General features: G+C 35.5%; 10 protein-coding genes and 1 pseudogene across 17 annotated transcripts; 5 read left to right on the forward strand and 6 right to left on the reverse strand.

The window, feature by feature from the left end:
* Positions 1 to 959: 959 nt before the first annotated feature.
* LOC113495662 lies at positions 960 to 21,752 on the reverse strand. 3 transcript variants are annotated; one of them, XM_026874512.1, is made up of 13 exons: positions 21,465 to 21,752; positions 18,242 to 18,291; positions 16,438 to 16,596; positions 15,866 to 15,985; positions 11,075 to 11,212; positions 10,025 to 10,087; positions 8,907 to 9,103; positions 8,269 to 8,471; positions 7,419 to 7,647; positions 2,898 to 3,047; positions 2,506 to 2,583; positions 1,638 to 1,761; positions 960 to 1,269 (listed from the first exon to the last, which is right to left on the reverse strand). In XM_026874512.1, exons 1-13 carry the CDS (start codon positions 21,465 to 21,467, stop codon positions 1,101 to 1,103), a joined length of 1,683 nt encoding a protein of 560 aa, XP_026730313.1. In that variant the 5' UTR covers positions 21,468 to 21,752; the 3' UTR covers positions 960 to 1,100. The 3 variants fall into 3 exon arrangements, with proteins under 3 accessions (XP_026730313.1, XP_026730312.1, XP_026730314.1); XM_026874511.1 differs by lacking the exon at positions 21,465 to 21,752 and adding an exon at positions 18,665 to 18,833; XM_026874513.1 differs by lacking the exons at positions 10,025 to 10,087; positions 21,465 to 21,752 and adding an exon at positions 18,665 to 18,833.
* On the forward strand, positions 19,297 to 21,263 carry LOC113495663 (DNA polymerase epsilon subunit 2). The gene has a single exon (XM_026874514.1). It carries the CDS (start codon positions 19,453 to 19,455, stop codon positions 21,034 to 21,036), a length of 1,584 nt encoding a protein of 527 aa, XP_026730315.1. The 5' UTR covers positions 19,297 to 19,452; the 3' UTR covers positions 21,037 to 21,263.
* Positions 21,753 to 22,225: 473 nt separating the features above from the next.
* LOC113495714 (putative ferric-chelate reductase 1 homolog) lies at positions 22,226 to 64,680 on the reverse strand. Of its 2 annotated transcripts, none has more exons than XM_026874612.1 (13): positions 64,279 to 64,680; positions 34,641 to 34,740; positions 34,026 to 34,208; positions 32,155 to 32,327; positions 29,856 to 30,012; positions 27,797 to 28,271; positions 27,138 to 27,309; positions 26,491 to 26,548; positions 26,015 to 26,168; positions 25,363 to 25,455; positions 24,793 to 24,905; positions 24,241 to 24,360; positions 22,226 to 23,703 (listed from the first exon to the last, which is right to left on the reverse strand). In XM_026874612.1, exons 2-13 carry the CDS (start codon positions 34,734 to 34,736, stop codon positions 23,575 to 23,577), a joined length of 1,923 nt encoding a protein of 640 aa, XP_026730413.1. In that variant the 5' UTR covers positions 34,737 to 34,740; positions 64,279 to 64,680; the 3' UTR covers positions 22,226 to 23,574. The 2 variants fall into 2 exon arrangements, with proteins under 2 accessions (XP_026730413.1, XP_026730412.1); XM_026874611.1 differs by having other exon boundaries at positions 34,641 to 34,743.
* Positions 64,681 to 67,293: 2,613 nt separating this feature from the next.
* Positions 67,294 to 227,308, reverse strand: LOC113495528 (pikachurin-like). The gene is made up of 18 exons (XM_026874285.1): positions 227,091 to 227,308; positions 132,691 to 132,857; positions 115,812 to 115,928; positions 114,150 to 114,526; positions 113,617 to 113,731; positions 104,063 to 104,261; positions 98,718 to 98,862; positions 87,724 to 87,901; positions 79,108 to 79,520; positions 77,032 to 77,109; positions 73,340 to 73,485; positions 72,568 to 72,808; positions 72,234 to 72,325; positions 71,738 to 72,115; positions 71,022 to 71,159; positions 70,493 to 70,579; positions 69,976 to 70,079; positions 67,294 to 69,063 (listed from the first exon to the last, which is right to left on the reverse strand). The coding sequence occupies exons 2-18, from the start codon at positions 132,821 to 132,823 to the stop codon at positions 68,903 to 68,905; spliced, it is 3,102 nt and encodes a 1,033-aa protein (XP_026730086.1). The 5' UTR covers positions 132,824 to 132,857; positions 227,091 to 227,308; the 3' UTR covers positions 67,294 to 68,902.
* Positions 134,654 to 148,031, forward strand: LOC113495530 (alpha-N-acetylgalactosaminidase-like). Its single transcript, XM_026874286.1, has 9 exons — positions 134,654 to 135,647; positions 135,977 to 136,151; positions 137,414 to 137,588; positions 139,564 to 139,661; positions 140,834 to 140,995; positions 141,567 to 141,761; positions 144,027 to 144,188; positions 147,202 to 147,274; positions 147,599 to 148,031. Exons 1-9 carry the CDS (start codon positions 135,436 to 135,438, stop codon positions 147,628 to 147,630), a joined length of 1,284 nt encoding a protein of 427 aa, XP_026730087.1. The 5' UTR covers positions 134,654 to 135,435; the 3' UTR covers positions 147,631 to 148,031.
* LOC113495881 (serine protease inhibitor 77Ba-like) lies at positions 150,590 to 153,839 on the forward strand. The gene is made up of 2 exons (XM_026874878.1): positions 150,590 to 153,080; positions 153,495 to 153,839. Exons 1-2 carry the CDS (start codon positions 152,032 to 152,034, stop codon positions 153,787 to 153,789), a joined length of 1,344 nt encoding a protein of 447 aa, XP_026730679.1. The 5' UTR covers positions 150,590 to 152,031; the 3' UTR covers positions 153,790 to 153,839.
* On the reverse strand, positions 156,501 to 157,647 carry LOC113495882 (annotated as a pseudogene).
* On the reverse strand, positions 158,074 to 159,679 carry LOC113495883 (plasminogen activator inhibitor 2 type A-like). Its single transcript, XM_026874879.1, has 2 exons — positions 158,622 to 159,679; positions 158,074 to 158,311 (listed from the first exon to the last, which is right to left on the reverse strand). The coding sequence occupies exons 1-2, from the start codon at positions 159,632 to 159,634 to the stop codon at positions 158,074 to 158,076; spliced, it is 1,251 nt and encodes a 416-aa protein (XP_026730680.1). The 5' UTR covers positions 159,635 to 159,679.
* LOC113495884 (serine protease inhibitor 3/4-like) lies at positions 161,072 to 164,094 on the reverse strand. The gene is made up of 2 exons (XM_026874880.1): positions 161,781 to 164,094; positions 161,072 to 161,339 (listed from the first exon to the last, which is right to left on the reverse strand). Exons 1-2 carry the CDS (start codon positions 162,791 to 162,793, stop codon positions 161,099 to 161,101), a joined length of 1,254 nt encoding a protein of 417 aa, XP_026730681.1. The 5' UTR covers positions 162,794 to 164,094; the 3' UTR covers positions 161,072 to 161,098.
* A 24,283-nt stretch (positions 227,309 to 251,591) lies between the features above and the next one.
* On the forward strand, positions 251,592 to 258,742 carry LOC113496179 (vicilin-like seed storage protein At2g18540). Its single transcript, XM_026875325.1, has 8 exons — positions 251,592 to 251,970; positions 253,035 to 253,292; positions 255,325 to 255,475; positions 255,674 to 255,857; positions 256,230 to 256,408; positions 256,828 to 257,004; positions 257,465 to 257,677; positions 258,369 to 258,742. The coding sequence occupies exons 2-8, from the start codon at positions 253,180 to 253,182 to the stop codon at positions 258,480 to 258,482; spliced, it is 1,131 nt and encodes a 376-aa protein (XP_026731126.1). The 5' UTR covers positions 251,592 to 251,970; positions 253,035 to 253,179; the 3' UTR covers positions 258,483 to 258,742.
* Positions 258,743 to 259,319: 577 nt separating this feature from the next.
* On the forward strand, positions 259,320 to 267,789 carry LOC113496148. Of its 5 annotated transcripts, none has more exons than XM_026875276.1 (11): positions 259,320 to 259,659; positions 260,807 to 260,911; positions 261,311 to 261,676; positions 262,022 to 262,508; positions 263,037 to 263,202; positions 263,687 to 263,751; positions 264,506 to 264,604; positions 265,382 to 265,506; positions 265,885 to 265,980; positions 266,326 to 266,499; positions 267,272 to 267,789. In XM_026875276.1, exons 1-11 carry the CDS (start codon positions 259,525 to 259,527, stop codon positions 267,560 to 267,562), a joined length of 2,109 nt encoding a protein of 702 aa, XP_026731077.1. In that variant the 5' UTR covers positions 259,320 to 259,524; the 3' UTR covers positions 267,563 to 267,789. The 5 variants fall into 5 exon arrangements, with proteins under 5 accessions (XP_026731077.1, XP_026731074.1, XP_026731075.1 ...); XM_026875273.1 differs by having other exon boundaries at positions 259,321 to 259,659; positions 260,807 to 260,950; positions 265,394 to 265,506; XM_026875274.1 differs by having other exon boundaries at positions 259,321 to 259,659; positions 260,807 to 260,950; positions 265,397 to 265,506.
* The last annotated feature ends 1,475 nt before the right edge of the window (positions 267,790 to 269,264 follow it).

Genomic DNA, 269,264 nt, shown 5'->3' on the forward strand with positions numbered 1-269,264 from the left:
AATTTTGATAAGTGTCGATAGAAATTAGATTGTTATAGTGATACACTTGTGTCGAAATGAAAGTACGCATGAACTAAAGAGCCAATAGTAGACTAAATTTAGACAAGAACCTCTTAAAGGGCCTAAAGGGTGTTTAAGTATTATTATTGTGGGTGTTGAAGAGAGATGCCGCTATATACCGTGTATTGCGCTGTCACGCTTCCACAACCATATTAATATTACTTCAAGACGTGGTAGTAGACCCCTTTCCAGACATTGGAAACTCCAAAAATTTGTACGTCAAGGTTATGGGTAGCTAAAAATGGCGTCACTAACTAATAAAAGGGAAAATATCTCAATAGTTACACCATATTTTATAGTTCTGTATACGGCTATGGTTTGCATGTCACGCAAGGAAAACATTCGCTGTTAGAGTCCAAATAATATAGACTAATTTTAATACAATGTAGTAATAAATTAAACTTAGAAATTTAAATAGTTTTTGGAAGTAAACGTGTTAGCTTGTGTGCATTCATAAACTTAATATAGGCGAAATAAATTGAGTATTTAAGAAAATTTTAGGTATTAAGAAAAGGTGTAGGGCTTTGGCACGAGTAACTAATTTACTGCTCACACAATATGCTCTCTTTCTTTCTCATCATGACAATAATAAGAAGAAAAGAGATAAACATATTGTATTACCTAAAACAATGCACTAAAGTAGTGGCACATAAGCTGCTTTGTTCAATTGGCAAGAAATTTGCAAATAAATCTGCAATAAATAAAATTTGATTTTTAACGAGTCCATGAATCTTTGTTCTCAATAATAAAATTAAAATTCTAACGATACATTAATGATTTTTATTATGTTATAGCAACACTAAGGCCCGATTTTTCAATAGTCAGATAACTTTTATCTGAGGAATAAATACGGCCGTTTGACATATTTTCTATCCAAAAGCTGTCAAATCGTCAAACATATTCGTCGAATAAAAGTTATCTGGCGATCGAGAAATCGGCCCTAACTATAAAAAAACAGTTTTTTTTACAAATCTCACAATTATGTACTCGAATATGTTTTAACGATGAATGTACTTAAGTACCTGTGTACTAATAACGGTCTATACACTCCTCTCTCCGCAGTGTTGGTCTAGAGTGTGTAGCCCCGTAGCGCCCGCTACGCGCGTAGCATGCGCTCGTAGGTAGGTGTTGATGTGGGCGTTGTGTAGCTCTGACACTTGCGTGGAACACGCCGCCGCGGGGTCGCCCGAACCGCTTAAGCTGCCGAGCCTGGGGAAAACATCGATGATTTATATAAAATTTGCTATATTAACTGCGATTTAATCGTCATTGGTCATTTAGCTGATATTTATTTATTAATTTTACGTATATAAGTTTCTTCTTATCTCAATAATTCTTATCACAATGTAAACGACCTAAATATCTTTTTTTTACCACTATCATTCAAAAATCTTCAAATAAAAACTAGTGAGACAATCTCGATGAACATCAAAGGGATCAAATTAAACCTATAATAAAAAGGCTAAACAAAATAGGTTCATAAAATAAAAACAAAATACAGACAAATTGACAACCTCCGTTTTGAAATCATTTGAAAAGTATAACACGAGCTTTAAGGGTTATTTTTGTCCACTAACCAGAATTCATTCCCGGGATGAGCATTACCGTCCCAGGGGTATGTCATGACGAGCAGTTTGCCGGCATCATCACCCTCTAGCTTGGCTGAAGGCTCGCGTTTCTTCAGCTGGACTGTTATACCACCTGCAATTTACGACAGTATACTCAATACTTCTATTGCATTCCATATTTATTCTTAGGTGGTAAAACTTATAAACAGATAGTAGTTATAGATAGAAGTAGTCTTTCAAATTTGTATTTACAATAGAACACTTATGATCAGATATTTATTGAGCAGTGGTAATAATATTGGCTTTGACAGGCTTAATAATAGAAAATCATTAATCGAATTATCTTCGGTTTTGTAAAACATTAAGCAAATAATCTCTTTTGGAAGTCGGTTTAAAAGATGCCCGAGAGGAATGCCGCCAAGTCAACATCATCATCCTAGCCTAGGCTCCTAGGTAGGCTTCCAGTCTAACCGGATTCAGCTAAGTACCAGTGTTTAACAAGAAGCGACTGCCTATCTGACCTCCTCAACCCAGTTACCTGAGCAACACGGTACCCCTTAGACTGGTTGTTAAATTTCCTGTTGAAATGTGGTGGTAGACTCTCTTGATCTCAGCAGTGATAACAGATAAGAATTATTTTAATGAATAAATGACATGTACATACATATATATATATACAAATAAACCCTAAACTCACTATAAGTACTTCGTTTTTGGAAAAAAATACACATATTAAAAATAAACTGGCTCAAGACACACCCTCTTAAAAAATACCTAATACAAACTACATAATGTTTATACAGCTATAACTGATATCTAGACGGGCAAAGCCGCGAGCAACAGCTAGTTAGGCCACAGTTCGTTTACAAGTACTAACCCCTCGGATGTCGTTTGCTCTCGAAGAATACTTTGTGCTCGGTGTCCTCGTCTGAGCATGTTGTGTTCTTGAATAATGCTGCAACGATATAACAATAATGTAAAATTTAACAACTCGCTACGAAAAGATTGGAAGGAGGCTTTCTCTGAAGTGGACAGTACGGGCTGGATATATTGATTAACAAATAATTACTTTTTGGGCAATTAGTCTTATTTCTAATACTTAGATAGTTAATAAATAATTTCATGAAAAAATGTCTGTTACCCTTCCACACCTTAATAACTTGACTAAGAGCCATCAAATTTGCTATTTAGTAAGCATCAAAAAGACTTTAATGTTTGTTTTGTTTGTAAATTCCTCTGTATATGTGTATATTTGACTCTTAAACTCACCCAATATGGTCTGGCTGGGCGTGATATACGCGAAGTTGACATCGGTCACGTGATGCAGCATGTCTCTCCGCAGTAAGTAGCGCACACGTTCCACGAACGTGAGCACGTACACGTCTGCTTGGTGGGGCGATACCTTCCAAACTCCGAGACCTGGGAGGGTTATATAATGTTGATTTTTCAGACAGAGACTTGGCAACTAGGAGGCCTGAATCAGTTGTCAATCTCTTTTCCTTGCTACAACCAAGTGTTTATTTTTTATCTCCCTCTTGCAATGGAGTGGAGTGGATTTTTTTTCTCGTTTTTACTATTTATGTTTAATTTCACGGATTAACTGTATAATCCTCGTAGTTTATTTAAAAGTTTTTAACTTTTAATTATGTAACGTCAATCAGATTTAAAACAGCGATTTAAAAATATGACGACAACTTTTTAAGATTATCATATCATAAAACGAGAGTTAATTTACTTCACTCAATTTTAACAACGTTTAATTACAGACGGCTCAAATACACACAATAACGAACAATTTTATACAAAACACAAATCACAATAAGGACTAATTTCCTCACAAGCAAAATCGCAACACCTAAATTAATTTTCTATCAAAAAACCTAAAAGAAAGAAACGAAAGAGATTATTCAAAAGAGGAAACTAGTACTGTTGACCCATTGATCGCCGACAACCCAATGACATCTCCGCGTGGTGATGTGCTTGACGACGTGATAGAAGTTCCAACCGCTAAGAATTTTCCTTTAAAACTCAACAAACAACCGAAAATCTGCATTATAAGCAGCAATAAAACCAATAGGATATTATCATTAGCTGAAGAAAAATTTCCAAATTTTCAACTATGTCATTTTATATACCCTAACGGCGGAATACAACAACTGACTAATAACCTGCATACTAAACTAGTAGATTACTCGTTGGAAGATTTTTGCATCATCATGATTGGCCCAGAGGACTTCCGTAAAACTAATAATTATGTTGAAGCGATTATCAATCTACGTGAAAAGTTACTGCCGATACAACATACGAACATTATTGTCTGTGCTCCTACGTACAAAATAGCCGATAATAACCTAATGTTTAACTGGCGAATAGAAAGTTTCTGTAATCTTTTGTGTTTAGATGTTTATACACACAATTATGCTTATTTATTTGACTCAAATTTAAACTTGAAATACGATTACTCTATGTTTACGAAGTCTAAAGGAATACTTAATAACTATGGCATGCATAACATATTTGAAAATTTAAAGTTATATATTGATGATTTCTTTTACACAAATGTTGCAACTGATGATACCTGTATTAATCCTAAAAACATAGAAAATAGTGATCGTTCTCCAATTGATAAGAATGACAACTTTTTTCGTGTATAAACATTTATATGTACTACATCAGAACATTGCGGGCCTCCTCTCCAAATCTGACGCACTCACTGTCTCTCTTAATGAACTTGCAGAAAAAGGGAAATGCGTAGATATTATATGCATTACTGAGCATTTCATGATGTCGGGTTACGAATCTCAACTTAATCTCTATAACTATCAATTAGCTGCCTGTTACAGTAGAGCAAATATTAAGAGAGGCGGAGCGTGTATACTGGTGAGGATAGGTCTTTCGTTTAAGGAACTACCAGAGATTGCCCAACTTTCTCAAACGGGTATCTTCGAGTGCTGTGGAATTGAGCTCGTTGATTATAAGATAGCTGTCATATGTGTATACCGAACGCCAAAAACTGTCAATCTAAACTATTTCTTTCTTAAGATGGAACAATTATTGTTAAAAATGAACAATCGCAAAAAATATAAACACGTAATATTGGCCGGTGACTTCAACATTAATATATTGCAGCCTAGTCATGTAACTTTAGATTTTAAATGTCTCCTATTACGATTTAATTTAAAATTAGCTTTCGAACAGCCCACTCGAATTAGAAGTCAAACCTGTATCGATAATATAGCGCATAACTTCTCTAAAAAATGTAATATTAATGTTATAGAATTTGCCTTGTCGGATCATACTGCGCAATTAATAGAATGCCCAATTAACCTAAAGGGTATTATACCACATTGGTTCAAAAGAAAGCGCGACTATTCCTATGAAAACATTATAAAATTCAGAGATTGTATAAAAAGCCTTACTTTTGCTGAGATATACGAGACAACAGATGCTAACGTAGCTTATAACTTATTTATAGAGCAATTTAAATTATTCTATAACCTCTGTTTTCCTTTTCGAGTGCTTACGATCAAAGTTGATAAAAAGCCTACCTGGATATCAAACGGTATAAAAATGTGCAGCAATAAAAAAAGACAACTTCTATGGACATATCGCCTCAATCGATCCACAGTTAACTATTTCAAATATAAAAACTACAGCAAATTATTGAAAAAAATAACCAATCTAACTAAACGGGCTCAAAGCTGCTACAAAATTAATATGTCAACAAATAAAAGTAAAACTACGTGGCAAATTATAAATAACAAGAAGTTAAATATTCCGCAAGACAGTGTTGAAAGAATTACAATTAACGATGTAGCAGTCACAGACCCCGTAACTATAGCAAATCAATTTAATAATTATTTTATAAATAAAGTTACCCCAATTAAAAACACCGAAAGAAATACAAATACTGTCCATATACAGCGCAGATTGGACTCTATGTTTTTAATGCCTAGTTTACCTATTGACATCTTTAACATAATAAAAGGGCTCAAATCTACTAACAGTGAAGGATCAGATGAGATAGCCACAAAAGTTATAAAATCTGTTAATAATGTAATTTGTCAGCACCTTAGCCATATCCTAAACTTGTGTATAAGTAATGGTGTTTTCCCAGATAGCTTAAAATCCTCAATAATAAAACCAATACATAAAAAAGACTGCAAGGAATCAATAAATAATTACAGGCCTATTGCATTAATATCAGTCATTTCCAAAATATTTGAAAAGTACTTATATAATGAAATAAATCAATATCTAGAAAAAAACAAATTGCTATGTCGCGAACAAAAAGGTTTCAGAAGAAATATGACAGTGAATAGGGCCATTTATGACTTTCTCGAGAATATTATGTTGAATGTTGATAACACTATACCTGTATGTTCCATATTCTGTGATATGACCCAAGCTTTCGACCACGTACACTTTAAAACTCTATTAGATAAATTAGACTGCTATGGCATAAGAGGTAACATTTTAAAACTGATCGAATCATTCCTGACTAATAGAATACAAAGAACGGCCATTACAAAATTAAATATTAAAACAAAAAAGGAAAAAATATATCTTTCTAATGCACGTGATGTTTTGTTTGGAGTGCCACAGGGCAGTGTCTTGGGACCCCTATTGTTTATTTTGTATATCAATGACCTACCAATGTCAGTTTCACACCCAATGACGCTATTTGCGGATGACAGCACAATTGTAATACCTTGTAAGGATCCCAGTGCGTATGAAAATGATATTAATACATCAATTTCTTCCATTATTTCATGGCTCTTAAATAATAACCTGAAAATAAATCTATCAAAAACAAACATCATACATTTCAGTCAACGTAAAGAAACACCATCAATGATGAATATAAATTATAAAAACACCACTTTACAAGAAGTAGACAGTACAAAGTTCCTTGGACTCCACATTGACAAAAAACTCAACTGGAAAGGTCATATCGAATTTATTTGTAAAAAAGTCAGCAAATCATCTTATGCTCTGTATAAACTTGCAGCAATAGTAAATGTTGATTCTCTTCTTACGGCTTATCATGGTATTGTTGATTCAATCTTAAGATATGGGATCATATTTTGGGGCAATTCAGTCGATAAAGAGATAGCGTTTAAAAACCAAAAACGTTGTATTCGAGCCATGTTTGGACTACAAACCTCAGACAGCTGCAAGCCACTATTCATAAAACATAAAATTTTGACTCTTGCGTGTTTATATATATTAGAAGTAGCTATGTTCGTAAGATCAAACCTTCAGTTGTTTCCTCACAAATCACATATTATTAAACGTAATAGACGTGATAATAATAATGGATTGTGCTTACATAACTCCCGAACTACTCTGATGTGGAGAAGTATATTTTGTATGGCACCTAAAATATATAATAAAGTCCCTAGAGAATACAAAACCTTTCCTGATATTTTATTTAAAAAGAAACTGAAAGAACTGCTATGTAAAAAAGGGTTTTATAATATTAATGAGTTCTTACTGGACAAAAGTATTTAAAAATAATTGTTAAATATAAAAATAAAAATAAATATAAGGTAATATATAAATAAAAAAAATATATTTTTAGTAAGTAGAATAAGTATTTCATATTATATAAAATTAGTCTGTAGTAATTAAGTAATGTTACTAAATACCAAATTTGTACGCCAACGGGGCAGAACATGTTGATGCTTATGTTATTTTTATATTGTCACCACATTAAAAATGTTTAACACATGTTTCATGCAAATAAACACATCTTTATCTTTATCTTTATCTTTATCTAAAACTTACCACATCCAATAACATTGAGATAGGCATCCCTCCCCGCGACCCTGGCCCTGGCCTCGGCCTCCAACAACACGGTCTCAGCGATAATACTGATGCGTTTGTAGTACACTTCGTTATCGAATATGTAGTCGTTCTTGGCTAGCTTCACGTAACGATCAATGTGCTTCAAATCGTCCTCTTTGTTTTGCACGTTGACGTATGATGTTAGTTCCTCGTATGTGTAGCTGTGTACCTGTGGGTTTAAATGAATTTTAGGATAGTTTTTAATGCATTTTAAATTAAAACAAATTTGACTCGGAGGGGTTAATGTTAGGATTTCAATTTTACTACTTACAAACATACGATATGAGTGTGATGATATTTTTAATGGTTTATGAATATTTCGATTATATCTTTATCTGATATCCATAAAAAACACTATCCTACCCATATGTTCGTTTTCAGACACCACTTTTAAATGTATATAATGCCTACGTGACTATTACACTTCTCACAAAGTAAGAGACACCTCATCCCCCCTCATGTCAAAAGCCAGCTATTTAGGGATGTAATGAACCATACACATACGAAAACTCGAAAACGTTAACCTTTTTTGATACAATCGTGCAAAAATGTATACTAATATTGTAAAGGCGAAGGTTGTATGGATGGATGAGTGTTTGTTACCCTTTCACACAAAAACCGCTGAACTGATTTGGTACAATAAGAGATAGTTTTTAACCCTATTTTATTTTCCAGTGGGATCACATTCGAGCAGCTCGCAACAGCTAGTATTAAAATAAACAAGACTAAGGATATAAGACAACGCCAAATCTTTTCGCATTCCTCAAAAACTACAATTAATATAACAAACCTGATAGAACTCCGACCACATCTGCCTCCACATGTGTTTCGCTGACTGGTTGTTCCTGACGTAGGTCGTCTTCAACACGTTGAGACATGTTGTAGGCGTCACCTCCTCCCCGTAACCGTTCTGTGGCACGTTCTGCTCCTCAGTTATTAAAATATCTTCGAAGTCCATTCGGAATAGGCGCTCGAAACGAGGGCCTATTGCTCCTGTTAAATTAAAAAACAAAAATTTGCAATTAAATTAAAATAATAAATTGAGAAAAATTCAAATCTCAGAGAGGACTCGAACTTGCGACTTCTGGCTATTAGCAATGATCGCTTTATCAAGTAAGCTACTGGGGTCACTGCGTCCGTTCAAGTGCGAGTTTCTCTGTTTCTATATAAAGAGGCTGCAAAAAATCCAAACAGTGGGGTTACAAGTAAATTCAATCCATCCAACCAATTTATGACCGTAAAAACCTTGCTTTTTTATTTCTTGTTATAACGGTAACAGAAATACATCATATTTTCATTTCAATTGAGTAGCTATCACGGTTCATGAGTAACAACTAGTGATCAGACGAACAGACAACGAAGCCTCAGTAATAAGTTTAAATTTTAAAACAACCAAATAAAAAGGTACCCTAATATCAAAAAACTTACCAATAATAACGGCATCCTTTTCCGCCTCCTCCTCACTGACCACGCCCTTGTTATTCCTATGCCCATTGTTGATGCACTCCGTATGGCCACTCACGAAGACCATGGCTGATATCTTCATCTCATCGTAGCTGAGGCAGTTCTCCAGCAAGAGTGGAGCTCGCTGGTTCATAGTGCCAACACTCTGCCATCCTTCTACACTGCAATATTATAACTATAGTTAAAACTAAAATATTGTAATGTCTGCTACGGTGATAGATGTAAGGTGGTGAAAATTATATAATATTTATTCTAGGTGTTGCATCTGACTTCATCCGTGTAATAATAAGTAGGTGGGTAGGAGAATAATATTGGCACTATAAATTGTGATGTATGCAATCTTTCTAATCAATTCAATCATTTACGAAATTGAATCCGTCCGAAACGGCTCGACCGATTTTCATGAAATTTTGTGTGCATATTGGGAAGATTCGAGTATCGGACAATATCAGTTTTTTTATAATCTTGCAACCTGCTAGGGAATGAAAAAAAAAATAGTATGGCACTTGTATGGCAAAGCATCGTTTGCTGGGGCAGCTAGTATAATAGAAGATACATACATATAAACAGGTAATGTTTGTAATTAAGTTTGTGGCCTTATAGAGCGTAATCTCATGAGATTCCAGGATCTATGGATTTTGGTCATTTTTTACACACAACAAATCATCAATCATCAAAACACACCGATCGACGAAGTTGACAAGGGTCAGCTATAAATAGTAAAATATATTTTATCAGTTTATATAGCCTTTTCTCCAGTTATGATATTCATCTAAATCTGTTGAATCCGGTCAGACTGAAAGCCAAAACTACATCCAAGATTCAACTTAGTATCGAATGCTAACGGGGCGAATAATTATTAAGAGGTTTCGTCTTAGAAACGTCCTCTACCTAGCAGCATTTTATCACAAATATAAAAATCAAGCGAATAACATTTTAGACAACAACTTACACAAAGTGGCTATTAATGGGATAAATAACATGCAAGGGTGCAAACATATCCTTAATCACCATACACAATTTTCAAAGGCAAGCTTTCATAAAATTCTGTTAGCACGAAACCTCCACCCAATATGATTTACCTCCTAAAATGCTGAGCCCGCATCACCTTGCGCTCCTGAGGCGATAGTCCATCTAACATAGATCTGTACAAATAACACAACATGCAAATATGCACACACAAAGCATTCAAAACACGTATAAATATTATTCATCCGAAGTTACATAAGTTATTTATAAGTAACTACATAATAATAAGTTAAGTAGTAAGAATATGTTTCTTTTTTAAGATTAGGAAATATTCAAAACAATCTCAATCTTTTAAATCGCATGCTTAATATAAAAAAAAAGTTTATAATAAACATTTGTCAAAGACGGAAGAAATTGAATATGGTATCATGTATAAATGATTAGGTTATGAACAATACACAAACTAACAATAATATCTGACAACTTTCACACAACGCCATCTAGAAATATTATCTAAAATGTAAGCAAAGCTTATGTTATAAGAACGAGACAACCAATAAACATACTTATATATTTCTAAATACATACATATTTTACATATATAAATTACACCCAGAGAAAATGATCGCGCTTATCAAAAATATTTGTCCTCGGTGGGAATCGAACCCACGATGTCCAGTGTAGTGACCACAAATGAAAGCTGTATTAGTACATAATGTCACAACATATTCACATGACGTGTTACCCAAATATGGCGCCGAGCTCAAAGATCAGTTTATTTGATTATAACCCAATAGACTATTTGACTAAGGGTCGATTTTTTAATAATCAGATAACTTCTATCTGAGGACTAAAAATGGCCTTTTGACGTATTTTCAAGAAGTTAACTGACGATTGAAAAATCGGCTCTAAATCTTATAATATTTAATCACTTTTTGTTTGACGGACTAAATCCGTTTAGTTCGTGCAAAAGAAATATTTTAATATTTAATAATAATTTAATATTTTACATTCTATCACATAATTAAAAATAGGGCAGATGAAAAGCACTTAAGATTATGAAATGTATGGGCGTACTGGTAAGTGAAGTCATACGATATTCTACATAAGTAACTGCATCCCCTTATTTTTTGCTTGATAAGGCTATATCTTTCGATCCTTACCCTTCTTCGCCAGATATCAGCATGTATGTGTCAGCTGGGCCCATGAATGTGATAGCTCGCTTCTTCAGGATACGGTCGATCAGATCGGGCACACTCATGTCTTTGTAGAACTCTTTCTCTATAGCGCTGCCGAATTCTCTGGAAGTATATATTTTTTTTTACATTACAAATGAATTTATTATACGCTAGAATACCTAGTCTTGAAGTATAGACAGATTGTAAGTATATTGATATAGTTGTGGAAGTGAGATGATACTCTGCCGTGTAATGCGATGTCTCACTTTCTCGACTGCAATAGTCTTGGAAATGATATTGCTTGTAGTCTTGTAAAACTTAGAGGAACATCCAAATTGCTTTGTCTGAGTTTAATGCAGGTTCCACAGGTATTTTATTATTTGGGGATGGTCTGGCTGTCAGTAGAGCAGATATTATTGATTGTATTGATCTAATGTTACAACTTTGTGAAAAAAAGAAATGTAAATTCATTTTCTGTGCTCTGCCCTACTCTAATTCATTAACTTATGAGCAGAATATGCATATATACAATTTAAACTTATTAATCTATAATATTACTTGTTATAACAAAAATTCAATTATGTACTTTGATATAAATAAATTTTCTAGGTCATTTAAACTGACACAATACAGTATGTATTTGTCAAGTGCATGTAAGCGACGAATTGCTAAATTATTAGCATATAATATACCAGATTCAGGTACTAATGTACCCAAGGGTTTTGATAATGTTAGTAATTGTACTAACAATTTATATACATCTAGCTGTTTAAACAGCAAGGCGGGACAACGGGGAGGCTGCATGGATTGAATGTTGTTCATCAAAATATGCAAGGCCTCTCCGGCAAAGAATTAGAATTAAGTTTATTTATTGAAAATCACGATGTTCAGGTGTTATGTTTAACTGAACACTGGTTAAGAGACTTTGAGGTGGCGGTATTTAATAGCGTCCATTATTCCATACAGAGTGCGTTTGTAAGAAAGAGTGCTATTCGCGGAGGGTCACTTATTATTGTTTCAAACGAAATTAAATGTAAAGAACGTCCTGATATTGCTAACCTTTCTATCGAGCGCACTATTGAACTGTCCTGTGTGGAACTAGAGCAATACATTATAATTTGTGTGTACAGACCCCCTTCAAGCGATTTTAATTTATTTGAATCTGTTATGGAAGATTCATTAGCGAAAGTTAAATGTAATAATAAGCAAGTTATAGTTTGTGGGGATTTCAATGTAAATATTTTAGAATTAGCTCCAATTTCTATCCGACTGCTGAATTTGTTCAAGTCGTTTAATTTAAATAACCTTTTTTGCGAACCAACTAGGTTTACGGCCTCTTCTGCAACTTGCATAGATAATATATTTAGTAGTTGTGAAGCAAATAAAACATTACTTTTAACTAATATTACTTCTGACCATTGTGGCCAACTTGCTAGTTTTTCTCAATTACTATCTAATAAAACCATTAAGGTAGTCAGTAGGCCTTACACAGCGCATCGTTGCTCTCGTTTTAAAATCAACATCAAGTCAAAATTACGGCCATCGCTTTTGGACTCGACTAACCCTAATGAGGCTTATGAATCGGTTTTTAATGTAGTTAAAAGCGAGTTCGAAACAACTTTTAAGTGTAAAACTAGACAAGTCAAGAGCAGTTCTGCTGCCTCGTTTAACCAATGGGCCACTACTGGCATATACAAAAGTCGAAGCAGGTTATATGAGTTATATGGCATGAAAAAATATAAATTTGACACAGATTTCATACATTATGTTAGAAATTATTCAAAAATTTTTAAGAAGGTTTGTAACTCGGCCAAGTCTAAGTATATCAGCGAAAAAATAAAAAACTCTTTAAATAAAGTAAAAGCCACGTGGAATATTATTAATCAAGAAACTGGTAAGGCTACGAAACGCGACAACAACTTCGATATTTTATACAACAATGAATTAGTCACTGAAGCTAATAAAATTGCCTCTATTTTTAATAACTTTTTCGCAGATATACCATTAACTACAACGAGTTCCTTAAAATCATCATCACTTGATGCAGAAAACTTATTACGTAATTGCGTGCCCAGTTGTGATTCTACTTTCAGTTTCGAATATGTGACTCCATTAGATATAAACAATGCTTTCAAATCACTCAGTCAAAAAAAAACAGAAGATCTTTGGGGCTTTTCTGTAAAACTCCTAAGTAATATAATAAACATTGTAGCACCCTCTTTAGCTGTCATCTTTAATAAATGCGTAGACGTAGGTGTCTTTCCGGACTTGATGAAGCACAGTAAAGTCATACCGTTATTTAAGGCAGGTAGTAGAAGTGACGTTGGTAATTTTAGACCGATATCAATTTTACCTGCGTTTAGCAAGATTTTTGAAAAATTGATTTTAAAACAACTTCTGCATTATTTCAATCACAAGACCCTCTTACATAGCGAGCAATACGGTTTTACAAAGGGACGTTCAACTACCGACGCGGGTGTAGCTTTACTGAAACACATCTACGACGCTTGGGAAAGCTCTCAGAATGCTATTGGCGTTTTCTGTGACCTCTCAAAGGCGTTCGATTGCGTCCGGCATGACACACTGTTATGCAAACTCAAACATTACGGTGTCAAAAATAAATCACTGGATTTAATTAATTCCTATTTGAGTGATAGGGTCCAATGTGTAGATGTCAATGGTAGCAAGTCCACCGGACTACCTGTGAAACTAGGGGTACCCCAGGGTTCAATACTCGGCCCATTTTTGTTTCTAGTTTATATTAATGACTTACCATTCTTTTTAAAAGGCATGTGTGACGTTGTGCTGTTTGCAGACGACACTTCTTTAATATTTAAAGTTAACAGAAATAGAAATGATTTTAATGAAATAAATAATACACTCACTCGCGTCACACATTGGTTTTCAATTAACAATTTAGTATTAAATGCCAAGAAAACCAAATGTATTAAATTCGCGACGCCTAATGTTAAGAATCTTGGGCCGAATATTGTTATAAATAATGAAGTGCTAGAGACTGTAGAATCAACGGTTTTTCTCGGTGTTACGGTTGATGCAAAACTAAAGTGGTCGGCGCATATTGCATACCTAGCGAATAAACTCAGCTCTGCCGCTTACGCAGTTAGAAAAGTTAGGCAGATTACTGACGTGGTCACAGCTCGTCTTGTTTATTTCAGCTACTTCCACAGCGTTATGTCCTATAGCATACTTCTGTGGGGTAAGGCGGCTGATATCGAAGCGATATTCGTCTTACAAAAGCGAGCTGTCAGATCCATTTATCAGCTAGGCTCTAGAGTTTCTCTTAGGGAGCGGTTTAAAGAGATAGGCATTTTAACTGTAGCATCCCAATTTATTTTAGATAATATACTATGGATACGACAAAATCTTCACTTATACCATAAAAAGAGTGATATACATAGTATAAATACACGGAACAAACATAAGCTAATTGGTACATCGCACCGTTTACATAGGGTACACAACTCATTTGTAGGGCTTAGTGTTCGCCTCTACAATAAACTACCTCCTAGTTTATTGGAATTGCCATTCAACTCGTTTAAATCAACGGTTAAAGATAAACTATGCAAGAAGGCTTACTATACAATAAATGATTACTTGAATGATAAAAATAGTTGGTCGCCGTGATTAACACAGGACGGTTTTAGTGTGGATTAATGTATGACGTGTTATTACGATTATTATGTTATTTGATAGGCATACTTTATGTATGTAACATTGTGTTACCTATTTTGTTTTATTTTTAGTATGATTATACGCATAAACGTATATGTTCTTTATTAGAAATTTTGACATGTATAATTTTATTAATTATAAGATTGAATGACGTAGCAATTTATGCCGCCTCCGTGTTCGGGGCTGTGCCAGGTAAATCAACGTTTGGGGTATTTCTTTCTTTGAGTTTTATTTTATTAGCCGGCAGCAGATACGTCATGCTCCCTTAGTCGTCACTGCCTGCGGTGGCGTCTTGGGTCGGGTCACCTCCTTCCCTCAAATATGGCGAGGGAGGTGATGGCTGACCCTTGCGTCATACTCGTGAACGGGTGCTGCTTGCGGTGGCTGGTCGGTCTGCTGACCTTGGCCGAGTAGTTGACAGTTTAAGTTCATAGTGGCTTAGGTACCATGACCTCAAATTTTTGTTTATTTGGCACGGCACCTACACACTTATTTTGATATATTTTTTAATAATTATATTGTAAATGGAAAGACAGCGTGCTGCTGGGGAGTTTGTTGCGCCGTTTCTTCTCTCACAGCAAAAGCACTTAGGAAGCGGTGACGGGTGGGCAAAACTGGGTGCTGTCAATGTAATTTGACCTTCAAAAAGTGCTACTTAGTAGCCTAATTTGAATAAATGACTTTTGATTTTGATTTTGATTTTGAAATAATATAATTTCGCAAAACGCCATCGAGTCTCAAACTAACGAAAGATTGTATTATGAGAACTAGACAACTGATAAAAAATCATATATTTCTTAATAAATACTGTAGATAAATTACACTCAGACCTAGAACAAATGATCATGCTCATTACCCAAATTTGACCTGAGTCCTTCTGACTAACCGTGAAGACTTTCAAAGATGTGTAAATAACAGCCAGGACCCACAATTTAACGTGCCTTCCGAAACACGGATGATCCCGTTACGCCATATTATTATTATAGTATTTTTTTCTTGTTTGTGATAACGATTATTGAGCTAAAGTTAAAGAAAAAAAACAAAATCGTTTATACATGATACATAATTGTTCAATTAACTCACCTTTTGTAAATAAGGAAGTGAGTCATTAGCAGTAATACTCGCTCATGTATTAAAGGGTATGTTGATACTATATTTTTCTTTAGCTTTTCTATGGGGCGACGCACTTTTAATTTTTCTAACCTGCAACAAAGTATTATCATCATATTAAATTAGAGCGGTATTGGACTTACATTTTAAATAACGCGTCAACTGTTATTATTATATTGATGGTTACACGCGCGCTTCGTAATGCACTTTATAAAAAATTATTATCTCTAGTGTGAAGCTTCTTAAATATAAGAAGCACAATTTTAATGAAAACTTTAACCCGGTTTTTAAGTACCAATTGTTTTCAAGTTTTCTTTAAGAGTTTGTGGGAAAAACATTTTAATTCTACTTAGAACATAGTTAATTCAATTCATCTTTGCATAGAGCACCATGTGTGGGTAACCCTTATCAATTTGTTCCAATGTTTTCATTTGTGTCAATATTACACCGAATAAAGCATCAACAATAGACAATCGCACGCACACATAGCGCCGCGCGCACAGATAAGTTGAACAACCTGTAATTTTGATAAAAATAATAATAACCGGACAGTTTCAATAGGGAACGGTATAGGGAATGCTTTGCTCCTCGCAATAAGCTCGTCAACATTATCGGAGAGTTCCACTTTAGGCAGGTTTCCACACTGGCGCAGCAGCTCATTGGTCTCTTTACTCATGCTGGGGAAACACCAGTCTGGTTTGCACCTGGAGAAATGAAAATAAGTTTGGTTAGACTTTTTATTCTTTAAAAAAAACGTGTCCCGCATTAGGGAAATAAAATCGTGTATCGCGAGGGGTTTCACAAACATTCAATGTACATGAAGAGAGACACCCAGGCTAAGAACACGCGTTCGCGGATCACACAAGTGTTTGTCCTAGTGTCCTACGCAGGATCGAACCCGCGTCACGTCACATTCAGTGCATTTTTGACGTGGTCACCTAAACCACTCGACTATCCGAGCAGTTGAACGTTCTGCATATATTTATTTTGTTTTTCATGGACTTTCGTCTGTCATTAGATGATTCAATCAGGCGCGAAAGTAGCCGGTAAAGGTTGTCGGCAAAACCACCCGAAATTGGTCGATTGCTGAATTTGGGCCAATACAGGTTGGATTTCAAAGTAATTATAATATAATAATATAATATTGGACAACATTCACACAACGCCATCTAGTCTCAAATTAAGCAGAGCTTGTGTTATGAGTACTAGACAACTGATAAATATACTTATATAGTTCTAAATACATACATAATATAGATAAATTACGCCCAGACACAGAACAAATGATCGTGCTCATCACACAAACATTTGTCCTGGGTGGGAATCGAACCCACGACCTCCGGTATAGCAGTCAGGGTCACTAACCACTAAACCAACAGGCCCGTCAAATACAAGAATTCATGAATACAAGAATTTGATTACTCTTATTCCCTTTTTTGTGAGCAACAGAACTTTGGTATTTAGCCTTTTATCTGATCTTCTCAATACAACAGCAGACCCTCACAAATATAATCTGAGTATACACACACATACACAAAACACAAAATGCTTGAAGTTATAAGTTCACAAAGGCATAAGGCTTTTTCATAATTGTGTATATCTAGAGTCTGCCCGTGACCATGATACCTGCAAAGGTTTCGAAACGTCGGGAACTAAAATCTAAAATTAAACCGCGATAAAATCCGTAAAAGTAGTTTCATTTCAATTGTGTATATCTAAGCAATATTGATGTTGGCTTCTTGTCTTGCCAGATTATCCTTGGCGAGTGTGTGAATACTTCTTTTGTCAGCCAAATCATAAATGAAATCCGATTTATTTATTTACTTTAAAAAAAAAACAGATATTAATAATACAAAATAAACTTATTTTGATAATCTTACATACCACAGTGAAAAAAGAGTAAAAAGAAACACAAGTTAATTAATAAAAAAGATAATTAACTCATATAAACTTTAGCAAGTCACAGTACTTATCAAAACAATAAAATAAACTTTGTTTATAAACAAATAATATCCAACGAGGTTATCTTAACTAATTATAATGAGTGGGAAAAAAGGTATTTTACAATTAATTATAAACAATGTTATGATTCTATTGTTTTTATTACAGTTATGTGAAAAAACTTAATATGTGTGAAATGTACTCGGATTTAAACTACTCATAGAAAGTTTATACACTCAATTAGTTATTTAAATAACAGGAAATATATTATTTAATCAGAGTCTATTCTTGGTCTGTCAAACATATAAAAACAAAAAAGCTTTGTAACTTTTTTTTTAACAAATAGGCACACACATTGTTTACCTTTTTTATATTACGTTTTTATAATTAGAAAAGTGCAACACTTACCAGGCCAAACTTTGAAATTGTTTTACTAAATCCATTTTGAATGTATTCACCTGAAACGACATTTCATTTTATTTAAAAATCTGGTAAAACATATGTAATACCTCAAACAATTATATTTTTTTGCATTTCACGAATTTTTAAATACGTGTCTGGCGGGAAAGTTGCGTCGCAGTTGCAACTTCAATTAATCAGACATTAGCACCACTTAACAATTTTTAACATACCGATAAATATTTAAATAAAATTTTCAGTAAATTAATTAACTTTCTGGTCTCCACTACTAAACCTGCGAGAGATTATCATGAAGTTACGAAATAAAATTGTTAACGGTACTTTATATAAGATACAGTGCGTAATTTTAACGATTTCTAAAAACCGAATAGCTTACACAACTGTTGCAAGATTAGCGAAAATATTACTCACGGAAGACTGACGCAGTAGTGTCACAGTTACAGTTTGAAACAGGTTTCTATACAGCATATAAACACTTGAGGAAAATATTGCAGGTGTCTGGATTTTACAAAATTACGGTGAATCATTGGAATACCGATACCGACACAGACATTCCACGACCATTTGTTTTGACACATTAAGAACACGTTTAGTTATTGGAGAAAACTTTTACTGGTTAGATATTTTTTTCTCGAGTATAAGGCCAAACCGAGCAACGACAGGATTTTTTTACTTGTTTCTATTAAAAACCTTAAGTACATAAAAAGATACACTTACCTTAATGATAACAATCAGATTTAACTCTGACATTGTATTCGTTTTAAAAACCTTTACTGTTAATAAAAGTGAACTAAACGCATGTTGTTTTTGAGTGTTTACGAAGTGAGATTCTAAAGAGTATGATATCGATTTAACATTTAGCTTAACGAGTTTCAAATTTTACCACAAAACGCTACAGACAAGTTGTTAGTAAATTTTATGCAATAATATTAGGTAACAATGCCATTAACAGCATTAATTCAATAATTTTACATTGTTCACAATGTTAGTTAGCAATAATTAAAACATTCTTTTAAATAGTCCAGATACACCAGATGACATCTGTTTTTGTTTTGGCATTTTATTTGGCGCGAATAGCGGTGTGATCGTAGACTGTGTCTTATTATGAAACATTATAATAATTAAAGCAACAAAACCGTTTATTATGAGTCAATAATCAATTCTGCTTTAAACTAAATAATAAGGGTAAATTTGGAACTATGGGCGACCTCCAAAAAATGCGTAGTGAAGTGACTTCAGCCTTTAAAATTAGTGGATTCATACTACGTAAAGATGCTGGCACATTTCTTGCTGAACAGTTATTATTATTGCCACGAGAGGAACGAACGAAAGTGATGGAAAAGCTGACATTACATCTTCTACACCAGTGTATATCGCAACCTATTTTAGAGAAAGAACATTTAGAAGTTGCTTACAAGGAATGTTCGACGTCCGGTTTGGAAGAAAATGAGACCGTTCTAAACGTGATCGATGCTTACAGCGTACCAAGACTCTGTTATGACCACGAACTGAAGAAATTTATCAAAGAAACGAGCAACGAAAAATGTCTATTCCCGGACCCGAAATGGAAATCACGTTTCATCATAGAAAGGTACACAATTATATGGCAAAGAACACTTCGGAACAAACTCTTCACTACAGACATCATACAAAGTGCAGACACAGAGAAATGTTTTCAATTACGTAAAATAGAATTTTTATTGAGTTCATCAAGTAGAATTGATGATGTTGTAGTTTTAGGGTTGTTAATGCAAGTTGTTGAACGAAAATATCATTTAGAAGACCCTACTGGTACCGTAGCACTGGATATGACAAATGTGCGGTATCATTCTGGTCTGTTTACAGAGGGCAGTTACGTATTAGCTGAAGGATATTATGATGATAAGACATTATATGTCACTGGTTTAGTCCAACCTCCAGTAGAGACCCGAGAAACATCTTCACCATACTTCGGTAATATAAATACATTTGGAGGCAAATCAAGAACATCGCTAAAGAATTCTAAAGGTCTTTTAAAGATAGAAAATGAGAACAGAGATGGAGTATTTGTTTTTTTGTCTGATGTTTGGTTAGACAGTCCAAAAGTGATGGATAATTTAAAGAAACTATTTGCAGGATTTGATGACTACCCACCAATAGCAATAGTATTTATTGGTGAATTTCTATCATGTCCATATTCTTTCAAATTCCATATGCATCTAAAAAATGGCTTGAACAGCTTAGCGGATATGATTTGCCAGTTCAAAAAATTACGTGAAAAATGCAAGTTTATATTTGTGCCTGGCAAGACAGATCCAGCCGCTGCGAATGTGCTCCCAAGACCATCTTTACCAAATTATCTGACAGACACAATACAGAATAAGTTGGGTGAAAATGCAATATTCACAACAAATCCTTGCCGAGTACAGTATTGTACACAAGAAATAGTTGTGTTAAGACAAGACTTAGTTATGAAACTTTGTAGAAATACCCTACATTTTCCTGACAGTGGGGATATACCAGATCACTTAGCAAAGACACTCTTAAGCCAGTGTACCTTGACACCTCTCTCAATTGGAGTCCAACCAGTGTACTGGAGACACGCAAGTTCCTTAAACTTGTATCCATTGCCAGATCTAGTTGTAATAGCTGATCATTTCCAACCATTTACAAGAAGTCATAAAGACTGTCAAGTTATCAACCCTGGATCTTTCCCTCGGACCGAGTTCACATTTAAAGTGTATGTTCCTGCTACAAGGACTGTTGAAGAATCCCAGATACCAAATGATGATGATGATGCATAAGGTCATGAAAATATATCATTTCATTTTTTTATGAGACTGTTTATGTCTACATTGTGCCAAATGCAATACTTAAAGTGAATTAAGGCCATCCACTTGCAACTTGTTCAAAAATTAAATTGCTTTGAAAAATGTGTATGTCTAATTTTGAGTTCAAAATTCTTGTCAAATATTTTTATAAATGGTTTACAAACTGAAATGCTTATTTAATAAAATTATAAATAATTATATTGCAATTGCATTTAACTCTATTTTTTATTACCTTAAACGGTTTGTCGATATTGTGCTCGTTATTATTTTGGAATCGACTCTTAGAACTAACACACCCAATAAATCCTAAAAATGTGTAGTCAACATATCAAATAACCTACCCTGGATAAAGCATGAACTCTTTTTAAAGTCAAACTACATAAAACTTTAAATAATCATACCATGCTGACGCCAAAATGTTGAGCAATTTTTTTGATCTTAAATTCATTTCATCTTTATTGCACATACACACATCAAAATGATTCATGAATGTTACTGCCAAATTGACAATACGAATTGATTAGGCATTGTCCACACTCAGCTAGCTCAGTTGCTTGTAGACTGCCATCTGGACAAGACTGAAGGTTTTTAAATATTTGGAAGTTTAGACTAAAGAGTACATACTATCTATAAGTGATGATCATAGACGCTCGAATTTGTGTCACGCCGACACCAATATATTATACTTGTTGATTATTAGTCTGCACTGAGCGGTTAGTTTCTACGTCAAATCAGCCATAAGGTTTTATTTAATTATATTCTCTTCATAGCGGTCCATATTACCTACATCAACACAATGGAACGAAGCCGCTGCAGTCGATAGCGGTCTTCTGTGCGTGGAATACTTAGAAACTATTTAGGTATCATTGCTATATCTACAGGTAGTAAATGAGATATAACATATAAATATGACGACCTCCGTGGTCGAGTGGCGTACGCACCGGTTTCAAGGTGTCGCTAGCTCTGAGGTCCCGGGTTCGATCCCCGGTCGGGTCAATGTAAAAATTACCATTTCTACATTGTCTCGGGTCTGGGTGTTTGTGGTACCTTCGTTGTATCTGAATTCCATAACACAAGTGCTTCAGCAACTTACTTTGGGTTCAGAACAATGTATGTGATGTTGTCCGCATTTATTTATTTATTTTATAAATAAAACACGAAATTTTCTTAAATTACTTTTAATTCCTTGAAACTATATTTACATTATTATCTTACATTACTGATTAAATTATTTAAGACTAACATCCAATGTAACATTGATTAAAGTATTTAAACTTATTAATACGGACGGATTGCACCATGTTAGTACCAAAAAGTTCTTGTAATATTGAAATGTCTCATGTTTAATGTCAAGTTATATTAATATCTTGTAATTAATGTAAAATTGCATTTGTTAAACAATAAGTTATGCAGACATAACTGATTATCGTATTCATAATATTTATCTTCAATTTTTTTTGTTCTGATTTTGTTCACAACAAGCTTATTTACTTACCCTGATTATTTTTAATTAAGCATATCTTTACAACTTGAACGTTTAAAATAAGACCTCAAACTTTTATATATGATTTGCGTATAGTTATGCGTTACAATGAAGGACTTGCTATTGTGAAAGCTAGATGGCGCAACACACTGCGCTTAGCTCTCACCAGCAGGGTTACTCTTGAACCTAGTAGGTATGGTCCTGTTTTTGATTTTGATTCGGCCCTGAAATGCTACTATCGAACCACAAGAAGGTTAAGAAGTCTTAGTACTATTAGTATTCTTGATGTATGTTTTATAAGACACTGGTACCAATTCAATCTCAATTTAATTGAAAGACTGATTTTGTTAGGAGTAGACCCACAGTTCTTCAAAAGCTCTTTGTAGCGCTGATCCGGTCAGATTTAACTCTTCAAAATTGCAACTTAATACATACAGCATTCATAAATAAATTCAACAAGTGTCGATCATCACAAACTTTACATACTAATTGACAATATTCGTGCAACACTTAAAGCTAGCCCCTTTTTATAAAGATATTCAAACACTATTTTGATTAACACTGTCTTGTTATACAAAACATTTTTTAGGTACTTATTTATAAGATTTCTCTTAGTTTCACTAGTTTTGTCCACCTCTTAGGGCCCATGCGAGGATGCAATACATTGTACAGCGAAGCAGCTCGGCGATCTAAGGTTACGTGTGATTGCCAGCAATGTATTACAACTTACACTTACGGTATGGTACGAGTAGCGAGAAGTATGGTACTTACAATGTACCATACTTCTCGCAACGTCTAAATAGGCTTTTAGTCGCAACTCGCTTGTATGAAAGACAGATATCCGTCATGATTTTGTCATTTCCCAGCTGCAAAAACTAACTTTGAAGAGAATTTGTAGCTGGGTTTTTGACACACAGCTAATATTGATTATGTATTATCAATGAATTTTCAAATATCATCATCGCAATCAATAGTTGATTAAATATTTTTATAACGGGGTTTTACAACTACAACCATTTATACAACGTTTAGGAGCCCATGATAGTGTTATACGCTTCTGTGATGGGCGCTAGTGCTACGAGACAGATCATGGCGATTGCGAATAGCAGGATGATAGGCGTGTAGATACCCAGCAGTAGTCGTCTGAAGCTTGAGAACTGGAAATTAAAAGAACGTGTTATTAAGTTTTAAAGGAATAAGGGATTTATCTGTTATTAAGTAGGGTGGATTTTGCTTTGCAGTGGGACTAGATAACAGCAAGTTTTAAGTCATAGAATTTTTATACGTTATCAGATTTACAATAAGGCTTAGTATCGCTTGACTTCTTTTGCAGCGTAGGATTCGTCTACCCTTTCAAGGAATAGGATTAGCACTGTGCCTATCAGTGTAGGGACAAACGTTGAAGACATTTTGTGATCCATTTGAGGACTTCTGTCTTTACTTAATAAATTTGAATAAAGACAGCGATGCGATCGCAAGTCAATGATTGATGATTTGCCGTTATCTCATGGTTCATCTATGATCTCATTAGCTGGTATTATATCATGCAAGGGCAAAAAAAAGATTGCTTCTTTCTTGCAGAAGCTGAAGATTTTTATGCATATAAATAAGGCGCATATGTTACGTATATAAATTTGGCATATTTCTTAACAAATACTAAGTCGGTATAAAGTAAGTAGTGTGCATGTTCTCACCGGCGCGTCAGTACTGCGGTCGAGCGCGGTGGGTTGTCGCGGATGTCCCAACATGTCCTTCATGGGGAACGATGTGATACGACCGTTGGAAATGCGGCCGTCGGACACGCATACTGTTAGCTGACGGACAGAAATATGTTTATTAGTATAGAGGACTTGTATGGAGAAAGTAAATACGGGCTGGTGCAAGTAACAAGACAAAATTAAAAAGTATCGACGGTAAAAAAAATTATCCCTCTCCCCCTACGACTTTTCAAAATGAAAAAAAAATCTCAAAATCGAAATCAAATTGAAATCGATTAATCCATTCGGAATCTATGGTGCCACAGACAAATAGAGAGACACATTTCAAACACCCCTCTTTTTGCATGAGGTTCTAAAACAACTCCAAAGTTCTGGTGGAGGTAAATAGATGTAGCCCTTATTTCATACATAATTCACTGAACAATAATTCATTACTTGTCTTAGATACCAAAAAAAAGCAAAAACAATCAACAGTTTTACAATACTTTTATAACTCACTTTATTATTATCAGTCAAGTAATAACTTACAGAAAGCACGAAGTGCATGACGACGTGGAAGGCCACGAAGGCGGCCAGGATGTACACAGTCCATGATGGCAGCTCAGCCTTCTGCAGGTATACCGCTAGGAAGATGGTCACAACTGGAAATAATAAACAACCGTTATACCAAACTTGACGGAAAGTTTCTAAGGAAGAAAGAGACGGCTATGTTAAAGGATGACTACCCGGACAGTTTGTAACTGGGTATGCATCTGGTGTTATTTTGTTTAACGAAAAATACCTTAAACACATTTTTTTTAAAACGATTGAATACTGACAGTTATTCTAAAGAAAGTTAAAAAAATGCTCAGTAATTTAATTTTTGTGTAGCGGGGTTTTCACATACCATCACATGTAGGTTATAAAAACACCCAGACCCACAACATGCTTTCGTGAGTCACAAAACTTCTTGGAATACGCAGGGATCGAACCCGTAACATGCCACGAACAGCAGTTCTGCGTGGTGACCGTTACCAATCGGCTATTTAAGTAAGTCCTTATAGTAGTAAAATATTTTCATTTTGCACTACAAATGCTTATTTAATTAAGTACACTTACTTCCGAGTATGTGAGCAGCGTTACCGCCGAGCCAGTGCATCCAGTTGAAGATCGGGCGCTTGCTGGTGCCCGGGTGTGGTCTGAAGAATGCTCCTGTAGAACAACAAGTAAGGATAATTCAATCTGTACCTAGTACCTGCATGCAGTAATAAATTATTAATGAATCAATCATTTCACATTTGGTGCTATTAAGCTTTATTCAATACTAGCTGTTGCCCGCGACTTCGTCCGCGTGGTTAGAAGATATGTTATAATTTATACCTGCCTTCTATCTATCTATCTGCCTTCTATCTTGTAGGATTCAGTCAGCGTTTGCAATGTAAGCGCAAAAAATGTGTTTTTTACGACCTTACATTAGAAACCTCAAAAATTGTAGCCTATGTGTTAAGATTTAACTTGTATTCCACGTAGAATACAATTTTTATCTTAGCTCTGATGTTTAGGAATTGGGATTCTCTAAGTTGACTAGTATTAATACAAGAGATAATATCCAAGTTATTGTTGTCGTAGTTTTTGGAGACCTGAGTTATCATGTATTGCATGGCTAATAATTACATTTATGGCCTGGATCTCAATGTCTAAACATATTTAAAATTCATTACATCTTTTAAAACTTCGCAATGCCGGTTAACAGTACTTTCGCAAGACTCACCAATAGGTTGTATGAAGCACAGTATGACGGTAACGATGCCTGTGATGGCGTGAGGGTTGTCGCCGGTAGTGGACCAGCCGCCAACCTCGATGAGGATCAGGATGAAGCCAGCCATCGTCAGCACCCACGTGAGGACCATGAAGATGCGGTGGTACTGGAAGGTGGGGGTGGAAGTTGATGAATATATGGAGAAATAATTATAAGGGATGTTAAAGTGAGATCAATGGTAGAGGTTTTTAACTGATTTCAAAAAGGGGAAGGTTCTCAATTCAATCTTCGGATTTTGGTGGTTCTTTTTTCATTAAACGTGGAATATTTAAAATAATTAACTTCATCAAATTTCGATCAGTAGCTTTTATTCGAAATTGGGTCTGTTTTCGTTCTTAAAAAATATTGGATAAAACACGTTATGGTTAGGAATTAATGGAAAACCGCAGGACTAAGTTGGTTCTTTCAAGTTAAGTAAAAATACTTACCGCGAACCAAATATCCTTGCCTCCTAAAGTTTTACCGACCCACGTCTGTCTGAAGTATCTGAAAATTTAAAAAAATCCATGTTAATAATTATTGCTTGTATAAGTGTCGATAACCGGGATTATCTACCGTTTGTCAGCAGCGTTACCAAAGTGGTGTTCAAAACACTGTGAACTTCACTGTGCTAGAGGGTAAAGATGGACACTTATTAAATGCTTGCGAATTATATACCTTAGTCCCAGCCTACTTAATATTGCAAAATTAGCGGCATTTGTGCCTACAATCGTTCACAGCAGCTTATAGACCGCCCGGTTTGAACAAGGTCCTTCACAAAGAATCCTTCCAATTGTTGCAGTATTTTTCGGAAGGCACGTTAAATTGTGGGTCCCGGCTATTATTCCTACATCTTTGACAGTCTTTACAGGTAGTCAGAAGCTTGAAAAGTCTGACAACCAGTCTAACCAAGGGGTATCGTGTTGCCCAGGTAACTGGGTTGAGAGGGTCAGATAGGCAGTCACTCCTTGTAAAACACTGGTACTTAGCTGAAACCGGTTGGACTGGTAGCCGACTCCAACATAATTGGGAAAAAGGCTAGGCCGATGATTTGGCAGTATTTATAGCCGTAGACGGTAGGATGGTGTGTACATACCTAGCCAGCAGTATCCCTAGCGAGGCGGTCCCGAGCCAGGCGAGCAGCATGCAGCAGCCGTGCAGCTTCAGCAGCAGCTTGGAGCTGGCGGCCGCCGCGCCCACGCTGGCCAGCGCCTGGGGGGCGCCCGTCGCCTCGTATGCTGCGTCGTGGAAGCCCACGCGGTCTGCGTCTGGAGGGGGGGGAGGTTTGTGATTAATGGTGAAGTAATTTGGGGGATTTATATGATTTGATGGCATTCTGCACCTTCGTCAAGTATTACAATGCATGGATGGATGTTTTTTACTCTCTCATGCAAAAAAAACCCTTCATGAAGTTGGACGAAATTTGGTTCGCAGATAGATTATAACGTGAATTAACAATTATCGAGAGTTCATTTTTTTATTTTGCCGCTGGCAACAGGTAGCATTTCAATACTTTAATCCTGTTCTCAAGTACTTTTTATTATTTAGTATGGAAAACCTTGTGTATGTAGTTCAGGTTTTGTGTAAGTAAAATTTAACGGTATTCAAAATGACCAAATTTTTCCGTTCTTTTAAATCGAATACTAGTTAATTGAAATTGAAAGAAAACAATTCAAAGATTGCATCACAAGATTCCGCCCGATAACATTCTAAAGGAACATAATTATAACAACAAAAAAACATGACAATACATACCTTTCATCGAATTCCCAGCGACAATCATCAAATTATACATATTATTCGCTAAATCGAAGGTCTGTCCCTGAACGACGGACACCACATCCCTTCTAAACTTGCAATACAGTTTCCCATCTATATTTGAGGACTCCAGCAACTGGACGATGTCTTGAGGGGAGTCAGACCGACTGACATAAGGTTCTGACTTCGGGTAAGTCCAGGATGTGAACAGGTTAATTCTCCCATTGTCGTTTCTTACACATTCCATTGCACTATCATCTCCCATCTTGTTGTCTAAGCTCAGGCCGGCGGCAACATATTTAGGGTTGTCACTCGCTTGCAGTTCGAAAGTGTATACGTCTCCAGCGACGAATACTGCTACGATGGCCTTGCAGTCCCCCTTTGCGATACAGTTTTGGGGGACACCGAAACAGAGTTTAGTGTCAGCACAGCCCTGGTAGATAATGTCGAGGGGACGAGCTTCTTGGCGTGGCTGGAAATTAATTTATTTATTTATTTATTTATTTATAGTTAATTAAAACGGTGCAACACCAATTACAATAATTAACATGGAAACATTAAATCAAAACAAAACAAAAGTAAAAACATATAGTCGACAGCATTTTAATGATTATCTAACTAACAAGGAACAGTGGACGCTCTTGCATACTTTCTCTCACAGAACCCCAAACACACACGCATTACTTTACTCCACTCATCCACAAACACATCAAATTCAGGGTTGGCATTCAGAAGGGCGTTGAGCGTCTTAAGAGTACGACATATAGGAGATTCAGCTCTGGCGACTGTTTTGCATGTCGGTGGGGCGAAGAGATTGTGCCTGCAGCTCTGACGGCGACCGATGTATTTGTCAGGGGTGAATAGGCGGCAGAAAAGGCTGTGGAGCTCTGGGCAGTCGATTTGGCCCCGTAAGGTTTTACAAGCTACCATTAGCTGATCAAAGCCTCGTCTTACCTCCAAGGAGTTAAAGCCTAACATCCCTAGCAGATAGTTAGTTGGGTACATGAAGGGAAAAAAGTTGTATAACCTTTTGAAAAAGTACCTCAGAAAGGTTTTTTGCACCTTTTCGATCATGAATGTTTGAGTAGCGGTGTAGGGGTGCCAGACACAGGCACTTGACTCAAGCTTGCTTCGAACCAGAGTGGTATAGAGTAATCGGATGACATTGGGACTGCAAAAGTCGCGAGCATTGCGCAAAACAAAGCCCAGGCGCCTGAAGGATTCCTTCGCGAGGGAAGAAATGTGGTCTTTAAATGTCAAACATCGATCGAAAGTCACGCCCAGATCCTTTACGTTGGGGACTCGAGATAATACTTCACCACCCAATCTGTAATTGTAATGGATCGGTCGCAACCCCCTGCCGTATGTCATGACGTGGCACTTGCCTATATTAAAAGGTAGGTTGTTTACCATGCTCCACACATAAACAGCGTCAATATCCCTCTGTAGAAGTTTGCAATCCTCGTCCGTTCTGATTTGAGCAACCAATTTTAGGTCATCGGCGTATAACAGGCATTTGGCAAACTTAACTCTTGTGGTCAAGTCATTAATCATGATTAAGAAAAGAAGCGGCCCCAGTATGGATCCTTGACTCACGCCCGAGCGGGTGGTGTAAGGCTTAGACTCAAAGCAACCGTGTCTGACAAACTGCTTGCGATCGCGCAAGTAGCCGGAGAAGAACTCGACCGAGAAACCTATGGCTTCCAGCTTTGTCAAAAGCACATCGTTGTCAACTCTGTCGAAAGCTTTTCGGAAATCAAAGTATAGAACATCGACTTGCCTCCTTTTGTCCAGGCTACTCGATATGTAGTCTACATGAACCAGTAAATTTGAATTGACGGAGCGACCCTCATTAATGTATGTTTATTTAGTGTTTTATTGTTTTGTTTAAGATTTCGTTCTGCGTCAGTCCCTAAATGCGTTGATAGTCTAAAATCTTACAAGTGTCAGCGCTAACTTTGTCATTGACAATACATTCGAGGTTTCTTTCAGCATTCGCGTCATATCATTTGTCAAGGGTTGGTGACTAACAGAGTGGTCTTTAGCTCATTCCTACCTTGGTCTCCATGATAACAGGTGGCGGTGGAGGGGCTCGGGTAGAGGCGGGCGCGGCGGCGGCTGGCGCGTTCACAGGCGTATCAGGTGTTACCACTTCCACGAGAGGGGACTCCACATTCTTCCAGAAAGTCGCATAGCTTTGAGCTACTGTCGCCCTGTAATGAATATTTAAATTATTAGTTGTTTCTGATCAGTGGCGTGCAGTCCATAAAGACAAAAAGACACTGCCTACCCTGAGAATCTAAGACAGACATTCACAATAATATTTTATTTAAAATATTAATAATTATTTTTACATAACATATATTAATCTAATTATAGAACAATTAAATAAGTGAAGTGTTTAAAACTTAAAACAACGCCATCTGTCATTTATACTAGTACACTACTACGAACATTTTTGCATTCTTAACAACGCTGCGCTAGCGCCACCAAGCGTATAGACACTTAAACTAAATGTCTAACTGATTCAGTGGAGTGTTTATGTGTGCGTGTGAAAGTCTCGTAGTCATACAAAAACACTGTTGTGTGTGTTGATGTAATCATTTGTACACACTACGTCAACACTACGCACACTAACACAACTGTAGGCAGTGACTTTTTATTACAACCGCGAAATTTTGTCGTAAATCAGTGTTACCACCCAACTGAAAAGATTTACCCTCTAAGGTGGGTAATTAAGAAGGAGTATGGAATTTTTACATTATATTTTTAGCATTTAAAAATTACGACTATAGTTTTTCTCCAATGTGTTTCATTGTTATTCATTTAAAAAATATTCTTTGTCATTTTTCAACGACGTCAGATTTTTTATTCATTGATTTTAACCAAAATAATAAAGTTTCTTTGTTTTATTCTAAATACTTTACTTTTATCAAATGAACAAGTAAACCTTGCGATTATTCGGGTTTTTCTTTTTCAACTTTTTTGGGGTAAATGGGTAATATTAAGTAAAATATATGGGTATTTTTTCAAATTGGGTAACCCTGGACGCCATTATTATTGTTTGTTTGATTCGTTTCGTAAACGCATCTCTTTGAGATTTTATCGTTGATAATTGTATAATTATTATAAATAATGGAAGTTTTTAACTGTGAAAGTTGTTCTAGTGGTGTGTGTGTACAGAAAATAAAAACTGGTGCGTTTTTAAAACTATCTTTCGGTGACAAAAAACAAGTGATCGCGAAAGGCCGCAGTACGCCTTTTTTGAATTTGATACAAACGAAAGGTACAGTTAATCGTAAATTTAATATAAAACAATATAATTCTACGCAAGACATCTCATAAATTAAGAAAGGTGAGTCAATCGTTCAAAACAATACGTAGAAAACATAATGATTTAAATCTAACGAGTTGCTCGTAGATACAGAGAAATCGCTTGTTCTGTTTCCCTATCCATTTATTTTAAACTATACTTAGATTATTTCACTTATCTAAACTTATTTACAAAAAAATACAGAAATATATCTATTTAGTACCTTTTAACACGATTTATTGGTTTCCCGCTTGGTACCTACTTTGTTCAACGGAAAGGTTATTTTCGTGTTTACGTACGTGGTTACAATATTACGATAGGTATGTTGTCAATAGAAAAAAGTTTAAAGAAATGTGAACGTTATTGACTACCTGCGATTCAATGATAAATGATGTGACGAAAAGATAGCTGTAAAAGTTTAATATTCAAATACATTGGCTAGGTACACTAGGTATGTAACTACAAAGTTTACCGCACAACATTTTAAATCCGGCTGGCCTTCTGTCCGTCTGTCTTTCGGCTGTAGGCATGAACGTTGATAGTTATTTAGAGAGTAAACAGTTTCATAGATCACCGAGAAATCGAGGTTAAGCATCATTTGTTACGGTCGTGAATTTGATGGGTAACCTTTTATTACATTTTGTACCAACTGTGAGAGTCGTGAATCAGAATCGCACTTGGCCGTTTCTTTTTGCCTACCCTGACTAAAATCTCTGTGCACGCCACTGTTTCTGATGTTATAACTTGTCCGCATTTCTGATGTTATAAGGAAGGAAGTTAAGGAATTTGATCCTTGTGTCGCGGGGGATTCAAAAATTCACATGCACAAAGACATCCAGACTCAGGACAAGCATTCGTGGATCACAAAAATATTTGTCCTAAGCGGGGATCGAGCCCGTGACACGTCGCGTAGTAGTAGGTTTGGCGTGGTGACCTAAACCACTAGGCCACCAGTGCAAACGCGAGGTGTTTGCATTTCGCATCATTTGCGTTTGCTACATCGTAATATTAATACTTATGGACAATAGACTGAAAGATTTACCTAAACTCGACTCCCCCAAGGAAGTCAGTTGGGGCCTGCCACTGGAAGGTCATGGCCGGCTTGTCTGCTGGTGACGAGTGGGTGACGGTGTCGTTCTCGTTGGTGCACGTCGTCATGTGCGTGGTGGCCGGGTCCGGCACGCTCACGAACTTACCTACTATTATGTCTGGGTTCTAGAAAGAAAAAAAAATAAATAATTATTTGAGTACATTGTTATTGTTGGGATTATGTTGCTTAGATGTTATAAGATATTGCTGTTTGTTTAGTTAGATGGTAGTAGTCCTACACAAAGAATTGATGGATTGACTTGGATGTTTGGAATTGTTTGACTCGGAAATTGGCACGCATGTAGTTCATGATAAAGATTAATGGATTCCCGTGGGTTCATTTTCGAATTGTAGCGTGTGCAATTAAAATCAGCTGCATTTTAAAATTACTAAAAGGAATTAAAAATATATTCATAATCTAAGTTACTTTAATGTTAGAATATGTTCTTAAACATGCAAACGTCTGTGTATCATGTTACTAAATAGTAAAAATGAAAGCGTTGCCGCGTTGTAATTGCAGAGTGAAACACGCCAACACTTGTTACTGTAATAATACAATGTGGGTGGTCTCATACACGAGATTAAGCATTTTATTATAGTTAAATTATATTTATTACGGTGAAAGAAACCATTTTCCACTGAATCTAGAATCGGACTTAAACAATAGTTAATAGAAGATGAAAACCGGGTCAAGTGCTAGTCGGACTCTAGCCATGGTTTGGAAAAAATGGGCAAAAAAGCTGGTCACCCATCCAATTTATGACCGTACCAATAACCGACCGCACCGTACCGTTGCGTAACCTCGTTTTTTTTAGTTCAACTGTCTAGCTCTCCCCTTACCGAGCCTTAGTAATAAAATTCCGGATCATAAGAAAAGGAGATCTTTAGTTTTTTCGTTTAAGCACAAAAGCGATATTAGCTTAAACAAGTTGTATAGTATATGCGAGATAATAAACACTAAAACAACTTAACTACTAAGGCATTTCGCTACATATTATGAACCCATATTAAGTAACACTCTCGACACAATGGTCAAGACAAGTCACTTAACATTCAGAACACCTAAACCTTGCCTCCTACATTTGTGAAAGCGAGATGCCGATATATGCCGTGTGTAGCGTTGTCTTGCTCTATTGTAACTCCATCTTACTTTAAGATGCAGTGGTAGACGGTTTTGACAATCTAGATCATCAGATGCGGGTCAAGTAAGACCACATGTCTGTCAAACCTGTTTTGCTAGTCCATTGAATATGGTAACTAGATTTTTTGGTATAGTACTACGGTGTAGTAGGTTTTTACATTAAAGTTTTTTTAATGACAGATTGATATATTTTTTTATGAATGGAAGGCTCTAGCCTTCTTTGTCTTTGATAATTTAGACTTTTTATCTGTTGGTTGTTTAGTTATTTTGTTTTTGATCATGGAAAATGGATTTCAAAGCCTTTGGCGACGAGACTTTTTATAATCATAGATAGGATTTAAGCATTAGGCATTTATAAAATTGTTTGTCAAAAGTCGGCCGTGTCTTTATCTACTAAATCTGTAATCATGAATCACACAACAGCAATAAAAAAACATCCAAGCATCCCAAAATCAACATGGGCAAGGACAAGGTTGTGGCAAAAAAACACAAAAAAAACTCTTTTTATAAATATTATAACAACTGATAAATATACTTATACATTTCTAAATACATACCAATTATGTATGTGTATGGGTGGGAATCGCACCCATAATCTCCGGTATTGCAGTCTAGGGGACTAACCACAAGTTACACACCAAAAATTACATAATTACTGCTAATTAAAACAGTCTAGAGCTAACCTGTATTTGTCTCGCCTGCATGATAAACCCGCCGATCGGCAGGGGAGCGCCGGCCGGGCTCCCGACAGTCACCTGGATCGTGTCACCCTGCCTCACTTGAGCTGATGATGTGAGGATCAGATACGGAGGAGTGGAGGATTGGGGGGCAATCGACTCGTGTCGCGGTAGCTGGTCGGTGCAGGCCTGTGGAGAAAAAGGTTTTAGTTAACGGTGGATCAAAGTGGAGTGGATGTTCGAGTACACGGATAGCTGAGTGGTCATCATGCCAGACCGTCACCATCCGTGCATTCCCGTACAGTACAAGCATTTGTGTAACCCACAAGTGCTTGCTCTTATTCTGAGTCTGTCTTTGTGCACGTGACTTGAATGTTTGTGACACCAAGAGACGTACAGATTAAAAAAATAGCGCGGGAGTCGTTTAAAGAAAATGTCTAATTTTCATTACGAGTTTTGCGTCTTTTTTGTCCGACTAATAAATAAATTTTGTAAGGAATATTAAATCTCTTAAAAAAACATCACTAGGTTTACCACACAAGAAGATTTTTTCGTGTGCCTGTGAAATTATCGCAAGGTTTTCAAGTAGCATGCCAATTTTCAAAATAAACTTTTTCTCACCGTTGAAGGGGCCCCGGACCCATATTGTTCAGTTCTCTGCGCCAACAACACCAATAGCACGCTGAATATCACCGCATTTCTTTTCCTCGGCAACATTGTGCTTCTGAAACAAATAGTGTTAAAATATAATATCATTTTAAAACAACAGAAAGGTACAACCGACTACGAATAAAAAACTATTGAACTACACTTGATGAATTCATGGGACAAAATGAATATGGATAAACAAAATCGGTGCATCCAGTCCGAAATTCTGAGATAACAAACATGAAACAAACATCCTTTAGGCAGTCGAAGTGCAAAAAAAATGAAATGAATTTAATTCAGTTTCCCATGTATTCAAAGAACGACGAGAAACCTAGCCTTGTTCATAAGTGATATTTGTAACATCATACTTGATGAACACAACAGGGCAACAATTTAATATTCGTCGTTTTTGAGACCGTTGTTGGATCCAAGTTTACAAGCCAACCAATTTTCTGACACTGGAATTCAGTTTTCAAAGACTCCTGTGGATACACTTATCTGGGTTTGTACAATGGTGGCTTTAAGTAGATTGTCTACAAGTTGTACAAGAATTGTCATGCCTACATATTTCAACATATCCATGTCAACCTTAAATGTAATCTTGGTGGTCATAATTCACATCCTTTCAATTACTAACTGCTAAGTTATTCTACATTAAAACGAGGTCTATCACCACGTCCATCTTAGGAAGAGATGGAAATATATAAATGGAGCGTGTTAGAAAGGGACAGAGGACAACATTCTGTCATACGTGAGGAGGTAAGGTCAGTGAGCGGTGAAGGGAATTCTGTATCGCGGTGACGTCATCAGGTTATGGTGACTTAGATGTAATTGCGAATCCTTTATGTTAAAGAAACAATACTATGAATGTAGATTAAAATGCGAGCAGTAAGGTACCTGGAGAATATCCTGGTTTAAAAGGGGGTTAAAAGGAGGTCAGATAGGCAGTCGCTCCCTGTAGAATATTGATAATTAGCTGCATACGGTGAGACTGGAAGACGAAAAGGCTAGGATGATGATGTTGCGTCTTATTGCCAAAGCTGATAGAAACTAAGTGAAAAGACATGTTGCTTTTCGAAGAATAATTTCATTCCCAAACATTGAAAGTCCGCATGATTTCAATAAGGACTATACTACTTCAAAGATACTTATAGTTCATAATTGCCCAACAGCCTACAAATATTCGGTTAGCCGCAATCTCTAGGCGCAGACCAGTTGACCTCAAATGTTTTACATTCCGTCTCGGATCGGAACTTCGTAATCGACGACAATGTCACTTCCTGCATAAGAAATAATTACGTAGTTTGACAGTTTCCGATTGCGGATTTCAAGGTTCTTTGTTTCCAGGGATTGATTACTAACTATTAAAAGGCGTGATTGAAGTAACTGCTTACAATTGAGGGTTAGGAGGATACCGCCACATTTTAAAGTGATATTATTGTGGTTGGGGTAGCGTGACAGCGCATAATAAGGCGTAGAGCGGTGGTTAACTTCTAACTTCTACAACTCCGTACTGGTTGAATCAATTTTGTTGATTCTATTTCATTTAAGTGATCATGAGGTCATTTGGTCCCATTAAACATGAAAAAACTTCCTTAAAGTTTTGCTCAGTAGTACTATACAATCCTTCTTTTTTCACCTCTCACTGACTTTGGTGTCCTTAACGTTATTGTATGTAGGTACAAATTTTAGCCTATTTATTATACCTAGACTGCCTTCTGACCAAAAAATAACGAAAGAACAAATGACATCGCTTTTTGTTTGAATTTGTTCAGGTTTTTGCAAGTAATTGATTACTTTGAAGGTGTCACTTCAATCTGATCTATTATGAGACTCATTTACCCACCAGAGTCGTGATGCCCAGAATGATGACGATGCCTAAAAAAAACTGGGATGGATTTGGTGAATTAGTTCCAAATTTTCCTTTATAAAGGTCGCGTTCTTGTTCACCCTCTATAGATACACCTAATCGAATTTTCAAATTAGGCAGTTGTTTTCATTTACATTTGCTCATAAATTCACTCAATCTTAACCTGTATATCAATAAAAACTGCCTTTCGAACGGGCAAAAATCCTTCTGCATTGAAAATGATTATTCCAACGTTATTTCTTAAAGGGTGTTATTTCTCAACATCAAGCCACGCTAATGTGTTTTATATACAAATATTTTATGTAAACTCGGAAGCAATAAACAACATAAGTATACAACTGAACATTGTTTCACACGCATTCGTTCAACGTCATATCTGACATTGCTTGTGGCAAGGTTATTGTGGGTAAACTAAGTTTTAATTAACGTTGCTCTGATATAGACTAGTCTTGTTTGGAGTTTGTTTAGATGAAGTAGATATTGATCTTGGTTTACCGGACATCGATTTCGAGACTTAATTATTAATGACTGAAATATCGAATGTGTTATGTGATTGATGACCCTAATTGGTGATTTAATAAATGTTTTCTTAAATAGACGGATCGTCAAAACTGGTTTGTCTCGTCGCTTAGATTGCTCAGGTCCTTAAAGCTCTTTAGTGGACTACAGTGGATGTGATTGGATTAATCAAGCTTATTCTTATTTACTAGCCTGGATATTACACTGCTTGCCATATGCCTCCAAACTCTTCTTCATTCAGGTGACCATTTCGGTAAGAATGAATCCACTTCATTCCGCCATCTCCGTCTGGGTCTGCCTTGCTGACATTGGTTTTGTGTCAGGGATTATTCGGAGATATTCGATAATGAATTCTAATAGTAATTAGACATAATAACTCCATAACCTTTATAGGCCTTTGCGCTTATGTTAATTCTTTTAGTCCAATTGACTGCTTTTGTTAGCGACGTAATTTGTGAGTCATTAATTATAAGCCCTTATCAATCGCGTGACCTGTAAGGGCTTTTACCTATGTAGGCCAAGAAACCTATTCTAAAGGGCCGATAATACTCGTTACTTACGAATAATTAACACACGAATTCGGGTCGCCCTGATTCTTAAGGTCCTATAACACCTTTAATGTATGTATTGGGGTTATTTTCTTCGAAGAATTTTAACAGAATTGTGGATATATTTCTTTGTAGGCCGTTTTTTGTTTGACTTTTTTAAATATCGCGATTTAGGCTTATTGCGTAATTTATTCATTGATTAGCTCATGTTTATTTAATAGTTATTAAAAAGATAATAATTATAGTGTTAATGGCAGTTAATTCAGTACTCAATTAAAAGATTATTATAACTATAAAGAGTTTTTATCTTTTTATACAAACTGCTTAATCTCCACGTTTATTATTTGTTATTATGGCGCAGAGAACATCTGATGAAATTTTAACTGTCTAGCTATCACGGTTCATGTCATGACAAACGAATTGACGGACAGCCGCCCAGATAGACAGACAGTAGAGCATTATTAATAAGGCTAAATTTAAGTCCTTTGGATAAAATACCCTAAAACAGAACTGGTCATCACTACTTGGTGAAACAAACAATATCATGTAACTAACATAACGACTTAGAACACAGAACTTCCAACGGTCCTATACTTTAAACAGACGTAATAAAATACTTTGACTAAATGATTAGCACGTATGTCAGCCTATTTGGGCAATATTTACGCACAGTCACAGTTACATGCAATCGAAAAATTATGACATAGTCCCGACGTGTCAAAGAAGATATCACGTTACCTGACGCAATGACGCGTTTATGGTCTCGCTAAAAAGAGTAACGTGTGAAGCTATTTGTAGTTTGTTTAACGGTATAAATAAGACTGAGTTGTTTATTAAATAAGTGTCTAATCATTGTGGGTATGTGGTTTTTTGAATAAGGTTTATTATAGTCTCTCCTCTCAAAGGGCCAATGCAAAGATATACCCTGCATGAGTTTATACACTTTAAAGTTTAAACTTTAAAAGAAACTGCGACCCCTTTTTTTGGTAAGGCGGGGTTATCCTGACGACAGATCCCTGACTTTGTTTAGACAATTTCTCCTCAGGGTAGTCAGATAGGTAATGTCGACTCCAGCGTTCTAAAAAAAGACATGTAAAAGTAATGATATATATCCTACTTACAGAATTAAAGATTTCACTCCGTATAGGAAAGGTTTTGAGCATTCATCACCAAGCTAGCTCTCTACGGGTTGGTTATTTCAGATTCTAATATTTGGAATCCAGGTTTCCTCACGATGTTTTCCATCACCGTTTGCCAGTGGAAATGCAATAATATTACTTAAGAGAACGGCGGTGTTAAACCCGATGTTGTTAGCTAATAAAATCGATGGCAGGTCATCGTACACTCAATAACACCTTGACACCATGCTTCAACGTGCATGTTATTATAATTGATTGCGACAGAACCAGTTTTATGGATCAACACATACTTAATATTATGTTTCCTGAGAGGCATTCACGAGTGTTTTGGAAGATATTATTGTACATTTATACCTTTCTTGACCGTCGAAAGATTGTCTTGAAGAAATCGTTATTTGAGATATCAATTGTACTCTTTGACTTAAGTTGGCGTACCGTAAAAATAAGGGTGGCTCTCTGGTCCTATGTATGGACTTGTTAGCAAGAGGTGCAGTGTCGATGCAGGCAAAGCACATTTTTATTTTTCAAGTTATTTGTGCTTTCTTTGTAATAATTCTAAAACGTCACTCACAAAGAGTGAAGGTAAACACAGGAAATCTGGATGACAAATACTGGAATCGGCAACCGCAGTGAACTACCGTAGTGATCAATGCTCAAAATCTTTCCTTTACATGGCCCCATACAAAATAACAAACTGCAACTTAACAACTGCACAAAGCAGAAAGATATTTGGAGGCTAGTGTTATTCATCTATCAACTAAGTTTTGCACACAGTTTCACCAGCTTAAATGTATGTAGCTGAAAAACATATTAAAGAGTGCAGTAAACAGTTAGAAAGTAGTTTTATTCGATTTTACGATTGAAAGTAAAAGAGTTGCGTAAAAATTTGGGTAATGGATGTCTTGATACGTGTTTCGCGCTAAAACGAGACGTTACGTAAAGTTATTGCTGGTTAAAACAAAAGTTGAACGTAAATAATTGTGATGTGTTATTGACACGTTAAATTAATGGCTGTTTTTTTTTCACTTTTGTATTAATTATATGAGACCTAACGCGGAGTCTGGCGGGACGAGCTCGTTTTTTTCTCTCTAAACTATATCTTGTTAGCTCTAGATCGGAATAAATGGAAGCAGAGAAGAGAGACCTTTCCCCCGCAGCGGTAGCTTGCATTCTTCACACAATTTTATACGAATATAACATAAGGTAATGGAAAAGTTAACACACTTTAACACGTAAAAATGCAAATCACACCCGGTTTATCTCTTTTATCTGCATATTTATGTCAGGATGCGATTTTAACCAACAATGGCAAAAAGAGGGGGTTTATAAGATGCCGTGTCATGTCTGTAGCATCACAGCTTCCGAAATAATAAGGCGATTTTAATTTCGATGCCTGTTTCATTCAGAAGCACAGATTTTTTGCCGTATTCTCGTCTTACGTCTTTTTGGTAGTATCACTAGGTAGTTTGTCTCTTGAATGATTAAATAAAGATCATGGTCTACTGTAAACTTAGATTCATTTCATAAATAAATACTCTTCACACTCACACACCGACAAGTGCCTATGTCAGGCAGTTAACACAATTAAGATACTTATCAATGTAATATATCCTTGTCACATTACTGTAAGGTTAAAGTGTTTTAGGGATTTATCACGCATATTAAATAAGTTAAAATAAATATTTACTATGTTTTTTTAGTATTTAATGCCTTTCGGCCTCTAATAAACTACTTACAGTACCTACATAACAAGCACATGGGCAGTACTATCTAAAATAGGTTTTTTTTTATAAAATATTCTGTTTTTCGGTTTTAAAACGGTGCAATAATTACACTAGGCGGGGAACACCTTTTTACATATAAAATACTTAACGCACACCTATTTTGGAATTATATATCTACCTATGGCCTAGAAACACACAAGAACAGATGCGTTTTTTTAAGCGAAAAATCGCACAATCTCACAAACTTAATCTCTTTATAATATTTGTACAGATAATCGGGCTCATTGAATACATCATACTTCACGTAATCATGTTATGTCGGCTTTAATTAGAGTATGATTAATATTATGCACATAGTAATTGATACCAATTATATTAAACGGATCTCTTAATGTTCGCGTGTTGCCAATCATTTAGATAACCTTGATTTTTTCTGTCTCGTTTTACTAATAAATTGCCTAAGTATGTATGTAGAATTCTGTAGGTAATGATTCTGTTTTGATGGACGTCTGCTTGTCTGTTGTAAAATTAGTCGTTTGAAATGTATTCTCTTAAAATTGACAGATGAAACCGCCATACTTGTAGCTTGGGAATAGGTACTTGAGATAACGGCGGGATGGTGATTTATTGATTTATTCACTCATGTTTGAACGCCCATGAAATGCTGTTGCAAAATAAAGAAATTATGATAAATAAGTAAGCATAAAGTTTTGAAAACTTCAATGAACTTTAGTAAGGTCTTTCAACAGTAAAACCGTCACAACCGTCATCATCCTCAACATTTAAAGGGCACGACTTATTTTTATCAAAGACGCCTAAGAACAGTCGCACATAATCCACCTTTATTACAAAACAAACTTAATTGAAATCGCTCAATCCGTCCGCGAGCTATAATGCAACTGTCAAAAATACACGGTGATTTTTTAGTCGTTTTACAAAAGGAGCCCAGTTCATGTATCCGACGTAAAATACCCCTAGGCGCGATTATTATTTTTTTATCATCAAATAAGATAATAAGTACGAAGAAAAATTAAACAAGATAAATCTGAAATATACTCTTAAAAATGATAAAAACGCCGCCGCGCTCGCAACAGAGCTGTGTTTCTAAAAAACTACGAGTTGCATCATAATATTGAATAAAAATTGCATTTTAAATTTATTCAAATCTCATAAATACCTATTTTTTATTATGAACGTGTTGTAGTCATTAGATACATGTCTGGGCCGCTTTTGTAAGACGACTAAAAAATCACGGTGTATAGACAGACACGCCAAACTTATAGGACCCCTCTTTTTAAAATACATTAAATACTGGAGGCACATTTTAATTAACAGCGAAAAGACCGGTCAAATCAATCTCAATTGATCACGGTTCGTGTTACCTTGATCTAACATTTACGAAAATTAATTCAAATATCAAACAGTTTTATAGTGAGTCATGCACTATTAACTCATTAGCACCTTCGAGGAATTTTATTGATCTAATTTGTAACAATTTATGTATGGTAAATGATTTGAGACATGCCATTAAAGAGTATTAAATAAATATTCTATGTCAAATATTTACACTTTTTTAAAGCAATCGTTATGAATTCGTCGTTTAATCTTCTGAATTATGCAACTCAGCGTATTTTCTATTAATTAAGTCATTGACCTTCAAAAAATTGTTCTCGTCAGCCTCCTTTAAATAAATAACTTTCAATATAACACCTTTTTAAAGTTGTGAAATTATTACGAGACCACGCTGAACAAGTTTTACATAATTATTGAGTTTATCACATAAATTAATCATATTATCATCAAACCGTTTTTCCTAACATGTTTTTTACGATTACGTAGGGTATCCACTTAAAAACAACACATATATACATAGTAATAATTCTATGATGTTCCGCAAGCTACAAGTAGGTACCTTTTTAAATTTAAAAATTAATAATTATTAAAATCCTTGAGGGATTTCCCGTTCACGCTACCCAAAGACATAAAAACCGCCATATTTATCATTGAGGTGCTATAAATCAAAATAGCTACATTCATTATTAGTTCCGAGTTGATAGAAGTAGAGTTAACCAGAACAGATAGGGATTGCGCGAGGACAGGTTTAACTAAAAACGGCTAAACCCATTGAAATACCAGAACCAGAAAAAAGCAATCGATTTGGCTATGCTTTGGGCATTGATATCGACGACATTGGTCGATGTTGACGCAGCAATCTCTAATCAAATTTTATTACCATCTTGTCTGACCCTGCGGTATCGCCAACGGTATCTTAATAAGTCAAATAAAAACCAGAAAAACCAGCTTACGGTAAAATTATAATAATATTAGCTGTTGCCCGCGACTTCGTCCCCGTGGTTAGAATTGTATCTTCGCTCCTATTAGCCACAGCGTGATGGTTTATAGCCTAAAACCTTCCTCGATAAATAGTCTATTAAACACAAAAATAATTTTTCAATTTGAACGAGCAGTTCCTGAGATTAGCGCGTTCAAACAAACAAACTCTTCGGCTTTATATATTAGTATAGAAGTATAGATTTCGTCTATTCCGAAGCCGGTTTGAAGTTGAAGTCATATATGTGTGTGCATAAGCCGCTATATGTATATGCATGGCGACAATACTCTTGCTATAATAGTTCATAACTACAGGCAAGGTCCTAACAGTTTGCCTGTAACTCAAAGTACTAACAGAAAATATCAAGTTCGATAAACTTTACAACACGAGTATATCATAGTAAAAACGGAACTGGTTCTATAATTTAGAAAAACATTAACATGCCGGTGGATCATTACGCATCGATCTCACTCAAGCGCAAAATATTATATCTAACATTAAAAAGATCAGAAGTTCCAATATGAAAAGCATTGAGAAATTACATTGACGTTGGGTTAAAAAATATAAAAGACCTAACAGGAATTCCAATGCTTTATAAGCTTGCCGACAACTTATAAATATGAAAAGAATTATTATTTATCGAAATAAAAAACATAAAAACATCAATACAAATTAATACTGAACCGTCAAACACAAGCCGTCTCTATCATTTTCAATAGAAAAGTAGATATAACGAAATAAGCATTTAAAATTTAAAATTTTCTCATTACTGTCAACGAGAATCCATTTGAGCCTTCTTCATCTTTGTTTTGTGAACCAACCGGTCTTTCTCATCGGGAGTGGGAATTCCCCACGATTCGTTATGCTACAAGCTGCATGCCTTACTAGTAGCGAATCGGTTTTCCTTGTTTTTATAGAAGGAGAAAACTATCTTGTCAAGTTTCTTTGTGAATTAGGGCGTCTTATTTATAATTAACCTACATCCCAGAACAGAAAACGATGATAAAGGGAAACAAATGATAAACAAAACAGAGATAAAGGGCACATAAAATTGGGCAAAACAAGTGTCTGGTGGTCAGTGTCCCTGACTGCTATACCGAAGGTCGCTTGTTCAATTCCCACCCAGGACAATCCTCTACAAGATGAGCACTATCGTATGTTCTGTCTTGTTGTACTCTTACTAAATATTTACTTATTTAAAAACGTAATTATGTAAGTATGTTTATAAATTATCTAGTACCAACACTACAAGCTTTGTATCCTTTGTCGCTATATTGTGTGAATATTATATTCTCAGTATCTCCCACATCTTCTCAGGTTGATACTAAATCCTTAGATTTTACACATTTGTCTATATAAAATAAGTAATTAAAAGATGAGACATCAAACTTCTAAACGTTACAATCACCAGTCAATAGGTAATACTCGTAACTTTATCAGAACTTCATAATTATAGAGACCAGGAAATTCCACGAGTCACAGCAACCTCCACAAAAAAATGAGCGATTATCCAAATATGTAGGCAGTTATAAAAACAAAGACAATAACGTACAATCAACCACACAGCCCCCGCAACCTAGTTCTTAACTAAACTTTAACAACCAAGCAATAAGATCGAGATTCGTCTACCGCTGTGTCTGCTATTTGGTGGTCTGTACTGGTACGTTCATCGTGAGAATCCCACGGTATTTATTACGCACCGTGAAGGCGAGGTCCCACGACTTACACTTCTTGATAAGCCTCTACCTGCATATTATGTAGTTGTATCAAAATACTCCGTTTAGGTAATCACAGTGATTCCTCATCATCAAGATAACGTAAGAAATTTAGTTCTTAAAATATTACATTTACTGTGTTCTTGAAGAAAGACTCATCATCCAGCCAATGAGTTGCTTCTTCGACAAATTTCTGAGCTTCTTCTACTCATATTATTGGTGTAGTACCTGGTGTCACAGTTTGAGCTGAACGTTGGCTTCTGATGTGGCTCAAAACTTCCAAGACAAATCCTCAGGTGTGTTGGTTTCCTCACGAAGTTTTCTCGAGGTTTTTAATAGTGGATGTCACTGTGTGCGCAGATAGTTCTGAAAGTCTTAGGTTCTTGCTGGGATTCTAACTTATAACCTTTAACTTGATAGTCTAAAATGTCTAAAATTCATACTATAAGGCTATCAAATCAAATCAGTCTGGTATTTAATATGTTACTACACGGCAAGATCGAAAACGTCGTACAACGTTATCGTAACGTAACGAAATACGATACCCTTATACGGTCAGTTTATATTTCGGTAGACGTTGAATTGCTTCACTGTATTCCAAACATTTATGTTTTAATCTATATTACATATAATAAAATTGTAGAAAAGTGAAAACTGTACATTGAATATTTTAAAAAAAGAATAATTGGAGGGTGGTCTATGAACGATTCCAATGCCGAAAATATGATTTTTAGAATTTTTGTCTGTTTGTCTGTTTGTCTGTTTGTCTGTTTGTCTGTATGTATGTCCGGAAAGATCTCGGAAAGTACTGGATAGATTTGATTCATATTTTCAGAGAATATCAAGAAAAGGTCCGGTCAACATACTTTTTACTTATTATCTCGCTTTTCGTTACAGGGGGTGAGCAGGAGCCTTTTATATCTATACACAAATATCAAATTATCTCATAAACTACTGAATATATTTCGTTCAAATTTTGCATGAGCCTTATCGTACACATGATACAACAAATATACAAAAACCATAACGCTACTATGCAGGGGGCATGAGCAGTAAAGTTTTAAATTTTTGGACTCACCCGTAACATCGTGTAATACAATTATGAAGTGTATTTTCACCCCATTGAGTAGTTGGCAGCACGGTCATAAATTTACTCAAAAATCATCACGCTATTTATCTTAAGGTTTTTGGCAGAGCAATAATATATTTTTTCCAAAGTAAATCATTTTCACAAAATCAGTCATTTTATTCTCTTTCAAGTCTAATGTAGACCTAGCGCGACAATAATTAAAATAAAAGAAACATAAACTATTAATACTTTTATTATTATTATTTTGATGCAAATGTTACTTCGTAATCGGTACATTCTTGAAACAAAGGAACTTAAATTATTTTTATTTTTATTGGTGTACTAAAATTACTCAAGTTCAAATGTGGAATGCCGTAATATGATTTTGTGTTTATTTACGATAGGTGTATATACCTATGTTTTTAGCTCGGTAATGTTGGCGATGCTACTTCAAGATAAAAGAATTCGTAGTGACACTCAACCCAAAGTTGCATGTAGTTCACATTGATCTCATCTATAATTATGCATAACAATTACTGAACGACACAGTTAATTATATTACCTTGGTTCATCTGTAACAACTAGCAACAAAAATATAAACTTTCAAACAAAAAAAAGCCTTTCAAACAATGAAATCATGTTTTCTTAAATTTGCAACATTACATAGGCCAAAAGTATTTCGGATAGAAAAGCCTAGAAAACTTGCATAAAAACTTCATAATAGGTATGCAATGTGAAAGATCTATAAGACCAAAGCTATCAATTAATAAGAGCGTACGCTAGACGGTTTTTGACATTACGTATCTATTGATAGAACAATGTCTACTGATACCTCGGATATTTCAATATTTTAACGATTTGATTGGCCTACATCCGCCATTACAGAGACCGTACACGTGGCCCTGCTAAAAATTCCTGTAACAATTTATTGTAATCTCTACTTATTTAAAATTTTCTTCTTTCGTACCCTTTTAAAAACAGGGGAAGGAACAAGACTGAATTAATTTCTGAGATCCCAAAGCTAAGCCGACGAGGATAGGGAACATATTTTTGGAAATTTCCCCAATAAGGCTGATAATATAGCGTGTAGCTATCAGCACTTACATCCGTCATACAATGTTTGGAAAATTCATTTTGGCTGACAAATTAGATGATATATCTAATTTGTGATTACTATATTTTGGATTTGTGCCATAGTCAATTAAAAAAAAAGGGGTGTCTGATAGTTTTTTTTTATTATCACGCTATTTATTTATCAGCAATTTAAAGGCAAATCATGATCAATACACCAGGGGGCCAAGATAACACGTTTACCAACTTTTTGATTTTGGAATTATTCCAAATGTTTGTGAGGAAGATCAGTTTTAATAGTAAGAGGACAATCAAACATAACGTGTTTCTGGAAACCGTTTATTTGGGCGCAATTTTGAAAAATCTTATATCTTATGACACTATGTAACATCCACAGTTACCGAGCCCGACTCTCACTTCACCAGCTCCGTCCACAAAAATAATTTGACATCTTATTTATATCGTCAGAAAACATCGTGTGTGAAAATAACAACTGTCTGGCTATCACTGTTCCTGAGAAACAGCCAGGTGACAGACAGACGAACGGACACCGGGGCCTCAGTAATATGGTTCTGGTTTACCTCTTTGGTTACAGTACAATAATCATTTTATGATACCTCATAATCACTGTCATAATCCGTCTAACAATTTCAGGCGTAGGCCGACCAAAAAACAGTGCTCGAAAATCATAACCCACCCAATTAGAAAATGGAAACCCTCGAAAGTAAAACATTTTTAGCAGAAGTGCTAAGACTGAGTTATACCTTCTGTTATTTTTTTATACTTGCACCCCCCCCCCCATTTTTAAACCACTCGATTTGTCAAACATGTCTTAACAAACACTCGCACATAATTCACGTTTAAATTAAAATTGTACAATTCGTTCGGAAGCTATGATGTCACAGACAGACAGGCAGGTAGGCAGATATGTCAAAGTTATAAGCCCCTCTTTTTGAGATTCTCAAGAGAGAGAAAACTCATTAAAACAACTGTGAAATATTTGACACCAGGATAGTATCGTAAACGATGAAATGTGTTTGATTCAAACATTGGATAGTCTTTGGGCCGCTCAAGATTCATTATAATTTAGAAAAAAAAAGCAAGCTTAAAATGAAAAAAAAGTGTTTCATTTTCAATATTGCATTACATTTTTGCGATGATCGTTATTATTAAACTTCATAGTTTTTCACATCTTGAAAATCACGTAGACGAAGTCGCGGGCAACAGCTAGTTATGAAATAATACTTCGAAACGATGTCACGTTGCTGAACTAACATAATTCTTAGTTTAATTTCTAAAGCTTTATTTGACGATATTTTGAATACTTTTTACTTTCCTGTTGTAAAAATTGTTAATGTAACTTTAGCGTAAATGTACTTACATACCTAGCCTAAAAATTTAATGACTTTTTAGGGATGCTAAACCCTGTGGCTAGACCAAACGAAAAAGAAAGGAACCGTATTACTGTTTGTAAGTCTTATAGTTTTAATACTACAATAAATAATAAAAACAAGCATCGAGGTTAAGCAACGTACCTACGGCCCTAAGTTTGATCGTTAGTCAAATTCATTCAATAATACATTTTAATTTAGCGGGCCCCACTCGATACAGTTTCACTGATTTTTTTAATATTTCAGTTTATTAAGTCATCATATTCTTTTAATTTCAATGTCAACAAAAATTGAGATCTACCTCAGTTGTAAATCACGATAATGACCTCTGTGCTGTAAGTTTATACCGTTTACAACCTACGCGGTGTTCAAGGCAAGCAAGCTATGAACACTAAAACAACTTTGTGATGTGATTGTGGTTATTACTAATAGCAAGTGCATGTTTTCATTCATAGTAATTAAAAGTAGTTATTTTTTTACTGAAATTTTATTACTGTTAGTTTTGAGAGCGACTTTCTTAGACATCATAGATAAGGTTTTCTTTTTTCTTATTAGTGTTTTGATCTCGGCGCAAAATCGCATTGACACATTATAGTAATAAATGTCCTCCTGATAAATTTTATTGTCTGATGTAAATCAAACGTGCGGTTTTTTTTGTGCAAAAGAGGATTTCAACACAGAGAGTGGATAGTGGATCTTTTACAATTCACTTTAATTTATCTATTTATATTTATATATTTTATTTATTTCATCACGGTTTATCAACAAAAAAATAATCTGACGTAAGTTAAAATCTCTAGGTTGACGTCACTTATCACTTAACACGTTTTTTATATTTGTGACGTTTTTAACCTCCACTTTCGTAAGTTTCAGCGACTTTGATGCGTATTATTTTCGTATTTTTCATTTATTTATAAAGTAGAAATACTTATCCGTTTATTTTAATCTACCTGATTTTATTTATTTTAATTTTTTGTGCAAACATAGTTATGCAACATCATTTAAAAATGTACTAATAAAATACGCACTTGCGTATCCATTTAACACACTGCTCGGTAATTTATAGCTTAGAAAGGTGAGCCTAACATTCACTGTCCAAGGTCTGACCTATTCTGAGTAATCCTTGTGGTCAACCAGGAAGTCTGTGGAGTTCCGCATTTTATTACAAAGCGGATTTTAAATAGGAATTTTGATTTTGTAAAATGCATTTTCATGCGGCTCAGAATAGAGAGTCGTGGAAGGATTTGGGGGAGGCCTTTGCCCAGCAGTGGGACACAGTGGGCTAGAGAAAAAAAAAATGCATTTCGCACTGAACAAAATGCTCAATATCAGCATTTCAAACAGACAAACACAATACTATAAAAAATCAAAGACATTGAATATTCGTGATATTGTTACACGAATTTTCGTACCACGTTTTTGTTTCCAACGAAACCATTTTTCTGAGGTACTTTCGTCTGTCACCAGGCTATGTCACGAATCGTGATAGCTACCAAGTTGAATTTTTCACAGAAAATGTGTTTCTGTTGCCGCTATAAGAGGTTAACTGATGACTATTTCGTTGGGTGACAGAAAAATTGTGGGTACCTCTCCTTTTTCTTTATCCTATTAGTATGAAACCCTCACTGACACAAGTCCGAATCACACTTTTTTAAACTAAATTTAAACCTGTCTGCGTCAAAAGCGGCCTACCGTTGTTTCCGCTGCTTGTGCAGTCAATCGTGACGCGATGCTACAAGTATTGAGACAAGTACAGAGGGTACTAAATACCTGTGGGTTTACCTTGCTTAAAGTAAGACTGTAGCAGCTGTGGGAGAGAGATGCTTTTCTTTCGTGAATTGCGCCGTTTCTTTCATACTTTAAAATATGGTAGGCCCCAGACTGACAGATTTGTGAATTCAGGAAGTTAGCAAAATTAAAAAGTTGATTCTGATGCGCATTGCTAATAGTTACAAGTCCTGTGTGAGGTTTTAATTTTTGCACTATATGATTTTTATTGAACTGCAAATATTAGCCAAATATTTTTTTAAGATTTCCTAATTCGCTACCTTGCGGCCTTGAGAAGAATTGTCGAAACAAACTCAGAGGGCATCGAAACTTTTTAATGTAAAAGTAAAAGTGTTACTTTTAGTTTACTATTTATTAAGTGCAACTGCCAGGAACTAGACCATCGCTATCCAAACCCCACGTAATGTCACATAACCATCATCTCATCATCTAACCCAAAATTAACATGCAACACACATATCATACTCACTTTCCTAAATCCTTCCAAGCTAAGTACTTTCATCAAATATTTACACACTACTAACGCAAGAACAACAAATTTCTCCACAAGTCCGCACGTTTGACAGACAAACATACAAACATACGTAGATATAAAGAATGTTCGTTTGCGGCGAAAGTGGCGTGCAGTTAGCATTAATACCCACCACCCGTGAACGGGTTAATGTGTCGATATTCAAGCAATGCACATCTCTACGTGATAGTGATGTAACTATAGACGGCAGTTGCGAAAATAGTTGCGGAGTGGATCCTTATAAGTCTTTGGTTGGCAGGTTGTATTTTTTTGCCGTTTTTAAGTAAGGACTTATCGTGACGAAGAGGTTTGCAGGTTTCTGGTTAATAATTTAGGTTTAATATGTATGTAGGTATCTGTGAATAAGTAAAAGTTTTTATTCTGAAAATATTATACATTTGAACCGCTATTTAGAGTACATTAAATTTTTATTGCATTGCAATCTACTAATCTACATCTACGTTTCCTCGAAATAAAGGGTCTTGAAAGACCGCTGGAGAAAAAGTGAACGCAGAGTTTCATTCTCTATATTGAGGTACGGAACTTCGATAAGTCTTAAATTGTTACGAAGACAGAAAACACAGTAAGTCCATTACATTACAGCAATGACGAAACATCTTACAAAAGAAAAGAAAAATTGAAACCCGAAAAGCTACTTTAGTTTCATGTAGTATTATGTATTTTGTAGAATTAAAGGTAAACCCGAACAACGTAGACAAAGTTGAAATCCTTGAGTGGACTTGTGCCTGCGTCACGTGATTCACGTCCATTCGGTTTTTGCCGACAACAGCCGAGGTCAGCCGAAGTCTCAGAAAAACTTAATAGATCCTATTGTTATGGTAAATTGGACCAATTTTATTGTGGAGCTGCAGATACGATGTTAAAGGCAGATAGGGAATCTTTTATTGGTTGTAGGTTAGATTTGATTGATATTGTATAGGGCTTTTTACAGGGATGCCCAAGTATTGAGTGAGATTTCTTAACGGTTCAGGTTATTTCGTTTATTTCTTCCTTTATGGGACACCTTAAAACGATTCCTTTATGAGGTATCGTCAGAATCTTTATAATTATGTGTATGTCATTCATCGTGACGCTAGCAGTATAGATAAGTACAAGTTCGAATATAGTCTTGACTTTTTATGCAATCTCTTCTTTACATAATGTTTGACCCTACATAAAATGGGCTACTAATATCAGTTAGTAGGATCGAATTAGTTCTGTGACCAAACTAATTAATCATAACATGTTATGGTGTAGTGTCGCAACAAGTCCGATATTAGCACTTTTAACTGTTATCATGTTTTAGGAATTATGTTGCAATCAGCTATCACTGATGGTTTCATTGGTATCGTACTATGCAACAAGTCGGTTTTACTACCATTAATATTGTTCACGCGTTAATACTACGGGATCACTGAACTAGTTTTGGACACAGACAAAAAAAGTGGTATCCTTCATTTAAGTTTAATATCAAATATGTTATGAGTAATAAACAAAAAAACTATTATTGTTTCCAATGATAGTTAATTTAGACAGACCATCCTGATTTGATATCACAGACAATTCTTAACACGGCCTTGTCCTATCAATAGTAGCAATGACGACTAGACAATTAATTACACTATTGTCATAAGAAAGAAAATAAAACATTAACTCAAGAACCCCCCACGACACGACGATTAAATTACTGAACAATTTAACTCTCATATCGCAGGGAGTTTCGAAAACATGCAAGTCACAAGCAGGATTTATTTTTATATACTTTTCATTGTTATCACACGGTATGAAATAAATCGATTTTAATTTTGTATTATTATTTCTTCCGTTTTAATTTCCGATGTTATGAGAACAGTTATACAGGGTGTAAGGAACACCGTGACTTTTCCGTGGGACCTGAGTTCTAGACATGATTCCAGACCCCACTGCGTTGGAATTTTTCATCGGTCTTTTCATGAAAATTGCAGTTTTTTTTCGCGTTTTTTTAATTTTATGTGTCATAAAATCATTTTTCCTACGTATTTCAATAATATTTTCATAAACAAAATCATTATTAAGCCGATTTCACAAAAAAAGGCAATGTAAATGAAACACTAAAAACTGCTCCCGATCAGCTGATTCGTAAAGGTACTCGTCGGTCATCGCTCTCTTGCAAATCTAACCGAAAGTGACGTCAAAACCGAACCAATACTCATGAGCGACAAGCGTAAGAGATAGCGCAACTATTGCGCGCGCACTCGCACGCATTATTCGTAATCCTGCCTACTATTCCTTTAAAAAAAGCCGCGCGCTTTGTAGGCACCGCTAGCCGCCTTTGTCGACACCGCCAGCGCGTCGCCGACACCTACAGCGGTATCGGCGAGTGACGTACCTGTGGCACTGGATAAAATAGTACATCGATTTTTGTTACACGGGTTCCATGTTATAAAATAGAAAATCACCTTCTCAGCGTTTATCAACTTATCACGAAATTTATTAAAACCTTTTATTATAAACAGTTTGTTTTTGTTTAGAATTCTGTAGTTCTAAAACATGTTGTTATAAACAATAATTTATTTTTTCTAAAATTAAAGTCTGTTTTGTTACTAATATCCATCATCTACTAATGAAATTCCTGCCTAAAAATTTTTATCATTTTTTTTCCTACGAACTGCTGAATAATTATTCCAGTCACATAAAACAATTATGTTCTTACACAAAAGTACATTTTGTGATTAATCAATTTTAAAGGTTTAAGTTAAGTACTTTATTGTCAAGAATAATTTTACGATATTCACTTCGACCTCATGTAATTTATCGATAAAGAATCATAGGTACCTAGGTCCAACACTACTCAAAGGTAAAACCGAAAGTTCGGCTTTTTTCAAAATAGTACCTATTTTTACTCAGTTTGTTCCTTACGCTAATCGAATGTGCATGTGCAATCGGGTAATTCGCGGACTAATTATCGTGTAGGCAGACAATTTTATTGTGTTAAGTGATATAAGTGCGTGTGTTGTGTGTGTATTATTTAAATTACGATCCTAGTAGCTCGATAGGTTATTTTACCGCCCGGGAGAATGGCAACATGCTAATGTGTTATGGCGAAGCACGTGGCAATGCAAGTCTCGCGATGAACATTTACTGGACGCGGTACTTTTTGCCCCGGGTTCAGCAGCAGATTTTTCGCCGCGCCAAAATTTGTGTGCACGTAGATGGCGGACATTTCGAAATTTTCGAACCTTATCTGATTAGAAATGAGCGAGATTAAGGTAAGAGTAGGTTTGATTTAATAATACACAAGACACAGATTGAAGTCAGAATAGTGTAAATTGATTGGTATTTTTTTGTGATTGTTTTTCGTTACATCACAACATTTTTATAAAATGCGCGCGCGTTTCGAATGTTTCGATCGTGTCGCCGAGTGTCGCCCTCCTACCACATTACAGTTCGTGTAAGTACGTACGCTGAGCGTAAGGATCGCGCGGTAACCAATTCATTGCGTGCTCAAAAATGACTAAATCTATAAATATTAATCTCCGACGGTAGCGACTTCTTTAATATTAATTAACACGTTATTTTAAAGTCATTATGTGACTTTGGTGGTACGGTGTTCCTTACACCCTGTATAATAGCAGGATAGGCGAATGGGGCTACCTCAACATGGTGTGGGAATCAACTGAGATCTTATTCTTTGAAAGAATTAAAAGTATTTTTTTCAAAGTTGAATGGAATCCATCATGTTGATGTGATGCTTCAGTTGTTACCACAGCTGTCATGCTAGGCAGCATGATTTAAAAAATACAATACTTGCATTTGATCAGCTTTAGTAACGTTTAAAAACATAAATAATCAGATACAATACTTACAGTTCTTGACATAGATTTACAAAGCCATGCTGTATTTCTATATCGGGAAGAGATGCCTGTGGATGCGAGTTTGGTATTAAACCCTGTATACACAAGTCGTCGACTAACAAAGACTGATAGTCGACGACTAGAGTTTTCTTGTTTACGCTTATTTCTAGTAAAGTAGTTGATTTTCCACAAAAAGGCATTGAGAAGTAATACTAAGAAAGCATAACATCGAAGGTGCACCACAACCCAGATTCAACACAGACAACATGAATTGTTTTGTCAAAGGGCCAGTGCTGGTACTTAAGGATTTAAATGAGCGAATCATACGTGAATAGCTATTTACTAAGTACAAATCATAGAAAACTCGTAACAAATTTAAAAAAGTAACTCAAGGAAAATATTGCGAGCAAACCTGCATTGCAAATAATATGATTGCCAAAGAAGCGAGTGAGGTGATCAAAGCTCAAATCTTTGACGTGAGGAACGTCTGTGGCGGGACATTTGTTGTTTGCAGTGTTTCGTGGTGAATTCTGGATTTTTCAAACACAACATTCTCACACCAAGAATCCTATCTAAACACTAGATCGTCACTTCTTGTTTCTATTGGCAATATTTGTTTAATAACATACAAAAATCATGACGTGTTAACGCTATTCACAATATGGTAAATTACCAGTAGCTCCTCGATAACATGTGGAAGAGAGATGGTGCTCTTCACGGCGTATAGCACCCTCTCCCTTCCACAAAGTGGTGGTGAAGGTCTTCACTTTAGCACAGACGGCAAATGTAATCCAAGTTACACTTCCGTGTGTAGGATTCCCATACAAGATAATGTGGAGACATGTTATTGAGAACACATAAATGAGGTCTTCTAGGAATTGACATAACGTAGTGTAGTGATATAATAGATTATTTATCCGGTTGCGGCAAATGGTTTTTAAAACCATGCACGAATAATTCAAAACAATTATCTGTTAAAATATGTTATACAAATTTGATTCAGCTCTTAAAGCTTTTTGGACACCAAGAAGGCACTGAACAGCACCCCCTGGTTTGCTCTACCCTTTACCACTTCGTAAGCGTTCTGGCTGTGGAGAAAACTGCGTTACAAACTTCGCAGATTGTTTGCGTATTTCTTCAGCATAATCTATATCGTTAATTTCCTCTAATTAGTGGGTTATATCGTCAAGCTAAGAGCATTATTTCCTTTAGGTAATTTTGTAGCTATATTATTGACCGTCTATTTGTCTAACTAATAATGTCCGTTCTTCAACTTGAGAACTAAATAAAGTCGGTATCATAGATAGTTTATTTGTAACGGAGGAAAGTTGCAAGTCACAATTGTCGAGAATACTATGATTGGACACTTGAATTATTAACAGTAGATAAATGCTCAATAAATTGCCACTTACGAAAATAAGTATAAAATGTAGTAGTTTACAAGCACCTAGTAGTATACTGATATTCAATCGATACTTTTAGTAAATATTGTCACAAATGTTTGGAGTATGTATTTGAATGGAAATAATATGGCAATATGCTAATAGTAATATTGTATGGTGAACAAATTCATATGATTTCATTTCAATCACTGTAAATGACACTGGTTACAACACTATTTTTACCGGTTTGGTGGTCTAGTTGCTATGACTGCTACACTGGAGGTCGCGAGATTGATTCCCATCCAGGACATTTTTTTCAGTTACCTTGTCTAATTTATACACTATAACAGTTGACTAGACTAGATAGCGTTAGGCGAAACTGGGCGGAAATTTTAATAAAAATAGTAACCTTATTTTAATTAATTTAATAATGTAATGTAGATTAGTGTAATAATTAAATAAAGTAAATTTGGCTAATCTTTAGAATACCTAATTTAGATTTAGCTACATTGAGCCTCTATTTTCATCACCAGTTAATATTTTCAAGGCTTAACAAATAAATAATTTATTTATATTTGAAATGAAACGACTTTTACGGATTTTATCGCGGTTTAATTTTTGGTTTTAGTTCCCGACGTTTCGACACCTTTGCAGGTATCATGGTCACGGGCAGACTGAGATGGTGTTCGTCTTGACAGAAGATGTTGCTCGTTCTACCTTCATATTTTTAATTAATTATTTATGGTCCGACCTACGCAGTATGAGCTCACTGTGTCGTGGTGTCTTGCAGCGCTGCTCTTGGGTTTAGCCTTGAGTTTTTGTATTATTGGGTCCCAAGTAGGTTATATCTTCCTTCGTTTCATTTCAATGTCTAACATTCGCGTAAACCTAAGAAACCACTTATTTATATTTGGTTAAAATAAAAAGTGAATGTGAAGTCAACCTTCGGGTGTTGTGTGTTTGTTTAACTCATTTTTTATTTCTCGGTTAACGAAGCGTAAAAATGTTTTAAATGGTTTGTCGAATACTATATTTTTTTAAACCTTTTTTGTGTGAAAATGTAGAGCAGTTTGATTAGCTAAAGATATATTTAATTTAGTACTAAGTAAATAGGCTATTGCTTAAAAAGTTGTTGATTAGGCACATATCGGTTTTCAAATAGTTTTTTCTTATGTTGTAAAAAAGCATGTGACATATTTCTTAAATGTAACATTCTCGTGTCGAATGTTAGTTACCAAAATACTTCAGAAACGGCTAGACTGATTTTTATGGACTTTCTGTAGGTCTAAGGATCGGCTACGATCTATTTTTCATACTCCGAAGTATCTAAAGGTTATGCTGACAATTTTATTTCTACAATAAAATTGTCAGCAAAAATCCCTTAAAGAAAATTATTAGACATAATATTGTTTTGTTTTTTTTTGAACGTACATTTAAACCACAATTTACCTAACCTCGATGTTTAGATTTATTTATTTGGCCGCCACAAGTCCGAGATACCTGCTGAAATATGCGGGCAAATTAATATTCAACGTATTACTGGAAAAATAATTGGGAGTATGGGCCTATTAATTGCTTTTGTAAGTACCGACTTGCTTTGGTCGATTTATTATTGGTGCGTAGGTACCTAAGACTATCCAGACTTTTCCCAATCATATTTTGGTCGGCTTCCAGTCCAACATCCGGTAGCAAAGTACCAAGTGTTTTACAAGAATCGACTACCTATCTGACCTCCTCAACTCAGTTACTTGGGCAATACACTCTAGTCAGACTAATTGTCAGACTTTCTAGCTTCTGACTACCCTTCCAAAACACGAAGAAAGTTGTTCTGACATAGATGGTTACACATCGCTATGACTAGATCAAGAGTAGCAAAAGGTTTGTCCCACGTTGCAAAAAAATGTCGTATATTATGCAAGCATGAAAAGGTACCCATAGTTCGATGAAAGGTTAGATAACCAGATTAGACAACTATTTAAACCTAAGGAACTCCTTGCTACTTATCCTCAATTAGTCATTATCTTTGTACTTATCTATACTAATATATAAAGCTGAAGAGTTTGTTTGTTTGTTTGAACGCGCTAATCTCAGGAACTACTGGTTCAAATTGAAAAATTCTTTTTGTATTGAAGAGACCATTCATCGAGGAAGGTTTTAGGCTATAAACCATCACGCTGCGACTAATAGGAGCGAAGATACAATGGAAAATGTGGACAAGTATAAATCATGTGGGTAGGTGTAAATCATAACTTATATCTTCTAACCACGCGGACGAAGTTGCGGGCAACAGCTAGTTTATACTAAAGAGGTTTATAGTCAATTACTTAAAAACTTTGCGTTATCAGTGTTGAAGTATTTACGACGTTGATGTGTTGCTAATTGTGTAATACGACTAATTAGCGGTAACGATGGCGACATAAGGTATGTGTTGTTTTTTAACAATCTTTGCAGAAAAATAAGGTTTTATTTGAAAGTGAAGTTGATCAATATGGCTATATTATTATATTGTGGTACGACTGTCGTATTGGTAATTCAAAAGTCGTAGGTTCAAGTTCCAGGGGAACTGTGTTATTAAATTCATGTGCGTATTATACAATGTACTTTTTCTCTACGTTTTTTAGTCGCCTCTTTATTTTATATGCTATCAAAATCATTTTTATTATCTCAAATAGGTATACAAATTTTCACCCGGACAATTTCTCTTAATCTCTCTTCTCTCACTCTTTAGCCCATTTATGCGGAAGCCTCGGTGTTGCTAGTCCGATTCGCACTTGACCGGTCATATTAAGTAACTTTCTGAATAGGTAAAATAGGCATACAAAAATAAATAGTTTAACTATTTTCCGCCTACGACTGTCAAAACTGAATCATAACAAAACTATTTGCATTATCAATGAATTCCGTCATAGATCTTGAAAGTGTCAGATTAGTCAATATCCTTATCCATTGGAGTGCTTATTACTCAGCGGTTTTACTATAGAAAGTTATGGAAGAAATCAGATGTGGATCATACGCATGAACATACAAGATCGGTTTTCCCGATGATGATAACATTGATCTGACTGATAACGAGTGATGTGGTTGTGACCTTGTGGTTCTGTACTTCTGTAGTATGGAATTGTAGGCACTAGGTGTAGGTTCGATCCCATAACGAGGCATAATCGTCCGTGTTTCGGAATGCAAGTTAAATTGTTCGTCTCGACTGGTATTCATCTTTGACAGTCCTTACAGTAAGTCAGAAGCTTGAATGTCTGACAATCAATCTAACTAAGGTGTATCGTGTGTGCCCAGACAAGTGTGTTGAGGAGGTCAGATAGGCAGTCGCTCCTTTTAAAACACTGGTAAATAGCTGAATCCAGTTAGATTGGAAGCCGACCTCAACATTGTTGGGAAAAAGCTAGGCCGATGATGAGGTGTAGGTTCGATCACAATGCAGTCAATAAGGTGTGGTCGGCCGATCCCGATAAACGCGTGACTAAACCGCTATGTCAAATAAATAATTATTGTAAACTCAATGAATGAATAATGTACTAAGAAGTCTACACCGCAAGAGATAAGAAGTTATGTGTATTACTTTCCGGATTTGTTTCGCAAGGACTAATTTGTAAACAATGAGACTAAAAACAATGAGTATGTGTTTATTTTTAAAACATACTATGATTCAAAACTAGGAACCGTTTAGTGGCAATTATGGTTCTTTTTTACTTGAGATGATATTTGATATGTTATGTGTGTGGTGAGTATTACATGCGATATTTGCTATATAATAGGTATGGTTAAGGATTACTTAATTTGAAAAAGTGGTCTTGGTTTAGAAAATCAGTACAACCTCTTTCGTTTCATCTGATAAAAAAAAAAAAGAAATTCTCAATTCGGCCTGTATTTTATGTATTTAGGTACACTGGTTACTCCGTTATATTCGAAGAACGAAGTTGGGTCCAAAGTTTGTTATGTACAAGATTTTCTATTTTTTTTTTAATTTTGAATAATGACAGATTATATTTACAAAAAAAAATTGTTTTATTGTCAGAAAGACGCTGAAGATTGATAAATCGGCCCCAAGTTATACGCTATTTATCTTTCCTCATAAAAAATAACAATAATTGATATAATAGCATACCCTATTGTAGTAAGATGTGTGTCATTGACACTCGTTTTAGCCTCAACCGGCGTGACAAAGCTGGCCTTCACGCGGCGCGACTCCGACTTAACAAAATAATGCATTTTTTCGTACAATTTACAGTTTAGATCTGTTTCGATGGTATTATCGAATATAATTGTGATCTTGTCAAAGATAAAGACATTCTAATGCATGCATCTTTATTAAATGATGCAACGGTTTATTAACAAGTATTTATCGGGATTGACCGACTAGTTTCGTATCAGAGAATCTGTCACCCGGACTGAATCATGAGTGACTCCGGTTAGGTCCGAAATTAGAATTAATGCTTGCCACAGCAGTTCCCTACTATAAAAATAATTTGGGGCAGTATCTTTGACTGGAATATTTTGTCAAAGTGTTGTATAGTTTGAATTGTTCTTAGCGTTAAAAAATTTCAGGGGACTTATTCATTGCACGCTTTAAGTAAGACTAGTCGTAGTGAAACTAAGACGGCTCCTAACATGTCTTATTATTATAGACATTAGAAAAGCAACACGATCGTGTGCAATGTGCTAATGTGCATTTTGATAGCATGATATAATGAACATGAAAAAATGTTCTGAATCGATAAAAACTGGGTAAGAATTGGCTCCTTTTTAATATAAAACCTAAGGTTATGTTTAGCGGTGGACCCCGAGAGGCGATCTGCTGCAAACGACACCATTGATACCAGTAATTCTAAAAGCCCTCACACAGACCTTGTGTTATTAAGTTGCTGCTAAATAAAGTCAAACAGGAAATACATAACACTTCAATTATAATCGTATGGCCACAGGCCACTGCCATATCTACCGTGAGATTATTTAAACTACTTATAAAGGACTAAGGTTATTCGTAGACTGATCATAATCAGAATAGAGGTCAGTGTAAAGCATGTGTACAAAACATTACAGATACTCAATACATGCTCTGATATTATAATTTTCATATAAAAACAGTGTAATTTATATGGCGGGAATGTTGTTTAATAAGATAACCTATATTGACACTAGAAGTGTAAAGTAAGTGTATTTAAAAACGGCTATAGCTTTGATAGATCGAAACTATGGCCGTTTTTAAATAAAGAATATTTTGTTGTTGGCTTAAGCCCAGGTTTTCACCATTTCGGGTAAAGATTATTAAGGAGAAAAAATGGGTTCACTTAGACACAGAAGAAAAAAGCAACCAAAACAATTGCCAAAAAGTTAAAATTCCATATGCAAATCAAGCTTATTTTCGAGAAGAATAAAGAAAAACTGCACTCAATCTACGTCACGTCTTAAATGCGTCACAAAATTGACAAAGCAAAGGAAATGACAAACAGCCAAGCACGGCTGTGTCACGGCCAGCCGATAATGTGTGAATCAACCTTTAAGGCCTGCAATAACCAAGCCCATTATATTTTTAAGTCTTACAACACAGCCTCTATGATTAACTGCCCACTGGCAGTGCCTACGTAGGTACTACGTGATGAAATATCAAAGCGAGAATATGATTTACAATTAATCGAAATAATCTTGTCATTAATTATTTATGACGAGTTAAAATATTTCTTGTGAAATATTGTCGTGTGACATGTATTATTAGGTTTAAACACTTTTTTTATTTGGTCTACTGCGGCAGCAGAGGACCTGCTGCCGCGGTCTAAGTAAGCAACACTTAAACCGTGTCCAGCCAAAGCAAATGTAAAGAAGAGTCAGCAACGAAAGCTATAGCACGGAATACCGTGGCTAAGGGCTCCCCTGTGGAGTTTGGAGGTCGAGTTAGTCTTTGCTGAATATCGAATTAAAGCAAGTCGAAAAGAGATTTGTGTAGTGATCAATGTATGATTATTAAGAAATAAAACAGATACAAGTTTGGAACGCGTTATAAAGTGAAGATGATCTGTAGTCAGTTTCTGATTGTATTGCAAATATTTTACATCCACGAAGTTGAAAAGAAGTAGGTATAGCACGTAGTGTAATTAATGTTTTTAAATCATCACTTTAGTTTAGAAAAGGTTTCCTGTACCTATTCTTCAGGGCTCTCGGGAGCGCTCGCGATTTTGAGTCTTGCACAGATTACACAAAATCATTAATGTGGGTACACAAAGTTATGTAGCACAATTTTTTTTTGTAATTTACCTAGATCTTTATGTAATACAGTCAACCTTATTACTTAGGAACTAAGTCAAAGTCAAAGTATCTGTATTGTGTTGATTGAGTAGGTTACAGGTGTTAAATAATAATAATCCAGTACTACAATCAGCCTATTTAGGCATACAATAATTAAATCATAGTCGGGCAGGAATATAATTACAAACTATGCTACATATATTAAAAGGTGTACATGTTTACATTTACATAAATATATTTGTTTTATTATCTACTTTATTTTCTAAAAAATCCGTAATCGTGTAAAAACATTTTTGTGATAACCATTGTTTTAATTTAAATTTAAACAGTCTAAATGGAAGTTCTCTTATAGTTTGGGGTATTTTATTATAAATTTTAATACACATAAACATGCAGTTTTTATGATATAGGGTGGTTCTACAACCTGGAACAAAAATCTTGGTGGGATCTCTTTTGCTGAACACATTTTTTTCAGAGGCTTTTACAAATAGCTTGTGGGTGCTCGTGGTGCGTGTGCACGCGTGGGTGTTTTCTTACAAATATTCCAATTTCCAGTATATAAAGTGAGAAAATTGTCAGTATTTTAGTTTTTTTAAATAGTGGTTTGCAGGAATCTAAGGGATTGGTATTACATATTGCTCTTAAACAACGTTTTTGTGCCAGAAATACATCTTTGATTAAGGTTGAGTTGCCCCATAATAACAAACCATATCTTAAAACTGATCCTATATGTATAACCGTGGTAGGCTGTAATAGCTGTAGGTAATAGCTGTAGGCTGTAGCTTCTGAAGCGGTTTTATTGAGTTGTCTTAAAGCGTAAACGAATTTATTTAGTTTGGTGCATACATAGTTAATATGTGCTTTCCAATTACAATAATTGTCTACAGTTATACCTAGATATTCAAGATTCAAGTAGATTCAACTAGATATTCAAGTTGTAAGAAATGTTCAAAGGAACAATAAACTGCTATGTTTATTATCTTAACAAATACGTATATGTAATTTATAATAATAATTAATACACAACCGGAGCTTAATAGTCATACAACGCAAGGTCACAACTGGTTTGTTGTGTTTTCGATTACATTATACCTATCCGCAGGTAAAGAAAAACGTCTTATAAGTATTATATTTCTGCCCAAATTCTGTGCAATCGGCTTAAAAAATATTAATCATCTGTCAATACTCTTAAATTGCGGCACGCTGTAATTGCATGGGAACTTTTAGGTCTTGGACTTTTTGGTAGTTATGTCTATGCGCTGGCCTCGTTATTTTTTTTTAGGATGTATGAAACTGCCTTTAAGAATACGAGGTATTATAATTATAATCTATTTGACTTATGGCCTAGGTGTAGGTATGACATCAAAGAGTGTTCTATACTGTACACGTCGCGTTCAATAAGGTCCGGTGTAGATAATGTTGGTAGTAAATCGTAAAAAAAGTAGGAAAATTATTGCGTTATTTCAATCTTAAGAACTATATATGTATCTTACCAGATCAATACTGATAAGATGCAATATTATTCGCCACCAAAACAACCCAGAGTCTTAACGTAAAAAAAATAATTAAATATTTTATTCAATATGATTGACAAAGCCAACATTTGGAGCATTGCTTTAATAATATGTTGATCAAGAGTCGTTTTTACAATTATGCAAGATATAGGTATTTCGGTCACGGTCTCTTGCACTAATTAATTATCTGTTCAAATAACTGACCAATGACCACTGAGTGGCCATGTTGTTTGCAAATGGTATTTAGTAATTAAACAGGTGTTTATGCCTTTTGCCTAAGTACACCAATTAGGTAATTGGCATGTGAAAAAAAAACGCAATAGCTTGAAGTATAGCTTGTGCATAGAAAATAATATACCTACTTATTTAGTCCGTAAAAGCGTTTCCAAATTGTCGAATGGTTTCTACCAGTATTTAGACTCCGTCAAAAAAATGTGTCTTGAGGGAACTAATGACGAATGTTTCTTTGAAAGCTCTGTCTGATATGATTCTCTGATAGAAGTTTGCTTTCTTCGAGGACAAGACTATGATGAAGCAAGGATGAAGCAAATTCCTTAGGATGAGAAATGGTGCAAAGCGGAAGTTAAACCACTTGAGAAAAGTATTTACCTAGAGTGGGACTCCATCAGCTGCAAAATACTGGAATACCTACTAAAGCCGTTTTTTTTTCAAACTTCCTTCAAAAATAAGACCTAATATCGCGTGAAATGCAACGCTTGTAAACATAATTACGAGAAATCACGTAACAGGTATCAGTATTAAGAAAACTACTTTATATCAAGTTATTCAACTTTAGTATTGTTCAGTGTACCAGACATTTGCACTTTTCTACACCAACACGAGTCGGTAACAGTTTTTAGTTACAAAAGCATGTTCACAACTTCTGACTTCACATTCTTAGTGCGTCGTGCGTGCGTACACAAAATCGTACTTTTACTTTCAATACTCACATAGAACCGGTCAAGCAAGCCACGAAGTAAACTCCAAACAATATGAATAAAGTTTCTAAACACTGAACGTGAACGAAATAATTAATTTTCTCACTGAACCCACAAATGATTTCACACAGCACTTCGACGATTTGTTTTTGTTGAGCTAACTGTTAAAACTTTATGTAATTTGTCAGTTTGGAGTCAATAAACTCTTTAAAATTTAACACAGAGTTGTTTTATTTACTTAAGAATCACTTTGATAGTTCGTTTCGAATTTAAGCACTTTTTTTTTGATAATTAGACGCGAGAGAAGCGTGCACCCACTCCGGCTAAGTTTTCGCAACTGTTTGAATGAATGAATCGTATTTAAATTTTGAACCAGTGAGCGACGCGCGACGCGGTCTGTGGCGCGCACCTGTGTGCGAGTCAAGTCAAAGCGTGCGTGAATGAATGAAAGAGACAGAATGATCAAATTTAATTCGAATTATTTCGTTATTCCTTTTGTTGTAATGTTGTTATTTCGTTAACTCATTCTTTACCACTGGTAGTAGCAGTTTATCAGTGGGTTTTTACAGCTGGGATCAGTTTGTAAATGACTCATACGAGAATGATAGTTATGTTTTCCAAATTATAAAAGTCATTATGGAAATAAAAACTACCTGCATTATGTGGGTTCTGGGAGTAAACACTCAAATCTATTTTAATATTTCTATTAATTATTTTTTTTTTTTTTCTCTAGCCCACTGTGTCCCACTGCTGGGCAAAGGCCTCCCCCAAATCCTTCCACGACTCTCTATTCTGAGCCGCATGGAACCAGCCTGCGCGGTAAGCGTTAAGGTCGTCTCGCCACCGCTTCCTAGGTCGCCCACGACGACGCCGTATTATGCCGTTTAATAATTAATTATTAAATTATTTAAATTTTGGTGCATTCTTTTTTTATCCATGCACTTATAGTTTTACGCTGTAATGACTACTGCGGCACTGCGAGTCGTATCACACTTAGTACGGGTTCGATTCCCCAGTTAATTGCTTGCCTAACCTGATTGGCCTTCAAAAAGGCGGTAACATTTGGTTGTTAGTCGAATACCTACGGGGCATTGTCATTACATACACATTGTCAGGGTTGCAAACAAAAACTCACATTTATTTATATTTTTATTGATATAATTTTGTACAAATAACGGCGTATAATACATCGGACAGGTCTCACATACAAAACTAATGCTAGTCAAGCTATGTCACAAGTAGTAACTACATAATAATATGTATCGATAACTTTTTATTCGATTGAACTCACTCGGCTTAATAAAAAAATCGAATGTCGTCATAACTTGAGTAAAACAATTGTCACACGATACAATGATGAAAATAACATGATTAACGATGTATGAAAACATCAAAAAACCTCAAAAATGTTGGTTCTCTTTTTGAAATAAAATTGACGAAAGAGGTTTAATCGCTCTCATTGTCATATATAGCAAAGAGGTTGAATGCTTGGATCAATAAAATTGTCTGTTCAGGTCAATAATATAGTGCTCATTTTAATTTAATTTAACTTTTTAATTGATTTAAAATGATTCTTTATGTAAAAGAACATGTTTTTCATTACAATAGAATTTTTAAATTAAGACGAGTGTAGTTAATCAGAATTAGGTTCATTTACAAAATGTTTTATCAAAAGCCAGTGGTTAGCTAATTTAGACAAGATGGCGACAAGCGCGGGAAATTCGATAAACAAACGTCATATATTTATTATTGCATACATCCTTATATTGTTTCGTTATAAAATTTATTTTTATTAAGATTTTGTATTAAATTATTAACAATTTGTTGGTTCTGATACGAGTACATGATTCCAAAATTTTATTTAAAATGATTTACATTTAATCTGGATAACGATTTTAAATGAAATTGATAACGCGTGTAAATGAAACGGAACAGCGATATTTCGGCAAATGAGAATGTTGTTGAAATAAACGGGAGACCACAATAAAGATATGTATTCATGTAAATAATTTCCACACCCTGTGAAATATTATAATTGACGAAAATTATTGGTGTAAATGAAATCCCAGTTTTGGGCATTTAGGATTTGTGTCGAATCATTTGCTTGTCAATTGTTTAATAGCGATACTTAGTGCACGCTTAGAGTTAGAACCATTGACTTCGATGGCTCAAAAATTCTTCGTTTAATAGGGATGATGTCAATTATTTCTTACAGTGTCCGTCTTGTAGTTTTTTGTATAATAATGAATACGTATTTTTAATTTGACCCGCAAACATAAATTGATTACAGTGAATGAATCTTACGCGTGACGACACGATTGAGTATAAATTTTTAGCATATCATTACAAGCCCCCTCTCCTAAACTTTAACGCAGTTAATCTTTGTCAATTCTAGTTTTTCTGAAAAAGGAAAAAATACGTGTCTCATACTTTTCAATTATCTAACTGAGGGACTAATGAGATTTTTTCTTTTTATACCCAGTCATCATCCCTATTATCATGCAAATAAAGTTGGTCATAATTGGAGGCATTTTCAATTTAGAATCCACGTACATACATTATTTTGACCTAAATTCGTTCAAGATGTTTACAGAATGCTTAAAAAACAATTGACAATTAAACCAACACCTATAGTTTATACATACAAAGCGCGTAACACTACGATAAATATAAATATGTATCGACTATATTATAACTAACGATGCTAGGTATAAGCAAATCAATTCGCAAAACAAAGCTAGACCAACCTAAGGCCCGGGAACTTATAAAGATTCAGTAATGTGAGTTAACTTTGTATGTCGTATGGCCGTATAGTAAATTCAACGTACCTTTTTTGGAAGGATCATTGCGGTTGTGTAAGAGAGACGAAGCATATAGCCGTCCCGCTTAGACAGTTGTAATAGTTTTATTTTTAGCTGAAGGGTTTGGTTGACAGGCATCATGTGAAAAGGAATTCTTAATCTTTTGCTCTCTGCTTTCGAAGGTAAATCTTGAGGACTTAAAGAACTAAATGAAAGTGTTGATATATGTACTTTATAACTGTTTTGTTTAATAAAAAGTGTTTCAAAAAAGGAAGCTTAAATATCTTATATTAGTGTACAATCATTTACTATTGAAAATGTGATGAATGGAATCGTTTGAATCATTGAATTAATAATAAATAAGTGCATGGATCTCAAAAACTGGATATAACCATAAGTTATTAAAAAATTACAGCCTTTAATCCCATATACATACTGCATACATGAGCAACAAAACCAGTTCCCGGGTTCCAATATAAAAAGCTCAATAAACATGATATCATCAAACTCTATTGTACTACTTACAAATGTTCTAAAACGACGTTCATATGAAAATGTTTTCAATATACAAACGCTATGTATGTATACTTATTGATCTAAACAAAGACACAGCCAGAAGGTTTCAAAGTCAATTTCTACCGCAAAGAAACTAGGCAGTTAAACCAATGCAAATATACCTATCATTACTTTCGTTATACATTCTTAAGCCTTTTGGCGTTAAGCAAATATAAACACTTATTTTAGGTGATATTTTAAGCTTTTAAATACACCCTTCAAAACTATTCTGGCCACGTCCCTATGTTAATGTAAATTACACTCACATGGTAACAAATTGTGATTAGCTACGAAACGAAAAAGTTTCTTACAAAATGATACTGCGTGCAAACCACTCGTACGACTAGAATTTTATTTATTTTAACATTACAAATAGTTTTTTTTATATATCTACTAGATAGTAAAGCACTTTGAAAAGTTATTCCATCGTACATGGAAACTGAATTGAAAGAAAGATCGATACTAAAAAAATAACATAGTCCATTTTTTTTATTCGAGTCAGTGATTTAGAATTATTTCAAGTATTTTTTTTACATTTTGCGATATACAAAAGTTGCATAATAAATACTACTATTGCTTCAAGGTAAAACTATAAAAGGTTGTGGTTATATCAGAGTAACTGGTCAAAAATAACTATTTTGGAGTTTGACATTCACAATTGTCAAATTTCCGACTCGAATTCAAAAATAGAGTACACAAGATGACAGATTAAGAAACCCGCAGATCACTTACACTAAATTGACTAGAGTATTCATTTAAAAATTAAAATCAAACCATAAATTGTTCTTACAAGATATCTGTATTGTTTCATATAAAATGTTGAAAAGTTAATTTAATTTCGTATTATCAGTTTATTGCCTCCGACATTTAGGTTACATTGATATGTAGATACGGAGTTATTGGTCGTAATTCCAACGTTATCGAAAGCAACTCCTGAGAAATGAAGAGAAATCTATGAGACACACCTAACACTAACTTAAACCGAATTCGAACACATAACCGTTTTAAATGAACTCAGTACATTCATTTAAATTCATTATGAATTAATGTATTAAATGATTTTTGTACATTCATTTGAATCCGTACTTAATCATTCAATTAAATTCGTTTTATACATCCAGTTTAAATGAATTCATTACATTCATTTAAATCCGTTATAAACGAACACATTATCAACATTAATTCATTCATTTAAAACCGTTATATGTTGGTGTTGAATGTAACAAATTTTTAATTCATTTAAATGGACTTTTTGTTCATTTAAATGAATGGTACATGTTTTATGGTGCGCATCGGCCTACGTTGTTGGTTATGGTGTGGGGGAGCTTGGAGAGGGAGAGGGGGATGTCGAAGTCCCCGCTGAGGGAGATCTGTGACACGCAGCCGACCAGGCCGCTCTTGTACCTGCCTTGAGTGTTCAACTCTATTGAGGGTAGACCACCTGTGGAAGGAAAAGACCAGAGCTATTACGTAAAATAGGTAAATTCAACTTGATAATGATATGACAAATTGTGCAATGGGTTTTAAACTTCTGACTATGTTTACTACAGAGTAAGACATAGATAGAATAAGACGTAGAAACCCTGTATATTTTAAAGGAACGCTTGCTGCGTGCTAACAAACCTCGCTATCGAAGCCATTTTTCTGGACCTCCCTCTTATTTTTTTCGCGAAGAACTCAGTAACGGTTTATCTTCTTCAATTTCAGTTTGACTTTGATGCTAGTGGTAAGTTTTGCTTAGCAGTAAATTAGTCATTTGGTTCACACACAAGACAATCACGTAGGATATTTGTTAAAAGTTGTCCCTAAAAATTTGCGCCTAAGGTCACGTTTCTACTGATGAAGTCACTGGCATAGCTTGTTAATAATATTACCATAGCAATGTGTTGTGTTTTTGTGGATTTTGTTTATTGTAAGGCGTTGCACTCAAAGAATAATCTACTTCAATCTTTGTCGTCGTGTTTGAGGTTCCCAAAACGTTACTGGTTGAAACATTTTTAATTTTTTTATAATAACTATCGTGAGACTGATTCATTATTAAATGATGTAACGGTTTACTCACGCGTATTTATCGGGGTAGCCCGACTAGTTTCGGACCCAACCGGAGTCCTTAATCATGAGCAGACGCGGCGGGCGAGCGAGTCGAACTGTTCGACTCGCGATCCCGCCGCGTCTCCGGTTGGGTCCGAAACTAGTCGGGCTACCCCGATAAATACGCGTGAGTAAACCGTTACATCATTTAATAACATTTTTAATGATTACTTAAAGTTTTCTTCTCATAATGCAGCACCTAAATTTTGTTCCATATCACAAACACCTTACATTTATTAGTGGATTATATAAAGTACCTTACCTATATACAGGCCGTTTTCAGTATTCAGCTGTTTGAGCTTCCCGGGCGACACCTTGCCGACCGAGCCCAAACCATCCACCTCCAACACACCGGCTTGTCTATTCCTGATAACATGGAAAGTTTTTATTTATTTATTTAATTCCAACTTAAAACTATCTTTACAGGTTAGTATCACCTAAGTTGCAATTTAAACGACGGTGCAGTTTTTTAAGGTGGATGCGTTGATACTCTGAAGGGCCATGCCTCCTGCACAGGTAATAATTTACCTAGCTACATACAGACCTTCTTGTCTTTATGTATTTTTTTTTGCATTTGTGCCAAAAATTCACTTCTTACTTTTACATTACTGTCAATAAATTTGGATTTTGTTTGGACTGTTACCTTATCAATTTTGTCTATTCTCGTACCAATTTCATTGACTTTGTGCAATATTTTAGAACAATTGTAGGTGTCTCCAGTCTATAGATTATTCGTTTTTTTCTTATTAAGTACTTTATTTTAGTTCAGTTTGACTCACCTCGTCGCCCGCGCCCTGTGCCACAGCCCATCATCGACTTTCGTGTGGTTTGCGATGATCACTACCTCACCGCTTCCTAAGTCGTATCTGTAATACAATACTCATTATTTTTATCTAGTTTTCAAATATCGTAAACTGATTAGAATTTTGGTCACAATGAAACTTTAAGGTATTCTTTTAGAATAATCGACATACGAATAAGAAATTCACTTTCATTTAATAATCGTCAGTCTCTCTTATGCATAAAAGTAATATTGATAAATAAGCACAGTTCATGTCTCAATGTCAGTTGTGCTAATTGATGCCGATATTTCAATCGCCAGATAACTTTTATCTGACAAATATGTTTGACGTTTTGACTGCTTTTGTATTTAAAATATGACAAACGGCCATATTTTCTCCTCAGGTAGAATTTTACTGATGATTGAAAAATCGGCTCTTAATTATGTAGTACGTAAAAGAGTACAAGAGTTATGTCAAGAGAAAATAGGACCAAAATATCTAAATAAGCCATGTAATGCAATCATACCGGAACACGAGCACGCCGGCCTCGACGGCGAGCGCGAGGTAGTCGGGCGGGGAGCGCGCGCCGCCAGACCACAGCAGCAGCCCGCCGCCTGCGCTCGCGCGGAAACGGACGTTGATGTCCAGGGACTCGCTCACCAGCCTGGCGGGGGGAGGGAGCATGGCGTCAGATAAGTAGGGGTTTGTGTCATGAGATGCAGGTTCAATAATAACACAATTAGTTATATCACTTTTTCCAAGTCCCTTTAACCAAAATTCCACTGGTAAATGGTGTAGGAAAACGTCATGAGGAAACTAGATTTAAGCGATCTTTTCTTTATATAATATTATACTTTAGCTCGAATGAAAATAGTCTCTAATACTTTATTTCGTACATAAATACCGTCAAAAGAAAACTTGTCATTGATATGTAGAAGAGATATTATCACAGGGGGCAGTAAAGAGCCTTGTAGAACGCCAGCATTAAATACCAAGAAAACGATTAAGCTTAAATACATCGGATACAGCATTTAATAATGGACAAAAAGATAGCTATCCATAGGCTAAATGTTCTAGGTAATCCATATATCCATAAGGAAATTAGTAGACTGCGGTGTCGAACTCGATCAAATGCCTTATCAAAGTCAAAACCTTCAATCCTTCAAATTTGTGAGACTATCCCGAGCAATCCCGGCAAAGAATAGTTAAGAAACAACACAAAAGCTAAAATAAATAACTCACCTTTTCATAGTATCTTCATCGTCAATATGTATGAAGCTATCCTTGCCTGAGAAGCTGGGGTACGTGTTCATATCTCCCCAATTCACTTCATTCTCACTTAGATACTTCACTTGCATATACGTCTGACCATCATAAGGCGGGTCTGTCGCCACCTCGTTGTTCCTTTCCAAGTCTTCCAGCATGTATTGATGCTTTTTACTTATGAAGTACTTCTTCTTCTTGTACTTGTCTATGTGTGTGTGCTTCTTGTATTTACTTTTGTGGTATTTCTGTTTGAATCCCTTTTTCGCTACTATTGAGTGGTGTGCGTCGTTCTCTGATATGTTCTGTGGGTATTCGGGGATGGGCTCGAGGATTTCTTTGCATTGATTCTTGTCACTGAAAATAGAAGCAGAATTTAATGAGATTTTATTCTTGAGCACTATACAGCATAGTTTGCGTAGCCATTTGTTAAAACTATGTAGAATTTCATTGGTCATAGTAATATGGTACTTACGTGCAATTATTTCCAGGATTGTCACAGTTGTCGACATTAAGACCTCCTAGTGCCGCCGCTACTACGGACAGTTCTTCGTCGTTTATGATTAACTGAAAAAATAGAAATAAAAATGATTATTACAATGCGGTATGACACCTAATAGTGCATCTTTTGATGGCTCAGATAGCACCATCAAAATTTCTAGAATTTTCCAAATAATGGGCATCTAGACCTAAGCTGTTACACACATATATTAAAATATGTTATCTCGTTGGCAAATATATGAAACTTTGCTTAAAAATAATATTAATAATACTAATATATATATGTTAAAAAAATCAAATGAAGTTACCTGTGAAACACATCCATTAAAAGACGTAGCCAACGCTAATCTAGCTGGTAATGGATGTGGGGCTCCGCCTAGCAACAGCGGGGACCGAAGCGACAGTCGCCTCCGCGGCCCCCGGGAGGACACCACGCGGGCCGCGCCGCTGCCGCCGGAGCCCGCGCCGCGGACGCGGAGCGTGGCGCGGCGTCCGGCGCGGGACACCGACACCCACTGCCATTTGTTGGGCTCGATGCGGTGGGCTGATCTGCAGGTGCAGATGGGTATTTAGATGAGATAAGTGATGAAGAAGATCATTTTGAAAAGCTGTTTGTTGAATCTAGATCAAGAGGATATTGAATAGCAGTTTATAATGGCAAATGTTTAGTTAAGGTTGTTAAAATTGAAGTGATTACGAATGTTATTGATTTATCAAGTGATAATACTTTGGGATAATGGATATTTACATAAATCTCGATCAAGAGGAATTACATTGAATAGCAGTTTATAATGGCGAATAAATGTTTAGCTAAAGTTGTTAAAATTGAAGTGACTAAAACAAAGATATCTATCTAGATATATATATATATCTCCCTCTATCTAGATCATTTAAAAAAAGGAAGGTAATAAAACACAAAATATAAATAGGGATTTTAGTGGAAAAGCTAGACCACCAACCAAATAACTAACATCAATGAGTACTTTCGAATTATGGATAAATCAACAAACCATCGCGTTTTGATAAAACCTTAAGAAAGACACAGAGACAAAGACACAAGAAACAAACATGATGCAGTACCTGACAAGAGCGATCCCAGCTCCAAGATCGAAGGCGAACTCGACGTAATAATCCCGAAGATGTAAGGAGAAAAAATCTCCATCGCCGTCTGGTCGCTCAGAGCTGTAGAGAACTAGGCCATCACCACTACTCGGCTTTAATTTTATCTGGAATAGAACAATAGAATAGAAGATTAAAGGGTCCTAAGTCTTGGTAGGAACGTTTTCTTAATAATTGAAGTGATCGAGATATAGGAATTGTCAGAATTTAGTTTCTAAAAACAAGCACGTAAATTAGAAACGACCCAAACTGGTCATGCAATCCCGATAAACACGCGTGAGTAATCTGTTGCATCATTAAATAACGATTTATTCTCACGATATAAGTATCAAAATAATTGATAGATAATATTAAGAAATTAAACTCCGACAAAAATTAAAGCATCAGAATCGATGCCCATCTACACGAACACACCTAGCGGTCAAATTGATAACATACGTATAGAGCTCATGATCTTGATTTTATGAAAAATACAAACTCTGTTTCTAATAAATAATAACCGCATGTCAAAAACAAAAGCGGTCAATCTTTCAACACTATCCTCTTTTTCCGTCGAGGTTTAATAATATCAGTATAAATTACAAGTTTTACAAAGCACAAATACTAGGGACGCAATCGATACATGAAAGTCTTGAAACCAATGCAAAGGTTTAAGTTTCAAACTCAATTGCTCATTGCTAAATAATTAATGAACAAATAAATTTGAGCTCGCTGCATAGTATCAAATATTCTCTCAAAGTTTCTTGAAAACTTCTGCGAAATTCAAAAGGTTTAAAACTAAATGGAAATAGTTTTATTTGTCAATATTCAGTTTAAATTTTAATTGAGAAAGTTCTATTGAGTTTCGTTTCTGTTAATTAGTAACGTTCGAAATGTACGCTTTTGAAAATTGAATGCAATTTTGTTATTTAGCTATATCTTTAAGTAGTACTATAGAAGAATCGAATATATTTCTGAATAAAACTGGAAATTCAATTCGGACTGAGGCTTCTGTACAAAAAATAAAAGCAGAAAAATAAAAGCATTGGTCACCTTGGTAACATTGGTAGTTTATGATTAAAGACTCCGGTTGGGTCCGAAACAAGTCAGGCAAACCCGATAAATAAGCATGATTTAACAATTATACAATAAGTACTTCCTAAACATCCCCCACCTTTTAATTCGAAATACGAATGTGTAACCGTTAAAATTAAAACGTTGCTAGTTCTAAAATTGTTATGAAATGTTGCCAGTGCAAGGAGCAGTTCGCGATTAATTCCCGTCACCATTAAGAAAGATGTCGTTAATTATCATTAGATGCTTCGCTTGAACTCTTCAAATTAGGAGTTATGTGCGAGAAGCTGTGTAATTACTTGTAATAATTGTATTTTTGAGGAAGAGTTTTTGAGATGAAAGTTATTTTTTTACGGCAAGGAGAATGGAACTGGAATACAGCGTAACTGTAAAATACACGGTGTTATTGTTTAAAATAATTGCTGACTGAACTGAAGTGGTTTTTATTAATAATGTACTAACACTTACGTAAGCAATATGTTCTTGCCCGGTTGCGTAATATCTTTGCCGATAATGCCTGTCAAGTTTAACACTCGTCCTCATACATATCACCGACTTTTTGTATACAGATTTTTTGTATACTTTCTTGCCTACAAAATAACATTATACAAAACCATACTCATACCCGTTCATCACCAGTTTCAAAGGCGATCAATGAACTATAGAACGCTTAAATCACTACCAACATATATCTTCAAAGTTTGAATGGGGTTCATTCCAATAGCTCACTCCTTCCGTCGGAACCTATTTGTCTGTCTCCTGCCGTTATATAATTTATCTAAGATGGTTCGAGGCAAAGCCGTACGTGCCAACTGTGAGATCGAAGCTAAAATACTGCTCTGCTTTGATGATGTTCAGATTCGATGTAGGTATGTAGTCGTGTTTTGATTTTGAATTATGGAATATTCTGAGGAACATATCTGCTGAGAAATTTTGGACAATCTAAACAGTTTTTGTTTGTATAAATTGAGAAATAAGTCAAAGACTGTTAGAAAGTAAAACGCTAATGCTAGACGACGATTTAAAACATCCTGGCAAGACAGTAGAAGAAAAAATATAAGCATTGATCAATATGTTGTAACGAGATTCAATAATATAATAGGTAAGTATGTTGTAGATTTCTTTCACTTCATCACGTTGGGTTTTGCTTCCAGTCTCAGTGAATACGTAAATATAGAATCGATCCTTAAATACTTGTCCTGAGTCTGGGTGTCTTTGTGCATGTGACTTGAATGTTTGTGAAACCCCCGGGAAACAAGGATTAAATCAATTGAAGTGAGAGTCGTGTTTAAATAAAAATCATACACAGAAGTGTAAAGCCACCACAATTGTGGAATGCAATAAAACTATCAAGCACCCATATTGACTTTAAAACTGGAGCACTAGCAAAACATAGCAAACGATTGGTCGTCAAACTGTCTCCTATTGATTGAAGATAACCCGGTTTGCTATTCCAAGAATTGTGTACCCATTCGAGCGGGCATTAGAATTGCTCGGAATTTGTTCCAATGTTTCGATAAAATGAGAATGTTTGGGAAATGTTATTTGTTATTTAATTGGATTTTTCCTTTCTTAAGTACGTATAATAGAATCTTATAAATGTTTTTGTGCTTCTGGACAGGGAAATTGGTTTGTAAATACTTATTTTCTTATATTGTGTTTGAAGGAAAATTTATGTCAAACTTAATATCTTTAAGGAAAATCTTTGCTCAAAATCATAATACGTCCACAATATATGGTGAAATCGGAAATCAGCAACAAATAAATCTTGGCGCAATTTATAAATGACATGGTATTCAAGAATAAAAAAGTCCGTTTATCAGATGTCTAGTCTGGTACTCATTATACAAGCTTAGCTTAGTTTGACACTAGATGGCGTTGTACAAAGGTAGTGGAATAAAAATAATACCCAATAAATCAAACCAGAAAGTTCATAAACTCCCCAAAACTGACGACGACGGGTACACTGGGTCCTAAACAAGCCATACATACAAAATGCCTCTCAAATACCTCATTCTACCTCTAAAAACCCATTAAAACACAACATAAACAGGTCGTACAGGCAATTCGCGGCACCTGAGCCAATTAATTTATGGCGCAACTTTCTAAGTGTCTGTAAGCGTTAGTCTAAATTATATTTGCCTCGGAGTTGCCTGAAAGCTTTTAAAAAATGCGTGAAGTTTGTTTAGAAATTCGTGGTACGTTTTGATTTTCTGATGATGCTGTTTATAGGTAAATGGACTTTATTTTTGTTGTTTACTGTCCATTTTAGTTTGAAACGATAGGAGGTTAAATATGAATTGGTGATTTCGTACTAATATGATGAATTATTTGTTTCTCGGTCAAATAACTGTTCTCTCCGAGCGCGATTGATTCTTCTTTTAAGGCAACAAAATATAATTCTGTAAAAACAGCGTGCAGCTAGAGGATTTCTTTTAAGAAAACAAATCAAGAAGACAGACTAAAAAGCTGTGAAAAATAGACGAATCTGGACAATTCAATGCACTATATATTGATTGATTAACAGCTAACATTTGAATGATCTTTTCGTCAATTATTTTCTAAAGTAACAACTCACTTAACTTATTTCAAGAACCTACCTGTATATCAAGCCAGGATTCCGCGGCGCTCCCAAGCCCCGGCAGACGTAGATAGGACGAGCCATTGAAGCGAGGCACCTGAAAAATTACAAGTTCCTATAAATATGGATGTCTGTAGAGTGTAAGTGATGGATGGGATATTGTTTTGTGGTTTAGATGTGCTTGAGAAAGAGCTGAAGGTCTGTTTAGACTTAGTTGAATGTTCGAGTTAAAACGCAGTATGATTTGTGCTGTATTTAATTATTAATGCTGTTTTGTGGTAACAATAGTCGATGTGCTTTTTTCATTTTTGAATCAGCTGTCAATTTGTCCCAAAAAAATGTCATAAAGGTTGGCTCAGTATTTTTTATTTGTTGTGGGTTGTATGTTTTTATTGTTTAAACCATAGTATGTATCTGCATCTCTTTCTCGTTTTTTACCTTCAATTACCGCTAGAAAGGTACACGAAACTTACTTATTTTTTAAATAGTATGAAAAACCCGGCGTTCAAGAACAAACAAAAACTTTCAGAAAAATAAAGAGCAGCTGAAATTATTCAAAACGATGACTCATTAAAAACCCAAGCCTCCTTAAGTACAGTAAAACTATCACTTTTCAACAAGTATTCAAACACTAACAAACTACAACTAACTGTAAGAAACATTTTTCAAAGAAAGTTCTAGAAAAAAATACTAAAGACTTGCTCCCGGCTCATTTGATTTATGAAAGAAGTAAAATAAACGGAAAGGAACTCGTTGTTCTGAGCACGTTTCTAAAGTGGAAAAATAATGGTACTGTTTCAAACTGTTGGCAATGAAAAGTAAATAAGGGTTATCACCGGGCAACCATCACGTCTTTAAGTAATATTATTAAGGTTGTCAAATGGTGAAATAGAAATACATGGCGGAAGACCCCATGGTCATTAAATTTTCCAAGAAATCTATGATTGATGGGTTTGTCATCCATTTGGCATAACTCAGTAGTTTTTTACTAATTTAATAATGCTACTATCCTATTAATATTGTAAGTGCTATTTTTGAGAATATATGAGCGTTTGTTAATCTTTCATGTGAAAACTACTAAACAGATTTTGATGAAATTTGGAACAGTGGTAGATCAAAGCCTCGAATAAGACTTTAATTCGACGTGAACACAGGATTTTCCTTTAATGTGACATGTGGGCGAAAAAGAAAAAAAATCAGATCTTTTTATTCTTCATTTGGACTCTCTCTCTCGAACGAGGCGATACTGAGGTTCAACTAGAACGCTTTTCTAATGCCTATTTATCAAAAAAGGCGAGCGGTGGGTGCGATTGGTAATAATGCTGATAAAACTACGAGACTAGTGTTGGGAAAAATACTTAAATTAGATGTTTTTTTTTCCTACATGGAATAACTAAATATCTGTACCTATCAATCATCGGGGTGACTTCATCTACTCAGAAAAAAACCCGTAAATAAAAAGATAAAAAAAACTTCTCAACACATCTTCTAGTTACTACTATCACAGTATTTTCTGATATGGCATTCAGTAGGTATTAAACGTGTGTGTGTGTTACATCGGCGTTTGACAACCCTAATCCCCTAAACGTAATCGATATTTATCTACTATCGATGTCAAAACGTTTGTTGTTTGTTCATTTGTTTTTAAAATACTTTAAATGTAGACGTTCTCATGTTTATTTTTCTTCGTAAGACTTTACTTGAAACATTGTGACTGAAATTGAATTTGTATTGGAACCAGCGTGCAATTTCTATGATATTGAAACTTAAACGAATTTTGAATTGAAAAAAGTATAAAGAGTACATTCAATTCATAGTGTTGTATTACTAGAAAAATTGTTTTGAGTTTTTTTTTAAAGGAAAGTTTTATTGTAATGGGTCTTGATATAGTTATTTGGCTTCAATGAGGTGATTCGAAATGAACTGATAATGTTACGTTTACTTTTAATTTGCGATAACATAAGTATGTGTTTCTGGAATGTGTTTTTTTCCTAAGATAAAATTACTATTTGATACACCTCAAAACAATGCATATTTTTTATAATTACTTCAAACTCCAATCAGATGCAAAGCAATTCATCAACATCGTTCTTACCTTTAAATCCAGGGTGATCTCACACTTCACGCCAGCGTATCCCAAGGGACAGAGGCACACATTAGCTACACATCCTCCTCCATGCTGACACTCACAAGACTCCTCCTTACTACCATCATCCTTCAAATCATTCCCAACATCAATCAAATCGCGACTCTTATCAATGAGCAAACGTTTCTTAACATCGTTGTAAGTGAAACTTTTGTACGGATCGACGGAATTATCCATTTTGTTATTGTCATGTGTTTTGACTCTCTTTGCGTCTCTCATTACTAGGTCGTTGTCTTCGAAGTGTACTATGTCGTTTATGTCATATACTGCGTGTGTTTCTACGTCGTTTGAGTGTTGGGTTGCTTCGCTGGTTGTCGCGTCGATTTGAGGTCTCCACGGAGCGAGGGTTGGCGCGCATTCGGCTGTCGACAAAATTAGAGGTTCAGTTTTTAGAACACATTTTTCGATAGAAAGCAATGGATTTGATGGGGTTCTTTTTTTTCTGCCTAGCTTTTTATTATGTTCGGTTAGCATCGAATCTCAATTGAAGCAGCTAAGTTCTAGGGTTTTACAGGAAGTGACTGCCTGTGTGATAGATATGGAAAAAAAAATTCAGTAGTAGAAAACCATCTTGCATTAATGAGACAGTTAATACCTACTGTAACATACTCCTAATTATACAACACTTCTTTAAATTAATAATTATGAGTAACTGAACAAATTTCGAGAAAACGTTAATGATATAAAGGTAATCATTACTCTTAAAACAAGATTTCAAGATTTGCATATAAATAAAGGTAAATACGATCAAAGAGCATAAATTCAGTATACGGAACTAAAACGAAGGGACTGATACATAATACAAGAATCGAAACAGACGAAATGCCATTATAGGAGGGAACGTGACTAATCATTACGTATTCAATACGCGACGAAATGGAATTTCATTACTCCAATGTGCCTCGTATTAGTGATAGTAATAAAATACTGACGGATTGTATTTGTATGTATGCAAATTAGTAATTAGAAAATACTTCCTATGGTGGATATACATTAGAGCATTTTCTAGAACTTTTCTTTGTTCATGCTTTTGATGAGCGCTCAGTTCTGAAAAATCCACACAATGAGTGCGCATATCGCCAGACAGACTGTCAATGAACAGTGCCGTATTATCCATAAGGCACTTTAGGCCAGTGCCTAGGAGCCCACTATGACCGCACTCCCGAATGAAAATAATTTGGAGCAAGGAATAATTTCACGCAACCACTCCTTTGTTGCCCCGAGGCCTCTGGGCCCCTAGTGCCGGATGGCACTGAAACTTTAATGCTTTTCTAGTCTAAGGACGAGTATTAACTATGGAGTTTTAAATGAACATGAGGGACCTAAGACAAGAAAACCTTGAAGTTGCATTAACACTACAGACTAGACTAACTAACAGAAGTAGTCATTCACTGTAAGTAAGACTGTCCTCTTTGAAATAATGTAGCAGTTATATGAAAAGTTACTCTTACCTGTAGCAGTGGCTCTTGCCAAAAGGAGGTTAAGTATAAGTCTATAAAATGAATGATAAATACTGAAAACTGTATCAAGTATAACCATTATTTTCTCCACAGCTGGAGCACTTAGGAAACCGAGCCAATTGTAACTAATCTTCAAAAAATACTAGTTATTAGCATAGTTAAATATTAAAATGCTTGTTTAATGATCTTTTAATTTCGGATGTCAATCCCATAATAACTGTTTAAGATATGTCAGTATTTTCTTGATACCTAAACCAGAACACTTAAATAGCCTGATTCCTTTATGTATAAAACTTTAAAAGTTTCCCCTCAACAGTATGTACGGCATGGCGTGTCCCGTAACTCGAAAGAAATCTCATTTATCACTTCTGCACTTAATCTTGTGGGATCGTGTCTGCTGTCGATCGGTGAGAAACAAATGTTGCTTGCCTGATGCGTTTTTTTAGAGATTCGGTTTAACCAAGAAGTTTTACTACATTGGAGTCTTGCAAGGTTGAGATCTTCTAGTTTTGGATTTGGTCTGTTTTGTGTTAGACAGTTGTTATAAGTTCCAAATTAATCTTATTTTTTACGAGACTATCTGTCAGATGTTAGGACAATGTGAGAAGTTACACGATTCCATTATAACCAATTTCCATTTTACATATTCCTTGTTTTGCTAGAATACTATAAAATCATATAGGTATAGAAATAGGTATATATAACAAATACAATTAGGCATACCAAGATAGTGAATAAGGTTATGGAAAGCTATTGAATAATATCCACCAGTTGATTATTATTTTTAAACCTTACTTGAAAACTTTAATAAATATGTAATATATACTTAACTTATGTGGAAAAAATGATGAATATTTCAACATCATCATGGTGAAAATAAAAACTATCACAAACTACTTAGTGATCCTCAAGCCATAATGCTGTAAAGTTCAAAAATCGCCCGCATGTGAGGTTACCCGATCTTTTGAACTAAGTTTTAACTACTTAACGAAGGCGAAGTTGCGAACAAGTTACTTCAACATAATTTCCTGAGAATTAATCTCCAGACTTCATTATAGCGAGGAACTGACACTTGGTACTCCAAAAAGATTTTTAAGAATAAACTTTTTCTTCGAACTTTCTCCACAGTTTATTGAAAGCGTAATTCATTAATGTGAGGAAAATACTTTCAGAAGTGAGACCCAATCCTTAAAAGAAACACTTACATATAGATAATTAAGGAAAAATAGGTATTGTAAAAATGTTGAATATAGAAATGGAAAGTTTATTACAACGCACACGCGATAATACAAAGCCAATACAGATGTGAATGGAGGCAATCTGTCGGCAAATTACAAATAAAGTGAGTTTTTACCCTTTGTCCAACGTAAGGTAAGCCTTTTCCCTATTGTACCTTTCGTATACGCCAATCTACCCCAAATCTTTCCGGTAATCTTCACTACATCAATGACCCTGCGGTATATTCTACCTTTTTCAATGCACACCATATTATACATGCCTTGACCTATTTCTGACAGAGGGTCTCGTAAATAAGAAATTGTTTGAGACAACTTTGAAGCGAGGGAAAAGAATGTCTTTATGGATAGATTGGGGTGAAAAATGTGCCTCATTTTTTTGTTACTTGAATGTTTTTTGGTATTGATCTTTTGGTTCAGTTACTAACGGTACTCTTTGGGATAAGGAAGAGCTTAAGATAATGACGATAATCTGTTTGACTCAATGATATAAGTGGGAACTTTTCAACATAGACTGCAGAAATTGCCGAGTGCTGTGAAGGTCACAATGCCTTGATACAGTTCGCGACGAGTTCGATATTCGCGTAGAACAAGATTTTGTTTCATTTGCTATTGTTTGTTCTAAGCCATGTAACTCGTGTTGATTAATTGCAGGTCTTAGCGCTTGTAAATGGAATGATGAGAATTGAAATGCTTAGCGAGTGAAACTTCTTTTAAGTTGATTTTGCTGTCAAATAATTATGAACTGGAATCCGTAAGTCGCACTGGAACTGGAGTTAGGTGGATTTTAGTTCAAGATTAAATACTACGGCGAACCGCAGACAGCAACCTTTTTTTTGTGATTGTGAGTGTCAGTGTTTTTTTAAGAAGAACCACAGGAACGAGTCTTTCATATTTTGCAAGTACTTGTACATAAGATTACACCTATAAAACCTAGCATATTTTTTCATAATAATCATCGGAGTCTTATACTCTATTTTCACTTAAACAATAAGCGAATATCTTAATAGTAGTCCTCCAGCGAATTTTGATCTTGAGCCCTGAGCTTAACATATCAGTCACAGAAGACAGATGTACGTGGGCTTTGCCACTATGATGAAGTGGGCGTATTTAGAACTACCCACGCCGCCCACAAAGAGGTTCTCTTAAAATGGTTATTTTCATAAGCCCTTCATGAATATGACTCGAAGTATACACATTCACCTATTTAAATTGCTGCGAAGTTTACATTATCTTGTGCTAAATTTAAATTCAGGTTCAGATTTTGGATATATTGAAGGCAAAGTTAGTTACTAAAAGATAAAATTAGCTACATCAGAAGGATAGCTCGTAACATAAAAATAAATATAACGATTGGTATAAGTAACAAGCCCAAACGATCCAAAGTAAAAGAAGATATAAATAAAGTACTAAATCACTCAATTTATTTAGATAAGTATCAATATATAAATTATTTTGTATCAGAAACGCTTCGATACGAAGCCATCAAATATTTCAGTAGGCTCGTTGACTGAGAAAAATCAAGTGCCTTATTGCGAGTAAAATGAAAGGGAAAATTTGATGCTCCATCGAAAGTTGGATCAAGAACCTTACCTTAATACGAAAATTATAACCGGATCGGTTTATGCCTATTTTTATGCCTCGATATACGATTTCTTTGGACGGTTGAGTGCACACGATTTGTTCGATACTGACTCAAAACTGTACGGAAATAAATAAAGCGCATGGGATTTTCATTCATGTGTTATATGATGATAACGTTATATCCTTCTTGATGGTGGTACTTGTTAAGAGATTGAAGGAGTATGGAAATATTTATAAGCAGCAATGGGATATTGTGATCTCTAGCGGAACTGGAAATATAAATGCACATAACTTCTACATTAAACATTGGAGAAAAAGTAGCAAAGAAAAATAGCTGTCAAAATCATAAAATACTTAACAAGACGAATTTATGTACTCGGATAGTGAAGGCTAACTTTTATGAATTTCATAAAGCCAATACTAAACGTATCTGTAACACGTGCATGAAAATAGAAAACTATTCGATCACAGTTAAAAATATCGAAATGTAAACCGATATCAGGAGTGCGAAGCAATCGCCCTACGACTCAGTCTCCACAACAAATCCTCGCAATTCGCCAAATTCTATCTTCAAATCGTTGGCTCACATCACAATACATTTCGTTCACGAACATGGCTGCCAGCATTCTGTTTGTCGTGTCAAATGGAACGTTTTAAATCCAAACGGCGGCCCAAACGCTCCCAGATTTACTCGAAAATTGTTTAAACGGGCCAATACGCTTAAATGGAGGAAACAAGATGCATTGAAATAGGGACACGGTGTTATGTTTATTCATTGCTGTTTCGAATTCAATATCGGAGTGATTTGAATTTGTTGACGAAATATTGTTTGACAGTTCTAGTGGAACTATTCATGGTCTTGGAGATTACATGCCTATGTTAATTTGGGCTTGTGATTGTTATTGAAAACATCTCATTATACTACCTTCGCTACCTGGAACTGCTTTAGTTATTGTAGCTTCAAAAATTAAATAAGAGGAGAACTTAATTTATTGATTAAAAACTTCTGCAAATCGCAATTATCCTCGTAATATTCATTTTCCACATCGTAATTTATTTTTCGTTTTGAATAACAGTTGTTAATTTACACCAAACTGAGTGACTAGGAAGATAAACTAGCCGAGAAAATTACGGGCCAGCGTAGCTATTCCATATTTCAAAATTCTCTTATCAAATAATCCCAGCGTTTCGTCCGCCGAACGGAATGTTATCTTTCCATTCATAACATAAACACCCTTTAAAGAACATTCCCGAAAATATGGGGTCAGGAAGCGTCGACGCCATAGAAATCTAAATAACAAGGTAATAGAAGTGCCAACGCCGCGTGACCTTGTCGCCACACTGGTGTCCTGGACGACACCAGCGCGCGAACTTACGCTCAGTCGCTCGCGGAACGTCGTCACAGCAAGAACCACTAAAAATGGTGTTTTGCGGGGTTTCTCAGGCTGGAAATTCATCTGCATCGTGTAATAACATAAATAAATAGATAACATTTTATCGGTAAGTGAATTATTGCAGTAATATTGATGTTATTGCAAAATTAAATTTCAAAACATAACCTTCATTTTAAACCATATTTATATCGCACCATCCTGCAACAATTGCATTCTTTACTAATCATTGCCTCTGCAGTAAGAAACTTACAGAAATGCACCGTTGTAAAAAGAGAAATGTATAACGAAAAATAATATTTATCAATGCGATCGTATTTGTAGTGGTACGGCCGCACAAAACTGTCGGAAATAGTGATGTGGTTAAGTGCGGACAAATTATCCAAAATGAACATTGTATACGAAAAGTAACAATTTTAATAGTCGTTTGTTTTTGTGAACATATTATTGAATATATTTTTATTTCAGATTCCCACAGGATTGAAATAAATACAAAAGACAAGTGGATGTCTACCACGGGTAAACGAAATTGGTACCCTACAACTTAGGCCGAATATACACTATGAAATTAGTTGCATGCTTGATAACTTGCCGCCCGCCGCCGCCCGCGCCCCTCTCCATTTTTACGGCTCGGACCGCGCTCGCAACTGAATGTTTCAAAAAGTACGCCTTGCGTTATAGCATAGCATTGAATAAAAATTGCAATTTAAATTTATCCAAATCTCATAAATACCTATTTTTCTATTATGAACGTTTACTAGTCATTGGATACATGAACTGGGCTGCTTTTGTAAGACGACTAAAAAACCACCGTAGGTATATACCAAACCTACCTACCAAGTATTTCCTAATATTTTTTTTTGTCAACCGACAATAAGCGAGTTTTTTTTTTTTGTAAGTGCATAATATAGAAGAATACAACAAAAAACATTGTCACTCATAATTTCGTCTTTCATTATATCCGTAGTCAATCCCTAGTGTAGTTTACGTAATCACTACGACTAACGCAAAAAAATGCAATGACTGTGTGAGTTAGTGAATCCATACAACGACAAAGTCAACCTTATTACAATAGATGTACAGCCTAGTGTTGTTTGCTTGGTCTTCTCGATGTTAATGTTTGCGTGATTGCGTAGTTATTTGCTGTGAATGTGTTGAAGCCCCGCCCACCGGCGACATGCGTTTCGATAGATCGCCGCGGTGTATGCCATTTCTATTACCTTGTTATTTAGATTTCTATGGTCGACGCCAACGCGACGGGACGCTAAACCATCGTCCATTATTTCACGCGCCTCGAAAGACATTTAATCGCATTATTATTCCACTGACATACGTTCCCGAGATTCGGTCTCACCTCACTTAAATATGTACGGAATTTTCGCAAGTTCACAAAAGGACCAACTTCGGCTCATTAGACTGTATATTGTATAGGATGCATAGACCTGGTGTAAAAATAGATATGGCCAAGGATGGGACAGAAAGTAAGGTAGATAGAACAGAAGTAGAGAATTATACCTATAGAGGTCAGGTCGATTACGGGCAATTTCGTTCATTAGTTCTGGGGAAAATACCCCTAAGCCGATCAAATTTCCTGGTAACGGTGCTACCCAGTAAAATGGATTGTGGAGGTCTGAAAGTCAGACGTTTGGAAAAAAATAGTCTACCGCTTAATCTGGTGAGACTGGAAGTCGAGCCTTATACAGCTTAGGAATAAGCGACAAGAGACAAAGACCGGTTACCACAAAAAAAGAGAGTGATCCTTTTATGAATGAATGAACCATACGTATATGACCTCTTTTATGTCACTGAATGTTTTCCCATCCGTTGCTCTGTGTAATTCTTTGTCAAGTCTGTGGCTTAAAAGTATTTCACCTTCACTCAATTCTAAAAGCCGGACAAAGTAACAGTAATTTTCAAGGGATGTGTCCCGAAAAAGGGGTTTTTTTTCACCTGATCATTCGTGTAGCGCAATGCGTATTTTTATCCTTCAAATTCTATTGTTCATTTTTATTTCTTTTAAAGGCGACATTATCAAAATTCCCGTTGCTTTTTATTTAGCCTGAAGACATTTATAATTTTGTTTATTAGGTCATCGACTTTCAAAGGTCAGACTGACCTTTACGGGAACGTCTAAAGTACCAAGAAAAGGACGTTAGCTAAATATAAATATACGTAACTGTTAGGGCTTAGATAATATTGGTTTTGTGTTAACATACTTTGTTGTTGTTTTGGCTTTCCTTATGTCATGTTTACAGCTTCCAAATTTGTCACCCTTCAAGGGACTTCAGTCGATACGAAGTGAGATATAGACATGAATTTTCGTACTTTAAAAACCTATATTATTTCTTTGAAATAAGACAATTTTCTTTTGAATCAAAAACTCTAGTACTTAAAAGAAATTGAAAATTAAAGGGGTTTCAAAATTTTAGTTGCATATTTGAACTGTAACACATACATTTTAGTCCATGTGCTCATAAATCGTTGTGACTATTTTGAAGCGGGTCGGGGCCACTAAGGTTATTTTCAGCTATAACTCAATATTGGAGAAACCGTAATTCAATCTATTCTTAAATTATTTAACAATCAAAGTTACTGGGTTAAGCTCGCTTTTTTGTACGTACTTTTTATGTCATTTTATTATTAAAAGTATCTTTGTTAAATAAAATAAAGAAATAAGTACAAGTCAAGTTTATGAGATTACTCGGTGTAAGTATTATGGTGAGAGACGCGCTGGATCAAAACCAATGGAGGCAGAATATCCGCGCCAAATGTCGTCCTGAAGCTGACCAACATCCTACATATAAGGGACCGATATGAAAAGAGAGGGATTGGTCTAGAATTTTTTGTAATTCAAATGTGATGAGTATTTTTTCATTAAAGTCATACAATACTCACAAATATCCAATGTTGCGACGGCATCCTTCATAAGCTGGTAGGTGTCACCGTTGATCCTCAAGAAGTCGACACAGCCGAGCAGACCATCGGAGAGACCCAGCTTGCTCTGGAGACCAGTGGTGTTGCCGGCACCACCCACCCAGACTGGCTCTCTGAAGGTCATACGAGAGAACAGGCCCTGGGAACAAGAGAAAAGATCAATTAAGATTTGTCTAAAAATTGGTTTTGGATTGGATTGATGTATGAATTTAATGTATTTTTATATTTGCTAAAGATAAAGATACATTTATTTGTAAGAATATTTTAATGAGGCGCTCCATAGTGTGCTCGTATTTTGAAAATCTTTTCCTTTTTTAACACTTTTATTAAATTGTTTGATTTTCGAGACTTTGTTTTAATATTTTAAACTCCAAACCGAAACAGACGGGTGTTATTAGTTTGACGTGTCTGTCTGTCTGTCCGCCTCTATGTGTTGCAATTTAGTTTACTTTGTATTAAAGGTGAATTATGTGCGAGTGTTCTTAGACATGTTTCGTAAAAATCTGTCTAGCCATTAAAAGTTGTGGGATTTGAAAGATATTACTGAGTTTTATCTTCAGATTTAATGTAGTAAGTTTCATTAGCGCCCGTGTTTTCACAAAATAAATTATCTTTTATCTTTATCATACTTTGATTAGCAGCATAAGAAGTAAAAAATCACAAAACAAATGCTTTGTCCAAAAGTTACAAACAGCACTCCATAAGCCATCATAACTGGCCAATTTTACAATTCCTACAGTCTTCGATGACATCTCCAAGTCCATCATAAGTTACGCAATTTAATTCCAGTCTTCCTAAGACCTAAAGTCGTTTGGGCGTTAATTGGCGTCATTAGAGAGGCGTGACCGTGGCGTGGCGCAAAAGGGTTACTATTATCGTCATAACTTACTCCAGTGTATGGCGAAGACGGGGAAATTATATTCTGCGGAAAGTAAGAGGGTCGGTTACCTTGCTTTTTGTTTTGGAAATGTTTTTACCGTGCTTGAAGGGTTAAAAGGGAACCTTATTAGTAAGGCTTCGCAGGCTGTTGGAATATCACCAGGCTGTATGTTATAAACCGTGATAGATAGATGGTTGATATTTTTGCAGAGGCCGTATTTTTTATGCCGTTATAACAACAAATCGATTTTAAGCAGAACATTTTTACCGATAAGTGGCTTTGAAATGAAACTGCTTTTACGGATTTTATCGCGGTTTAATTTTTGATTTTAGTTCCCGACGTTTCGACACCTTTGCAGGTATCATGGTCACGGGCAGTCTGCCCGTAAAAGTAGTTTCATTTCAATGTCTAACATTCGCGTAAACCTAAGAAACCACTATGATAAGTGACTTTTTTAGCCCCACTTACAAACGATTAAACAACGAAACAATTTCGAACAATAACATACGGTCACTGTTAAAGAGAGAGAGAGAGTGTAAAAAGTGATCGGTTCACTTGCATATGGGGTACGGTATCACATAAAGACATCCACATTGCGGCCAAACTTATAACAAACGGCTTTTTGAGTGGGTTATAAACACGGATAAATTTTGGAAAAAGAAAAAGTAGTTTTGTTGCAGTCTCCACCGTTAGCATAAAACGACAACATATATTACAGGGCACTTCAAGTCCTGAAACTGTTGCCTACATATGAAAGTTTCAGTATAATAAAAGCGCTTTAACTTGCTTAAACTGTATCATTTTGGTGACTGTGTCAAGTACGAGTGCTCAAAACACATATTTGCAAAAAATGGTTTATCTATAAAATTTTTGACTGGACCATCCATTACTAAACCTCAATTTTCATTTCATGCGTTGTTTTTATAGCAGTAACACAAGTCTATCAACTGTGGAAATTATCTAGCTATTAGCTTTCAGATCATGAGATACAGGCTGGTAAAAGACGGACGGACCCCTAGACGGCCTCACAGCGGAGCCTTAACTAATTTTAATTGCTTAGTTGGTTTTCTTTAACCTATTTGTAAGGAATCCTCAATGCCAACTCGCACTTTACCAGCTTTCATAAAACTGGTTCGCGTTCCAGTACCTATACATCATTTGTCATGCCGTAATAAATTCATATCATCTATTTTGGTCTTTCATAAAATATTTTCACAAAATCTGAGAATTTCACGAACCCTTTAAAATTCATTGGCGGACATTTTTAAGAGCGGAGATCTCGGTCCCAATACCACGTTCTAAAGTAAAAGAACGGTCATTGTGGAACGGTCATTGTAGAGATGGCGCCCTACGTAGCGTAGAGTGCCGTCCCTCTTCCACAACAGAGGTGACTCTAAGAGATGGTGGTAGGTTTTTTAACCCTACCGGTGTAAATGTCGGCTCGTTTGTTCAACTCTTTAGACCCGAATGCTCATAATGAGCCAGATTCGCTTTAGCAGACCGATTTAAAGGGCTGTACAGTCTACAGATACATTTGACGACAAATTGAAATGTTTTTGTGAGTTTTTTTTATTTGTGACTGAAAGAAATTTAATCCTTGTATCACAGGAGGCTTCACAAACATTCAACTCACATGCAAAAATAATTATTTTCGGGGATCATAGAAATACTTGTCCTACGAGAGGATCGAATCCACAACCCTTCAAGCACGTTGGGTTGGTTTTGCGTGGTGATCTCAACCACTCAGCTTTCAAAGCGTTTAATAGAAAATCCCAATAAAAATGCTGCCTATCTGGCGTAGTCGGTTAAAATGAACCCGATCGATGCTACCTCCAGCACTTAGATGTTTTACACGTTATTTTACACCTGCCAGCGCAATTTCAACGACATTAATGTTACAGAGAGATGGTCTCATTACAAGACAGGAAACCTACACAGATAAACATATGTGATATATACGAGGTCGATGTCGTTACCGTAACACGGGAATGTCAATCTTAATGGTCAGGAATAAGAGTCATGTAAATATTTAGTTAAACATGTTTAGGTCGTGACTGCGATGAGGAATATCAACCTTAATGGCTTGTAATAAGGAATACTGTTAAAGTCATCGTAGATATGACGTTGCGCGTTGGTACTTAGGTATTTATTTTCAGTTTCAAAATGTGTCTTCGATATTTTTGTTTGAAGATCAGAAACTGAGAATTCAGAAAACTCAAAGGTATAATAGACGAAACTAATTTAAAACAAAACAATTGAATCTGTTTTTGTAACCTTACCTAAACTACCTATCTATTGCTTATGTTTTAAGTAACCGCTTTGATGGAAGTATTCAAACCATAAGCAAAATTTCAAAACATGATTTCATATTGCCTTTTCCTTATCCTTCACCATGTATACAGAAAAAATGTCTAGGGGAAAACTACTTAACGAGATAAAAGATACATTATGGACAACACACGCTAGCCGTAATAAGTTACAAGATGAAAATAATAAGAGACAAAATGACAGGGAACTCGGGAGAATACTTTTGGTACACTAAGGCTGGTTTCACAGCTGTTACCAAAGCGTTCAGATAGCAGTGCTCCGAAACCGAACGAAAACGCGGATGACGTAGCACGGCGGTTCAGGTTTAGTCAGTAAGAGACACTACACATTTCCTCCTCCAAGGGAGTGGGTGCCCATGAAGCTTCTCCCGTTTTGAACAAAAAAGGGGTAGTTCTGTTAATTTTGTACCCAAAGAGTAAAACGGTACGCTATTACTAAGGCTCTTGGTATCTATCTGTCTTTCACCTGTATAACAAAAACTGTATGATGTATTTCTTTGTGAAAATAGACATCAAGGGAGAATTTCAAGAGAACTTAGTTGAGCCTATAGATCTCCAGGACAACTGTGAAACTAGCCTTATACAAAATTAAGAAAGGAATAAGGAACAGCTGTATATGAGTCGTCTTTTGTTTCACCGGTCACTTATACAGGGTGTAAGGAACATCGTGTCGGTTATGGGGACCTGGAGTTCTAGACATGATTCCAGACCCCCCTGCGTTGGAATTTTTCATCGGTCTTTTCATGAAAATTGCATTTTTTTTTCGCGTTTTTTTAATTTTATGTGTCATAAAATCATTTTTCCTACGTATTTCAATAATATTTTCATAACGAAAGTAATTATTAAGCCGTTTTCACGAAAAAAGGCAATGTAAATGAAACACTAAAAACTGCTCCCGATCAGCTGATTCGTAAAGGTACTCGTCGGTCATCGCTCTCTCGCAAATCTAACCGAAAGTGACGTCAAAACCGAACCAATACATGAGCGTCAACCATAAGAGATAGCGCAACTATTGCGCGCGCACTCGCACTCATTATTCGTAATCCTGCCTACTATTCCTTTAAAAAAAGCCGCGCGCTTTGTAGGCACCGCTAGCCGCCTTTGTCGACACCGCCAGCGCGCCGACAAACACCTACAGCGGTCCCGGCGAGTGACGTACCTGTGACACTGGATAAAATAGTACATCGATTTTTGCTACACGGGTTCCATGTTATAAAATAAAAAATCACTTTCTCAGCGTTTATCAACTTATCGTACTACGAAATTTATTAAAACCTTTTATTATTAACAGTTTGTTATTGTTTAGAATTCTGTAGTTCTAAAACATGTTGTAATAAACAATAATTTATTTTTTCTAAAATTAAACTCTGTTTTGTTACTAATATCCATCATCTACTAATGAAATTCCTACCTAAAAATTTTTATCATTTTTTTTCCTACGAACTGCTGAATAATTATTCCAGTCACATAAAACAATTATGTTCTTACACAAAAGTACATTTTGTGATTAATCAATTTTAAAGGTTTAAGTTAAGTACTTTATTGTCAAGAATAATTTTACGATATTCACTTCGACCTCATGTAATTTATCGATAAAGAATCATAGGTACCTAGGTCCAACACTACTCAAAGGTAAAACCGAAAGTTCGGCTTTTTTCAAAATAGTACCTATTTTTACTCAGTTTGTTCCTTACGCTAATCGAATGTGCATGTGCAATCGGGTAATTCGCGGACTAATTATCGTGTAGGCAGACAATTTTATTGTGTTAAGTGATATAAGTGCGTGTGTTGTGTGTGTATTATTTAAATTACGATCCTAGTAGCTCGATAGGTTATTTTACCGCCCGGGAGAATGGCAACATGCTAATGTGTTATGGCGAAGCACGTGGCAATGCAAGTCTCGCGATGAACATTTACTGGACGCGGTACTTTTTGCCCCGGGTTCAGCAGCAGATTTTTCGCCGCGCCAAAATTTGTGTGCACGTAGATGGCGGACATTTCGAACCTTATCTGGTTAGAAGTGAGCGAGATTAAGGTAAGAGTAGGTTTGATTTAATAATACACAAGACACAGATTGAAGTCAGAATAGTGTAAATTGATTGGTATTTTTTTTGTGATTGTTTTTCGTTACATCACAACATTTTTATAAAATGCGCGCGCGTTTCGAATGTTTCGATCGTGTCGCCGAGTGTCGCCCTCCTACCACATTACAGTTCGTGTAAGTACGTACGCTGAGCGTAAGGATCGCGCGGTAACCAATTCATTGCGTGCTCAAAAATGACTAAATCTATAAATATTAATCTCCGACGGTAGCGACTTCTTTAATATTAATTAACACGTTATTTTAAAGTCATTATGCGACTTTGGTGGTACGGTGTTCCTTACACCCTGTATACGCGAAAACTTTTCGGATACGAGTGCGACGGTTATTTTGTTGGGTGACTAGTACATTTTCAGATACTTTATAATGCTTAATTTTCATCCCTTTCTTTAGACTATTCGTACAAAATCGTCGGTGTCGCGAGTTCGACTCGGGCTTGACCAGTTATTTTCCGGTCAGATATAAGTTCAGATTTAACCACCCTGAATCTATTATTGAAATTAGGGGCAATTTCAAACATTATAGAAATATATTGAACAGGAACTGGGGGCTGTCCCCAATTTAATTAGACACATAAGCCGTAATAAACAAAAGCAACAATCTTAAACAATAATTTTCAAAACGCCCTACCATCCTGGATGGTATATACGAGAGAGTGAGTGACCCACATTAGGAGCACCCTTGAAAGACGTGCACGATATTGATCGAATAACACGTGCGTGTGATAGCTAGGCTTCCAATTAAGCTGGCTGATCGAATGCTGTAATTATTTAATCTTGTTTGATGAAACGAGAAATTGTGCATACGTATAGTATTTCTTCTAGAAAGGCGACAGTGGGAATATTAACAAAAAAAAAATGGTAATTTGTTTTAAAACTACATGTAGGTTTGAGACTTCAGCACAAAAGTTTATCAGTTGTCAAAAATCACGCTGTGATTGATTGATTTTCAAAATCAAAAATCAAATTCTGCAATGTCACGTTACTATAAACAGCATCCAGATTCGTCCAACCTTCAATCTTGGTATTTTGGTTAATAAATTATAGGAACTATTTGAAAGCAGATAAATTGAAAGCCTTTCAGTAACCAGGAGTTCTAAACATTAAACATTGTGTAACCATAATTTTGTCCCAGTAACGCGAACACTCATAAACTCTTACTGTGCAAGCGAGACGTCTCTCGCGAGACGATCGACGATCTCGCTTCAAAACAAAAACAGTCCTGAAACTGAAACAGTCCTTACAATGGCCGATGAATGAATGGAAATTGGATTAAAAGAACACTATTCATATACACCTTAGAATGATAGGAAATTCATTGTATTGAACGTGACTGTTCCGCATCGTACTGAATATATATTCCAATTATTGTTTTAGAAAAATGTAAAGAATAATATCTGATGTCATTTTAATGAAATTTTCATTAATTCATCGGCTATTATATAAATAGCAGAATTGGGGCTCTGCTGTAAGAGCCTGCAGTAACTATACGGTAACGCCGTGCACTCTCAACTAATAGTTTGGGATTGCAGTTGTGTCCGGTAATAGGCAATAGGTCCGTAGTGGCACTGTGACCCAGTATCGAGCTGTCGCTAACTCGATTAACGATAACATCGTTGCTGTGCTGGATGGAGTTTTTGTTGCTATATGAGCTAGCTACGACGTTAATTTTTTTTTAATTAAAATTATGGATATTGATTATCACATGTGTTGCTATGCGGCACTGGGTGGGTAATAGCGGTAAATTTTATAAGGAAGATGAATTTAGGTATATTCTTAATCAAACTATCTTCAAGTAATGATTGCTGCTTGACTTCTTAATTATTTTTTATTGAATAGTATACGAAACATGCTCATGTACTTGATTTTGTTATCATCAAGAATTTTTTTATGTGGGCATTTAATAGAAAAACTCTTATTACGAAACAGTATATATTATCAAAGCTCTCTAAATTTAAAATGCTTCATCTGTCTATTCTATCTAACTTCAAGACGATACAAAAAACGGGAAAACACAAAGGCTAAAACAATTGTAAAGAAAACATTAAAGGATATTTACGAGATAAATCTGATAAAACAGCCGTAGTCGATCTAAATGCTCCTAATGTATGGTGAACCACAGATACACATGCAGTGCTATCCTCAAACGCAACATCAGAGGTGGTTTGTATTGACAAGTCAAGCGTTAGTACTTGTTGTGGGGCACTGGAGATCTGGGAATCTGGGGAATGCTTTCACTTAACGTGTTTGCTTTCCAGGCTGAATTATTTGACGAGCTATTCGAAGTTTGTTGGGCAGATGGACGGTTGATTAAATGGGAGCATGTTTCTGAGTTACTAGAAATTGAGATCTTTTGTCTTTTTAGATAGAGTTGTTGTTATTATTCTCTTTGGTTGGGTATTTGGTATGTAATTGCTCTAATAACTTAATTCGTGTGAATCCGCTTCGTAGTACGATTGTTGCACGTATTCTAGCTCCGCTTTAAACGTCGTGGGCATATTGATATCATCATGTAATAAACTTAATGAGCTTACAAACTTGATCTAACTTAGATACCAATTACAGTATTAAATATATTTTGAAGAATATAACATTAACTTAGTGACAGCCGATCTGATCGCTAAATCAAATCAATACTCAATTTTCAGTTTCAATAAAGTATCAAAACTCTTCTTATTTCTAACGTTATTCGCCGTTCCTAACAATATCCTCTCAAACGAGAGATTGTATTAAAAACTGAACGATTACGAAGTTGATAGCCCGACGCTATTAACTCTATCTCCACTAGTTTCAAGATCCGCTTCAAACTCTCGATTCGAGCAATTGTATTAAACAGTTCCGAACTTAGAACCACTGACCGAGGGAAACTTCCCACTTTTTGCAACTTAATCTTCCCAGATAATACCGTTATTAAAATTTTATTCTCGCTTAGTGATAGAAATTTATAATTTTCCAAGATCTGTGTAATCTTTAAGACAGATGTTAGAAAAGTTTCCTGAAATTTATTCAGGCTTGTAAAGTGAGATCGCTGCTTCAGATTAATTAAAAGTGTCTGAGTTGATTTTACCTGGTTTTTAGGCGCAATTTGTTTTTCAGCGTTGATTGAAGACTTTGGAACTAATGAAAGTATACATTTAAGTTTCGTGAGTAAAAACATTTATTGCGGAGGTGGCACGAGTTTCCTTAGAGGTATTATTTTGAAATGGTTTGAACTAAGGATACTTGTGGCAATCTAGTCTGGCCGAGATTTATATGCATATCGTTCAAGCAAGTTAAAACCCACATCAGTAGTAAGACATCGTTTCATGTGTGAAGTTACTTAATTATTCTTAGACAATAGTGACACTTGGAATCGAAAGAGAACTTCCTAAAAATCTGAATCTCAAATCTACAATCGTCAACGTGTAAGTAATTTGGTGTAATAATAATGTTGTTACTCCTCTATTAATCCAACGGTAAGACATCCTACATGTAGTTAGTTACTTTACATTATACTGTAATTAACATCGTCAATAGACAGCTTAATTATAACAGAATTTATTACAGCAACGATTAACAAAAACACTATAATTTTCCACCCACATATTGTGGGTACACAATGAAAAATTCTCGTTCTACTAAATTATTTAGGTGAGAGGGACTGCCTCTTCCGGGCGTTAGTAGCAAGCTACCGGCAAATTGTTTTGTGTTATCCCTGAATAAACTAGACGATGTTATAGGCCGGCTGGCTATTATGATTTTGGGTTATAAATGATAGATCGTTAGTCCCGAGAGGAATGGCTAAACAGGCTTCAATATAACCTCTGTTTTTGACTGTCTTGATAGAAGTTTGATATACCTATATAGGTGTATGGGTAAAGTTACAGTACAGATTACTAAATATATTACTTCGTAAGTTCAAAGTTTAAGATTTTCACATATATTTAGTGTCGAAAATAATTAGACGAAAGGATATTATTTCGGTCATGGAACAATGTTTCCGTACATGAGCGTAATGCAAGAACAGCACGAAGTAAAATGTAAGTTTGAAATATATTTGTTACAGTCCAGGCAGAGAATAAAATATTTGTATTGAACCTGGCCAATTATAAATGGTAGTGGCTGGCAAAATATAGGACAATACTCAAAATATACGCACTAATTGCTTCAATCACGTTTCAAAAATTTGGTCCATCGCATTCATGCTGTGAACTCGATACCGACTGTCGGCTGTATGCAATTCCGCGTGTTCTCAGGAAACAATGTCGACTGGCCTGTTGGTCTAGTGGTTAGTGACCCTGACTGCTATACCGGAGGTCGTGGGTTCGATTCCCATCCAGGACAAATTATGTTTGTGTGATGAACACGATAATTTGTTTTGTGTCTGTGTGTAGGTAATATCTGTATGTATTTAGAAATATATAAGTATGTTTATCAGTTGTTTAGTATTCGAAATTAAAAGCTTTGCTTTTTTGAGACTAGATGGCGTTGTGTGGAAGATGTGGAACATTATAGTATTGTATTATTAAATGTGAATGTGACGCAATAATCTATATGACGTAATAATCATCGTACATAATCTATGTGACGGCATTTAGATCATTGATGATTGATGGAGAAACAGGAGTAAACATGAAGTACGAATGGATAAATAATACACCATGTGCATCAACAAAAATATTTGCATGAAATATTTTAAAACAGTTCACTTTAAACGCTCTTGCGCTAGCGTAGTTTATAAATCTGTTGATGAATTTTGGAGGAGTTGAGTACTTAAACATTGACATACGATTTGATAGTTCTATTTTAATAAAAATATACTAAGTTGTTAGTTTTAGATCTGCTTTTCCAGCGTAGATCTTCTTAAACAACATACCAAGTATTTCAAGGTTCAACTTATTTGAAACACGTCAACAACTAACAAAGAAACTTGGTGGACTCAGCAAAAGTCTGAAATAAATGTACCATTTCTTTTGAATTCTAAAGGTGTGCTACGACGCTTAGATTGTGAACCCCTGACTTAAACCCAACACGGTCAATTGCTTCGAGATCTTGGTACTCGGACAAAGGAAGCAGAAAAGGCAATTTGACTTTTCGTTCTCATTGGAGCTGTAAAACGTAGTTTTGTCACATTTTTCAATCACGATAAATTGGATACGCACCAATGAGCAGTGTTAGGAATACATTTTGGAGTTCCAGAGTTTGTAGGTCTACGTCCTTACCCATTTGTTAGCCTGGACTGTTCATTAGGTATGCAATAAGCAACCTGTCGTAATAAGTACTTTTAAAAGAACGATTAGGAAGTAAATGTATGTTATCCGCACCTCTTTAGAAGAAGTAATCTTTTTAGCTTGACTAGGGATAGGAGGAGATTGAAAAAGCGGCAGAGCACGGATGGCCACTAGGTGACCTAATATTCTCACTTGCTCGACCCCTTTTCTTCAGTGAGGACAACGTTAAGAATAAGGAGGGAGTAGTATTCTTCTATTATCACGTCAAACTAAATCTTGTCGGCCCAGATAATTGCCATGACTTTTGATTTGTTTAAAGCGATCAATGAATACGTTGATCTATCATACAACTAGTGTATTTGCAATCTTCTTTTAGTTTAACTTCGATCTTCCACAGGCTTCGTGTCTAAGGAGTTTAGTTTTTATTATATTCCTTACCTTCGACCTCCCTCGGACCCGCTTCCCATTGTTCAGCCTGAGCCACGCGTCCCACCGGTGTCTGTACACGGAGATGGTGTTCCAGTGCCCAAGTCTGACTGGTTCTGGAGACCTCAGAATACCAGCGCCACTGCCGCAATCGAATCTGAGGAAAATACGGTGATATAGTAGGTGGTACTGATAGAATTAGTGTCAAAAATTGCAAAAAAGAAATCTACTTCCAACTAAGCAGTTTAATCCTTGTATCACAGCTTATTTCACAAACATTCAAGAAGATAATCAGACTTGGACGAAGCATTCATTGGATCACACAAAAGTTTGTCTTATGCAGGGATCAAACCGGTGACATGAAATGCACAGTGAGTTGGGCATGGCGTCTTACTAACAAAGGCGACACAGAAAAAGAGTATCAATAGCATATTCTTAATACCTCCTCTTGTCAAGTTACATTGACACTAGATAATTATAGCAAAACGCTCAAATATATGAAAATGAAATTTTCGTTTCGTATAGTCACGTGACCTAGATTTGTCAATTCATCGCTTTCTACCAAACGCGAATAATTGTCTAAGTGTCATTTCATAAAATGAACTTTGCAAGCGTCAGAACTCCAGTCCGACTAGGTAGCGCTCTGGCACGAAATTGGACACTTTAAGGATATGCAATGTCTTACTGCATTGCCTTATTTAGGAATAAAGTGTGACGTCAGGTTAGTACACTTGGAACTATGCCGCGATTTGTTTTGATACGGATTATGTTCTGTACGGAACCCTATTAATGATCCATCGCTGTTTGTAAGTCATGCCGTCTGTTTTTAAGGCACTGCGGAAGCCAGGCAGTTGAAGTTTTCACAGATGATATATACTTCTGCTGTCTCTGTCACTAACAATTATGATGGAGGTAAAATCAGCATCGCGATCGAGATTTACTCGCAATTGTCCGGATTTTTGTGTTTCTATTAAATCTTACTTATTTAATCTTTCATAGATATTCTGTATTTAATAAAATGGAGAAACAATACTCGATGAACGCTAAAAATATATAAAGATACTCAAAGTTAATTAAAAACCTGCTCAGTAGAATAAGAACAAGTTTCTAATAAATACATCCGACTCTTTCAAATGAACTTGGACAAAGGATATAATAGTAGATTCCAATGGGGAAATTAATCTCAGCTCCATTGTGGGATTAAGCACAATACTAACTAATTATGAACGGATGGAATGTAAGCTGGATTCGATATTAATATTGGACTGCACTGACTGTTGCTAATTAGTGCTCAGAGTGTGAATATTCAGGGTATGTGTAGGTTTAGGCTAAAATTGATAATCCATCTATGTTGGGATCTATGATGGTTTTATTTAATTTGTTTTGGGAGATGCAGATTTGTATTGGTATTGCGTATTTGTAAAAGAATCAATGCAAGTTTTCGATAGCTAATGTATTCAAAAAATGTATTGCAACGATCCACGAATGGCGAGTAAGTATAAACTTATTATAACTAGATCGATATGTTTAAGCCGAAGATAGATCTCGATGGCGTGCAATTGGGGAAGCGTATGTCCAGCAGTGGACGAATATGGGCTGATCATGATGATGGTGAAGCTGATTGCAGGCTTTGACTGGTTAATCTCACCATTTTGTCAGGGGAAATAATGATGGATTTTTATGGCCCTGAAAAAGAAGGCACTAACCAGCTAAAACCACTGCGTAATTCTACGGCTGCAGAGTCAAAGAGTATGAGTTCAACATTATTTCGAATCCGAAAAAAAGACTTCCGCGAAGTTGCTTTAACCGAGCATTAACGATTCGTTTTGTGACATACAATAACTATCAATCATAGGGATGAGAAAAAAAATATCGAAAACACTAAATTAGAATATTGCATCTTAATTGCTGATGCTTCTACCCTATAACTGTTTAACACATCAATATTGAACAGTGATTAATCCGTGTTATACAGCTTTAATAATTAGGAATTAGATTTAATTTTAGATATTCATAATAATGATATAGAGAGTGAATTCGGTGAGAATATTTTAGCAGTATAATGAGAAATTGTGTTGTAATTATGCAGTTTCCAGCGCGTTGCTTCAATTATTTGAAAACTGTATTTTCGGTACTCATTACGTTAATACTGGGAGGTGATTTATACACGTAATGAACATATAACTATATTATTATCTTGAATATATTGGGAAGTTTATTGTGAGATTGGAATCGAAATTCGGGATATTAATGGCTGGTTTTATTGAGCATACCTGACATGTAAATACTTTTCTGCTTGTGTATGGTGACACGTATTGCCCGAATCTTATTGATCGTGTCTTAAGTCGGTAAGTAATATATATTTTTTGCATCTACTGTTTTAAATAATGGTGCAACAGTAGTGGTAAAAGATTATTTTAAATCGTGATAAACTTTGAAGCAACAGGTTTTAAGATACTTTTTAATACTCGGTAACCGTAGGTAATTTCGTTGCGGGTTTGAAGTCTGTCAATAGTTCCTAGATTTTGCTTACTTTTTATTGGATACCTACTATATGTGATGTCTATTGATCCTGGCTGACAAGAATTGGAATGATCGGCTTGTGTGGTGACGCTGTCTCAGATTTAGACTGTTAAAAGCTTGCTCATTTGAAACCAGTTAATCTCTACCTCTAGCCTCCCTTATTTCAAACCAGTTTTTTTTAAGACTTAGTGCTTTTTCCACAAATCATTTATTATATCATCCTCTACGGTCAATTTCATGTCATAATATGCTTCTATCGTAATGCCTGTCACCCCAACCCTCATGGGTTGGCCACTTTACTAAAACAAACATGAACCACTTACGGTAACGATAAACCGATACCATCTCCCATGCGTTATGGGGACGGTTTATGGTGAGGTTAGCGAAGGTAAATATTTAGGGACTATTGCTGTATTTCAACACATATTTTTGTGTAGGATGAGGGTCTGTCAGGAGTCGGGACCCTATCACTATATTCTAGGTACTTTTACTGTAACAGATTTTTTGTTATACGATTGTTGTATCGGCCTTACGCTTAATCGAGCGATGCAGCGATGCGATTAAAAACTATCAACTGCGAACATCGCAGACTTCTGTCCTTCTGGAGTGCATTGGGATGGCTGGATTGACCGCCTCCGTAAGCCACTTACGAGCTATGGGCCGATTTAAAGCTTACATTTTTAAAAGAGAACGGATACCCAATAACCAAGTAGAGCATTTGAATGTCGGTATTGCTCTGGTGTGCTCACTCACAACCAACTCGTCTATTTATTTGCTATAGCTAGCAAATCCATTGTCGGCTAATAAAATATCCGTCTTATATGGGGATCCTTAAAAAAAGAGAGTTGCCGGTGTGGAAGCGAGTTAGCACATGAGCCGTTGTAGAGTGGCATCTCCTTCTACAATCAACACTATTAGTTTGGGAGCTTCTCTGATAGAATTATTGAATAAAATTTGCAATATGTTTGTAGCTGCATTACTGTAAATTAGACTGATAAATCTGTACGTCATAAAACATGAAGTATTCAATAACGTAATAATTAGATTCCCTGTAATATGAAATTCTGTCAGTGAGGATTTGTAATTTTCATAATTATGTACTTAATTATGTATACTCGTACGTTGATAATTATAACATATTAAACATTACATTCATGTTTGAATTTAATTAACGTTTACTGTTTACATTAAATACCACTGATGGATAGGAAAATAAAACACCATTTGAGTACACTATTGAATTAATTAAGAGTAAATAGTAATAAACACCTGGATATAAAAATATACTACTACCATAGCAAGGGTAAGTAAAATGTATTTTATTCATAGCAAGGGTAAGTAAAATGTAACAATTTTTTTGCTTTCATCTGGATAGTAAAAGATGTCTCATAAACTGCTTCAAAGATGTAGAGAGAGGGCTCGTAATTTTTAAACTACAACAATAGATAGAAGTGACGTTATGCATACATTCCTTTTACTGTATTTTGTAACTTACTAGCAAAAAGCAAAATAAGTAATCTATATTAATATATAAAGCTGAAGAGTTTGTTTGTTTGTTTGTTTGAACGCGCTAATCTCAGGAACTACTGGTCCAAATTGAAAAATAATTTTTGTGTTGAATAGACCATTCATCGAGGAAGGCTTTAGGCTATGAACCATCACGCTGCGACTAAAAGGAGCTAAGATATAATGGAAAACGTGAAAAAAAAGCGGGCAGGTATACCTTAATCATAACTTATATCTTCTTCCCACGGGGACGAAGTCGCGGGCAACAGCTAGTCAATGATATGCATTAAACTACGTTGAGGACGAAAAACATTATTTATTTCTTTATTCTCGAAGTTCACTTTCCTCTTTACACCAGAATTTATTTCTCTAAAAATCTTGAACATTCATCTATCTTGTCTTGTATCCGATCCCGAGTGCATCTGAATTGTTCCATTGCACAATGGATAAAGAAACAATTGGTAACCGACTTTCATTAATTGTAGTGGCAATTATAGATGAAGAAAAGTTCTGGTTCATTCAGCTACAGAATGAAAAGTATCACTATACTACACCATAATACTCTAATTATGTTCACATAATTATACTAGAGTTCCACTAACGTTATCTTTTCTATGAGATTTAAATATTTTATCATAATTTTCTTATTTTTTGACTTATTGTATGGAACTCTGAGTGCCACGATTTCTACCCACATAAGATCGTTTTTAAGTTTTTTTTATTTTAATTTCGTTTATATGGTATTACTAGCTGTTGCCCGCGACTTCGTCCTCGTGGGTAGAAGATAATGAGTTTTGATTTATACCTGCCCTGTTTTTTCCACATTTTCCATTGTATCTTCGCTTCTATTAGTCGTAGCGTAATAGTTTATAGCCTAAAGCCTTCCTCGATTAATGGTCTATTTAACACAAAAAGAATTTTTCAATTTGGACCAGTAGTTCCTGAGATTAGCGCGTTCAAACAAACAAACTCTTCAGCTTTATATATTAGTATAGATATAGATTTGAATAAATCTCCTTTTGTTGCCCAATTAAAAAAAAGGAGGAGAGATACTCAATGTTTCATCGTCATTAATTACTGACTGCGATTGAATTTCCGCGTGTAAAAACGATTCCCACAGTAAAGAATTTAATCCTTGTGTCGGTTTCAAGAACATACAAATCACATGCACAAAGACATTCAGACTCAGCACAAGCATTCGTGGATCACACAAATGCTTGTCCATCGCGCGACCAGACGAACAGTGGGTCTGGCTTGGTGACCTCAACGACTCTGGTATTTAATGTCTCATTATATCTAAGGTAGCTCAAAAGCAATCTTTCCCATACCTGAGCTCAACATGCCCATTCCTCAGCATCAGCGCTAGGTAATCCCCGGACAGGTCATCATGTTCCCCCGTCAGAAGTAGCACGCCGCGAGTTCTCTCGGGTCGGACTCGTATACGGACTCGCACGCGCTTGTACGCGCCGCGGAGAGCCCGCAACGCGAGCCAGGAGGATCCCGAGAAACGGGGGGTGGATACTTGATCTGTGGACAAAAGAAATACATTGAACAAACAGCGGTATTTATTTATCCGCCGGTTTCAAAAAGGAGGTTCTCATATCGTCGGTATTTTTTTTATATTTGTCGCCTCAGAATTTGCTGAATAAACCGATTTTGTTAATTCTTTATTAATATAACGAAAAATAATATGTTTGCCTCACGTTTTAGTTGAAGACCATTGTTTTGGGTTTTCAAAATAAAAATAAATATTATTTATTTATACTATAAGTGATAAAGCGGATTTAATACCCGAGTCAGTCAGTCTACGCTAGTAGAGTATATAATGTCTTTGGTCTCTACAGGACAACCATAGAGCAAGGATACTTGTTAAGTATATCGTAACTGTCAACCTGTATCTGTCACCGTCAAGTGACAAATAGTCAAATTGACATTTCTAGGACTTCCAGCAGCAACTCATTAGCTGATCTATCTACTCTTCCTCAAATTTAATTTTACCTAACCAATTTGATTTTCCTTACCTTACTTGTACGGATCCCTAATGTCGCCAAGTTGGGTTCGCACTAGACCGCACTACTGTTAAATGTCTTACCACTTGCGTTACTGCCAAAATAGCGTAAAAAGAAAATCGCACTGACTAAAGAACCCACCCGGCCAAAATATTTCTAGCTTTTCTTTTCCTGAACAAACTCAAAAAGTACATTAAATAAACCAAATAAAGCTTAAAGTTAACGCAAAAAGCCAGCCTTAGGTGATACGTGTAGCCTAAAACAACAAAGAGAAAATATTAACACATTTTTCAGCACTTTCAGTACCTTAGCTGTAAGTATCCTCAAAAAGGCAGACTCAGAATATTTCCACTTTTCTAACTGGTGTTAAAACAACAAGAGTACTTAGAAAAGTTTCATCGTTTCACTTCTGCTGTCTTTAAGTTTGTTTTCTTGGAATTTTAGATCTGATTTCCCGGTACCTGTAGCTTGAGGTTTAATATCAGGATAGCGACGTTTTGCTGGTGAGGAAGCGAGATGCCACGCTACATTATACTTGGTTACCTCTCGCTTCCACAATTGAATAAGTGATTTAATAACTCATTGTAACGGAACAGGTTTTAAAGTACTGAAAGCATTGCGCCTACTTCCTTAATATTGTTTGGGCTGTTTTGTAGGTAGTTAGCATGAAAATGTATAATTGATTGTCTGGAATTTTACTTTTAGTGTTCCGCACCCAAAAGGTTAAACCCTGGAACCCTTTTTTTTTTTGTTTAGGCGGGGGAATCCTCATGGACACCCACTCCCACGGGGGAGGAAATGGGTAGTGTCAGACTTTTACTGACGAAACCTGAACCGCCGTGCTACGTCATCCGCGTTTTTGTGTCGGTGTATGGCAATGCGTTGCAATCCTTCATACACAAACCCTGGAACCCTGTTACTAAGGCAATGTTGTCTGTTCGTCTGTCCATGCAAGCAGTATTTCAGGTTACCCGTGTTAGCTAGACATTGAGTTATCATAGATGATAAATATCTTTTGACACTATAACAATAAATACTCAAAATAAAGATTGAATAAAATTTAATGGTTACCGTACCGATTTACTTTAATTTTGATACAACACCCTCACTGGCGCGAGTATAACTCTCACTTGACAGGTTTCTAATTTTCAATGACTCTAAGTAGCCTGGAAAGGGCGAATACACTTTTAATCTTCCCTACAAATGTCCATAGCATTTTCACAATCAGAACATTGTCAAAAGCAGTACTTGGACATTTAGCTCCTTCTATTACGTTCAACGCTCTCATAACGCAATAGTTTATAGTCCATCCTACTTATTAAAACCTTCATCCGTCTTTAGATAACCGGGGCCAGTTATAACATACTCGAAGCACACATAAATTAAGTCGCCATCTTCGCCTTTTCCTATCATCTTCCGGACCATTGCCGGTTCAATTTCCGACAGAGTCCCTTCCAGTATTACCATACAATCCGGGACTGTTTGTCATTATTATGAGGGAACTATTTGCTTTGATATTCTTATATCTGTGTTAATGGTTGTTTTTATTGCTTTTATATAGATTGTATTTCAAGTGATCGGGTGGATGGGATGGTCTTGTTATTTGAGTTGTGGCTGTAATTCTCATCTAGTCCATTTATCAGACCATGTAGAATTGCTAAGGCTTCGCTGTCTGTCCGTTCGTTCGTTTGCCACAGCTGTTTTTTTGTTTTGACATTTCATTCTTCGTCCTTTTTATACGGACTTTTTTCAGTACAAAAAGACGAACCCGCGATTTCAATTAGGCCTTAATATGAGCCTAATTGAAATCGCGGGTTCGTCTTTTTGTACGCTGCTTAAGAGCTGCTTAAAATTGCTCAAGGGAATAAACTTGGGATTTTTTTTTTATAATATATGTTACTCGACCATACATTCTAACTAGACAATATACCACAGCAAATGCACACCTAAACACATAGGATCCTCCCTAACACATGATGACGTCACGAGACCAGATTTGTCATAGAAACAGACGGTTAGAAACGAGATTAAGTGTCGTTCTGAAACTGTCATACTTGACGACAAACACGTCTTTGTATACACAATAACGTGGATTAACTCGATCTACGTACATTATACCGTGAAGTTTGAAAGTTTGGTTTGCAAAAATCAACCTTAAATCCTTAAGAATAGAGGTGTTTTCTTTGACAAGGCAGGAGTATGATATGCGAACGTTTGTGCATTTATAATGTCTGGATTACCTCTGAATATATTAATATCGTTAACGTTTATTTATATTCAAACAAAAGACTGCTCACTTATTTTTGTGCATATTACAGAATGTGAATTCTATTTTTCAAAAAATTTAAGAGGAGTAAATTGGTAATTTGAGAAGCCATATGATTTTTAAAAGAGTAACTTATGGAGTTTTACAGGTTTTTTTTCCATAAGAATGACACTTTGGAACCGTGCAACTAGAGTCACCACTGAAACTTTTTAAAAGTGTCTGGAAATCGGCCTATTTGAACTTCCGATTTTGATTTTTATTTTGAAAACACCGTCTCACGCACAAAAAAATATGTGGAAAATCTCATAAGGAAATATGATTATAATACCACCAAATCCTACTACTATTATAAAGGCGAAAGTTTGTAAGTATGGATGTATGGATGTTTGTTACTCTTTCACGTAAAAACTACTGAATGGATTTGAATGAAACTTTACCACAATATAGCTTATACATCAGAATAACACATAGGCTACAATTTTGAGGTTTCTAATGCGAGGTCGTAAAAAAACACATTTTTTGCGCTTACATTGCAAACGCTGACTGAATCCTACAAGATCGATAGAAGGCAGATAGATAGATAGAAGGCAGGTATAAATGAGACAAATTAAAAAGAGACATCATCCTTCAAAATGTTCAATGAAAAGAAAACCCACAATTCACAACAAAAATGAGAAACTTTAACAAAGCAATAATACCAAAATGGTTTCCAAGAACAAATGTGTTCACATTTGTAACACCGGGTAAAATTGAGTAATTTTGTCGTAAAACAGGCATCCTTGGGGCGAGATGAGACCTCTTAATTATGAAAGACACGGCACGCTGACAATAAACGCAGACTGCTACCGTTTGTCATGGCTTGCCTGCTATTGTACACCGAATAAGGCTGATCTTGGAAATTATAGGTCGCAATTTAAGAAGCTTGGCTTCTTTTTGTTTTAGTTATTTGTAAGACATAATTGAATCTATGTGGCAATCTTGGAGGAATGAGGAAAAATAATTTAGACAGAATTTGACTATATGAAAAGAGTTAACCTATTAATAAGTGATTTTCTATCATTTGTATTTATTTGTGTAGTTATTTCATGAATTGTAATGCGTTACTTTAATTATGGAGGTATCTCAGAAAACCCCGAAGATTTTAATACATCGTACACGTAATTGACTTGCAAATAAGGTTTATATTACTTCACCTATAACCACTCTATTTTAATTTGCCCTCAACCTGTAACAATATAAACAATTTCAAAACTTTTAGAAACTAAGCGCTATTTTCATCTAAACCGTTCGAACTCCAAAAAAACATGAACGAAAAAAAATTGTTCGTGTATTTTGTTCCACAAAATTAACCCGTCAACGCTGACGTCCAATGAAACTAGAATTGAGGTGGATGGAAATTCCAATAGTTTGCAAAATCGTGTGATGGAGACGGTGAGGTAGATAATTCAGCTATTTTCGTCACCTAGGGTACGAGAGCCGAACCCGTAGATCAAGGACCCTTGGTATTACTTAATATAATTCAAGCCTGCATTCTTCGAGGGTCGATTAAGGGAGTAGGGGATCAGTGGGGGTCGAAGGGGGTCGCTAATCGAAAAATCGGGCCCCTCACTTCACGCTCCGTAGTTTCGCGTCAAAAGTTGTGATTTCAGTAAAGTTTTGGTGGTGCTTGATTTTGTCGAAGTTCTAGGGAAGAATTCGAGGGTTTTAAACCGTTGTATTATTTGTTTCTTGGATTGGTTTAGTTTTCGTCAATTAATCGATTCAGTGACTTTGATTAAGTATTAGAATAATTTAAAAACGTGGGTATTTAGATATTTGAATCTATTAATTTTTGTTTAGCAAGTTTCGCACACAAGTATTTTATTATTCCAACCAACTACATCGATCCCAAATTGTATTAACCCGATCATCCAAAATCAATAATCTCGAAGATAACCGTAAACTTATATTGAAATGCAACTAACAACGTTTAAATTAAAATAAGTTCGGTATAATCGCATCAGTTCGTACGAGGAACTCAATAACAACTGTCAAGGATAAGTTAGGGGAAGTTGGGGTGTGTTCCGGAAGCGGTCCGTTGGTAATGGCGGCCGTGTGCCTTCCGGTTCCAGTTATATAACCGGCTGAAGACGTATTGCAGGTGAAGGTAGAAATACTATTCTGGAGAAATGAAAAGAAGTGAAAATGAAAGGAAGTGAAAATGTAGAATACGGAAATAAATGGACATCGGGATTAGATTCGTTTTGGAAATAAATTTTGTGTTTTTCGAAGATTTGAAAATGGTAGCCAGATTGGGTTGAATGCGCAGTGCTGAGGGTGGTGAGTGTGGTGTGATGGAGATGGTATATCAGAATATTCAGGCTTCCTTATCCAAAGGGTTAAAATGGAAGCCTATTACTAATAATACAGCTCTACTGTATGCCCGTCCGGCTGTACCTCATGAATCGTGATAAGCCAAAGGTTGGTTACATCATGAATTTCATAGGCGACATATATTTTTAGATACAAGAACATACATTTGTATGGAACCCTTAGTGTCACTAGTCCGATTTGTTTCGCCGTTTTTTTTATTGATATCCCTATGCTTAGCAGTGCATCTATATAACTAATATGGGTTGATATGTAATCGTGTCAAAGAGTTCTAATTTTTTACTTTAAATACATTGGGAATATTTAAACCTCAGTCAGGACTCCTAGGCTAAACGCAACAGTCGCTTATCAAACAAGTTTAACTTTCTCCATTATGCGCTTCGCAGCAATCGCAGCGTTTTTTGCTTATTAAATAACACACAGTTTATCTTCTTGAATTGTTCAAGTTTTGTAAAGATTTCATTTCAAATGAATATCATCATCATCCTAGCCTTGTTCCCAACTATGTAGGGGTCGGCTTCCAGTCTAACCAGCTGACCAGTTTTTTACAAGGAGCGACTGCCTATCTGACCCCCTCTACACAGTTACCTGGCCAACAAGATACCCTTTATTTAGACCGGTTGTTAGACTTCTGCGTAAGTAACCTTGGCAACACGATACTCATTAGTCCTACTTAAAGCGCTTCACAACCCGTAACGACTGTCAAAGATGTGTAAATTCGAATGTATAGTATAAAAAGAAAATGTAATAACCCAGTTAGATCATTGAAAATCCATCTCCTAGGTGGGGATACGGTACGATATTGTAAAATTCATTCTCAATCGTTCACAACGCGTAGGTCACGCGTAGGTTTCATTCACTGTAATTTGATCAATTTATGTTTGCGGGACAAATTAAAAAATACATATTCATTATTATACAATAAACTACAAGGCGGACACTGGAAAAGAAAATTGTCGTCATCCCTATTCGAATCACATCACTCAATATCTGAATCTTATGTATTTCACCTTCTGCACTAGTTCCACAGTAGCACCTTTAACTGGTAAATCAATTTCTCTTTCCCTTGTAATTGACAGTAACCAGGCGACCTCGGTTCTTATTGCGCAAGTATTTTGACGGCTCAACCGAAAATATTTTCTGCCGTCAATATTTTCGAGAATATTTCTCGTACATTTGTTACGTAATGGTTGACTGTAGTAATATTTTTATAGTTTTGCCGTGCTGCTGGTACAGTATGCTTAAAACTATCTCGAGTATGGGGTAGTTTTTATGTAAGATTGCATTGGGAATGGGTACCTATTAAAGCATTAGAAGAATTAAGCTCTTTAGAAGGTACGAAAATATACTTATTTTAATAATTTTTAACTTTTCATGATATGCAATTGTGAAGTTCAAAATCCGACTATTGTATTTTATTTTATCGGAAGAGGTTGTTATATAAAACAAGGATGGTAAACCTTACCAACAAATCGTCGTGTCCTTGCCAGTATCATAAAGGTTACGTTATTATGTTTTTAATATATCCCATACCCTTTAATATTACATACAGTTATTACATAATAAATCTTGAGGTCCGAAATTTCTTGTTTTCTTTTAGGAGGATAAGTATTAGTCGCTGCCCGCAGCCCATGCAAAGTCCGTTCGTTTATGGGTTAAATAAACCTCCATAAATTTACTAGTTGAATAATGTTAAACTGCTCTTCTTTTTAGTATCTTTGAGATATTTTTATATTTAAAAAAAAATGAGATCATACCTATTTGCAATTTGCATTTTTGCGGTGAAGAGCGGGTCCAACTTGCGACACTAAGGGTTCCATACAAATACACTAAATCAAATTTATGACCGTAACAGCTTAGCTTTAGCTCAATCTTTATTCCTTGCATTTGTGAAAATGTCTACTGTCTAATATATCACGGTTGGACAGAAAGACAGCGGTCTCTTAGTTATAGAGTTTAGTTTTACGCATTGGGTATAGAACTCTTAAATAAAATCTCATTTTTTCCTAGGTTCCAACCTCGTATTAACCACAAATTTTATTTGTTCATGTTCCCTTCCATCCATGGTTCCTTGGTCACTTTCTGCATCTTCTATAATTAACTCAAAGTCAGAAGCAGCAGATTACATAAATCCTCGTTAAATATCGAATTACAAATCTGCTGCTATATCACTAATTCCATGAAAGTCACTTTTCTGAATTTTGTATTAAATTTTCTGACGTTAAATTGGCATTTAACAAGTCTTAGACGAAAATGAACGCAAAATTCTGAGTAACTCGATTTTTTTATGTCGAATCGGCTTTTTTTATTTATCTTAAGCGAGCTTAACTTAATCCATAAAATTAAGTACAAAAAATCTAGCATGTTTAGAAATAAAATAAAATTACCCAGAAAATTTGGTTGACTGTATGACCGGGTAGAGAGATTTTAGAAGTTAGGTAGTTGTCCTAGGCGGCAATCAGTTGAAACCAGTTAGATTTGTGGGTTCCTGTCATCAATATATTTTCTTCACCACTAGTTGTCAAATGGAATATCTTTATGACTGTGCTCAACTCAGTAGACGGCGATAGACTGTGATGCATGTTGGATTAACATCTTTAGAAGTAGAAACTTGGTTATGGCAATGAGTGAGTTTCCTTGCCCATTATTTCATTATCATATTCACCGTCATCAATTTCATCATCCATTTTATCTGCATCTAGACCCCATTCTCAATTGCAACCAGCTTAGTTTTCCCCTAAAACCTCTATAATTAGCTGTGTCTGTATGTCACTAGTAAAACACGATACGAACTTCAACTAGTTTCTCCTAGACTTCGAAAAACCGATTGTGAGGTGCTTAGGTAAGTTGGGTTTAGTTAGTTAAACTTGAAAGCAATGTCTAAGGCGTGCGGTGGCAATCTTGAAAGCGGGCTGGAGTAGGGCCTTACCAAGACCTCTTAATGTTAGGTTCTTGCAGTTGTGGAAGAGAGATACCACTATATACCGTGCTTCGTTTTACTTTCAAAGTTACAATCGTCTCACCTTAGGAGGTGTTTGTACCCTGCTATATTCCTCCTCCTCGAAAAAGGGATTTGCAAGTGCTCTAATTGTTCTGAAGTATCGCAGTGCACGCATAAAATGAAATTCGAAATTCCAGTTACAAATTTTTGGCCATTAATTTGTCCAAGTCCATAATTCATTTAAGTTGTTCTACCAAATGCCTAACCACCGTTTTAATACCGAAACAAGACCGTTAAACGCGGCATGCCCGCCATCTTAAGTTTGTAAACAATTCGAACGGCAATAATTCAAAATGGAGAGCCCCTATTGGTCGGCTCCAACTCTTTGCCCATTATCTTTTGTAGGTCTACTTTAATTGCTTTCATTGGGTTTACTTTGAAATGAAAGATGTTAGAGAGATTTTCTGTTCTACCGACTTTTAAACTCGATTGTGTTTTGTTATTTAAAGATGAAGTTGTTGATATTTAAAGACTTGAGGGTTCAAGCATTTTTAAATTTATTATTGAACATATACTATTTTCAATAATGAATTTTAAAATATCGATATCTGCCTATAATATATATTGATATCCTTAAAACATTCATTTCAAAATGTGACCCTACAAAAACGTGTTATTAAATTGCAATTTCATATGCCATATTCTGTTATACATTGTTTTAATCAAATAAAAGGAGCATAAAAGCGCAAAAAGACACAGCATTCCCTAAATTAAATTAAACCTTCGCACTTTCCCTCGTAAAATTCCGAGCACAGGGGTTCACATTTCGTCCCAATTAATATGGAAAAATTCAAACTCTGAATACCATAAAAATATTTGTCCTGATCAGGAATTTGCGATGGCGAACTTTTGCAATCATGTGGATCTTTTATCATTGCACTATTCCGAGAATTTTACTGTGAATGTGCTTTTGAAACACGATTTTTATCCTTCATTCCAAGAAATGAATTGTGAAATTCTAATACGTAATTGCTGCTATTGAAAAATGTGATTTTTATTTATTGTTGTTTGAAACATTATAGCGTGAAACTAAAAACTTTTGATAAACTATAAATCATTTTGTCGACTACACAGGCACTTTAATCGTTTAATTTAATAGCTACTAACCTCAATGTCTTCTGTCGAAGTGTAAATTCTGTTCAAATTTCTAATGCGATACACAGACACAGAGCAAAAAGTACATAAGTATCATATTACAGTCTTTGTCAAGCAGAATGTATGGTATTGCAATCTTACCTGGTTTACAAGTATTAGGATTGCCGGCGCACGGACACCGCTCGTTGCTACAACTCTCACAGTCGCAGGCTTCCACTGCTGCCGTCCATGGAGGTGATGCTGTGGCTCCTGGTACCTGGTGATCAAGAATAGAGGCATCATCAGGTAAAGAAGGAGTAGAAAATAGTAGGCGTTTAAAATGACACTCGGCATTGTTCAGTTTTATGAGCTTTTAGCAAAACAGCAAAGGTGAATTTGTTAAATTAAGCTTAACCTTGCTGTGGCACAAATCATTTTTTTCTACTTTTAACTTGAATAAAAGTATTTTTTATAAATCTTATCATATTATGAAGATTCCATGCTAACAATCTTTCCAATCGAAAAGTTACTAAATACGTAACTACTAAGCAATTTTCTGTACATAATTAATTTTGCCACGAAGTAAGCACAAAGAAAGGTTACTTCGCTAATTCAATATTCTACTAAACTAATGTCAGCCTATCTAGACCAGACCCTACTCAACCGAAATACATATTCAATGAACGTGAACTTACTTTTTGTTCCAGACTTGGCCCAAGCGTCGTCACCTTAGAATCACTCGTTTCAAACAAATTGTCCCGTTCTTCATCAGCTATGATATTCAGATCAGTTTTACTAACTCCATCTTCCATTAAACTCTTCAAACCGTCCACTTGCTTAGATTTCTCACCAGTATACGTATAATTAAGTGTGCTCCTAGTGTTATAAACTATTGGCAGTGTGGTTGTAAGTCTTTGCGTTCTGTTTTCGTCGATATGTTTTAAGCTTACAGTAGGTTTACTAAGTCTATTGGACGGCGCTATTTCTAGTTCTGCTGAGAAGGATACGTCTTTTTGGTAGAGTACGTCTTCAGCTGCGTCGGCGGTGTCTGTTGATCGCGTTGCGTTTAACTCTGTGGGAGAAAGAAAAATTGTAGATACCACATACCTACTTAAAAATAGGAAAAAGAAACTCGGAAATATTTGGACATTTAGTCCGAAAGCGACGACCAAATTGCTAATTAAAAAATTTCGATTTTCTGTTCCATAGTATTTTTAAACAGATTTATAATAAGGAGTGACAAGTTACTAACTGAAAGATGTTCGAGGCAAACAAAGGGTAAATTCAGAAAGTTGAAGCAAAAATGCTATGCTATATTTCATCCATAAAATTTCTAGAAATTGTTTGTATGAACATATAAATCAGCTAGCTTTCTCAAAACATTACTCATTTTCAAATCTATCAAAATAAGCCTAGAACAACGTTCTGCTCAAAGTAATAAACACAGCGCTCGAACTCTTTATACACTCCATAGTTCCAATGGATGCAATAAACGTAGCGATTCCATCAATCCTATACACAGACAATCGAGAAATCGGGCACGATTCAAATCGATTCATATCACAAATGTAGTTGTACGCCTTTATGATATTCTCAGCTACATTTTGTGTCTCCTGAATCGAATTTATTGTGGTTACGTAAACATAGATACCTAAGATTACTGGAATGAAATTGGAGGCGTTTGATATCACACGAAGATTTTCTTGTTTGAAATAGTTGGGTGTAGGTTAAATAAAATACAGTTAGGGCTGTATCTAAAACTAAGCCTTTAATCACAATAAAGTCTTTTATTATTTCGGAGCATCCAGAAAATGTAATTGTAACTTATATTTCCAGTTGTTTTATCTCTTTTTGTATGTACACAACAAATCCTTGGGAACCGGTTTCTTAAATCCAAAAATCATTACAAGAACAAGCATTTGTAAATCACACAAATATTTCAGTACGGGCGTACTGTCAATACAGTGAATTTCCAATTATTGTGTTGGCAAAATACGTACAAACATAAATTATAGTGTCAAATTTAATCTGAACATGCATTCATTAATCGGCAAAGTAAATGGCTGAATTAGGGCCCAGTAAGACTGGCATGGTGACCTTTACCATTCGGCCATCAGTGAACAATACTACGTGGCTTATCTGTAAATATTTCTCTTCCCTTTCTCGAAGCTTTATCTTAACCTTCCCATATGTTTTAAAAATTCTTGTTTATTTTTTTTAACCATTTTTGTACACACACAAATAAAAGTAGGACATATAATGAAAAAGGTAGACAAAAGTACTGCTTGTTTCTTAAAGAAACCTCTTCCAGTAGACCCGCGAAAGGATATATGAATTTTACGAAGTTTTCTTCTTACCTAAGCAGCCATAGCCGTCCACATGCAGCACGTAGCCCGGCCCGCAGCCGCACTCATACGTCCCGTCGTGCAACTCCCGGCACAGCTGTTCGCACGGGCTGCCTTCGCCGCACCGCCCTGCAATTATAACTGCGATTGTATCTTCCATAACTAACTTATGTTTAAAAGTATAAAGGTAGCCTAGAATGCATTACAATTTCCTACTTATAATATTAACGTAAAAGTTTGTAAGTATAGATGATTGTTACTCTGTCACGCAAAAAACACTGCACGGATTTGGATATTTTTTTTTTTACATAAATGGTTTATAACCTAAATTAACACATATGTAGGTTACTTTTAATTCAGATTTGACGTTTATGTGAGATCTTTTTCGATTCCTAGCTGGCGGAGACACTGGCAAAAACTAGTTTCTCATTTTTGTTTTAGACCCTAACACAAAGAGAGAAAACTTCTCATCATGAGGATATATAATAAGAAATATGAACGGGATAAAGGAATGTTATAGTTCTATATGCTTTAGTTACTAAAAAGCTTGGCAAAAGTTTTGCATGTTATTGTATTTTTGTTATTTTTGTTGTCACTCCGGATTAACAGAACTCCGGATTCAAAAATCTGAACTAAAATTTACCATCTTTTAGCAGTAGAGGAACAAAAATCTTCCATTCATTATACAATTATTTATTCCATTAGCTTATTATTATAAAGTTAATTAGAAATCTTGTCACGTTCCCTCAAATTTTGGATTAAACGAAGATTAGATAAAACGCGATCGTTACAAGCAGGAAATACTTTCAAGTTTAATATTATCTTTCCATGAAGTCTTTCTTCGAAGGATGAAGCAATCACGAAAACGTAATTACCGTTTCACCGTAATTTGATAATGAACGCTAATTATAACGTAAACATAACCTTAACCTCGAAAAAAGGATTTTAGATCCTTCAATTGTTGGTAAAATATATGTGAAAAGTAGAGACAAAGTGCAAACGGTTATTGGTCGTTATGATAAGAGCAATAGCTGTTCCTTTTCCACGCAACCACTGAACGGATTAAGACAAAACTTACACAGTACACAAATGTTTAGTAGGACAAGCTTTTGTGTGATCCAGGATTGTTTGTTCTGAGTCTGGGTGTGTTTGTTCCTTACTGCAGTCGTTTTTTTTTTTAAATGGGAAACTGTTTATAACCAGGCTTAACTTTTTATTTTATATTCCCGTGGGATTATTTTTGATTTATAGCGGGCGGGCTCGCGGGCAACAGCTAGTATCTCACAAAACTATTTCCCTACCATTTGGGTAAACAAAGGATGATCCAGGGGTTGTCATATAAAAAGCTGAGGAGACCCTAAAAATGGGCCGAACTCGACCCAAATCGCTATTATAAATGATCTAGTGCCAGTTGGGAAAAATGAGACGCCCATTACGAAATAAATGTCAAATGAGTGGGATTATTTTTTGGGATCGCACCTTCTTCGCGCAAGAAAAAGAGCTTTTGATTAGTAATTTGACGTGGGTTTTTTGTTTGAAGTAATTTTCTGGAGAAATTAGAAAGAGCTTGGTTGAGAAATCTATTTTTCGTAACGAGATTGTATATTTATTGCTAAAATAGTTTACTTTTTTATTATATTAAAACACAACTTAAACAAAAACATGTACAGCAGCAGACCGCTGATTATTTCATAAGAAATCTCTGTGTAGGTATACCAGCACACGCTCGTTATGCGATAAAGATAAGATTGTTAATACGTAGATTAGGTACGGTTAATACATATCGAAAATATAGGGATATAATAAAAAAATTGGTTGTAAGAAAAGTAAACTCTTTCTCATTTAAAAACTTAAAAATAAAAAAAATATAATAAATCAATAGCTTTTGGACAAAGTTAGCACGATTCTAAATTGATATTATAAATTGGATGGGTGACCAACTTTGGTTATAAAGCATGTTTTTCTTAGCCTATTTGTACATAAACATGACGGGAGCCCGACACTTACTTTCCGATTTCTCTTTTAAATATAAAAGCGTTTCATAAACACTTCCTCAAATGAAGCGTTCTTTCTTTACTCAGATGTATTGTCTACTAATAACACCACCTGTAGCTAAAGAGTCGATATCGGAATGTTCATGCCTTTAAGGCGAGTCATCAACAGGTTTGAAACGAAATTAACTAGATCGTTCACCAGCTAACTGTACAAGGCATAACCCGATTTAAAGTATTACATCTCTTTAAATAAGGAATAGAAATAGAACTGAAATTGAAGGATATAAAAATAATCTTAATATCGGTCTTTAAATGTGTAGGTATTCAGGGTTATCTAGTCAAATGAGTTGGGGAAGTTAGATTGTCTAATATGTATTATTTTTTTAATCTAGAATCCTGTAACAAAAAGCTGTTAGTAAAGGAAAAGAAAACTCTAAGAAAAAAGATCTAAAAAAGCCCTCGATAGAATAACGTTCAAAAGGGACAAAATAATTCTGCGAGCCGCAGAAAAGATCAGGATTTTTTGTTCGCGACATTACGTGCTTTAAATGCATTCGGAATATCGGAAAATTTTCAGCGGTAAACTTTTCTGCCCAAAAAATATTTGAAAGCGAAAATCAAAAGGTTAGACTACAAAATTAGGCCCCTTTGTCTTGTATAATCGAGTAAAAAGGGGTAGCGAAAATGGTATGTAATTAGTTCACACTTTCTCATTTAAGTCATTATATTAGGGTGGGAGGAAAGCTTTTAGCACGCGCTTAGGAACACCCTCCCAGGGTCCGTGACTCAGTCAATGAATACTTTTCAATGTGGTAGATTGTTTTCTCATTTTCCGTTTTTGAATCGAGATGAAAGAGGGAAAATTTCTGACGATGTGGAAGAATTATGACGTAGAATTCTGGTAAGTAGTTAGGCTATTAGAGTAATTATACTCGGCAAGTATACAAATATATTATTTTTGATTTGTTCCTTCAGATAAGTTAGCAGCAAAGGTATTTTTGTGTATCTTGCCTAGGAAGGCTGCAACCCGCCGAGATTCAATGCGGTGTCTAGTGTCAACTGAGTAATGTGACTATTTTATCTTCTATATTATATCTATGTACATTTGAGATATGACAAAAATGTCGACGCAGAGTTATTTTTAAACAATAATTTTGTCAATACATCCCATTCCAAACTTTTCCATCCCTGACCTAGTTAACTAAAACAAATAACATTAACAATTTATTTACCGATGGCGAACGAGTAACATAACCCTTATTTATTATCTGTCTAACAAAAACGACATTAACGAACATCGTGTGACATCGGTTAACATCGGACGAAGATCGTAAACCATCAGGCCACTTATGTCGCCTAAACTTTTCTTCATTTTATAAAACTCGTTGTATAAAGAATGTTTCCCTGGATAAGGACTTGATGATAAGTTTCATTTCTCTGAGCTCTTACGCTGATGAATCGCTTTTATGTATATTGAACTGATAAGAAAAAAGTCACGTGACCTTAACCGTGACCGTGACTAAAGTAAATGTCATCTGTCGTTAGTCGTATGTCGTATGTCAAAGGTATGGGACATTTGATTACGCTAATGAAATGTTCCATTGTTCAGACCCTAATATGAGGCAATATGCAGTATAAAAAGTCAGTTATTTTTGCGGTGGCTTTGCAGGAACTATGAATGTAATATTCATGGATATATGGATATTTTATCAATGTGGACGTGTAGTTTCAAATCCTTGTAGCTTCATTATCCCTGCCCATCAAGTTTTATTCAAAGCTATTATATTGTTTTAGCGATGGAAGCGTAAGTGTTTCTTTGATGAAGTCGAGAAATATTGTACAAAGTGCAATACATTTAGAAACACCGAGAGTCTGCTATCAGAATTGATATATCATTGCCAACAATGTATCGCCTCGATATCCGATAATTTATAGGAACGAGGTCGACTTGGCTTATGAAACACTGGACTTAATATTAAGCGCGTATAATATAAATAGCACAGTGCTTGCTAAAGTACAAACAAAAAATATTCTTCTTGACCTACTTGAACGATGGAAAGTCTTAACTACTTCGCTGTCCCGCCAACAGACACAATAGTTCAACAATAAAAATGTTCACATATGACTCACGAGACAGGGAAAAGGTTAAAACCTTCATTCTGAAAACTTCGCTCATCTAACAACGACATCTCTTGACAACATTCGGTACTAATGTTACACTATTAACCTAAACACTCGCCTTGTCTAATTGAACTTCAGCAGCAGTCTCTGCCTATATTTGGCAGTATACGACGATAACCCCTACTTCCCTACTAATATTATAAATGCGAAAGTAACTCTGTCTGTCTGTTACGCTTTCACGTCTAAACCACTGAACTGATTTTAATGAAATTTGGTACAGAGATAGAGTTGACTTTGAGAAAGAACATAGGATAGTTTTTATCCCGGATTTTTGAAGAGTTCTCTTGGAAACGCGATATAACCGACCTCGACGCGGGCGAAGACCTAGTGAAGTATAAGTACTCTATGTTTGGCAGTTTGTATAATATGTTAGGCTGATTGATTCTATGAAAATAAGTGGATAAATGAATACGAGTGTTCGTTAGAGGTGCTTCACGTAGTCACACGAGTTAATTGATTCATCGAACGTGATAATTTCATTAGTGTAACGCTATTCCATCGTGTGGGTCGCGAGGTAATTCTATTAAACATTAAATTGATGTATAAAATATTGAAGCAAGTTTTTTATAGGATACTGCGCTGAAACTTATTCGTCGAATAAAAGTTATCTGACAATTGAAAATTCCGGCCTTAGACAAATATTATTCTGTAAAATATTAGTGATCAAATTACACCAATATGTCAGTTTCTGTCTGTATTTAATTCTCGTTCTTTTTTCTGCTTGTATATCTCTATTTTTTTATATATTGCCCAAGTCTTTTATTTTACAATTTACTGCCTGCCAACAAAAAATAAAAAATGTATTCCTGTTGAGCCAGAATAAAAAAAAAATATTACTCCAAATGAAACTAAATATTGATTGAATTCCCGAGTTCCTTCTCTGTTAGGAAACCCGTTTTGAACATTATTGAAACAAATATAAATTCTGGGAAATCCATCACACTAACAATCTACAGGAATTTCATCACTCCAAAGCCAAGAATTTGTCACATACATTTATTTAGAAAAGGGAATATCAGCCTTGAGGGCGGCTAGAGTACACCGGCAACAAAACAGCTGAAACACAGTTTAGCAACAGTCGTATAACTGAAACGCAAACGTTGAAGTTGGAGGACATGTCGGAGAAAAAATGCAGTTATTGCCTAGATCATATATCTAGGCAATAACTGCATTTTTTCTCCGTTTTTTTCACTATTCTTGACTGCCGAGTTATTAATTAATCACAAGACGAAGAAATTCCTTTCCTATGCTACACTGGAACGAATAATTAAAAATCAGTAAAAACATCGCAAAAAACACCTTTATTATAACTACTTTGTGTAAAGCCATGTCAGAGATCCAAGGTTTTAACTCTGACATCAGTGTGTAAATTTAACTATTCCATAAGAAAAAAGACTAAAACGAAACCGTTTTGTCTACGACACATCGTAGATCGTGCCTACGTCGTAGCATTTGTAGCCGACAAACACTCTCGTGTTACTCGTAGCTGTAAGTCGGTCGCTTGACTGTCTCCCAACAGTTGTGTTGCGAGTGAGCCCTTCCTTTAATTTGTACCACATGGCATGTTGCCAGTGAGTGATGGTTTTAATATAAGCCTCTTTGATCGTCTGCCGGTTGGCTGCGTTAAACAATATTGATACTTTGATATCGTACGGTTGTGTCGCTTTGTAGTCTGTTCCTGTGTTTTGTGATCTGTGACGACCATTTTGAACTGTCAAAGGCGTTTTAAAAATAGATTCTTGATGACGGATGTATTCCTGGATTTTTTTGCATATATAGTTGTTTGAGTTCTTGGAACAGGACTGTTGACTGTAGATGTCTCAATTTTTGAAAAAAAAAAACTGGCGTACTCCTTTGCAAATGATAGTCAGCATCACTATGTTCTCATTCAACGTTATAGTAGTCGCTCCCATATTGCCTATAGTGTTTAGTGAAAAAGCTCATCATGCAGGTAAGTAAATGGGAAAACATAACCGAAACGTTAAAATAAAATCCTAATCCCCGTTCAACTAAAATAAGAAGTTACATAACTTTGTTGGTACACTTTTATTTCAAACAAGTACGCTATTTAGATGACCCATCTAATCTTCAACAGATGTAAAATCGTATTTCCTTCGTGTTTACAAAGATAAGATCTAGCCCCAGGGACTGGAAAGGATCTTAACATTTATATAAAAACTTTCATATCCATGGGACGATACAACCTTTTTAAACTAAATAAAATCCATACGGAGTTTTGTTTAAGTCAATGGTCAAGATGCGATATGATAGTTAGGTATACTTATTTAATTCATAATGTTCATATTTCATCCTCCTTTCCATGTACTTTCGGTACTATGGTATTATTTAGGTATATCTTATGTTATCCCTTTTTGACAAAAAGTACTTTTTTCTCCATTCTCAAAATTATGCAAACCATTTATTTTGTGATATTTGGCTTCCAGGTAAACCCAAAGACTGCTGTATTCATCCAACTGATTGTTGAGTTATAAGTGGTATAGCTAAAGAGGATTAAATAAAACATTTCTAAGACGTAAAACCATGGAAATAAAACGACATTTCTGAAGTAAAGTTTCATTAAAAGTTTTCAAACAGTCTAGCTAAAAATAGAGCAGATTATTAAGGCCTTTTTAGTCTTAACGGCACGTAAGTTCCGTCAAAGTTTATCTTTATAACTTAAATTAAACTTAAGCAAATAATCTCCAAATCTATTAAGGAAGACTTTTGTTTTATCTTCCATTGAAATACTTGAAATTATTATCACTATCTCAGAATGTTCTACCGTTGGACAAATTTTACCCGACTCATATTTTAACTGAATCTTTTACGAGCTGCATGTGACCGAATGGCCAAATGACGTTAACGTCAATAGAATAATGTGTGTAGATGACAGATCAGAGTGACTGAAACTGAAGAGTTTTGTTAACGATTATAAAAAAATCACTTGGCTAGAGAGTTCAGTTTGTAATTTTTTCTCAGTTTGGTAAACTAGACGGGCAAATGAATGACTTAACCGTTGTGTCTTTTAACTTTTAAGTATCAATCATCCTAAAATATAAAAAGAACTTATTTGAAATACGTGTAGCCTTCCAATACATTATTAACAACACAATTTAAAATGAAGATAATTTACACCTTAATAAGATAACCATGGTTGTAATAAAAATTATACGGGAGTCTTATAAAATGGCCATCAAAATATTGTATTAATAGGGATAAAATATAAAACCTTCGTGCCAAAAACCATTAGGGTTGTAACAATTTTTCTTTGAAGCGAATTTTCACTTTGGAACGGTGTTGGGTTTTACTGACAGCGGGTGGCATCTTGAAGAAAAATAATAATTACATTGTGAAGTTCATATCCCATTTCGGTAGAATTTTAATCAGACTACGGTTTTCTATTTTGAATACATAAATATTGTACAAATATCTTTCTGATTGTAATGAGGCTGAAAGCAGGAGAACGAAACAGATAGATAAGTAAAAACGGACAAATAGCCGTTTCCCAGGCACTTTTAAAACGTTAAGATGATGGCCCTAGATGCGCGGTTCCAAAGTGTCACTCTTATGGAGAAGAACCGGCTAGAAACTCCAAATACTCCACTGTCTGTTCGCCTTCACCAGGACGTCACTCGTGAACCGTAATAGCTAAATAGTGAAAAATTACACAGACGTATTTCTAGAGCCATAACTAGAGCCAGCCTAATTTGCTCTAGTAGCTAGCCTAATAATTGAGCAAATTGAGGTCAGTAACGATCCTTACGGTGAAAAGTTGGCTAAAAGTCCATTTTTTTTCGTTTTTCTTTGGCTTATTTGTACGGAACGCCTGTATCGCGAGTCGGAAACGCGATTGCCCGTTTTCCTCTTTGATGAAATACTAACAAGCATACACGAAAAACTATCGAAAGATACACTTATAATTTGTAACATTTTGTTAAGACTCCGAATTGAAATGACCTTTTCTTGAAGTATGAAAAGGGTATTCAAGTAAACCCTCTCTTCATTTCCCATCGCTGATTTTATCTCGTTACCAAGCCATTAGCATCGATGTTGCCGCGACCGGCGAGAAGCGTTCGAACTAATACGGTTATACCGTTAACTGCTTCCTGGTTACCACTTAAAAGGAAAATTGCAGGTATTTCAATTATGAGATGAGGTGCTATGAATTTATTATGACTTAAATATCGTACGTGTATATGCCCCCTAACCTCTTCCTAAATAACTGGACCGATTTTGATGGATTTGTTTAATATTCTAATTATTCGTTTTATGATATAATGCAGGACAGCATCTGTCGGTTCCAGTACTTAATATTATAAATGAGGAAGTAACTTATATTACTCAATGTTGCAATTGACCTGTTGCCTTCAGTTTGTTTTTTAGAGAATCGCAAGGCGTAAGAACGTCATCATGAAGAGATGTTATTCCCTTTAATATAACCTTTACTGGCACATTTCATTTCTTTACTGACACATTTCATTTCTTTATTTATTTATTTATATTTATATAATTTATAGTCAACTAGCTGTTTCCCGCGACTCGTCGAAGATATAAGATAAGATTTATATCTTAAATAAATTCTCGATATATCTCTCGAATAAAATCTCGAAAAAACAGGGTGTTTTTTTCCACATTTTCCATTGTATCTTCGCTTTTATTAGTCGCAGCGTGACGATTTATAGCCTAAAACCTTCCTCGATGAATGGTCTATTCAACACAAAAAGATTTTATTCAATTTGAACCAGTAGTTCCTGAGATTAGCGCGTTCAAACAAACAAACAAACTCTTCAGCTTTATATATTAGTGTAGATATGATAGAAGGATAGATAGAGCATAAGAAAGGAAGAGGAAGACTTTACAAGGAAATACATGGATTATTAAAATAATACTTAAAAAATTACTATTACTACCAACTTTCACCTTTATAATTCTAGTCATGGATAATAAATAGTTGTTGAAGTGACTGCTTTTGTACATCATTTGGCGCCGAGTAGTTTCTATTACAAAGCAAACTAAGCGTGATATATGTAGCAAGTATTGCTAACTTAACTGGTATATGCAAATTAATTGTCGCGTTTAGAGGTCTCTGTAGTATTAAATTACGTTGCTAACTATTACCAGATGTTTATTCATAGTGGTAAACGTAATTTAGATTTGGAACGTATTGAGCAGTTGCGACTTGATGTAAGTGCTCGTTATTTGTAACATATGTATGCGTGGATAGTTATGAAGATGTTTTTCATGTTGAATTACTAATAGGGCCATTCAAAATCATTCTTAGGGTTCTGTATGCCGGTATAAACTGAACTTAATCACAAATGCTCGTCCGTTTGATACCAGACTGTATCTTACATGTACCATGATAGATAGACTGTTGAAATTTTCACGAATGATATATTTCTGTAACGCCATTTTTTTTCGATGTCACGCGGGTATAGCATGTAAATTAAATTTTGCTAAAAACGGTGAAGGAAAACATCGTGAGGGTATTAGGAAGTATACTTTTTCAAGGGTATGTATCACGTCACATGCGTCAGGCGCGGGGTGGTTTGAAATCAGACACCATGATGTAAAGCCACCATACGAAAAGAACATACAACGCCTTTTAAGATCTTCTAACTTCACTTTCACTTTTTTGTTATTTCTCCAAAAATGTATAGTAAAATATCAGATGATCAAAAGGGTTATTATGGTGTGAATTAATTGTAAAATAATTGATTTCAACTATTTTTTTATTCCGTTTTATTTCATCTTAATTTTAATTCTAGCTGTCTGTTTTGAATTTATTGCTGTAGTATATTAAAGTATACAACTCAAAAATGTCTAAATCGTAACTTGATTGTAATAAGTATTCGTACCCCTTCCGTGATTTTTTAGTCGTCTTACAAAAGCAGCCCAGTTCATGTATCCAATGACTAATATCAGCATTTAATGTACCATGTTTAACAAGTAAATTTTCTTGCTTCTTCAATCACCTTTAACCAAAATCTTGGACGTCAAATTTAAATGAAAGTCTTAGCCTCGCTTCGACTGACGCTCCAACCCATTTGCTTATTTAGGCTCTTTCAAGAGTATTATATCGCTGGCAATTAGTCCCTGTCGACGAGTAATGTTTACGGTTCGCCGTCGTAAAAATGTACGGTTTGTTTTGTTTTATTTAATTTGGGGGCATCGGGAGTAACCGGGACCAGATTTGCGGTTTCAGTGGAAAGGGTTCTTATTCATAATGAGAGTCCAGTGTTGAGTGGGTTTGGTGTGTTTTTAAAGGGTGTTTTCAATGAGGTTTTCTACTTGAGTTCTTGTATGTGGTGGTGATTGTTTTGAAAGATTTGGAAATTTTCTTTCAGAAGTGTTATTTGTAGTTAAACTAGATGACGTACCGATTAATTTACGGTCGTATTGTATCGATGTGATATATAAATGATTTGGATGGCGCAAATTTAAACAAAAATCTCAAAGTATAAACAACAAATATACTACTGACTACCTGTAACGACAATAGGGATGACGACTGGGTATAAAAAGAAAAAATCTCATAAGTCCCTCAGTTAGATAATTGAAAAGTATTAGACACGTATTTTTTCCTTTTTCAGAAAAACTAGAATTGACAAAGACGAAAACTGTTTTAAAGTTTAGCTTGTGACGTAACGATATGGTAAAATTTATACACAATCGTGACGTCACGCGTAAGTTTCATTCACTGTAATTTGGTCAATTTATGTTTGCAGGACAAATTAAAAAATACGTATCCATTATTATACAAAAACTACAAGACGGACACTGCAAAAAATAATAATATCGTCATCCCTATTTAATGATCCTTCCGAAACACGGAGGAACTCGTTGTGACAAAGATGGACCCATCTACGGACCAATCGCGTCAATCGTAGCTTAACCTGTGATCGATTAATTTATGTGGTTATAGCTTATTCACGAGCTCCTAATCATAATTATTGCCCGCGACTTCGTCCCCGTGTGTAGAAGATATAAGTTGGTAAGTAAGGATTTATACCTGCCCTATTTTTTTCACATTTCCCATTGTATCTTCGCTCCTATTAGTCGCAGCGTGATGGTTTATAGCCTAAAGCCTTCCTCGATGAATGGTCTATTCAACACAAAAAGAATTTTTCGATTTGGATCAGTAGTTTCTGAGATTAGCGCGTTCAAACAAACAAACAAACTCTTCAGCTTTATATATTAGTATATAGATAAAACTTAAGTTACTTTCCCAACCATTCCTATTTTTACCAACACTACATCCAAATACCATTCCGTATAATGTCAAAGTTCGTTAACATTGTCTTTTGGGTAGTATTTTAGGGGAAACTTCAACAGTTTGGAAGTTTTTACGAAGGGGACAGTCGGGGCAAGTTTAATTACGTTAACTTGTGGTGTTATAACTGTGACTGTTGTTGCTTACTGTTTCATATTACCTTCGGGTTATTTAAATATAAACTTACCTTCTTGACTGCTTCAAAGACTTTTCGAGAAAAGAAATTATGTTGGAGTTTTGAATTTGGACCGACGTTTTTAGAGTGTGGTACCAAAAGGGTAAAAACTGAACTTTATGTTTCACCGCTGTCTATCCATATGTCAGAGGATGTATTTCTATTGCCGTTATAAAAACGAAAAATAGAGGCAAAGTCCGGTGGGTTCAGTAAAAAAATTAACGGGTGACCAATTTTCTTTCTTTTATTTGTACGGAACCGTGTTTTCCTTTTATTTTTTCCATGTTGACACTTAAAAGATTGCTTTCCTTGTTATTTTAGAAGCTTATTTTCTACATTTGTTGAGCATCTCAACAAGACATCTATTTCAATCATTCATTATCCGTACTGATTTACTTTCGAATTTAATAACTAAATAATTCATGTTAACACGAAAAAACATTTTGCAACCGGACCGAAAACACATTATATTATCTCTCAGATAAACCCACTGTATTTGCCTTGTTTGCCCAAATTAGAAGTAAAGAGAAAAATATATACATTGATAGCAGGGCCCCTTATAGCGTGAATTATTCAGTCTACACGCACACATAAATCAGTGTTGGTGTAATCAACGCGGACTGTTGTTCAGACAGACCTTACTGCTTGATTTCAACGTAAAATAACCTTTATTTACTTTGGAAGGTTCTGGAATTCTTGAGTTATTAGGTAAGGGATTTTTGTAGCTTTTGTTGTTGTGTTATGTCGAGTTGTCTTTTTGGTAATGTTTTTAGAAGCTCGAATTTAATATCAGACTGCAAAAGAAAATAGTTTCGTTCGACTTATACGAGTATACGTATTTTAACGTGACACTTTCTTCGATTATTTATCTTAGATATATTTTTTATAAGAATTGGTAGTTTCCCCTTAATATTAGCTCGTGATTTAGAAGTCCGGCTGGATCCGAAACAATTTAGTCGATCCAAATACGTATCTGCGCGAGTAAACCGCTTTTAAATAATACTTCTTGGTTTTCGTATTTCTAGGAATTATATCAGCCAAATTAAAACCTCAAACGGTAAACAAGTAAATCTTAAATAGAAACAAATATCATATCTTCATGAGCAAGATTCACCAGCCGCTAAATGAAATATACTTATTTGTTCTGCATACTCCACTTAAGGCTTCTAACATCTAAAGCTGAACTAATTAATGAAGGCACGTATATTCGCTTACCAAGTTTAATTGCATTAGCACTCAACGGCTTATCATCATCCGTAGTTCGTTTTTATCTTTTCTCTTTCATGAAAGATATTCCTGACTCGTTTTTCATTCATTTAAAACCGTGTAGATCTATTTTTGCTTTAAATTTGAAAAAGGTTTTAAGGGGATTATAAGAATGTTAGGATTTGAAAAAAAAATTAAAGGTTTTCATTGAGATTATCTGCAGAGTAAATAGTAATGAAAACCATTAATGTATTTCTCAAAAACCGATCAAGCGCGAGTCGGAGTTGTAACACTCATTGTTTCCGTTCTTATAGACATTAGAAAAAAAATAGTCTGAAATTAAAACCTTGACGGCTAGCGAATTTTAATAGCTATCACGTTTCATGAGATACTGCCCGGCTACAGACAGACAGCCATGTTAAACAAAGTACTTTTAACCTAAACTTTGTACTTATTCCTGGTTCAACATATTATAACATGTATGTAATAGTAAAAATGAAGATTTTCCCAACAAGTGGCATCGCTACACTCATTAACGTACAGAAAACGATTCAATAACTAACATGACAGGTCGACATCACGTGACTAAACGAAATGTCATTTCCAAACATAAGAGGGCTGAACTAAAAAGCCAGTATAAAACCCGATCAATCACAATGAAAGTATTTTAAACAGAGCACTTGTGAAATAACGAGTCATTTGATGAAGGAAGATATAAAACGTTAGTAGCCAATAAAGTGGATCGTGTGGGCGGTAAACATTTATGACAAGTTGATGGCGACCATTTGAGTCCCATAGCTCGAATGGTCGATATCCTCTGGTCATTTACGAGCCATTCTTGCAACCAATAGCTTTTATCTTTGGCTTGATTGAAGATGATCTTACTTGAGTGAATTGTGGCCGATAGTTCGACGCAAAAAACGTCATAGTGGACCTTTATAAGTCTGGTTTGGGTATTTGGTGGTTTTTCAGTTGCTTGTTGTTCTTAGTAAGTTTGGGCTGAATTGGCTTAGGGTTTGAACTTATTATAACATTTTTGGAGTGTTTGCTTGTCTAAAGTTGACTCAACTTTGTTGTCAACTAAACTCTGATGCTAATATGTAAAATAAATACATTCAAATACCATAGAAATATCGGCCTTTTTTGCAGTGTTGATGATGGAGTTCATAAAAATAATGAAGAAAGCAAACATGTTCGCACTAAGACGAAAATGAAAGTACAAAAAATGTCGAGGAACGTTGTTAGAAAAAGTCTGTTCAAACTAGATAAGTAGGTATAAACTACTTTTCCTATTCCCGTGCTACAAGCGTCGAGGGGCAACCGAAGATGTAGTCCCAAAGTTAAACAGTTTACAATAAACTTTCACTGCGAACCAAACAATAGGTCTCCACATTTACTTCACCCATAAATTAGGGATCCATTGTATAGATATCGTCCAAATGTTTCGTTAGTCGTCAAAAATACGAAAATTTGTGATAAAACATTCCAGAACGTTCTGAATCCGGTGTTTACGAACAATAGGCGAAATGTATGGAAACTGCGCGACCTCATTTCGCTACATTCCATTGTGGATAACAATAAGGCTATTATCTTCCCAAATTGGATGAATAATTAAATCTTTACCATGATACGTTTATATGATTTGAAAATTCGAAAACTGTTTACGGGATGATGTTGTTTACAAAGAGATATATAAGATAAAATGTGTTTATAATTAAATTTCTAAACCTTTATTACGAGAATGCCTAAAGAAGATTCATCTGTTACAAAATTTATGACTATAGGTGACTCTAGGAATCTAGGTGCGATCTAACAAATTCTCTCCTCCTCTTCTTCTATTCCTTTTTAGAAAAACCGGCAAGAATTGCTATATGTTAGTTCCATACTTACATTTGGGGTCGAATCTAACAACATTTGGAATCGATCGATAAGAAACACTGTCACAAAGTAATTGCTTGTAACGATTCAAATTCCTTATACAGCGATAAACGAAATTTAATTTAGTAGAACGTTCAGCTCAAACACAACTATAAAACTGGCTTGATTGGGCCGAGCTACAGCCCTGTGGCTGATTAAAAATGTTCAATGTTTGCCCTTAAACTTCGAGCGCTCGGGGGGACGAATATAATTAAATGTGGATTATTCACCGTCTAGCTCCGGAACAAGGATTAGCTAATAGCCGAGGCGACAGTTGAAATCATAAAAAACACATTTACATTGCAATCACCCTATTATGAACACAAGATGTCGTTTATGGTCCAAATAGAGGTTTGTTTGAATAAGATCGGTTTCCTGATTGAGAAATTAGGCAAATACTGAGGATAATTCTGGCAGACTGTTCCTTCCGTTTTGTCCCACTGTAGAATATTTGTTTGTCATTGTTTTCTTTTTCCTCGGTACAATTAATTCTGAGATTATGAAAGGGAGCGGCTTTTAAAAGAGGTTTCTTGACGACCGCCGTTTGCTCCGGGATTTAAAGAGTTGTCTGCAAAATTGCATCTTTCCGGTTTGCTGTATTGCTTTCTTTGGCAAAGGAAACAATGAGGAGAGATGGTAGCTTGTTTTATTGCGGAACGGACTGAGGGTTGGAAATAAAAGGTATCTGAGGCATTATCGTTTTTAATTAAAATTCCTAAAGGTCATTGTTCACAGTCTTTAGGTTAAAGTTCAAACTCATTTGTTATAGCTTTTGTAAGCGTAAATAAATATCACAGTTTAGGTGCAAGGTATGTAGATTTTCAAAATAAATATTTTGTGTTATTGACTTACGTTCAACTGTTTGCTGTTGATTCACTTCAATGTAATCTAGAACGCTTACTACATATTTACATGTACTATGCTTAGACTAGTTTAAAAATAAATAATTTTTATGAAGGCCAAGACTCATGACTTATTTATAAATGACATTTTTTGTTTTTTTTTTCTATCCGTAACTTTCTAGTCCTAAGAAAGTACTCATATGCTTTCGTTTTGTTTTTGTTTTTATATGAGATCTTCAAATATTAAGTAACTAATTGATTATTTCGTTCGACGTTCTGCATCAACTTAAATTAACCAAGACCAACAAGAAACCGACGCCTAAAATTCTCTAATTAAGTCCTAATAATGACCCAAAAGGTTTCGAAGTGCTATTTTAAACTGGAAAGTACTAATAAGGTTACAATAAAGCCTGAAATAATGTTCGAAATTTTCTGTTTCTTGGTAAGAAGACTATTTGACATTTTGACTTAACGATCGGGAATTAGGGCGACCTCGAATACGGTCGATTGAAACGGAGGCGTTTGGTATTTCCAAATTGGTATCAGACCTTTTAATGCCTGATTTCAATGTTAGGGCGTTTAATTGGAAAGTTATTGAAGCGTTAGAAGCATTGTATCGATGCCTATTCACCTAACGCCTACTACCCTTAATACTTATTACCTAAGTTGCCTATTGAGGTTATTGAAACGAATTCTTGTACCGAGTATCATATTTAAAGTAATATTGGATAGGTATTGGCGTTATCAAGATTTTCTACATTGCTTTTTTTGTAAAGATAAAAACCAGGGTACTCCCTATACAGGTTCAGGTATAAGGTAGAAATATGTAGTTACATTGTTCCTGAAGAGTTTCTACTTTCAGATAGAGAATATTCTTCATTTTTTATTGTAGTCCATAAGGATTACAGTTGGAAGTCTCAGTAAAAGCCTCTTACTGCACTGAGACTCTGTTTTGTATCTACCTTTATAATACTTTAATACTAGCTGTTAGAATAAGGAACCAGGCAATGCTGTAACATTTCAAATTTTGCCGCACGAGGTCTCGCAAACAGTTCCATGACGATAGATATTTAAGTTTCCTAATCCTTTTAGACAAATTACTTTTTACAATCGCTTGTGTAGATCGGGTCGTTAAACTGAAATTGAAATGTCAATTGACCGACTCTTTGATTCAATACATCGACCGAATTAATTATCGATTATGACGTTAAAAAGGGCCTGGAAAGAGGCCTATTTGAGATAAACATTTTTTTTTATCGTCTTAACTGTCGTAACTGTCTTAAGTCTAAGCAACTGAACTGACCTTGGAACGCGGCCTCGAACTGCACGGGATCCTGCGTGGACGCGCGCGAGGTGACCGAGACCAACAGCGCGGTGAAGAGCGCGGCCAGCGGCGCCACCCGCGGCGCAGCCATCGCGCTACTGCGCCATGCCATCTCCGCCCATAACTACACCAACGACACGCTGGCCCTGAGGACAACAAAATAAAAATATTTAATAAAATACCTAAGGAAAAGAAGTAGACTAGAGGAAAAATATTAATATAAAATGTCTCTTAATCCTTGAATTATTTCTCCATATAAAGTTGAAGCGTAGCAAAGTGTGTGTAGAGCAATAAATTAGGCTAAATACAATGAACTAATTCGCCTTGCAATTGATATGACGCGCTTCGTAGACTTGACTGATAGCTAGTCAAAGATACACTTTAAGACAAAGGTACGTAGGTAGTACAATTCTATATACTGTGATAAAGGCTAGAAGTGAATATCATATTAGGTTATTGTTAGTTGAAGTCAATATTCGCAGTTGTCTTATTCTTCATTTTCATTAAAATATAACCTCGTTTTTTCACCACGACTAATTAAAACCAACATAATCTAAGTACATCAAGAACCGCATCTAAAAGCAGTCATCTAATTTGTTAGAGGAAACGGACTTAACCATAAACACATTATCATATTAAATAGAACTTCAGCCATATCCTCTGAGAGTACCGCCGACAAACATATTGTTTAATAGAATAACTTCAATACCGGACTAGCACTGTGCGGGCCAACCCACAGGGAAATGGCCGAACTCAGGAACTAGAGTAATCTATTTTATTCAAGCCAGTATTAATGATCAAAGGATGAGGTCGGGTTACGATTGTTTATTTCTTTTAAAATTTTACAAATATTTATTTGAGTTTTCTTTTATAAATAAAAAACATTTTATATATTATTATTTATGTGCAACAAAATAATTATGGTTTAAGCCGCCATGATTCATTAATTCAATTTTTTATATATCATAATTATCAAGCAATGATACTCAAATATCAAGCATACAATTTGGGCAATTTTTATTCAAACTTCAACCGGATACCAACTTCTTCACGATTTAAAATAATGACAAGTAAGAATGTTGATTTATTAAACCGTCACTTGTTTTTACCGTCACGGGGTATTGATCTATCCCGATAAAGCTTCGTCACTTATAATAACAGCGTACATCTGGTATACAGAGCGATATAATCAATCACACAACTTGAACGTTGAAAACATCCCATCTAAAATAACGCGCTAACGCCCGCACTTCAGAATTTTGCTATTCCCATTTAAAGTTTTGCAATTGAATTACTTATCCGAGCCAAACGTTTATTTCAAATACACTTTAATGAAAATTGGTATTGTTTAATGCTTTTAATTTGTAGTAAGTACTTAGAGTCATTGAGAATTCACATTATAAGCCATATTATTTCAGAATCCTCACGGACCTGATAACCAGACAGCATTTATACACCGTGATTTTTTAGTCGTCTTACAAAAGCAGCCCAGTTCATGTATCCAATGACTAGAACACGTTCATGATAAAAAAATAGGTATTTATGAGATTTGAAAAAAAAAATGCAATTTTTATTCAATATTATGATGCAATTCGTAGTTTTTTAGAAACACAGTGAGGGACGCGGGCGGCGGCGTTTTTATCATTTTTAAGAGTATATTTCAGATTTCTTTTGTTTAATTTTTTTCGTACTTATTATCTTAGTTGATGATAAAAAAATAATAATCGCGCCTAGGGGTATTTTACGTCGGATACATGAACTGGGCTGCTTTTGTAAGACGACTAAAAAATCACCGTGTATAATCATTTTTAAATTTTCACAAACTAAAAAGTAACCATGTAAACCATATAACTTCGATTGCTTAGTTAAATAAGTCAAGTAGGTATTGTTGTTTAGTTAAATTTATAAAATTAAATAACTTTTCTGGGCACACATCATAGACAAGTTTTATTTTTTTGACTTTGACCCGCTTTGTCGGCGATCATTTTATTTGAAGAAGTAGGTACATGGATGCGAAAAAGATAAAACAGGAAAAGTAAGTTCGCCCCTTTGCCTAAATCGTGTGGATCGACGGCCGTTTACATTTTTTATTGTGCTTTCCAATTGCCTGACGCTACGTGACTTTTCCCGTTTGATGTTTCTTGTTACTTGACTCACGTTCTACGTGAAAAAATCTCATTTGATTATGTCTGTTCTATTGATTATACCTGCCTTAAAATAATTGAAATAGATAAATTTAATGCAGCTCAACATTTGTTTTGGTGTTTTATAATAGTTATTCACGAAATAATATACACCTGCACGATGATTTCGTAACTGTTTTTAAATTGGCCGCTTTTTCTGCAGAATCTAAGTTTGGCACGCTGTCTTTTGAGAGACTAGTGTAAAACAGAACTCCAAAGATTTAAAACTGACGCCTTTGAGACATCTGACACCTTTATTTTAAGCGTAATTTTTTACTTTTTATTAATTCCGTGAAGTTTTTAGTCAAAGAATGTTACAAATTCAAGCAATTTCATTGAAAGAAAACATTTGACAATAATTGTCATCTTATGTCAAGACTTAAATGTCAAGTTACCAATGGAATGGAATGTAAACAGTTTATCACCGTTCACAATAAATAAACAATGATTATAATGCGTCATTTGTTGTGGTGAGCCGGCGTGGCAATTTTAAATGCCGAAAAATGTTTGAAGTTGTTAATTTAAGTATATAAGCATCAAAATGTACACGTCACAAATGATAAAAGACGGAGTAACTTCGAGTAAAATGTTTTATTTTCGGCGCGCGATTTTAACAGTGTTTTTCACGCTTTTATTGCATGAAGCAAATCTTTTGGAGAATGGTCTGGCTCGGACGCCTCCCATGGGTTGGATGTCATGGGGATATTACATGTGTGGCATCAAATGCGAGGGAAATGAGTCTAAATGTTTAAAGTGAGTGTTTATCTTTCAATAATGATTTTTAGGTACCTAACAGTTAGATCAACTCTGCTGTATGTTTATGACTCGTAAAAATATTAATCACAGTGAAAGTACATTGCAACCTGCATTTGTATTATACCTGCGAAAATTATTCTACTAAAAGTAATATAATTTAAAATCAAAATATTGTTAAGCCTTCTCAGAATATGACGTGTGATGGCCAATCACTATGTTTTGATATCAGTGAACAACAATTTATATTCCTTTTGCAATTATTTGGTTGTTCCTATCAAAATAAAATGAGTTTGATGTCATAAAACTACATTTTATTATATTTTCAGTGAACAACTTATTATGTCAGTAGCCGATTCCTTCTATAGAGACGGCTACCAAGAGGCAGGCTATGAGTATATCATTGTTGACGACTGCTGGTCCGAGAGGGCACGGGATGAACACGGGAAGCTGGTGGCTGACCGGAAGAGGTTTCCTCGGGGAATGAAGTTCCTTGGTGACTATGTTAGTATGTTGTTTTACTTAAACACTTTGAATGTTCAGACATTTTCCTCTTTGCTAGGTTTCCTTAGTTGCATTTAGGCTTCTATGGTCTATATGCAGAATGAGTGCCATAAAAAAAAAGAAATGTTTTTTTGGAGATTTTGACCCCTATAGTATTCAAATGCCCCATAGTCTCACTCCCCCTATATAGTTGTACTCAATGTAAATTGAACAACTAGTTGAAATTAAATGAACAAAACTTTTTTTTTGGTTGACGCATGTTTGAAACACAACCTTAAAGTACTGTAAATAAAATTTTAGGTAATTAGACATTCTAATCTGTAAAGTCAATTAAGAAATAATTCAGACATGTCCATGAAGAAAACCTTTACATATTTAGAACCAAAATACATAGTAGGATCAAAAATATGTAAATAATATTGGCATATAAATTCCATTTTACTCATCAATAATAAAATAGGTATTGAATAACAATGCAATATGATAATTACATATAATTGTTACATTACAATTAAAATTCTGTTCGGTTTGTAAACAAATCTGAGACAGTTCATTGTATTATTGTCCTTATCTTTGTATCAAATACTTAACATTACAATGTCCTGCTACAAGCAGTATTGAGTAAAATATTATTTATAAAATGGACAATTAACAATTATTTCCACTTAACGCAAGAAATGATTAAACATTGGTCAACGTTTTTTCATAGTAAGTTAATTGACATTGGCAAATTCTTGTATTTAATAAAAATAACAAATATTTGCACTGTTAGTCATGGTACATTTTTTACTATCACCACATCAGAATGAACACTCATTTAAATGAACTGTACTTAGATATAATCATAGAGTTAGTGGTATATACATGGTACTAATTGTTAACCCTGGTTTTAAAGATACTCTACTGGCTAATATAGTTGAGTACATAATTTTTGTCAATTTGAAAGTATGAGCACGTGTGTCTTGTCGCACGACTACGTGAGGCGGCGGAAGTTTATTATATGTTTTGAGAACATCTTGTAGCACTTTTATTTTTAATGTAGTAAAGTTATAAATTAAAAAAATTCTTGACAGTAACTTTCGTGGGAATGATTCATTATTAAATGGCTAACGGTTAGCTCACGCGTATTTTCGCGAGTCGAACTGGACTCGCCACCCGCGTCAGCTCACGATTAAGGACTCCGTTTGGGTCCGAAACTAGTTGGGCAATCCCGATAAATACGTGTGCGCAAACCTTTTTTCTCATATGTTCTTTTTTCAAAGATTCATGCTCGAGGCCTGAAGTTCGGTATGTACACAAACATAGCGGATGTGACGTGTATGAGGTACCCCGGCTCCAAGCAGTACTTGAGCCTTGACGCTCACACCTTCGCCGAGTGGGGCGTCGACTATCTCAAAGTTGATGGCTGTTTTGTATCTGAAGACTTTCTTAATGTTGGTGAGTTTTTAAAGTTATTATGTTACTATCGTCATTGGAGATAGATTTTTTTGTGGAAGCGAGACGCCACTCTCCAACGGATAGCTGTCTTGCTTCCACAACATCAGCAACCTCATTGATAGCGGAAGAATATGGCGAATACACTTGTCAAACCAAGCGAGAATAGGATGAAATTCCTTAGTTCGAGAGTAGAAAAACAAATCTGTGTGTCTTCATTTACCACTTTAACAGACATTAAAAACTCCCAGTATCAGAGAAACATCTCAAACAAAACGGGAACATTTTGGATCAAATTAGGAAAATCTGTTCCCAACGCGTACACAATTATTATCGATGATGTGATTGTTCGGGATCACCGTCAATTTTAACGGAACCCGATACGTTATTATGTATTGCTTGAGAAATTATGTTTCAAAACATGTGAGCTATCAAACCGTACGTAGTTTTGATAACAGTTTTCGTGACCCAAATTGGCTGGTAACAAGCAATGCTAGTTACTATACTGCCAATGAAGGTTTTGCATCCTATTTGGATGGGTGGGTGATTCATTTTAGATGGAAAAAAAAGAAATTAGTTTGTAGTATTATGTTATTAAACCTAGTATTATGTTGCCTCACCAATGTTACAAGGCTCGGACCGCGCTCGCAACAGAGCTGTGTTTCTAAAAAACTGCGAATTCCATCATAATATTGAATAAAAATTGCATTTTAAATTTATTCAAATCTCATAAATACCTATCTATTTATCATGAACGTGTTCTAGTCATTGGATACATGAACTGGGCTGCTTTTGTAAGACGACTAAAAAATCACGGTGTATAGTAATTAGGATTGGACGGTATCTTATTTTTTACCAGTGTGCCACTATGTAGCTGTCCGAATCAGAACATCAGAATTGAGATTTTGGGTGCTCCAAAAGTTTTGTGACTTCGAGAAACCTAAAGAAATAATAGAAATCAGTATATTTAATCTAGCCATATAGATTATACTACAAAACGTAAGACTTACAAGTTTCGATTTCTTATCGATATTTTAAAATCGATTCTAAAACCAGTTAATGAAAAAAACTCTGATAAGTATTACCAAGTTAATTAAAATACGTATTTTACGTTATAAGTTATTAACGGGTTTCCCGAAAGGAAAATTAAAGTGAAATTTTGCAAGGTTTCACCAAATTTTAATCGAATTCGGGACCCAAAAACTAATGAAAAATTTTGATTACCTTAGGAATTTATTTGTATTTCGCAATTTTGCTAGGCAGGCAAAGATTAAAAGATGGGAAGAATATTTTTGTTGATTATTATTAATCAATTAAGTTCTCTCAAAGACTTGGTTTATTGGAATCCTTGAGATCTAAGACTTGTATAATGTGTTATAAATTGATGAGAAATCAGATGCTAAAGTTCAACCGGTCCAAAGCAAGTCCGGCTGTATCGGTTAGTGGTACTGCGGTTTCTTTAGAACGGAAAACAAATTTGCAACTTATATTCGTCAGCCATAATATTTATGACTGGACCAAGTTGCTTAACTCCGATTTTTGTTATAGCTAAGGGTACTGAATCATTATCGGCCTAGCCTTTTCCCAACTGTGTTAGGGTTGGCTTCCAATCTAACCGGATTCAGCTAAGTACCAGTGTTTTACAAGGAGCGACTGCCTTTCTGACCTCTTCAACTCGGTTACCCAGGCAACACGATACCCCTTGCTTAGACTTGTCAGACTTTCAAGCTTCTGACTGTAACGACTGTCAAACTGTTAGGATTACTGAACAAACACGCTATTATGGTTTATGATATACGGACTGGCGACAAATAGACAAACAGACTAACAGAATGTAGAGCCTTAGTAATAGGGTTCCTTTTACTACACAACCCTTAATAAGAAAATGCTACATGAAAATACTTGACTGGTTTATATTGCATTATTAAAGATATGCTCACCGCGTATTTTTCTAATCATCATCTTATCTCATTTTCAGGGTATATAATGTTGGGACAGTACCTCAATATGACAAAACGACCGATGGTGTACTCCTGCAGTTGGCCGTATTATATCGAATTCATTCATAAAAAACAGGTGCGTGTAAACATTGTTTTAAATTTGGTAAAGGCAAAGGGGAAGGGAAGACCTTTGCCCGGATCTGACAAAGGCAATATAAAAAAAAACCTATTATTCATTAATAATGTTACAAAACAGTAATTAAGGCATCAAATTATAAGTTAGTTTAAGCCAAACTATGTACACGAAAAACAGATTTTGTTTTTTTGAAGTAGCTTAGTCTTAGTTCTTAGTATAATATTTTTTTTGTGTCAAGGATATGGGAGTATGTTTCTACTCTTTTGAATTTAAAACTTATGAGTATTCTCAATTGATACATAGAATTATAATATTCACTTAAAGCAAGGTTCTGGGTAAAGTTTGTTTTTTGTCCCTAAGCGTATAAGAAAAATAGCAGGAAATAGCTAGTGCAATAATATATGTCTAGTAGAATAATAAAATATGTAATCAACAAAATCCGTTGTCATAAGAAACGAATAAATGCTTTATGAGCATTTCATGTCGCTGTAAAGAGTGTAGTGATGTAAGTGAAACGACAAACATAAAAAATAAGCGTAAGTAAAAAACAAAGGTATTTTACTGATGAGTTTTTTTTGTACTAAAAGTTATTTAAAATAGTTTATGTAAACCTTATCAAGTATATACTAAGTGTGTCAACCCACTAAAATAATCCTGATTTTGACTGTCCGGATAGTCGAGGAGTTGAGGTCACCACTTCAAAAAACACTGTGCGCGACTCATCGTGGGTTTCATTCCTGGGCAGGACAAACGTTTGTGTGATTATATGCTAGGCCCGAGTCTGTGTGTCTTTGTGCATGTGATTTGATTGTTAATAAAACCCCCATGATCATTGAATATCCATGGACACCGGGGGAAGAAATGGGTTGTGTCAGACTTTTACTGACTAAACCTGAAGCGCCGTGCTACGTCATCCGCGTTTTTGTGTCAGTGTATGGAAATGCGTTGTAATCCTTATAGTTACCGGCACGGATCTTGAGCGCTGACCTTCACCTGCGCAGAATTCGTGGAAATTCGTTCTTTGCACAATTGATTGGCGTTTTATTTTACGATGCGCAAAGCGATCCCCACTCTTCCGCCGAGCGCTCAAGATCCGTACCGACAACTATACCGAGCAGTAACTAATATTCAAAACAGATCTACTACAATCTTCCATTCCCCCCAACTTCCAGCCAGATTACCAGGTCATATCGAAGTACTGCAACATGTGGCGTAACTTCCACGACGTGCAGACGTCGTGGGAGGCGCTGGCCGGCATCGTGCAGCACTACCGGCGCGGGTACCGGGACATGGCGCCGCATCACGGCCCGGGACAGTGGAACGACCCCGATATGGTGCGTGGGGAGAGGGGGCATGGGGTTTTGTAAGGTTTTTTTGGGTTTTGGTATAGAGAAATGGGTGGATAGGATCGTGTTATTAAGATTCCGCTGGTTGTAAACAGTTTTTGTTTTTAGTGTTTGGGTGCGGAATCTAAAGAGTCGTTAGGCGATTTACAGAATATGGTCAGCATATCTATGCTTCTGCACGACCATCGGTCTCTAACTAGGCTGTATCTCCTAACCTGTGACAATAAGACGGTTGAAATTTTCACATAGACGCTTGTCTGTTGCCGATATATACATATAACGATATATATATATAACGATAAATATATATAACGATAAATACTAAAAATGAGGATCAAAGCAAGGTTGACCCCGTAATGAATTTTGTTCACTTTATTATTTGTACGGAACCAAGTTAGTGGCAAGAGTTTGACCCGTACTTGACCGGTTCTATATATAAATTTGCCATTTACTCAATAAAATATTAATTTCCAACTCGCATTAAGCCATACAAGCGCCATCTTATTGAACGTTTTACATTGAAGATTGAATCTATCTCATATGTTATATACAATTCCAGTTAATATTCGGTACTGGTGTACTAACGAGGAGTCAAAGCCGCATCCAGCTGGCTGTGTACGCGATGCTATCAGCTCCCATACTGCTCAGCTGCGACATGAACAAGATCACTCAGTATGAGAAGACGTTGCTACAGAATTTAGACCTTATTGCGGTGGCACAAGACCCATTGGGGATCATGGCGAGGCCTTATATGGTAAGTCTATTGTTTTCTTTTTGTGGTAGTTCTTAAGCTGGAACAATGTAGGTTGGTGTATGTGACACTCGAAAATGGACTCTAAAAGTAAGAATTGAAAGTTCATTATTGTTGGATTTAAATATAGAACTCGTGTTAATGTTTTTGATGGGCGAACTACACTCGATAATAGACTTATGTACTTTTAATGGAAGAATCATAATTGTTTTTTGTGTATTTTATGGTTACGTTTTGAGGTCCCTTTTTAAGTTTATAAAAAATCCACTAGCTTGTGTGTCATGTAAGTAATTAGTAAATTGGTTGATCGAAGCGATTTTTATGAAATATAACTAAAGATAAACTTGTGACAATCCTCTTTTTGCGGGGGGGGTTAAAAATTAATTATTACCCTCCGAGGATATTAAAAATGTGACTTAAAAACCCATTATCAATTACCTGTTCTTTTTAAAAAGAACATTATTTACAAAATATACTTCATTTTCAGCCGCAAAAAAGGACTAAGTCTTTTAAACAAATAGCGGATCTCTAATTTCGGTTCCTAAGTACTTAGAGTCGGAAAACTGAAATTTCCGCTTCCTGAATTATGTAAAAAAATATCAGACTGTAATTTGTTTTCTTTAGAAGTTGAGTCTAACTTATTTTCTTGTAAAAATGACGTTAAAATCTTTTGCACGCTAGTAATTTATACACCCTTCGTTTCTTAGCACTCCTTAGTTATTCGACCACATGGATTTTCGCCCTCTTTTAAAATGTAATGTGACATCATCATCATCCACAGCCTATGTCTCCCCACTGCTGGGTATAGGCCTCCCCTTTCTCGTGCCAATTTATACGTTCCTGTACCAGCCTCATCCAGACTCGACCCGAGACCTTTACTGTATCATCGACTGATCTTGCTCCCGGACGACCGACGTTTCCTTTGCCTTGTCTTGGCAACTATTCTGTCACCGTCTTAGTCCACCTGCCGTCACTTCAACATCTATTAGAGCTACTAATATTAATTAATACTTTCTTGAACAAAGTTATTTATTTCCAATTACAGAAGCAATATTAGAAATAACGGGTTCGCCAAAACATTATACGTAAAATGAATGACGACTGAGTATAAAAAGTACAAATCTAGATAAGTAGATTAGTTCTCAGTTTGATAATTGAAAAATATTAGAAACGTATTTTTTCCCTTTACTGAACAACAAAAATTGACAAAGATAAATTGCGTAAGTTCATTCACTGTAATTTTAGGGACAAAGCAAAAAGATACCTATCCATTATCATACATTAAACTACAAGACGGACACTGAAAAAGGAATTGTCGTCTTCCCCATTCTAAAAGATAAAGATCATTTATTTGTAATTCTACATCTTAATTTCGACTGGCCTGTTGGTCTAGTGGTTAGTGACCCTGACTGCTATACCGGCGGTTGTGGGTTCGATTCCCACCCAGGACAAATGTTTGTGTGATGAGTACGATCATTTGTTCTGTGTCTGGGTGTAATTTATCTATAATATGTATGTATTTAGAACTATATAAGTATGTTTATCAGTTGTCAAGGACTCATAACACAAGCTCTGCTTAATTTGAGACGAGATGGCGTTGTGTGAATGTAACTTTCTACAATAAACACATTCATATCCCTACACTACGTAAACTAAAACTAATTCCATACGACAGTTAAAATCTACCCATAAATCTCCTTAAGTGGTAAAACGACAAAATAAATTGTATTTAGCGCAGCTGCATCTGATCGTAACAAGTATTTATTTAAATGCACAAAACGTTTGTGTTTTGCACGTGAACCTCAAATGTAGCATTTAGTTTTAAAAGCTTGAATTTGAATTATTTATATTGTTATTTGTTATTTTATCTTTGTTTTAACTAATGGTAGATTTACCTATAAAAATCTTTTTATGTTTTATTGGTTTGAAATCAAACGAGCTCTAAACTACAACTGCACAAGTTGATCGGTCACAGGTTAAGTAACACTTGATACGGCCGATCCGAACCAGTCCGTATTATAATATTGCATACATTGTCACGCATTAACGTATCCATAGGCTGTCAAAATGCCACCTCAATAAAAACTGGCTAGATGAAATCTAACTATCAAAAAAAAATGTAATTTAATTTTACAACCATCGATGTAGCCTTGTACCCCGTACTAGAATTCCCTGTGTTTAATTATAGGCCGACATACAGACAGACACAACGGGACAGGTGAATTGTGACTTGTAACAAATCCTCTTACTCTGTCCCTTCTTCCACAGTTCAATGGCGTGATAGTTTGGATAAAACCTCACTTGCCGAAGAAGGGTGACGCCTACCCTTCGTTCTCGTTCGCTCTCGTCAACCTGGATATAGAAGACAGTCACGTGAATTTGACGCCAGGACTCTATGGGCTGAACTCCACTGATGGATATACTGTACTGGTAAGACAGCCTGTTAGGGAGGAAGTTGTATTCTAATCGAAGTTACAGTGGCGGTTGGTACAAGATCAGAGGGGTATCTTTCACACACAAATGTGAAAAATAAGGTTGTGTCTATATTTGATTGTATAGCTTTTACTATTTACGCTGATATATGAAATGGATCCTACCCACCACAAAAACAAAACTAAATTTTTCACTCCATGCTCGTAATTGCATCGATGAAAACTTCATCTATAGTCAAATACGCTTAATTAAATAAAAAAAAGTTTGAAAGAGAACCAATTTGTAGTTAATGCAATGTGCCACAATAACCCCTAATGGCTACTAATGAAAGACGGAATGGCGGATCGGTTTCCTATAGAATGATCATTCAAATAATAATCATAAAATCAAATTGCTTATAAAATGTTATACTTGTATTCTTAGTACCTGCGATTTAGTTTTGAAGGCAAAGAATACCGGAGAAAGTTTGTGGAATCGAGATAAATTTATTAAACAATAGTTTTGTAGTTATCTTGGGCCGTCCATGTCTGATCTTCTATAGAGCAAAGGCAAATGATGGTAGATATCACTGACACTACCTCCTCCCCCGATAAAAAGTTTACGTCTAGAATAGAAGTACTAAACAGAATTTAATAGTAAGTAGAGCCCTCACATTTTTGCAACTCCTGAAAAAGGCTGATAAGCGGAACTTCAATAACATATATTTAACAACTATACAACCTTAACATGCAAATAAATATTTTGATTTTGAGTTTTGAGTTTGAGGAGGTTTATGAGGGTTTTCCTCGTGGACACAAATTTCGACAAACGAAAGAAAGGCGTCTCTTCCCAATAAGTTAACCCGTGAATGCAAAAAAGAAAAATCATAAAAACTAATACCATTAAGGGTCTCTAGAACATCGTTATCTGTGTGGTAACGATCGATTATCGGCCGCTTTCTATATTCGATCCCGAATCTAAGATTCCGATCAATCCAGATTTTTTTCAATCCCTCGATTGAGCTTGAATCTGCATTTCTTTAATCGATCTCGTCTCGAAATCCATCGAAAACAAACGGATAGATCGCCCTGGTAAACGTTTTGTTTTACGCATGTGCAGAAAAAGTACTTCAGCGATTATTAATGAGTAAAATGGTGGCTTTTTTCTTAGAGCTTATCTATTTTATGTATAATCACTAAAAATTGCACAAAATACAAAAATAAAAGATTGGGAAGTCGTAGCGGTAAATACTATAATTCTACCTGAAGATTAGAAAAAGCATAAACGTTTATTGATGAGCAACGGAACGTCAGTCAATCGAAAAGTTGTCAGTCAGTTTGACATTAACATAATATATTTTAAAATCGCAAGTTTATTTGTTGTTTGTTTTTCCGATGTCTCAGCTATACAATAGAATACAGCGGTAATATTCGAGCGCATTCAGAATAAGTTCACGCGCCATCTGTACAAGAAACTGTATGGGGTGTATCCGTTCTACCTACTCATGGATCCCACTCTGTTTGTTCTGGGCATGGTTGGCAATAATCAACTGTATATGAGACGGGAGTTTGCACTGGTCGTCTACTTGGTGAAGGTGCTTCGTGGAGTGGAGAATCACCCGGAAGTATTGCAGTGCTTGAGTGGCGGAGTGGGCGGCGAAGCCCGCACCTACTGCTGGTTCCTACCGCGAGAACAAATTTGCTCGCCAAAGCACCTCTTACAAGAGCTCTCCACACCACCAACTTCTTCAAAATCAGACTGACGTGTTTTTAATAATGAAATGTGTTTCAATTTTTGTTTAGTATAAGTTCTTTGCTGTCGCATTAGGGTAAACCCTGTAATGATACTTCATGGTTTTAAATAAATAAATCAAAACGAGAATATTATAATCTTTATCCATTGATTCCAGTATTACAGATATTGGTAAAAGTGTACTTAGTACACAAAAACTATAATACCGAGAGCAAAAAAGTTTAAGCGTCAGCTTATGCTTAGCAATCCAAAAGAATTACTGAGCGCTGGTCTTCAGCTTAAATCCTTGACCCCCGTTTACAAGTAAAGTACAGAACAACCACTCGATACCTACATCACAATCACAATTACAAATTTTAAGGACAGAGTTTGTTCTACTTCGCTGTCACTACTATCCCAGTCCGATAGCTGAGCTAATACTTCAAGATCGCTATCACTATCACTTGAAAATATTTCCATTTTAACAGATTTCTCAGTACAATCCGTAAAAAAATGGGGATCGCAATTATAGATCAAAAAAGGCCAAAAATCGATTTGTCAAAACCAGAGATCGGTTATAGAAAACGCATAACTGTCACTTTCGTACAAATACCAATCTAAAATCTCGATCCGCCCTCCCAAAGATAGATTGAAGAAAAAGATCGAGAAAACGATCCATGGATCGGTTATAGAAACACTAAAAGTTGTAAATGGATTCAAATGTCAATCTCGATCCGTAAATTAGGGATTGAGATCGAATATAGAAAGCGGCCGTATATTACGGGCAAGCTCCAGGCTGCACTACACGCTTCATTAAACTAATGAGTGAGGCGACACAAACGCTGGCTAACTTTTATACTGATCCTTTAATGTACTAAGTAAATAGGAACATAACTTGTTCGAATTGCTTTTGAATTTGAACATTTGTACTACGCGTTAAATCTCAGTAATTAGATATCTTTATTGTAGATGGACTTAAAAAAGCACTATTTATTACGACTTACACTGTGACGTGATACAATGAACAAATTTTAGCCCATAGTCATGGGCCAGTAATAAGTTGCGTTTAGCCAGAAGTCATAGCTTCGACCCCTGTCCGGGATTGAAATGCAATGGTGTTATAGTATAGTACTGTATTTAATTGTAAAGAAACAAAAAAATGCAAAAAGCAATTCATGAAAACAGTCATTTTATCTCAAGGCACTTTAAACATGGCTGGGCTACACCAAAATATGTAGAAATTAAAGAACAAAGCAACACAGTATCATGTGCAATTAATTAGTATCTAATCATATTTCAGGACGTTTTCTCGGGGCATTATTTAAGAAATTTAACAACAAAGGATACCCTGTCACTCTTAGTTCCTGGTCAAGGTAAGTTTGTTACTCAATCTCTCATTAATATGAATTTATATAATTATTATTCTCAATACTTTATTCACACTAGTGTAAAGATCTCAAAAAATTCAATAGGTAATATTTTTTACCCTGTTAGGCACGGTAAAAAAATAATAATATCGTAAGTGTCGTGAAAGATTGAGGTTTGGAAGAAAAACAGAGAATCTGTTGCCCAACGGTGGAATCTTAAATAATCGATAATTGTTTTTTAGTTAATGGTTTTCCAAACAATTCATATTTATTTACATCATTATTTCATATTTCCATTTCCACTCTAAGCCATTATTCCGAAATTTGCAGATGTCATAATGTACACGATGTACCCACTGTAACTAGCGCAGTGTTGCCAGCGTAACGCCATTAGCAGTGATCATTGCATTGTTACCAGTGCTGCCACAATTCAGATAATCAAGCAACGATTATGTCCTGACTAGGTAAGCGTGTTAATGTGTATTGTTGTGTGTTTAGACTTTATGAATAGGGTAGTTAGCAATAAAAAGATAAAAGTAGTAATATTTCAAACTACTTAAATATTACAACGGTTTTATCGGGATTACTCGACTAGTTTCGGACCCAACCGGAGTCCTTAATTAAGAGCGGCGGCGGACGAGTGAGTCAGTCAATATGAATAAAGAAAACCTTTAATGTCTTTAAATGTTAATTAATCTCACGTAAGTTCATGTAAAAACATTAATAAAAACGGCTTTACTTATGCGAATATTAATGTAAGAGTTTATGAGGTAAAATATACAATATTAGTAAATATGAGTTTATGACGACGATCGATCGTACGAAACTTCCATTCAATGTTCCTTCTATGAAAAAACTGTATTTTACAGTAGTATCAATATATTTTGATAGTAACTGTCGTGAGAATGATTCATTCGCGAGTCCAACTCGCGATCCCGCCGCTTCTGCTCATGATTAAGGACTCCGGTTGGGTCCGAAACTAGTCGGGCTACCCCGATAAATACGCGTGAGTAAACCGTTACATCATTTAATAATGTATCAATATACCTGTTAATATAAGTTTACAAATGCATTTATTGCAATACTATCTTTTTATCGCTAACATTACCCATAAAGCAATTGTAAAACGCCATATAACTAAAAGTATTTAATAAGAGGCATTATTTTTAATTGACAACATTACTGTATTGTAAAAAAGTTCTGTTCATCCCTCCATCCATTTTAAAAAAATACACAAAAGTATTAAAAAACTAAAACTCTTTTAAAAGTGAAATGAGTTTATGTCAATACAAAAAAAAGTAACATTGAGGTCTCAAAGAACGGGTCAACGCCTCAACCTATTTCACTTTACAACTCTGTAATGACAGTTCTAGGGCAACTGGCAAAGAAAAAAAAAGAGTTATTTCAACCTATTTTTCTAGTTCTTACAGAAGTTACTTAGATAGATGGTATAGGCAGACTTTTAAAGTGCTAGAGTGAATGGGGATATTTAAAAGCCTTTTTTTGTGAAATTTAGTTTATTTCTTGACTTGTCTTCTTTCTTTTTCATTTGAAAATAAAGTTCTTGTTTTAAATTTTGCTCAAATATAATTGTGTACTAATATTAGTATTAGTTTTTATTTAATATAAATGACCAATGCTGTAATAAATAGTAGTTTTGCATATATAGAAAATAAATTGATATATCTTAAAAACCGGTCGGTTATATTATAACCTTACTTAATTTTATGGTCTGCAAGACTTTAAATCCAGGCATAAGTGGTGTAAGATACATATTACACAGTGATTTGATTTAAAAGTATTATTTAAGATTTTGTCTATAGATATATTTATGGTACATAAGGCGGGATTTTCTGTATTAAAATAGTTCGGGAGGGGGGGGGGGGTCCAATAGGCATGTCTTAAACTAATATCATAGCGGGTTTCGAAGTGAAGATATTCTACGCCGCTTCCACAACCATCAGAATATTATTTTAAGACGTGGTGGTAGATCTTGTGGGGACCTAATTAAATAACTTACAGTAAGACTGTTACAGTTGTGAAAGAAGGAAGGCACGCTACACTGTAGAGCGCCATCTCGCTCTCTCGAACGTTTTTGAAACATTGCTATCTTGCTCTTCCTACGTTACAATTGTTATGTGTAAATTTTTCTCATGAATAAGGTGTGTTCTTGGTAGATGAAGATTTTTTACAAAGATTGTCATCATAAATTCTTAAACCATCGTACCTGTGACGACTGGCGACGGTGTGTAAATAACAGTCGGGTCCCATAATGTAACGTATCTTCCGAAAAACGGAAGAACTCGTTATGACATAGGTTATAATACTCATCGACGGACAGACCGTCGCTTTTCTGTAATTATAACAATAGTTGTGTAATCAAAATGTCATTATGACAATCGTCAAGTAATTTAAAACTCATAGTACAATATCATACACGATTACAGTGAAGTTAATGTCATTCGTCATAAATTTATTTGACAGTGGCTTAACGCCCCCCCCCCCGACTTCCAGAATTATATGAATGTCAATGTAATTTAATGTTGCCAGAAACATGTGTTGCGACAGTAATATAGTGTTACGCTGTCAGTATTACGCAGGGTGCTTTAATAGACACCGATCATATTTCTTTGCTTTTCATGCAAATGATCGACTTCTAGAGAATGCTCAAATTTCTTCCAAAAAGGATTTTTCAAATACTTTTTCCATTACAACGTCGAAAGTGTTATTTTTGAGTGTCCTAAGCTAAGACACTGGAAAATAACATTAAAAACCCGCGTCACGAAGGGTCAGCTAGTTCTGAATTAAGTTACTTCTTGTACACAGCATAAGACTATTGTATTAAACCCTAGAAACTCTAACTTAAAAGATGCAACGGTTTACTCACGCGTATTTATCGTGATTGCCCGAATAGTTTCGGACCTAACCGGAGTCCTTAATCATGAGCTGATGCAACGGCGGATGAATAAGTCCAACTCTTGAGTAAACCGTTGTATCTTCAAAGAAAGTTAATTAAAAGACGTATTAAAAAGATTAATGTTATGTTTTGTTTAGAAATAAGATAATTTTGTTTGTTTTTTTTTATGTTCACAAAACTTTGTGATATTAGATTGTAAGTAGTAAAACTTTGATTGTATTATTATTGTTATAATATAATAATATTTATGTATCTAATAATTATTTTAGAGCACAATAGATAAGTTATTTTCAGAATTTTACTATGCTATTAACATGAAAAATAAGTATATTAATAGGAAGCGGTGGCGAGACGACCTTAACGCTTACCGCGCAGGCTGGTTCCATGCGGCCCAGAATGGTCGTGAAAGGATTTGGGGGAGGCCTTTGCCCAGTACTGGGACACAGTGGGCTAAAGAAAAAATAAAAAATACGAGTGTAAATTGGTGGTATAATGATGGATCTAGGAAAAATCTTAAGTACTTAATTTATTTTTCGTTTTTCTTGTGCAATAAATAGCTTGTTGATTTAAAATTTCCTTTAAAGTTTACCGTTTTACATCTCGGATTCAAAGTGAGAATGTTAATTCAACAACCAATAAAGTGACTTCAATAGCCTTAAATATCTTAGTTTAGTCTTTAATTGCCATTTTTTTAGTTACCATGATAACAGTTTTTAAATGCCTTATAAATATTTAAAAAAATAATATGTTCTGTATTTTAAACCATAGAATAATGTTATTTAAGTTTAGGTTTTAATTGTTATACTGTTTTTTGTATATAGATACTTGTTGGTGGGCCTCCGTACTTAGACTGCAAATTGGCCAATTGCGCCTACGGTTGGTCTTGGGAGGTGTTCAGTCTAGCCATCCCAACACCCTGCGCAAGTTTTTTTTTGGATATTTAACTAAAGTATTATTTAAAGGGACTGTTCTAATTTCGTATTATATTCAAAAACGTAATTTCTGTTAAAAAAAAAGTTACATAAAGATGAAAACTTCTCGTTCTGAGTGTATTGTTCTCCGGTTTCCCAAATGCTAATTTAATCACACATTGTTTGCCAAACCTCTTGTTAATTTTATAATTGGTTATAAATATTATTTTCAACCATAATACAATTGTTTTGATACCAGAACTTCTGATCTGCATTTTAAGAGAAATCATTGTATTTTACGTCTATTATTAGCTATATCGTTAGTAAATGAAAAATATATCTACGTATTTAATTTTAGCTAAAATGCTATTGGAACTAATGGGCGTAGTAGAATATTCTATACGAATTTGTATGTAAAACATATACCATTAAATGGTAAATAAAATATTTCATTGTTTAATGATGGTTTAATTTACCTCTTCTTAGTCAAATGTACTTTCTACTGTCTGTGCTTATGCTAATTGCCTGTTAATTAACTAAACAATTTGTTTAATGGACAGATAGTTATTTTAATATATCAACATCAGCTTATTGAAATCCACAACAGGCTTTGCTAAGGCTACAATATTATTATTAGAAAGTAAATAAAACGTGGAAAAATCTGCATCGAAATATCAATGCATGCTAAGAGAATAACACACAGCTAATGAAAAGAGAATTATCAATAGTTTTTCTTTATTAAAATTATTAGTCTATTACTTCAAATGTGTTTACTTTGATGGCACAACCTGTTACAAAGCATTACTATCTCCAAACGACATGACCACAACATTAAATCGACATAAAGCAACAAGTACTTAATTACAATTCAATTAGCTTGTAATAACCAAGTCTTTATATACCATCATCTATACGTGATTACTAACAGTGTCAAAATGCGGCTGACTATAGTAGTGGTTGCCTTGTGCTTAGCACATGCATACGGCGATGACATCGTAGGAGAAATCGCCAAAGCCCCAGAGGAACTAGTTCATGGCGCTGTAGACTTAGTCGATGGATTCTTCGGAGGAGGAAAGAAATACCGCAACCCCTGCACTCGCGACATCTCCAAAGACTACAAAAGGTCAATAAATAAGTTCTACAATCGTCTCTACAATCAAGTGGCTGCCCGAAATGATTACCACTTCGTTTTCTCTCCTATTTCCGTTTGGCTATCGTTGTCTGCTTTAGCTGAAGGTGCTGACCCACCACTCCAAAGTCAGCTGTTCAACGCTCTCCATTTGCCTAAAGAAGCATGCGCCAGAGACAGGTACTACAAGATAGCACTCAGCGTCGAACGAACAGGACACGATGTAACCTTTATAAGGCGAAGAAGCTTGTTCCTAGATGAGTCGTTGAAGATAAACCCTGAATGGGAAAGAAACACGCATAGGAACAGCGAAGGACTCCGCCTCTTGAACTTCAACCCTGCGCCTATCAAGGGTAACCCAGAAGCCGCCTCCAAAATCATGAGCGATTTCCTAGCGACGCCTACGAATCTAGCTGTGACAGGAAACTCAATAATTCTCGACTATTTGGAGTACCAAGGGTTGTGGGAATACGCGTTTTCCGAAGCGAGTATTCACCTCCATCCATTCTTCGACGAGGCTCATAATGTTTTGGGGCAAGTGGAGATGATGCGGATGAAGAAACGGGTCCGGTTGGCCCACGTTCCCTTCATGAAGGCCAAGGTCTTGGAGCTACCAGTCGGTGAACACGGACGGTATACCATGCTCTTTGCATCTGGTACCGAGAACTGCGTCATCAAGGATGCTGTCAACATTTTTATGAGCTCCATCATGGATATATTCCCACTGCTCACAATGAGTCTGGTCCCCATTGATATTGCTATACCGAGGTTTTGCCTGACGTCAGAATTTAATTTGCGTGGTCCACTTGAAGATATCGGCATTCGAGAGTACTGGATGGATCCATTGGCTACTAGGTAAGTTTGTTTTATTTGTTACTGCATTATTTTTGTAAATTAAAGATTGCTTTTTAACGGTAGAACTATCCGAAAAAACCCAATCCGATTGATTGAGTTAAAAATCAAGTTTTTATGTATTTACTACTACTACTTTTGCCGATAATTCACTCACGAAACGAATACAATTATTAAGCTCCGTCAACAACGTTTCCAATTCCAAGTACGAATTATTAAAGATTTCCTAAAATTCTACCACCTCAACCCTAATGAAGTGCCCAGAACAACAACAAAGCAACTGTTAACTAAAATCATTTCTTTAAGAGTAAAGACTTGAGAGCAAGTCAGGTACAAAATTTCAGCTCAATCGAGTTCGAAAAAGTTTACATATTAAAAAAGGTTTCATAATCATATTTCGTACAATCAGTAAATTCATAACTCTTTTCCCAGATTCGTATCAGACCCGCCAGCGGCTCCAGGCGGTTTGATCCAGCACGTCTCCGTGAAAGTTGGTCCTCAAGGCCTGAAGGCCAAGAAACGTCATCACTCTGGCCTACTATCCAGCCTCTTTGGCCTGGCTACTGACACGGTGTCCGATGTTGCGAAGATCGTCGGCCATGACTTTATAGCTGACAAACCGTTTATATTCGCGCTCTTTGATACAGAGACCCATACTTGTATATTTGCCGGTGCTTATTCGAAGCCAATGCCGCCTGATATGCGGGTGTAAATTGTTTTGATGACTGGTTGGTTTTATTGTTTCTTTAAGATTCATTACTAAATTAAATTTACATATAGCGTATTAGTATTTGAAAAATAGATTTTATTTATAACATCAAATTTAGAGGTAGGTACTCAGTCTTGTTCGCCAATTTGACCACCATTTGGTCTATTGGTACTTAGTAGCCGTAAGGGCTATTCCAGAGGTCGTGTGTTCGATACCCACCCAGCACAATGTTTGTGTGATGAGCATGATCAATTGTTCTGTGTCTGGGTGTAAGTTATGTATTATGAAGGTTTTTAGTTTTCTAATACTCATAACACGAGCTTTGATTAGTTTGAGACTAGATAGCGCTGTGATATAGAAAAATAACATTAAATTCTTAATATTCTTAGCATTATTCTATGGATATTAATTGATCATCTGTCCTATCCTTGATGCGTATTTCAGCGTACTTACCACTAGTCTGATACCAATCAAAGCAAGATTATTGTCTCTTAAAACAGAAAGAGCACAATACATAACGCTCGCACTACCGGAATACCTAACTAAGTTACGGCTTTACTCTTATTCTAAACATTTTATTGAATTTTGTTGTAATTTGCAAACTGTTAGGACCACCATATTTTCTCATCTACAGAATCTAAATCTAAATAACAATAAAATAATTACAAGTTAATTAAGTGCGTTTAATTAAGTCTCTTTTAGTTAAGGCTGACTGGCACGTGACCTTTGCGTGTTATTAAAGCTAATTTATTTACGTGTTTACGATTCAGGTTATTCTAAAAATACCACGCTATTATCTTCATATATTTTTCTTTTTTTCTTCTGTTTCTATATGAATACTTCTATTAGCTATGCGAGAGTACATTTTTGACAAGCTCTCCATTTTATCTGTATGAATTGATATTAAAATTTATCAATGTTTCAAAAATATTATTAATTAATACTTACGCATACCGAAAACACAAAATTAGTAATTTAAAATACAACGACTTAGTTATACAAAGATTAATTCGTTTAAATCATTTCTCTCTTTTGTACTTACCAAACCAGAAAACAAATATTATTAATACATCATCATCGGCCTACCCCTTTCCCACTTACGTTGAGGTCGGCTTCTAGTCTAACCGGTTTCAGCTGAGTACCAGTGTTTTACAAGGAGCGACTGCCTATCTGACCTCCTCAACCCACATACCTAGGCAACAGGAATCAGGATACCCCTTGGTTACGATATACCGTACCTATCTACGTACCTATAATGCGGTATTATCATATAATAAGCACGAAATTTTATCCATCTATCCATAACCTCCGTAACAACGACATAATTAAAACCGATGGAATTAAAACATAACATTCCGAAAATTATTTTCATGAGGACGTACATTTTAATAAAGGTGACCTTTTCAATATTAATGAAGGCTTTTATAATGTTAATGTAACATCGTTATTTAATGTATCAAAGGACGAAAATGACATTCGTACAAGGTTTTGACACCTAAACAAAGGTATCGCGATAAAAGTTTTAGATCAAAGAAAACAGTTTATTCCTAACAATGAAATTTACTTTGAGAAAATGAGAAATATCGCTAGCGGACTTTGTATTAGATAATGGAGACGAAGACATTTCTTTTCAATCAGATTTCTTTTGAATTCAGTCGTTACATTAACTTAAGGAGCTAATATCAGTTTTTTAGACATCGTTACTATACAGGTAAATGAAATATTTTTTATTATTGTTTTTGTCAATATTTTTTTATTTATCAATATATCAACTAAGCCTATCGCCGGGATATGCTGGGCATACTCCTCCCTAAGTTGCCCTACAACACCCTGCCTTTTACCTTCCGCATCGATTTCGAGCCAGCTACATTTTGCTGTTTATAGATCATCATATTTTTTTAATTTTTCTAGCTGTCCCAGCAAACCTCGTTTTGGCATACACATTAGTTCTAGGAGAAAAAAACTGTGGTATGATATATTTCCTATTCTCAGATCTACCCATATGCATACAAAATTTCATAAAAATCGGTCCAGACGTTTCGGAGGAGTTAAATAACGTACACCATAACACGACAATTTTATATAATAGATCTAATTGACACATACTTTGTATGTCAAATCATCCCTATAAATAACTACAGATAGAAAACAGCAGCTTAAATATATCTATAAGTAGGTGTACTATAAGCTGAAGTTAACAAACAAGTTAAGGTCTCCGTATCAAATAGCGCAAACATGAAATGTCTGTTGGCTATGAAGTCTGCTCCTACGATGGGGTCCAGACCAGTAGGGGTGCCGTGTGGTGTCTCCCGTTCTATTGGTGGTGGGAGTATACCATGGTTGGTTATGGTTAGAGTTGATATATTCCTGTCTTATTATAAATAATTGCTGTAGAACTTATGTTAATGAGAAATTACTTATAGATTTATGTGTTTAGTTTAAAGCTAAATGTCGTGTTGGATTTTATTTGCCATGACGAGGTTTTGTGAGGTTTTAATAAAAAAAAAATGTACTTGAGTTTAGTTATTTTTTTTACACATTCAGTGCTAAGGAACCTGTTTTGACAAGAACAAATAAGTATGGTTGGTTTTGATAAAAAATAATCACTGTATATGTCGTAAAGATATCGGGCTTAATATGTCAATGCAGTCCTTAAATGACTTACTACGGTATGTAGTGTTTTCTTTGTGTGGGGATAGAATTATGAGATTCATTTACCTGGTAGCTTCTGGATTGTTCCATAGACTCTTTATCGCCAAATCTTCTAGCATAACTCTTACATCAATCTCACTTGTTAAAAGTATACGAGGTATAGCTTTTAGCGCTTTTAAGACCGCCATTGTACCCTAACATTGTATGTATTAAGAATCACTGCTGTAATTCCATGGTGTACAATAAAGAATATTCTATTCTATTCTATTCTATAGCAATATCCAACGGCACATAAATATCTCGCAGGTTCTCAAACAATTCCTGTACATTATTTCTGGTGACGCCTCTCACCGCTTCCTTTGGGTCATGGGTTTTTAAGAACACCATGTATAACATTCTGTACCTCCCGTCTTTACCAACTGGTATCTCCAAAACTTTGCATTTTATGTCTTTGATATACCCCATTCTGGCTCGTCTCCTGAACCTAATCATATCCACTGCACTGATTAGATGTCCTACTTGGTTGTAAAAAGGTGCTCGTTCGATCCTCGCGTTTCCGAAAGCATTAGTCCATAGTCCTCTGTAGTCGCTAAAAGTACCGAGTTGCCATTCAGGTCCAGGCTTGGTAGCTCAGCAGACATCAACCATGTGATCTCCGCAGCTGTTTCTACTGGATTTTGTCTTATCGGAGCTGTGAAGATACTCAAAAGCGAGTTGGATTCAACGAGGCTATACCATGAAGGATTAATGGTAACACTCTCATCGATTAACAGAACTCGATTGTTTATTATGCTGACGTCATCTGAAGGGGAGAATCGCGTGGTCGCCAACTCGTAGTACTTCACACGTATGCAAGGATCCTTTGGAAGATTAAATAGGTTGAATAACTGCTGTTTAGTATATGAATCGGCTCCTGCTATCCCGGCCTATGTCAGCCATATTGATAAAGGCGAGTACACAAAGTTGAGATCGTTTCGAGCTTCTATCGCCTTGTAGAAAGTGATGTCGAACTCATATAAAGCGGCGCGGTAATCCCAAGTTACGTCAACGAACTCATTGCATGAAACTGGTCGAGTTTTGTCGTACTTTGCAACCCGAGTTCACTTTGACTAGTAGATAGATATGGTTATAGCGCAACAAAAAAGAACTTGCAAATTCATATTTTTGACTTGTTTTATCAAAGCCGTGTCTCGAAGGACTAACATCCATGTTCGATCTGAATCCCTTTTAAAGGTTGAAAGTAACATTATTTCATTTGTTTATGGGTTTACTTAAAAACGAAAAAGTTATTTTAAGGTTCCTGGTATCCGTACTAAATTGTGGAGTCTTATATCTGCCAAGTTAAAATAAATCTTTGTGAGTCCAAATAAAATTGATATTTGTTTAAACCTAACCCGTAGTTCGCAAAGATTTCGTCTCTGATAGAAAATAAATATGTAAATAAATAACAAAACTCCAATATCTTTGCATTTTGAATTTATTTGCTTCATATGTTCACAATATCAAATTGTAATAATAAAGGGATGAATTTGGCTGGTTAAATAAAATAGAGCGAAAACCATACATGATCAATAATTATAATTAATCATTGCCCTTCTTTTGAGACTGTTAAGTTAAACGAAGATTGAGTAAAACTTATTGCGAATAAGTTGGTTTCGTAAACGCTGCGGTTAATAGCCAAGTTCTCGTCTCAGCGTCAACTAGACCAAATAAAAATGGTCTGTCAGCTATGAAGTCTGTTCCCAACTCAGGGTCTAAACCTGATCGTGTGATGGATGGAGAGGGATCCTCAGATGCCAAGCCTTCGTTGTTCAGAAAGACGGTCGTTCGTTGCACGAAGCTACTTGGTAACGCTCCTGGGTTTGATATGTACCTGGTGTGAAATTTGATAGTTATTTATTGTGTTTGGAAATGTGATTCTTCCGAAAATGTTGACTCGTAGAGAAAGGTGACGTACTACCATTAGAATGGCAATAGTTCTACTTACTTTAAAGTGGACGCAAAGATCTTAAAGTATCCTAATCTTTGCTTTTAGACCGTCTATTTCAGTAGTTTCAAAAAGATTTAAACTCATGTTTTTCATAAACGAAAAAAATTTTAGTCAACAAGAAATTACATGGAAGATCTCCACGAATTGCACAGTATTACCTGTATAATATTGCTATGCAGTGTAAGAACATTACCTATGTTTACAAATAAAAGGCATATTAATATCTAATAATATGTACCTGGTCACCAGCGGATCATTCCAAACCTCTGTGACCCCAAGCTCTTCCAAAATGACTCGCACATCAATCTCAGTAGTTATCACTATCCGCGGTATCGCTACGTCAATCAGTACATTGCTGTGTCGCAGGGACTCGAATGCTTCAAATAATACTGAACTCCCGAAGTCTTCCACTAAAGGCCTCAAATCATTATTCCCCAGTCTCACAAGGAACAACATATGATATCTCCCACTCAAACCAATTGGGAGCTCCAGAATTTTCGAATGCAATGATCTGAGGTAGCCCATACGTGCCCGTTTCTTAATCTTCATGAGATCCACAGACCCGATTTCTTGGCCTGTCAGACTGTAGAAAGGTGCTCTCTCAATGGTCGCGTTTAAAAATGTCGTGGTCCACAAGCCATTGTAGTCTAAAGTGTCCAACAACACGGAGTTTCCATTCAGATTGAGTCTTGGGAGTGACGTAGACATGATTCGTTGGATCTCTTTAGCTGTTGCCACGGGATTCGAATGTATTGGCGCCGTTACTACATCCAAAAGAGAATTCTTTGTTATGAAACTGTACCATGTAGGGTTCAGGGTTACACTTTCATCGAGAACTAAAACGCGTCTATTTTTTATATGGACATCGTTGAATGGGAACGCTCTTGTTGTAGCCATTTTGTAGTATTCCTGACGGATGCAGGGGTCATTGGGCAATTTTAGAAATTGGAATAGTTTTTGTTGACTCACTGGGCCCGTGCCCTCTGCTATAGCTGCGAGCGAGATCCAAATTGAGACCAAGGAGCAGACGTAGTTAAAATCACTTTTCACTATCACTGATTTTATCAAATCGATTGAGTACTCGTATAACGATGATCGATATTCATCTCCTACGTCACGGCTAACATAACAAGGCCCTTGGTTCTGCTGACTTGTTATAAGAACTCCAGAACTAATTATCAGTAACGCCAGTATTCTCGCCTCCATGATGGACAAATTGGCACGTCTCTATTTCGTATATTTTAGTTATAGACTGATTCCACAGCAGATTGTGTTTCATTTTATATTCTGATTATATGTTATTTTTAAGTCTTAACTGTTATTTGTACTGCTACGTCGAATTTTAAAGGGAGATCAATTTATATTTTTGTTTTACGCTAAACCAACCAACGATACTAAGACTATATTATTATATGACTATGAAGATATAATATTGTATTTGTGTTATGTGTTTCTATAACAATTAGGTATTTGCATGTTATTTGTCTTAATCTCGTTTATTATCAAGCACGTTTGCTCGCAAGTGGTCAAATTAAATAACAAACCCGGTAAAGTAATAGTCGGTCTTACAAAACTGAGGGTCCGTACAATTTGCGACTGTAAAAACCGTTGCAAAATGTAGGTTATTGCAACATCTCTTAAACTTTTAAATAGTTAGCCCACACGTTACATGAGACGTAGCCTTGCGATAGACGGACGGACAAACACCGATGCCTCATATTTTAAAGGGTTCAAATTTTACCCTTCAGGTACGGAACCCTAAATACTAAATTGCCATTAGATGAACACATCATAGACGGACCTCACCTACCTAGCTTTTTTGCGTCAGTTACAAAAAAATAAACTTTTCATTATTTAATTACACAGTTACTCATTTAATGTTGATTAAAATGCGAATAAAATTATAGCATATACTTAATAGTTTAATTATGCTAATATTTAAAGAACATGTGCGCTTAGTTAAGGTAAACATTTGGCGTTGTCTAGGCGAGTAGATAATTACCAAAAGACCAAATTGCAAAATAACAGTCGCGTAGAACTATACGCATAACTTCCACAACGCCTACAAGGATATATGAATAATGTTATCAATTTAATATATTGCAATAAAGAACTCTTTAGATCCAATATCAATATAATGCTACAAAAAAAAACGAAGGGATCTCTTTGGTGTTACATAGCGATCCTGTTTACCAGCCCTTTTAGTGTTAAGTGGGGCATCGGTCCGAAAACATAATCGAATCAAAAGGCACTCAGTTGCTTATACCCACACATTTTAGCTCATAGTATTCTAAGTATTAAACTATATTCTATTACGTAACGTTTTTACCTAGTTTATGTTGGCTGACGGAACTCGAAATAGTTTTAAATAGTGAAAAAAACTTACTGGTTAATCTGGTCCTATTTGTATAAAAATTTTGCAACCTTTAAATGCACTTTAAAAAACTAGGTGCAAAAGTTTCCGTCAATACAGATCCAAATATTAAACGAACATATTTATTTAAATTCAACCTTACGTGTTTATCTTAAAGTGGTTTTTACAACGCGGAAGCATCCTAAGTCAACACAATTTCATCATAGTAGATATTTTTGGGATACTAAATATGCATTTTGAGCTTTTCTTTGTCTTAAATGAAACATCAATACAAAAACAACGATAATTTATTTAGCTTATACTGGATAAGTAGGTTGCGTATACATGACTCCCATGAGGCATGTGTAGGTCTCTGTATCGAACAGTCCGAACATAAAAGGTCTGTTTGCTATGAACTCGCTCCAGTACTGGTCTTCTGGCTCGGGATAGTAGGATCGTAGTAAAGTGGGAGGTGGATGGAACACTCCATCCTTTGCCAGGGTTACTGTCGAGCGCTGCACGTAGCTGCTTGGTAAGGCTGGTGGATCCGATATGTACCTGTTCAGATGGTTGGATTAGTTAACCTGGTTTTGCTTTTAAACTTTGAAAGAAGTAGTGGCAAAAAAACAAAAGAGTAAATGGAGAGAAATAACATTTAGAGATTTTTGCAGATGAAGACTGATAATTTAATTTTACATGTATTAAATTTGAAATGCATCCATTACATATATTACAATTGGATTACGATATGAATTTAATCTTCCCATTTTCCACGATGTATTGGAAAGATAACGGGAAAAGCTGCCAATATGAAATTAATTAATGTATTCAAATTGGTGACATAAAATTTAATACGCCACACCCTAACGGATTCAGAACCACAAATTGTGTTTGCGGTTGTTTGACCCTAACCGGAAGTATATTTACACTCCAACCAGAGGCTTATGACCCAAAGTGAGTGAAATACCCCAATTTTATATGAGAAAGATGAGCCTTTACCTTGTTGCCTCCGGGTCTGTCCACAGCCTCGTGATATTCAGATCCTGTAGGATTATCCTTGCGTCCAATTCTGTGTTCATTCTAAACTGGGGGATTGCCACATCTATGGGCACTTTACTTTCCTTCATAGATTCTATGACATCTATCATAATGGATCCTTGGAAAGCTTTAACAGCCGGTGCTAAATGCAAATCTCCCGTGACCAAAGCAATAACCATACTAAATTGTCCATTTATTCCGATTGGTAGTTCTAGAACCTTCGCTTGAATAGATTTTACGTAACCAATTTTGCCTTGACGTTTTACTCTCATCAAGTCTACTGACCCCACTTGGTTTCCTGATCGATCGTAGAACGGGGCGCGTCTGACGACTGCATCAGCGAAGGCAGTTGTCCACAAGCCATTATAGTCTAGTGTGTCGAGGAGTACAGAGTTTCCAGAGTACAGAGAGTGTAAATTAAGAGCGGGGAAATTTGCGGCTACTATTTGTCTGATGGCGTTAGCTGCCAGGATAGAGTTTTGTCTGATTGGTGCCGACACGACGCTAAGAAGATGATGTTTCGAAACGAAGTGGTGCCAATGTGGGTTCGGTTGTACGCCTTCGTCGATGACAAGAGCTCGGGTACTCACGATTCTAACATCATTTGTATGAGAGAATCGAGTTGCAGCTATATCGTAGTACAGTTTACGTAGATAAGGATCTGCTGGTAAACTTAAAAGTTCAAATAACTCTGACTGAGTTTGCAAGTCAGTTCCTTCAGCTACCCCGGCCAAGGTCATCCATAGCGAGTGAGGTGATATCACGAAATGGTAGTTCCCTCGAAAGGCGGCTCTCTTATATATCTTGATGGTGAAATTGTGTAACGCATTTCTATATTCTTCTAACAACTGTGTATGGTCGGGCAGAAATTCTGTATCGGTTTGTATGATCGGTGATCCGATTCTTGTGACTATTTGTCGCTTGACCGCCGAAGTGTACACTGCGGTGCACAATACGAGAATCGTTAGCTTCATCGTACTAGCTCTGAGATGGATTAGATCGTACTAAGACAAGTTAATTTCGTAAGCTTTTATATACCTCCCTACTATGTAGAATTATACTACGGTTAATTATTAAAATGTTATCATTAATATCCATAGTACACAATCTATTTTAGGTCTAAGTAGCATTCTGCCTCTTTCAACAAGAAACATCAATAGAGAACACTCAAAAAAGTCTTAATTCCGACAGAAAACTTCTTCTTTGTTTATAATATTTTAAAATCAAGTAGAGGACATAATAAGGTACGTTGCTATCTTCGTTTGTATAAGCGGTCTAGTGATTTTGTTTTGTTTTATATCTTATTGTACCTATCCAAGTCATAAGTATCTAAATTAAGCAACGTTTTTTTTTGACACTGCGTCAAACAGATGCTAGACTACTGACCTGCCGATGTCATTGAAGCGAGTGATATCAAGGTTAAAAACTAAATTAAATTATAATTACAAATGAATTAGACTCATTATAAACGTTCAAGTTTTTAACTAATTACGCTTCGTGCACTTTTACTAGTAGGTAATAATTAATGTACCATTAAATACGATACATGTAGATACGAGTGTATGTCAGTGAACTCCTCCTAAACGACTGGACCGATTATGATTGTTGTTATATGCCTTTGTTTGACGTCCTGGATGAATAATTAGTCTGGCAGAAAGGGGTTCGCCGGAGCAGCAAGTTGTTTATATTGTCTGTAGTAGAAAGTTTAATTTACCTCAAACTAGATACAACTAGTATCATAATTATGACATTATAATCAAAGCATGGTCTCTCAAAATTTCATTTTAAACAGTAGTGCCATTTTTTTACACTTATGTGGGAAATTGCTTTATTATCATGCCTTTTTGCCTAAAATCTACACGAAATTAACAAACACCTAAGTAGGCAAACTCTAAGCAATGTAAACTTTCTTAGGTTAGCTTAAGTCTCGAAGTATTTTAAAACTATTAAATACCGCGGCTACACAGCTGACCACATAACACAAATGCTCTCAAAGAGATCTCACTTTAAAGTTGCAAAGTGTAGCATTACTGACTCCAGCCATTTCTCAAATACCAGCTATTTGAGCTGCCATTGAACGATGTCCACTGCGCACTTAAAGCGTCGAGTCAAGTGGTATTTGCCTGTATATATAAGTATACTATATCTAAGTACCACAATTTTATATAACACTAGCCGTTGCCCGCGACTTGTCGTCTCGTAAGTTGAAAATGAAATAATATTGGGAATATAAATTGAGACGGAAGCTATTCTATCTTTCAAGTTGGATCAAGCTGCACTCTGTGTGCAAATTTGATTAAAATCGGGATAGTAGTTTAGGAGTCCATCGCGAACAAACAACGTGACACGTAATTTATATTATTAATATTAGCTTTTAGCTATGCCAGGGTGGGTATTGAGTATGATAATAAGGTACTTTGTGGTATTAATTGGAGTTCAAACTATATTTCCACGACAAAAAATCCGCATAAAGAAACCACTTTCTTTTTTGTCCAGAAATCCAACAAGCATGTTTATAAAATTAAGTAAGCTTCAAATGGACTGTAAGTTTAATAATCGCTTAGGTTACATAATGATTAAACAAGAATGTATTAAGGCAATAAATAATGCTCTTAAAATTAGAATTTAAAGAATTTGATCACTAACATTCATTACTGCACCAAATTCAATATCCGAACTATATTCTCACTACCGGAGCAAATATCATTGGATACCATTAATTACATTTTGGCAACTTAAACTTAATAAGTCATTAAAACTAGATCAATTTATTGTGTACAGGTTATCGAACGGGAGGTTTATCACCTCCTCTCTCAACTACAGATTTGCAACTGTGAAAGCGAGACGGAGTATTATATAGCGTATAGTTACATCGTACTTTATCCTAGCCTTTTCCCAACTGTGTTAGAGTCGGTTTCCATTCTAATCGGATGCATCTAAGTACCAGTGTTTTACAAAGAGCGACTGCCTATCTTACCTCCTCAACCCAGTTACCTGGGCAACCCGATACCTACTCCTAAGTTAGATTGTTTGTCAGAATTTCTACCCGTAACGACTGTCAAAGATGTATGAATAACAGTCGGGACCTACAATTTAAAGTGCCTGCCGAAACACGAAGGAACTCGTTATGACGTCGATGGTCACCCATTGACAACTGTGATCGATCAACTTGTGCAGTTATGCCTTTGCTACGGTCCGTATTAAGTAAGCAACATCTCACATAAACAATTCTATTGAATCTACTGGATAATTGCGTCTACAAAAGCAATAGCACAGTCTATTGACTTACTAGAGGTTCCATTTAAGTCGGGGCTTAAGCTGAAGCAACTAAGATAATCGTGTTAAGCTTTCTGCGATGATATCGATTCCAAACTGTATTTATAAGGTACTTTTAGCTGTCTAAGTTTGGATTAAATTAATGCTCTTGACGTCAGTACTTCGTGCAGTTGTAACGACATTGTCTTGGATATTTAAGACTACTAGTACCTGAATTGGATATATGTGCGAGATTGCAAAAATTGATACGTTTTCTTCTTGTATCCGTGATACAGTATGTTGAAATTACTTGTGCCGTCACTTGTCAGTACGCTTTTTACTGAAAGGTGACGTTTCGTTATTATACCCTAACTTCCGTTACTGTAAGTTTTATCACCTTTGATGCGTTTTGTTTTCGACATTATTTGTGGAACTATGAGAAAAAAGGTAAACAATATTTTTAGGAAATCTACCTATCGGACTAATTTGATTTTTCTTTGTCAAATGCCCTATTGAGTTTCATGATTGGTGTAAAGTATGTTTCATAATGATTTCTACACACAGTTAAATCCAATTCAATCAGCTATGACTGACACTCCAGAATCAACTTACAAATCAAGAATCATTCAGATCATTTTGCCACCGCTTGAGTCTTGATGCAATAGTACGTTATTGCATTTTACAGGCGACACGCTAATACCGGTAACGATGCTTTGAGACCTACGCTATTTGTTGAAAGGCCATCGTTTTGCTCTCACTCCGCCTGTTGCATGCCAATACAGACTCGTTTGCGGGCTCTACATTTGACGCTGCATTAAGTATAAACGGCCAGATTGCAGAATCGATAACTTCATCATTAATCATTTTGCTTCATTTGACAGACCAGTTTGCCAGATTCAGCCACGATTTGCTATGCATTTAGTTGATGAATATTTGTTCTAAATTTTTGAATAGGTAGGTAAAGGTTGAAAAAAGTAGTTCGAATCGGATTAGACCGGATTTGTTTGAAGTCGAATAACGGCTATGTCACTGGCAAAAATCATCAATATTAGATGTTGGAATTTAGTAAGTTTTACGAGTGCGGATCTGAAAGTTAAATCCACATCACAAGTAATCTATATACACCGTGTTTTTTTAGTCGTCTTACAAAATCAGCCCAGTTCATGTATCCTAGCTGAAGATCTAAGGAACTACTGGTTCAAATCTTTTTGTGTTGACCAGTCATCTAGGAATGTTTTAGGCTATATACCATCACACTGCGACTAATAGGAGCGAAGATACAATTTAAAATGTGGAAAAAATAGGGAAAATTATTCATCTTCGAGGGCTTATTTCTTCTAACCACGCGAACGAAGTCGCGGGCAACAGCTAGTATAAAATTAACAAGAAATCTACCAAAATACTCCAATTCTCATTCATTTAAAAACAATTCGTTCATCCTAACATGCCGTAGGGGAGATCAAAAACAGAATTACAAACAATTAGATGATTGAGTGAGCAAAACCCTCGCTTTTGATGAAACAGGCTATTGCAAGCACAAGCTTAACACTACTTAGTGATAACTTAGTGCCACACAATTGTGTTTGCTAATAGAAAATTAAATGAGATGTATTGATTACGTTGACTTTCATCTGTGTACTATGTTTACATAAAATTAAGTGTAGGTTTGTGAAATTTGTCGATTCTGAAAAAATATCACCTACTAAGTTTGGATCGTTATCAATCGGTGAAATGCAATATAACAATAAAAATATAAAAAAAACAACATGGGAAACAGTTGAATAAGTTTACCCGTGCCTAAAATGTGAGTTTCGTTTTAATTAAATTAATTATCTCTATGATGTGGGCTACTATCGACGATTTAGTGGGCCATATTTATATAACTAAGCTATTAGTCTGAACGCTGTGTTTGGCTTATTTCGATTTCTTTAGTGGATTTCACTTGAAATACCACTTAGCTCAAAACCTCAGCGCAAAATGCAAGAAACTGGTAAAATTCAAGCATGATTCGCGATACAAAATTGGTCACATAATATTAACCTGTCACAAAAATCTACATAGGTATATGCCTACAAGTTGCCAAAACTTTAACTTAGCGACACAAGGACCAGCGGTCAGTAGCCCTCCGAGACGATTACAAACGCAAACCGTCAATCAAACAATCGTGCAAGACGGAGGCAAGTCGCGGCACGTGCTGCGTAATCAAAAGGGGAGAGGAAGGGGATGGTGAGAGAAGAGGGGGAGAGGGGTGTCCCCTCCCGTGGGACGTGCTTGATAGAGGTGCAAGAGGGTAGAGCCGGGCTCCGCGCCTGTGCTTGGTTTGCAAGTTAAAAGATAATCTTTTGTTGCAGTTCGAGGTGTTGTAGCGTTTGGGATTTTTTTGGCTGACAAGAGAAATAAGTCTATGTGTATTTTGTAGAAATGTTAAATGACATAACATCTTGTAGTTTCCATTAATTATGCAACGGTTTACTCACGCATATTTAACAGGATTACCCGACTGGTTTCAGACTCAAGGAGAGTCGGAAAACATTATATTTCTGAAGTATAAATCCCCGAGGATGAAAACTTTTACGCCCAATCTATTTGCTCGACAATTTTTATCAAACATGTCATATTACTCGAACATACTTCCCTTGTAATACGAAACAGACTTTATTTAAATCGCAGATAGAGAGACTTTAGACTAACACCTCTCTTTTCGCGTTGGGGTTAAAAAGATTAAACCTACTTATTGTTATCGCCGAGATATAAGACGAAAAACATAATATATATTTAACACAAACACCATTATACAAAGGTGTGGTCTTGACAGGCTGCCAACATCCTAGTTCCCGGTTACTCTGCTCTACTTACAATCTAGATTCAGACTCGTACCACCTCCTAAACTTCATATTACAGTGTGGGAGAGAGATGGCGCTCTCCACCGCATAGCACTATCTCGCTTGCAAAACTGTAGGAGTTACGTTCAGAAGTTCTGGAAAGTTTTCAGTGTCTCTTTATTTATGTTACACTAATGTAATTAATTGCGGATTTGTTAGTGGCGCTGTATTTATGTCTTTAATGTTAAATTGTATGAGAATATGGATCATGATTATTTAATTTAAACTCGGTTTTGCTAACATACATACTTGTAGGATTCTTTCTTCTATTCTACTTTTGTCATTTATATGCTTGATAGGGCTCGATCTTGTTGCTTAATTTTGATTTTGATAATAGTTTACTCCGAATATTTTTTACATGTAAAGCCAGTTTATAACCTTACTGCTGGACAAATGGCTTTCCCCTTTGTCTTTCAGACCTCTCTATTCATCATGAATTCTGGTAACGTTCTCATTGACTAGAGATCATAACGAATTAGTAAATATATTTATACAGCACCTACTTGATTGCATTAACCAACACAATTTCTCAGACGTTTCTTCTAAATACGAATTCAATCGAAACCATAATTCTAATTCAATAAAATAAAATAGATCAATTTACATAACATAACTTTTTCTTTGAATCTCACAAGACGAATGCAGTTGTACATAAAAGCAATTCCCTATAATTCATACTATATGTGCTACTGTTATGCACTATATATTGAAAATACGGCACGGACATGTACAGTTCAAACAAATCAAAGGCTGAATGTGGATCCAGAGAAGCGTTAAGGACTGCAGCTGTCAAAGGTTTGCAGAGTAAGAGCGTTACAGGAGAGGTGTGTTAGTAGTCTATGACTTCTGTTTGTAATAGTTATGTATGTATATAAAAAAATCCTTAGGTACGTACATAAAAATAAAACCGACTCGATGAACTCCTTCGCTATGAATTCTATCACGGGCTGTTTCACATGCATTCAATTTACATGCACAGACACCAAGACTTAGGACAAGCATTCGTGGATCAAACAAAGGTCTGCCCTACAAGGGGATCAAACCGGCGACACGTCGCGCATGATGCGTAGGTATAGCATGGTGAGTGTGGTGACCTTAACCACTTGGCTATCCGTGTAGTCTATACCTAATAATTATAGTAGAAATCGAATATAACGTATAATATCGCGCTTACAATAACATTTTAAAGTCGCACTTACTCTATCGTGTAAGCGGAACTCCACTTACTTAATATAGTATAGTATGCCGTTTTACTTCCACAAAAGCAACAATCATATCAACTCCTATTTCAAAATGAATAAATACGTAACACATTAAGCTTTCATGGAACAAATACAAAAAATAAAAAATATTCCACACAACTGCTTACCCCCTGAACATTATAAAGACACAATAAAACAACCTTCAAACCACTGAACGGGAAGACATCTAAACGTACTTAAAAGGCATCGAACACAATTGAATTTACAATATTACCCACAATCGGATCATTTGCTAACGAAAATACAAAGAAAATATTGGAGAGCACACAAATGGGTTTCGCTCGTAAAATTTGTAAGAAATTTAGGTCGACATCAGGGTGTGTTCGAAATTCTTTAGCAATCAGCTCTAACATGTGTGGGGATTCGATTGGCGACGGGCGCGGCGTGAGCACCGAGGAGTGCCGTAAATACATGAATGTCAGAAGGTGTAGTTTTTGTTTTGTACGTGATTGTACTGAATGATCGTTTTAAGTATTTTAGGGAGATATAGAGGCCATGCAGTTCGTTATCCGGATTTTCTCCCACGAGGCTGTTGATGTAAGCCGAAGTATGTATCGATGTGTCTATTTCATGTAAGATGGATAGAACATTCGAAATTTAATTTATTTTAGCCGAGTTTTTAGTTATATTTTATATACCAAGGACGAACACTTATAAGTGTGTTCTATGTTGACTATACTAAATAGATATATTTGTGGAAAACATAAAAAAAAACTTAATTTCAAATAACTAAATACTGAACTTGCCAACTTTTATTCCCTACGACGAAGAACATTATAGAAGTGGAATATTTCCAGGCGTGATTGACAAGCCAAACGAATGTTTATAAAACCAGTCAAGCTACTTGGATTCCGTACAAATGTGCAAAATCACATTTTGTTTTGCAAATATAAATTGAACGCTACAATTTTTCGACCGCATCAACCGTTGCTTAGGCTTTATTTTTATTTTAATACTAGCTGTTGCCCGCGACTTCGTCCCCGTGGGTAGAAGATATAAGTTATGATTTAGGTATACCTGCCCGGTTTTTTTTTCACATTTTCCATTATATCTTAGCTCCTATTAGTCGCAGCGTGATGGTTCATAGCCTAAAGCCTTCCTCGATGAATATACAACACAAAAAGAATTTTTCAATTTGGACCAGTAGTTCCTTAAATTAGCGCGTTCAAACAAACAAACTCTTCAGCTTTATATATTAGTATATAGAAGTATAGATATAGGTTTGTTCTTAAAGTGGCAACAGAAATATGTCAACTATCTACCTATTCATGAGATACAGCCTGGGGACAAACGGGCAAACAGTCGACAAAAAAGACAGACAGCAGATCAATAGTTGCTTTCGCCATATACCTACATACGAAACTCAGTAGAATATTTACCAATAGGGATGATGACTGGGTATGAAAAGAAAAAATCTCATTAGTCCCTTAGTTAGATAATTGAAAAGTATGAGACACGTATTTTTTCCTTTTTCAGAAAAACTAGAATTGACAAAGATTACCTGCTTTAAAGTTTAGGAGAGGGGGCTTGTGACGTAACGATAGAGTAAAATTTATACTCAATCGTGACATCACGCGTAAGTTTCATTTACTGTAATTTGGTCAATTTATGTTTGCGGGACAAATTAAAAAATACGTATCCATTATTATACAAAAAACTACAAGACGGACACTGCAAAAAAAATGTCTTCATCCCTATTTAAATGGATAGACAAACAAACAATGGTTTTAACGGAGTTGTCCTACTAAACATATACGCATAGTGAGACCATTGTAACATTAATGGATAGTGCGCTATAAGGGCAGGTGGGGTTGCTTTATGGCTCATGAAATGAACTTAAGTGTCTATTTTAATCGTCATGAGTACATACATCAAGTGCTTTCATAGTTATTGACGTTGTTTGATGAAAGATAAAGGTTTAATTACTTGAATAAGAAATTAATAATAAGAAATATGGAAAATTACAAAATTGAGTTAATGAATTATTTATTCTGTAGTACTTAGGTATGCGAACTCGGAAATTCGGGAGCATTTAAAGACTCCAATAATCGAGAAAATCTAAAACTTCAGCCTTTTAACAACACAGTTGCAGCAGGCCTAAAAAAATAGTTTTCAGGCACTTTTTTGATATTATAGTAGTGACTCTAATATCGGGGTTCCAAAATTTCATTCCTATGGGGAAGAACCGGCAAGACACTCCATAAAGTCTTTATCCAAAGAGTCTATAGTAGGCCATCATGCATACCATGAATGAACACATAGCACTTAAACCAGTCAAGACAAAGTCATCAAAACTAAATTCATAGTCCATATAATGTAATAAGTTGTTCTATGTTTGAAAGTCACATTTAATGTTAACACAAATACATTGGGAACAGTTCGGTAACATAATTTGTGTGAATTAAGTTATAATTCATTGTGATTGCAGATTTAGCAGGTTTGGACTGAAAATGTTTCAACTTCGGGGAAATTAAGATACAATGCCTTGAGCATACGGAAAATATATTAACATAGAGATGAGTGTTAAACTACTGGTAAAATGCGAGTTGGACTTGCAACTTGCTGAGGGTTCTGTATAAATACTAACTTAACTTAATATCAACTTAAGAAAAATGCACGAGAAATTGGTCACCCATGAAATAAAGACAGGTACCATCATTAGTGAATCTTGTTTTTAGTCGTGTTTATACCAGGAATCGGCAATTTTACAAGTGTAGTTTTCATGGTTCGTTAACCTGCCTGGTGACAGACAGACGGATGTGGACGGACAGATAGAAAGCGGAGCCTTAGTCATATGTTTCCATTTATTATGGTACCCTAAAACCCCAAAGTTAAAAGCAGAAAAATCCGATACACCCAAACACGAACACCAAATTAAAACAATTTCGTCCCCTTGGGAATCGCAGCCTGCTTCACCAATGTCCATCACAGGGGTATAACGGTAATGCATTATGAATGTAACAAAGCGTGGTACCTGGGCAACTGTCCCCGAACTCTTATAAATGCAGAGGGAAAGAGGGTGATGGGGTGAACGCACTGTAATACGCCCGCGAATCAATGGGGCGCCCTCACCAATAACAAAAACGTGACATTATTCGAGGAACTGTTCTATTCAATTGTTTTTTGTGAGTATAACATTCGCGGTTTTTTTTGTTTTATGACTTTTGTACTAGGGGACGTCTAATATAATATGTAGCGTCGGATAAAGTTTGAAAAATATTGCGTTGACATTTAACGTAAAATTTTTGTTTGCCCGAAGTGCACATTCTATATAAATACAAGAAAAGCAGTAGCTTTTTGAAAGTTGTTTTTGTATATGAATGTTAAATAGCCAAATTTTAGTGAGCTAGACTGGTAATTAATGCTCAATCCTTAACCTTGAGAAGCCTGTGCCCATCACTGGCATATATTATAGCTAGGTATAATTATACAAATAAAGAAACATAATAGACAACAGTTCTCTCCTTCCACAAAAATACATTTTACACAGGCTTTTACTAATAGAACCTATTTCCAGAGCCTTGTCTAATATTATTCCTTTAAAAAACTGCCTGTAGCTAGCACCGTACAGCTGGATAATTTAATTAGACCGGCTTCTCTGAATGGTCGTGAGAGATGGAAGCTAATTACTTGGCCGGCTCTGAGGAGAACGTTATGACAAATTAATTACGAATACAAATACAATTTTCCTTCTTGATGCCGACTGAATGTGGAGCAGAAGTGAATTTAGTTGTAAGGGCCTGAGATGGATTAATTTTGTTAGTTTTTTATTTAACTAGCTGTTGTGAGTGACTTCGTTCGCTTAATTATTGAATCAGATAGTTTTACGGCATGCATCTTCTTTCCGTTTTTGTAAAATATATTGCACTGCTTATATTTATTATAGACAGTTTATATCATATAGCCTTCTTCAATAAATGAACTATCTAACACTGACAATTTTTTTAAACATTAAAATATTCAAGTAGTTCCTGACATTAGCGCGTTTAAACAAATAAACTCTTCACTTTATTCGTATAAGTTTAGATTGAAAATATACATCGGCTTACCATAGCCAAATCTATGACTAAATTACGAAAGCCCCAATCGGCCGGTAAATAAAAAGTATGTACAGATAAGCGCATAGACCCAATCGCCATTTCAATCTAAGATTTCTTTGGATAAATTGTACCTTCTCATGTTCACAATCATCATTAAAATCAACCCACTTATTTACCTCTCACACAACAATACATACAAAACCAACAAGCACTGAGTACGACGGTAAGTGTTAAATGTTAGGGATCAATGACTCATGTGGTAATATTGACATCTGTTTCGATTACATACGAGCGACTGAGCAGAGCGTACATAATATAGGATAGGAGCCAGCGGTGCGTAGTTTAAAGAGACGTAATTTGCCTCTCTGTGTTGGTTATGATTTCATTATCAAGGAAAATGAGAATGTTTTATTTTTCTTTGCAGAGTCGAGTCGAATTTTGCCACCTAATAATATCTTTTTGTTGACAAAATAAATATCACTTGTAAGAAGCGGAAGGAAAAATCCTGCGGTTTAAGGCATGCCCTAGAACTACACAAAAAAGAAAGAGCAAGTCTTCTGGTAATTAATATTTTATGGTAGAACTTGTGTTCGGATCAAAGCTAGGTTTAACCAAAATTGATTCAAGAGTTTAACATGCATGCAAAATAAAGATAAAGAATTTGGTTTAGGCTCTCAGGCGCTCAGGTAAGTCCGAGTTTTATGTATGTCTACAAAAAATATTTTTGTAAGCATTATGTATTAATCAGATCAATAATTATAGTTAAATTAAGTTGCATTTACAAAGCCCCACCATTAACCAAACACCCGTAAACCGAACAACTTCCTTATAATAAAAAGGAGCACCCATTTACGTCTCAACTGTATCCGTATATCAGCGGTGATCACCACTAAACACATTATATGGGTACATCCCGAGAGACTACTGGGTAAAAATATCCTTCAGTTGAGTTTATAAGCTCTTGTTAAGGCGGAGTAAGCCTTAAACATAAGATGAATAAGACTTTCAGCTCATTCGACAAATATTTGGCAGAGTGAAGTCATTTTACAAGGTCTGGTGATTGCTTTGACGTTTTAATGTTTGAGTTTTATTTAGTAGTAATAGTATCTTAATTCCTGTTAGTGTGGTTATATGGTTTTTAAATATAGAGTACTAGAGGTGGCTAGCAACTCCACCCGCGTGGCATAATTCTGTTTTTTTATTAACTTGATTAAAACACCAACAACCCTATGTTACTTCGAATGCTTCCAAAAACATGTGTGCAAAGTTTCAAGACAATCGGTTAAGTATACTTTGCGTGAGAGCGTAACAAACAAACTCATATGCACACTTATTACTAGGGACGATTGGACGTAGCTTGTGGCTGCACCCGCGTGGATGTCTATTGTAGCTCCGTTTATATATCTCTCCATCCTTATGTCTTCAGGTTTTCTCACAAAATGTCAAAGTTAGACGGTTTTTGTTTTAACAGATGTTGTATTACCCATAGTTGCCTGCCTACCAAGAAGTTCTACAAAAAAAAGAATGGTTAAGCAACGTTTGAAGTCAAAAATCATAATTCTTACTCCAAAGTCCTCAAAAATGTTTTCGAAATTTGGCACGACACTGCATAAACATGTACCAGGCAAACATAAACTCAAGACGAACTTTAACTCAATGTTGATGTATAAGAACTTAAATGATACAGCTGTTTATACTCAGTTTTCTGATGCCCTGGTACTTTGGAAGCCGCTCACGTTCGCTTAAGCCTGGATGTGGAGCCCGCGACACATGTTATCTGTATCCGAATTAAGTAAGGCAAGTAAAGTATGTATACATATTTATGTATGTATGTTTGAACTTCGAAACTCGGATCTTTAAAAGGAAAACGTTTCGTATGTTAGTGACGTAATTTTATTACAGGCTATGGCTAGCTGTGAGTAGAACATTTGCGTCACTTTTTAGCATCTTTTTCCTATTAATGCCGTGCCTGAAAGGGCCCACAGCGATTTGGTAACTTTAATCCGAATTCAAAGACTTTCTTGATTATTCTGTTTATACTCTGATTACGCTGAGACGTCTAAGTCGATTTAAGTAATACTTTGTATTTATTGACATTTAAATAGCTGCCACTTGGTCTCGTTAAAAAAAAAATACTTTATGATCATTCCTGATATGACTGGTATTTTTTTTTAAAGATCGTTCTTAATTTTGACGCGAAAATAATTACTAATTAACGCGTCATAAAAAATAATCTTATCTGAATTGATTTTTGTAAATAACCTTTTTAGAGCTTTTTTTTTTTTTTTTTTTTTTTTTTTTTTTTTTTTTTTTTTGTCCAGTGGAAATCCTCATGGACATCCTTCGCCCTGGGGAAGGCGAAGGGGTGTGCCGGACTCCTACCGGCTAAAACCACTGGAATGCTTCCCGCTTCCTTTAGTCAGGGGCCAAGCGGGAACGCTTTCGCAGTCTACCGCGAACCCCGACATGGGAGCTCCTAAAAGAGCTGCATCATCATTGAGAGGAAGAGCAGTGTCTTCCTCATCGCTTTAAGAGGCGCGCTGAAGCATCGCGCGCGCCGTCCTTGCCTAGGTACAGTACAGCAGTCTTCCCCAAGACTGCTGTCCGAGGCTAATCATGGTGGCTGGAGAAGGGCAAATTGTGCCCTTCTTCTGCCCCTTGCTCGTCGTGCGCGAAGAGGATTGTCACTTCTCTCCCGTGTTCTCTCTGCGCTCTCTTTGAGCGCCATCACTTCTTCGCAAAAATCCATGACGGCGCGCCAAGAATCTTCGCTCGAACTCATAGAGGCAACTACGGCTGAGAGCGACATATCCTGACCAATGGTAACAGCAAGTGCCCGACGCTGCTCAGCCCAAGCAGGACATTGCTCGAGGGTGTGCTGCGCCGTGTCCTCGCTGCTGCTACAGTGGTGACAACCGGGGGTTGGCTCTTTTTGTGGTATTCGAAACAAGTACCTTCCAAAGCATCCATGCCCGGTCAGTACTTGTGTCATCCGAAACGTCAGGGACCCGTGTTGTCTGTAGTACCACTCCCGGAGTGCAGGTCGAATAGCTTCTACGGTCCTAAGACCAGCTCCGGGACATGTCAGCCTAGCCGACCACACGTCCAAAAAGGCATCGTGGAGTTCCCTCATTAAGACCTTGATAGCCTGCTGAGAAGGTCTTTCACCATAGCTAAGGTGCTCCTTACGCCACTCATAGGCGCTAGAAAGGACCCTAGATTCTAGGTCCCACGGGAGGGTTCCTGCCAAAAGGCACGCGGCTTCGCAAGATACTGTGCGGTATCCACGAATGAGGCGGATAGCTAACGCTCTCTGCGGTCGACTGAGCAAAGCCGCACCCCGCGAAGTAATACATTCCGCCCAAATGGGAGCCCCGTATAGTGCCATAGAACGCACCACGCCCAAGAAAAGCCTGCGACAACTTGTTCCTGGGCCTCCCAAATTGGGTAGAAGCCGTCCAAGAGCAGCCGCTGTCTTCATAACCCGGGGTCCCAACTGCTGAAAGTGGGAGTCGAAAGTCCACCTGCTATCGAGCACTAGCCCCAGGTGTCGCATAGTGCGACCTATTTCTATTCTGACCCCACTCACAAGGATGTGAGACCCTGCTGGAGGAGCCTTTCGGGGTCCATGAAAGACCAAGGCTTCTGACTTCTCTAAAGCCACGTCCAGACCTAGCATTTTAATGCGATTTACAATCTGTGCTACTCCTGCCGTTGCAAGATGTACCACCTCACGGAATGATACTCCCTTCGACAATACAAGTGTATCATCAGCGTAACAGTTTACACTTACTCCTGGAAGAGTAGGACATCGCAAAACCCAGTCATACCCTATATTCCATAGCAGTGGACCAAGCACCGAACCCTGAGGAACTCCACAGGACATCTGCCGTGAAGAACGTCCACTTCTACTTTCGTATAATACTGCTCTTCCTTCTAGGTACGCCGCTATTATACGACGGAGGTACGCAGGCACTTCGTGATAGAGGAGAGCTTCTTTAATGATACTCCACGGTAGAGTATTGAAAGCATTGACTATATCTAACGACACTGCCAACAACACTCCACCGCTCGATACTGCCTCGTCCGAAAGTGCTTTTATACGCTGGATAGCGTCAATCGTGGAGCGATTCTTTCGAAATCCAAACTGGTTATCGGAAAGATCGGGTCCTACTCTCGATAAGTGCTCAACAAGGCGAGCGGCGATAATCCGCTCAAAGAGTTTCCCAATCTCATCCAGCAACACTATAGGTCGGTACGCAGATGGAGAGTCTACGGGTCGGCCATCTTTGCGAAGTAACACCAGCTTACCCTCTTTCCACAGCTGCGGAAATTCACCTCGTTGCAGGCACGCGTCGAACAATCTCCGTACTCGTGGCCTCAGAGTCCCAAGTGCTATTGCCAGCACTCGGCCAGGCACTCCATCGGGGCCAGGAGCGGTACTCTTTTTTTTCAGTCGCGCCTCAGCTGCAGTAAACTCTGCACAGGTTATCTCAGGCGCAATCGAGCCAGAGTCATTAATAAGGTCATTATGAGAACACATCAGAGGAGATACGTGAATGGACCTAGTTGGGAAAAGGGCAGTGATCACTCGCTCCAGGAATTGGGGCTCGAGCGTCTGCGTGATTGGAGGAGCCCTCGACCGAAGCTTTCCACGCACCATACGATACGGACGACCCCAGGGATTCAGATCAAGCGACGCCAGCAATTCCTTCCTAGCCGCATCCTTTGCCTGACCAATGGCTGCTTGAAGGGCTATCTTCGCCTCGCGGTAATTTTCATATAATCGAGCCTCAAGGTCACGATCAGTGGTTCTCCTTCTACGTTGTCGAGTATACTCGCGCCTCTTTATTATGCACGCCGAACGCAAATTCGATAACTCTTGAGACCACCAATAAACCTGGCGTCTCGGTGGAAGTGGTCTGGACCGGGGCATAGCCGCATCACATATTCGCGACATTGCGTGTCGGAGCCAAAGGGCCTCTTCATTGACATCCGAGGACACAGCTCTTGGAGCAATCCAGACTTCGACAATAGCTGCTTCTTTGACAATGTCGAAGTCTAGCTTGCTTAGTGTCCATCGTGGAAATGATGATGTGAACGCTCTTATCGTAGATGTTGGCGCGGCTGGGGTGGCCACTTCAAACGTTATGTAACGGTGGTCTGAAAGTGTTTCAACCTGGTCAAGAACTTGCCAACTTCGCACACTGCTTGCAACTGTAGGATTAGCAATGGACAGATCCACAATTGAACCCCCTTGCCGCCGCACGCACGTCTGCACTGTACCTCTGTTGAGGAGGCACAAATCCATCTCTAGAAGCCACTCTTCCATTAGGATACCACGGGCATCAGTAGCGGGAGAACCCCAAGTCGTTGATTTAGCGTTGAAGTCCCCTAGAATCAAAATTGGGAGCGGCCGATTTTGCTGAATCAAAGCGCCTACACTGCTAAGAAATGCTTCAAATTCTGCGAGTACTCTGTTGGGTGAAAAGTACACTCCTAGAACCAGTAAACCTCCCACCAAAGCCGCTGCACAGCCAGGACGTTGTGAGATGACTTGTAGAGGAGTTCGCGCCGTTATAGCTACCAAGCCTGTAGAATCGCCAAGCCAGTAGTCACTAGGCGGGACAAAATATGGTTCGGCAATTGCCGCTATATCTATTGACAAATCCGCAATGGTTTGGATCAGTAGATCCTGTGCCCTTGCGCAGTGGTTTAGGTTTGTTTGTAAAAATCGAAGAGCCATACTTAATTGGACATAGGCTGCTCTTCATTCCCGGTTACGGTGGTGGGTGCCGCAGTAGAAAGTGCCTTCCCTGTAACCCTACTACCTGTCTTTGCCTTAAAGGCTGACTCTCTACATACTTTCGCACCTACAATATGCGTGGCTGCTTGTCCCTCAGCAGCACAGACAAGGCAGTGCGGATCCGCATTGCAGCCTTTCGAATGATGTCCAGCCTCTCCGCATCGAAAACAGAGACCGGAGCGGTCCACCTCACTCGTGCACATTACCGCAATGTGCCCTATTCTCAAGCAACGAAAGCAGCGCGTTGGTCGGGACTCTAAGAGACGCACCTTGACCGACACAAGTCCGACTTTCAATATTTTCTTTCGTGCCACCATCTTGGCTGCGACCACAGGAACTCGCAGTACTACTGACCCACCGCTCATTCCATGCTCACGGATTTGTCCCACCGATACACTTTCAGGGGCACATTCTCCAATACGAGCAACGGTTGCTGCTACAGCTTCTGGGGTAGCAGAGTCGTCTAACCCCGACATCAGAATCTCTGCACATTTAATGGGGACGGAAACTTTCAAGACATCGCCCATTGCGTTGCGAATTTTCTCGGCAAGAGCATTCGCTTTTGGCCCACTTGATGTTCCCGGTACCCGAAGTATTCGGGCCCCTGAAGCCGCTTTTCTGAACTGAACGTTAAGATCAGTTGAATCAATTTTTTCCGAAGCCTCACTTAACACAGATGCGTACGTTACGCCACGCTCTATTGCAGCTGGCTGTAGTTGTAACACTACAGCCGAACTACTAGGAACTCGTACTGCTTTAGGCCTGGATGCCATCTGCTTCTTTTGTGCTATACATATTGGCTTTGTAGAAGGCACTCTAGCGTTCTTGGCTTTCCTTCTACTCACCGTAGTCCAGCCATCAGTGCCGGTACTAGTGGTTGCTACTGGCTCCGAGATATTGACGGCGATGGTAGGAGGAACCCTTGTCTCCTTCTTTTTATTACTCTTTTTGGACTTTCCCGCTTCAGGTCTATAAAGCTGGACAGTCTGGGTCGAAGCCGGCGACGCTGCTATCTGCTGGGTTGAAGTTGGGGTCTTTCGTGTATCTCCAGACAGTGGTGGTCTTAGCCGTTTCTCAGGCAGCAAACGCTCCTCCAGGTTTTCAAACCGCGCGTTCATCATCGATCCAACCTGTAGCATAATAGCGCGAAGAAGCTCCTCTTGCGGAGCAGTCGAGTTGGCAGAATCAATATTACCATTTAGAACTGAGTCGGAAGGTGCCTCAAGAACTCCAGAAGCAACACTATTAGGAGTAACTTGTGCCCGTAACTCAGCCAGCTCTTTTCGTAGATCGACAAGTTCTTTTTCTAAGCGAACATTGTCCTCCTCTAATTGGGACGTTTTTCGCTGCAATACTGCAGTTTCCTCACTGACCGTCCGCTGTCCAAGCGTCTGCACAGAGTCCTTTATTGTCGACACGGCGTCTTTAAGGGCTCTTTGAAAAGTTCCCTTTAGGTTACCAGATTTCATGGCAACTTTTTGGACGACATCTAGACTGGCTGAAACGGCATTTAAAATAGAAGAGGTGGACTTTTCAGACTCAACTCTTCCCTCTTTATTTAAAACCTCTGTCATCTCACGCCTTGCAGCGTTGGCTATCTCAGCTGATACAGCTACCTCATCCTCTGCTTTAAGGAACTTCTCTTGTCCCTTTCCAGCACTACGGAGAGCTCGCTCCTTAGCCAGACCAACATACTCCCCAGTAGTAGGGGGTCGTCCTCGCCCTCTCTTTAAGGGCGTGCCCATCTTTGGTGAAGGCACATCTTCATCCGTCGAGACCAGTTCTGAAAAACTGCTCGCTATGGGTCGCGTTCTCTTTCTGAAAAGCTTGCTTCTCAAGCTATTTCCACTTTTCACACTCATCATACTCGACGCAGTATCTGAACCAGACATTGCACCGGCTATTTCTTTAGTAGTTTGGTTTGTTTTTGTAAATTGAGACATCATAACAATTCCCACGAGTGCGGGGGAAATAAGAAGTTCGGCCGAGTAGAGCCCCCTGTACCCGACTAAGCGTATTACTCCAACAGAGTCCGCCGGTTCTGTGGAGGTGCTCGCTAGCGACTGATACACTCGTCAGCCATACATCCCCTCGTCACGAGCAAACTTAGGATTCGAGGAATTTTTTCAGTGGTTATCTTCCACGCGGCCCGGCCGATAAAGGCAAGACCCCCGCTCCCCGTAAGGTCCCAGACCCTCGTTGGGGGCTACGGTATGACAACGGTGACCTGATTAAAGGCCGTGTCCGGAAGCAATGCGAGTGCATTCCGAACCCCTGTCCGCGCTGTAGCTCACTGTCGAAAATCGACACCTTGCAATTGCGCCGTCCGCAAAACGGACTCTTCACTTTGTCCAACGTTTGCAACGTTTGGCCAGCAAAAAAGAATACTAAACCAAATCCGTCGAACCTCTTACTTCAACCTCTTACTTTTTAGTCGAAAAGGTAGGGAGAGCAAGAACCCACGCCCGCTGCCGCTGCACGGTATAATGTCCGAGACGCCGACGAGCCGTAACTGTAAACAGTCACTCGCTACGCAGCGATCTGAAGAGATTCCGATCCTGCCGTCTATCCCTAGGTGGGAAGACACTTCACCCGCCACCGCTACTCAAAATAAGTTTGAGACGCCAACGAGCCGCAACCGTAGTTGGTTGCCTACACCGCCACAGCAGCACATGACCAGCAGTAAACACTAACCATACTTGCTGTGATAGATAGCGTCCTCATCGTAAGGAGCAATCACACTTAACTGGTGTCGTTCGCGCCGGGTAAACCCGGTACCGCACATATCTGTACGACATTCCCCTATCCACGACCTGGGGACGCGCCCGGTAGGGGCCCAGGAACCCCTGCCCGCAGGAGACTTCTTTCTGCGGTTCACGGGAACCTTTTTAGAGCTAACCCAAGCCCTAAAATAAAATACTAACTTAATTTCCTTTATTCCAAAGGTCGCCTAAATATAGCTCAGATACATTAAACAATGAAAATACCCTTATTAATTAGCGGGCTACACAAAGAATAAGTTAATTAATTATTATGTGAGTTAGAAAAAGATTTTTGTAATATTAGGTAATTGTTTTTAGAAGACGATGGACCAAACACCAAAAGTTGCACTACTTGTGAATTCCTTAGAGAATTATTCAAACTATTTTAACTTTTCTTGTAAAGCTCTTACTATTTCGTATAAATCGCTTGATTTACCACATGTCAAAATAAAGAATTTCAACGTAACGTAAATTCAACTCGAAAGCACTTAAGGTTCATTTTTGCTTGAACGAAATTTCTTCTACATTTATCTTTACGATTAATCAGCAATATTTGTGTGGTCAATCACTGGGAGTTGAGTCAACAGTTCTGTCTAAATCAGGAGCACAAATACCGTTTTCCTTATTGAAATACTAACGAGTCTTATGTTGACAGTCCAATTGCTAATCTTGGGATTTATATATCTTGCATTTGGCTTTCTTGTGCAATGAAAATAAAGTTATAAAAGAGAAAAATAATACACAGTATTTTATAATTTAGGCAATAAAAAGCTTGAGCTAAAGAATTCAATAAAAATGTCTTAACTTAAAATCTATAAAACAATTTATCGTTTTACCTAAAAATCAAGTATATATCTTAGTTAAAGATATACACAAACATAGCTTTAAACTTAAACCGCATAAACATACCAAACTTATAACAAAGGACCACAGACAAACACCCTTTTATTGTACCCCTGTTTGAACTAGTCCCTAAATCCATAGACTGATCGCGAACACGTGTACCATAGACAACAATGCAACTGCTTAAAACCTCATAAATCATCGGCACATCCGTACATCCGGGCCGATGCCTGTAACGGAAGCGGAAGTAGTCACAGCGCCGGATATGACGCGAGCTGTCTGACAGTTAATATCCTGTTATGCATTGCTACGTCATCGTTGGGCTACAGTCGATTTTCGACCTTATGTTTTGAAGATTACAGTTGTTTCTGATTTGACGTTTATGAGGTACGTATGTTTTTCAAGTACATTGGAGTTTCGACCTTATGGGTTCGGTGTTACAGTTGCTTTTTGTTTTAAGGTTTATGAAGTACGTATGTTTTCGAATTCTGTTGGAGATTTGATCCGGTCGTTCGGAGTGCACTTTTGAACTGTGCGCTGTCTTTTGTCGTCGCTTCGTTTTACAGTTGCGAGGTTTCGTAATTGGATTTTCGTATGACGGTTCGTTTTGTACTGAACTCTGATTAGCTCGGTTCTATAAGTTATGTTCGTGATATTGACGGGAAATATAAAATCTTTTTGTTTGTTTTCTTTTTTGCTTTTGGTTTTGATACCAGATAAGTCGCTTTTAATTTGTGGAACAGACATTTTGAGCTATATCCTTATTCGTTGAGGAACATAACTTGATTTTCACGTTTTTATATCGCGAGTAGCTCAAGATTATACGAAAAAGTTCCAATCATATCGACAAGCCATCCAATTTATGCGAATCCAATACGATAATGAACTTAATTTCAATAGAATGAAGCTCAAAACACATTACACGGGACTCAAATATTTCCACAGAAACCATTTTTATTTTATAGCAATTTAAACGTCGATCGCATCAATTAAGGGGAAGCCACACAAGTTCAGTTACAAGTATTTAAGTTAAAAACACCCGTTTTAATGTTCACTTGGGATCATTTTTTATTTGCAACAGGCGGACCCACGGACAACAGCTACTGTCCTAAGGAAACACAAAAACAATGCACAACAATCACTTCACGGATAGCCGAGTGGTTCAGGTCACCACGCAAAAACCACTGAGCGCGACGTGTCGCCGGTTCGATCCCCGCGTATGAGAAGCATTTTGTGTGATATACGATTGCTTGTCCTGAGTCTGGGTGTCTTTGTACATGTGACTTGAATGTTTGTGAAATTCCCCGCGACACAAGGATGAAATTACTTACTACGGAAGTCATTAAAAAAATATAGGCAAATTCCAATAGGATCTATATGAAACGTCTGTTTACTTATTTTTTATCAACATTTCCGGGCAATTATTTCGTTACAAATAAAACGTTAACGTAAATGTTTTAATAGCTCCATAAATGGTGGTAATTATATTGATAACCCTGATAAAAGTTCGATTACAGAGTCCATTTGTTACAAAATTGTTTTATTGTTTATATTACTAAAGCTGTAATTATTGAATGAATATTACATAGCTATGACGCTGACGCCCAAAGTATTATCCAAAATGAAGGAGCTTAATGCTACCTACCTATTATGGAAATAATCACGGTGTAAAAACCCATTTTCTCCAATATTTTACTTTTCAGTTACTTTAAGTCCTTATACAGATAATACCAATAAAGCGCTGTGTAATAAGACTGTACTGTAATGTGAATAGTTTTAACTCATCTAAATTACTGGCCACGAAGACCAGACCCAAAACATACAAATCAGAGAGGAGTAATAAAGTTTTACGCGGAAAAAGGCAACAACTGTCGTCGCAAATGAGTTTACTCTGAACCATAAACAGACCACCACAAACGTAACCCTTTACACACACACACACACACACATACACAAGCACAACCAGGCCAAGGAACTAATAAAACAAAAGAGTGACGTATGTGGTTAGGTGGTGTCGGGGTGAAGTGGTGACAATAAGAACAATGCATGTCCACATTTTTGGGACGAGAAATTTGAAAGTTATGCGCCAATGTATCATACTAATAAAAAAATACTTATAAGCATGCTATCTTTATAGTTTATACCAATAAAGATTTGACACCTTACCAATGTTGTTTTCCTTTAGGTCATTTGTACGAAATTCTTAGTATCGCGAGTACGACTCGCACTTAACCGGTTCTATTACTATATTATTTTGGATTGTAGGTCACAACTTTCCTCAGAAAAATTTACAAAAATATATCTGAAAAACGTCACACGAAAAAAGCTCCACCATTCATATCACACATACTAAAAAATCTACTAAAATATAACCTCAAAATCCCGAAAAATGAATGAAAACAAAAAAAAACAACATGCCTTTCATTGAAGCTCCAAATAATACCGAGGGATTTCAAAATCTATAGAGTTATCTGATTGCAACGCAGGCGAGTACGCGGGATACAGTAGTTTAGTAAACTAAGCTGCCGGATCAGAATGATAACTGGTTTACAATGTTATCAAGCCAAAATCCCGTTTTGTGCACCCTTTTTCAGGACGGCCATAAAACAGAGGGATGTATTTTTAGGTTTAAGGTCTGTATGTTTCTTTGCTTAATTTTTTCTTTGTTACGAGTAAGCCTATTTTCATGTTTGTAGAATCCGTATCGGATATAAAAATAATCATCATGCTTGCTTACAGCTGATTATCAAAGTGCAAATAACTTAGAATATAAATAATTTTGCAGCAAGCCGAGTGGTTGAGGTCATCACGCCAAACACACTGTGTGGGTTCGATCCCCGAGTAGAGCAAGCGTTTGTACAATTCACGATGCTTGTTCTGAGTTTTTGTGTATGTGAATAGTATATTTGTGAAAACCCCCACGACACAAGGATTAAAATTCCATAGTGTATTTGGAAAGTTAAACTGTCAAACGGACGAACAGACAGCGTTGCACAATAATTTATACCTTTTAAATACGATTCCCAGAACACTCACATTGTTAGCCTACAAACCCACAGGCACAATTTGTTTACAAGCCCGAAATCCTACCATAACACTATCGAATCCTATTAAAACAATTCCCCTAACTCCCTAATAGATGTTAACAAACTATTCGTTAAGCAAACAGAAAGACATAAGTATATGAAGACTGATCACCCACCTGATGCTCATCTGACGCAACTGCTCCTAAGACAAATCGTCTACCAAGACGAATTACAGCGATCTCAATCAATGTAAGCTTAGATGTGAGTATATATAAATAGGAACTTTCTGTCGTAATTCTTTATAATAAAAATGTGCGTTGGTGGCCCTGACTGCTATGCAGAAGGTCGTGAGTTCGATTCCCAATCAGAAAAATGTTTTTGAAAAATTTTATCCATTTAAAAAAATGTTTGCTTCAAGTCAATTGTGTTAATATCTGCATGTTACATTTAGTAGATTCAAATTACTTATTTCTGGTAAGTAATGGTAAGGGTACACCCGCCTGGCTGTCGGTTATAGCTACAAAAATAATACCATCCTTTAAAGAAGTCGGATGAAAGTCTAGGTGTTAATCCAAGTATCAACTACCTCCACACCAAATTTTATCGAAATCGGTCAACACACATACACATGTGAGAGGATATACTAACAAACACACATTATAATATTAGAGTGTATTTGTTACTAGCTGTTGCCCGCGACTTCGTCCCCGTGGGTAGAAGATATAAGTTTTGATTTATACCTGCCCTGTTTTTTTCACATTTTCTATTGTATCTTCGCTCCTATTAGTCGCAGCGTGATGGTTTACAACCTGAAGCCTTCCTCGATGAATGGTCTATTCGCCACAAAAATAATTTTTCAATTTGGACCAGTAGTTCCTGAGATTAGCGCGTTCAAATAAACAAACAAACAAACAAACTCTTCAGCTTTATATATTAGTAAGTAAGTAAGTATAGAGTATAGATAAATATTACGTTTACCCTGAATTCCTAATCAGGCATAGGTTGGTACCCAAGAACAAACTTTGCAATTAACTTGCAGCTGAGTTCAAAGCAAAACTAACTCAGCACTTACCGTATTGGAATATACGTGCATCATGCATGCTTCTGAGCAAGCATTAATGCTTGTGGAAATGCCTCTATTTAGTTTTAGCTTTAGCTTGTATTACTTGTGGAATCACTTTAGAGGATGAATATCGTTAACGAAAAGCCTAAACTGAATCCAAGATATATACTTTAATGATACATAGTTTTGATAGTTTTTTTTCGGATGTGAAATCATGAAATAATTCCCGCTTTGGGTTGAGAGGACGGAAGTGTTAGACTTCTACTGACTAAAACCCACCCATATACCTCCCTTCGTGTACCGGGGACACTGTTAAACCTTCGGGCAATCCCGCTGCTCCGGTAGGCATTATCCCTAACGTACTCGTCAGCAATGATAAACGTTTGACATTATTATCATGGATGCAAACGAATGCAGAGTTCCCGTTTTTTGCCCTTGTTTTCGAAAACCTAAAAAAACAACATTAGAACATCTAACAGAACTGGGACTTAATTTAAGAGTAATCTATACGTTTGTACCCCATTATAAACTTTCAGGTTAAAACAAACAAAACACTTTCATATATAGAACTGAAACTGAACAAAGCGAATAAAACCTCCATTAACAATTCACAGAAAGCATATCGCAGTACTTTATCTTTGACTGAGATCTCAATGAGCTTTTAGCACACATTAAACTTAAATATCCCGCGGCCATTTTGTTTTCAAGCTCATAAACAATACCGAGAACTGACGAATTAAATTTGCATAGTAATAGGTCACGTGAAACTAGGTGATGTGTTCAACGAAAATGGATTAACGGAATCGAATTTCACTCTAGTTGGTATGTGATGTTAATATCTAGTTAAGGTCTAAATAAGATATTACTCGTACTAGCTGACCTGTGTTGGTTGAGTGATATATTTCGGGTAAATATTTTTTATCAAACGATTCCCGCATTAAGGAAGTATTCCTTTAATTTAACCCTTGTGTGGCGAGGGCTTACACTAACATTCAAGTCACATGCTAAAAAGTTGCGATGACAAATAATGTGTGAACTATCCTCAAATTAATTTCTCACTTAAGATGTTTATGACCGTGACAATTCGTTGCTTAATACCGATCTTTATTTTTTGTATTTGTTGTTAAAGCAGCTACAAGGTTCTATCTTTCACGGTTTATGTGATGCAGTCTGGTGTAGAAAGGTTGGAGAGGCAGACGAAGACAGCGGAACCTTAGTTAAATGGTTTTGGCTATGTTTACCGTTGGGGTACGGGACCCTAAAAAGCAAAGTTAGTAGAATAGAGCTGCATTTTCAGTACAAAATAATTATTTCGTGGAATAAAGTCAGAGAGGTTTAAAAAGATCTAAATATAGTATTTTTAGGCACTCCAGAGACGTCGCTGTCGTTCAGTTTTGTTGACATTCGTAAAGTGAGGTCAAAAAGGAGAAAAGAAAAATGCAACTGTTTTAGTGCGTCTCAATTTACTCTAGATTTAAAGTTGAAAATACGTTTTTTTATGATACTATTTTTGGTTACAATATGTTGTGAACTTTTATTAAACTATTTTATTTGTAACCTAATATTTAAGCTATAAATATTTGAAACTTTCAGACACTCTGCCACGTCTTATAGAAAATGTTACATTGAAGACGATGATGGTTGTGGAAGCGTGATTTTTCAATGGATAACATTTTACTTTTGAAATAGGATTATTGCTGTTATGTATGAAACCAAGATATCACATTCACAAAATAGGTATCTGTGTGACTTTCAAAATGGGAATAGACTAAGAGGTAATGTTCAAATTGTTGATTTTCAGTAAATTTTTAAGGCCATTGGTATAAAAAAACACCCTCAATCAACAATATCAGCTTTAGTCATGTTTAAAATATTACTCGCTCTATCCGTCGTCCATATTATTTTCTGTATTCTCTCCTACCTACGATGATCTTCAAATGACATTTTCATAACTCAATCAAATATTGACTTTCAAACTACAAAATCTATACTTCTATACTAATATATAAAGCTGAAGAGTTTGTTTGTTTGTTTGAACGCGCTAATCTCAGGAAGTACTGGTTCAAATCGAAAAATTCTTTTTGTGTCCAATAGATCATTCATCGAGGAAGGTTTTAGGCTATAAACCATCACGCTGCGACTAATAAAACAGGGTAGATATAAATCATAACTTTTATCTCCTAACGACACGGACGAAGTCGCGGGCAACAGCTAGTATGTTTTAAAAAGAAAATAAAATTGATGTCGTCGTTACAACCTACATGGATATTTTGTAAGGCATAGTAGATCAAATGTTTATACATAATGTGTTATAAAAACTATGCTCATAATATATTGTTGTTCGTACCCGTGCAAACTAATTAAAATTATGTTTTGCAAAGTTTTCTCCGAGAGAAGGGATAGGCCATTGTTATCATGTTACTAACTATACTTTCCAGTTAACGTTTCTAACTTGTTTGAAACTTGTATTTTCATTTGGCTGGTCGTACTTTTGGCTTGTGTAAATGTTTTGTTCATGATATGGGTGTCTTAAGTACGTAATTACATTTTAATATGGTTAAATATCCCGCCCGCCCGGGACACCACGGGAACATGAAATCGAGATAAAAACTATGTGTTAATCTACATAGGTTATGATCTATCCGTGTACCAAATTCCGCCTCAATCCGTTCAGTGGTTTCTGCCTGAAAGAATAACAAGCATTCATACATACAAACTTTCACGTTTATAATGTTAGTAGGATATAGAATTGTTGCAATCATATTTTGGATGATGAAGCTCTTGTTTAAATAGGCAACTCCCTCACTAAGGATTATAATCCTTGTGTCGCGGGGAGTTACACGAATTTTCAAAGACTCAGGACATGAATTCTTAGGGCTAGACATTCCTTTTGAAAGGGTATTCTTTTTTTCTTTTCGTTTACGGGATAATTTCATGGGAGCCGGTCCTTTTTAAAGGCGTGCATGGAGAGACAGGTCCAACATGCAGAGGCCTTGTTGAGAACTTAAATATGTTGGAGTATCTACCAGGGACGATGCACAATGTATTTATTATGATCATACGTCATTGAGTATACTTTGAATGAAAACGCCTAAATCAGCCCCTACATTTCAACATCCATTTTTCTATACATTAAATGTCTGAATATTTTGTGAACGAGCAGTGCGTGATCAAATTCCAACGTGTAACCGTTTTATTTCAACCCTGCTTTTGACAATGAATAAAAATGTAGGTTTACTCAGGCGTAACATGGGGCAGCACTCGTATGACATTTTAAAGCAGATTTTAGTTATTTTTTTAAAAAGTCAACTGCGAATACAACTAACTGCTATGAGGGTACCTTACAAAAGGATAAAGAAAAATTTGCAAAAAAAAATCTGTGCACTAAGTTTTTTTACTTAAAACTTTTTTTTCTCAGATATTTTGTTGTGATAGCATCCACTTATAAAATGATCTGTAAAAATTTAATTCGGAATCCAGTTTTCCTCATGATGTTTCCATTTGCCGTTTGTCATAAGTGTCTTAGAATACAGAGTCATGTACATGTCACTTTTAAAAAGTCACATTGGTAGTTTGCCTGCGTTTGTTATCGGACTTGCGCCTCGTGCATACATATCCATGCATAGAACTGCAAAGCTACCATGATGAAAGTACTACACAAATATTTTTTTCTTTAGCTTATTTATATTAAACCCTCAGTTTGACGTCCGGGTATTCCTGTTTTCATATAAAGGTAATTTTCATGAAAAAGAGCATTACATTAAAAACTTGTTAAATTTTCAACATGTTGTGAATTCGATATTATTTTAAGAGCACAACAAAACTGCGTAATGTGATACATGCAGTTTCCAGCTTCTACTTTACAATTAAAAATATCCGAATCTGACCCATACGCTAATGAAGCATCGGTTCCAGGAATCTTTCTGACAGAATATTTTACAAAATGGCTTAAATACGGCGAATTAAACGTGATATATTTAAAAAAATGGTTACTATTATTGTATGTTAATTGACGTTCAGATTGTATGTTAAACAATTTAAACAATATAATTCAAAATGAGCAACACAATCATTAAATGAGAACTTGAGACATTTTATTGTCAAACAATATGATATCAAATCAATATCCAAAGGCATCTATACTAATATATAAAGCTGAAGAGTTTGTTTGAACGCGCTAATCTCAGGAACTACTGGTCCAAATTGAAAAATTCTTTTTGTGTTGAATAGACCATTCATCGAGGGAGGCTTTAGGCTATAAACTATTACGCTGCGTCTAATATGAGCGAAGATACAATGGAAACTGTGAAAAAAACAGGGCAGGTATAAATAAATCATAACTTATAATCTTCTACCCACGGGGACGAAGTCGCGGGCAACAACTAGTTGTTAAGATAAAAAGCATTCAATTAGTAAAAAAAAATCATCAAGTTTAGTTTAGTAGTTTTTATATTGAAGTCGTTGATGTGTTTTTGTGGTAACAAAAATATTATACACTGTAAATTTTCCTAACATTTGACCTATATCATGTTTTATACCAAATCAATCGAATATGCTTAGTAAAGGTTGGTCAATAAAGACCCCCCCGGCGTAAAGGGGTTGCCGACGGGGTCGTTACACTAATTGCAACATAAAGGGGTATTTTTGGGTCACGACGTGTTTTGATGACCCGATTTACACAGCGGTTTAGTAGTTCATTTAATTGGTTTGAAGCAAACTATTTTTACGTTCGATATACTTCGTGACCAATTTACAAAAAAGGCTCATTTTGATAGTGTATTTTAGAAATTACTTTACTACTAGCGTTGAGTAAGTATTAAAAATGACGTAATATTGTAAAGTGCTTTTTTATTTATCACGATAACTTTCCACCTTTCATACATAAGAAATAGCCTTTATACAGCAGTAAGGCATATAATATCTTATAATTGTTAATCTTCTTTGCTGACGTATCATTATTTGTGAGAAGTCTGATTGATTTATATTGATTGACTAACTTTCCCGGTGAACTGCGTACAGTGCGTACCTCTTACCTTCGATGATAATAATCCAGACAAAAATGCATATTTTCTTTTTGCAACTTTTCCATATTTTAACGACGTTTAAAAGTTCCCTGTACTTCCACAAATATTCCAACGGTTTAGCCGTTTTCGAGTTTTAGCGAGACTAACTTATATGTAAGAAGATATAAGACGATGACCTCCGTGGTCGAGTGGCGTACGCACCGGTTTCAAGGTGTCGCTAGCTCTGAGGTCCCGGGTTCGATCCCCGGTCGGGTCAATGTAAAAATTCTTATTTCTACATTGTCTCGGGTCTGGGTGTTTGTGGTTCCTTCGTTGTATCTGAATTCCATAACACAAGTGCTTTAGCAACTTACTTTGGGTTCAGAACAATGTATGTGATGTTATCCGCATTTATTTATAATATTTCGATATTGAATTTTGTAAAAAAGTGCATCCAAATCGGTTCTTCCATTTTAGAGCTACGGTGCCCCAGCCACACACACATAGCGGTCCAAACTATATCATCCCTCTTATCTCAGGATTTAGAAACCGCACTTATGTATGCATAACATGCATGTTATAAATACATTGTTGTAAACCGTTTCCCCTCAAACCAGACATACAACAGTTTCTAACCAAAATCAAACAAAGTTAGCTTGAATTATTCCTTCCTATGTATTAGAACACCATCCATGTTTACAACGCTTTCTAAACACCGTTGCACCGTACAAAATGTTTCCTTTCGACTTGACGCCCAAATCTAAACCCAAAAACTTAAGCTGTAAAGTTCAAATTTGTTTGATGATTTTCAAATTTCTAGCGTTTTGCGTACATACAAATTTAAACCAAGCAACATTGGTTCTAAGGTTCAAAATTGTATTACGATTTCCAAAGTTATTGCGCTTTGTGTTTTTACAAATTTCAACCAAATTTTCTCTAGTTTTAAGGTTCAAGTTTGTATGATTGTGTCCAAAGTTATGGCTTTTTGTGCCTGTGTTTTACGTGACCTAAATAAAGACGGGTCTGAGTGAATTTCACTGTATTGGATTTGAAATGTCCAGTCATTGTGGAATATTATTTTATGGTCAGTTGTTCTGGGTGTAGAGCGGTGATCTGCAATATTGCTACTTTACTGTGAAATATGTAATTGCTTATATATTGTTATTGTTTGTAAGGGAATTATGTTTTTTAATTGTTTTGTGTATTTTTAGCTGATTTGATGTCTAAACTTTGTGATAAATTGAAGCGTCTGTGTTTTGAATGTAGTAATGCCAATAAAAGTTGATTTGAAGTTAAAGCTTTTGAGCTAAATTATAATATTTTAAATCATTAAGATTTCGTATAGTAAGTAAACTCATGTGATTGAGTATAGATTACCTTCTTCTATGAGCAATTATTTACTTGTTCTTTAAATAAAATAAGCACCTCTACAAAAAAAAAATCTTCTGCAAATTCCCCGGCTAAAGCGGTATTTGTCTTTCAAATAATGACGCTATAAAATCAGACGAAAAAATCATAGGTACAACAGAGTATCAAACATTGCTATCTAGATCAAAGATACGCCGCTTAATCAAAATATCATATTCCATATCTATAGAATTTGCCGTTCGTTCGTTATCTCCACCACGACTCCTTAAACAAAAACTCTTTGTAGAAGCGAGAGAGCACACTACATGACATAGAGCGGCATCTCTTTCCCACAACTGCACCAGTCTTACTATAGGACATTTTAGGAGGTTGGGGGTTCCCCCATTCACTGGGGCTGTTTCTTTCACATTTATTATGGAATCGTATGAAACTAAATAATCATTTAAATTTGTCTGCATACAGGCTGTATCGTTAATCAAACAATCCATTTACCTAACAATAACCAATTAATCGATGACTTGGTAAGTCATATCGACTATCGACGAAAACTTACGTATAACATTTTACAAATTAAATCCTATAAGTCTTCCTTTTAAAATCTAGAAAACAATGAAGTAATAAATCCTTTCCAAGGAATAGAAGAAACAATTGCTGAAAGAATAGCAATTCTTCTTACAGACAATAATGTTTGTTTCACGACAGACATGGAAAACGGTATAAAACTGAAACAAGATATTTTATTTTTCGTAATACTAGAAATTCTAATTTCCTTAATGGAAAATTCTACTATGTAGTTTTTATTTAAGTTAAGCTCTTCAATAAGCGAGAAGACTTGTGAAGCTGGAATAGTAATTACAATTTTGTTTGAAGATTTAATTTTCTGAGTTTGGAGATGATATTTTTTAATAACTCACTTGACCCAGTCCTGTTAGTTCAGTGATGTTAAAAATATACTTAGTGTGTTTATTATTTATTTATTGATTGCAAAGTTACATTTATACACTCGTGTAGTCTTGAAATTTAATTTTGTAATAAGCTATTGTTATTTTTTTTTCAGTTTGAAATAAATAAAAGCGCAATTATACAACTCAGGCAGATGAATCGCATCAGCAAAATGACTCCATCAAAGTTATAATGCACCGTCATCCCACACACACATTCATAGCACCTACACACATGTAAAACCTTCCTCCTCCACCCCTTATCAATCATCGTTACCGAATGCAACAAAGAAAACCACATCACGAAAGCGCGGGTACGACGACAAAAGAACGAACACCAATCAGAGCGCGCCGTGCAAATTTATAGCCAATCAACGTTCAGCTGTGGTTGCTGCAGTAAATTGTGAATGGCTCGCAATTAGTACCGTTAACGGCGGCTAGATGGCAGTTGGAAATTTGACACGAAACACAAGTTCAGTTTCGTGTTAGTTTTAACTAGATTACTAACATGAGTCCAATATACATGATAGAAATACTGTTGTTGGTAAGACGCTTCCATTTTAAGAAAGTCGAAGATTATCCTTTCCTTTGTGAAAGTAGATAAAAATCGACTTAAAAAGCAATAGAATTTCTATTGCTTCTTAATCTCATAATTATTTGATATAAAGTTTAACTCACGCGTATTTTCGGGATCGTCCGATAAGTTGTGACCCAACCAAAGTCCTTAATCATGGGCCTCACGTATGTAATATTTTTTTACTAGTTTAAAAATTTTAGGAACTACTGGTTCAAATTAAAAAATTCTCTTTGAGTTCAATAGATCATTCATCGAGGAAGATTTTAGGCTATAAACCATCACGCTGCGACTAATAGGAGCGAAGATACAATGGAAAATGTGGAAAAAACAGGGTAGACATAAATCATAACTTTTATCTTCTTACCACGCGGACGAACACGCGGGCAACAGCTAGTATATTATAAAGAACTAAATATAATAAGGTTATAACACTAACAAATAACCACACAACTAACTCTCTCCCGATTTAAACAAAACTACCTATGTACCAATAGTTACATAGCACAACAAATCGACAAAACAAAGGTGTTCCAGAAATTTCCTAAAATGTTCACACAGTTTTTTCTACAACTACTCAAGTGCAAAAGATAAAGAGAGAGGAAAAGAGGTTTTATCGGAAATAAAATGGACATCCAGGATTACAGTACGCAAGGCCAGTATAAAATGAAACACGTTCAGATAAAACAGACATTCCATAAAAGAAGGTACAAATTCAGATACAAGGAGGTTGCATTTAAAGAATTGTTTTATTTTTAGTAGAAAATGTTTGAGCGTTAAACGTATTGTTGACAGTCTATAAAAAAGTTTGTTTATTAATTTTGTTCAGTAACACAGGAAAACATTTCAAGATGTCATTTCCTCATGTTTGTATATTGTAACATTTAGTTTCGCAATAAAGAGTTTTACATATTTTTTATGTTTCTTGTTTTATTAAACAGGCATTCAGCTGAGTAACGGCTGTGTCATTCATCTCTCGTCATATTTTTGCCAAATATCAAATTAAAAATGGAATATCTTTTTGCCTTATATGGAAATACAAAACTAATTAATTTAAAAAGGGTTTTCTTGCGGCTTTGCTGAAATAGATAAGTGAAGTGTTTTACTTGTAGTTTTTAACTACTTTATTTGTTGCTTAGACTAGAACGTAAGGTAGAAAATTCCCAGGTTTTCCCTGGAAAATCCTTTACAAGACCCTTCCTTTAAATTGAAAACATGTTCAGCGGTATTAACCGTAAAGAAAGAAGATTAACATATTTTTTGTTGTTTCTGTAGAGGCAGCAGAAAATAGTTTTATAGCTTCCTATAATAAACTTAAAATATTTTTTTTGTTATGTATTCTTAACCAATAAACGCATTCTTTGGCTTTAAGCTTTTTAAGGTGCATCTTCACTGTCAGTCCATTCATTACTAGGCTGTATCATAAACTATGACAGCTAGACAGCTAATTTCACAAATGCAGTAATCAACCTGACTCTTTAACAGTAACTAAAGATCTCGGTTAAGCAACGATTGTTGCGGCCATAATAATGTTGTTTTGTATGTAGGCCAGTGTCTTATTGTTTATTGTAAAATAATGGATACCTACGTAATTTTTAATTTGTCCCGCAAACATAAATTGACCAAATTACAGTGAATGGAACTTAAGCGTGACGTCACGATTGAGTATAACTTTTACCATATCGTTACGTGACAAGCCTCCTCTCCTAAACTTTAAAGCAGTTTGTCAATTTTAGTGTCTAATACCCTTCGATTATCGAATTGAGGGACTAACTTAGTCCCTCAGTTTTTTACACCCACTCATCTATTATTTGTCACAAATCGATTTGTAAATAATTTCGTAAATAACCCTAAGAATCACAAGTTCTTAAATTTTCGTAAAACATTTACCACCCAACCTTAAATTCCAGAGTGCATGTCTCAAAAACTATAAAAGTCTTGAAACTACTGAAGTTGAATTTACCGTATTTTTGAGTATCACTTCCCCGTCCAGTGGAGTTGAATTTACACCATTCGTATTTCAGATACCGCCTGTGGGGACTCATATATATTGCGGCGGACATTTTCATTGCGATCCGATACTTTGTTCAATGCTGCAATGAGCCACTTTCCTTTGCCTTTAAATAGTTTACAGCTCCGATAGCAGATGTTTTTTGATTGTGGTAACATTGCAAATATTATTGGAATTTATGAGTGTTAAAATATAAATTGGGACCTGCGTGCCATTGGAAAAACGTCATCGTTTTGTTCACTTTTTGCATTTACTTAAGCGTTTATTTCATTAAATAAAAATAAGATTTGTGGTGCAGTTTTCTCTTTGAATATTCCAAAAATGTTTCTTTAAAATTAAATACTAGTTGGGCTTAATTACTGTACATTTAAAAATAACAAGCTAAGGTTACAAAAATCTAGTCAAAAAGTACTGATAGGTACACGAAAACGAAATGTTTATAGGTACATCCAAAACATGTGAACGAAGGCGAATTTATTTATCCCGAAGGAGGCGAGATCGCAAACATCCTAACTTATGAGCGTGGGACTAGGGATGAGCAGCTAATTTGTATTTATTGCGGGACTGCGGGACCGCGGGATCCCGGAGTGCGGGACTCAGTTGCGGGAGCTAAACTAATATATCGACCCAATGCTCCAATACACCAATGTTGGACGTTAACACTTCGTTTTGAATGGCACGTCTTGGGATCCGGGTTTTATTAAGACTTTTGTCGTGTTGAAGCTGGTACTTTCTATGTATCTGTGGGGACAATCGAAAATATGGATTTTGGTACATACAAACTGGCTTGCAGTCTATAAAACAATAATACATTATCTACGTCGCAATATACACGACAAAAAAAAATAGTCAGTGAGTTAATTTTCATCCTTAACAACATTTGTTTCATCGTCAAACGTAAAAGCAAAATGTGACGCAAATTTTCTGAAGATAGAAAGACTCACGATATGAGTAAAGGATTAAACTAAAATGTATAGTTACATGGAGCTACGGGCGGTCGCTACGGCTTAGAGCGAAATATTATCTTTTACCGAAAACCTTTTCTCATCTTCATGTTGGAGGAGTCCTTATATAAAACAGAAATTTGGACGTTTTCGAGTAAATATATTAGAAATCATTACGAAACAAACACAACAATGAAAATCATACCGTGACAGTGGAAAGCCCATTCATCACTCGCTGAAAAATAATCCGATATTAATCCTTGACTATTGTTTACCAATAGCGATCTGTCGATAACCGCTCGAGTGACGTGGCACGCCCTGATTGGTCGAAACGAGCCAATCGAAGAACGATCCACTTTTCTATTAGTGTTGTCGAGTATTCGTAAATAGAACTCTGTCTAACTAGCCTAATGGATGTGGATTGAAGAATAATTCGTAGATTGAAAATTTGCGGCTTGTCGAGTGTTCAAAGCTTTTTGGATAATGGTTTGATTGATTCAATGGGTAACGTTTTATCTAATGTAAATATCGATTAAATTGTTACAAGCCTGATAATATCGATAATATTTTGGCTCCATTGCCGTAAAAGTGATTTCAATAAACACATGTCATTGCTTGCCACGCAACTATGGCATCATAAATGAACGATTTTTTTGTATTGTAACCTATCCAAAAGAATAAGGGCCTTTCCCTAGCAGACGAATCTTATCCAGGCTTTATAAAAAAAAACAACTATCTAAGCGACATTCTGCAATCGTTTGTTTCAATAAGTATATAGTCAAAAGTAGTTAGTAGTTATAATCAAAAGCAACATGTCTATTAATAAATTAAAGCTTCCTCTACAGATAAACAGCAAAATCGATTTTGGTAATACCTTGGGATTCAAGCAGGAACTGAGGTTTCTCTTCAATGTTCAATTTTTATTTGCTTTTTCTTACTTTTAAGGTATCAATGCTAAGGTTTTAGTCGCAATCATGGACCCGATGAGACCCAGCAATTATAATGATATAATTAGAATATCACATAAGAATAACATATTTAACCATCGATAAATAATTTACGTGAAAAAAGCTACAACCAAAAGCTGGTGCTCAATAAATATCTCCCTGATTCTCCCTATCGATCCCGGTAGCAGTCCCTCAAGGATTGATCTCCATTCATAGCACCGATGTCAACTTGAACATGATTGGTTGAAAACCAAGAGGCTTAGTCGTTTGCAAGTACGACGCACAGTGAACGCATAGGGAAATGTCACTTTTGACAGTCATGCTGCCTTTGTCACTGTTGAAGGAAAAGTGGAGTAATACGCACATTTTAAACTAAACACCGGCACAATTGTTTGATTAATTTTATCTTATTTGTTTTCATAAACGGAAATTTGAATTATTTATTAAGTTTTGGAAACCACGTCAACACATTTTTTAGTAGGTATTATAACTCTACATTCTATCGAGAATTCGAACTTTACCGGCTTGTAAACGCGGGCTAATAGTGATACTCAAATAAATACTAAAGTTAAGTTAATCTGAACGGCATAGGCCAATAACACAGATTCACCATTTAAAATAAAATATTAAACCAACATTACAACCTCCTCATTCATAAAATATCTCTACGATACGAACTAATCCTTATTAACCATCGAAACTCCTTCCATTTCAAATCGAGAATCGACAAATTCTCTTTAAACGTTATATCGATATGAGCCCATCCCTAGACGATTGATCGTCGGCCATTCATAGTGGTGTCCACTCAAAGATGATTGGTCGGTATACGGGTATTGGAAACCAGAATTGTAGGTAGATAGGTAGGTAGTCTGTGGTGCATTTATCATGGTACTTTAAGTACCGTTTCATTTTGCAGAATTTAAATTGTTTTTTTATGGTTTTAATGTTGTTATGGAATAATGTGGCTTTGCTGTTTCTTAAGTATATGCTTTTTATACAGTTTTTTCATGTCTTTAATTGATCATGAGCATTTATCGTGAAAGCAAGCTTATTTAATCCTGGCTGGAAACCGATTCCTATCCAACTTATAAAAGTCATCATCGGCCTAGCCTTTTCCCAACTATGTTGGGGTCGGCTACCAGTCTAACCGGTTTCAGCTAAGTATCAGTGTTTCACAAGGAGCTACTGCCTATCTAACCTCCTCAACCCAGTTACCTGTGTAACACGATACCTCTTGGTTACACTGTCAGACTTTTCAACCTTCTGAATACCTGTAACGACTGTCAAAGATGTAGGAATAACAGCCGGGACCCACAATTTAACGTGCCTTCCGAAACACGGAGGAACTCGTTATGACAAAGATGGTCACCCATCTACGGACCAACCGCGTCAAGCATAGCTTAACCTGTGATCGATCCACTTATGCGGTTATAGCTCAGCCACTTAGTTAAAAGTGTTGAATTTTAAATCAGTTCTTTTTTAACTTTGAATTATCAAAGTTACACAGTATTAACTACTGTGTAACTTTGATAACAGGCTACAGTGCCTATACTATATCTTAGTCAAAACACAATTCGCGGGTAAATAATAAAAGCGAGAAGATTGGTTTCGGCTATTAAAACTTTTTAGTCTATTCAAAACTTCAGAAGTTCAGATCGGATAACATTTAAATCCCACAAATTTTAAAATAGAAGTTGTAAACTTTAGATTTTACGACATCAGACTGAAAATTCTGAAATTCAGCTGAACGTTGCTCTAAAGTTTAACATAACCTGGCAAAATTCGACAGAATAAATGTTTCAATTCGCGAACTAAGAGTTGATTTATTTGCGACGCTCAAAGGATTTGGGGTCCAGAGAGATACAGACTGCCTACTACGATATCTTTAAGTAAGATTCACGCAGCTGTGGAAAAGAGATGGCGCTCTACGCCGTATAGTGCGCTGTCTCACTTCCACAATCGGAACAGTCTTTAAAGTGGGTGCATTTAACCCTGCGGCGATAGAACTGAATTATTTTATAATACTACTTTCACCTACCTTCGAATGCACGTATCATATTCAGGCTAATATGAACCTTGCGTCTTTGAAATAGCGTTTAATTTCAGTTTTTTAACTATAATGCTATCGGTTGTAAGGATCCAGACACATGTGAGTAACCCTAATCTGCATCTAAATTGAATTGATATAACATAAGATCTGTATCTTTACCTAAGTTTCAGAAATAAATATTACTGATTGATTGATTCGACTCGCGATCCCGACGTGTCTGCTCATGATTAAGGACTCCGGTTGGGTCCGAAACTAGTCGGGCTACCCCGATAAATACGCGTGAGTAAACCGTTACATCATTTAATAATTGATTGAAGATGTTCTTTTCTTTTGATACGTTTTTCAAATGATTCAGTCTTACAATCTCGTTCTCAGTATACTGTATGTAGGTGGCTAGTAAGGCAGTAGCTCTTTGTAAGGTACGGTATTCAACTTTAGTTTGGCTTGGTATAGGTGAGCAAAACCAGGTCAATTAGTTTGAACTTTATTTCAACATGTTTAGAACTCTAAATCGATTATCTAAATTTTACACTCAATAATACTTAAATACTTTGCATAGCACGACTTTATCCAGTATAAAACACACCATAATTAAAAAAACAGTGAAGAAAATTTCGCAGGACATTCAGAAAAAATAAAACTTTGGTGCCATTGAGACTCAAACGCGCTCTCGACAATTTTGGCACCCCTTTGAGCTCGCTTCGAAAAATACCGGGTACAGACGTATCAGACACCTAACCCTCGGTAGACGAGGGGTTATTAGACACCTGCTAGGCATTACATGGGACACTTAGACCCCTAACACTTAGCCACATTGCTGCATTAGTATTTTTGCTTTGAGTTAATGTGTGAAACTGGTATTAAGAATTGTGCGAGCCGGTAGGAATTGAGTAATCCATGACTTGAATTTTCTTCTTTGTTTTTTTTTTATTGAGTTCAGAGAAATATAATTAATTGCTTTGTTTTTTGTATTCCTGAAAAGGACATTGGTTGAAAAACCAGTCTATAGTAACGATGGTACGGATGAAACCATTTTTTATTCTCTTTTATTTTGGTATTGTAGTGAATGTATGTACAGGTTAAACAAAACGGTTTTTTTAATATTTAGTTTAGAATCTATCTAAAAAATTATATTGCATTTAAAAACACAACACCCCCCATTTATATCCCTATTTCTTTAGCAACTCTTCCAAGTACACAAAGCAAACCACTCCAAAAAAATCTTCCACTGAAGCTAAACATTCGAAATCACGACTTAAAAAACCGAAGCAAGAATCATTTGGAACAGGAATACTTTTAATTCGGCAACAGCAATATTGCTTGTAATAAACAAACAGTAAAACAAAAGAATATTGGTACAAGCGTTCCATTCTTGTGCGATCAGGCAGAGAGAGACCTACAACTGCCTCTTAAAGTGACTTAATATGCAGTTGAGCAAGCGAGACGACGCTATTTGCCGTGTATAGCTCCATCCCGCTTCCTCACCTGCCGTAACGTTCCTTTAGGCGCCAGTGGTAGGCCCCCAGTGTTATCCGAAATTAATGTCCGAAACAAACGAAGCTCGCAAACATGGCCACTGTTTTGTATACGGCTATTGTGCTTGACGGTACGCAATACGTACTGGTATTGCTTGTATGTTACACTATTTGTTAGTGTTGTTTGGTTTACTATGGAAGTTTTGTGATATGCGAAAAGCGGTCTTATTGCGCTGAGAAATGAATCAGTGTTTTTTTTTTCTTCTGATCATAGAGAATTATTGCAAACGCTTGTGGTGTTTACTTTTAAGTCTGTCTGACTGTTGCAGTGTGAATTTATAATAAAAATAGTTTTAAGTAGATAAAATACATATGTTAGTAGTGTAAATAGTCGTCGGTGAACAAAATAAATAAATTATCTGAATAACTGTTACGTTGTTGTTGTTGTCTTGACGAATAGCCAATTGTGAAACATTAAAAAATATATGGTTCTAGTATACACTTGACTGATATTTACACATGATATTTCGCATTTTTTATTCAAAGAAATTATTGTGACAAAACAAAAAGAAACAAAATGATAAATCCATTAAAATCCTTCTTACTTCACCGTTAATATATTATGAAACAGAAAAAAAAAACTTAAATCTTGTAATTTCCCATTAATTTCATAAAGCCATACAATAAAAAGACTTATTACTACTTACAATAGATCAACAACAGCTCAATACGTATAGGAGGTGTTATACTCGTGGATGCATTGCATTAAAACCTCATTTTTCCACGCAATCAGTCCCCCTTATTTTGTAATTGGTAGTCTGACAAGTGAGTGGGTTTGATCCCAGATTCCATTTCATAATGGAATTCTTATTCAACGGATGTGACATGTTTTTGTTGTTTCATTGATACATGTAATGTTAAGCGGTTGGTTATAATTTGTATTTTTGATTTTAAATAAAATTAGTTGGTTGGTAGTGTTCTGGGCACGTTTCTTGCCTCTTTTATAGGGATAAAGATCATTTTTTTTATCATTTATAAATATATTATAATATTCGTATAAGAGTATCAGTTAAAATGTTTATTCTAATAAATAAATTATAAAAAAGTAAAATATTAGAAGTTAGACTTACAATCATACACGAATTTATTGATGCTTTTATTTTACTTGCAAAAAGTGAGATATACGACATTACAGCTACAAAAGACTTCTCTCGTATCGGTTAAACTATTTGCAAAAGTTAAAAATGTATAACGTCAAATGCAAATATATATTATATTCTATGCTTAATTATTTAAATTTCCATTTTAACAATAATAACTAAACCCACAATCAAATTCTTGGAAACATACTAATATATATCCTAGGCAAAATTTAATAAAGCAGAAAAATATGAATTAAATTAACAAATATTAAAATAAATTCGCTTTTACCAGTGATAAATGTTCACAAGTTCAAGTTTGTATAAAAAATATTTAGTACAAAGACTTGACTTTTATTAAACTGAAAAATAATGTTTCGTTTGCAAAAAAGAGTTTATCATTGACATGACTTTACATAGAACGTAAGGCATGGAAACAATCCGCTCCAGTGCGAGTCAGACTGGCGACTCTAAGGGCCCGTACAAATAGACTAATGAAAACAAATGAAGCAAAAGAAAATGGCCATCCATCTAATTAGTTGCCGTACCAGCGTTATATAAAACCGTTTTTTTTATTTATTTGAGCGATATCCGAAATGCCTCTAATAAATAAAATTCCCGTGTCACGATGTACGAAAGTGAACTCCTCCGAAACGGCTAGACCGATTCTTATGAAATTTTTGCACATATTCGTAAGGTCTGACGGACAACATCTGTTTCCCATACACCCATTTTTTTATACTCTAAATCTCATTTGTATGGCAAAAAGCGTTTTGCTGGGACAACTATTATATTTTAAAATTTTAATAACAAAATTCTGTCTAACTGACACGGTTGTATCTCATAACAATGTGGTGACAGACAGACGGACTGAAAACAGAGCCCAATTATAAGGTTCTATTTTACCCTTTTTCTACGGATCCCTAAAAACTAGCTATTTAAAGACGTTGGGGTAACAGTGGGGTCTATTTAAACAAAGGGACCCCAGTGGGAGTTCCCCCAATCTCTAGGCTCCCTCAGACAACTTTTACTACGACAGATGAAAAATTATATTAGAATGAAAATGTAGTACGGTTTGCAGGTAAATTTAAGTTTGAAATTCGATTTTGGTTTTTCGATTTAAAGTTTAAAAACTAACGAATCATGATTATCTCTGGGAGGTTTGGTGACATGCAGTTTTATCCAGAAAGAGGTGCAAATACTGTTATTATCGCTTTGTAATAGTAATTTGAATTCGATAAAGTCAAAAGCCTTCCTAGAAAAATGTATTAAAGTACTAACTACCTACTTTAATTACGCCATATACCTACACTAAAGATAAACACATAAAAACATACGATGACATACTAATACTAGTCAGTATTAGTATGGCATGGCGTAATTAACGGAGGTAGTTAGCTATTTTAGTTATAGTTTTGTTTTTTATATAGACGTATCAAAAAAACTATTGAAAGCTCAATCAAAAATAATAAAATTATTCTTTAAAAACTAACCGCCTACGTTTAATATTACCATTTCAAACGAAAACTTAAAAAATACCCAAAAATAATAATTCAAAAATAACAAATACGTATAATCCAACGTCATTGTACACCCAAGTTAATATAAAACCTCTTTGATACCACAAAATACAGATGCCACCTAAACAAAATAAAAATTGGATTCTCATTTAAAATTCATATTACAAAAGTACACAAAAAGCGAATTTTTACGAGCATCGGGCCACGCGAAATAACAACCGATTATGTTAATAGGATGCCATTATTTATATAAAAACGCTCCCACGCTGTTTTTGGAATAAAAGCCTAGGTTTATCATATTGGAATAAATAAGTAAAGTTTCTTGAAATTTGTAGGTTAGACGAAGACAGTCTGTTGCTGTTCGGACTTCGTTTATTATGTCCACTACACGTTTCAGTTATTCGGGATTTCACGAAAGGCAGATAGGTATTTAGCTTTTGTTCTGGGTACAGTGTTGGGAAAAAAAGTTAAGCTATGCTTCTACTGACTAATCACATTGCGGTATGAAACTCAATAAATGAGGAGGAAGGTTCATAGCTAAACAATGCGAGGACGGTTTACTCAAGTGTAATAATCGGGATTGCCTGTCCTGAACTGAAGTTGAACTGTACAACTCAGTTAAATCTGAAACTAGTCCGGCAATCCCGATAAATACGCGCGAGTAAACAGTTGCAACTTTAAATTACAGGATATAAATGTGAGAGAAAGCTAGTGACACAACCTCGGGAGACCTACATGAGTCGCCCTAACAATTTTAACATTCAGACACCTGTAAAACGAGCCTTAAAATATGTCCGGACTAAAGAATTTAATCGTTATCAGAGGTTATACAAAATATAAATCATATTATACACAAATATCACCTAAACAGTTACATAATCAAATGGATAACTAAATTTGTCACAACTGTTACTCACATAAATAAAACATTATAAAACTAGAAATCCGAAATGTAAGTCAACGCTAGAGAAAGCTTGGCAGACCTTTCAATTTGGCATCACTCCGAGTTTGTAACCACACCTACATTATGTATGTACGTTAAGCACACAAACATAAGTGTTCAAAAATCGTACTCACGTAGAAAGCGTTTTAGAAATGTATATTTATTGAATACGCAGTATTAATGTCTTAAACATAAGCTACAAATCAAATCTTATCCCACGGGAACATAAAATCGGGACAAAAACTATCCTTTGTATTAATCCTGGTTATAAACTATCTGTGCACCAAGTTTCGTCTAAATCCCTTCAGTGGTTTTGGCGCGAAAGAGGAACAAACATCCATACTTCCAAACATACAAACTTTCGTGTTTATAATTAAGTAGGGTTTTTTGTCTTGTCATGATCTATCTATGAAAAATAATAATTTGAATTATATTAAAGTAATTTTGGGTGCAAATTTGATATGATAGGCATTTTTTTTTCAATTTCTTCTTCACTCTGAAAAAACAAAACTTATTTTTATATTGTAAAATCCCGAGGTGAATTAATAATATTATTTTTAATTTCTATTCTTTAAGATTCGTATCAATCTCTTCAAAAACATAATCCATGAAGTACTGGACGATTTACGTTGGTTACAGATGGAAACCTGTTGCTGTTTTAGATTGAATTTAAAGCCTGGCTCTTAGTTTTATAGAGGTCATAAGGTCAGACGTTTGATGATAGTCTGTGGCCGATATATTGGCCGATATATTGGATATTAACACGTACGTTACCTATGACATTGTATTCTATATACAGAGGCCTGAACATTAATAATAGTATCAGCCTATGGATGTCCCATTGCAGGGCAGAAGCCTATTCTGGTATGGGGAACGTTGGCATTTATCACAACGCTGGTTCACTACAAGGCCCCGATTCTGCTATTTACAATGGCCGATGTATGAATGGCAATTGGATTAACTTTGAAATTATTCTAATTTTCTTGAGCATTTTGCTTACAAAATAAAAGAAAATTCATTGTATTCATCTTGAGTCTATCGTCCCGTACTGATTTTCCAATAATCGTGTAGGAAAAATGCTTGAAAGAATACGATTAGCCAATATATTGTAAAATAGCAGAATTGGGGCCCTGATTGGTGATTAAGGATTTCTTTATTTTTAATCTTGGTTTCCTCAGGATATTCTTCTTCATGGATTCAATAACGTAATTTTTATTATGTTATATGAACAAGCAAATCACACTTAATTTTGTAAACGCTCACTATAACACCTAGCTCTTTATGAAGCCAGGTGATAAGAACTTCATCTGAAATGTGGCTAAACCTCAAACCAGTAGGTATTCAAGTTACAATACTGTGTCTAAACTAGATGAGTGATGTCTGTATTTCAGACCACAACGCTATTCAAAGGACTTAATAACATTAAATCTACGTATTCATAGTAAATACTTATGGTTATATTACAAGGAGACAACAATACCTAATAAAATTAGCAAAATAGTCTAAACGAAAATTAATCCGATAAAGTCAAATTCAAAGGTCAACAACGCTCAAGTAAAGATGATTTACATACTTCGAAAAAAACGCATATTAAACTACCGGAGTTCCATGGATTCCCAGGCGTATTCCAACATATTCAGATTTTTCTATTTTCCCAGATAGGAAATTGGAATGGGAGTGTCAGATTTTAACTGACTAGAACCATCGCTGTTCTATTCTTTATCCATTGTGTACCGGGGTTTTGATAACCCTTTCGGACAATCCCACTAGCCCGGCAGGCGTCCGCACTAATGGGATCACCAGAACTTGCTGACATCTCTTTGAAACACACATGGAACCCAAATGCGCCAGCCACGAGCCTAGTTTCGGTCGAGGGGCGGTGAACTTCCTATCAGACAGACCCAGAGACTAGACAACAGAAAAAAAATAATCGAACCAATAGTTCCCAACAGCACGAAATTCTTCAGCTTTATAATATAAAAACAGCTAACTATACATAGAAAAGTACAAAAGGCAACATATTTTTACCTAAAACTTTATATCTAAGATTGAAATGCGAAGAAACCCGAACCAGTTTATCTAGTGCACTTTAAAACGGAACGGTAACGTAAATGGCTGCAAGTCGTAAGTTGTCCTATTGTATGCTGCATAAATGAAACGTTATAACATGGTATTGTTGGTTATTTATCTGGAAGCTTGCTTGAATAAGTTCTTTTAAATGTTTTCTTAATGTAGTAGCTTATCTGTAGAGTTACGTAGTAGAATATTATCATAAGTGTGTCTCCGAACATTTAAAGGTTCAAGTTGTATTGTATTTGTGGGAGCGAAAAAACATACTGATTCTAAAGGATTATTCGATTTTAATATTCTTTACTGTACACCATAAAATGACAGCAGTGAGAACTTACAAAGTAAGGGTGTACTGGCGGTCTTATCGCTAACGGCGATATCTTCCAGACAACTTTTTGATGGACAGGAAAGATTAAGGTAGAGGTGGATGACGAGTGCGTTGTTTTTAATGCCTAAATAAGGACTCTACATTTAATTTGTCATAAATGACTGTCAACACATGTCATTGTCGACTAATCGGCTTAATTAACAAAAAGAAAAACGTCCACAGTTCTGTTTATACAGAAATTCAGACAAACAGCTAGCCATATTGTGTTTTAGAAAGCAAAGACAAGAATTTATAATCTAAATCCACACAAACCAGTGCAACTGCAGAACTGCAGGCTATAATACTAAACCAACCGCTAAAACAGTAGTCAAAGCGATCTGCGGCTGAACCAACTCGTACAAAGCTTACAATTCTAAGCTAATGCGGGATAGAGGCTGTGACACCCCTGGCGGTTGCGACCCAAGCCTGCGACACCCCTGGCCTGAGTAATAACCGGTAGAGCGAATGGTTTGTGTAGTTATAGCTATGCGGTGACTGTTACTGAAATCACTGTGGATTATGTTTGGTCTAAGTTGTGAACTTAAAGCTCTGAATTAGAGGTAAAAGTTAGGGAATCATTTGAACTCTAGACTAATAATAAAGTATTCAGATTTGTGGATTATTTATTTATTATTATACGCCATCAGTGTCCCACTCTACGCCAAAGTCTTCCGGTAAATGGCTGCCAGTTTTCCATTGAAATTGGCAACCACGCTTAAAAGCGCTGAAATGTTTAGTAACTTAAGGTTGATTCGGCTTTGAGAGATTTCAAATTATACAAATGAGAACATAGAACAGCTATGACCTACTTCTGCTTTTCATATGGTTCATGTGCCATCTGCCATGAGCGTTGTACAGCCTGGTAATACATCCTGGTGTAGACTGCCCCCTGGCCTTTGATGTGGCTTTTAAAAAGTGAATTTCTAAGACAAACATGAATTTGAAAAGACATTAGGCTGTCACACCTAGCATATGGTTATAACACTGTTCTGTTACCACCTAATCATCTTTCTTCTATTTTTCTGCCCGCTACCGCTCGTCATATCCCCCGTACCACTTTTCCGCGGGCAATCTTTCCTTTCTCACTGTGACTGACTTCAATGTGAGCGCCACCGACTGATTGCGTCTCCATAACGAGTCCTAATGGCGCAAACTTCACTACCACACAATATACGACGAGATACACACTACTTGTACCAATGAACAGCTTCATATAAGCTCTTGAAGTACTTTTCTACAGTAGAAGGGAGACGGCACGATGTACAATGTATAGCGGCATCTCGCTTGTACAACGACAAGAGTCTCGCTTTAAGGTGTCGTGGTACAAGTACTGAATGTTTTTACGAATTTATTTCTCCGCATCTTCGAGCTGTTTAGTTATTTATTTTTGCATTCGAATACCCACGCGTGAGAATGTTTACGAGAATGTTATTCAGAAGTGTTTTCTTTACAGGTACGTTCAAAGTGTTCTTTATTAGGAGTCTATAAAGTAGAGATGGCTAGAACATGACTCACAGAATACAGAGTATTTGGCGAACCGATTACTTTGGTGAATAACTCGGTTTAGTAGTAAAGTGATAACAATTTGGCTTTCATACTTCTCTCGTAATTTGGTTTTTGAGTTACGCCTTGCAATGTATATAAACGAAGATCACACACAGGGCTTTTTGCAAAATAATAATTGAAGTAGATTCAGCGTAATGCAAGTTGCTCTACATTGCAAAGTACTGCATTCTCCGTTTAGACAAATGGCATTTGTTCAAGGAGTAACGCTGATCAAATCGCTCAAATATACGAGTTTATATAATTTACGACACAGATAACCTGTGTCTTTGTGCATATAACTAGAACGTGCACAAAGAACCCCAGGGTCAGGACAAGCCTTCGTGGACGACACAAATGCCTTCCCCACGCGAGGATAGAATCCGCAACAGGTCTTGCAAAATCAAAATCAAAATTCATTTATTCAAATTAGGCTACTAAGTAGCACTTTTTGAAGGTCAGGTTACATTGGACAGCACCCAGTTTCGCCCACCCATCACCGCTTCCTAAGTGCTTTTGCTGTGAGAGAAGAAACGGTGCAACAAACTCCCCAGCAGAGTGGATTTTGCACAGTGGATTTTGCGTGGTGACCTCAAACACTCGGCTATCCGTTAAGTATATATATCTGCACCATTTCACAGTTCTATTCAAATCATATGTTTATGAAACGTATTATACTGTAACAAATGTGCCGTGAAGTTGTGAGAGCCAATAACTTGAGTGTCAAGGCAGCGAGCAAGAGCTAGAGATGTTGATAGGGAGTTGGCAGAGAGCCAGGGCTTGCATATTGTCTACACTTTAATAATATGGAAAACTAAACGGGAAGATAGTTTTAGCTTTTTGGCTGACTGCGTTAACAGATGCTTATGGGATTTAGAAGGGTGTGAATAGTTTGTATATGTAATCTGATGAAAACTAGACCTTATACTTATAATTTAACAAATAATATATTTTTAAACAAAAACATACAACTGACTTCAAATCGAAACTTCTGGGCCAAACTTTACTAAATGACAGTTATTTCATGTTCAATTAAAATTGGTCCGAAGACCTTTTTGTAAAGTTATGAGTGGTTATGAGAAAACAAACGCAAAACCTCCCACTTTGTTTGATTCTTTAAAAACCATATAAGACTAAACTTAGACGCACCTTACACCGTATTAATAAAAAATAAAATTATTTTTTATGTACAAAGCATCAAAAAATACATCTTCATCTTTGTCAGAGTGAGAAAACGTGTCTAAAAGCCTGGCAGGATTTAAGAAGATGTTTTTTAGACATATAAAACCTTGTAGGTTGGAATTACAAAGTCAAAATTAATTTATTTGTCTCCGTATAATAGGATTGGTAACCACCAAGAGTAGGTATCTTTGTTATATTTATACCGACTCTCGCTTAAGCCAAAGAAAAAACAGAAATATTAATATGTTTTTCTTTTACTCATTTCATTTTTCAATTATGGTTAAAATTTTGGTTAAAGCCTGTTCCTGGTGATAATATTTTTTACATTTTCAACTCGGTTCCAAAAAAAAACCTTAATACCGCTGTCTTCATTTTAAAGTTACAAAATAGCCTTCCTTATTCATTTATTTTAGTTTTCCTTCACTATATACTAATTTTAAATCATTCATGTTTAGGTTATGATACAAGACATAACAACATCGCCCCAATTCCGATGAATGAATGAAATGTGGCCTAAATTGACAATTTTCGTATTCTCTTAACCATTTTTCTTCACAATAATTGTAAATTCAGTAAAGGACGGCACACTCAAGGTCAATATAATGAATTTCCAATGATTGTGTTGACTAACGCTTAAGAATAAAGGAATAATTTCAAATTCAATCCGACTGTCTTTCATTCATCGGCTATTGTAAAATAGCAGAATTGGGGCCCAGACCGAAATTCTATTTTAAAACAACTCCGCTTTATTTGGAATGCATCTTTAAAGGTACAAATTCCAAGCACAGCCACCACATAATCTTAAACCTTCCTATCTATTTCGCAACAGTCACAGTCACCCTGTATTTGACAAGGGTCACGCTACTGAATGAAGCTGCTACTGATATTAACCGCCATAGATCAAGTCAGTGCCGTCTCACTATAAATTGTCTATTGTGTCTTACACAAGGTTTGGCTCGTCTTAGTTTGTAGTCAATTAAATGTGTCGGGAAATATACTGATGAAATGTGTTCGATTTTACTTAGAATAAAATATAAAGCTACTAACGCCATCTGTTTATACCAGTATAAAATTATTTTTTGTATTGTCATCTGTCACAATATTAAAGTTGATTTTTTTTTTAAATCGCAGCTAATGCCTTAAAGTGACAACTTAAATCCATAAGTCAAGACGTATACATATACACTGTTATAATTTTACGTGATTAAAACTAAATTTGATATCGAACGTTGACTCCATCCCGCTCAAAAACTAGTAATGATATTTAATATTCTCCTTACACTATGAATAACTTCATTTCTTTTCAACTAGCACATTGTGTGATTCAATGTTTTTTTTTGTATCTCGAAATAATATTATATTTCGAGTAGGTACTTTGATATAATTTACGCGTTGTGACTTAAGTAACGCGCGACACAAAAAACACGAATCCGTTTAAAAGCAGCTTTATTTTAATGAGCTATCGCAAAAATTACCAACGATCATAAAACAATATTCCCAAGAATCAGTACAATAAATAAAACGGAATGGTTTCACAAAACACTTGTATGATTTCAATTTTAATGATACATCTCAAAAACATTTTGCCGTCGGATTTGCGGAAGATTTCTCAATTCGGTCCTACTTATACAGTATAAATATTTATTATTTACAGTCCTTTTGAGTATAAACAAGGGATAACAGCAAACGGCTTACAAGTATCAGTGAGGATACGCGAAAAAAAACAGATTAATATGTATATACGTTCGAGATGTAAGGGCCGATACACATACCACTTGGTGCCATGATGAATTGTACAATGATACTTGTTTCTAGTCCCGAAGGGGTTGGTAAAATTTCGACGCTTACATAAGTGAACCGATTTGGACGCGGTTTTGTTTTAGGAGAACTGGTAACGTTGACGGTTCTTAGTAATGTTATGTATGTATAATACTCGCAATATGAGAAGTGGTTGAATTTTTTGTATGCAATTAATTATCGCGGGTCTGCTGGAAACGTTTCTTATGTTATAATCTGCCACTATTGTGCATCTTTTACGCTGTGTTTTTTATCATTTTTGGTATACATTAGCTATTAAATAAATAAATATTTGAAACATTTCAACGCAGTCTTCGGGTACAGAACTCGAGATAGAGATGAAGTCAAATACAAATAAGAATCTGGGGATTATTTTGGTTTCCCAGAGATTTTAGTATTTTTCCAGTACTAGCCTAAAATAACAATTAAGCCTTCTGGTATCGAAAAATGTCGTTACCTCACATTGAAAGGCAGTTCAGCAAAAAACCCAAAATTATATTCGCCAACGTCAATTTCCACACTCCTTAAATCATTTCTACTAAATCCTATAAATGTGTATCAGCCCTAAAGCCACACGCGTACGCTAACTGCTACATACTTGTGCGAATAAATTGGCTGAACCAGTTTGCATTTAAGCTAATCTCGGTTCGTTGTTTCTTTAGGGCAGGGATACAAGATCCTTGTATGTATAATCTCGTCAATCTGTATATTTATCATTAGTGATGTGTAAAGGTTTTCACATATTTTTTAGAAGAAATTTACGTGAATAGCTGGTTTTACTGTGCATTGATGACTAAACAAAGTCACGTCATCATCGGCCTAGCCTTTTCCCAACTATGTTGGGGTCGGCTACCAGTCCAACCGGTTTCAGCTGAGTACCAGTGTTTTACAAGGAGCGACTGCCTATCTGACCTCCTCAACCCAGTATGGGCAACACGATACCCCTTGGTTAAACTGGCTGTCAGACGACTTTTTCAAGCTTCTGACTATCTGTAACGACTATCAAAGATGTAGGAATAACAGCCGGGACCCACAATTTAACGTGCCTTCCGAAACACGGAGGAACTCGCTATGACAAAGATGGTCACCCATCTACGGACCAACCGCGTCAAGCATAGCTTAACCTGTGATCGAATCACTTATGCGGTTATAGCACAGCTACGAGCTCCTCAAACAAAGTCACGTGACTTTTTCAAAAGAGTATCAAACCCATGCATTTATATTTGCTCCTTCTGTCAACTAAATATTGTATATTTAGAGGAAATCTTATTTCTCTACGGAGCTTAATACATTTTTGTTACTGTACCCCGTTTTGAATGGTTTTCTTAATTTTATGACACTTGGAAAGATATGAAGCTAATTTATAGGCTAAAATTAAATATCTGACCAATCACACTCAGTCTGTAAATGATGTTACTTCACAACATTTTTGTTTATGGTGGCAACAACTGTATATGGCGATTTTCACTGTCTAGCAATCACGGTCCCAAAGATAAAGAGCCTGGTGACACTCTGACAGTTAGTTGAACCTTGGTTAGGTAATATTCAAACTCTTTGAGTACTTTTGGAAACCCAAAAATACTTGAGAAAGCTTGGTTTTGAACTCACGACACACGTCATGGCAGTCAAAGCGCAGCACCGATAGAACACCATAACTTTCTTTAGAATAACAAAAAACCCGTTCTCTTATCGATCAGGTTTCGAAGTGGGTCATGGCGTAACGTCTTTACACGTCAAGATCCCTTTTCTCTTTGAACTTCAAACTGTTTGCCGCTTTTGTTAAGTAAATACTTGTAACAATAGTTACTGACGGGATGGCGTACATCAAAACGCTTAACAAAAGTATTTTCGTTCATAATATTGGGAAGAGGTAACTTGAAAGTCGAAAACATTTTATCGTCAATAGATAAAATTTCTAGTTGCCAGATTTTATTTGAGTAAATATTGTAGTAACAGAAATCTACTACAATATCATAATCATGATCATCATCAATTTAAGCTCTAGCCTGTGTTCGATAAATCGCTGCTACTACTAAGTTATTAGAATTTTAATCGCTGTTTTTTATCCTATTACTAGCTGACCCAGCAAACGTTGTTTTGCCGAATATTATTTCTTTTTAGTTGTATGTACTTTTAATGCCACATTATAAAAAAAAAACAAACAATTTCGTTAAAAAAATAAAATATTTTTTTTAGTGTGATCAACCCTTATCACTTAGGGGTATGAAAAATAGATGTTGTTCTATTCTCAGACCTAACGAATACGCATATTAAATTTGGTAAAAATCGGTTAAGCCGTTTCGGAGGAGTACGGTAACTAACATCGTGACACGGGAATTTTATATATCAGAGAAGATGTCAAAATCATCATCATTTGCCTGCCCTTATTGAAATTATTTAATTTTTGGCGCCACATGTCGTCATCGTCCATACCCTTCTTTATATTGTGACGTCATCCTACAAAAAACGTTTTTTACATAATCCATACAGCGTATCTTTGGTTGTCCTCTTCCCCTATATCCATCCACTTGCTTAACACTCTTTACGTCAAAATCATTTATCTTTATAAACTGAACACCAAACCCATTATGTCAAAAAAATCTAACCAATAATACTTAATCACGAAACAAATGAAATATCACGCAAATATTAAAAGGACCTTTTGCTTAAAATAATAATAAAATCTCGAATTCAAACCGTTTCTTTACACCTTTCCGCGTAACGCCGTCAAAGAGAAATCTCGTTAAAATGATTAAATGTTGTTCGAGGCGCCAGCTCCCAAACGAGCCTCTTAATAGATATGAAATCTAATATAATTACACGTAATTGGACTGAATTAACAAATATTAGGGATGTAGAGTATTTGTTTGTGAATGATTTTGTTATATGTTGGACTAATGAGGCTTTTCACAAAACAAGTCTTTTTCATAACTAACCTTGTATCATTAAGTTAAAAATACTTTTTTTAGCTTAGCTTCTACAAGGGAACAAGAAAGTCAGGATTATAACTATCCAATATGTTAATCCTGGTTATAAACTATCTATCTACCAAGTTTCATCTAAATCCGTTCAGTGGTTTTTGCGTGAAAGAGACAACTACAAACTTTCGCTTTAATAGTATTTGTAGGATTGTTTATGATAATATTTGCAGGATATTTTTGGTTTCAATCAGTTTTTTTTTTCTATTGTTCCTCTACAATATTTAAGTACATACCAGACTACAAACACACCGAGCTGAGCACAAGGTACCAGTACCACTACGTCCTTATAAAGGCATCGTATACAATTTACCTTCGGGTCCTTTGTATAATAAGCAGGATTAGCGCTAAAGGGTCGGCGATGAGGCGAGCGTAATGAGGTTGCCTTAGGCTGCGTTCACACCAAACGTATAGACAGACGCAGAATAATATATTTGTCGGTGGATGGATAGAATATGGTATCACATTATCAAATGAATACAGTTACACGGTCAAATAATGGGACGTTATATTGAATTGATTGACAACCTTTGAATGGACTTTTTAAGGTAAAACTTAATAGTATAGGTCCATCTGGTTCTAAAAGGCTGCACGGATGTATTGTATTGGTCATCACGCCAAACCGCGTCGTGGGTTCGTTTCCGCGTAGTACTTTTAAGCATTGGTTTTTGATTGAGTAAATCTCGATCAAAAACTCTGTGCATGAACGTTTATAAAAGCCCCTACTAGACAAGAGCAAATTTTTTCGGGAAAAAACCGAATTTAGATGTAGTCTGAACTATCGTTAGATACCCGATAATAGATAGACAAACTTTCATACATTTTAAATATATAGACGAAAATTACCCAGACTCGGGTACTAACCATACGCTTGATGTAACCTCGGCCTTAGTTACATGCATATCATTCCTTCTTAATAAAACGACTCGCACAAAGGAATTAATTAATAACTTCGGTTTTAGAAGTGCTAAAATATAATGAGTAACAAACGTTATTAAACTTTATGCATGTATTTCGTGTCGGTTTATAATAATACTTAGTCAAGTCCAGTGCCACTGTGAGGCAAACGACTCAATGTATTTGAAAGGTTTATTTAGAAGAAAACTGTCAAAAAATGTCATGAGTTTTGGTAAAAATATGACCAAACTCCGCTGTAATATATTCGCCGGCGTAATATTTATTTAGTTTATATAAACACACAATTCATACACATTGCCCTTTCAATTCACATTTTGCATAAACTTGTCATCTCAAATACAATAAAAAATAACGAAAATAAACTGATATTTGAGCTACGAGCTTTCGTAGCGAGCTACTATTGTCTACGACCGGGCTACGTCATTACTACGGCGTAGCGGAGGCTACGGACCGTGTTATTTTACCTGTTGGCTATAAAGAGAAGGGTATTCGTAGAACTTTCTGAGAAATCTCATTCTTTCAAAGTTTGCTAAGCTAAAATAAACCTTAATGTAATATTTTCAAGGGTTTTTGTGATGAAGATAATTTTGAAGAAAATGATATTATAATTACATAATTTCCCTTATTTATTAGGGTTATGTGCGCGACTCGGGTCAGTTTGTAGATAATTATGTTAAAAGTTGAGGACGCGATTAGGATAAAGAATTTTGGAGCGTGCTTACGGGTTATTTATGAGGCTGATACAAAATTAAGATCCAAATACAATTTCTTTTTTACACCTGCCAATAAAATTCCCGTCAAAATCAGTTCAGCTTTTCAGAGATTAGCCGGAACACGTTACTTTGGTGTATGTACCGTATATATATTGCATCTGCATATACTAAAAAACGGTTATTTAAATATTACAAACAGATTAATTTTATATAAATATAGATATTGCTAAGCAGAATTAGCAAGTAGCGCAGTATCTTATAACTCTACAATTTGCATCTTCTGATGCAGCATGCCTTGTATGGGCGTGAAAGATAATTTTCCATTGCCATTTTCATATATTCTATAATTTTTTACAACAGAATATTTACTCCAAAACGTTTTTTTACTCGTATTTGATGCCTTATTTTCTTTTAAAAATTAAAATTCTTATAAAAATTCAAACACTGTTCCCTTTTCGAGCTTTTAATAAACACCGCAAGAGCAAAGCTTAGAAATTACTGATGAAACATTAATTCGGGAGCAGGAGTAATCCCGCGGTGCCGGTACACACAATTTAGGTAATAACGTTTATGCCGCTCAAACATAAAGACCTTTCAACAGCCTTATTTTTAGCACGAGTGATGTCTGACGTTGTAATTCTTTGTGAATTTTTCAGGTGTTATGGGGTTACAGACTTCAAAAAATTAAACGGTGTGGAAATTCTTTTAGGCGATGCTATACAACCAAATAGACTTCTGCATGTTTCGTTTTGGGAGCATTACTTTGTGTCATATTTTAAGCTAGAGTGTCAGAAATTGGCATATTTTGAAAATCTAAAACCTTGATTCGAAAATATAATCAATGAACAAGTGATTTTGTGGTATTAGTTGCAACATGCTTCCTTATCCTTTAAGAACTGCCTTCCGAATAGGTTTAGGGGAAAAAATCAGTGAGCAACACACAAACAGTTTTTTTTAAAGAATTGAAAGACCTAGCTCTACATTATCACTTTCACGTAACAAGATCTAAAAGTAAACACAAATACAAACTTCTGTCTCGAGAGCATGTTACACAAATGCCCTCTGGACTTTTAATCTCAGCAAACAATTGCTTTGTTTTACAAGAAATCGAATTTTGTTGGCAATTTCAACGTTCACAAGTGTTTGAGGGGCTTCCAAAACTTTCCATCTGGCCAGATGGTCTGAAACTTTGAAATTATACTTATAGGTTTCCAAAAGATTTGGGAAATGTATAGGTGTATAATATAAGAATAAGAGTTTAGGGATCTATGATAATTTTGTCGGCAAAGATTAAACGTGGGATTTGAAAGCACTAAAACAAGCTAATATAAAATCGTCTCTAGTCACAGGAATCGAAAAATATTCTAGGTGGCATGAGCCGTATGTTTCTACATATATTATGTATGTTCTCCCAAGGACTATAATAAGGAGATATTTTTGTATCAAAATATGAAATAGATTATGTATTATAATTATATTTAATGTAATCAATATTCATTGTGTCTAGAATTCTCTCTTGCTATTAGTCTAATTTCAAATTATTTTTTAAGCTCCGTAGCAGATATTTCAGTCCATCAAATAAGGTTACCAATTCAACTACATTATCACCGCAGAAAATCATAATTTCCATAACATTACTTAACCCACAGAGGTATCGCTGGGATGCTATTGCCCAAAAAATAGAATTTCAGGCTCTTTATTATAATAAATATGATTTGCGAAAGGTTGGGGTCGGGCGACATGACGTAATTAATGGATGACTATATCACCGCGTCAGATGCGTCAGATACAAAAAGCTCGCGTCAGATAATTTATAAGGAGGGTATGTAGAGCTGTTTATTACGTCAGAGATTTATTAGAGCGGAGAGAATGCTTTATGACTGGATTGTAGTTACAAGATCTAGGTTATTATTTTTCTGTATTATCTAGATTATCTTTTTCTTTAATCTATTATGGTATGTTGGGTGAAAGACTGCACCGATAGCCTAATTGTTGGGGTCACCACGTCAAGCCCACTGTTCGATCCCCGCTTAGAACAAACCGAACAAACGTTTGTGTTACCCGCGAATGCTTGTTGTGACTCTGAGTGTATTTTTGTGCATGTGACTTGAATCTTTTTGATAAATCCTACCTTAATATACTTTATTCTTTACTCGTTCTCTGGGGTTGGTTTTTAGAAAAAATTGTGTTCCGCTACCAAATCACCATCAAACAAATATATTCTATAGTTTTAAATGTGAACTGGACTTTTCAGTATTGATTATCAACCCACTCTTTTCTGAACATTAATACTCCCACAACTTAGTAGTTAACAAAATATTACACTTAAAGACACCAAAATGCATAAAGAATCCTGCAAATAAAACGTAAAAATATCTCAATTTCTCAACTTATCTTCCTATTAACATTCCTTAAAAACCGTGACAATTTGAAACGCAAACATCAAATAACATTACAACTCTTTTAATATACACCACAACATAACGGAAAGCCTTTGAGCAAAGGCCTACATCCCACAAAAGAAATGTCAGAGGCCAAATTAAAAAAAACCGGGATCTTTTGTACAAAACCCGCGGGGTATGTATGTATGTGTGAAAAGTAAATATTAACGAGAGCAACAAACATTTTTATATGATATCTTGTTGACTGAAAAACGTCTTTATGTTTTAAGCCGTAAGAATTATTTTGTCTTGCGATTTCGTGTCTATGCTGCCCCTATTATTGTACGCTAAAAGGTGGTCTCTTTGAAGAACTGTTTTGATAATTTAATGTCAAACAACACGCGTCATTATTATTTCGTAATTCTTAAATAATTTTGTTTATTTGCAATTTGCAAATATAAACATTAATATTTAAACAGAATCTTGCGTTATTATTTAGGACATCGTATTTCAGACGTCATTTCAAAACAGGGCTTAGAAATATACACAAACAAACGCAACACTTGTTACATTTTTAGTAAAAAACCTAGACATTAAAAAATATCAAAAATAAGTTACCGATCTTGGTAATACCAGAATACCAGCTACTTAAACCTTGTCTATATTCTTCCTGTAGTTTAAAAAATCAGCCGAAACTACAGACAAAGATCTCATAAACAACTCATTTTCCTTTGACTTAGTCCCATTTAATTTCCTCAATAATTACGTTTTCAACCTGATATGCAGCACTCTTCTGTACGTGTGTTTATCACTGTACTCCTAAACACATTAACCAATTTCAAATGCATTTGGATGGCGCCGTACACGGTGTAGGTTCACAAATCAGGCTGTCAGAATTTAACTTATAAAACAAAACAATAGCTAAATCACCCAAATAACATCTATTTTCAACCATTACATTAACAGAACACATCGACACAGGTCACTAGCTCCAATCTATTTCCTATCACGTCTGTTTCATTGATTACTGCCAGCTAAAGTGATTAGTCAGTTTGATTGTAACCGAAATTGTCGACAGATTTTAACTGATTCTAACCGCAAACGCCAATTTTGGCAAGCCATACTGAATTCGTGATACTACAGTCAGAATGCTGTTTAATATTTCTTGCTGATTTGTTGTTAACACTATTGATTGACTCTTAAATATGAGGGTTTCATATAAATAGGCTAAAAGTAAGACAAACTGGTATGATGATAAATTACAATTTAAAAGTTTGTCACTCAATTTGTTTATGATTGGAACATGGAAAATGGTAGCGCTGCAGATAAAAACATTAAATTGTACCTATCCTACTATCGCGAGGGGTTATACAAACATTCAAGTTACATGCACAAATACCGAGACTCAGATCAAGCGTTCGAAGCGGGGCTCGAACCTGCGACAAGTCGCGCACTGTAGATTTGAGATAAAGACTTATACCACTCGGCTATCCGTGTAGACATCACGTTGCAAAGCAAATAACCGAATCCCACTTTCACAACAGTCACAATTCTACTAAATCCTGTCGACTCTACCGGGCTTTTCTCAAGAACTTTTGACAGAAACTTAAGTACACCAATTATTATTGACATTTAGTTGAACAGCTGACTTCGTAGTTAAAGACAGTTTGTAAGATAGAGTGGAGATAACTACTCTCATTATGTGAAACTAAGTTAGTGAAGATTGTTATAAGTAATTGCTGTGTTCGAGATTCCTTGCTTGTTTTGATGTACAATCATATTCATCTATACTTCTATACTAATATATAAAGCTGAAGAGTTTGTTTGTTTGTTTGTTTGAACGCCCTAATCTCAGGATCTACTGGTCCAAATCGAAAAATTCTTTTTGTGTTGAATAGACCATTCATCGAGGAAGGTTATAAGCTATATATCATCACTCTGCGACTAATAGGAGTGAAGATACAATGGAAAATGTGAAAAAAATAGGGCAGGTATAAATCATAACTTATATCTTCTAACCACGCGGACGAAGTCGCGGGCGGGGCGCTAGTAATGTTATAATGTTGGTATGTATACTAAAAGATATCGATTTGTTTCTAGAATAAACAAAAAGTATAAGCTACAGAAAAATAACTCCGTTCCTTAATGGATCTTGTATCTAGTAGACAGTAGGATCATACACGATCACTATTCAAACAACGTCATTTTTTAAAAGATTTCAATTAGTTTTGCCAGCCTTCATGCTTTGTGAACCAATAAGGGTTCACAAACATATATATTCATTTAATACATTAGCTTAAATTATCTTTTACTCATTAAAAATTTAAATAACGAATTAAAATGTTTCCGTAAATTTATTTTGTGGTGATTACAGAATCTTTTCATTTATTTACCAAAATATTTAGAGCAGTAAAATTTTACATATTCTCGTAATTGCGGTTTAGGAAAACATGTGTTATTTCGAAACCCACAAAAGCCGAAATGTTTTATAAAATCTCGAAAATGCAACCAATAATTCAAAATAATCATTCAGTTTTAACTAGTTATGACAAATATGATTACCGAAAATGTTTTTCTCTTTTCGTAGGTATTATATGTGTGTCCATATTGCACCGTTTCGGTAGTAATTGAATTTATTTACGAAACCTCGTTAACAATACTATTTTACATTTTAATTCGTTGCTCTCGTACGAAAATGTAACTTCGAAAACGTTTCGTTTGTTCTATATATTATTTCAGGTATTACGAATTCACGTTGCTATTATTTTGAGAGATTTCGCATGGTAATATTGTATTTTGAATATAAAAGCTTTGTGTTGCAGCTGAAATATTATTGGAGAGAATAAATGCAGCTGCTGTTTGTTGTTAATAATGTGACTGTTTGAGCGTTCAATATAAGATAGTACCAATATGGTCGTTCGAAGTCTTATTTAGTGTTTTATGACACTTTTGACTATGGATTCAGGAAAACATGAACATTTGTTTTTTTACAAAAGTTTCACCATCAATTCTTCTTCCATATCTAAGTACTTGTTGTTGTTTTCATACAGGTCTCCTGTCTCTCTTCAAAATCAAAATATTGCTATTTCCAATAAATCTTTGTTTGGCACTTTAGAAAGGTTTCATTAATTACTATATATGCGCGTCTTGCCCGGTCTATTGATTTTACTCGTTATTATATTTTCTTCTTATTTTTGCTAATTAAAGTAAAGATATTTTTAATTAGGCAAAAATTTAGTAACTAAAAGTTTAATAAAACTACTGAATCAGCGAAATTGTTGAATTTAAACCATGCGGGGCACCGCCTACATGAATACAAAAAAATACATTAAAATCGGCACAGGCGTTAAGGAAAAATTCAGTGACACATGCAGTAGTTTATACAGAAATAAAAATACATTCCATACATAACTTGTTTACTCAACTTTTAATACTAATCGGAATCTATTGTCTCATCTCTTTCACAGTTTCAAAGTTAGAATAGGTTTAGAATATCGGTTCTCAAAGGGTGCTCCATTAAAATCGTATTTAGTGAATGTTCTAGAAGTTCGACCCTTTTCGGGGGACTTGGAAAATGGGTAACCTGACCGCACACGAATTTTAGTTCGACTTACATTCTGTAAACGAGACAACTATTGGTGTTTATGTGGTAACGTTTAATATAAAATAACCTTGTCAGTTTTTTTTTTAATTTGGATGTAAAACACATAAATATGTAAGGTTTTGAAATTATGAACATACATAATTGGCCTAGCCTTTTCCCAACTATGATGGGGTCGGCTACCAGTCCAACCGGTTTCAGCTAAGTACCAGTGTTTTACAAGGAGCGACTGCCTATCTGACCTCCTCAACCCAGTTACCTGGGCAACACGATACCCCTTGGTTGCACTGGTTGTCAGACTTTTTCAAGCTTCTGACTACCTGTAACGACTGTCAAAGATGTAGGAATATCAGCTGGGACCCACAATTTAACGTGCCTTCCGAAACACGGAGGAACTCGTTATGACAAAGATGGTCACCCATCTACGGACCAACCGCGTCAAGCGTATAGCTTAGCCACGAGCATAACATACATAATATACCAGTATATAGACGTTTCACAGGCTTTTGGTAAAGAATAACTCTATGCCTATATGTAACTGGACCACAATCATAACATAGCTGGAATAGCTTGGGAAAATTAAAAAAAAACTTCTCATGAAGTCATCCCGTGAATGAAAAGAGATCCAGAGAAATTAGAACGAACAAGAAGATACCTAGGAGTAGGTACATTTACCTAACTTTCACCACACCCTAGCTTAGTCTAAGTGATAGTCTGATTAATTAAAATTACAGACATAGCTAAGCTTGAAAGCTTAAACTGCTTTAAATGGCAATGCATTTAATATTATTAACCCCGGTCTCTGAAAGGTCATTCGACTAAGAAAAAGGTTTATTTTTTTCAAATGTATAGTTTTTATAAGAACCTTCACTAACATTGATTTGACAAGAAATTCTCTTGTTCTTTAAAATTAATTTTAACTTTTTTGCCAATAAATTAAATCTTTGAATATCTAAATGAAAACCAGTAACATACATTTGGTCGCTGAGTACGAACAGACTAAATAATAATGAAATTTCAAAAAAATATCGGTCACCCCTCAAAACTTAAAAAAATATCTCTTGATACAGCAGTAACCAAAATATATCTGTTACGTGACAAATGTACATGGATATCATTGTTTACTCGGAGGTGCCTTAAGTTGCGATTCAGTTTTTACTATTTCTTTGCGGAACCCTAAAAATAACCTTTGACAATGTATCGACTTATATTAGAACGTAAAGCTCAAGGATAAATCTTTTTATTTGTAAACTCATAGCGATGGCCAAGCAAGGACATTCAATGAATAAATTTTGCGGCAACCGACGACTCACATGTACACGTAAATATTTGTAACATAAAACAAGATCAATGTTTTAAAACATGTTTGTAGAGTAGATATTATCAGCTTAACAGCTGGGTTCCCTAGAAACAATAACGGGTAGTTTAAATTAAGGCATCACTGTCAGTCCATCCGTCCGTCATCTGGGTTTATCTCAAGAACCGTGATAGGCAATGATTATTCGAATTTCTATTATTTTTTTTCTGAAGAATCACTCTATTGGTCTTATATGGAAGTACATAGAAGGTTCGATAATTAAGTGATGGATCGATCCTTATTATTGATATTATTACGAAACCCGATAACCAATTGAAATGCGTAAGTAGACATTTGACAGCATGTCTGATGATGAATTGAGACAAGAAATAACAAATCACTACGGGATACAGTAAAACAGATATTAAGATCATCCCAAGTGTTATAAGTTTAAACGCTGATCGCATCAATAAAGTACATATATTCAAATGTCAAATTGAAGTCACGTGATTAGTCTGAAGACATTGTCACTTTTATACAGTTGAGTGTACAATACACTACAATCTCTCTATTGTGCGCTTACAGTTTTAAAAATGTAGTTTGTCTAGTGTCGGCAAATGTATAGAAATGACATTTCATTCTTTTCCTACATTTGAGCATTTTCTATGATCGACAACGATTGTCAAGATTTTTTTTGGCAAGACGGACAGGAGAGCTATCTTATAGGAACATACAGCTGAATCCAGTTAGACTAGAAGCTAACCTACACGCAGCTTAAGAAAAAGCCACTTTAAGTGTTATAAAATAGAACGTAATTTTAATTAAAAACAACAGTCATTTACATTTTAATTTAGTTAAAAGTGCACATCTCTTTGCCGACTGCACTGTGTCCCGTAATTTGTACGGTGAAAAATATTACTGAGCGAGAACCCACAACGAAATTTCGAATTTTCGTTGGAAATTTAATTCAGCTTTTGCACGCCAAAGTCACGTTGGTTTTGACGGGACAAAAGCAAAAGGGCTTTAGAACTAGTATTTTTTGCTTCAGTACTGTCTAGACGTCACGAAAGTGTTACTATTTTTATATGTCCTCAAAATGTTAAGATTATTTGTAATTCTGACATTGGTCTTATTGATGGAATGTGCAACGATTGAAAACGTTTACATGATCAGCTTTGCCCCGTGGCCTATATTTTTTTTTAGATATTAAATATTAATAAAAGTGCGTTACGTTTTCCATAAAATATATTTCTTATTTTTGTAGGAATGTCTCTTCACCATGTGGTATAGATATAATTCTAAAAAGTAGTTAAGTAAAAGATGTGATATTCTATAATTATAATATAGCTCTGCTAAGGTAGTATGGTAAAACATGTACCTATAGACATATGTATGGTGAGACAATCCTATACATGATGAAAAGACATATTCAAAACATACGGTTAGGAGCCACTAATACAAACTCTCTGCCTGCTCTCTGCCTGTCTCCATTATTCAAACAAGGCAACATTTAACGCAGAAAAATGTCACCTGATGATAAGGCCGAATGCCACGACATTTGATTAAATCTGAAGTCAAGTTTTCGTTATATCCTTGAAGGCACATACACATGTATGTCGTATAATTACGTAAGTCAGACGTCTTGAACTAGGTTAGGCGTTGAGGGCTGTCTGGCGAGACCGGAGTGATCGTTCAATCGTGTAATCGGCCTTCTAAATAAAGGTACGAGTATTAAGGTATTCATTTGTGTTCATTTTTGATAAGAGCTTGGTCTATTGGTGCCTTGTTTAGATATTGATTCATTAAAAGCAAGAAGTAGAATGTACATGTAGATATACTACATGTACATTCTACTTCTTTTATGAGGATAAATAATGTTAAAGTAATTAGAAAATACGAGGATATCAAATGATAGAGTGTTTTTATTTTAATGTATTTTTATAAATAATTAGACAAGATTTTGTATGTATTTATAATACTTACTGAATAAAGGCTTTATCTAGTAGTATTTAAATCAGACATTTGAAATGTATGGAATGATTTATAGTTGCAATAGATTTTCCAGGTAAAGAAAATTGCGTTGGTGTTAAGATTGCGGTTATATTTTTGACATATAATAAAAACATATTACTTACGCAATAATATATTATGATATAATAAATGTTTCCATTTACAGGTAATAAATTTACTCTCTGGACACGAGAAAATTTAAATTTAAACAATTTCCCGGAACTGTCGTTTCGTAGTAAATGACGCCTATTAACGGTTTCCACGTCTTACCGAAACTAATTAATTACAAGCACTCGAGGGAAAAATATCCACCCCTAAAAACTGTCGAGGCGTGTACGAGCTAAAACTTTCCAAAATCAATAAACTGTATAAACATTCTAAGCAGACATTAATGTTTCTTTCACCGTTACACACACACGCACATTACGTTCATTCGTAAAACGTGTTCGATGTACACGCACACAGCGACGCCTCACGTACAAGAGGCGCGCCAACTTAAATCGAATCAACTATTGTCATTACAAAACTATTCTAATCACTAATTTAAATTCTAGTACTCACAATCGGCAGATAACTGGTGTTATCCAGAAAAATCCGGTTTTCTCGATGTCCACGAATCGTTAATCCTCAAAACACAGACGCAACGCGCAACTCAAAATATCTTTCACAATAACACTTAAATCACAAATCGCAAATAAAGTTTATATGGTTCTTTGATTTTTATGGTCGGGAATGATTATTGCAAGGTGAGAGAGATACGCGCGACTTGGCGGCGTCCATGGGGGTGACAGTACAGTACTTTGAGGACAAGAAAACAAAATGTATGGAAAGTGGTGCCATCTATGCCACAGGGCAAGTCAACTAAGGCATAATATTCCCTTAAATATTACTAGATGCCGCTACAGTAACTGCTTTCTTCAAAATGTTATTCTTTTAATAATTAAATAAATATTATTTAATAAAAAGTAAACTAAAAAAAATTAAAAAAAAACTGAATCGCCTTTTCGGTCTTCAATTATTAATCTTATACGCAATTTTTATTTTGCTAATGACATGACAGCACTGATATGTTTTGAAAACTTTTCACTCAACGTTCGTTTCTTGTGCCGTGAGTTTACCAAGTTTTATTTTCGACTTATTTGCCTATTATTGACCATCGCGTGTTTTCTGGACCTCGAAACTGCTTCCTACGTATTTACTTGGCTTCTCATGAACGGATACCGACGAATATATTTATTTCTCTTGACCCTGGCATCGTTTAATGGACTACGACGTGTGTTTACATTACTTGATTTAAAAATTTGGCTGCGTTTTTTACGGATTACGATGGCGAGATTACCGAAATACTCTCGCACTCATTGCTATTTTGGATGTGAAGAAGGAGGTAAGATGATTATTGATGATAGAATAAGTGATCTTATTGTAGGAACGATCCGATCGAAGTTTGTACTATTATATATCACTATATTTTTAAAACATAAATTTCACAACCTGCAATTAACTCATTCTTTCTAATTTCAGGTACATTACATCATTTTCCTAAGCCAGACTGTTATAAAGAAAGGTTTGAGATCTGGAAACAAGTTTTAGACGATGATATTATAATGAAAGGAGATACATACATCTACAACCAAATAAGACTATAAACATTTTGAGAAATACTACATAGGTAAAGGAACGGTATTAACGAGAAATGCAGTGCCAACCTTTTACACCAGCCTTATCCCATCAGGTAAATAAATATATTTGCATATTATAACATCCAATTTACATGTAAACAAATATGCAATTAACATTTTGGCAGATGTCTATTAAATGTATGAAATAACTGTGAAATCTGCCCCTAAGATGAACCACAGACCAACAAGTGCTGTTTCAATTTTATTTTCTGTCACCTAATCATCGCAAATGAAGTGCATTAACTGTCCTGTTGGTCTAGTGGCTAGTGTCTTTTAGTGCTATGCCAGAGGTTTTTGGTTTGATTCCCAATCAGGAGAAATATTTGTGTGATGAGCATCATCATTTTGTTCTGTGTCTGGGTGTAAATTATTTCTATATTTAGAAAGTATGTTTATCAGCTGTCTAGTATCCATAACACAAGTTCTGCTTAGCTTGGGACGAGACAACATTGTTTGATAGTTGTGAAATGTTATAATTATGTTAAAATACTTCTAAGTAGTCTTTTGTAGAATTGCACAATTATATTAATAGGTTTTAAAGTATGTGCTAAGTCTTTTCTAACAAGATTATTGCTACTTTCTAGATACCACCAGCTCATCTGCAGTTGCAGAAGTATCAGTTGAACCAGTCGCTTCAGTTTCAATGTTGGAGGATAAGGAAAAGGACATGGAGCAAACATTTGTAGAAGGTATGCAACTCATAATGAAAATCAGTTAAATGTTTTGATTATAAGTATTTTTTATCCATATAAATCATACATATATACTTTTTCTTGTGAATACATATATATACATATATATATTTTGAAATTGATTATATATATATTTTGCATAGGAACATAAATAACCACAAACATTAATGATGTATATATATATTTTTTTGTTTCAGAATGCAACATATTACTAGCTGAGTGTGAAGAAACTGTAGATTTATTGCTGATTTTTGATAAATTATTTGATTCATTTAATGGCCACTCACACCGTGATACAGCAAAAATACTCAAGGGATGTCTTAAAAACAAATCACCACATTTCCCATTCTGGGCAGAAATTAAACCTGTTTTTAAATCAATAGAATTTGAAAAAATTGTAAAAAGTCAAGATGGGTCTCAAACAGTTAAATATGATGATTTATAAAATCTGATGATTTAGATTCTGATTTTGCAGTTGATTCCTTAATTTCAACAATGAGTCAAATTATTTTTAGTAATTTGATTTTGCATTCGGAAGCGAAGAAATATGTACCCTGGATATATAATAAAAAAACTAAATCTAATATATTTAAAAATTGTAATTGTATTGTTGATTTACTTCAACAAGAAATTGATCCTAATGCATTTAATTACATGATTGATTATACAAAAAAATCACATGTTATTCATTTATTAAATTACTTAATGAAATATATTTTATGATTGAGACTTGATCGCCCGAAATAATAAACTTAAAAAAATAATAATTGTGTTTTTTATAAATTGCAGATGTGATTTTTCAATTATTCAATGCGATGAACATAAATTGATTTTAACTAATTATATAATTAATTTGTTCATCAACTTAATTGTAAATAGTTGGTGTACGGGTGTAAATAGAATTTTAACAGGAAAAATTGCTGATTTTGATAATAACGATACTTAAATTACAAGCATACAATTTCTATAAAATTCATAAAAAAAGGAAATAATGTGAATGATATTTAAAACCTTATTGTTAATTAAATGATTTGATTGATTTAAATCATGTGATTTTTGATGGGTGGCCATTTCCAACCATCTACTTTATTTACATCGATAAATAAAATAGAAGGTTCTCAATTATACCCTTAATAATTTAAAAATGGTTTCTATTAATGTGAATTAATTGGTAATTGTAATATACCATAAGTGTATTATGAATGTTAGCCAATGAAATTAAACCATATTACGATTTTATTAGAGAATAATTTTTCTACAGAAAATCATATTACTTAGTAAATTATAATAGTAAAAATGTGTCAAAGTAAAAGTGGTTTAATTTCAATACGTTGTAGACGTTAATTAATAAATTGTATAAATTATCCGTATTTATAAATAAAGAAAAATCTTTATATTTTTGTTGTATTCTTTTTTCTCTTTAGTACATTTTATACACGGCAAAAATGCTGTACTATGCGTAACTACCTATAGATGAGTACATACATACATATAGCTATAGATCGCTTCACAGACGCTAGCGCCATCTAGTTTACAGGGCAAGTAGTGAAAAAAAGAACTGATCTGTCAGTGTCTCATCTATACCAGTATTATATGTATTATCTATGGCGGCGTCGATACACGGACTGAGCGGCCATGACAGTTTCGGCTGGGGTGCGCGGCGCATGCGCCCTGCGACCGCCACCTTAAGGTCATTCCCCATTGTTCACCTCGTGATGAGGGTACAAAATTGATGCCAGCTTCAATTCCAACTGAAGAAATCTTTTTAAGTTTTCAAATCCAGTTTCAAAATGGCTGATTTGGATAGGCGGGGGCTCGTTACGACCTTTAATCTACTCTTTCATGAAGTCAAGTCGTTTAAAACGCCTCCCTTGCATGTAAAAGCTGTTTGATGAATTGAATTAAGCTTGGTGTTTTGTTGACATCGCTTTTTTGGTTTATTTCAAGTTAACAGTGTATTTCGCTGAACTTTATCTTTGAACATTAATTATTTATGCTCGGACTAGCGGAGGGGATGTTTTTTTTCTCGCAGTGTAGAAGTTTGAATATCATTAATGATTTATGACCTAGAATTTTTGAAGCTACAAGTAGCTGTATTGTTCTGGGATCAGACACTTTTATAATTGACGCAAAGTTAACCACGGAAATAACTTCCAAAAATTAAATTCAAAACGATCTCAAAATGACATTAAAGTGTAAATATTTTATAAATTCCTATATATTTCTTTAGGTTCACTATTTTTACAAGGAAATTACGCATTTACGAACAAATAAATCAAATTGATAACCTCCTCCTGATTTTAAAGTCGGTTAAAAAGAAAAGGTAAGGTAAGGTAAAACCTACTTGATAAAAATCTCTCGTCCGAGGAAAAGAATAGGTAAAATTACCAAAAAGGTTACCGAAAAGGAGGCTACCTCAAAACACCAATAAGTCATCCCGTGACAAATAGAAAGGGATTCGACGATGAGAGAAAACTATCAATCATACTGACTACCTGGTGTAGAAGATATTTTTATTCCATTAGCGATTACATGACACGTTTCAATAAATAGTAAATATAATCATAAATAATTGCAACGAAACGGATGGCAAACAAAAAATTGTAAAATGTATTTGAATTTTAATAATGAGTTTCTTTTTTTTACTTCCATAAGAGTACGAGGCACCACTGTCTGTTCGATTAACCGTCCGTTTAGGACCAGGCCGTATCTCGGAACTGAGATATCTAGATCTTTATTTTTAGAGCCGAGATAAACCAACGCTTTCACTGCCATAAATTTGATACCCAACTGTTTAGCCCATTTCTACTATTAATAACAAACGTCGACTCCCACTTGACCGGTTTTTTTAATTTTTCCTTTATTAATCGTACCATAATAGACACATCTTTTTTACATTTTTACGTTATATTATCTAACATTCACCCAAACACAACTCCATAAAACCAAGCTCCGTCCATTTCATCTTAATTATTATAATTAACTATGTACACACTAATAAACTCACCTACACGATTAATTTTATCTTAACTGGCAACGCGATCGACTAGTTATAATTATTTGTCTGTCTGCAACAGATACCTATGTATGATTATGAGTGACAGTATGATTGTGAATGTTGCCTTATGCCAGTACAAACCACCCGCAGACGAATGTGCGTAGACTAAAGACAGGTATGATGATTCAATAGGGCAAATATGCTCCAAAACTGATGTATATCCTTATGTACCTATCACCTAAGTTCACATTGTGGAATGCAAATAAATGTATCGAGTATTGAGTTTGACTCAAACGTTACGCCATTTTTATACTAAAGTGTCCAAAATATCAAATAGGATTCAAGTAAACTGCCATTACCAGACGTTTACCGTCACGTCTTGGAAATAATGTTTTTGCGTGTGGAAGAGAGATGCCGCTCTACGTCATGTATAGCTGTCACGCTTCCACAACCGTAATAATATTATTTTATACGTGGTGGTAGAACCCTGAGGATTTCTACTTCCACCTCTTTTACTGACTGTTGCACTCTTGAGAAGACAGGTTCGTTTACGTGGTTTAGTGCACCGTCCCTCGTTTTTTTTAATTTAGCTTCTTAGCTTCAGAGATAATGGTAGGCCCCCAATGTAAAACTGGAGGGAGTTGAGTTAAAAAAAAAAACTTTATTAACTAAAAATTACAGAACCCTGACAGTGTACCTTTTACCCCACACAACTTTTAAATGGTTCGATCGTCAACCAGATATGGTTAACAAGACACTTAGCTACATTTAGTCACACATCTATACTTCTATACTAATCTATGTCTATACTAATCTATACTAATCTATACTAATATATAAAGCTGAAGAGTTTGTTTGTTTGTTTGAACGCGCTAATCTCAGGTCCAAATTGAAATTTTTTTGTGTTGAACAGACCATTGATAGAGGAAGGCTTTAGGCTATAAACCATCACGCTGCGACTAATAGGAGCGAAGTTACAATGGAAAATGTGAAAAAAAAACAGGGCAGGTATAAATCATAACTTATATATTCTACCCACGGGGACGAAGTCGCGGGCAACAGCTAGTAATTACATAATTCACCAATAATACAGAACAAACTACATTGAAATCGCTCAATCCATGCGGGAGCTATGATGCTACAAACTGACAACTCTAGCGTAGGGGTTTAAGTATATTAGTATTTCATCAAACGAATTTCACACCAGCGACGTATACGATCAAACATGTTTGATCGTATCGGGCGCCCTTAACATTCAATTGTTGAGATGAAGGTTACAGTATCAATAAGTCGAGACGCCCGTGACGTCATATGACAGTAATAGACTTAAATCTCAGAACTTCATGCGCTTATAAAAATAGAAGACCATAAAAGGAAAACAGTTGAACGTAGGTAAGTGTTCAATGTTTGTTCTTTCTTTAAAAGTTCCTGTGTGGTATAGAAGTAGAAAAAAATTTTGAATGGACATCTCCAATGATAGTTTTTCAATTTTAAAGGTTATTTTACATAATAACCAAAGAATAGTTTCAAACAATATTATTTTCTTTTATAGGAGATAATGTTTTAATCATATTCTGGTGACATTTTTCTTTTTTATTATTCTTTTGCTTTCGGTCTGCTGCTTTTCTTGCCGTCTGTCATTTATGAATGATGTCTGAATATCAGTTACAGTTGAAAAAACATTACCTCCCTTTACGAAGTCGGATGAAAGTAGGCTATGAGTTAATCAAAGGTGTCAGCTTCCCCATACCACATTTCATACAGGTTTAGCTCACGTAGGATTTATTACCTATCATATTTGACACCGTAACTCTTATATTTTTTTAAGCTCCAACTTTAAATTGAACCTAAAAGAAAATTAAATTAAAAAGTACACCATTTTTGAGAACAAAACTCGAACTCATAAGTTTGGCCATAATTTGTAAATATAATTATATAACGCTCAACAAAACCTCTTGGGATCACGATAGCCAAGTGTTTTTGTTGTTTTATTCTAGTAGCTTCAGGGCACTTATCATCCACCTCAAAAATTAAGACTGTTGCAGTTGTCGAAGCGGGATGGCACGACACGCAGCATAGAGCGCTATCTCTTTTCCACATTAAAGGAGTCTTGCTTGGAGAGGCGGTAGATCCCTCGGCTTAAGCTGTGTAGTACCAGAAATAATTAATGTTTAAACTTCGGCGTAGGTGAGCTGATAACAGGGAGACAACTTGTATCGCGGTTGGAAGCTGGAGCTTTGGATCAAATGTTGGTGGTTTGCCAACAATTGCATCGGGACCAATGTTTGCCCAATTGCCTGTTACGAAAAAAACTTATTTCGTCTATACGGACTCCTTTATTAACTAACTATTAACTAAAGAATTTTGAACGGTACTCCCATTTTTTAAGGTTTCTAACGGTATAAACCGAAAACGACTACTGAGACAACTGTGTCTGTCTATCCGTCATCGCGCTGTATCTCAAGAACCGAGAAGCTAAAGATATACCAGCGGACGTCTATTTCCGAGACCCGACTATCTGTGAGTCTGTCTGACTTTCATCAGGCCGAATGTTTATGATCCGTGAAGTAATCACGGACAGTTTTCACAGGTGGTGCCGCTATAACAAAAATTAACAAATAAATACGGTGGGTAAGGAACGGTTGCAATAGTGATAAACATTTTCGCCTAGTTGTTTTCCCAATTAACAATTTTTTTAGCATTGTCTTTTTTCATTGGAAAATGTTATTTATCCATAAGTCACCATTTACAGAAATAACACTTAAGAATAACCGGGTCTCTTGCTTGGGCAGTTCGCGAGGAGTCTTGCTACCGTAAAGACGTTGTTGTTTTAATATTTCTGTATTCGCGAATTAAACATTATCGCCACTCGATTTTATGATTAATTAACCATACAAATAAGAACTACTCTTGAGTGATAGAACATTGTGACTTTTTTGTGAAAATAGTGGCATAGCGTGCACCGCAAGCGCCGAGGTAAGCTCCTCCTCACCTCGGGGGAAAGAGACGGGCTGCATTTCAAAAACATTCGTCACGCTTACACGTTCGAGCTCCTCGTGCTTACTTGCATTTGTACTGATTATCATCTACCGCTGAATTCTGCGAGTTTCATCTTTATTATCTTGGCAATATGGACTGTCAAAAATGCAAAAAGACCCTATCGAAAAAAGGATCGCACTTTATGTGCCAAGGGCCTTGTCAAGGAACATTCCATCGAACTTGCGTAAAGGGATTAGCTGCTGACTTGAAAGCTGGAAGAAATAGGATCTATTGCAATAACTGTGAAGATGAGGGAACGGACGAGGACGAACCAGAACCGGAGGAAGAGGTCCAAGACCTTGCAAAAATCCTAAAGGACATCCAAAAGAAGGTCGGCGCTATTCCTGGATTACAAAAGCATCTCGATACTATTAAACATAGCATCAGTGTACTTTCTGATAAATACGATAGTCTTCTAACAGCGCATGAGCAATCCAAGGATAAAATTATAAAGCTCGAGAAATCGACCGTGACCTTAAGTAACAAGTGCGTTTATTTGGAGAAGTGTAACCTCGCATTAGAACAAAAAATTAACGATCTTGAACAATCTTCACGCAAGCAAAATATTGAAATAGTTGGAGTAGAATACTTGCCGGGTGAGAATTTAAAAGAGCTAGTCTCTAATATCGGTAACAAAATAGGTGCCAGTGTCAACGACATAGAATGGGCAAGGCGGAGCCGACCACCAAAACAAGGAGTGAAACCAGCTTCCATAATTGTGGGATTTAAATCATCAGGATCTGAATGCAGGAGTAACTGGCTCGAGAGACGTCGTCAGTTAAACGAAAAAACCATCACCAGCAACACCATTGTCGCAGGCGGGTCAATGATAAACAAAATATATATCAATGAGGACCTTATCCCGTCTACAAGAGCGTTGCTATGGAATGCGAAAACACAACTTCATGGTATATATAAGTACATATGGGTATCTAATGGTAAAATATTAGTGAAAAAAGCAGAAGGTGATAAATCCATATTGTTGAGGGTAAACAGCGATATAACTGATTTATTAAAAACAAAGTAATTTTGAATAAATAATTGTCTCTCGTTTAATAATATTATATTTTTAGTAAGTGGGTAACCTAGTTTAAATCTTTGTAGTCAAAATTCGCGGACCTCACCAATCTCGATTTTATAACCGATAATACAGTTAATTACAATAGTGTTGATGACATTCCCAGTTGGATTAGACCATTTCAAAACAAAAACACTCTTAGTATACTACATGTAAATATTCGTTCAATACCAAAACATTTTAGTGAGTTATTAGTATCTTTAAGCAATAGTTTGAGTCAGTTGGACATAATAGTTATAACAGAACCCAACGTAAACTATTCTCTGTTATCGTTTTATAAAATTAAGGGGTACAACATAAATAGTTATACCCGAACTGACCGCAGCGGTGGTGGTGTGTTGGTGTATACGCGCAATGAGCTTGGTGCGAGTGTGTGTGACGCACCTGCATCGAGAATGCGAACGGCGGAGTGCGTTTCCATTACACTAAATTATTTTGGCGAACAAATATACATTATTTCCATTTATAGGCCTCCAAAAATTAATAGACAAGATAAATTAAAACAGTTTCTTGTAGAACTTCGTGGATTATTACAAACACTACCCCGTAATATAAAAGTTATTTTTTGTGGTGATATAAATATAAACATATTAAATACTATTGATCAACATGTCATTTCATACGAAAACTTATTATCTGAGTATGGATTCACAAAATGTATAAAGGATATTACTAGAAAGGAAATTGTATGTGGTAAGACGGTACAATCCTGCATTGATCATATATACATTAGAGCAAATAATGTATCTATTAATTCAGCCGTAATTAAACATAAAATATCGGACCATTATTTCATCTCAGCTATAGTGGAGTGGACACGCGCACCGTCGTCGATGCGCTCGTCGCACTATCACGCGGGTAGTTGCGAGCGTGTACCTACCAACACCAAGCGAGTGCTTGACAATAACATGGTTAGACAAAGATTATTACGCACAGATTTTGAAAGTCTCCTATCAATTGAATGCCCGCGTATATTGTATAGTGCGTTCTGTCAAATATTTACCGATATTTACAATGAATGTTATAAGACAGTGATTATAAATAATAATAGGGTTAGAAATTGTAAAGGGTGGATCAATAATTATTTAAAGACCATGATAAAGGAGAGAGACAGATTGTTTGGAGTATGGAGTAATGAACCAAAAAATATGTTAAAACGACTTATATATACCAAATACAGAAATAAATGTCAAAAGGCTATTAATAGGAGTAAAAATAGATACGATAAGAAAAGTATATTAGATTGTAACAATAACATAAAGAAGTTGTGGGAAAAAATTAACAGCTTTTTAGGAAAAGACAGAAAACCATTAGATAACTCAATAATTTTAAATATGGGTAGGATAGGAACTGCTAAAGAAATTAGTAATAATTTTGCGATAACGTTTACGGAGGAAATTGAAAAATTAAAACATCATTGTAACGAAACGTGGTTAGACAGAAAGCAGTACATAAAGAACACAAATACAAGTATGAGATGGCAACCAGTTGATAGCAAATATTTGATAGACATAATTAAAAACATGAACAGTAATAAATCTCCGGGCGTTGACCAAGTCCGTATGTCTGATGTAATATTTGTTGCAGATAAGGTGAGCCCTGTGCTGGCCAAACTTATAAACCTATCGATTAAAAAATATACATTTCCTGAAAAATTAAAACAGGCGATAGTCCGTCCAATATATAAGAAAGGAGATCATAAAGATACATCTAATTACAGACCCATAGCAATATTATCAAGCATAGATAAAATCATGGAAAAATGTATAGTTAAACAGATTGGGTCATATTTACAACAAAACAATATTGTTAACGAAGGTCAACATGGGTTTTTAAAAGGAAAAAGTACAAACACATTGTTATCTAAATTTACTAACGATATCAATAATCATTTAGAACATAAGAAATTCGTAATAGCAATATTTTTTGATTATAAAAAAGCATTTGATACTTTAGAAAAAAATACATTACTTAACGCAATGGATGAGTGTGGTGTGAGAGGGCCATTGAACAGTTGGTTCCGTGACTATCTCACAGCGCGCTCGTACCAAGTTAAGGTGTGTGATGCTCTTAGTGATAGGATGGATGTGCAGAGCGGGGTGCCCCAGGGCTCCGGGTGTGGTCCTCTCTGTTACGTAATGCATGTAAATAGTTTAAATAATGTGCTACGACACTCCTCGGCATTTATGTACGCGGATGACCTCTGTATTTATTGTGCTGGCACAAATATCTCTAATACATGTCAAATAGTACAACAGGATATTGATGCAGTAGTGAAATGGTCGCATGATAATGGTCTAATCCTAAATGCAGAGAAAACAAAACAATTAACCATTCGCTCCCCTTATTTACAACTTTCTGTTTCACCTCCGAATTTAATAACACACGAGTATTCATGCCTACATAATAACCTAATTAATAATTGTAAATGTAAAACTATCGAAATTGTCAAATCGGTAAGGTATCTTGGTGTCATAATAGACGAAAGTTTCTCTTGGGCTAACCATATAGAATACATTTGTGATAAGTTAAGAATACTGTTAAGTAAATTTTACCATTTATCATTTAAAGTTCCTATTAAAATATTAAGATGTATATACTTATCTTTAGTCGAATCTATTATTAGTTATGCTCTAGACAGCTATGGTCTTACATTTAAAACAAACATAAATAAAATAGAAACCCTGCAAATAAGATTCCTTAAATTATTAGTAACAAAAAAGACTAAATTAAACTGTAAAGGCGACTATTTCAAATTATTCAAAATCTGTAATATCTTACCTGTTAGCCTAAAACACAAATTCCTCTTCGCTGTAAACAACCATGGCAGTATAGAGCATAACCTATCATGTGTAACCAACAACCATAATACCAGGTCGATGGCTACTGGTAAATTTAATGTACCCAGAGTTAGAAACTACTTTGGAGATAGAACTGTGAAAAAGAGACTACCATATATCCTGAATGGTTTACCTGAGGATATTAGACAGGATAAAAACAAAAATAGTTTTAAGAGAAAATTAAGAAAATATCTTTTAAATTTATGTACTTAGTCTAGTTATACCCAATATTTTAGTATATTAATACAACGTAAGCATAATTATATAGTAAGCAACTCCTCGCCCGCAGACAAACCGATAAACCGGTTTTGTGGGAACTATGTTAAAGATATTATGTAATTGTGCAATAAATAAATAATAAATAAAAAAAAATAATCGGTTTATGACAATAAATACTTCACCAAGATCATTCAAACCGTACTCTACCACGATCCCAATAAATAACACCACAACCAATGATTTCTCCAACATTGTCGTGTTGGATCCAACATTGGAACCAACATGTGGATACGAGATACTTCCAGTCTAGACTGCCAGGATAAAATTGTGCCGTCTTTTGTGTTAAAACAAAAGACGGAGACGCACCGTCAAGTGCTTTTAAGTATGAATAATTATATGTAAACGTATGTATGTGTGTGTAAGTGTGTGGTGTTTTAGCTCTTTGACGAGTGCTTAGTATTTTTAAGATAATTACGTTGAGACTTCTTGGTGTGTCGTGCTTTATAATGTATGTGATAAGAAGATACGTAACGGTATAGTAATATTTTAACACTTCTTATGTATGCAGCAATTAATTATAACTTTATTGTTAATAGAAAACTCTCAATAAAAAGTTAGTTTTTCTTACAAATATACTACATTTCTTACTTAGAAAATGGTTGATTATTGAACTGCATACCTGATTTATGAAAAAAAGGTTCCGACATAAATAAAACTCACGTAAAGTAATTCACCAAACTCATAGTCTTTTGAAGCTGGTTAACAAAGGTTCATTTTACCTTTTGAAGTATATTTTATTTTTCACCTAAACAGATGCTAGTTTCCAACCAAACCGCAAATAAATTTTACAACCAACAATATTTTCAAACTAGACTTTAAAACACGAAAACAGCTTATAAATATGCAAATAGAGTCTGTTTAACTTCGATACAATTCACTCACGGAACCCAGACACGCAAGAGTCTTTATCGATTTAACATAAAATTCATATTAGCAGGTAGCATTTGATAAATTATGTGCTAGAAGGAACTCCTTCGTCCATCCCTTTCTGATTTTCGTAAACAGTTCTATGATATACATATATTATAAACCCGAAAGTTTGTATATTTTTATAACTATCGTGAGACTGATTCATTATCACGGTGACTCGCGGTGCCGCCGCGTCAGCTCATGATTAAGGACTCCGGTTAGGTCCGAAACTAGTCGGGCTAGACCGACCGGCTAAACTGTTAGGCACACCATTTAATACTTTGTATATTGTATGGGGTATGGATGTTCATTCGTCTTTCACGCAAAACCCACTTTGTACGATACTTTGGGCACAGATATTTTATAACCTTGACTAGCTGTTGCCCGCGACTTCGTCCGCGTGGTTAGAAGAAATTGCGACTATAACTTGAGATTTAAACTATCCTATCTCTCAAGTTGGATCGAACTGCACATGGTGTGCGAATTTTATTATAATCGGTTAAGTGGTTTAGGAGTCCATTGAGGGCAAATATTGTTACACGAGATTTATATATATTAAGATTAACAGGTTAGATTTTATCCCAATTTTATATTCCTGTCGGAACATTTTTGTTTTCTAGTAATCCATACTATGCTGGATGACCGCTAGTTTGTGGACCAATGAGAATTCTCTGAACGATAAAACTGCTCGAATCATTCAAATGTGTGTTGACAAATCAAAGTGACAGTTGTCGAAGTGGAATGGCATTTTCATACATTTGAGGTTTTCCATTCTTGGTTAGGTTAATGCAATATTACCCAGGTTTCCGTGTTGTTGTCGGCTGTAAAGATCGCAAAAACCTTATGTTCGCTGTGATAAATGCCTCATTTCTTTCTATGGGAAGATGACATTCCGAAAGGAAGGATGTGGACTTCTCGACCAAGTATTTTATAGGCTATTAAATGATGTGTAGGTATATCGGGATTGCATCACGTGATTAAATCTTGACATCGTTTAGTCAGGAATCATCTTCATGAAAGTTACTATGACAATCTTTATTGTATAAATGGATTTTCTTTTTTGGTGCCCCTTCTCTTTTGGAGGTCTAGCACCAAGACTTTAAAAGTTAAACTTACAATAATATGGCAGCGAGAAAGCGCAGTTAAGCTTAGAACGGCGTGTCTCTTTTAAACCCGCCTTATCCCCTCAATATCGTCTTAATCATTTTGAAGCTACCTACTAAGCACCTTTGACATATAACTTTGATACCAACATCGAATACACTTCAGTTATTAATATAAACAAACAGAGACCAAATAGTAATCCGTAACGACCATGGAATGTTCATTAATTAAGGATAAATTATACGGTACAGTCGTAATGTTCAGATTATAATCAAGGGCCGTTCAGTAGTTAGGGCCGAGTGAAACAAACGACTATCCCTGTACCACGAGATCTTAAAGGCGATATTTCATCGGTGTGCGAGCGAGACAGCGCTCTACAATCCGATAGCGACATCTCGCTCCCACAACGACGAAAGTCTTTTTTTAAGTTGTCGTTGTACGAGTGTTGGAGTGATGGCCTCTCAAAGATATTGTCGGGGGATTAAAGTGCCCTTCAAGTAATATGTGAGGCGAACTTATTCATTGACTTTTGTATTGTATTAGGTTGTTAGAAAAAGTTTTTATTTAGCTTCTGTGATGGATGTAATCAATAAACTTCGGGTCGTATGCTAGTTTGTTTCATGGCTACGAATATCGTAGTTTTTGACCTATGTATTAAATAATCCACAGGTTCTAGACTGTTAAACTTGGCATCCAGTAGAAAAGCTATCAATTATATTTATTGCTATCACATTCAGTTGCAATTATTTCTCAAAAATATGAAAAAATACCGCCTTAAAATACTTCTAGAGCAAAATCAAGCTAAACTTGCTAAGTGACTATACTAAATCAGTCTTTGTTTAAAAGTCAAAACTCTGATTCATAGTAGCAAATATTACTGAAAACAGTAAACACGTTATCAGATTAATGCGAATCTAGCATGAATGCAATCTTTTATCTTATAGTTTGGAACATGCGATCCTTTGCTATCTATTTCGTCTGTATACTGCAGTTTTACTAAAAAAACTGTTAAGAAAACAATGAAAAATATTCTGTTATCGATTTAAGTTTTTGGGCAGAATGTTAACCGAATGGAGATTGGATCCATCAAAAAACTGAAATATTAGGATTATAATCAGAAGTTAAAAGTATGTGTTTGATGATTTTCTAAAGTTTTTGTAATGTTTACTGAATTTTTAGCCAATGATGAAATAATAAAATATATCGTAGGTTCTTTAATAACATCTGAGACGGCTCATACACTGGCTACGCTATGAACACGTGTGTGTGTAGAGTTAATAGATTTAAAAAATAAAACCCACGCTTTTAAATGTCACTACATACAAATTTTACCAAAACTGGTCCAGCCGTTTTTATAGTTTTAAATTGCATTGTCATCAGGTTTGAAGCTAGCCTAACTATTACTGCCTGCTAGCTTATCGGGAAGTGTCTCAAATTAAGGTACAAAAATCCAACCGGAACGACAAACAAACAAGAAAAGTGAGTGTATAAAAACGTGGGAAAATTATTGAGCATTGATCACTCCGCTTGTTTCTCTGCGAGTCACGCAGACTAAATACATTGGTCGAGAATCAAAGTCTTACGAAGTAAAAACAAAGTGTTTTATAATTAGCTAAACACACAAGTAACGAAACTCTCTTCTACGTTTCTAACTGAATTAAATTCCTAGGAGCTGAAAGTCCCAAGCCGCTGTCTATTTGATTAGGAAAACTGAGCCTTGTTTAAGGTCTATTAACATATTTTTCGGTTCCTGCGGTCAGGTGTTTCTAATTAGTTGTTTATTCAATTAAAGGTCTTGAAACCACGGCTTAATTACTCCTCGCTATCCATCCGTGTTTCATTCGGGATTAAGACTGCTGGTCTATACTGCTATTTACCTTATTCTTCATTTGGTTCAAAAAGTTAAACTATTCTATTATTATTTTCACCTGACGTTACCCTGTCATCTATTTCTCATGTAACTGAGATTCCTTTTAATATACCTATATATTGCAGTCTGCAGTACGTAGTTTCATATTTATCCACTTAACCTTTTCGTTAACTTAGTACTCCTTTCTTGCGTATATTTGCGCGTTAATATTCATACTCATTACAAAATAGTATTTGTACATGTATTACACAACCGTCAATGGTAATGAATAATTACATAGAACACAATCTCAACAGTTGGTCAATCCGCCCTCGGCCATACTCCCGCCAAGCCCTTACTATTAACTAAATTAACCACTAATACTGCCATAAATCTGTCTGTGCACTCCCAGTAATAGGGGTGGACGACCTCCCATGATATTACCCCGTAAGTACCCCATAGGTGGGTAAATAGTGCAGGGGAAATCAACCCTAAAGCATGCCATGGTAAACCAAAGAATTAAAGTTACAATATTCGTAGACATATTTAAGAGTTTGTAGTTAAACAAGGAGTTATTATCAGTATTTTTTTTTTTATCTTTTTCTTAGTGTGTTGTGTTATGTATGCGTCCAAGTTCGCAATAAATCACTTTTGTTTGAATCCTTTCTCTCTTTCTTTCTAGTATTGAATAATTGCCAAATATTCCTACTTAAAGGATCATTCACGAACAAAAAATATGATTGGCAGACTTAAACAAATATTTTTAATCGATGAAATATTTTCCGAAGTCTATCTGTATGCTTTCCGGATGGATAGCCACAATTGGGGCTAATGTAACGAAACTCGGCTAGTCGGCAAAATGTATTAATCTGACCAAAATCTATTTATAATGACTTGACTTTGAAAAAATAAACCTAAAGTTGTGTCAATAAATATCATATTAAACAGACATAAACATTCCTTGCCTTATTTGCGAGATCAGGTTGGTCACCCCTGGCCACTGTGTCCACTTGTTTTATAGCTCTAGACGGGTTCGTGCCTGCTTGATTAGAAAGCTTACAGTAATGATTCCTATTAAAATTATGTTCCATGAATCATGCAGGTTATAAAAAATTGTTTCTTTATTGTTTTGGTTAATGTGACTACTTAATACAAAAATAAATTATATTATAAATAAATGATAATAAATAAATGCGTACAACACCACATACATTGTTCTGAACCCAAAGTAAGTTGCTAAAGCACTTGTGTTATGGAATTCAGATACAACGAAAGTAAGCACCCAGACCCGAGACAATGTAGAAATGAGAATTTTTACATTGACCCGACCAGGGATCGACCCCGGGACCTCAGAGCTAGCGACACCTTGAAACCAGTGCGTACGCCACTCGACCACGGAGATAGATTATAGAGATTATTATAGAAAGCCAGCTGCCGTTCGAACTGATAAAATAGTTTTTCCTTGTTTCCTGTTTTGTCTAAATCGACATATTTAGATTAAGAACTAAGATAGTAGTACTTTAAATGAATAATCATGTAATTTATTAATTTCTTTTATATTCATTAGTATATTCTATTCCTTTTTGATAATAGTAAAGAAAATTATTTTTACTGTATATTTTACGACTCCAGCATTACGAGTGTAATTGTTGTGTCGCGGTTTTACAAACATTAAAATGACGTGCACGAAGATCAAGCATTAGTGGAACTTTCAAATGTCTGCCCTACGCGGGTATCAAACACGAGACACGTAGCGTACAGTGATTTGTCGTCGTGACCACAACCACTCTATATCTAACTATCGAAGACAAAAGTATTCAAAAGGTTATTTTCATTTAAGTTATATGCAACATTACTTCGTCTGTCCGTCGATATGTCTACAGGTTTACGTGTAAAAGCAAAATAGATCGTATATCTATATAATTGTTTTGTTTATCCTCTTGGGCCATAAACTAACGTGTGGATAACTAGTGTGGATACGTTGGACGTCTCCCTGAGTTATGACGACACGGGGGCCGAATGCGATACGGCACGATTGCATTTGTTTTGTTTTCACAGCCCTTGTGTTGAGGGCGTTGAGAGAATGTAATTTCTATAGTGTATATAATACTATTTGTTATATATATTTTGTTAATTTTGCTTTCAAAACTATCTGATAATTTAATACGTTGTTTATGATAACTTTTGATGAAATAACATCTGTCAGGCAGACAACAATTTGTTATAGGGAAATAATAAACGTCTTAGTTATAAATTACAATGATAAATACACTTACTTAAGCTGCAACGATTCCGGATTATACCAGTAATCAACGAAAAACCCGTCAAGTGTGAATCGGACTCACGAAATTCAGAATATCGTACAAATAGAGCAAGGAAAATCGATTTGCAAACAAAACTGGTCACCCATCATATTTATGACCGTTATAACGGCTACAGAAATACATCACTTGTCTCTATATCGGCTGGTAATAGACGGACGGACCCAGCTGAGCCTTAGTTACAGTATTCCGTTTTTACACTTTGTGTACGAAAGCTAAAAAAAATATAAGTACACCTTAGATAGACAATTACGGTAACTACAAATCAAGAATTTAAAGTATAACAAACAACAAATGAAAATGGCGATATTAGCTAACTGTTGTTCTAAATAAAACATAATATATTTAAAAAATATTACACACATAGATAAATAAAATCATTATTTTGACCACGAAACCTCTCCCGTTTAAAGAAAAAAAAACACGCTCATTCGCTTCCATATTCAAAATCCAAACATTAAAATGGCTGCTGGCGCCAAAAAAGTCCTTCGTAAAATCCTCCGAACGTTATTAAAACATTATTTACATGGTTACTTGTGTATTTCGTTTCCACAGCAACAAGTTGGATCGATGTATCCCGAAAAACATTTACTCCTTAGTTCTCTGGAATATTTTGAAGGGCATTGTGTTGGCTCGTATATAATTCGTTTAAAAGTAAAATGGTCGGTGTGAAAACTAAAAGCAAACAAATGACTGTGTACTTTGGACATCCCTTCCAGTTTTGGAAAGTAAGTTTAATTATTTAATCATTTAATTTATTAATTACACCAACACGTGCTAGTCGCTTTGAAGAAAGCGAATTTTTAAATCTGATTTTCTATTTTAGTTGACGTTGAATTGTAAACAATACATTTTAACGTCAACTAAAATACATGTAGGTATTAGCAGCGAAGTTAATTTATAAGAATAGGTAAAATATTTCTTGTTAAGTACTAGTCGGACTAACGAAAATTCTGGTTCCATGCAAATAGGCCGAAAAAAACGTGCCAATCGTTGCGTACTTTCGATTTTCGTTGTTATAGCGGCAACAGAAATAAAGCATCCGTGAAAATTTCACCTATCTAGCTATTACGGTCCATGACAAATAGTCTGGTAGTAGAAAGAAGGCCAAACATGGTTTCCGTTCTCACCTTAAAGTAGGAAACGTTAAAAATTAAGTTTTAGCGGGTGGTAAATTAGTTTATCTATACTTCTATACCTACTAATATATAAAGCTGAAGAGTTTGTTTGTTTGTTTTGTTTGTTTGAACGCGCTAATCTCAGGAACTACTGGTCCAAATTGAAAAATTCTTTTTGTGTTGAATAGACCATTAATCGAGGAAGGCTATAAACCATCACGCTGCGACTAATAGGAGCGAAGATACAATGGAAAATGTGAAAAAAACAAGACACGGGAACGATGCGGGCAACAGCTAGTATTAAAATATGTCTTATCAGTGACCACGGCCTTGTAAAGTAATATTTTTAGAGACATGAATACTCGATTAGCTCCAAAATGGAAACAGCAATCTAATTGTCTAGCCACGTGACTTTTTGAAAAAGAATATCGTTTCAACAATCTATAAAACGAAAACATGCAATCAATAAACAAAATTATTTTTTTCACATTATCGTAACTATAAAAAACTAAGCTAAAGTACAGTAATTCGAAATGAGAACCTATTTATAAGTAAACGACAAGCGTATAATACTAAGTTAATATTTGTGACTCATACATAAATTAAGTAAACCAATGGTGTACCTTAATAATAACTTAGATTATAGCTTAACCTTGTTGCCTTTGCCTATCGTGCTAACTAAACATAAAAGATAATATCGAAAGGGCAGATGGCGGGCAAAACAAATATTTTTCCAATTTGTATTTCTTGGACTATATTTTATTACTAGCTGTTGCCCGCGACTTCGTCCCCGTGGGTAGAAGATATAAGTTATGATTTATACCTGCCCTGATTTTTTCACATTTTCCATTGTATCTTCGCTCCTATTAGTCGCAACGTGATTGTTTATAGCCTAAAGCCTTCCTCGATGAATGGTCTATTCAACACAAAAATATTTTTTCAATTTGGACCAGTAGTTCTTGAGATTAGCGCGTTCAAACAAACAAACAAACTCTTCAACTTTATATATTAGTATAGAGTATAGATTATAAGCGAATAATTTTCCGTAAATCTATGGATGTGCAAAGCCCCAAAGATCTAAACAAATCGCTGTCGGAAAATTATTCGTATTTTTTTATCAATGTTAGTTACGTAACACTTATAATTTAATACTTTGTACTGTGTAAATAGTATTCGAGTTGGGACTCTTTACTTCTATTGTTTGTGTAATCTAGCATTATTGTGACAAATAAGACATGCTAGCAAAAACATTCAACAAGATTTTATCAGAAGAAACATTGTCCCACATGCAATAGTTAACATAATCCTCAACATTAAAAATATGACTGAAATAAAAGAAACATAGGTAGTACTCGATAAATAACAATCTATTTTGATCTTAATAGGTTTAATTATAGCTTTAGAATTAAAAAAAAAGGTAATTAAACAAACCTCTTCGTAAATTTCTGCTTTAATCTATACATATAATAAAATTGTAGAAAAGTGAAAACTGTACATTGAATATTTTTTTAAAAGAATAATTGCCGGGTGGTCTACGAACGATTCCGATGCCGAAAATATGATTTTTAGAATTTTTGTCTGTTTGTCTGTTTGTCTGTTTGTCTGTATGTATGTCCGGAAAGATCTCGGAAAGTACTGGATAGATTTGATTCAAATTTTCAGAGAATATCAACAAGAGGTCCGGTCAACATACTTTTTACTTATTATCCCGCTTTTCGTTACAGGGGGTGAGCAGGAGCCTTTTATATCTATAAACAAATATCAATTTATCTTATAAACAACTGAATATATTTCGTTCAAATTTTACATGAACCTTATCGTACACATGATACAACAAATATACAAAAACCATAACGCTACTATGCAGGGGGCATGAGCAGTAAAGTTTTAAATTTTTGGACTCACCCGTAACATCGTGTAATACAATTATGAGGTGTATTTTCACCCCATTGAGTAGTAGGCAGCACGGTCATCAATTTACAAAAAAAAAATTACGCTATTTATCTTAAGACTTTTGGCAGAGCAATAATAGGATTTTTCGAAAATAAATCATTTTCACAAAATTAGTCATTTTATTCTCTTTCAAGTCTGATATAGGCCTACCGCGACTATTTCACACGTAAAATAAAAGAAACATAAACTAATAAGTTTTTTTATGCAATTGTTACCGTAATCGGTACATTCTTGAAAGAAAGGAACTTAAATTCTTTTTATATTTATTGATGTACAAAAATTGCTCAAGTTGAAATGTGGAATGCCGTAATATGATTTTGTATTTATTTACGATAGGAGTATATACCTATGTTTTTAGCACGGTAATGTTGGCGATGCTACTTCAAGATCAAAACATTCGTAGTGACACTCAACCCAAAGTTGCACGTAGTTCACATTGATCTCATCTATAATTATGCATAACAAAAAATTACTGAACGACACAGTTAATTATTACCTTGGTTCATCTGTAACAAATAGCAACTTTTTTTTTTCTTAAATTTTCAACATTACATAGGCCAAAAGTATTTCGGATAAAAAAACCCAGAAAACTTGCATAAAAACTGCATAATAGGTATGCAATGTGAGAGATCTATAAGACCAAAGCTATCAATGAATAGACATTATGTATCTATTGCTAGAATAATGTCTACTGATACCTGGGATTTTTCAATATTTTAACGATTTGATCGGTCTACATTCGCCATTATAGAGACCGCACACGTGGTCCTTCCAAAAATTCCTGTAACAATTTATTCTATTCTCTACTTATTTAAAATTTTCTTCTTTCGTAGCCTGGTAAAACAGGGCAAGGAACGAGACTGAATAAGTCTCTGAGATCCCTAAGCCGACGTGGATTAGGAACATATTTTTGGAAATTTCCCCAATAAGGCTGATAATAGCGTGTAGCTATCAGCTCTTACATCCGTCATACAATGTCTGGAGAATTCATTTTGGCTGTCGGTATCGACAGCGTAACCTCATAACCAACCTCATGTAGTCTTTATTTAAGTTCCATTTATGCAGTAGGGATGACGGTAGGTATTTTACTTCAATGATCGTCAGGTATGTTAACGAATAAAATACCTAATTTTGCTATGTAAATTGGTACAGTAAATAGAACTCATGCACATGAAGTCACTTTTATGTTCATATTTTGCTTTGTCGTAACATCACAAATTACACATATCCTATACTTTAGATTTTTGTCATTGTCAATTTTAAAAAAAATCTGTCTGAAATATTTTTATTATCACGCTATTTATTTATCAGCAATTTAAAGGCAAATCATGATCAAAACACCAGGGGGCCAAGATAACACGTTTACCAACTTTTTATTTTGGAAATATTCCAAATGTTTGTGGGGAAGATCAGTTTTAATATTAAGAGGAGAATCAAACACAACGTGTTTCAGGAAACCGTTTATGTGTGAAAATAACAACTGTCTGGCTATCACTGTTCCTGAGAAACAGCCAGGAGACAGACAGCCGAACGGACACCGGGGCCTCAGTAATATGGTTCTGGTTTACCTCTTTGGTTACAGTACAATAATAATTATATGATACCTCATAATCACTGTCATAATCCGTCTAGCAATTTCAGGTGTAGGCCGGCCCAAGAAGTGCTCGAAAATCATAACCCACCCAATTAGTAAATGGAAAATTTCGAAAGTAAAATATTTTTAGCAGAAGTGCTAAGACTGAGTTATACCTTCTGTTATTTTTTCCTTTCCTAATTGCACCCCCCCCCCCTCCCCCATTTTTAAACGGCTTGATTTGTCAAACATGTCTAAACGAACACTCGCACATAATTCACGTTTAAATTAAAATAATTCAATTCGTTCGGAACCTATGATGTCACAGACAGACAGGCAGGCAGATATGTCAAAGTTATAAACCCTTCTTTTTGGGATTAAATAAGAAAAAGTCATTAAAACAGCTGTGAAATATTTGACACCAGGATAGTATCGTAAACGATGAAATGTGTTTGATTCAAACATTTGACAGTTTTTGGGCGGCTCAAGATTCATTATAATTTAAGCTTAAAATATAAAAAAAGTGTTTCATTTTTAATATTGCATTACATTTTTGCTATGATCGTTATTATTAAACTTCATAGTTTTTCTCATCTTGAGAATCACGCAGACAAAGTCGCGGGCAACAGCTAGTTTTTAATAAGTAAGTCTTGGTTCAAATCTTTCTTGGCGTACTTTCGTTTCGTGATTAATCTCGCTTTAGTTTCCAATTTCCTAAGGCTACTGCCTAATATTAGTCTGTACCCGTACCACGAACATTTAAAGCTTGACTGTTGTGTTACCGAGACCATTGTGTAAGCAAGAAAGCGTTCTATACTGCGCGTAACAGCATCTCGCTGTTACACAAAGCTTTGGAGCTTTCTTCAAAACCCAAAATTCAGTGGTAAACGGTAGTTCTTAATTATGAATTGGTTAAACAACGTTCTTACTATATATAACTAATTAGGTTGTACCTACCTCAATTACAAATAATACTCAGTTTTTCTTTGTCAGTGTCAATGTCAGATTTCACTATTATTTAGTGAATTTCTTTGGACATTAGGTTCTTTTCATGATGGGCATGCTTCACTATCATAAGCATTGTATAAGCCATTGATCGACATAGGTCAATCTTCGTCTATACTATCGTCTTTCGCCTCTTGCCCCATCAATCCTCTTAATTCGTATCAATACCACACACCCAAATCAACATTAAACATTAATATGATTAATTATCTTTTTAAGTAATTAAACTGTAATTTTAATATAAGTTAATATTAATTAATAAATACGAAACCACATTCATTTATCATTTTGATAGGTTCGTTGATTTTCTGGGTTCAATCGGGACCGGCAAACTGTATATTAATTAAAATATCCTGAACTTTTTGCGGTTGGTAAACGAAAAGGGAACTGTTTGTGGAAAACTGTGGTCATTTCTGGTTATTTTTGGATCTTTCTGTATTAAATACCTAAAGCTTGTTTTATTTCATCTTCGGGATAACGTTAAGGGGTGAAATTCTGTTCTTTTAATGACGTACACGGGGACCAACTTACATAGGCCTTATTGAGAACTAATTGTCGGCCCTATATAGCCTCAAAACTATTGTATTGTAATTTGCTTCTAAATTAAGTCAGAAAAAATAATTGTTGCTTGCATCCCTTGTGAAATATTTTCTTCTTTTCGTCGAGTGGTCAAGGCCCCCACGGCAAACCCATTATGCACAACATGTCGCGGTTTCAATGCTTGTTTGAGTATAAGGGCAGGAGCATTTGTGATATCCACGTATGGTTAGTCTCTGTTCACGTGCCTGCAATACAAGAATTAAATTCTTTAGTGTAGGTGCAGTTTTTTTTTCTCAAGAAAACTATTCATCTATACAGAATGTAACCAAAAGGTAACACGTTTGTAAAGTTCTACAATATGATTTGCAGGAGCGCCAGCGATTGGAGATGAAGGCGACTGTCGATGTTGAAGATATGAAGAAGATGACTGACGTTGTAGACTACGATTTAGTGCATTTACAAAAGTAAGCTTTAGATGCTAACAGTTACGGACTATTTTGGAATAGCAAGTTATAATATGGGCGTCAGTAACGAATTAACTCCTTCCTAATTAGTCCCTTAGATAGACACAGTATTTTTAATTTAATCACGTAGAAAAAAATATATAAAGGCGATTAGTTCAAATGCAATGTGACGTCACTTATCAGTAAACTTTTACCGACAACTGACGTTATTAGCCATACTTCCATACTTTTCGCCATCTTAAATGCTTGTTATAATCGTACTGTTATTGATTTAATAAAACAAAAAAAAAATATTTTGAAATCTACCATCTCCAATTTATAAAAGAAATAGTAGAAACCTATTTGAAGATACCGATATTTTACAACCACCTTTAGAATTCCTCAATTCCTTTTTCTCTGTAAATCATTTATATTGCTTTGCATTTCTTTTACATCGTAGTTGTTAGTTATTGACTAATAATTCTTTATTACCTAAGTACTTTTTTGAAGCCAAGTTATTCGATTCTGATTTGAAATGCATTTTTTGGTTTTCATTTTCCATTAAAGTGATCGCTAAGAACTGAAGGCACAAAAGTAGAGAAAAATGTTGATATATTTTTTAAATATTCTAAGTTAAATATAAGAAAATTCAATCTCCATGCCTTCTTAGAGTTCCTAGACATGAAGATTAAATTGAATACTGAGAAAATTTCTAATTTTCTAATGATTTTGTTCATTTCAATCTTTACTCTAACATGTCAAATTAAACACTTAGAAGAAACAGTAGAAACCTACTCATAAAGAAGTGATTTCAATAACCTGTAATAAGTAGTTAGTAGTTCTTCTATTCACGGCACTTTGATACGGCCGAAAAACTCCAAGACTCTATCATCAATTTTAAACCACTTCTGATACTAATATACATATAGTAAAGAGAAGCCAAAAGTCACCATTGAAAGAAAAATGCAGTTTTGAAATTAAGATGGTGGCGCCCAATTAACGTCGTGTTCCACTTTCAAAATTACAACCGTTCCATTTTATTTTGAGAAGTGCTGATAACTCCTTTGTAATAATATTACTTGCAGACTTGTTATCAATCGTACACAAGAAAAAGTAAAAGACCTGCTGAACCAAGAAGAAATTAATCTATGACACAGAAGGGAGAAACTAAAGACACTGTTAGGAGAAGAAGAAGAGGCGTTGACACAGGAACTTGTTAGAAAGCAGTCGATGGAAGAATGTGGCTATTGCAAGGAAAAGGAAACGAAGGCGAGAGGTTATTTGGAGGAGATTGAGAAGGAGAAGATAAGAGAGTGCCAGAAGGCATTGGAAAGAGAAAAAATGTGAGTATTCGATACGATTTATGGCAAAATTAGTTTAAACCTAATCTTGCTCAGTCACAGACAATTCGGTCAAACAGTTCTGTCTTCTTTCAAACTATTTTGGTGATATCCAGTTAATTGATGATTTTATCGCAACAACAATTCATTCAAAAGAGCTTGCTATCATTTTGACCGTCTGAATATACTCGTATATAAACAAATTTCTTAGTTTCAAGTAACGTTATTTCAAACATTCAAATTAAAGACCTTACGATTGAGATTCTTAAAATATTCTCCTTCTTTTATGGCAGTAGCAACTATAATAATATATCTATACATAATAGACACACATCATTACACACGTTAAACTTACAACGCCCCTCTTTTTCCGTCGAGGGCTAAAAACTGCTTGAAGTATTTTGAACATCATTTCACGCCACTCGCTCTGTCGTAGTGTGTACTTGAACATCTGAGTGTTGGGCACTTGTTACTTAAAGAAAGGTGGATTAAAAAGTCTCTGAATGATAGGATATTTACAGCTAGAGATTTTACGCTAGAGTTTAAACGCGTCTTGATTTCTTTGTAATTTATAGAACAATATTATCGCCCAGCAACAAAGCTCTTAAATAAAGCAGTTGATTTTGTAATTCATCGTTTCCACAACAGCATAACGCTATTCCCATCTTACTCCATACTCTAACCTACAATTTTTTCGATATCCCCTTACAATACTGGCACGATTACATAAAGAATAAAGTATAATATGTCATAAGATACAGATATCATAAAGGCAGCAAAGCAATGCTCTAAATAGCAAGCTGTGCTCCTGGATGTAAGCCAAGTAAGCAATACTTATTTATTGCGTACAAACAAACGGATCCAGAATTATGGTAGAATTTATCATACTTTATTGTTTCTATTTTGAATATAAATGTTCAAAAACAAATAGAATAATGTTATCCCCTAAGATAAGAAAAGAACTGCTTCGAATTGTTGAAAACGAAAGGATTCATTTGATGATTTCGCATCCGAAAAAAAACACATCAGGATCTATTACAGACTCTTAAGCAAAAAGTGGTTTTAGTATAAATAAAAAAATGTATCGAATATACCTAATTCTGTCCCATAAATAAATTAAACTACACGAGTATACTATTAGATGTCATGAAGTTTTGCCAAGGAACACCTGATTCTATTAATCAAATACAATTTGCTCCAAGTCATTACTTTCACAGTCAAATAAAGTAGCAGCCACTACTAAAATCCTTAAAGGAATTAAAAGAAAATAGATTACATGATATAATGAATCACGTTTCTTTGGACGGAGAATAACCTTAAGACATCTCCCTAGAGCGAAGCAAAATCTAGTAAGAAAATGTAATAAAGTCAACCATTACAACAGTCCCGTTGAGGATACTGCCAAAATGTGATCATGAGATAAGAAAATGGATGGATAGTAATCTACCTGTGTGGTTGGACATGCATTGTTGGTAGCAACTTTTTTTTTTTTTGCCTAACGCAGGTTTTTTGCCCAGTTAAGACTAAGTTTAGTCAGTAAGTACTCGAAATTACTTAACAAGGCTTTAAATGGTATTTGCCTTAAAGAAAATGAAATAAATGATTTGATTTCGATTTAATCAAACACATAACATTTTACAAAAATCAAATGAACACAAACTTTAAACTGTTTGCTGACGAAAATAGCGCCGTTTTATATGTATGTAAAACATGCTGGCTATGTCCAGCAGTGGACTGCTATGGGCTGAGATGATGATGGTGATGATGATACGTGTGTACATTTTTCAACAAATCAAAAATTTAATGAGAATACTAATTATATTAATATCTTCATTATTGTCAGTAAGACGGGTTAATCTTTAGACTTCATTCAACATAGTTCTTGTCGACTGTACGATTTACTAAATCAGTTTTATGACTGGCCGGTAACCGTTCATGTTGGTGTAATAGGTTATTCAACGCTCTTCCGTAATGTCGCTATTGACTAGACGGGACTAGGATTGACTAAGTTTCTTTCACATTATGTGAATTTCAGAGCAAAAGGCATGCAATCTACAAGAGAAGATGAGATACAACTGAGACAGCTTCAGAAGTTACAGATGGAAGAAAAGAAGAATATAGAAAGAGAAGGACAGAACATAGACATGATGTGGCATCAAGTGTTGATAGAAGATTATAATAGGAAGGTGAGTTAGTTGCCTGTAGTGTGCTGTATTGTTAGAGGTATGGACTTAACATGCGCCTTTTTTTGAAAGGATTCGTGCTGACGTATGGTAAAAGATTAGAGTACCCAAAAAACTACAGAGTATAAAAGGTTGACCCTTTCTAATATCTCTAAAGAGTGAAATATTGATAACTATAATCCATAATATGATCTTCTACAGGAATATCTGGAACACCTAGCAGCTCAAAAAAGGCAGCAGGAGACATTAGAAAGACGAAGATGTTATGACGAACAAATAGCAAGCGCTAACAAGAAGAGACAAGAATTGATAAGACAAGAGAGAGAGAAGGAGAACAGAAAGCTCGAGAAGATGAAGAAGAAAATGGAACAAGATCATTATGAAGGTAAAGATTAGTTAATAATAAATGTGTAGTACTCAATATATTTATTCACAAATGATATCCTCGTATATAATGATGGAGATCTACGAAAAACATGCCCTTAAATAAACAAAGTACCGAAATTCCACGGACCATTTGACTTCACTGATAGCCGAGTGGTTAAAGTCATCACGCCAAACCCCTCCGTGCTTGACCTCGTAGGACATGTATTTGAGTGATCCTCGAGTGCTTGTCCTGAATCTGGGCGTCTTTGTTCATGTGTCTTAAATGTTAGTTCAGGTATTACGTTCTTCAGTGCGGGAGTCGTTTTTTTTTCATTTATGATCGATAAACGAAAAAAAACGAAACTTTAACATAAATAAACGTACATTTCAGCTATCAAGAAGAAAAAAGAGCAACAAATGACGAACAGAAAGAACTTCATAGAAGGGCATGAAATGAAGATGACAAGACTGAAGAACGAGAAGATGAAAGCGAGAGAGATAGACAATGGGACCATCAGAGTGGCTCTCGAAGAGTTACGGAGGGAGAAGGAGAGGAGTCGACTGCAGATGGTAAGGTTAAACAAAAATGTTAAATGATGCAACGGTTTACGCACGGGTATGTATCGGGATCGCCCGACTAGTTTCTGTCCCAACCGCGAGTCGAACTCGTGTCGACTAATAATGAATCAGTATCACAATAGTTACTATTAAACAAGAATAACTATTCCTATCATCAAGGCATAGAATTTATCAAAAAAATAAGGTGTCTACAATTTTAAATGATTAGGTTTACTTACTAAGTCGAATTCCAGACTACTTAGATCTAGGCGCTTGGTAAAGAGCAATGAAAAATCAGTACTAAAATCATTGAAGTAGTATATTGCAATCGTTCCAGAGTTAACGAAGACTTTAATAAATATTAATAATCTTTGAAACATTACTATTATGACAGAATAACGTACTTAACTATCTAACCAAATTATTTACAGAAATCCCTACAAATAGAGAAACAAATTGGTGTCGCGAACTTTAATCGTGAAAGAAGAATGGCTTCAGGCCTTGAAGAGGAAGCGGAGAGAGTTACAGAAGAGTGGATGCAGCAAGAACATAACAAGACTGACGAGCATATGAGACAGGTGGAACAGGAGCAACGGATGAGGAAAGAGGTCAGTACTGTTTACCTCTTTGGAGGATCTGACTGGATATTTAAGTGTTCAATTTCTCCCGTCTATGAAAAGAGATAAAGAGAAGGGTTGTGCATTAATGATTGATTCCGGACAGACTTTCTGATATTGTGTCGTATCGACACACGAGCTCCGGAAAGTTCGGCTACTCTTTTATCATCGGCTGAACATGCATTTATTAGGCTATTTGCTTGCTAGTAGGAAACGTACTGGTAAGTGACGTCACACGAGATTTCAGAGCACTGAATTAATTACATTTTTTGTTTTCTCTTCATTTTTTCTTCACAATATAAAATAGACATCTACATATATACTCGATATACCTCTCAAATATCATAGTCACATCATAAACTTACAGCCTCAAATTCCTGTCTGGTTTCTCGTTTAAAATGTTACCGAAAGTCAAAAAACAACATACCATATATAAAAATCCATTCGACAGAAAGCCGCAGAAGAATACAAGCGTCACATACAATCCCGAACAGAACAATTAGAAAGAGACAAACAAGAAAGGAGCGAGAGAATGCAGAGAGTAAAGAGGTCAGCTCACTGCGAGCTTCAGAAGAGGATCGACGACGCCAACCAGGAGCTCAGGAAACAGATCGAGTATAGACAGAGCTTGAGCTGCCAGATCAGGGAGAATGAGAGGCAGTTGGTAGGGATATTAGTACTAAGATAAGAGCTGAGAGCCTATTGCCACGTCTTAAAGTAATAATATTTCAGGTGTGGAAGAGACCGTGTATTGAGCTGTCAGTAAGTCTTGTGCTGTCAATACGACTCCTCCGTTGGTCTTTTGATTTGTACTTCTAGACACCACAACAAACCCACTGTGGGCGACGTGTCGCGGTTTCGAACCCCGCGTAGGACAAGCATTTCTGTGATCAAAGATAAACAGACGCAGGACAAGCATTCGTGAATCAAATAATTCTTTGCCCTGCGTGGTGATCGAACCCGCCGCACGTCACTTTCAGTGTTTGGCGTGGTGAACTTTACCACTCGGCTATGCAGTCTAATATTACCTTAAGATTTTGTGGTAGATTCTCAGCTTATGAAAACTTTCTAAGGCGTTAAGCGTAAGCCTTTAAATGGGAAGGACCTTCTGTGAAGGCCCTAGGCATAAGTCTTTATTAGTATAAAAAGAAGGAACAAGTTTTAGAATATTCATTAGTAGATCGATCTAAATCAAATTGCTGATAGCGACCAAGTACTAGTCCATGAAAAAAACGAATGTCTTCACGCTAATATCATAGACTAAGGCCGTGAGAGCAAGACACCCTACTATACTGTGCATACCGTCCTATTTCCACAATAGAATCTTGCTTTAACATTTTTGTATTTGATTTCAGGAATCAGAACTAATAAACAATGAAGCTAAGTATCAAACGTTTACGAAGAAAGCAACAATGTTTAAAGATATAATGGCATCTAAATACTCAAGTTCTTCTGCACGGACTAGGTGAGCAAAACTTCAAACTTAATCCACCTTAATAATAATTAGCCACCTAAATATTAAAAAAAAACTCTAATAAAATCAGATGAGTGACATCTGACAAAAATGCAAAAAAAAATATATTTGTCAAACACAAACTATCTTGTATTTCCAATGTCTCCCATAAATTAGGTACAATATCAATAATCATCGTTATTTTCCAGTACGAACCCAGTTCATCCTTTCAGAAGAGCTACGGAATCAAAAAGCAAGAAAGAGTCGTCAGTGCACTTCCCGTCAATAGGATAATTAAAATCATGTTAAAAGTATTTTAGACTAATTTAATAAAATCATATAATGACGAAGTTTTTTATTATTGTATTTCCTAGTTTTAGTTCCTAGTCGTTTCTACCAATAACGCCATCTATCAGTCATAAGGAACTAGAATGCACTGCCATCTATGAGATCTTTGTAGAATAACTGCTGTTGCCACAGTCTTTCGTTCATTCAGTTTTCACTGAGTTTCCGCGGAAGTAATCATACAAAGTATTGATTTTTATATTCCACACTACAACTGAAACAAATCTGAAATTTTACACGACCATAATTTATTATAATAGTTTACCTATAAATCAAAATGTTTTTAATTAAGCAGTCACAGTTTTCGAATAAGATAATTTGTGATGTTAATAAAAATGTATAACAACAATTCGATTCTGGCATTAAATTTTATGCAACTCGAGTTCTCCTACTAAATACTCAGTAAACCTTATCAAATTTTAAGAATGATTTATTCAGTTTTTTTAGTTTAACTTCCGGTATAAATTCATTATTTATATACGTAATGTCAAAAAGTTTAGAAAGATGAGACGATGAGAGCAACTTTCAAACTTCTAAGACAGTTTTACGTTAAAATTATTAGCATTAGTGTTTTAGAAGAAGGTAGTTCTATATAAATTTAATGGAAATGTTATTTATTGACTATAAGAGGGTGATTTTACTGATTTATCTTATTTTAAACACACGTGTGTCGGTTTTAATGGGTTGAGTACTTGAAAGTTTACAATTTCGAAATGGACGTGTCTGGAGAGGAAATAAGTGTGCCAATAAAAGAAGATGAAGAATACTCGTTAAATAACTTGAAGCGATGTTCGTATAGGTTTTTGCAGCAAACTGCGAAGGCTTTATCACTTCCTTCTAACGTTAAGGTAAGATTCTAAGTTGTTTTCTATTGTAAATACAAAATACATAATGTAAATAAGTGTGGGACTTTATTCAAAATTTAAGGAATAATAAATAGTTTATTCAATTCATGTGACTGTAGACATTGCATGGATAAGTTAATCAACTCATTTTATTTTTTTATCATAAAGCTAGACTAAGGAATAAAAATAGGTAGTATTAATTATACTTTTGCATCAATTTCAACATTTAATTGGCAGTATGATCATTTATAAATAAATATTAATTTAAAAAGATTCTTATTAGTAATTGTAGCACTAGATTTGGAGTCTTTATTTTCATTAGATACATTTACCTATCAAATATTAAGAAAATAGAAAAATTCTATTTAAAAAAAAACAACTCTATGACCTATAAAAAATGGTCAAACACCCACCATGTTTAATCAAAACTTGAACACTTTCTAACACCCATCATCATTCAGATACAAAAATGTTTTATTATTATCTTTACATTGGAGTAATTTAATTATTCTTCAATTCATTAAGCTCTTAGCTAAAACATAGCATTGTTTACTACCCTCATTATGTTGCTCTATCATCATGGACAGGCACCATCATCAAATCCATTTTGAATTAAATTTGTCGGTTGTAATTAAATCATTTTATTCTATACATAGTACTCATTGGATTTAATATTTTGTATCTGAGCCTTAAAAGGTATGTTGGAACAAGTTCAGGGATAACTGTTAAAATTCAGTCAATTTCTGTCTTGTAGAAAGTAGTAGGAGTTTTTTTTAAATCTTGATACTAGAAATATATTATAAACTTAGAGACTTTATTGCCAGTTCTTCCCCATAAGAAGAACATTTAAAACCCACACATAGAATCATTAAATCTGTGTGTCGTTAATATTCCTAAGGATTTTCTTATAATTGTTTAAAAATGAGCTAAAAGATATTTTAAAAAAATATTGACACTACAGTCTTACTACATAAACTTTTGGATGATGCATATATGTAACTATTTTAATTTTATTTTAATAAGTGCCTATATTAGCAAGTTGCATTAACTTTTATAAAAAAAGAGTTGTGGTTTTGAAAGCACTATTTTTTTTCTTTTTTTTTTTTTGGACGTAATTTAATTACACATACAATTTATATTACCTTTACAGAAAGTATATTTGGTGGACTTGATCCATACTAAGAAGTACAGGAGTCCACAGGAAGTTGATCTTCTTGTTAAGAAAGTACGTCTAGAACGTAATCAGAGTTCAATGGTACGTAAGAAGGCTAAACGCAGAAAGAAACATGTTCAGGTATGTTTATGCTAGCGTAAAAAGTATAAAGAAAATTGTTATAGTGAAAAAGAGGATTATTATATTATAATCTTTAGATTATGCATCTGACTCAGTTTCATGATGTGTTACTCGGAAAATGTTTCTTTAAATTTTTTAAATATGTACACATGAGTTTTAAAAGGACATAACATGGTAAAAGTGTTTATTTAACTACCATGTAACTATCTTGATATAAACAAATCTTTTTGCGTCTTGTATTTCCATAATATCATTTCAGACATCAATGTAAATTACAATATGTTCAGAACTTATCAATAGTACTACAGTTTTACAATCTAACATACAACATTACCACGCTAACTACCAAATCGTCCACAGAGCATGGAAGTATCCTCAACAAGCAACAGCACATCACCACCGATAACTAGTACACCAAAAAGACACGTACTGGTAACACATTACAGTCCGGAACAAAACTCTCCGTTAAAATACCCACAGACGGCATCAAGAATAGTTCCAACAAACAGTAGTGACCGAGTACTACGTAGCTTTAACCGAGTCAAGAAACCAAGTTACTTGGTTAACAATACTATCTTTGGGTTTATCAAGACTGGAACGGAAGCAAGGAAGGAGACCAGGGTGAATATTGTGAAGGAGAAGTATAGGAAGTTTGATAGGATATGTGTTACGAAGAGTGCTGCGAGTTGGAAGAATGATCAGGAGGTGTTGACGCATAGGAGTGTGGTAAGTGTTTGTTGTCTTTAAGTAATAGTTGTTAACAGGACTGCTGGTTCTGGTACAGTTTTGAAAAATATTATAGGTTTAAAATTATTAAGGCAAAATTTTTAGTAGATAGGTTTTTAAGTAAACTTTTACTTAAAGTTATTTCACACTAGCATTCGGACAGCATGTCAAACAGCAACTGCTATAGTATAACGTGACTATTAAAAAGTTGGAATATTCCGAATGTATTTTATGTTATGAAAAAGTATATACGTGGTGGTGTTTTTGTGTAATTATGCTTCCAAGTCGTTCACTATTCATTTATTACGGCAGGAGCAAACACTTATCACCCTCTTTACATTCTAGCAAACATCTCCCCGCCCGAAACTAAGAATACAACGTCGCATCAGCGGCATATACCCCCTAAACAACGAAATACCGAACGTAACAATCCGAAGAGCTGACGGTACCCTCACAAAGCTCAACGCTATCATACAAAAGCAAGCACCAAACTACAACCGACAAGAAATCATTAATGACATCAGAAATTCTCCATTACTCTCCATTGAACCAAGACCGGTCTCACCAGAACAGAATTATCAACAACGACCCGTACAACAGAATTTGTACACTCCAGATTTAAATAGTAATTGTTATAAAGAAAATGATGTTTACTCGGAATACTATCATAAGAAGATCCGGGCTGAGCAGGTCCGGTCTAGGAGAGAGTCGGTAATGTGTGATAGTGAGGGCACGCTACCGAGAATCAATGAGGTGTTCAGTAACTTTAATAATATGTATTATAATGATCTGACGCAGCCAATCTATGTGCAAGTACATGAGCCTGAAATTGGTAAGTTTGGTATTTTTATATGACGTATACATTTTGACTGCTTGAATAGCCGAGTGGTTTAGGTCACCACGAAAAACCCACTGCGCGAAGTGTTGCAAGTTCAATACTCTCGTAGGACAAGCGTCTAGTGTGGTGACCTTTGCCATTTACAGTTATTCTATCTGTTTAGAACTCTTCATAGAGTGGGTTAATCATTTTTAATATCACTGACTGTGGGTTTTATTTTCATAGTTTTTAGTTTAAATTGTGAGTGAGAAAGTACTTTTTCGTCTAATCAAACAAAATCTTGTCAAATTAACTTAAAAAAAAAGAAACGACTCCCGCAATAAGACATCGCTAAAACATAGAAATCACATGCACAAACACACAAACACACAGTCTCTGAACAAGCATTCGTGGACCACACTTGTAATGCTTGTCCTACGCGGGGATCGAACCCGCGACACGTCGCGCACAGTGGGTTTGGTGTGGTGACCTCAACCACTCGGCTATCTCCGCAGTCGTTTTAATAGTTATATTTTTTTTCAGCATCAATCCCCATATACATATCGGACCCGTGCCTCCAACACCAGGGCCCCATTATACTAGAGAAGTTCTACAATCTAAAGAACATCATGTTAACGAGCCAGCCGCCAATACGCAGAACTACGACAAAGACCAACACTGTATTCAGTACACCACTTATAGTTACACCGTAAGTTATTTTTAATAGGTATGGTTTGTCGAACAGCTTTTGGTGTCTTTTTACACCTACCTATGCTTTAATCACGCTACGTTTTTTGTTACGTGATTTGCAATTTCAATTTCTATCTTCTTTTCTTTCATAAAAAATGTAGGTACGTACGAAGACTTTTTACGTTTCTTTCAGTTTGCTAGCTCATTTTGCGCTCACTTAAACCCTTACTGCAGCTTCTCTTAGTAACTTAACAGGCAGTAGCAAATAGAAAAAGAATATATCTTAACTATTTCACTGCTCAGCGAATCCTATTTCTCACACTCGTCTTTTTTTGAATGAAAATTTCCTGCATCAAAAGTAAAATTAATTATACGAAAGCTATTTACTATCATACACAGAAAGTCTGTGAAAGTGTCTTTGCAATGAAATCGTGGGTTCGAATTTGCAAGATCATGTTCCATTAATACTGCTTTCTATTAATTTGCTGGTGTGTGGCTTACAGCTTGCATGTTGCTTACAGCGCGGTGCAGCCCTCCCCGCCAGTGCGCAACAACTATGACACTGCTTGTGAGTTTTGGCTTCTCTTCCACTAACACCATATTAGAACCAGGGACCATTTTGGTTACCCATTCAATGGGTTTTGGATAGGGTTTTAAAACCAATTCCATATATATTAAACTAATTTACGCATCCATGGGAAACCGCTTAAAAACCTTTACTAATTACCTGTATATTAAAAAACTCATGTTTGGTGGGTTATACTTGTTAACGTTAACAAATTTTGAACGGGTTACCCCTTCAACGACTGTAGCAGAGTTACCCATTCGGACTACAAGTCTCGTAATTTAGTCTTTTAGTAGTAACTAATTGATAGGGTTTCCTTTACGTTATTGTTATGAAAGGGATACCATTACCAAGAGATAACATTTCTGTTATTGTAGGCACATAACCTGTTACACTTGCGAAAGAATTAACTTATATTCGGTTTTGTGCAGTCCCTGATTGAAACAGCATCTTATCAGCTGCGGGATGATAGCACTAGTCTGATTATTAACTACCACCTCTTAAATCAAACTATTCCTGTTGCAAAAATAAACAGTACATACTATAGAGAAGCCTTTCGCTTCTACAGTTCTAACAGTCTAAAGTAATTAATATATCTTCTTTCAAAAGGTCCAAGATAGTGACAAATTGTAATAAAAACAAAATTCAAGTGACGGAAAGACTAATTACCAATTACAACCCTCAACATGAAAATACACAAGAGATTGACTGATTTTTATGATGATAATTCTTTTCTTAATAATTTATGTGGAAACAGCGATGGCGGATAGCCAGCAGTACACAGACCCGGACCAAGAGACACCTCGGGTGCAAGACTTCTTTAGAAACTTTCGATGTCAAGAGGAACAAATGCACGGTAAGTTTTATAGCTAAGTTTATCATTAGTTTAAACTTTGAGCTAGCCAAACATGTCCCTCCAGCCTCAATAACTGATAACTTGACAAAAACGTACACGTTTCATCAACTTCAGAAGTTTTTATTTGAAGATACCTTCTTCAAATTAAAACTACGGAATTGATGAAATTTTTATGGGACCTATTGACAGCTGTTCCACATGAAATAGTTGACGTGATAAAAAACAACCAAGTCGGTTTATCTAATTTGTAGATCAAAGCTACCAAAGAAAAAAAAACAGATAGATTAGAAACCGCCTTTTTAAAATTGGTTGAAAAAGATAACTGGCTCGGACTGGACGCTGAAGGTGGAGGACCGAGTGTTGTGGCGCAATTTAGAAGAGGCCTGTGTCTAGCAGGGCAACGCGTTAGACTTGAAATATACCTAATAATTGATACTTACGATCATACCTCACAGTCATTGTCGAGAAACTGCACTGATGTGCCTTTATACTTTTAGTAGTTCTAAAATAGTAAATATTTATAACACATTTAATATCTTATTTATTTTATGAAAATCAGCGCCGCGACACTGATTCACATAGGGTCGCTGCATATGCTGAGCGAGGGCCATTCCGCTTGCTTGTGACGCATATTTTTTTCTATCTTGTTGTTTTTTTGTTTCTATTGTTTTACATGTACTTTAGTTTGAATGTATATTTGCTTATCTGTATTATCCTATATGGGATATGAGTCATAGCGGCAAATAAATGCTTTTTATTTCTTTCTTTCTAATGTAGATTCTTCTGTAGCAGACTTCAGGTGTTCATCAGAAGAGACCCTGACTTACCAGGAGCTTGGAGCCATCTCCCTACCTGAGAAACAGATGGTGGAAGATGCTTTAGAACTGATCAGTCAAGATGGGGTAAGGGTTTTCTCCAGTTCAAATCTGTTTTTAAAAGTTTTATTTATGCATTTGCGATTTGTTTTTAGTAAACTAATAGATACTTTAAACTTAATTTCAATTTACTTCAAAAGGATTTTCAATCGTTTCGAACTTTGGACTGGATGAATCGATTTTGTTGATTCTCTCTTTTTTCATTTAACGTAAAAAAAATTGACAGTAGTTTTTATTCGAAGTCGGTTATACTTTTTTGTTCTTTTAAAAAATATCTTAAAACATACAGTGCAAAGTTTAAAGTCCCGTGGTTAATAAAAAGTTAAAGTTTTCCAAAAGCACTAGTCTTGATTCAAATTTATTTCGTGTTTTTGCTAAGACCTCGGTACTATTTTATAATAACAGGATTATATGGAGCGAATTGGTATGGATGAGAAGATGCAGTGCATACTTTGTGACTGGGCTGGACCCAGGTTCATTCTCGAATTTCATATTAGAAAGGTAAGATTTAACTTTCATGAATTCATAGCAAATATTCAGTTATGATACCAGCATAAATATATGCCTGTTGGGCATAAGCCTCTTCCCATATAGGTGAGGTGCACTACACTAGGTCACTGCGATTTGCGACTTCTCTATGAAGTTTTTCTTTAACTTTGTGAATGGTGTCTTAAAATAACTAAGTATGGAAATGTAATTTTTTTAAATCATTGGCAATTGGCCTGCGTTGGGATCGAACCTGCACCTTGTGCATACACATCTTTGAATTTATGATTGAATTTTATGTATTACTGTTTTTCTAGCCGAAATAAATAATTTTATTTAAAAATGGTATTGTTTCACTAGGAACACGCATCAGATATACTCCCCTGCTGTCGTCCAGACGTAAGCATCACGTACTCTCTAGGCCGGCTGGCCAGCAGTCGCCGCTGGCTCGCGCGCCTGCTAGACCACGCAGGAGCCTTGTACGTACTCCTAGCCAAGTACGAAGACCCAGATTGTTTCATGGCGGCGCTAGCGGTAAGATTTATATTAACATGCTGTGCGAATGTGTGTTTGTTTGTTTTTTTGTCCGCTCAATTTTGGTAACTTTGGTATGGGTACAGACAGACTGATTTATGACAGACCCCTTGTTTTTCGTCGGGGGTTAAAGAAAGGGGTTGAGCCGCGGGCAGTTAAATAAGTTTTTTTTACTTTTTAAGTCTTCAAGCGTGGCGTATCGCTTCCACAACTGTCTGTTTGACTTTTATAGTTTTTTTGCCGCCCAAGGAAAGAAAAATACCAACCAGTTTTTACCCAAAACCGAACTTCAGGTATGTTTGCTGTCTTTACCGTACTCTTGCAGGACAATTTTCAAGAGATTCCAACAACGATAGACTTTGATCATGAGCTTTATCCTCGGCTGCATCGTAGATCCAGTCGACACAGCCGCGGATATAGCTCATGATTAGGTCTTTGAAGCGTCGTGACGTCATTGGTGAGCTACTAACCAACTGTAACAGTACTCTATCAACGTATTATAATTTGTAATTTTCTTCTAGTATATGCTATTTCCGTGTTTGGCTAGTTCTATCAATGGATATGCAAATGCCCCCTCCAATAGGGTATTTGACTAAATCTCATAATATAAATCTGTTTAGTCTACAAAAACATCACTCACTAAATCGCCTTCATTAAAAAAATCGGTCTGACGGACTTAACTGATTTTTATACCCTATTTCCTAATCTGTGTAATTTTCTCAGTGCCCCAGAAGTAAAACCCAAACTTACAGATTATTACATCTTTCCACAGACGCTATCGGAACTGGATACGCTAAAATCAGGTAGCATGACAATCTACAACAAAGTCACAGGCGAACCATATACTTGGAAAGGCGAAATCTCCGAACTACCATTCTCCATGGACTATGACCTAGATCTAGACTGTTTCAAGCTAGAACTTTCTAGAATGGATCTCTTACCTAACAGCGCTAACTTAAGACTGTTAAATAGGGAATTAGTTATAGATTCGTCGAGTAAAGTCGTTGTGGGGCAGCCCGAGTTAGATAATATAAATATCAGCGTTATTGTTAATATTTTTTAAATGAAGATATTATTTTTTATGTCTTTTAAAGGTTCATCAGTAACAGAATTGTATCCGCTGAATCTCTCAAAGTACGCGCTTAGGCTAACTGCGGAGAACACTTCGGTGATAGATAAAAAAAAATACCTAGTAGTATTTAGTATTCAATTCAATCTGACAGATGTTTTCACCTGTCATATTTGAAGTCAAGTTTTGTTAGCGACTGTTAATCTATCTGATGACTAATCACAACCGTAATCAGTAGATTTCGTAACACATTAAATTGGTCAACCGTTTAGGCATCGAAGGTGCTTACTTATAGTAAGATAGATGATATGTTAAAATACCTATGGTATGTCATATTATATTTGTTTTATTTTCGATCCCGAAAAAGTCTTATTTGTGTGATAATTTGTTCAGAAGTTAAGGTGGTAAACAAACTTTTTGAATCACCTTTACTTTTTTACTTACAGCAATCAACCAATGTTGTTTGCAATAAATAGTGAAATTGATTTTTTTTTTTCTTAAAATGTCACCAGTTATTATAAGTTTTCATATAAGTGACTATGCACTGTTTAATTTTTGAGTTTTGATATAAACAAATGTGTCCAAGATAAATAAAAAGCAACTTCGTTGTTCTTCGTTTATTGCAATAAACGAACAAATGTTGTTGTTCATGCACTATATTTTTGTAAGTTTTAACTATGTTGTTAAATAGATTATAAGTATCACAAGGCTGACTACTTTTAGTAAGATGCCAAATTAATAAATCATGAGTTGAATAACTCGTAGTATAAGTAAAAAAGTTCCTAAAAAACGATCTCTAATAAATACTACTCTTCAAATTGCTCAAAATTTCAAATTATTGAGAACTTTTTATAAAGAAGTTGCTCCTAATTTGTTAAGGGCTGTTTCGAACAGTATTTTCTTATGTGCCATTATTTACAAATATTTAGCTGTAAGGCTTAAAGTGTCCTTCAATTGTGATGTAGTTCTTGTTTTACATGTAAATGATTTTTGTAGGTTCTCAAAGGGGATAAAACTTTATCATTCTGAAATTTCAAATTTTAATTTGTAAATTAACGTACTTGAGTATTTTATGCAGTTGGACTCGAAATGTTTTTCAAATTTTATGTCAAGACCTAAGTCATTTTAAGGACGTTGCGTAATAAAATCTTAAAATCATAGAAACCGTTAGATTTTTTTATAAAGATGAAAATCTACAATCATTATTAAAAATGTACTTTCTCCTAAAATTTGATGTGCTTTTTAATATTTAACCTGTTTTTCTTTTTGTTAACAATGTGTTTGTCTTCCTGGCCTACTAGTTTTTGCCCCACCGAAAATAAAACGAGAAATAACTAATCGGTAATTAGTATGTTTTTTTCTAAAATCTTAATTGGCTTAAAACCAAGTTAGTATGTAAGAAATCCTGTTGATTTTGAATTAAGTTGATTGTTAAAATTTTATAATCACGTTAAAAAAATATGTTTTATTTTGACTTGTTTTGCACATTTTTAATCATTTTATTTTTTGAGTTTGGTAACATTTCTTTGTTTTTGTATCTATCGACTGCAACGGCAAAATCATTGCCTATGCATTTTGGAAAATGTTGTTTTAAGGTTGATTAAACAAAATAAAAATCTTACATTATAATTTACTTGTTTTTATTTACAGTGACTCTCTTAACTTAATCTGTAACAGGCATTTACCGAAACATTTA

This window comes from Trichoplusia ni, chromosome 7, assembly GCF_003590095.1.
Source record: "Trichoplusia ni isolate ovarian cell line Hi5 chromosome 7, tn1, whole genome shotgun sequence".
NCBI classification, from domain to species: Eukaryota; Metazoa; Arthropoda; class Insecta; order Lepidoptera; family Noctuidae; genus Trichoplusia; species Trichoplusia ni.

Bases quoted from the DNA above. Each gene is read 5' to 3' on its own strand.
- LOC113495662 (XM_026874511.1), bottom strand. From the start codon at position 18,721: ATGCTGTATAGAAACCTGTTTCAAACTGTAACTGTGACACTACTGCGT. The intron at 18,292-18,664 runs GTGAGTAATATT...ATGTCGTTTCAG, and splicing joins CACTACTGCGTCAGTCTTCC to GTGAATACATTCAAAATGGA. The intron at 8,472-8,906 runs GTAAGTTTTTTG...TTAATTTAACAG, and splicing joins AAAGGATGCCGTTATTATTG to GAGCAATAGGCCCTCGTTTC.
- LOC113495663 (XM_026874514.1), top strand. From the start codon at position 19,453: ATGGGCGACCTCCAAAAAATGCGTAGTGAAGTGACTTCAGCCTTTAAA.
- LOC113495714 (XM_026874612.1), bottom strand. From the start codon at position 34,736: ATGTTGCCGAGGAAAAGAAATGCGGTGATATTCAGCGTGCTATTGGTG. The intron at 28,272-29,855 runs GTAGGAATGAGC...ATTAATTTCCAG, and splicing joins CTGTTATCATGGAGACCAAG to CCACGCCAAGAAGCTCGTCC. The intron at 24,906-25,362 runs GTAAGTGTACTT...TATTATTTCCAG, and splicing joins CGCTGCTCACATACTCGGAA to TTGTGACCATCTTCCTAGCG.
- LOC113495528 (XM_026874285.1), bottom strand. From the start codon at position 132,823: ATGGCATGGCGCAGTAGCGCGATGGCTGCGCCGCGGGTGGCGCCGCTG. The intron at 113,732-114,149 runs GTAAGTTCACGT...CTTGATCACCAG, and splicing joins GGCCAAGTCTGGAACAAAAA to GTACCAGGAGCCACAGCATC. The intron at 72,326-72,567 runs GTAACTTCATTT...CTATTTTTTCAG, and splicing joins TTAATGGATGTGTTTCACAG to TTAATCATAAACGACGAAGA.
- LOC113495530 (XM_026874286.1), top strand. From the start codon at position 135,436: ATGTACACGTCACAAATGATAAAAGACGGAGTAACTTCGAGTAAAATG. The intron at 137,589-139,563 runs GTGAGTTTTTAA...TCTCATTTTCAG, and splicing joins TGAAGACTTTCTTAATGTTG to GGTATATAATGTTGGGACAG. The intron at 139,662-140,833 runs GTGCGTGTAAAC...CCCAACTTCCAG, and splicing joins AATTCATTCATAAAAAACAG to CCAGATTACCAGGTCATATC.
- LOC113495881 (XM_026874878.1), top strand. From the start codon at position 152,032: ATGCGGCTGACTATAGTAGTGGTTGCCTTGTGCTTAGCACATGCATAC. The intron at 153,081-153,494 runs GTAAGTTTGTTT...TCAGTAAATTCA, and splicing joins ATGGATCCATTGGCTACTAG to TAACTCTTTTCCCAGATTCG.
- LOC113495883 (XM_026874879.1), bottom strand. From the start codon at position 159,634: ATGGAGGCGAGAATACTGGCGTTACTGATAATTAGTTCTGGAGTTCTT. The intron at 158,312-158,621 runs GTAATGTTCTTA...ATTTCACACCAG, and splicing joins CCTTTTATTTGTAAACATAG to GTACATATCAAACCCAGGAG.
- LOC113495884 (XM_026874880.1), bottom strand. From the start codon at position 162,793: ATGAAGCTAACGATTCTCGTATTGTGCACCGCAGTGTACACTTCGGCG. The intron at 161,340-161,780 runs GTAAAGGCTCAT...CCATCTGAACAG, and splicing joins ACAGACCCGGAGGCAACAAG to GTACATATCGGATCCACCAG.
- LOC113496179 (XM_026875325.1), top strand. From the start codon at position 253,180: ATGGAAGAATGTGGCTATTGCAAGGAAAAGGAAACGAAGGCGAGAGGT. The intron at 255,858-256,229 runs GTAAAGATTAGT...CGTACATTTCAG, and splicing joins GGAACAAGATCATTATGAAG to CTATCAAGAAGAAAAAAGAG. The intron at 256,409-256,827 runs GTAAGGTTAAAC...AATTATTTACAG, and splicing joins AGAGGAGTCGACTGCAGATG to AAATCCCTACAAATAGAGAA.
- LOC113496148 (XM_026875272.1), top strand. From the start codon at position 259,525: ATGGACGTGTCTGGAGAGGAAATAAGTGTGCCAATAAAAGAAGATGAA. The intron at 263,752-264,505 runs GTGAGTTTTGGC...ATGTGGAAACAG, and splicing joins CAACAACTATGACACTGCTT to CGATGGCGGATAGCCAGCAG. The intron at 266,500-267,271 runs GTAAGATTTATA...ATCTTTCCACAG, and splicing joins GTTTCATGGCGGCGCTAGCG to ACGCTATCGGAACTGGATAC.